The 221,503-nt window shown below is 52.4% G+C and overlaps 1 protein-coding gene across 3 annotated transcripts; it reads right to left on the reverse strand.

Moving 5' to 3' along the window:
• Positions 1 to 12,010: 12,010 nt before the first annotated feature.
• Positions 12,011 to 184,037, reverse strand: EYA2 (EYA transcriptional coactivator and phosphatase 2). Of its 3 annotated transcripts, none has more exons than XM_058679727.1 (16): positions 183,989 to 184,037; positions 101,927 to 102,054; positions 95,084 to 95,129; positions 93,204 to 93,346; positions 89,511 to 89,627; positions 62,094 to 62,161; positions 59,584 to 59,761; positions 51,779 to 51,921; positions 46,245 to 46,328; positions 27,739 to 27,828; positions 20,230 to 20,288; positions 18,284 to 18,444; positions 17,133 to 17,247; positions 16,590 to 16,711; positions 15,188 to 15,288; positions 12,011 to 12,239 (listed from the first exon to the last, which is right to left on the reverse strand). In XM_058679727.1, exons 2-16 carry the CDS (start codon positions 102,042 to 102,044, stop codon positions 12,159 to 12,161), a joined length of 1,626 nt encoding a protein of 541 aa, XP_058535710.1. In that variant the 5' UTR covers positions 102,045 to 102,054; positions 183,989 to 184,037; the 3' UTR covers positions 12,011 to 12,158. The 3 variants fall into 3 exon arrangements, with proteins under 3 accessions (XP_058535710.1, XP_004586143.2, XP_058535711.1); XM_004586086.2 differs by lacking the exon at positions 183,989 to 184,037 and adding an exon at positions 157,220 to 157,394; XM_058679728.1 differs by lacking the exons at positions 95,084 to 95,129; positions 183,989 to 184,037 and having other exon boundaries at positions 101,927 to 102,057.
• Positions 184,038 to 221,503: the final 37,466 nt, after the last annotated feature.

Below are 221,503 nucleotides of genomic sequence, written 5' to 3' on the forward strand. Positions count from 1 at the left end.
GCAGGGCACACAAATAGTGGCATCATCCACTATGAACAACTGTTTCTTTATGGTTCCTCTCCGTACACACACATATGTGTACACACTCGTAACACACATGATCCCAGAGGCAGTGCTGCTGGGACACAGGAACTCCGGGCCCACTGGGGAAGGGGAGGGCAGCATCCGGGAGCGAGCATGTGTTTTATTTCTGCGATGAACCCTCGTCCTTCTGTAAGCATGAAGCCGGGGCAGCGGGGGGCGAGTGGCGTCCCCACGCCCGCCCCATCATGCCATCTGTTACACTACGTAGGTTTTAGTCCCACTTTGTATGTTGTTGTAAAGCAAGAGGCATGGGACCCAAGCCGAAGGTGACGTCTGTATATGAGCGAATTAATTGTACGATATCATTCCAGTACATTCTGTTGTACATTTTAGTCTCGTTTCCTTTCTCTTCATTGTTGATAAGAGGAATGTGAATTGTACAGTTCCCGGCTAGTTAGCCTTATTAGAGAAAAAGTAAGAGAGTATTAGAAGAAACGAGGAGAGACGAGCTTTGTGAACTGCAGTTGTCAAAAAAAAACCCACAAAAAGCCTAGCTGGCCTTACTTGTGAAGCTTAATTGCTTTTAGCATATGGAAGTATTTTTTCACATTTTCTTTGTATAAAATTTGTATTAAACTTATCTTTTTTGATGATGGTGTTTTTTTGTGACTGAGCCAGTGGACTCAACACAAGAAACCCTCTTGGGTTGTCTCACTTTCCCTCCCAAGTTTTTTTTTTTTTTAAATTTCAGAATCTCCTTTTTTTTTTTTTTTTTAAATCTGTTTTGGCAAAAGCGGCTTGCTGCTCCTGCAAGCCGCAGTTTGCTGTCTGGGTCCGCCGCCTGGTGGTCACACCGAGAACTGCATCTCCCGGGGGGCTCCTGGAAGCCGCAGTTTGCTGTCTGGGTCCGCCGCCTGGTGGTCACACCGAGAACTGCATCTCCCGGGGGGCTCCTGGAAGCCGCAGTTTGCTGTCTGGGTCCGCCGCCTGGTGGTCACACCGAGAACTGCATCTCCCGGGGGCTCATTCCCGCCCCGGCCGTTTCCCAATCCTGTTTAATAATGAGCCAAGTCCTAGGGGTACGAGAAGCAGGTGTGTTCTATGAGCTCAGCGACTCGTGTGGGCGAGGAAGGGCCTGAGCCCAGGTTTCGCGGGTGCAGATTCGTTCGTGGCTGTCCGACCGAGCACCTGGGAAGACTTAAGGATGCTAATGAAGCCCCCATCCCAGGGAGGGCGTGGGCGTGGGCAGCAGTGCTTGCTGGGATTCCTTGGGTGTGGGGCAGTCGGAGTGCATTGCCGCGGAGCTGGCTGGAAGAATGTCCAGGTAGGGGAGAGACTGTGGCACCCCTGCTTCTGCTGGGAAGAGAAGGCAGGCAATGGGGCGGAGAGGGAGCCGCGGGGGCCCTTGGCACTGCACCGCGCGGGTAAGAGGCTGGACTTGGTGCCGGCTGTTGGAGTTTTGCTGAGAGTTCTACCGTAGTTATCTGCTTGTGTGATTTGGGTGGGTGTCGTGGCCCGGATGGTTGAGCCTGGGTTTGGGTTCCAAGTTCCCTCCTGAGCTGGCTCCTTGCTAAGGCGCACCCTGAGAGGTAGCGGGGGGTGGGGTGGCTCCAGGGCTTGGGTCCCTGTCACATGGGGAGACCGGCAGGGGTTCCAGGCGTGGGCTCTGCCCTGTTCCCCCAGGCTGCTGCAGCCACCTGGGTGGGGAGTGCTCAGCTGCTGGGCGTTCGCTTGTTCACTCTTTCAAAAGGTCTAGTTTTTGTTTTTAAAGATTTATTTATCTGAAAGGCAAAGTAACAGTACTTCTCATGCATGGGTTCACTCCCCAAATGGCTGCTTCGGAAGCCGGGAGCTTTTTCCGCGTCTTCCACCTGGATGCAGGGACCCAGGCACCTGGGCCATCTTTGGCTGCGTGGTTTCACAGGCTGTTAGCGGGGAGCCGGATAAAACGGAGCAGCTGGGACTTGAACTGGTGGATGCTTTGTCTACCACAGTGCAGCGCCGGCTTCCGGCCGACACCACCTCGTTCCCAAGGAATGGCCGTGAGGTATCGGGATCCGCCATCAGCTTTCTGGCTTACGGTTTCAGAAGCAGCTGGGTCGGGTCTTGGATGAAGCGTCGGTAACAGCACGCACCTGCCCCACGCTTGCCGCTCGCTCCCCCTGGGAGGACTCCAGCATCCATCAGGGCTGCCCAGAGTCCAGCCCTTGCAGGCGGCCAGGCATCCATTGCTTCGGCACGTGGGCCCCACCAGTGTTGCATGCTGTGGCTTCTTGAATACCGTGTACCGGGCCGGCCATGGTCCTCTGGGCATCCTTTGCAGCTGGGCTCTGTAGGTAGCTTGCCCTCTGCACCTTACTCTGCCCCAGGCAAGTGCTTTTGGCTTGCCCCATTTGCCCATTAGAAGTGGCTTCCCGAAGCTCACTTGGTGTGGCTGTGTCTGAACCACAATTCAAACCAGGCTGCCCTACTTCTGAGGCACCCCGGGGAGTCTGTAGGTGACTCTGCCCAGGCTTTAGTGGACCTCCGCTGGAGGTGAGCTGCTGTGGGAGGAGGGGGTGAGTTTGGAGAAGACTGGGTGCTCAACTGCAGAACTGTGAATCCACTGGGCTGCCTGTAGTGGGGAGGGATGGACGCAGGGTACTGGGCTCTCCAGGCCAGGCTGAAACGGGCTGGGACTCTGAATGGCAGCCGCCAAATCCGTGCCAGGATGCCCCCTCCTCCCGGGGCAGTGGTTCCCTAGGCGTGCTGCTCCTACCTGGCTAGCTTGGAGTCTGTGCCAGTGTGCTGTTGCCTTCATTGCAGGTGCACTGGCCTTGGCTGAGCCGAGGCGCTAGTGGGGTGTGCGCCCTTGAGCCGGGCCACCAGCTGCATGGCTGCACTGCCTCTCACCACAGGGGCTTGGGGTGGGGGGCTTGTGGTGTGGACCCACAGGCTGAGAACTGCCCCCACAGAAGGGCTGGAGCATGACAGTGTCACTGCAGGTCTGTGTGAAGTTCCTCACTTCCCCAAGCTGGGTCCACTGAACCAGCCTAGCAGCAGGTGTGGGCAGGGTTTCCTTGCTCACTGTAGGTCAGGGTCAGAGGTGGCCAGAAGAGGAGCTGGGTCAGATTCTGTTGCTGTCACAGGTTACTGCAGTTAATAGCGGCTTAACCTGCTTCCCTACCACATCAGGCCTGCAGGTGAACCTTTCCCAAACCATCTGAGCTGTCGATACAATTACTGACAAAATCAATATGGTCAATAACATAACCTGGGTGCAGGGGAAGGGGTTCTCAGCCCGGTGAGGGGCCAGTGGCTCCTGCCTGCCTGCTGAGGACTGTCGCTGTCAGTGCAGGAAGTCACCTAACTGCCAGAGTGATGCCTGTGTGGGCTTGGCCACGGCGTGGTTGCAGACCCATTGCAAGGCAGCCTGTCTTACTGCTAACTGATCCTGCAGGCTGCTGGTCTCCACCGCAGGGTTACACTGCCCCCTAGTGGTCACAGTGAGCGCAGCCTCATGGGCACTGAGCTGGCATCAAGCAGGACACACAGCCTTGAGCAAAGAAGGTCCAGCCTTTTAAATAAACTCCAAGTCCCTTGTGCCCAGAAAGAGCAACAGGTCCTTGCAGCCACGTGATGCTCCTGCAACACATTGCAAGTGATGGGAGCTGGTCACCCAGCGGTCCATATCTGCGCAATCAGGCCAGTCAAGGCTGGTGAAGGGAATACAGACTGAAGCAGCAGAGCCACGAGGCAGCGAGCCTTTGGGGGTGGGTCTTAAGTGTTCACGTGATCGGTGAAGCCACAGAAAGCTGCTTCAGGATGCTTACTGGAGGGGCTAGCTTGGTGGCACATGTTAAGCTACTGCCTGCCATGTGGGTGTCCTGCTGGCTGCTCCACTTCTGATCCAGCTCCCTGGGAAAACAGCCAAGGGTGGCAGGAGTGCTTGGGCCCCTGCACCCATATGGGAGCCCTGGATGGAGGCCCTGGTGCTTGGCTTTTTCCTGGCCCAGTCCTGAGCGTTGGAGCTGTCAACCAGCAGATGGAAGAGCTCTCTAGCTCTGCCTTTAACATCTTTTTTTTTTTTTTAATTTAATTTAACTTTTTAAATTAAAAAGGCAGGTTTATGGAGATTTATCCACTGGTTCACTCCCCAAATGGCCACAATAGCCAGAGTTGAGCCTTTCCAAAGCCAGGAGCTTCTTCCAGGTCTCCTACACAGGTGCAGGGTCCCAAGGCTTTGGGCTGTCCTCAATTGCTTTCCCAGATTACAAGCAGGGAGCTGGATGGGAAATGGAGAAGCCGGGGACATGAACCGGTGCCCATAAGGGATCCTGGCCCTTAAAGGGGGAGGATTAGCCAGTTGAGCCATTGTGTTGGGCCCCTTTCAAATCTTTCGTATAAAAAAACTGCATAATTTGCACAATAAATGTTATATTGATTATAAAATTTCAGAAACGATGAACAAACCCCAGACTGGGCTTCGGAATGTCTACCAGACCAGCTCCGCCTAACCCTCCTTGCCTTGGCCGTCTCCCTGGATTTAGAATAAAGCCCCAATCCAAGAAGTACAGGGGCCGGACACGGCTGGCTTGGCCCGGGCTTGGGCTCTGTCTTACTTTTCTGAAATCGGGCTCACGTGTTGCCTGTGTCACCCCAGGTCCGCCTTCCCCAGCTGTCCATGTCCTGGTCACCTGCTTGGTGCTGACCAGTGTGTCCACAGGGTCTCCTGGGGCATCCGGCCACTTCTTTCCAGATTCTCCAAACAGTGGAAACTCCCCAGGGGAAGGAAGCGGGATTACACTGTGTGCTCCCTAGGTGGGAAGCTTGGCAAAATGAGGCCGCCTTGACGGGCTCTGGCTGTGTCCCTGGCAGGACTGCAGGAACCTGCTAGAGACAATTTCTCAGGACCCTTCCGGGGGTCTTCCCAAGTTAGCTGATGGTGACAGTTTTTTTTAAAGTATCTTTACCACGATCTTTTTATTTATTTACTTTTATTGAGAAGTCAGATATACAGAGAGGAGGAGAGACAGAGAGGAAGATCTTCCATCCAACGATTCACTCCCCAAATGGACGCAACAGCTGAAGCTGAGCCGATCTGAAGCCAGGAGCCAGGAACCTCTTTTGGATCGCCCACGCTAGTGCAGGGTCCCAAGGCTTTGGAACATCCTCCACTGCTTTTCCATACCACAAATAGGGAGTTGGATGGGAAGTAGAGCAGCCAGGATTCGAACCGGTGCCCATATGGGATCCTGGTGCATACAAGGTTAGGATTTAGCCACTGAGCCATCAAATTGCGTCCAGCCACGTTTGTTTAGTTTTGTGTTTCTTGCCTGTGCTCTTGGGGTCTTATCTAAGAAGCCATCACGTACATGAATGTCTTGGAGTGTTTCTCCTGTGTTTTCCTTCAACAAATTTGTGGTCTCTGGACATAAACTTAGGTCTTTGGTCCATATTGAGTTGATTACATGCTAAAAGGTATGGATTTCTTTAACACGTCTGTTGAGGTGACCGTATTGTACCCACGTGACCCAGTACAGAGGTGTGCCACACACACCTACTCAGACCTGGAAGTCCTTTACTGCCAGTGGTGAAGAGACGGCTTGTGCCCTACACACCTCTGACCCTGAGCTACAGAACAGTGGAGTTTGTGAAGGCAAAACCCACCAGCCAGGCGGGGCTCTACCTTACTGAGCTGGCGGGAACTACCTTAGGGATGAAACAATTACTGACTTTGAAACCTTTGTTGCTGTATCAGGTGAAATTCATTTTTCACCTTGTCATGCCTAAATAGCCCAGTGAGGGGGTTGGGGCTCTTGTCAAGCAGGATGTGGTGTTCTCTGCAGGGTTTCAGTCTTATAGGTGGAAGGGGTACCTCCCCTAAGATGGAGCCCGGCTCAGCATGGAGTTCCTCTTGTTAAGCCTGTCATTTCGATATGCTTTTTATCACTCTGTATAATTTATGACTCGTATTTTGCAATCACCTAGCATTTCTGGGATAAATCCCACTTGATTGTGACGTATCATTTTTTTTATGTGGTTTGGATTTGATTTGCTAGTGTTGTGTTGAAAAATTTCATATCGATGTTCCTTAAAGACATGCATATGTGATTTCCCATTTTGGGGGTCGTATCTTGGGTTTTGGAATGAAGTGATGTTGGCCCCATGAAGAGTTATTGTGTTCAATATTCTGGAATAGTCTGATGGGTATTGGGGTTACTTCGGTTCTGGAATGTTCTGTAGAATTCATCAGTAAAGCCATCAGATGCCAGACTTGCCTTCATAGAAACGATTGATTACTGCTTCAATGTCAAGGCTTTTAATGTCTGTTCAGATTTAATTTTCTTGACTTAATCTTCGTGTGGTGCATGTATCCAGGAATTCATACATTTCTTCAAGATTTTCCAGTTTATTAACATAACATATATAGTAGCTGCTGCTTTTTTAAAAAGGACTTTTTTTAAATTGGAAAGTCCGATATACAGAGAGGAAGATCTTCCATCTACTGATTCACTCCGCAAGTGGCCTCAATGGCCAGAGCTGAGCTGATCCAAAGCCAGGAGCCAGCAACTTCTTTCCGGGTCTCCCACGCGGGTGCAGGATCCCAAGGCTTTGGGCCGTCCTCAACTGCATTCCCAGGCCACAAGCGGGGAGCTGGATGGGAAGTGGAGCAGCTGGGACAGGAACCAGCACCCACATGGGATCCCAGTGCTTGACGGGGTGATACCTTAGACCCTGCACCCGTGTGGGAGACCTGGAGGAAGTTCCTGGCTCCTGGTTTCAGTTTGGCACAGCACTGGCTGTTGGGGTCACATTGGACGGAATATTTTCCTCTTTGTCTCTCTTCCCCTCTGTATATCTGACTTTCCAATAAAGAATAAATAAATCTTTAAAAAATATTTGATCACTTAATGGTATCCCACATTTCATATAGACTTTTACTTTTTAATATTCTTCATTGTGTGATTGGGTTTCAACAGTTTGCTCCTGGAGGTCATTCTTTGCTTCATCTATTCTGCTGTGAAAAAAAAAAATTTTTTTTTTTTTCAGGGAAGGGAGAGGGAAGGAGAAAGCACCTCTGGAAAGCTGAGAGGTGGGGTGCCTCTCGACAGGGGAGAGACAGACACTCGAAAATTCTTAATTGTATCTTTTTTTATTTTGCTGGTTGAAGATTCCATCTCCAAGATTTTGGTTTGATGCTCCTTAAGCAGCTCTCTCTCCTTAGCAATGTTTTTATCCATGTCAATGATCTTCTCAGGTCTGAATCTTTTGAGGGCACGGAGTAACTTTTAAAGAGGAGGATGTCGCCCACGCACGTGGGCCGCATTCAGGGATAGCAGGGGTAAGGAGGGGAGAGGTTTGGAGAGCTGTCTGACTTTCGTCTGTGTCTGTGGGTGAGGGTCCTCCTCCCTGGCCCAGCTTCTTAGGAGCCTGGAAAGGGAAGTAGGTGCATGATACCCAAGTCCCAGGCGAGGGCAAGTGCGTGCTGGGGCAGGGGTTGTTTGATTGACGTGCAGGCAGCCAGTATTCCAGCAGGGCATGAATGACTCCCAACATGTGACTCCTATCTGTGGGGCAAAGAGTTGGAGTGCAGTTAGGTCCATCGGGGAGATTCTAGCAGCACCGAGAAATTAATAACCAATCATTACAGTCCTGGTGCTGCTGTGTGTGGTGGGAGTGGATTTCTTTAATGGGCTGTCTCTCGTGTCTGATCCTCCTGGCTTATGGAGAGTGCACGGGCGTAGTCCCGGAGTTGATGCCCCCAGAACTTGCACAGTTGCAGATGCAGGTCGGTCCTTTGCCCTGCACATTTGTTCTGACTCTGATTCTGGTATCAATGTGACAGAGACATGCTGTGTGGTTTTATGCTGCCAGACAAGGTGCAGGGCAGGGATGGAGAGGGAGGAAGGGATGGAGGGGAGGAAGCAGCATGGCTTCCCTGCTCCATGCCTGGCCATGGCTCAGATCCCAGTCAGCTCCCCAGGGGGAAGCACAAACCAGCAGGTGACTGTGGCTTCCCTCCCAGCCGACCTGCAAGCAGCAGGTGCATGGCAGGAATCGCTTCCTACCTTGGTAACGGTGGCTTGCAGCTGGCGGTGCTGCATGCTGGCTGTAGATGTGTGTGTCTGCTCTGTTCCTTTCCACTTTGTTGAAAACTTGTCAGGCACGTGGGAACGTGATCATTGCTGTGTTGTTTTCCTGTGACAGAGCAACTGAAGGGAGCAACTGAAGGGGGCTTGGCTAGTCCCTCTTGGATTGCCCCCAGTTTCATGTTGACACAGATGAAGGTAGGAGTCACCATCTTCTTTCACTGGGCAATGTCTTAGAGATCTTTCCAAATCAACCCAGAAAGAACACTCCTAAGTGTTGTTTTCCCTCCAATAGTGATCGTTTATTTGAAAGGTAGAGTACCACTGACAAACACTAATTATGATGTATTGTGCAGGTTGGGATGGTTTAGTAAGTCAGGAAAACAGAACTGAAAACCCTTAAACCATGACACTTATGAACGTGTGTAATGCACTCGGTCCTTGTAAGAATTAAGCAACACTTTGTCCATGGAAATCTGTTGGGTTACTCCCTGCACAGCCTCTACTCCACAAATGTCAATTATTGCTTATAAATGAAGCCAAACAAGAGGAAACAGTATGGGGATGAGGGAAAGAGAGACTGAATTTTAAAAACATGTCCTGAATCTCCCACTGGGGGCAGGTGTGAGCCAATGAATTCCGAGTTAGTTTGTTCAAGCCACTCTGATTGCATTTCTGTCTTTGGCAAAGGAAAAAAAAAATCCCTCTGGGAGCTGTTTGACTTAAAAATCGTCTGGAAAGCTAAATTCCTTCATTCCCAGGGGCCCTTCTTGAGGTGTGTGTGGGTCCTTTGGGTTCCTACTGCTGGCTGCTCAGGAAACTCCCAAGTCATGCTGTACCTCTCACGGGTTCAGAGCTCTCACATGTGACTGAGGTGTCCGTTTAGTCACTTCTGAATGTGTTTGCAGAGCGGACACTGCCAGGGAGGCAGCAAGGGTAGGCAGCCTAGGGCTACAATCTGTTGTGCACCTGCACATCCACTTACCCAGCCATCCATCCGTTCATCCTTCCTTCCATCCACCACCCACCCATCTATCCAGCCAGCTACACATCCTCATCTACTCCCACCTGTCCACCAACTACCTACACACCTACCCACCCATCTATCCAGCCAGCTACACATCCATCTACACCCTCATCCATCCACATACTTACCTACACACGCACACACTGATCCATCCATTTGTGCAGTCATCCATATATCTATATACCAATGCATGCACCCATTCATCCACTTACCCAACCATCTACCTACCTACATGCCCACCCACCCACCCATCCACATAGCCACTCATCCACCCATCCACCCACCCACTCATCTGTCTACCCACCTACACACCCACCCATCTATCCATCCATCCACATACCCACTCATCCAACTACCCACCCATCTGTCCGTCCATCCATGAACCCACTGATCCACCCACCCACCTGTCCATCCATCTACATGCCCATGCATCCATCCTCCCACCCTTCCTATTTGTCCACCAATCCACCTACACACCTGTCTACTCATCCATTCATGGAGTGCTGTCTCTGTGCCAGTGTCTGTCCTTGCTTTCCAGTAGTTCTGGGTCACCCAGAGTTCAGGCTGGAATGTTTACCTTAGCAACTGAACTGTCAGCACTGGCCTTCAACATTTGGTCATCACCACAGGGAAATAGCTGGCCACCTGATGCTTTAATTTTAGGGTCAAAGAGTAGGTTTGTTTCTCCTGAAATGTCTTGTTGCTAAAATTCTAATAAGTGTTTTAGTGTTTCTAATGGAAGTTTGTTAAAGGTTTCCTTTTAATAAGGAATGCATTCTTTGTAAGCTTATTTTTTTTCTGATAGCAGTCTTGATGGTAGCAGGGACGTGGATGGATCATCATCACAAGTGGGTGCCCACGTGGCAGAGGACGCAGGGAAGCAGGGAGCACCCCTGAGTTTCCAAATCACTCCCAGGATGGCTCTCTTTTATTTTTTCACCTAGTAAGTCTCTTCCAGTCACTCCTTTTTTTTTTTTCTTAAATTTTTTATTGGAAAGCCAGATTTACAGAGCGAACGAGATATAAACATCTTCCATCTGCTGGTTCACTCCCCAAGTGGCTGCAATGACTGGAGCTGAGCTGATCTGAAGCCAGGAGCTGCTTCTGAGTCTCCCACGTGGGTGTAGGCTCTCAAGGCTTTGAACCATCCTCCAGTACTTTCCCAGGCCACAAGCAGGGAGCTGGATTGTAAGTGGAACAGCTGGGACACAAACCGGTGCCCATATGGGGTCCTGGCGCAAGCAAGGTGAGGATTTTCGCCATTAGGCTACCATGCCAGGCTCTGATTTTGTATTTCCATAAGTCACCCATTCACTTATCCAAAGAAAATCACCCATCTATCCACTTTGCCATATAATTATCCAGACATCCAACCTTCTATTCACCCATATAATCATGAGCTATCCAGCTATCTTGTCGTCCCAACAGTTATCTACCCACTTATCCATTCATCCTCCATTTGACTGTCCACTCACCTTTCAACTGCTAACCCCTCCCTGACCTTCCTAGTGATTCAGTCATCCATTCACTGACCCAACCATGGTTCTAGTTACATGTCTGTCCTTCCGTCTCCGAAGGGGATTTCACGTGTGTCAGGCTCTGTGCTTGATTGTGTGGGTGCAGGAATGATAGCAACAATACCTACTCCAGGGAATTCAGTCTAGCAGAAGACAGTCTCTCTCATGATCTCCTTTTAGTGATGGATTTTTAATGTTCAGAATTCTAGTTCTGATCTCCAGGTGTCAAGTCCTCGCCCTTCTCTACTGGCATGGGTCTCAGCCAACTGGTAACCCTGGGCTTCACTGCACCATAGAGGGAAGAGTCAATGTTTCCACTTAGCTTCCAATCAGATGGAACCAGAACAGGTGCTCAAGGTGTCCCTTGCCTCATTTCCCATGCATGAGAAGGTGAAATCCCACAGCTGGAACGGAAGCCAGTTGTATTTTCCATCCCAATTCCTATTCCCCTAACTATCAGAACTGATTGAGCCCTGTGGGAGACTATTCTCCACCTCTCTGCATGGGAAGATCCACCCTGGATAGCCCATGACTGAGGTTTGGCCAATAGGGTACAACCATGGGGTCTGGGCCAGGGCCACTGTGGTAGAGGGGCTGCTTGCCTGCCCACCTCTGTGGCTTTGCTGGAGAATCCGGCAACCATGATTAGGACCACAGCAAGGAGCCTGCCTGAGGACTTGGGCCCCAGGACGGAGCCCTTGGAGTGCCTGCATCCAGCTGTGCCTGACGACAGTCATTGCCCAAGGTTCCCACAGTTCCTGGCCCCACCACCCCGGTCAGCGTGTTTGAGCTGAAGTTTCTTCTGTCCCTGAAATGTCCTGAAATGGACCAGCCTGGCCAGAAGCCTCAAAAATGGTGACGGAGTGCGTGCTCTCAACCTCACTTGAAAATGTAAACGTGGTTTTATTGGAATGCCTTACATCCCTCCTTCCCAGTAAACCAGATGGCAGCATAAGGCACGAGGACTGTCCATGCGACGTCGGGGGGGGGGGGGGCGGGGGGGGTGTCTTGAAGAACAAGAGGAAGCGACTGTCCTCCCAGCAGTCCCAGAATGCCTCCCTCGTGAACACTCCACACTCCGAGGGTGATCAGGGTCCCCAAAGCACAGCAGGGAGAAGAGTTGGGAACTGCCCCACATGCCAGCCCGGGAAAACAAAAGAACCAAATGAAGGAAACCAGCCATACAGGTACAAGAGCCTAGGTCCAGAGCAGGGGGCTTTAGTCCATAAATTAAAAAGGAAAAACAGCATGAACCTGTCGCCTCCTCCTCACTGGCCTCCCCCCACCCCCTACCCCAGGAGCCAATTCCTTGCTTTTGTTTTCTGAAGTCTGGGGCAAGGGCTGGTTCCAGGTTCAGACTTTCTCCCAAAGTCAGAGACTCCAAGGCCACACACGGGTGGGTACTTGGCATTTCCAGACTCTCCCCGGGACGCCTGGCTTCTGAGATGGATGCTGAGCCTGTTTGTTCTCCATCCGGGTCTCTCATGGTAGGCGAGGCGCCTGGGCTGTCCGGTCCTGCTATAAGTATTCCAGCTCCAGGGCGTGCCGCAGCGCTTCCAGGTCAGCGTGGCAGGATATCCGCCAGAAGGGCATGTTGTGCTGGAAGCAGACACCACCACTGGTTATGGCTGTCCCAGTCCCGCCCTCCCATCCCAGATCTGGCCACATCACTGCTCCTGATGGCCAGCTGTGCATGGCCAGCCGGTCGCCATCTGCCCTCCATGGGCGCTGGCATGGCCTTTGGCAGTCCATCACACAGGGTCCTTCAGAATGCCTTCTTGTGTCTTCCCCTACGAGGGTTGAAGAGGTAGGGCGGGATGACTGGAGCACGAGGACTCGGCCCTCCTGAGTGAGTGGATGCACCTAGGGGTTGCAGGGTCTTCTCTGAAAGCCAGTTTGGCTCCTTCCCTTGGTGGTGACCTTGGCCGCAGGGTGCCTTGCACTGCCTCGGGAGTGCTGCTGGGTGGTCCCCGGAAGCAGGAAGCAGCCACCTGACCGAGGACCACCCAGCCTCGAGCTGGCAACTGCAGCCACCTTTACTCTTTGTCCAAGGCCTGGTGCTGGTACTTGGTGTAGCACAAGGCAAAGTAAGACTCTCAGCCCTGGGCCCCTCCAGGAGGGCTCAGCCAGGGGCCAGCAGCCTCCTCTGTAGGTGCTGCTCTCTGTTACGACGGACAGGTGGCTTGGCTAGAAACCATCTCCCACACGCCCAACGTGGAAGGTGTATGGGACACAGCACTCTCATCCAGATGCCTGCCACAGTTGGGCTGGGGCTGGGGCTGGACCAGGCAGCTCCACTTTGGTCTCCCAAGTGCATGGCAGGGACCCTGCATGGAGTTCCTGACTCCTGGCTTTGGCCCTGCAGCTGTGTGGGTCCTGTGGGGGAGTGTTAGGGGGATAGGAGTTCTCACTCAAATAAGAGAGGATATTTGTAATCAAGAAAAGGGGTCTAGGGCAGGGGTGGGGGGGGCCTAGCCTCCGTGACAGAGATGCTTGCTGCCCTCTCCCACAGGTGCCAGAACGCCATGGGCTGATCCCCGTGGCTCCTGCTGGCCCCGGGGCAGGGGCCGCTCGGGGGGAGAGCCAGGAGGTGGAAGAGTGACCTGTCCATGCAACTGCTTTTCAAATAGGTAAATAGATCTTGTGACAGCTGGAGCCCGAGGCTGCACACTGCCATAGCTGTTGTGGTTTAGGTGCCCGTCAGGAGGGAGGAAGACGTACCAGCTGCTGGGTGACATCTCCCACGGTGCTGCGCACAGCTCCCCATGAAATCCCCAGTCACCTGCTTCCCCTTAGGCAGAGGTAAAGGGTCCCTGGCAGCTTTGGCAGGCTGTATTCTCTCCTACGTGAACAGTAAAGCGTGTCTTTCTTTATGCAGCCTTCTCCCCAGCTCTGGGCAGTGCCCACAGGGCTGCAGGGAGTGTCTCCCTCAGGAGCCACCAGGCCCACCCTTCCCACAGGCCAGGACAGCAACTCAGAGAGGGCCCTTTCCAGGGCACCCATCCCCGAATGGAAGGAAGATTTAGGGCAAAATGGCCCTGGGGCTGGGGTGCGCAAAAGGCCCAGCTGACCTCCTCCTCAGCCTGGCCCTGGAGGAAAGTGACCCCAGAGGAGGGGCTCCCAAGGGCAGGAGAAGCGTGCTCCGTCTATAGGACTGCTCTGGTGGGCTCGTTGAGTTTTAACAATGATGGAGCAGGAGGGGGACACAGCTGTCCATGTCCTGCCTTATCTCACCCATCCTCACTTCCCAGGGTCCTGCCAGACCACACCCCTGCCCCAGGGCAGTGCAAGGACTCTTAGCTTTTATAAGTCTTCCCCCAGGGGGTCATTTATATGGTCTCTGGCCATATAGGAAGACCATATAGCACTGTGGACTCAAAAATTAGCCTGCTACCTGAAGATCTATTGAATTTTGTCACCAGTGGGGGTTCCCCACCCTGGCATACAGCAGGCACTCAGCTACTGACTGATGAGTTGGTGATTCAGCTAGGAGGGGACAGTGCCCAGGACAGAGCACCTGGCCGGGTGGGGGTTGGAGAATCCGCATTTAGCACCCGGGGGGTAGGTCCTCTCCTGGGTTCCCGCCGCTGTGACCTGGCCTGGTTTGGCACATCTTTGTTGCCAGGCAGTGAAGGGGAAAACAGGCCCCCAGATTAAGCTCTGGGACATTGGTCCTGGGCTTCCTGGCTTCCCAGTGGAGGATGGGGGGGGGCAGGGTTGGGGGATCTGGCAGCTGTTTCTTCTCCAGGAACAGAGCTGTAGCCCCCAGAGCCCCCTGGCCTCTCCCCACAGGCCTGAGACCGCAAGTGTGGGATTTTCATTTTCATTAGCTTAATACTGTTCTTATGGCCTGGGAAGGGTTCCTGGAACATGCAATCAGCAGGGACAACATAAAACACACACATGTGTGCCCGTGGCCCTGCCCCCCACTCTGACTAGAGGTCTTGAGGCTCCTGGTAGGGTCTCAAGAAATGGTCCAGGGCTACCGGGGCTGAAGCCCCAAAGCACACAGGGGATTTGCAGGAGGAAATTAATCGGGATGCGTCTGTGATTTGCAAAGGGGCCTGGACAGGCCGCAGAGCGCCCTGGAGGCAGACGGCCCAGCCAGCTGCTGGTAGGTGGGGGCCACGGGCAGGGATCAGGCTTGGGTCCTCTGGGCTGGGGTGTGGTGGGGGAAGAGTGTGGGAGAAAAAAACAAAGGGAGACGGGAGAGAGAGACAGGAAGAGAGCCATGGAGGGGGAGATGCAGGAAGAGGGGTAGAGACAAAGGGACCAGATGGATGGATGGAAGACAAGGAGAGACAGAACCAGGAAGCCAGAGTGATAGAGAAACGGAGAGAGATGGACAGAGGAGACAGGGAGAGGCAGATGGAAAGCAAGCGAACCAGAGAGAGAGAGGACAGAGACTGGCAGGGAACGGGTGAGCACCAGGGAGAGCGAGCGTGTGCGTGAGAGACCAAGACAGAGGACCACGGGGAAGAAAGGGCACCAGCGTGACAAGATGGTGGGGGGAGAGAGACAGCCAGTGAGGGGGGACAGAGAGGCACCTTTTTGGCTCCTTGCTCCTCCTCCACGCCGTCTCCGATGACAATGTAGACTGCTTTTCTCCCGAACCTCTGCATGATTCTCTCGAAGCAGTTCTCCTTCCCTGTACGGGGTGGGTGGGGGGTGGAGGGAGGGAAGCAGAGAAGGCCTGAGCTTTCTAGGGCCCAGGGGCCCTGGCCACGTGTGGCTGCCCTCCCAGAGGCCAGCCCCGAGTCCTTGCTCCCCCACCATCAGCCATGGGAGAGACAGGCTGGGTGGGGGGGCCGAGCTGGGGCTTGTGGCTGGGGCGCCTGTGCGCAGTGACGCCAGGCATAGGTGTGGCATCTGGACTCTTACCATCCCTGAATGGCAAAAACTACCTACAACACGTTCTAATTAAGCTGACAAAGGAACCAGGTAGGAGGGGGCCCGGAAGAAAATGAAAAGACACATGGGGCCTCATGGAGCATTCTCTAAGTGCTGCCCCGATCTATCTCTTGTTTAAATGCACTCTGCCTTTTATGAAAGATTTATTCAAAAGACTGAGAGCTAGATCTTCCATCCCCTAGTGCGTTCCCCCTCCAACAAGCAGGGCCGGGCTGGTCTAAAGCCAGCAGCAGGAGCTCCATCTGGGTCTCTCACGTGGGTGCAGGAGCCCACGCACTAACAGCCGCGCTCTGCTGATTTCCCAGGCCATTAACATGGAGCTGGATGGGAAGTGGAGTGAAGGCTGGTCCAGTGTCTTGGGACCTAGCACTCATGTGGGAGACCCAGGAGACATTCCAGGCTCCTGCCTTCAGACCAGCCCAGCTCCATTGCGGCTATTTGGCAAGTGAACCAGTGACTGGAAGGTCTCTGCTCTCTACATCTGCCTTTCAAATAATAATAAATTTAAAAAGTCCAATGCTTCTCGCCAAAGCAAACCAAGACCCTCACATTAGAAAGCTATCTCAGGAAAGTGGGCACAGGAGTTAGGACGTGCCACCCAGGATAGCCCGTCACAGGCGGCGGTTCGAGACCCGGTTCCTCTCCCAATCCCAGTAGTACCTCTAGTGTGTCTCCTGGGAGGGAGCAGCTGATGGTTGAGCACATGGCTCCCTGCCACCCATGCGGGAGGCCCAGATGGAGTGCCCAGCCCCTGGTGCTCACTTGCCACAGCCCAGGCTGTTGTGGGTATTTGGGGGAAGGAACCAACGTATAGGAACTCTCTTTTTCAAATAAAGACAATTTAAAAAGAAGGCATCTGATTTAAGCGATGCTGTTCACTTGGAGTTCTTTTCTGTTCCCTGGTGAAAGGGGCCGGGAGAACTGCTCTGGGCTCTGAGGGACACTGATGGACAGTTCTGGAAACTTCCCTGGTGCCATCTTCCCAGGACAGATTGGTCATCTCCCTGTCGTGTCCCCAGAGGGACGGCCTCCCCCTACCTGTCTTGGTTGCACTGTAGATATTCTCGATGGGAAAGACAGAACCCAGTCCGTACAGCAGGACTTTGGCCAGCGCGGGGATGAGCTGAGTGGTAGTGACCAGCACGTTGACACAGTTGGGCCTGAGGACGAAGGAGGCAATGGTCAGAACCCGGGCCCCTGCATGAGCCTAAGGCCTGGGGGCTCTGCGTAGTCATGCTCCCAAGACGGGAAGACCCAAGGAGTCTGCACTTGTGTTTCTCGTCGGGGCTTGGAGCTGTCTGACACTGAAAGGTGACACAGGTGTAATACCTCCCTGGTCCACAAAGTCAGCGTCTATGGCAAGGGCCACACGCTTCAACAGGTGCAGCAGCCTCCAGACAATGAATGATGCGGGGCTAGTGAGGGACAGCAGGGACAGGTGGGGACTGGGGTCAGTCAGCACATGGCAACGTTGACTTTTTGGAAGAACTCTGAAGACCGCTGCACCCTGGGAAGTGCGTCTGGGTGTCTGCCAGCCCCGGAGCCACATCAGGTCTCTGGGGAAGTGATGCTGCCACCCACCGGGACTGGATGAGGGTTAGCGCCTCGAGGGAGTGTGTCAGCCAGAGGTCTGTGAGAGCCTCCAGCTCCGCTCGCAGCCGCAGCCACGTCTCTCTCTTGGGAGCGCCGATCAAACCTGCCAGTGAAGGAAATGAAGTTGTCCGTCATCTCCGTGAGCTCTGGGGGCAGGCACGTGGCCTGGGCTGAGGCTGCTGCCTCGGATGGTTGACTGTTTCCCACAACATGTGTCTGTGCCAAGTCCAGGCTCCAGCTTCCTGCTAACGCAGACCCTGGCAGGCAGCTGTGATGGCTCAAGTGATGGGGTCCCTGCCACCCATGTGGAGACCTGGACTGAAGTCCTGGCTCAGCAAGCTCAGCCCAGCTCAGCTCTGCCTGTTGCAGGCACCTGGGAGATCTGTCTGAGCTTTTCAAATAAATTATAAACAAATATATATATAATAACAAAAATCAGGTGACTGCAGGTGGCAATAACAAAGGGAGGTCCCCAAACAGCTGTTGGGGCGGGCAGCATCACCCCCGCCAACACACACTGCAAACTATTGACCTAGACACAGTGAGTTGGGGACAGGGCTGGCCGTTGGCCCTGGCCCTTGCTGGCTGCTTGTTGAATGGGGTGCACAAATGTTCCCTTTCCCTGGGACTAAGCTGTGGATTCTACACTAGAACTCCCCAGGGAGCCTGGGGGCCCACATGCCCAGGTTGCAGCCAGATTGGGACAGTCAGGAATGGAGATTGCCCCAGGAGCCACATGTGAGGACCAGGGATGCCCCGTGCTGTCTCCACCTGCACGGTACCTGGGCATCGGGGCCACCCACTATGGGGAGGCCCAGGTCACCAGACTGCAGCATGTGGCCCTGCTGCTGGCCAGCTAGGAGGTGGGGCCTGGGCATCTGCATTTCTCAAGTCCTTTGCACTAGGTTGCTGTTGCTGGCCTGAGCGACACACGTGGAGGGCCCCTGATGATGCCAGCTCACCACCCTGCAACGCCTACCTCTGCCATCTGGGGGATAGGGAGATGTGACCTCTGTTCTGCACCCCTGCCCCTCAAGGTGAGGGTGGCAGAGTTTGGGGGCGACCCGCACGCAGCCGCTGTGACGTCAGGGGCAGTGGTGTCCACCCGCTGCACGCAGGGTGGCCCGGGGGCCACTCACCGCCCACGTTGTTCTTGTAGGTGTTGTACATTTCCTTTACCCGCCGGTAGCGGAAGGCCAGCTTCCTCATCCAGTCCACGCCGCCATGCACACCCGAGCCTAGACATAGGTTGGCTCCTGGAGCTGAGCTGTGGAAGCCGTCGGTGGAGAAATTGTAGGTGCTGGGGACAGGGCGGGAGGGGAGGGCAGCATTAATTGTGGGACAGTGGGGTCTCCCAACAGGAACCATGGGAGGGCCTTGGGGGCGCAGGAGACCCTCAGTGAGCACTGGGGGCTGACCACGTGCCCATGGGAGAAGCAACGCGGCCATTATTAGCTCTCTAAGGAAGGGTGGAATCTTCTGGTCTTGTCTGGCTCCATTTGTGTCTGCTTCAAATCATAGCTGGCTTCAAACAACTACAGAGAATAGAATTGAAAGATATGTGTAGGGGCTGTTATGGTGGCATGGTAAGCTAAGCCTCCACCTATGCCTCCAGCATCTTCTATGGGCACCTGTTTGTGTCCCAGCTGCTCAATTTCCCATCTAGCTTCCTGCTTATGGCCCGGGAAAGCAGCAGAGGACAGCTCAAGTCCTTGTGCCCCTGTACCCATGTGGGAGACCTGGAAGAAGCTCCTGGTTTCAGATCGGCTCGGCTCAGCTCCAGCCATTGTGGCTATTTTGGGCATGAACCAGCAGCTGAAAGACCTCTGTCTCTCTTGTTTCTCTGTACTCTGCCTTTCAAATAATAATAAAAAATATATGTATATATTTTTAAAAGCTTATTTTGGTGCATTTAAAAAAATCTGGGGCTGGTATGGTGCCGTGGGTTTAGCTGTTGCCTATGACATTGGCACCCTATGTGAACATTGGTTCGCATTCTGGCTGCTGCACTTCTGATCTGGTTTCCTGCTAGCATGGGAAAAGCAGCAGATGATGGCCCAAGTGTTTGGACCCCTGCAGCCACAGGGGAGACCCAGATGGAGTTCCTGGCTCCTGGCTTTGGTCTGGCTCAGCCCTGGCTGTTGCAGCCATTTGGGGAGTGAGTGAGTGAACAGAAAATCTCTTGTTGTGTCTCTCTCTATAACTTTGCTTTTCAAATAAACAAAACTTGGAAGTCCGTGCATAATTCCTTTTCATAAGTGCATTTTTAATGAGCTTTCTGAAGAGCCTTTGCATGACGGCACTTTCACTTCCCATTTCCTGTGAGCTGCAGGAAGTGCCCTGGTGGCCTCTGGTTGCCTTCAGGGAACTGTCACTGCCTTTGCGTGCAGTGGCCGGTGACAGGAAGCCCCCCCCTCTCTTTCTGAAAGTGACCCTCCAGGCAGGACTCGGGGCTGGGCACTTTGTTAGCACATCCATGACCTGCTGAGACGGGAGTGTGACTTCCTCCCCACCACAGCCCACGCCTGCACCTGCCACATGTGCTCCTTGCTGTCCAGGCTAGAAGGCCTTATCTTGCTACACCAATCCATCATTGTTATTTTTAAGAAATGCTTTTACTTTGATTTCTTAGAAGGGCAGAGAAAGATCTTTCATTCATTGGTTCACTCCCTAAGTGATCAATGACCATCATCAGCACTGGGTTAGGCCAAAGCCAGGAGCTCCTTTTGTCTCCCACGTAGGTGGCAGGGTGCCCAAGCCCTTGAGTCATGCACCTCCCAGGATGCAACAACAGAATGCAGGACCAGAAGCAGAGCTGCTGGGACTAGAAACAATGCTCTGACCTGGGATATATCTGAATTTTTACATTGTACACACATTCCTTTTTAAGGAGAGAAAGAGAGAGAGAGAGAGAGAGAGAGAAGAGGGGATGTGGATGGGTTACAGGGCATGGGCAGAGTTGTGTGGTTCAAGTGCAGAGGCATATCTGGTCCTGAGAGCCAGCCTTCCCAACCCCACTTGTAGGTAAAAGATGAGCTTGATCTGGCACCAACTAAGAGCCACTTTTGACTCCCTCAAGTCCTACCTTAAGTCTTGGCCATTGTCGTCTGAGGAGACATCGTCCACATGGATCTGGTCACAGTCCTAGGGAGAGTGCGGGGTTGGGGGTTGGGGTGGAGAAGGAGGGAGGTTAGTCTGATGGGGCCTTTGATAGCTGGCTTTGTAAGCTGGGCGCTGTGAGCGCTGGATGGGGAGTCAGCAGCTGCATCCTCATCTGGGTGTCTGCATTGGGAGGGCAAGTTCAGTCTCTAACCCCTCTTCTCCCTTCTAAACAGGGGCCGTACAACTCAGCATGCTCATGGAGACAGGTTTGTAGAGTGTAGGCCCAGCCATTCCCCCCCAACGGAGACCCCCTTCCTCTGTAGATGCTGCCAACTGCAGACAGCACCAAGCCTGTACACCTATACCAAAGCCTCCTTCGAACACCTGGCATAGTCCAAGAGGAACCACGAAGAAACAGAGCAGTTCTGGCTGTGCACCGTCATACAAGCCACGGAAGTAGAGCAGCATCTGCAGACCTGGCGTAGCCCCAGATGGAAGGGACTGGAAGGCAGACCCAAAGACGGGGCAGTGACATAGGAAGGGGACCGGTTACTGTCAAACTTACATTGGGGACCAGGCCCAGCAGGGAACTCTTGCTTCCTCTGGGGGTGGCTCCAACAACTGGAGCCCTCCCCACTGCCTCCTGGGCCCTGTGTTGGCAGGAAGCTAGGGTCAGGAGCTGGAGCTGGGAATCGAACTCGGGGCCTCTGAGGTAGCAGGTAAGTAACTGCTGGCTCCTGGAAACCGTTGGACATAGTGGACATAGTGGACATAGTGGCTGTATAGAAACCTAGGGTGCTTTCCCACCTCCTGCCATCTCTCTCCCTTGGCCTTTGGATTTTCCCATGCTCTGGGACTTTTCACACTCTGTGGCAGCATGGGGCCCTTGTTCTGAAACCCAGACAGTGCTGGGCTGTGTGCATGGCTGTGGCCTCTGCTCTTGCTCTCGGGCCGCTGGCTTGGCTGCTCCTCACTCTGGTAGGTTTAAGCTGTGGAGCTCTGATCCATAAGCATCTTCCCTACGTGGGAGGAGGCCAGGAGAGCAAGCTCGGTATTAATGGCACCAATTTCACAGGCCCTTAGCGGGAGAGCTAAGCCGGCAGCGGATCTGTACCCTCAGGCGTTGCTCTGTCCACAACTGGAAAACTAAGGACTTCCCCTGCCTTGTCACCCCTCCCCCGCCCAGGCTGCCCCCTGGGGGACACAGAGGCTCAGGCCCCCAGGCAGGGTTCCCTTGGCTTTCCTTGATGTTACGGGGAAGGTATTTGGGAGGTTCTGCTTTTCTCATCTAGGAGGGGGCTTGCTGGGGGCGCTAAAGTGTGACAACAGTAGCGATCACATCTCCAACTTCATAAAGGACCGTGACGCCCCGCTAGACGCTACCTCATGCTCCACCAGCTGACCGGGATCGAGTTACCCCAGAGCTGGCAAGGAGGGGAGCTGGACAATCTGGACAATGCAGAGGACCCCAGCCTGGTGCGGCTCTGGGGGAGGGCAATCCTCTGCCGCCTCTGAGACCCCCACTGGGGGTGCTACAGGGGTGACCATCCTGCGGTTGTGTGTGAGGGGTGGGAGGTTTGAGCAGGACCAGCTGTACAGAGGGAAGGGTCCTGGACCGTGACACAGGCAGCGCAGGGAGAGGTTGAGCACTGACTCAAGAAACACCTGCGAAGGGGAGGCACATCGACCCTAGGGGAGGGTGGCAAGCAGTTGTGGGTGGGGTGCACTTACCCTGGGGCACCTCCCCGCCTAGCAGCTCAGGGGTGGGATCACACATCCACCAATCAGTGGTGTCATAGCAGGTCTCATTAGAGAAGTCCAGTGAACAGGAGCCATCGTTGGGGATCCTCCCCTGGAACAGGCAGCTGGGGAAGGAAGTGCCTGCAAGTGCTGGTATGGTGTAGCTGCTAATACCTCCCCCTGCAGTGCCAACATCCCATACAGATGCAGGTTCAAATACTGGCTGTTCCACTTCCGATACAGCTCCCTGCTAATTGTGCCTGGGATCGCAGTGGAAGAGGGCTCAGCTGCTGGGGTCCCTGTTCCCACACGGGAGACCTGGAGGAAGCTCCTGACTCCTGGGTTTGGATCAGTTCAGCTCTGACTGATGCAGCCATCCGGGAAATGAACAGCAGATGGAAGATATCTCTACCTTCCCCCCTCATAAGTCTGCCTTTCAAATAAATCTTTCAGAAAAATCAATCTCACTGGTGAGGAGATACTGGATAGAAATGGACGTTTATGGAGAGCACCCGGCGAGCCAGGAATGCCACCCAGTGCTCATGACTGTTAAGGGGGAACCATGGTCATCCTGACTTATGGAGGGGGAACCAAGGCAGAGGGCAGTGTGGGGGTGTGCCTGACAGGAGCTGCACCATGCCCCCAAAACATGAGGCGATGCCAGTCCCCAGTGCCTATGAATGGGCCTTTAGGTGAGACAGGATCTTGGCCAATGGTCACGTTGGGCTGGTTGCTGGAAGCCTGGACCCGAGACAGAGGGGGTGACATGCCACATGCCATGGGCTAGGAACAGCTCCTGGCAAGAGCAAAGCTTGACTTTGACCTTGAGCCTTTGGAACTCTGAGATGGCTTAGTGCTGATGCCGGAGCAGTTATGAGATGGAAGCTGCCAGGAGGACCAAGCCCTGCCCCCTCTGCCTCTGTACACGGTGCGCTGACCACCAATGGTGCACCTGACTGTGGGCTGGACACTGCACATGTCCTTGGGCACCCCTGACTTCTCCCGTTCTCTCAACTGCCACCACTAACCCATCCACCAATCCTGCTGCCTCCCCTCCCCGCAACATGCACGCACCGGCTGCCCTTCTCACCGCCTCCACTGCTTCTGCATGGCCTGATCCATCACCCTGTCCCAGCTAGCCCAGAGGTCGGTAGGCTGTGACCTCTGGGCTGAGTCTGGCTTGTAGCTTGTCAATAAAGTTGTATTGGTACAGCCACACTGACTCATTCACGCGCTCCCCGTGGCTACGTCTGGCCCGTGCTGGGAGGCCTGAGTGGCTGGGACTGAGGACAGCCTGAGAAGTGGACAGCTGGATCATCTGTCCTTCCCTGGCTGCACTCACCTCCTCGCTGCCCCTCCTGGCCCAGTCTCCATGCTGCAGCCAGCACTGCCCTCACAGTGACCCTGGCTGTGAAGGTCCCCACAGTGTGCCACAACAGTCTGCTTTGCTGCACTGCCTGCTCCCTCCCCTTGCTGTACTGCCGCCCACCATCCTTGCAACAACCAGCCAACTCCTGCCACCGGCCCTTGGCACTTGCTATTCCTATTTCTAAATGTGGTTCCCATCTCTCTCCACCTGTGCAAAGCCTGCAAAAGGCTCTACTGATGCCACTTCCCTTGTTAAAAACTCCCCACTCCTGGAGTCGGGCTGAAAAATTTGTTTCCTGAGGCCTCACTTTGGTTCTGATGTAAAGGCCGTTTTTACCCCCACCCATGGCTTTGGGAGACTCTGAAGGTAGTGCCCATTCATGCTGGAGTGCAGGGCAGCTACAAGCGCAGACCTGGGGCCTGGTTCAAACTGACTCTGTTTCTTACCAACCAAGCGACCCTGGCTGAGACCCTGAAGCTGGCTGGGCCTCAGCTTCCCCATGTATCACTGAACGCCTGGCTTCAGGGGTTTGTAAAGATGAGGTAAGTCAGTCCAGGTGAAGCCCCCTGCAGGAACCGCCTAGTCCACATTGCAGTTCTTGCTGCTGTTATCACACTTGACCATTCTCAGAGGCCCAAACCCAGGATGGAACAGCAATGGTGCCAGAATATATACCAAGACCCCAAGGGGCTGCTGAGCTGGCCCACTCCAACCCCTACCTACGTGAGCATCATCTGGGTTCCTTCCTCTGTGCCCTGCAGAGCTGCCACACAGGACCCGGGTTCACCTGTCCTGGCGTGTTTCATTCCCTGTCGTGCAGTCATCAGCCAGAAAACAAAGGTCCTCTGAGTGCGATGCTTCCATATTGCCACAGTTGACCCGACTGCCGGGTGGGCAGCACACACAGCCTGCATACACTGGCCCAAGAGAGGACTCAAGCCTCTGGTAACTTGGAGCTGACTGGCAAAGATGTCATCGCATTGTTCAGACGGGCAAGCCACCTGAAACAGATGACTTCTCCAATCCTAGAATTTTCCCATTTAATATTTCTGGGCTGTGGCTGACCACTGGTTCCTTAAACTGCAGCACGCAGAGCTGTGGGTGAAGAACTACCGCATGGACACCTGCTCGGTGCTGAGGCACGACCTGGGAATGCTGCTGCTTACTCAAACTGTCCCAGAGGTGGCCTCTGGGAGGTCTTTCGGTTGGAGCCCATGTCCCTTTGTCATCACCCTTCCTTGTGTTTTTTTTTTGTGTGTGTGTGCATTTCCTGGCTGCTTCCTGTCCCCAGCAACACGCTCCTTGGGATTATCTTGTGGATTTCCTGCCCCAGGCCCAGAAGCAGCCATTTCTCCCTGGAGCTCTGACTCCTGGCGTTGGAGAATGGTGTAAGGCCCCACTACGTGGATACTGGTTGTGCCCAGTGCTGTAGGGGTGCCACCTCCTCTGCATCCTCTTGGGAGACACGGCGATGTCTCAAATTCTGAAACATGATGAATGCACCTGTCCACAGCTGGGTTACCAGGCAAACAGCAGGTCTCAAAAAATGGTGCCGGTGGCCATTTAGACCCGTTTCCCCTGCTCTGTGGGGCGGAACCCAAAGCTCAGAGAGGATCTGCAGGGAGCTCCAGTCCACAGTCTCGGGGCATCTGCTGACTTGGGGGAGCAGCTCCCTTCATCAGATCTAGCTCTTGGGGTACAAATCATGTTCAGCTATGGGGTCAACATGCCAGGCAAGCAGCCACAGCTTGCCCAGATCTCAGCAACCTCCAGTCCCTTGCAAGGTCCTTAAGGGAAGCCCTGGCCGCATCCTAAAATGCCTCCCCATACCGGGATGACCACCAGACTACCTTGTCACTATCTCAGGAACGACTCCGTTGACTATATGGCCCTGCTCCCGCGAGGCCACCTTTCATGCAGCTTTGGCGGGCAGCCTGGCCTGGAATTGAGCTTCTGGGCCACTCCCACAAGCTATGTTGCCCTGGGAAGATCACTGACCTGTGGCCTCAGTTAGTTCACCTGTAAAATGGGATCAAATCCCCCAGGCCCCATGCAAAGTGGCTATGAGGGTTCAGTGAGAAAAGGCCCATGTGCAGTTGGGGTGAGGCCAGAGCTCCATGCATGTCGGCTGCCGGGCAGCAGGAACACAGCTGTGCCTCTCAGGTTACCCACCTCCACAGGGGGATGTCTGTCCTCTGAGGCTGCCAGGAGGGTTCCTGGCTCAGCCTGGGCTGCTGTGGCCACTCACTGGGGAGTGAACTAGCAGATGGAAGACCCCTCTTCATCAATCTGCTTTTCAAATCAATCAACCAATCACCAAAAAGTATGAACAGCTCTTGTGCAAAGGCACCTTCGTTGGGAGCAGGAAGATGGTGGTGGAGGTTGCCACCCTGGCTCCCTCACTCGGGGGTGATTTAGGGATGGACTGCCTGTCGCCGCCTTTGTGGACTTGGCCACGTCTCTGTGCTGCCTGCATTGCTAAGGGAGTTTTGTAGAACCAGGGACCGGGGAAGTCATGGTGAGTGCTGATACTGAAACAGTTTGCCCGAGTACCACATGAACCCATTGCTTGGCCCCTGAGGCACGTGATGGATGTGGTGGGGTGGTGGGCTCATTGCTCATACATCTCCCTTCACTGTTACAGCTGGGAAAGATGAAGCTTTCTTTCCACCCATTCAACAGATGAGGAAACCAAGGCACAAAGAAAAGGCGTGACCTGCCTAGACGCCTGCACAGGAGATGGCTGAGCCAGGATGCAAAGGTGGGACTGTACCCCATGGAGCTGAGTAGCAGGGTCTCCAGTGGACCCTGGGACGTACAGCCTGGGAAATTCTGAGAAAACAAACCAACTCAGCCCTGCCCAGGCCTCCAGACTCCCAGGGGATGGGAGGGGGCAGACACCTGCCACTAGTACCCTTGCCCTTTGCCCGCCCCATGGCCTGTTCTCCCCAGGCAGCCAGGGGGCGCCCCTGGACTGTGAGTTAAGCTATGCGGCTCTGATCCCCCAGCGGCTTCTGGTTGTCCTCAGGTGGGACTCAGACTCTGTGATAGCAGCAGGGGCCCACCAAGACAGCTCACTGCTGTCCCTCCTGCTCCCTGACCTCCTCCTGGTGCTTGGAGCCTGCCAACCTTAGCCATGCCCCAGGGCCTTTACACTGCTACCCCCCACCTACCCACACAACCCCAGCCTCCCCTGCTTGATTCTGCTCAAGAGTCAGTTGTTATGTGAACTGCAGTGACAGCCCATGGAATAGGCCTCCTGCTGGTTCCTCTGGTTCTTTCTGTCTCTCTCTGTCTCTCTCTCTGTCTCTCTGCAGAGCACTTTATGGGATGTCCTTCCACGAATCAAGCATCTAGGGTTGGCCTCCCTGGCTGGAAGAGCCATGCTGGGTTCTATTTGCTGATGCATCCTCAGCAGCTCTGGCAAACGGCGTGTTCTCTGCCTGAGCTCCTGGGCGTGGGAATGGACCCTTCATTTGTGGATGGCACAGCCCCCGCTCTGAGAAGAGCCAGCCCCAACTTGACTGTCTGACCCTGATGGTAGGTGCAGGGGCCAGCCCTCGGGCACATTTGTGGAAAAAAAAAACTATGGAGAATACAAACTGGTTTCCCTGAGTAGCACCAGCTGGGACTGAAGCCCATGCTCACAAGGTGCGACTCTGAGGCTGGTACAGAGCAGAAGAGGGTGCGGGACACCGAAGCTCTTGGCTGGACCCTGCACAGCGCCCGGCTCTGAGCTGCAGGTGCAGCCAACATCCATGTGGAGGTAGAGTGCGGCTGGGGTTCTGACGACCTACCGACCTGGGCTCCTCCAGGGTCCTGAGCATTTCTGTCCCATGTGCTGCAGACTCATGCCGTGGGCCCTGACTCCTCTCCCTCCCATCCAGGGCTTCATCCTCACCTTTATTCATCACACAGTATTTTTATCTCTCTGCTTTTGCTCTTTAAATAGCTCTGCTTGGAATACATTTTCCATCACCAATCCTTCCCAAATCTTCCTAAGACATGTCCAGGATCAACAACTGCATTCCGTTTCCTTCCAGGGTTGCTCTTTGCCTGTCTCCTATGACGCCCTTGCATCTTGTTTGGGAGCAGATACTTTAAGGAAGCCTATTCCCTCGGCTTGTGAACCCTGCTCCTTAAGGATGGAAATTGTTTCAAAAGCTTCCATCCTAGCCGGCTCCTAATTGCTCTGGACCAGAAGCCCCTGCACTCAACGTATTAAGTAGCAAGTTTTGGGAGGAGGCAAGGACAGCTTTGTTGGGTTAGTACCACTGCCAGTGCACGTCACGGCATGGAGTGGACACAAAAGGCCCTGACCAGCCTTGTGCTCCCAGACTAGAAGTAGGTGGCTAAACCCAGCAAATAGAGAAGCCGGCAAACCTCCAGGTCGTTGAAGAACAGGTGCGTGTCTGCCAGGTTGAAGATCATCTCCTCCATCATCAGGCCGATGCGCACGGATGCTGTTGTGTCCTGCGAGACACAAGGGGAGGGTCACTCACATGGAGGGCCCTGTAAGCTCAGCCTCCCACTGCCCCACATGCCCAGCTCTTACAGGGCCCCATGTGGGCCCTGGGCACCAGGAAGCTGATGGCACTGCACGTGATGCCAGCAGTGCAGCCACAGCCAGGAAACCCCAGGTGAAAAGGATGCAAGGGGGCCCCCCAAGAACCTGTGAATTCTGTTTCCCACAGGTTTTGGGGGGGACATAGCTGGGCCAACGTAGGAGAGTCTGGAAGCACCCCAGAGGAGCACTTCCACCCCAGGAGTCAGGTACCACAAAGTGCCTCCCAAGGCTGGGCCACTTTATCCAAGGAGCCCACACTTTTTCAGGATGGCAGAGATGAAGAAACAGAGAAGGAAAAGCCATGCGGGGGCGGGGGAGTCTCAGAACTGACAGAAACGCACCTGGAAGGGGCACAAGTTGGAAGCCAGCAGTTTCATCTCAGAACATCCCCCAGAGACACCCTATCCTGCCTTGTCAGCTTAGTCATGGGACGCGTGGAGAGAGCCCCTCTCTGTGTGGAGCTTCCCCCAGTCAGTGGACTCCGGCTGTGCAGGTTTTCACATGCACACTGCAGCTCATCCAAGGCCACTGACTTCTGCTAATGAACTTGGATCTGCGACCACTCAGTGCTGCATTGAGACAGCCCCCGGCAGACACCGACCCTGTGCCTGGGATGCAAGTGCCCGCAAGGACCAGCTAGGGTCACGGCTTCGCATCCTTCCACACAAACACCTGTTTTCCCATCAACCCACTGGGAAACACATGAAATCGAGTGTACGGAAGCCTTTAAGAGGCCATGCATGTGAAAACCATTTTCTTAATCATTACGTCATCTTTGGATCAGCGCTTAATTTCCTCGACAAGTGAGCAAACTTCCAATGGATCAACAAAATGGAGAAACGATCAAAAAAGGTTTTTCTAAAATAGGCTTCTGTGGCTCATTGGTCTTGGAAGGTAGGCAGTGGTGTGTGGAGCAGCAGCACGGGCTGGAGAAGTGGCAGATGGTTCCTTCCCAGGGAAAGGGGTGCAGATCAGGCAGGGGCTCCATGGATGTTCCTAGAATGCCCTAATACTCGCCCATTTCTCCAAGCCTGGTTTTTGTAAGAAAAAGGCTGGTGGTCCATTATCAACAGAGTGCCCAATTACTGATAGCCGACTTGTACATACTGCAGAACTCACTAGGCAAACAGGATGTTATTGAGGAGGCCACTCACAAGAGGAAATGAAAGTGTAGGGAAAGGTTACATTGTAACTCAAGCCACTGAGCCAATATGGAACTGGGGTAGCCACCAGCATGCTGGGATATGAATTGCTGGCTGCAACTGCTCTGGCCTTGCTCGCTCATCAGACACCTGATTGCTTCTACCGCATTCCCTGAGTCCAAGTTCATCTTTCGAGTGGACAGGTAAGGATATTTCCCATAATTTTGAAAACAAACAGTGGGTTACACATGCACTCATCTAGGAGGCTTCTGACGGTGTGGACAGCAACTCTGCAGCCCAGCTATTCTGCATTGTTGCAGAAGGAGTGTGATAGGGTTTTTGGCCACCTGCATTGCTCAAAGATCTGCCTTGGGGGTCACAAAGTGAACTTGGCATGCCTGGTTGCAATAATTGGATGAAAGAGGTGGTAAGATCACAAATAAAAGGAAGTCATTCCTAAAATGAAATTGATTTGATGTCTCAAAAATACAAATCACGAAAATAGCACACGGAGTCTCCGAGATTACAAAATGTGCAGGCCACCGTGTTGATGAAGACCTCACAGGTATTTAGTGTCAAGTGTCTTCCCGTTCTGAAACTGTCACATCCTCCAGCTGACACCTACAGAAGTCCATCTCTTAATCCCTGTGGATCTGGGTCACCCATGTGGATGGTAGGGACCCATGTCCTTGAGCCATCCTCTGTTGTCTCCCAGGGTGTGCTGGAATCGGGTGGAGCCTGGACTTGAATCCAGGCACTCCAATATGAGAGGTGGGTGTCCAAGCAGCAGTTGACCACCGCACAGATGCCCACTCCACGGTCACATCCACTTCTGACCACATGGATGGCCTTACCCAAACCACTTGCCAATCTTGGTGTGCCTCACTCTGTCGTCTGTAAAAGGGACTGTAACAAAGAATTGAATTTTTAAAGTTTACACTTATTTCAGTGGGTGTTTAATAACCATCACTAGAAAAAAGAGTAACAAAAGTATAAGAGAATCCAGGGGTCCATAAGTCATGGCTTGCTACCCAGGTGTATAATTAAAGTTTTATTGGAACATGGTGGCACCAATTCCTTTAATGTTTGTGGCTGCTGTCGTGTGACCATGTCATGTGTCATGTGACACAAAGCCTTGCCCAAGCAGCACAACACTGGCTCTCTCCTCATGGAAAGTTTGCCAGCCCCTGGAATAAATGAGTCCATCAGGCACAGCAGTGGTGACCTTCTATTTCAGTTGAGGAGCAAGTACATAGGAAATGTATTTGCTATTGTAACTGTGCTAAGCAATTTAAAACCAGTGGCCAGTGCTGTGGCTTAGAAGTTACGTCTCCACCTGCAATACCAGCATTCCATACGGGTGACACCCTGAGTCCTGACTGCTCCATTTCTGATTTAGCTCCCTGCTAATGGCCTGGGGAAGCAGCAGAGGATGGCCCATGTGCTTGGGACCCTGCATCTGTGTAGGACACCTGGAAGAAGTTCATAGCTCATGGGTTTGGATCAGCTCAGCTCTGGACATTATCGTCATTTGGGGAGTGAAGCAGCAGATGGAAGATCTGTCTCTCCTCCTGTGTAATTTCGTCTTTTTAAAAAGTTTAAAGTCAGTGGGCTCATGACTGTTAAGAGTTTAGAACGTGCCTGGGCCAGTGCTGAGCAGAAGGGAACTTCATGACAGTGCTTTCTGTATTGCTAATCCCATTTCCCAAAGCAGATTTTCAGAGAAGGAGAGACAGAGAAAGATTTTCCGTTAGTCTTAGGCCTGTTTGTGCTCTCAGGGGCTGGACCCCAAGTAACCGTGGTCAATCATGCTGGCCCTCACTCCTAGCTGGTATCCCTGGGCTGCCTTGCTTGGCCACACCTTGCACGCATGATCACACAGTGTTGCTGTGGGGAAGTGAGTGGCACCTGAGTTCCACTGGGTGAGAACAGCTGGACAGTGGTGCCTGGTCTCTCCCAGACTGTCCCCAATGTTTCTCTTCCTTGTCCTGATTTTAATCCATGTCCTTTAATCATAGTAAACCACAGCTGAGTGGAAGAGCTTGGCTGAGTCCGGCGAATCCTTCTAGTACAGATGGCCAAGCCTGTGGGTGGTCCTGGGGACCGCAATCCGGTACCTGTATTCAGCACTTTTAGGAAATCCCAGCTGGTTCACAAAGGAGGGGACATGAGCTTGTGGACAGAACGTAACCCCTCTGGGAATGAGCTTTCCTATCTGCAAAACTAACAGCTAATAACTTTTTGTAAGGTAACGCTCATTGTTGTCCTGCCAAAGAGAGCTCATAAGTCAGGTCTGGCTAGAATCACTGTGATTGGTTCAGGGATGAGCAGGTGGCCAATCTGAGCCAATGAGAAGTGGTCCCAGGACTTCAGCTTCACTCTTTCTCCCTTGCCCTGGGTAGCAGGGGTTGAGGTGACAATTGGCACTGTCACCACACAGGCACAGCCTCGACTGTCACACAGATGCATATGAAATGGCACGGGGGTCTGGATCCCACAGTGCATGAAGTCGGCTCCTGGACACTGGTGACTTGCACAAGCACATTTTCCTTTTGGCTTAAATGAATGTGTCCTCAATTTTCCTCACTTGGAATGAAAAGCTCCTTGCCTCTGCAGGTAACCTGTCTAGTTCCAGGCAAAAACAGCTGCACGAGGCAGAGGCAGTGCGCGGTGGGCAAACCCGCACACTCTGCACCCCTCAGCTCTGAGCAGGCTTTGCCAGCAGGCGCTTCAGAAAGACCGAACTTCCTTGTCTGATCGCACCTCACCCCGTGGTCAGTTACACCAAGTCTGTGGGCAAGTCTGAGTGACTGTGTGGTCTTCAGAGCTCCACCCTCTCTCCTTCACACAAATGTCGTCTAAGGGGGCCAAAGTCTACCTCCAAGTGACTGCCACACCGCCTCCATCACAAGGCATGCGTGCAAGCGGCACAGACAAGAGTTCCTGGCGGGGGCAAAGTCATTGAGAGCATCAAGCCTGCAGTCCACAGGATGAGTTCCAATCCTGGGGCCATCACTCTCCAGGGTACCTCACTGTGCCCGGGGCCTCAAGTTCCCTACCTGAACACACTGGGTGAGCCCCTTCCAGGCTTCCCTTGGCAGGTATCTCCCCAAACACTGGAGGCCTGGAGATTATTAGCAAAAGGCTGGTCACTTCAGAACTTGCCTGCTTAGAGATTCCTAGGTGGTCATCTGAGCTGGCATGTTGTAGGCCATGGCCATTCTTGCAACACCTTTGCAAGTTGGCCACAGTAGGGCAGCTGTGTTGTTAATTTGGCATTTCCTTTTAATTCAGCCACTCCCTTCTTTTAAAGCAACTTCAATGCACCTGAATTTAAAAAGAATCTTACTGTCATGGCCCTTAGTAGACAACCAGGGGAAGCAATCACGAAGATCAGCACGTGAGCTTCCGTACTGCTGTAGTGAATGAACACACTCTTGCGGCTTCACACAATGCCACCTGTTCTTGCAGTGGAGGCTGAAAATCAAAGGGCTGGGCAGGTGAAATGGGGCAGTGGGGTAGGCTGTCTCAGGGGGCTGGCGCCGTTCCCCGAGGGAGTGCCAGTTTGAGTCCAGGTTATTCTGTTTTCCATCTGGCTCTCTGTTAAGGCGGCAAGTGTTTGGGCCCCTGCCACTCCCATGGGAGACCTGCATGGAATTTTCTAGCACTTTCCTTGAATCCCACCCAGTCCTGGTCGTTGAGGGCATTTGGAGAATGAATCAGCAGATGGAAGGTCAGTCTTTCTCTGTAGCTCTCTTTCAAGTAGAGTAGGTAGGCAGGTAGTAAATAACTAGTTTCTAACTAGTTTCTTCGCCTTGTTTCAGCTTTGCCCTTGCTAGCTCACGGGCTTTCTCACAGCGCCCTCCCCCCACACTCTCATTCTGTCCTCTGCTCTCACTATCCACTACAACCTCCTGCCTCCCTCTTTGAAGAACCCTGCGATTAGATTGGAGCCACCCAGTCACACCTGCAAAGTTCTGGGGCCACTTCGGGGTGGCTGGTTCACCTAGCACAGCACAGACCCGCACAAGCCCCCCCTGTGGACCAGTTTCGGGGCAGTGTGACTAGGCTGGACTGAAGTTAGGAACTGGGAATTCAGTCCAGATCTCCAGTGTGGGAGGCAGGGCCCCAGGTATTTGAGCTATCACCTGCTAAGGGTGCACGTGAGCCCAATCTATGCTCCAAGTTGGAATATGGTACATAGCTGGGACGCATACCCAAGCACTCTGATAAGTGATCTGGGTGTCCCAAGCCTACTGGGGGCTTCGCTGCCAGTCTAGCTACCAACCATAAGGCATTTAGGAGCAGGTGTTTGGCCTAGCAGTTATGTCCATATCAGATATCAGAGTACCTGTGTCCAAGTCCAGCTTTCTGCTGCTGCGTACCCTGGGAGGCAACAGGTGGTGGTTCCATGTGGGAGACCCACCTGGAGTTCCAGACTCCTGGCTTCGGTCCAGCCTAGCCCCGGGCACTGAGGGCATCCGGGGAACGACCTAGTGTGGATGGAAGATCTCTTTCTGCCCTTCAAATAGAAATTTTTCCCCCCCAGAGCCCTGTATGTATGATAAAACAAGATTTTTTTAGAAAAAACTGGCAACCAATGCAGTGTCTCAGATCCTGATACCAACCCCCTGCCGGTGAACCCCATTTGAGTTCATCTGAGCCAATTTGTTCTCTGGTAGAGATGGGGGCAGGATTGGGTCCCCCAGGGATGATGTGCAGGTTTTTCCAAAGAGCAAGGGCCTAAGAGACACCCCCAATCAGAATACTGCTTCTTGGGGCTCTCCTGGGTCTGTGCACCTGCCAGGCTCCAAGCTCTACACGGACACTTGTTCTGGTCACGTTCCCTACCTCTCTGAGGGGCCTCTTGCTCTGCCTCAAGGAAGGGCGTGGTACATGGGGAGCAGTAAGCAGGTCTTTGTGCTGGGCTGCAGGCAAAGACAGCGCCTCCTCTCCCACAAATCTACTGTCCACACAGCAACCAGAGGGTTCTTTTGTAAACAAGAACCAGGGCTGTCCATTCTTATCTAAAACCACTGACTTCCCCAGTCCTCGGATACTGCCAGCCTCCTTCTGGGGTCGCGTGGGCTCTGGTCTCTAGCTACTTCCTCAGACTGGCCCCTCTGCCCCTTGACCAACCTGCTCTGGCCTCAGGACCTTTGCACCTGCCAGTCCTCTCTGCTGGAAATTCCCTTTCCTGGCGGGCTCCCTTGGAACTCCCACTTCTTGTTTGCAGTGTGGGAAAGGTCTTCTTGGACCACTCCATCTCAGATAATCCAAGACATAAACTTTCCCACTCCCCTTTCATCTGGTCTCCCCGCTGCAGGTTGTAATAGCATCTGACATGACCCAAGACAATGTTATTTCTTGATGATTTTTGGTGCTTCAGTTATAAGTAGGAGGCAGGTTCCATGAGTGACTATTCTATGTCCCTCATGCCCGGAACACAGCTCAGATAGTGGATGCACTTTCTAAAGGAATCTACAAATATGTGAGATTCTGTACACCTCATTTCCTCCTCAAATAGTCCTTCCCTGTTTCTGGGGTGACGTCACTTGTTCAAGGGCCCATTGTTTACAAGTGGCAGAGCTGGGATTCAAATCTGGAATCGTCTAATACAAAAATCCGAAATCCCAACCACAGGATTATGTCTTTGAGGGAACTGATGACATAAAGCCCTTTGTTAAGTAAGGAACAGAAGCTTGAGGCAGAGGACCATGCGACTGTCCTGTAGTGAAAATTGCTGATATCCACATTTCATGGACCGGGCAATTGGTTTAACTCGACAGCACTCCCAGGTCAGGAGCACGGACAAGCAGGTGCCAGCTGGGTCCAGCCTGTCCTCTCTCATGTCTCAGATAGCCTTGCCCTTCCAGTGACCATTGGGTTTCCCAGGGACGTGGAGTGGCCGCAGATTCCCCCTTACTGCCCTGTGCACCTGTGCCTTTCAAAACTAACATGACAGCCACTCCCCCGCCCCACTGTCCCCTAAGGGACCCAGACACCTGGGCCAAGACTGGAGTCAGCTCACCTGAGCCTCTCTCTGCTCCCAGCCAGCCTTTCTGCCCCTGCATCTGCTGTGTGTGTCTGTGTACGCCCTCACTTTGTTGGGATCTCTTTAAAGTGCACGAGGGCCATTTTCCCAAGGAAACGCAACAAGCAGAGCTGGCTGCTTGGGAACTCGAGGTTCCCCTCAAGTCTTGATTTCAGTCACTCTTGCTTAGTGGGGAGCTGTTAGTTTTCTAAATGTATTTATGAAAAATTTTCCATTCATGCATTCATTGAATGACCCTTCCCCCACCCCAAAGATTTGGCCCAGTTTTCTGAGGGCACAGGGGAGTAGGTGTAGATTGCTTTTGGTTGGTTATCAATCGCCTACATGATGCTGCGTTTACATAATCTAAACATCAGAGTATTCCTGGAAATTCTGTCCTGTCCATGCCAGGGGCTAACAGGAGCTGGACACTGACAGCATCACCATTACAGGCATGACAGTCAAGCACTGCACCTGCATCCCCCAGCAAACTCACCCCCAAGGTGAGGACCACTGCTCTCAATGACTGTAGCTCACGGAGAAACTTGGTCTTTGGATTAACTTTGGTATTACAGAGTGGACAACCTTAATGAAATGAACTTGCCAGCTAAGTCAAGAGAGAAGCAGAAAAACCAAGACATGTGCTGCACAGCCAGGGTAGCGGGGTGGAGGGAGAGGTGCCACGCACTGTGGGAGCCCCACAGGGACGTGACAGTGGGCAGGTGCTCTCCCCTGGCAGCGCCCACTTCCTTGTCAGGTTAATGTGGGCACCCCCAGTACCCACTTCCCAGAGGTGGCACCCTGGATAGATTCTCAGCTGCAGCAGCAGCAGCAGCAGAGGCTGGTACAGTCTGACCACACCCAGCACTTGACCTTGGCTGCTCCCATCTCCCCAGTGCCCGGGAGGGGAAGGTCAGATGGCGGGCGGCTGGCGGCGGTCGACCAACTGACAGGCTTTGAGTTTGCTGCTCTCAACACCAGTCTGCCCTCGAGCCAGCCTTGTGTCTTGGCGGGGTAGGGTGGGGGTTGGGGAACGACCCTGCCTGGGCTTGTCTCCCCCACAGAAGGCTCCCAGGTATAGTAGCCGCCGCCTGCCTCAGCCTGGTCCCACCAACCTGGGGTGTGAGGAGGAAGCCCTTTTGTGCCTCTTCTGAGTTAGAGACCTTTTAAAGAATAAAAAAATCACAAACGCACAAAGCAAATCAAAGGCATTGCACCAAATCACCACTGGCTAGCTGTTTACAAGCTGATCAGAATAATTACTCTGCCACAGGGAAGAAAAGTATTAATTAAAGCTATTCATGATGGTGGCTTCCCTGTTCTGTGGGGTTTATCTCCTGGAAGTGTCAGCCAGAGGTTAGGGATGGATTAACACACAATGGAGGGCTTTGCCAGTTAAAGCGCCTCTTGTGGTTTAGCTTTTAATAATAAAGTTGTCATTGAAAGAAAGAATTTAATGGTTTTAATTGGGTTTAATTGCTTGGAAAGTCCTGGAAAACAGATCAGCTTGTTTAAAAATTTTTTTTCTTTTTTTACAGGAAGACAAGAAAATGATGGTCGTAAAGGAAAAAAACAGGTTGATTCACGTGTTTAAACAGTGAAGCTGTTAAAAAAGATGTCATTTTGGCTGCTTTGGCAGTTTCACAGAAAATAGAAAAGATCCTCTTAGCTCAGCAGACGGGCCTGTTTGTACCCACATGAAGTGAACCAAAGGCTATAGGATCAATTCGCCATCACTGAATCACAGCAGCCAAGCTGACGACAAGTGATAAGGTCGTGGTCAAATCTCAGACAACAAAGATGTCTAGGCCAGTTCTCTCCGGGGCTTTTATGCAAAGACTCAGCCTCTTATTATTATTACGATTTTTAAAAATCCTCTGGACAATGTTCTTTCAGCTGGAGATGCCCAACAGCTCTTAAAGCATTTTACTAGGACATCAATCAAAGGCCAGAAAACGATGAAGGAGCTGGACAGGAGTGCAATGGAGGTCAACGATTGTGGGGGGGCTCCTGGGGAAGTTGAGAACCCCAGAGAAGCAGACCGCCCTGACACGAGTCGCTCCCCAGGACTGAGGGGCATTCGTGACTTGGGAGACCACCATGTGTTGGTGGGAGTTCATGCCGAGGGCTTGGGCCAGGGCTTGACTTGGTAGGTGCTTGCCCTTGTGTGCTCCTGAGCCTTGGCCACACTGCAGCCGACCCTCCCTGCTCAGCACCTCAGACACAAGCAGCACCATGAGTCTCAAGTTACATCTGTTCTTGTTTATTCTCCAAAAGCCACTGGCGGGGGGGGGGGGGGGGGGGGCAGGTTCAGCTCCACACTCCTGAGGTTGCTAACCCACTCCGTCTGGCCCCAGCGACCTGAGAGAGCGTTAGCCATAATGATTAGCATCACTGTTTTGTCCACGCTGAGGTGGAAACTGAGGCACAATGACTCAACTGAGATCACAGGACTGGGGGGGTGGGTGCTGGCTTTGGACTTGAGCAGTCTGGTTCTAGACCAGAGGCGGGTGAACATTTTTATAAAGAACTAGAGAGCTCTAGGATCTGCATGGCCGCCACTCAAGTCTGCGACAACAGTGAAATCTGCCACAGACAATATGGAAATGAATGGGTGTGGTCACGGACAATAAAGCTTTATTTAAAATATAAACAGGTGGAGAACCAGATTTGGCCCATGGATGGATGTATTTCCCTGCTCCAGACCACCATGCTCCCTGCTGCCTCCTCGTCCTGTGTCACATGGTACTCCCATTTGAATAGAGGAGGAGAACCATGATAACCAAGGCACACTTCAGTTTAGACAGTGACACCTGCTCAGAAGAAACGACATGCGATGCTGCATAGGAGGCACTGCGTGTGTCTGGGCATAGGCTTTAGGTTGGTGGTGGAAAGCCTCTCAGGGGAGGTGACATCTGAGGACACTGTATGGTGAGTCCAAAAGGGGAGCAGGAAGGGCCGGTGTTTAGCCAAGTGGGCAAGATGCTCACGTACTGCCTTGGAGCGCCCAGGGTCCGATCCCTGGCTCCAGGTCCTGATGTGGGATGCCCACTAATGCAGATCTTCCTGCAAGGTGGGAGACAGGGACTGACAGAGAAGCCCTAGACTGCTGATGACTGCACCAGTGGGAGAGAGCTCTACCGTCTATCGTGCAAATAAATTAAAAGCTAAAATTAAAAAAAAAAAGAATTCACAAGAGAGGGAGGGGAGGGGCCGGCAGGAGAACCAGACAGTCCAGGGGAACCACTGGGGTCCCCATGCCCTGTTGGCTTCCCTGCCCACATTTCCAGAAGAATCTGCGATGACTGTCCGCAGCCTCTTCCAGAAAATAAAGAGGGGGGCAGTGCCCACAGCACTGCAGAGGCCAGCATGGCAGGCACCACGATCAGACACAAGACGCTGCAGAGCAAAGCCCCAAACCCGAGAAACAACAAAACCCATCACTGAACTGCATCATTGCTGTCTGAATGAGGCCCCACTGAAGATGTGCACCTGAGCTTGCCTGTTACCAAGACCCCTGAATTGGCATTGTTATAGCACATGAATGGGAAGGTGGCCTGCTGAGGGTTGGATGCAGCCTATTTTCCCATCAAAGTCAACCGGGACACAATGGCACTGACTTCTCCTTGCCATTCAGTGGTGACACCTCACCTGCAGAGTCTCATGGGAACCCTACGGTTGGGTCCTCAGTAGCCGGAAGTGCAGGTATGGGGGACAAGCTAGACAGCACCTCAACCTGCTGGTTAAGGGAAAAGGGAATCCGCCCCCCCTCCCCTTTAAGCCCCTGGGAGCCTGAGCCACATTCACCTCCCAGCATTGTCAGCGGCAAGCCCTATATTTACAGAGACAAAAGAGCTCACCCAGCAATTTGTTGTGGGTTTTCCAAAGGTGATGAAATCCTGCCCCCTACATGCCCCCCTTCAGATGCTCTCTAGTGTGAAAGTTGGGGCAACAAAGGGTGGGGACAGAAAGATGAGTTGGTGCACAGGTGAGGGGAGGGTGGGGGAAGTGACTGGCATCTGTTAGACCTGTAGGGGGAGAACGGGGCACACCCAGGTGTCCTCAGTGTTTGCCAGCTGTGGCTGGAGTTGAGGAGGTCTCTGTGGAAATGGTCTTAGAGCAGCCCACAGCACAGGGTTGCAATAGCAAACATCCCAGATCATCTTCAAAGTCCATCTTAAACTGCGGATAATTCCTGAGCACTCTAACCCACATGCATGGAGGAAGCAAGTGGTTTGGAAGCTGCCAGGCTTGCGGGGAGGACATCTTTGTAAGGGGCTGGGTGGGCACAGGAGCCCAGCCCCCACCCAATACCCCATGGACAGTGCTATCCATCCGCATGCCACCCTCTCAAGCTTTCCCACAACCTCCCTGCCACCGTCCCCGCCTGCCCAAACACCCAGATGACAACTGCAGGCACTTGCTTTGGCCTGCCCTCCCTCTAGGAGGGAACAGACCCAAGAAATCACTGTCCTTTCCCTCCCCACACCCCTAGCCCTGCAAGGAAAATAATCAAAGGCTGGGAGGGCCCCCAGCAGCCAGCACGTCTTCATTAGCTTCAGGACAAAACACCTTTGACTTGGCTGAAAAGAGGGGTGGGGGTAGGGTGGAGGGGGCAAGCACAGACTTCAATACCAAGTTTAACCCCCCCAGCGGGGGGGGGCAATCTCGACTTCCTCAGAAAATCCCTTCCAAATTGACTTCATCTTGACTTAATCCACATCTACCGAGCGAAGCAGGCTGTATTTATTTTGAGAACTGATTTTATAGACTTCCAAGGACTCTGTTTTGCTTGGGCAGAACCCTCTCCCCATTCCAGACCCGGCTGCTGCTGCCGCCGCCCGCCAGCCGTCAGAAGGGCCACAGCCAGGACTTGAAACGGCCAAGGTGCTGGCTTCACGTGACCACGACAATGTAAATAAACACAGCTGAGCCCGGTAGAAACTGGACGGTTTTCTCATTAAAGAAATAAAATAAACAGATGTCCTTAAGCACTTTGGCTTGTGTTTGTCCAAGGACGGAAGGCTCTGCATATCAGACTGGTAGGAGCAAATGAAGCTACCTCTGAAGGTAACTGGGCTGGGGGTAGGGGGCGGAGAGAGAAAGGCAAAGTGCCTGCTATGTCCTCGCATCAACTAATAGTCCCTCCAGGGACGGCACTCCTGAACTGAACCTTAGCCACTTCTGCAAATAGTTCCTAACTGCTTGCTCATAAAACTTTTTTTTTTTCTTCTTTCCAATTTCTTCTCAGTTTGTAAAGGAGGCATGGGCAGAGCGGGCTGCGCCAGGCCGCCAGGGTCTGATTGAATCCGGATGGTATCGCGCTGGGTATCGGATTCTGGAATCTGAGCCGCAGTCACGAACAGGGCTGGGAGGTGGGGAGCTATGACTGCACGGGGTGGGGGTAGGCAGCACAGGAGCTCCAGGGAGAGCTCCAAGATGAGGCCCAGCTCCCCTCATCCACGCAGCCTCTCTCAGACACACACACAGGCTGCTGGCTGGCTGTGTTCATGACAAAGCCAGTCAGGTACACGCTGGGCTTACATCTCGCTGGAAGAGGTGTGAGGTGCATGGGGTGACAACCTGTCTGGATTCAGTGAGTGTGTTCTTATAGCTCTCATGGGCCAGGCAGTGGGGTCAGAGTGATAGAAGGGCCCCAGGAGAACCAGGACCAGTCGTAGGAAGTATGAACGCTGACACACCTCCATGACCTTGTTTGGGTCTCCCTAGTAGCCCACCCTGAGCCTAGGGGTCAAGGGCCCACCCTAGACTTGGGAGGGAATCCCAGTAAACATCAGTGAGACCATGGGGGAGTGATGGGAAGGGAAAGGAAGGGAAGGGTAAGTTCCAATGAGCCGGTCACTGCTGGGGCCACCGGAGCAGATGGCAGAACATCCACACAGTGTCACGGGCACCTGCCAAGGGACACCACCTACAGGAACGAGGAGGGCTGTGATGGAAAGAGTGGTACAGCGGCAGCATCTGCTACATGCAAAACTAAGTCCTAGCCATTTAGTAATGATGACAATACTCTACAATCAGCCACGCTGAGACCAGTAATAGCAACTGTGCTACTGTGAGCCCACAGGGCCATGAACCATCAACCCTGGGTTTTTACCTATTCAGGGAACTGGGACAACTCTACGAATGTGACCCCAGAGGAGTGGCACAGGCTAGACCGAGAGAGTGGGGTGGCCAAGACAGGGTGGGGTGGGTGCTGCAGGCAGAGGTACCGAATATGCCACACAGACGTGGGTTAGATCTCTCCCCTGTTACAAATTCCTTATTTTGCTGACTCCCAGCTAGGTACCAGGCACTGTTCAAGGCCCTGGCGCTACAGCTGGGGATCAGACCACCTTGCTGCTTGCCAGGGCTGGACCGAACCACAGAGGCTGAGGCAGAAGCAAAACAGAGCCCCTGTGCACACTTGACAGAAGACTTACGTATTTTGAAGCAAGCAGAGAAAGGTAATATAAGATCTACAGCAAAAAGCACAACTACATTCAAAGCCCCTGCTTAACCAGACTCTGTCAAAACTTGTGAACCTGCCCCCACAGAGACGTGATGGTACTTCCGCTCGCACGGAGGACCTGTGCTCAACCATGAAACAACACAACAACAACTTATCTCCAAATGTTGATCTTACTATCAATTTGCAGTATCAGGAAGCCAGACTTGGAAGTGCAGCCAGGATTCAAACCAGGCACTCTGACATGGAATGCTGGCATCCCAACTGGCCCCTTCACTGCTGGGACAAGTGTCCACCCCAACTGTGTTTCTGAGCGTCCATGATACCAGCTGTTAACAATCAGCTTGACACAGCTGCACGTGCTGAAGGGGAGAGAAAGCTGCAAGCCACAAGAAGCTATAGCCTGCAATCTGTCATGACGACCCCAACCACATAACTTTCCTGGTGTCGGTTACTCCATCTGCAAATGGGGTACACACTCCTGCTCCTCCAAACCCTCTCCATGTCCTCTTCCTAGTTCCAAGCCAGAGCCCAGACCTCTCTGTGGAGCTTCAGACTCAAGAATTCAGCTGCTCCCTGGGGTCTTGCAAATAGAGTAAATCTGCTATTTTTACCCCACCACTTTTCTGTTTCACTGATCTTCCTTTCATTGTATGGTCTCTTATGCTAGAAACAGCCAACTGTCAACATGACTCTCTAGATCTTAACTGGGCACATGACTACCCTAAATACAGGTACAATTTCAGACTCCTCTGCAGCTTGATGCAGTCACATGACCAAGTTCCAGCCAGTGGGATGTGACTGCAATGAGACATGCCGCTTTTGGAATTGGCTCTTCACAAAGGGGGATAAAGCCGTAGAAATTAAACCAAGAGGGAGGGACGAAGCCTTCTCATGCTGCTGGACTGAATTCAGACAAGGGGGCGAACTCTGAATTGTCATGCCATGGAAGGCAGCCCTCCAAGTACTGCCAAGAATGCGACTGAGGGGCCCGGGGCCTCAGTGCCATGCGGCAGCCTCAGACGCTTGAGTTGCTCGCATTGGATGGTGGGGAGCAGAACCAGCTTGGATCTTCCGCAAGCCATGGTTGCTTTCTGTCTCTCTTAGGGGTGTTGGATTTTGTGAATAAAAATACTCATTCTGGGGCTGGTGTGGAGGCTCTATAGGTTAATCCTCTACCTACAGTGCTGGCATCCCACATGGAGGTGGCAACCCGGCAGCCCCGCTTCCCATCCAGCTCCCTGCTTGTGGCCTGGGAAAGCGTGGTTGATGGCCCAAAGCCTTGGGACCCTGCTCCCACACGGGAGACCTAGAAAAAGTTTCTGGCTCCTGGCTTTGAGTAGGCTCAGCTCTGGCTGTTGAGGCCAGTTGGGGAGTGAATCAGCAGACGGAAGATTTTCCTCTCTGTCTCTCCTCCTCTCTGCATATCTGTCTTTCCCTTTGTAGCTAGGGGATGCACAAGGAGGGTGAGCCCATCTGACTCTCTCCCCCTCTGTGCCTCAGTTTCTCTGTGTGTACAACACAAGCTAATGGGACATGGTGGCTTCTCAGGTCCTCCCAGCCCCACGTGGTCTGTGTCCCACACTTCAAGGATGGAGGTGGACATTTGGATCCCAGTGGGGCCAGAGACCCCCGTACGTGGGCTAATGGGTCTACAGAGTGGTAGAAGGCTGGAGAATATGCGGCCTTCAAGAGGGCAGTGGCTATTCCACTCCCACTGGCTGCTGCCCCCCGGCCACACAAGGCTGCCAGAGTTTTTAAATTTTTCAAGAAGAGTTGGAAACCTGGATGGCTTTTGGTCTATGTCCTCTCCTGATTTTTAAATGCTGGCGACAACTTCACATTTTTCCCTAACACCCCAGAGGCCAAACAAAAATATCGGCAGGCTGAATCTGGCCGGTGGCCACCTGTTAGGAATTTCTGTTTTGATATTATTTCTCCCTTCCTTCCTTCATTTGACAAATATTTGCTCGGGCTTGCTAAACGGGAGGTGCTGTTTTGTGGATTAAGCAGCAGACGCACCAGGAAAAAGTTCCCGTTCCTGTGCAACTTCACCGGCCTGACTGCTCTCACCTTTTTCTTCAAGGAGTATTTATTAGGCAATCCTGTCCCATGCTTGACCAAGCAGAGTGCCGTCTTCAGGGGAGACAAATGGCCAAAGAATAATCATGATACAGAAAAAAAGGTACAGTTTAGGGAGAGACACAATTCAGGTGGAGGGGTGCAATGATCCAAGCTCTCTTGGTGGATTACATCAGAGCCAGACCAGGCACTTGACGCCATGGTTGACACATCCTTTGGGATCCCTGCATCTCATTCCAGGGTGCTGGGGTTTCATCCCAGCTTGGCCTCTGATTCCAGCTCCCTGATAGCGTGCATGCTGGGACCATGGGTCAAGGAAACGGATTCCCTGTTACCCACATGGAAGATGCAGGGTTGCTGGAACCTTGGTCTGGCCGGGCCCAGCTCGGATGCTGTGTGCATTTTGGGCATGAACCAGTGCATGGAAGCTGTCTGCCTTTCTGTCTTTCAAATGATTAACTACTAATGAAAACCTGAATGATAAGTAGGATTGAATCCAGTAAAATGACATTCTAGATTATAGATGTTAGGAAGGGCTTCTGAGTGCGCACTTTCTCAGCCAATTTAGCTGTCACCGCTCTTGGTCATGCAGAGGCCCTCAGTGGTGCACACCCACGGTTCCCTAACCTGAGGCTTTCTTGGGACCTGAGGTCTAGGGGGTCACAGCCCTGGAGAAGCGCTCTTCCCACGGTGCAAGGGAATTCATGGGTAAATTCCTGTCCCTTCCTGCAGGCTCCCTACTGGCTGACAGGTCCCTCTGAGCATACGCCCCAGCAGCAATGGTCCCTGAAGCCCACCTGGCTTCCTGCGGTCCTTGTCTCACTTTCACCCTCAGCACCTGGTGTGCCCCAGGATCGCCTTCCCAGTGAATTCTCATGCCTAGCGCAGGTCCCTGGTCCTGCATCAGGGAGAGCCCAGCAGAATCAGAGAACACGGTAGATACATGTGAGGTCAGAGAACCACTCGGGGAGGGGAGTCAGAGGGGATAGGAGGGCAGTGGTGGGACCCACTCATGCAGGGCCTCGGAGGAGGGTTAGGGGCTCCCCTGGGGACTTGCTGACTTCCCAGCATGGGGGTACAGGCCAAGCTCGCCTATACATCAGGGCATTCCTGCTGTTTGGGGACCCTTTCAGGAGAACTGAATGGGGTCATCAGACAGGGGCCCAGGCCGGATGCGCAGGTGGGAGAAGCAGCAGGCTGGATAGAGTCGGCTGCAACGCAGGATGACACGGGCCAGGGCATATGGGACAAGGGGTCATGGGGCCTGGCAAGCAGCTCTGGGCCTTGTCCATTTCTCGAGTTTGTTTTCAGGAATGGTGGTGAGACACTGATGCAAATACCGTGTCCCCAAATCCCCAGACCCCACACAACTTTACAGGTGGCCATCCCTGGCGTCTCCAGGGATGAGTAGGTGGGGTGACTTGGTGGGGAACACACTCTGTGACCCTCTGGGATTGCCCAGCTTCTCCAAGTGGCAGCTGAATGCACCCCCATGTTCCCAGCAGCTCCTGGCTCCACCACCCTTTTACCTAAACCAGCAGCCCCAAGCCCAACATGGGCAACTCTCCTCCTGGCGCCCCCCCACCGGGTACTGCTGGACGTGCTGACACATTCCAATGCCACAAGACGCTTCTGCACCCCCGACACCATTTTTATAATCTTTACGGCAGAGCGGCAGCCGATAAATCCATCTTGTTAATTATACACCCAGCTTGTTATAACCCCTTGAAAAAACCGCGCGCAGCTGGGAAAGCCATGAAGTGACGTCAAGCCATATTCCAGGTCTCTAAACAGAAACAGAAATATTTCCAGGCGCTGACGAATCTCAAGGTTCCTGCCCATGTGTGGAAGCAGTTGCTCCACAGGTCAGTCACCTTCCAGGAGACGACAAGTGGCAGTCCTCCTAAGTGCTGCCCACCTGTCCCCACGTGTCCTTCTCTGCTGTGGTCTGCAGAGAAGCCGGTGGGATACACGCAAAGAACCGGCCAAGACTGGGTTTCAGCAGTTGCCTTTGCCACTGCAGGAGTGAGTCAGTGGGTTTCAACATTCTCTTCCGTTTGCTGCCGATCAGCTGAAAGCCTTGGCACAGAATTCTAACTGGATGTTTCCCTGATATAATTTGTCCAGGGTACATTTATTGCTAAGGGGCATGCTGGAGTGGACAATACCGCCCCCTCGTCTCAAAAAAAAAAAAACAAAAAAAACTAGGAACATTGAGTTTGTCTGCCAGAGGTGCTAAGCTGTACAACAGAGAGGAAGCAAGGTGCTCTTCCCAGGTATCCCGCCACGATTGCTGGTGCCGGCTACTGCACACCCTGGCCTTCCCAGCTAGAGCTCTGAGCTGAAGTCTGTGCACAAGGAATGCTGAGTACTTCAAGTGTAGGAATAAAAGGCGTGGGAGACGAACGGAGGGAAAGCTTATTAAATTTTCACATGTCAAAGGATTCTTGAGTTTTTTCAAATCCCAGGCTGACCCAAAGGGGCAGCTTTTGTCAAAGAAGCTGCCTCCCAAAGCAGCCCCCACAATTCCCAGGATTAACCAGCTGGTCAGTTAGGTTTGAAAAAAAAAAAAAAAAACACAAAGTGGATTCTTACCTTCCCGTATCTGGACGCAAAAGTCCCAGTGAGTAGGGAATGAAAAATAATTATTGTCTCATCCAAGTCCCACACGAACACACGCTGTGAGGGAAGAGAGGGAAAGAACAGAAACAAATGGGCTTGTGTACATCTGGCTTCACGTCTGCAGAGGCTGATGCCCCCGGAGGAAGAGAAGTCTCCAGGAAGATGAAATTCTAACACATGCGAGGCAGTGATGCGCTGTGACCCGCCCCCTCAGCCGCATCCGTGCAAAGCGTGTTCTGCCCAAAAGTTTCTGGGCTCCCCTCAACCCCGCCGATGCCAGGACCAGGAAGCCCGTTCTCGCCTTTCACATAAAAGCTCAAAAAATGAAGCTCCATCCAAAAGCAACAATAAAAAATCAAATAACTCCTCCGACACCATGAAGCACCACCGTCTTAATTCTCCAGCTGCTCTCATCCAGGCCTGCTTTAACAAGTCTGCTGATGGACTCCTTAACTCTGGATAATGGACAGTACCTTTATGGTTCAATACTGTCTCTTCAGCTCAGCCGTCTAGAGACGGGGATTTGACCCATGGTAATTACTCCCACCCAGAACCAGGAGAGAAGAACTCCATCAGGATCTGCGGTGTGGGCACAGCAGCCCAAGCACTCGGGGCATCTTCTGTTGCTTCCCAGGTGTCTTAGCAGGGAGCTGGATTACAAATGTAGCAGCTGGGACGCGAACTGGTGCCCACATGGGATGTTGGCTTCACAGGTGGCAACTCGAGCCACTATACCACAATCCTGGCCCCTATCCTTACATTTAATAAGGCCACAGGGAGGTGTAGTCTCCTTCTTTCAGTTCATACTGTTCAGCATTTGAAGACATTTTTAATCCACTGACTTGCATCTTTTTAGAGCTTTGGAAATTTTAATTTTCTTATATTTTCCACAGATTCCTCCCATATTTTCTACGGTTCTCTTTCCAAAATCCCCAATGAAGCCTTCTGGATTGCTACTGAGTCTTTTAAACAGCATTTCCTGTGAGTCTGTCTGACGATCTATGTCCTAGAAAACGCCTTACTCTTTCTCGCCCATTCCTTCACGTGAACTTGATTCTTGCAGTCATTTAAACATGTCCAACAACTCCATTTTTTCCCTCTGAGTCTTTCTTCCCACATTAACTCCCACCTCCTACTATAAGGATACAAAAATGTTTGATATTTTTGAAAAAAACAAACACCAAAACAAAAAAGCAAAACAAAAACTGAATTTCCCTAAGTTCTTTCTCAAATCCCATTGCCTCTCATTTATTTTTCTTATTTGGCTTGACCTTTAATTTTCACACTCCTGGTGACTGCCCTTTTAAAGAAGAGAAGATCTGATTATTCCCATAACTGGTGTTAAGGAAGGGGGTGGCTGCAACTCCACTCACCCAGCCCTCATGGAAGGGCCACCTTCTAACGCTCTCTGGACACACTCCTCCTGACACAGGGCAACGACCTCTACAGACAGAGAGGGAAGGGAGGTCCCCAGCCAGCCGAGCACAGTAGTATTCCCAGCGGAGGAGCTTCCGAAGCAATCAGCAAGGCCAAGTACTGACTGCTATGACTCGGCCTGGCCATATTTTCGCATATTGATGCTCTAGGTATACAAAGGGACTTCAAGGAGTCTGTGGAAAATGGAATTAAAAGCTAGGCTTATTTGGGTGTGAAAATATGTGTGTTCCTTTGTCTTACTCCAGGTCTTGATAGCAACGTGTGGAAATCAACACGGAAGAGGCCTTCTGAAGTCCAAACATCCCAAGTCCTAACTTACTGGGATTAGGTCTGAACTAACTGGATTGGATCAACACATGTTTGAGTAATAATAGAATTTTTAAAAAATTCATCAACAAACTTTTTCCAAACTTGGCACAGGCTTCATGAAGGCATCTATTCCATGCCCTTGGAGGAAGAGGACTGCTTCTTTCCCTGCTTCTCACAGCCCTGCCCCAGCCCCAGGTTCCTAGCTAGCAGGTGGTTGCTGGCCATTCTGCAGGTGGCTCCATTTCCTGGGCTACCATGGTTTGGGCCAGAATGGCCTCTGAATCACAGGTGGGCTCAGGGATCTTTTTATGAGCTAAAATTCAGGGCCAACAAAGTCATTGTCTTGGGGCTTGTTGGCAGCCCATTGTCATGAGATTTGGGGGCAAGAACCAGGCCTTGGGTGCAGGTGGAAGCAAAGAGGCTGGGATAGTGGGAGAGGTGCAGAGGAGAGCTGTACCTACTCACCAGTGCATGGGGGCCTGGCAGGGGCATTGCTGCTTTAGGGGGCTCCAGCACCCTCACTGTTATGACTCCCTTGCTGATCCCAGGGTCCTGAGATGACCAATGTGCCCCTGCTCTTACAGAGAATTCTGCTTTTCCACTTAAGCTAGCTCATGTTGGTTCCTGGCACCTGTGGCTGAAAGATTTCAACTAAAATGTACACAGAGTTCCCTGTCACCCCACTTCTATGTAACTCCTCCCTCTTGGGATTCTGTCATCAGCAAGATGGCTGGAGAGTGAAGAGGTGTGACCCAGGCAGGGCCTCCATGCTGACATTACACAAGGGAGTGAAACACAACTCACACCTTTCCAACTGTTCTTGCCCAGTGGTCCTTACTCTGCAATGGAGCAGATGTTTCCAGAACAGTATCACCTAGAAGCCGTTACTTCCATGCCACAACTCTCTCCACCCACTTAGCTGAATGGAGAATTTTCTTTTCATGTTCACTGATCCCTACCAAAAGTAGAAGTCACATTGGGTGGCTGAATAGTATCCCAGGGAGTGGGAATATATTTTCTAAATTGCCTATTTATTTGAAAGAGTTACAGAGAGTGGGGGGGGAGGGAGACACAGAAATAGATATTCCTTCTGCTGGTTTATCACCTAGATGGACGCAATGGCCAGTGCTGAGCACCATCTGGGTCTCCCATGTGCGTGGCAGGGTCCTCAATGGTTGAGCCATCTTCTGTGGTGTTTCCCAGGCTGTAAGCAGGGAGATGGCTAGGAAGTGGAGCAACCAGGACACTAACTGGCACCCATATGGGATGCCAGCCTTGCAGGTGGCCACTTTACCCACTGAGCCACAACGTCAGCTCTGAATGGGGGATACTAACATTCCTAAACACGAATGAAATATTAGTGCTTCTTTCTGTGTTTTCCATAGTTTTGCAACTCTAGGCTGGTAGGAAATCTATAGGAATTTGGGAGGGCAGTGAGCAAGCGCAACCTGAAGCCAGTTAGTTCTCTCCTAGCCTTCAAAGCCACAGCCTGAATCCACTGACGGGACTGTATAGCATTTGCTCCATGGGGGAGGCCAGTGGCTTTCAGAGTGAGGGGTAGTGCAAGAGCAGACTCACAAAGTGAGAATGGACCCTAGGCAGTGGGAACACCTGCTCTGTGCAGGTGCCTGAGGTAAGCAGTGGGTGTTGCTGTCCCTCGGGAGAATGAGCAAGTAGAGGACAGAGTGATGGTCACCATGACTGAGACCCTGGCCATAAGCAGCTGCTGCAGCCGTGCTGCTGGATCCAGGCTAGACAGCAGGTGCCTGGACATTCATTGTCTGGGTATCCTGGCATCCATCCTCATGTCTCTTGATAAGAGCACCCTGACTTGTCTGCCTCTCTGTGTGCAGTCTTGGTGGAAATGTCCAGCGAGAGGTAAGCAGGAGACTCCAGCCGTGCCTATGGGATGCCATCTCCCTGGAGTCTGACAGTGAGCGAGGCAGTTCTGGGATCACATGATTCTCTTTGTGGCCAGGGTTGGCACTTGAAGGTCTTGTCCCATCTCCCAGTCCTGTCTTTGTCTCTCTAAACTGGGTTTTATCATGTCTGGTCCATGCCCTTCTCTCCCAGTAGGTTCCTTTTTGCTTAAGTAACTAATGCTGGATTCTGTTGTTTTCAACAAAGGATTGCAGCTAAGCCTCGAAGGTTCTTAGGCTCAGCAAGGATCCCTATGCCCAGTATTTGCCAAGGAAACTCCCAAGAGTGGCTACACTTTGATGAGCCATTGAAGGAACAGTGGCCAAGCCACACTGGACATGACAGGCTCTTTTTTCTGAGATCAATTGAATCCCTGGATTCTCACACAACTCCAGAAGAGCCCCAACAATGAGAAAGAGGCCTCAGAGATAAAATTCCACTGGTTTTTAAGGGAATGATGAAGGTGATAGTTCTTAGTGTTTCTGGGTTTGTGGCCGTGCTTCTGGCTACTGAGTGGGACACAGAATCAAACGAATGGGGACACAACATTGCATGGGACTGTCTGTTTCTGTCCCTTGGTAGGTCACTTCCAGCTATTTATTGTTCTGGCATCCATGTTGCCCATGGTACCATTATACCCTCCCCCACAATGCTGTTTTGCTTTGGGGAGAGGAGGATAAATTACAATCCTGACCAATCATCTCATACTTGCTTTAGTTATAATAAAGATGGGCGCATTCCCCAAACCAGGGGTTCTTCGCCTGGGCTGCGGATTTGGAATGGTCTGGGGACTTTCACAAATGCTCGTGCTGGAGTCCTGAACATGGGCAATCTGATGGAATCAGCCTGGGGTGTGGTTTGAGATCATCATCATCGCCAGGCTCTGCACGTGGCTACCATGCGCAGCCCAGGCTGGCAAGCACCACCCGAGTCACCTGGGATCACAGCACACACACCTGAGCCAGCTGACAGGTGGATCACCTGTCACAGGACAGTCACCTGGGGAACCTAGCAAACCATCCCCATCCCAGAGAACTCCAAATACATCAAACAACAAACAAAAACCAAATGAGGGGCCAGTGCTGTGGCATAGTAGGTAAAGCTGCTGTTTGATGCTAGCATCCCGTATCCGAGTGCGGGGGTTGAGTCCTGGCTCCAGATCAGCTTCCTGTTAACACACAGCAGGGGGCTCTACCACCCACAGGGGAGACCTGGATGATGGAGTTCCTGGCTGCTAGCTATAACTTGGCTCAGCTCGCGGTATTGCAGCCATTTGGGTAGCGTGCCACTGGATGGAAGATTGATCTCTGTTTCTTCCTCTCGAGCAATTTATTAATCTTAACAAAACCCCAAACGATCCCTACCTCTCCCCAGTTTCTCCAGGTGGTCTGGCTGGGACCTGTATGTCACAAAACCATCTGACTCTGATGTTGCCAGGAGTAGGAATACCCAGACCCTGCTGAAGGCCACTGCCCTCCCACTGTGCTCCTTACCAGGGTTCTCAGAGTGTGCTCCCCAGCCCGGAGCCTCTGCATCACATGGAAAGTTTAGAAACGCACATTCCCTGGCCCTGTCTACTTCACGGGGAGTCCTAGGGGGCAGCAGTCCATGTGTTCACCAGCAACACCCCTCCCTGCTCTCCACCCAGGTGTCTCCAACTCCACCCCAGACCTCTGCTCGGTACAGCTCCGGCGGCTTCCTTCCCACTTGGTCAGGTATCAGTGCCCCTCCCCACTCCCTCCCTTCACTTGGTCACTGTGACTGGCCAGCCCAAAGGTCCACTTCCCCACATGCCTCGGGGGAACTCTGTACCCTACCAGGGATGACACTGGCTGGCTTACCTCGATCTCACTGTCCCCTGCTGGGGAGGGGTCACTGCTCCTCTTAGACCGGCCCCGGAGCTTCCCTTCGGAGGCCCGGTTTGGCCTGTCTGTGTCTCCATCTTTGGCTGCTGGGGAAGGTCCGTTGTGTGTGCTGTATTCACCTGGGGTAGGAGAAGCAAGGAGGGGACAGATGAGCAGCTTTGCTGGGCATCTCCTCCTGGGTGGCGTTGTCACACCAGTGTGTCACTTGGAAGTAGCTCCAAGGTGATTCGTCACACAGAAAAACCACTCACCACTCTCAACAGTTGCTTAACAGGCCCATTCTTTCATCTACCAAACAAGTATTTGCTAAGCAGGTGCTGCCCCAGACATGGGGAGGTGCGTCCTCATTCTCCCAGAGTTTAAATTCTGGTGAGGGGAGAGACATCAGACAAGTGAACAAGTAGACACGCGGGGTATCTGGCAGGGAGCCGTTACCCACAATTGGTAAGTTGGGGTGAGGAGCTGGGAGCGTGCTGATTGGTTTATGTGGTACTGGCCAGGGACAGCTTTAACGGGAGGGGACACAGAGCAGACAGCCTTAACATGAGGGGCAACAGGGATAGCGAGTGTGGCTTTGCATTTACAACTCCCTATACCCACAGGTCTAAGGATCTCTGGACTAACCAAAGGAAGACAATATTGACCAGGGGGCCTTCAAAGAGTTCATGGAAAACACACATTAGGAAGAAGCTATGCACAACTATCCAACTTTCTTTTTGCACTAAAATACTCATCTTTCATTTCATTTTTCCCTACTATTCTTTCATTCACTGATTTATTTATTTCAAAATGTTTTACAGAAACAGAAAGTGAAGACACAGAGAGCTCTCCCACCCATCCACTGGTTCATTCCTCAAACTGCTACAATGGCTGGAGCTGGGTTGGCCTTCAGCCAGGAACAACTTCTGGGTTTCCCACATGAATAGGGGCCCAAGGATTTGAGCCACTCTTTGCTGCTTTCCTAGGCACATTAGCAGGAAGTTGGATTGGAAGTGGAAGCAGCTAGGACTTGAACCGGCACTCACACGGGACATCAGTGCCTCACGTGGTGGGTTGATCCACAGTATGGGACTTATGTGCAGCTGGGCATTGATTCTTGGACCTTGAAGAGACTTCCTGACCTCCAGAAGTAAATGAGGGGTGTGTGCTGGAGGGCTCCTCAGGTTCTCTTCCCTGTATGGCTTGTACCACGATCTATGAGAAAAGAGTTCTAGAAGTTTCACCAGTTGGGTGGTTTGCCAATTTGAGAATTAAGTGAGATTGTCTGGCAGGAACCAAACAGCAGGGGCCTTGGCAATGAGTCCTGGCTTGACTGGACCCGCAGTCCTGTGTGGCTGAGTGGGAGGAGAAAGTACAGGAGGGGACACATTTGCTGCTCATCAGGTAGAGTTCCTGGGTGTGGCCCCACCAAGAGCTCCAAGTTCACACGCTTGGCAATCGTGCAACAGTTGCAACCCATCGGAGTAGCCGCCCCTGGACTAGGACCTACAAGCATCACTACAGCCGGGCTGTGATGGAGGCCAGAAATTTATCCACACGCTTCTGCTTCTTGGTCTTCATCACCTGCTGGGTGTCTGGGGGACCCAGCAAGCTGATGGAGTCACGCTTAGCAAGTTGACTTCATTTGCTCATGTGCCCTGTAAGTATGGCACAAAATCTGCGCCTGTCCATCAGTGTGGAACCTTGGAGGATGCTCACCCCACTTCCCAGCTGCTCGCTTCCGCTCCACATGCATCCCACAGACTCTGTGCACAAATTGCCAGTTCTTGGATCATCCGGGGGAAATGGCTTCGGGTAAAAATACTTGGCAATGGACTCGGTTTTGTCTGTTCTGGAAGGGCCATTTCCCGCCAAATCTCAGGGGACCCCAATCTTAATATTTCGAAAACTCCTTAGCAGACTGAAGATGGAAACAGAAGAGACATGATTCGGAGTTGCCAGGCTGGCTGGGCGCTCTCCAGCCCCCCCAACATTTGCAGAAGGTGCATTGAGGTTTTCCAGACACTGGGCCAGCAAAGACTGTCTTCTGGAGAAAGAACTTCTCCATCCACCGGTGTGGAAGAGTAATGCCAAGATGGCTTCTCTTGATTCGCTTGTTGACTTCAGGCAACCGAGGCTTAGACTGTTGTCACTGCAAACACGATCCAAAATTCAGCCAAATGACAGCTACCTAACAGAGGCCTAAAATAAGGCCGTGAGAAGCTAACAAAGCAGGGAAGCCAAAACAGCATCACAAATCCAAAAAGGCAGCTCCTTATCCAACTTGATATTTCAAGAATGGACGGCTGGAGTCCAAGGTTGCACATGGAGGCACAGAACATAGTGATTTCTGAAAACCTTTCTTGGAGTTACACAGCTCTTTTTCTTCCTCCCTTTAATTTAATTAAAAAAAAAAAACCACTTTGTTGTTTTATTGCAAAGCCAGATATACAGAGAGGAGGAGAGACAGAGAGGAAGATTTTCCATCCAATGATTCACTCCCCAAGTGAGCTGCAACAGCCGGTGCTGTACCAATCCGAAGCCAGAATGCAGGAACCTCTTCCAGGTCTCCCACACGGGTGCAGGGTCCCAAGGCTTTGAACTGTCTTCTACTGCTTTCCCAGGTCACAAGCGGGGAGCTGGATGGGAAGTGGAGCAGCCGGGATTAGAACCGGTGCCCATAATGGATCCCAGTGTGCAAGGCATGACTTTAACCACTACGTTATCGCACCGGGCCTTACTTTGGGTTTCGTTTCATTTCCAACCCCCCCCCCCCCGTTTTTTTCTAGTTTGTTAAGGTGGAAGGTCTTTGGTTTGTAACCTTTTTTCTTTCCTAATATAGGCATTTAGTGCCATAAATTTCCCCATAAGTACTGTTTTAATGACATTCCATAAATTTTGATATGTTGTTTTATTTTCATTCAGTTCAAAGTACTTTTTAAATTTCCCTTTGATTGTGTCTTTGACCCATGGGTTATTTAGAAGTCTGCTTTTTAGTTTCCTAATAGTTGAGAAATTTCCAAAAGTCTTTCTTTTATACTAACCTAGTTCTACTGTTGTGAGAGCATACACTGTATGCCTTGGCTCCCTTCAAATGTGCGAAGCCCGTTTTATGGCCCTGAACTTGAGTGTCTCCCGGCGAATGTTCTGTCTGCACTTGGAAAGCAAGCGCGTTTGCTGTTGCTGGAGGAGTCTGCTGTGGACTGTTCGTCTTTCCCTTCAGAACCCCACTTTTCCTTAGAGAATGGGACTAAAGATAACTGTTTCTGTATCCTTCCAGAAAACTCCAGCTCAAGGTTAGGTATTATCCACACTTAGACTTTGCAGAACTCCGGCTCACTTTGTGTGCCTAGCTTTATGTCTGCTTCTTGCTCGCCTACAATAGCACAGAGATCCATGTTTGGTCAGATATATCAATTTTTTTTTTTTTAAGTTGGTTTCTTGAGAGACAGAAAAAGAGAACTCCCCCATCCACTGGTTCACTCCCCACATGTCCTGAGTGGCCAGCAGAGAGACAGGACTTAACCTAGGTCTCCCACAAGGGTGGCAGAAACACATCTACTTGACTAATCAGCACTGCCTCCCAGGAGCTGCATTAGCAGGAAGCTGGGGACAGGAGCCAGAGCCGGAAGTCCAGTGCAGACTCTGTTCTGGGATGTGACCCACACTTACAACACCTGTTTCACATCTTTCTCTCTGTAACAGCTGTATAGTATACGCCAGGGGTGGGTGAATCATCAATTATTTAACCCTGTTGATATTAACGTTTTCCCAGGTTACTTCCAGTCTTCTGCTCTGTGGATACCATACTATTCTTTTCCTTTTTTAAAGTTTTATTTATTTATTTATTTTTCTATTTATTTATTTATTTATCATTGGAAAGTCAGATTTACAGAGAGGAGGAGACACAGAGAGGAAGATCTTCCATCCGCTGGTTTGCACCCCAAGTGGCTATAATGGCTCGAGTTGAGCCGATCCGAAGCCAGGAACCAGGAGCTTCTGCTGGCTTTTCCAAATGGGTACATGGTCCCAAGGTTTTGGGCCATCCTCTACTGCTTTCCCAGGCCACAAGCAGGGAGCTGGAAGGGAAGTGGAGCAGCCGGGATACGGACTGGCACTCATATGTGATCCTGGCACATGCATGGCGAGGACTCTAACCATTAGGCTATCATACCAGGCCCACCACAATATTCTTTTAACTATTCTTTGAAGTTCTTATACCTGTATGGGAATCTAGATAAGTTTTTAGAGGTAGGATAGTTGGATTAAAGGGTACATATACTTTTAACTGTGCTAGACTTTGCCACATCACATAGGAGAGATAAGTCTCTTCTTGAAGGAGATAAATTCTCCTGTATTCCCTGGCTTTTCATTAATTTGTAGCATCTTCAACATTTAAAAAGAAAACATCCTTGGGGACCACCGTGATGTGCTTTTCCTCTTGAGTCATGTCAAATGTCCACATTCTGCCCTGGACATCAAGGAACTATCCTGTTGTCCTACTGGCACGCAATGAAGCGTCCAGGGAGCACGACCTCAGGGGAGGGCAGTTTGGGGGTGGTGGGGAGGGAGGAGGAGCATCAAGATACTGCCCTGGGTGGAGCAGATGAGCAGCAGTGCTGGGTGAGGAACACGTGAACCACAAGCCTCTTAACGTTAGAACCAGCTACTCAAGGACAGCCCAGGGAACTTCTGACGTGGAGGGAGCTTTTACAGGAAACGTCACAAGAGCATGTGTGTGTGTGTGTGTGTATACATGCATAGACATCATATACACACGTGCACACACACACACGCTCATGTGCCTTTTATCACGGACACCGGGGGAAAGAGTCCTCGGCCATGGCTGACAATTCTGTGTCATTAGTTTTTATGTGAGCTTGTTAGACACACAGTAAAAACCATCTCAGCCACTTACTGCTGAACCTTAGAGGCAGGGATGAATGAAGAACAGCGGGAAACAATAAAGCAAAATTCCAGAGAGACTCGAGAGTTCTTTGGGTTTGCTCCCCACGGCAGTGAGGATGACCTTCCCGCATACCCCAAATTCCTGAGAAGTTCACCTGGAGCTCCAGTGACATGGAGGCACCTGCTTGTCTGAATTTCCCATTAGTTTTTGTTTTACTCCTTTGCTGGAGCTAGTTGGGGCAGGCCGTGTTCTGAATAGCAAAATAGGTCAAGACAAGTTTGTTAAACTTTTGCTTTCAAAGGGAGCCATTTGGAAGTCATTAAATAGGCACTGCACATTCACTTCACGGTCTGTGGAGGATCACTTGACCCAACTCAAAGCTTAATCCCTCAACTTCCTTAAGAGTTGACTTCACTTGTCCTCAGACCAAGAGTCACCAACTCAGCTCTACTGATGGGAGTGCATAAGAGCTCAAATCAAGAGCTACACTAAGGGCCTGGCGTGGTGGCCAGTGGTTGAATCTTTGCCTTGCATGTGCCAGGATCACATATGGGTGCTGCTTTATGTCCCAGCTGCTCCACTTCCCATCCAGCTCCTTGCTTATGGCCTGGGAAAGCAGTAGATGATGGCCCAAAGCCTTGGGACCCTGCATCCACATGGCAGGCTTAGAGGAGGTTCCTGGCTTTAGATCTGCTTGGCTCTGGCCATTACGGCCAGTTGGGGAGTAAATCAGCAGATGGAAGATCTTCCTCTCTGTGTCTCCTCCTCTCTGTAAATCTGACTTTCCAATGAAAAATAAATAAAATTTTTTTTAAGCGCTACACTGAGAATGAAAGAGGCTCTCTTCCCCATTGGTCCTGCTCTAACTATCAGCCAGCTAATATTCATTACCAAATTTCCACACACCATCATGCCAGCTTAGCTTCCACAAATCAGCAGGTGTTAGGAAAGAAGACATTTTGTTGCTGTGTACCACTGCCTCTGAGGCAGGCTGTGTGCATGGCAGACTTGGGGATGAACACGTGCATCTGTAGGTTGGTGAGTGGGTTGAACAGGGAGGTGGGAACTGATTCCTGTGATCGCAAAGGGTCTAGAACATGCACTCTGTCACTGGCTGCCCATAACTTAGGTGGGATTCACACTGGATTGTGCATGTCGGCTGTTCTTGCTCATCCAGCATTTCTTCTATCTCCTGGGTTTCACTGTGGAATCACTTCTCCCTCACTCTTAGGCCATGTGGTTTGGGTGAGGTAGACTCCAATTGCAGCTCTAGCCACTGGCATGATCCCCAGCTCGACTGGCCCATCTGGACACAGAGATTGGTTCAGGGGTTAAACATGTGACCCAAGCTGGCTCAACGGGAGTTTGGACTGGGGCTTTTGCAGAAATTGTTAGAAAACAGAACTCTCTCTACTGTAGTAATTGAACAGGCAGGGTTAAATCCTGGGCAGCTGGTAAACCCAGGAAGAGGCTGAGCCAGAAAGAAAGGAGACAGAGTCCAAACATCACCATCCTAGCACCTGTTACCCCAGCCTGGAACCCCTGTACATCTTGGGTACATAAGCCCAAAATCGCGCATCCTCCATCCTGTTTTTGCTTAGTTTGTGTACATTTCTTACCTGTTGAAGCAGAAGCCAGAATTTCAACTGATATAAGGGTTTTCTAAAACTGCTAAGGATTCTATAATTCTCAAGACCCCAGAGTCACTCTACCTAAACCCCCCTCAGACTCAACTTGGACAGCCTCTGCCCTGCTGTACTCTAGTGGGCTTCAGCTGTGTAAGGTCAGGGAGTAGCAAGGCCCCTGTTGATGGATTTCAGCTCTACCAATCATTAGCGAGTTACTTACCCTGGCTGTCTGAGACAGTCGGTTGTTGGAAGGATTATAGTTTTCCTTATCACAGTTCGTAAATATGCATTTATGTGGGCCCGGCGGCGTGGCCTAGCGGCTAAAGTCCTCGCCTTGAAAGCCCCGGGATCCCATATGGGCGCCGGTTCTAATCCTGGCAGCTCCACTTCCCATCCAGCTCTCTGCTTGTGGCCTGGGAAAGCAGTCGAGGACGGCCCAGAGCACTGGGACCCTGCACCCGCGTGGGAGACCCGGAAGAGGTTCCAGGTTCCCGGCTTTGGACCGGCGCGCACCGGCCCGTTGCAGCTCACTTGGGGAGTGAATCATTGGACGGAAGATCTTCCTCTCTGTCTCTCCTCCTCTCTGTATATCTGACTGTAATAAAATAAATAAATCTTTTAAAAAAATATGCATTTATGTGATGATGATTCTCTGCAAAGATCAAGTTTATGCTGCACTTCAATTTTCCAAACTAAGGAGACTGAGAAACAGCAGGTGCTTAATAGTCACTGCTTGCATCAGGGCACAGATAAGCAGCTAGTGAAGACCCCGTGTACATGTTTGGTGCATCACGGATGGGCAGCAAACACCAGTCTCCTTTTTTTGGCGTGGGGGGCAAGGTTCCTGAATCCAAGGCCATGGCAGGGCAGGTAATGAACTGGGGCTGGCTGTCTGGCTGTGGCATCAAGAGAGTCCTTTCTATGTGGGTCAGACACACTTGGCTTCCACCAAGTGTTGTCCATTGGGAATATGGCTATAGAGGCCAAATCTTTCAGGAGAAGACAGAAATGAGAACTTTTAGGTTAAGTTGCCTATACTTACCTTAGCCAAAAGGCCTAGAAGAGATAGGTAAAGTTGTCGGACTTTCAAACACATATGCAACCACACTTACACACACACACACACACACCAAAACATGTCTGAGGAATGTGTTCAGCCCATGGGTAGTCAGTTAATTACAATGGGATCCCACATTCCAGCCCAACCTTCCCATCCAAGTTGTGCCTGTGGCTATGAACAACCACATGACAGTGACTGTACTTACCCGCGAGTGACTCAGAGCTCTGGCTGGGGACACTGTGCGATGCCTCCTGGAGGACGTAGGTGGACGTGGAGAGGGGTGAAGGACAGATGCCACTGGCTGGGACATAGGGAGGGTTGTAGGACGAGCTGTAATACTGGGAGTACTGGCTCTGAGGGAAGCCGGGGTAGGCGGGGTAGTCCTGGGAAGGGAGAACACACCCAGGTGGTGAGCAGGGGTGGGGACGTCGGCTGGGCTGTACCCCAGCGTGCCCCTTCACTCTCTCCTGCACTAGAACGCACCCCCACCCCCAGGGCCGGCACTGTCTCCATTCGAGCTCTCCAGGAGCAGATTCTGAGACAAGGATTCAAGGGTAAGTAGCAGGTGTGGGTCAGGAGGGGGGGTGGGAAGAGTGAAGAGATGAAGAGAAGAGACAACCCAGGGGCTTCCATACAACACGGTGGGAGACGGCCTGAATGACTGCAGGGAACAGCCAGGATGGTGGAGAGCCACGTCTCAGAGCTACCACCCTCAAGGCACTAGGGAGCTCGGGCATCTACAGCCTCACTCCAGGCTTTGAGAACTGCTCCCAGTGGATTTTAATTCCTTGGTACTGTCTGTTTTCTGGTTCCAAGGAAAACCTCAGGCCCAGGGATGTAGATCTTGGCAGATAACCCTGAGGGACATGGATGTGGCCCTGACACCATTAGTCCTGGTTACTGTCATAGTCCCAGCACCTAGAACAGTGTCTGGCGTACAAGCAATTCCACAAATATTGGACGAGCGAATGAACCAAGGAATGAATAAAGACCATACCCACAAGATCCCACAAGATCCCATGAGATGACATGAGATGACATGATAGTCTATGTTCGTGGCACAGGTTGGTGCAAAGACAGCCCCACCCGCACTGCATTAGAGGTCTAGAATGTTCTATGAAGGAGTCATAGAGATCAAATCAATAGATGCCAACTGCCTTTGATAAAGCTAGCTCCTGTAGCTCTCCCACAGGGGATGCCGATTCACACACCCCACCCCAGAGCTTCTCATCCCCCAGAGAACTCGGGGGAAGTGTAGCTTCCTAAGCCCAACCTCAATCACTGAATCCATTTCTAGGGAGTCTGTGTTTTTAATATGTTCTAAGGGTGAAACAGGCGCAGAGTCTCAGAGTTAAGTACTGGACCTTACAAAGTACTATTGGATTTACAAATAGTTTGTGTACACAGTACACTGGAAGTGAACAGGTAAAAATACTTTCTGTATTTTCCAAGTTTAAATTATATTTATATTCTTGGGTGCATTGAAGAAAAAATTATATGCTCCTAATATTTAAATATGATAAACATCCCTAAAGCCCACCTGGGTAGTTTTTTAAAAAAATCATTTATCAATTGAGAGGCAGAGTTAACACAGGAGAGGAAGAGACAGATCTTTTGTCCAGTAATTCATTCCCCAAATGGTCACAATGATCAGAGCTGGACCAGGTCAAGGTCAAGGTCAAGGTCAAGGTCAGGAGCCAGGAACTCCGTCAGGGTCCTGACCTTGAAGCCAAGCAGCTTTCACTGCTTTCCCAGATGCTTCAGCAGGAATCTGGATGGGAAGTGGAGGAGCCAGGACTTGAACTGGTGCCCATATGAAATGCCAGCACGGCAGGAGGCAACTTAACATGTTATACCACAATGCTGATTCTGGGTCGTCACTAGCTTGAAGCACGTTCCCTTTCTGTTTCAGAAAAGAATTTTAGGTTTGCAGGAAGGATAAGAGTTCCCACACAGCTGGAGGAGGTTGATTCTGAATTCAATCTCAAAACAAAGCCAAGAGAATCCAAACCGTCACCAGCACTCATCTTTGTAGCATCTAATGAGTACTTATACTGCCCTGCTGTACACCAGGCAGTAGAGGTGAGCAAGCTGTCCTCCTTGGCCCTCCTGGGGAGGCCCTCGATTTGGTAAAGGAATACATTTATTGGCCTTTCTATGGTGCAGATTCAACAGTCAATGGGTTGGGGCCGGCACCATGGTATAGTGGGTGTGGCCTTCACCTGTAGTGCTCGCATCCCATATGGATGGTGGTTCAAGAGCCGGCTGCTCCATTTCCAATCCAGTTCCCTGCTAATGTGCTTGGGAAGCCAGCGGACAAGCCTGTGTCCTTGGGCCTCCTGCACCCAGAGACGGGAGACTACAGGGAGGCTCCAAGCTGCTGACTGACTTAACTCCAGCTCTGCAGCAGTTTGGGGAGTGAACCAGTGCACATCAGACTGCACTCTTTGTACACTGGGTCTTTCAAAAACAAGAAAAGCCAATGGATGTCTGGATGTCATGGGCTCTGGTCAGGGTCCAACACTGATTTCCTGACATCTTGGACACCGAATCATTTCAGTGTCTTTGCCTGCAGGCTCCCACCCCCAGGGATCAAAGGGCTGAGTTTCTGGGTGAAGGTGGGGATCATGCATGCCTGGGGGCTCTCGGGGTGCTCTTCTCCAAGGGAACCAGTAAGGACAGAGGTGAGAAAGCGACAGCAGGGACCCCGTCTACCTGGTGCACGCTCCCAAATCCGGCCGCATTGGTCAGTCCATTGGCTCCCTGGTAGATGCCTGCTGTGCCTGTGGAAAGGGAACAGGGTGCAGGTGAGGTTATGACTAGAGTGGATCCTGACAGACAAGGATGCGGTGACAAGGTGGGGCATCTTGGAGGTCTCACAGGCTGCGACTGAACCTGTGCCTGAATAGCTCTCATCTCGATTTCCTCTATAAAGGAGGCAAATGAATAACATCTTTTTGGAAGGAGTGTGATATCAAATAACCTAGAGAGGGCACACAATACACAGTCTAGTCCCCGATGACCAGGTTGTAAAAAAACTTTTTGAAAAATGTTGGTAAAATACACTTGATATTTATCATCTTTACTCTGTGTAGTTCTGAGGCATCAAGCAGATTCACACTGAGGTATAACCACTGCCACCATCTGTCTCCAGAGCGATCTTCACCCCCCAAACCCCAACTCTACATCCACTAGACATCCACTGCTCCTCCCCGTGTCCCGTCTCCGACTCTATACACCTGACTTCTCTGGTCACTTCATGCAGTGACACAGATTAGGTTCTTCATGGCCAATTGTCTCCCCAAATGTTTTCCATTTCCAATTTCTACAAGTATAGGATAAGAGGCCCAGGCTGTCTAGCACTTGGCACCTTGAACTTTCTGGAAGGCAGCTGTTCTCGTCGCTATTAGAGGAACCTCACTGTAGCTGTAAGTAGAATTTCTCTCATGACTAAGGATGCTGAGTATTTTTCATGGGTGCTTTTTTTTTTTTTTAAGATGTATTCATTTTTATTGGAAAGGCAAATTTACAAAGAGAAGGAGAGACAGGAAGATCTTCTATCTGCTGCTTTACTGCTCAAATGGTCTCAATGGCGGTAGTGTAGCTGATCCGAAGCCAGAGCAAGGAGCTTCTTCTGGGTCTCCCATGTGGGTGCAGGGTCCTAAGGCTTTGGGCCGTCTTCGAGTGCTTTTCCAGGGTACAAGCAGGGAGCTGGATGGGAAATGGAGCATTGAGGATGTGAACCAGTGCCCATATGGGATGCTGGCACTTGCAAGATGAGGATTTAGCTACTGAGCTAGAGCGAGTGCTACAAGGCCCTTTCTTAAGCCTTTTACATTAGCTGTTCATGCATTTTGTTTGATTCAAATCTTGTTATCAATTTAAATCTTTTATCTTCTTTAAAAGTTACATTTTTCTTATTATTGAATCACAAGTATCATTTTTGTATTCTCCGTAAACATTCTTTGTATATAATTTGTGAAGACTCCCTCCTCCCCCATAGCTCGTCCTTGCGTTTTCTTGATGGTGCCTTTGGAAAGAGGCACCGATTCTTCCTTTTATGTACCTTCTTGCTGTCCAACCTAAATATTCTTTCCCATATTTTCATCTGGAAAAGTTACAGTATCAGTGCTGCTATTCAGTCCTCTGGTCGAATGTCAGTTCATCTTTGTGTACAGTGAAGATAAGGGGTTAACTAAATATTTGGCATATACAGTTGTTACAGCTCCCCTATAAAACCATGACTTTCTCCCACTGAATCGTCTCTCATCCCTGCCAAAAACCCATTTGCCATAATGTGGGGGCTCATTTCTGGGCTCTCTCTGCTCCTTCGCTCATCTACTCCATACAATGCTACCCTGCCTTAATGAGTGAAACGCTATGGTAAGTTTGCAAATCAGGTAATGTCCGTGCTCCAACTTTTGAGTTACTCTTGGCTTCCAGTCGCTTTGCATTTCCATACCAATTGTAGCACAGGCTTGCCAATTTCTGCGAAAAGCCAGCCGGGATTCTGATGGAGATTTGACTAAATCAATACAGCTCTTCTTTCCTAAAATGAGAGCAGATAGAAAACTTGGGGCTCCAGTCTGCAAGACCAGGGACCTGGAAAGGCCTCTGTATTCAAGGCAGGGGTGTGGACAGCTGCCAGGCTTCTGGAGCAGGCTCTGATGTAACTAGATACCCGCTGGGCAGAAAGGAGATGCAGGCTCAGCTGAACTGACATGACAAGCAAGATGCCTCCAAAAACTCCGGGCGGTCTCGAGCACTAAGGACACCCTAGGGACTCACCTCCTGGGGCTGGGGTGGGAGGAGGTCAGGGAGCACAGAGTCCTTCAGGAACGGCCAAGATGATGTGGGTGTTGCTGCAGCACAGGGGCTCCTATCCCAAGGAACTGCCAAGTCAGAGGGTGAAGACACCGCCATCTGGAGTGGGGCCCAGGAGTCAGCAGCAACACAACACACACAACACACACGACACAACCCTGGGAGCAGCCAGTGCACCGAGAACGGAGAACAGATCCTTGGCCACACCCCTGGGGAGCCCGGGCCCAAAGGGGAGGAGCACCGATGCTGTGCTACCAGACTTGGCGGCAGATGGGCTCCTCCTGCTACCTGCTTCGTCCCCCTCCTACAGGACATGGCACTTCCACCCCAAAGCATGGGTCATCCATCAGTTCCTGCACGTGCTCATCAGTTCAGCTGACGAAGGTGACACTGCTTCACACGATCCTTCCTCACACCAGGCTTGAAAGGAAGGTATAGTCATCCTTCCCACTTCCTCCATAGAGAACCCGGGACTTAGGAAGGAAATGTGGCTATGGTAAGGAGGTGGCAGGCTGGGTTAATGATCTAAAAAGAATCATCAAACATCAGGAACAAAGAAATAAAAATATGGGTAAAGCCATTTAAGATAGCGTCTCTCTGGGCGTGACGCTGGCAACTCAATACATAGATTTCGTTTGGTTCTGTTTGCTATCAGATCTGAACAGTTACTTTTTCAATTACATAAAATATTTGCATAGTTTAAAAGTCAGGTCTATCTGATAAACTATACCTATATCCAGGATGGGGGTGCCTGGGAACTAGGGGGCACATGGCTTCAGAAGCCTCAGGCCCCAGTCTGAGCTGTTTTGCAAACAGATCCAACTTGGTGCTGCCAAGTTGAACAATGGCCTCTTGCCTCCCTTGTTAAGGTGATGGCTGGAGAGAGTCAAAAATTGATGGGGATGGTAGCAGGTCCTGCTAGGAGTGCCTTCCCCTCTTGGCAATACAATCTCTGGGACTAAGCTGGGCACACAGTTGGTAAGGATAAACACCACTGTCCCCAGCCCGCCCTGGGATTGGCAGGGACTGGAGTCTTGTAAATGGATGGGTGCTGTGCCCAGAGGCTGGGGGGAGGGCTCCCTCTTTGCCCAGGATCAGGGCCATCTTGGATCAGTAGGGCTCACCAGCAGAAACCAGGAGCCAGGACTTCAGTCTCATTGGCAGACTCGAACAGTTACGGCAGTTTGCAATTTTAGTTGAGAAGGAAAACTGCTTCTTTCCTGCTGAGGACGTTGCATTTTGAATCTCTGGGGGAGACTCAAGAGAACTGCAGCCTTTTATGGGTCAGCTGGTTTTCTTGGGTTTTACGCAAAAGTAGACTCAGCATGCATAATGTACTATCCATCATCTACCATTTATCCATCCAACATCCATCCATCTACCACCTATCCCTCCACCCCTCCATCCGACAACTCACTCCCTAATGATACATCAAGCATTACCATGTGTCAGAAATTGTTCCAGACATAGGTAAGCAAGGGCTTGAGGCTGGCATTCAGAGAGGAGGGACCACAATCAAGTGAACAGCTACATAAGTAATAAGGGTGGCTGCAGACCGCCTGACATGCAGCCATGGCTGGCACAGTGCTGCTGAAGTGTGGACTGCAGATGGGGCTGCCCACACTCTGTCCACTGCCAGCCTGTGATGAGACAAACGCAGGAACAAGAGCCAGTGTGTGGCGAAGGGCCTTCACTGCGGTGAGCATGGGAAGTCCTGGTGACAAAGGCTTGGAGAAGGAGTGTCCCCTTGCACCAGACTCCAAGCTTAGGTGTCGTGGATAGCAGTGAGCTGGCTGTGGCTGTATTTCCAACATACAGCTTGGTTTGCAGGAACCTGGAGCAGTTGAGGCCTGGCTGCACCTTTACACTCACCAGGTTGGCCATGAAAAAAAAAAAAAAAAGAAAAGAAAAAGAAAGAAAAAGAAAAGGAAACCAAGAAGTGTTGGTGTATGGTAAGGATGTGGAAGAACCGAAACTCCCACTCAATGATGTGGAAGGCGGCATGTTGGTTCCTCCCACTATTAACTCCAAGAATAACCATAAGAATAACTTGGCTGCTGTATTTCTGTGTGTGTGTCCCCAGCACTGACAGCTGGCCTTCAACCAGGACTTGAATGCAGACATTCATGGCAGTACAAATCCCAACAGCCAACAAGTGGGCTTGGCCTGAGCGGCCATCAAAGGATGAATGGATGAATAGGACGGGCTCTGTGCATGCAGGGGAACACCACTGAGCTGCAGAAAGGGAAAAGCAGTGCCACCTGCCACAGCATGGACTAGTGTTGGGAGCACTGAGCTACACGAAACACAGCAGACATATTTCTAGAAAAGTCCCAGAACAGGCAGTTCCACAGTAACAAAGCAGACTGGGGGTAGAGAGCGGAGGATGGGGGAGTAGGTGGAAGATTTCCTGCAGGAAGTGACAATATCTTTTAGAACTGTAAGTGCTGGCCTGGCGTGGTAGCCTAGTGGCTAAAGTCCTTGTTTGGCACGTGCTGGGATTGCATATGGGCGCCAGGTCTAATCCTGGCAGCCCCACTTCCCATTCAGCTCCTTGCTGTGGCCTGGGAAAGCTGTTGAGGACAGCCCAAAGCCTCGGGACCCTGCACCTGTGTGGGAGACCCGGAAGAAGCCCCTGGCTCCTGGTTTTAATTCAGTTCAGCTCCAGCCGTTGTGGCCACTTGGGGAGTGAATCAGTGAAGGGAAGATCCTCCCTGCTGTATATCTGATTTTCCAATAAAAAATCAATCTTTAAAAAATGTTTTAGAAAAAGAACCGTCAGTAGTGATGGCATATTATGGTGACTGCCCCCTGAGCTGTATCCTCTGACAGCTCTGGCCCACATGGGAGTATTCCTTCCATTACAGAGCCTTATCCTGAGAATCTGAGGGTCCCCTCAGCCCCAGTCTGAGCCTGGAGGGTCGGTGTGGCCTCCACTTCCTCGGCACGGCATTGTATCTTCCCTTCCCTCTTTGTTGGAGCCACCAAAGCTTCCTGTTAGCCAGGGTGGCGAGAGGTGAGTCCCTGCCGGCTGGGCCCCAACTCCCAAGCCACACAAACTGCAACCTGTGGCTGTGTGACAGCTCTCGTGTGTGGCCACTGCTTGGAACACGCATGAAGGTTGTAATTTTTCCAAATGCTGTCAGTTTAATAAGCTCCCTTGGTGACAGCTGCCGGGAGAGGGTTGGGTCTCTGCTACGTGTAAACTGGGGAGCGAACACACTGATGCCAGGGGCACCAGTACTGGCATGTGACACAGCTCCTTCCTGTCTCCCCAGCGCCCGGACAAGTGTGACAGGAAGGAGTTGGGCCACCCAGGATACTGGGGTGGACTTGTGAACTCATGCCCCTCTGGCTCATCAGAGAACACACGTTCCAGACTAGATTTCCCATGGTGGATGAGACAATCAGAAAGCATTTTGGGGACAGCATGACATTATGACATGGGTAAAGCCTCTGCTGGTGATGCTGGCATCCATAAGGGTGCTGGCTCATGTCCTGCCTGGCCCAGCTCCCTGCTCCTGGCCTGGGCAAAGCAACCAAAGATGTCTCAAGTGCTTGGATCGCTGAGAATCCCACAAAAGTCCAGTGAAGCTCTTAGCTGCTGACTTCAGCCTGACCCAGCTCTGGCTGTTGCAGCCATCTAGGAAGTGGAAACCAGTGGGTACCAGATCTTTCTGTCTCTCTATCCTCAAATAAAACAGGCCACGTCTATATGAATATATTGGGTGCAGAGATATTAAAGAACGTGCCAAGTTCATGTGTAAGCTCTAGAAATTTCTCTGCATTTTGGTACTTTCTCCATTTTTCCGTTGAGGAAGACTCCCCTGGTGGCCTAATGGGACCAGTTTTCTGTCACCCTTCCCAGCTCCAGCAGCTTTTCCCCACATGTGACAGGTGGTTAAGGCTAGGGGAGAAGGTCAATTCTGAGATACTGGCTCAGGACTTCTCAGGCAGGTGTCTCAGGTAAGCAGCATTCCAAACCTCACGGGCCTGGCAGACAGTGTGACTGAGCAAAGAGCTGATGCAGGCACAGTGACAAATGACTGGTGTTGGGGACACTGTGGGGAATGGCTGTGGCAAGGTGGAAGGTGGAATCCACAGGCTCCGTCTAGCGAGGTGGCAGCTTGAGGCAGACACCATGTGTCTTCCCAGCAGGCATCCCCAAGACTCTCCCTCACTAGTGTCTCTCCACGCAGTCTGGCAAAGACAGCATCCTACCTTCCTAATTCTGCACCCCCCACACTCCCTCACACCTTCAGGAAAGCCAGACTTCCTTAGTTCTGGCCAAAGGACATTCGGGCAAGACCTTGACTCTTCCCCTGAACCACATGACAATGTGGTCCCTGGCCCTTAGATCAAGTATCCTGAGACTTGAGTGCAGAACATCAAAGCCAGATTCTACCTGCTGAGCCTGAAATGCAGAATCTTGCCTTTGAAGCCCAAATTGAGCCACCAGACCAACCTTGGGGTCATGACTTTGTTGAGGCCACAATCAGTGTGATGATGGTTGAAGCTCAGGCTTCCTGGGAGTTTTATAATCAGCTGCCCAGGGCAATCCTGACTGACACAACGCTATAGCCAACTCAGCCACGTAGGAACATGAGCCCAATGGAATCAGAACATCTGCTTTTGCAAGAGAAGTCAGGGCCCTGGATTTGTACGTGAAAACTCTTCGCTTTTAATGTGGGCAACAAACACAAACCTGGATCAAACACAAATATGCATGCAGGGCGGGTGTGTGGGGTCTCTGGCTTGTGACTCCCTTGTAGGGAGACAGATGGTGAGAGCAGCTGGTGCCTCCACCACCCCCACCAACATGGTGAAGACACAGTGGCAAGGAGCCCAAAGGGGCCCAATGGAACAGATGTTGGACGTCCCAGTTACAGCCCAAGACCCAACTGCAGAAGGCAGGACTCCCAACACCACCAGAACCATGGCCAACATGCTAGAGGGTTTGGGGACAGCACCCCAGCCCAGGGGATGCTGGCACGCACAAGAGATTACAGGAAACAAAAGGAATAAAGCCCGTTTCATTCTTTACCCCCTCGAACTCCCAGGCTGCAAGGTGCATGCCTCCATACAAGGGACAGAGGTGTTTCCTGTGTTCCTGGGTCTGTGCCTCTGCCAGGACCGGGGAACCTGCATGCATGGCTGGCAAAGCCAGCCCGAGCCCTGTCCCCAGCCCCTGTGCTCTGGATGCCACCCTGGAGGTCACACAGGTCATGACATGCTTCCTTTGCTGTGCCTTCATTCTAACACTTCCTTTTCATTGCAGCCCATGCAACAGTTCTGGGGTGTAAGGTGTATGCCTTCTTCCTCTTCTGTTTTTAGAAAAGTTTGGTGTGAAAGGCACAGTGTCAGAGACATGGAGAATCTTTCATTCTCAAGTTCGCTCACCAAATGGCTGCAAAAAGCAGGGTTGGGAGCCAGGAACTCCATCTGTGGGTGCAAGGGCCCAGGCACTTGGGCCATCTTTTGCTGCTTTCCCAGGCGTGTTAGCAGGCAGCTGGAGTGGAGCAGAGAAGCCAGGACTTGAACTTGGGCTCTGATATGGGACACAGCTGGCACCACAGCTGTGACGTCACTGGCTGCACCCCAACGCTGGCCCCTGTCTGCCTGTGTTCTTGGAGAAAACGAGCGGCAGGAGTCAGTTTCTGTCATTCTCTGGGTTATGCATCCTAGGGCTTCTCAGTCTTCCACCCACCATGAAGTCCTTCAGCTCTCTCCATGTGACTGCGGGGACATCTTGTCTGCTCCCCCAGCTGGTGCCTGTTCTACCACTATGGGCATTCTTCCCAGCAGGGTGGCAGAGTGGTCACCACCTCTGCCCAACACAAGGCTGCCGTGAGCACCTTGGTGCCCGGTCCAGATCAGTACTCATCCCCTTGGACCTGAAATTGTCCAGACCCGATTTCCTTGACACCTGGGCCATGGATGGGGTCCTTGTCCCCAAATCCTGCCCCTCCCACCATGCGAAACAATTCCACCTGTCAATTTCCCCTGGCTTTATGGGACTAACATGACATCCCATGATTGTGGTGATGCTGAACACTCCGTCTTGGTCCTGCTGCCCTGTGTGTCCTCTCTTTATAAGGTGTCCATCAGTTCCCACAAGTTCCCCTCCTCCCTCTTTTAACTCAAATACATGTGAGCGTTCTGTTCTCTCTCCTGCGTTTGCAGTTGGACACACAATAGTGACCCTTCAATAACAGCGCCCGGGCACTGAGCACTTGACATCTTCCCTAGGGTTAACCACGCTCCTTAGGACTCCCCACTGCTCTCCTAGGAAGAGCGGCCCTACTGCAAAGTGCAGAACTGGGTTCAAGGCCAGCCTGGCTTGGGTCTGAGGCTCTGAGTGCTCGGCCAACATGGGGACAGCTGCCTTTAAGTGCCTGACACAGCATGGGCTGCTACCCGCGTGGCCTTGGAGCTGACCCGGGGACCTCATTGTCATCCTCTGCCTCCAGTGCTGTCCCTGGCACCTCAGGGGTGACCTCAGTGATGCCTTGCACAGGACTTTCCCTGGACCCCCTCTCACTATGGCTTTCCCCGCAGAAGAGGGACTGGCTGCACCGGCCTATGGTAACCTCCCAAGCAGGTGTCCACTACCCTGGTCAAATCTCCCTGAGGTTAATTCTACAGATGGACTGGGATTGTGAGGGACAAAAGTTTGGGGGTGTGGGAGGCCACAGCATGAAATGGGCTGATCTGGCAGTCAGACAGCAGATCATGCCTGCACGGGGCAGGCGGCAACAGGTGAGCCTTCCACAAAGCCACTCACTGCGAGCTCCAGCATGGGACTCCACTTCTCTCTCTCTTTCACCAGAACACAAAGAGCTGGCTGCTCCTGACAAGCTTGCGCTGCCTCTGCCTGGCTGCACATGCCGCCCGTTCACTCTGTCACCCACTCAGTGCCCGTCATTCAGAAAGCACCTGTTGAGTGCTTGGGATGTGCCAAGATCTCGACCTTGAATGAGAGGTATCTTAGTGCCTGGGAGGGGGTGCAAAATGAAGGGAAATCCAATCTTCCTGATGACTGGGAAGACGTGAACATTTGTTCATCCAATTTGAGAGAGATAAGAGAAAAGGAGGAGGAGGAAGAGGAGGGAGGAGGAAGAGGAGGGAAAAGGATGAAGAAGAGACAGAAAAAACCAGACAGCTGAATATAGAGTTGGGTGAGGAGGAAATGGAGAGTAAAATAGCCTCCCCCTCCATCCCCCTGTCCCTTTACTGGTCACTTCAAATGCCTGCGGTGGATGCAGGAGCTGGGCTAGACACCTATCCTTGGCTGAGCTTCCTGAACCTCAGTCTATGCATCTGTAAAATGGAGCCAAACACAGCTTCTCCACTTGGTTTCTGAGGAGGCATCCGTGGAGCTGGGAGCACCCAAAGGACAGGACCCAGCCTGTTGCAGGTGCTCTGGGCCTCAGGATTGCTTCTCCTCATCATGCATCCATTGTCACCATCACAGATTGTACAATGACCAAGGACAGCATTGCACCCATTGCACTGTTTCAACCAAGGTTCTGGGATTTTAAGTCTAATCCAGGGAGGATTGAAAACAACAACAAAACACCCCAACAGTGGAAACTGGATGAAAACCAGGGCATATGGGGCAACCAGCTGGAGCTGCCAGCCCCGAGACTGAGAGGCCCACACTGTCCTGGGGAGGAAAGGGAGAACCCATGCATGTCCAGCTGCTGCTGAGATGTGGGGGGCTATTGTGGGGTCTTCAAGCAACCTCATGTGTGGCCCAGCCCACACTAGCATCTCTGCAGACCTGTCGTCGACTGTCACTGTTGCTGACTGCTAACACAGTCACATACAGGGAGCCTAAGAACATGCTGGGCCAGTCATAAAATGGTCATATTCCTGAAAAAGCCATTTTACATTGGCTTGCTGTCCTGTTGCTGGGTCCCAGCTGCACGAGTCAGCTCGGTGCCAGGGCGGCAGGGGAGGTGGGGCCCAGAGAGGGGCACTGCTGCCAAGCAGAAAGCAAGTTGCTTTATGCAGTGCAGAGGTACACACTGTGGGCTGGCAGGCTCTGCTAGGCCCACGCTAGCCTGGATGCTGGCACCTGCTGACCTCGGTTCTCAGAGGAGTCCTATGTCTGGGCAGGAGCTAAGATGATGGGAAGGAACTAGCGGCAGGAAGGTGGCAGGTGGGAGGCAGGAACCTGACCCCAAGACCAAATGGTCTGTTTCTCCTCTGGAGGGATTCCCATGAGCAGCAGAGGCTCTGGGAGACATTGCAATATGGGAGGGAGGTGTGCTCCATGCAGTGCCAGGAAGGGCAGTGAAAGCAGAGGTGCCTCATGCCTCCTGGGAGCAGGTGGGAGGGCGGGGGAGAACACATGGCAAGGAGCATGTGACCCAGCTTGGACCAGTTTGTGCAGTGCACTTTTGTTAAATCAGCAATGTTCCAATAAGCGAGAGTCTCAAAATGTTGTATGAGGAAAAGGCTGGAGCAGCTGCAGCCACTGGGCAACCATGAGGAGAGAGAGTAGGTGCACAGATGTGAGAAGACAGACAGACACAAGAGGGAGGGAGGGAAAGAGAGACAGTGTGTGGCTGTTTTTGAGTTCTGGATCCATCTTTACCCAGAGCTCATAACAGCTAGATTTTTCAGGTAAGCCAGTAACCTCCTCTTAGATATGCTAAGCCAGGCAAGGCTGGGTCTTACTTTAATTATGTTTGGAAGAATATGAACTCCATACAAAGCTCATAGGTGGGGTTGACGCCAAGGCTCATCTGGCTAATCCTCTGCCTGCAGGTGTTGGCATCCCATATAGGCACTGGTTCTTGTCCTGGCTGTTCCACTTCCCATCCAGCTCCCTGCTGATGGCCTGGGAAGGCAGTGGAAGGTGGCTCAAAGCCTTGGTGCCCTGTACCCGTGTGGGAGAAGAGGCTCCTGCCTTCAGATTGACTCGGCTCAGGCTGTTGTGAGGGTTTGGGGAGTGAACCAGCGGATGGAAGATCTTTCTCTCCGTTTCTTCTTCTCTCTGTAAAACTGCCTTTCCAACCATAGGGCAAAGAGCAAAGGACTCAGGGTCTGGCATGGCCATGAAATGGTGCGGGTGCTCCATGAGAGGTCCTGGAGTCTTGCATTTGAGGGACATGGGGTTGAGTCTTAGAAACAACCCCACACAAAATGTCTCAGCACCCAGTCCTGCTCTGCCCCATGACAGGTGCTGGGTAGGGAGGGTGCTTGTCTCTGTCCACCCCTGCTCAAAGGACGGTCTAGGAGCCCTGCTGTGCAGTGCACACACACCCGGCACCCAGTCAAGCTGCAGGGCTTCCAGCTGAGAGGAAGCAATGCCAAAAAGGTGGTGTCTCGCCCAGGTGAGAACTCACAGGTTCACGGATTCAACCAGTACCCACCCATCACCAACATTCTGCTGGCCCTGCACCTGCATGCACTGCATTTCATTTCAGGAGAGAACAGGGGAAGGGGATGCAACCCACTTCCTCAAGTCACTCATTCCTTCCTTCCTTCCAAAATGGTGTGCGGTGAGCCTGCCAGGTGCCTTCTCCTCTCCCAGACCCTGACTCAGCCGAGCACAGTCGAGGCCCCCACTGTTGTACCTTTGGGCTGGCAGGGATGAGACAAGCAGGGGATGGTGCCCACATGCAGGAGCCGACCTCAGGGGTGCAAAAACCCAAGACCAGGCTGCTGCGTACCATGTGCCTGGAGCGGGGAAGGCTGCAGGGGTGGGCGGCGGGGGGGGGGCAAGTTTGAAGTTTGAGATCTGGAGGAAGAGGGGAGGGGAGCAGGTCCCACCCCTGTGCTCCAATAGCACGGATGCCCCCAGAAGCGAATCCCAAATCCCAGCGCATCCTGTGCGGATTCCTCGGCTACTTCTGGGTATTCGCCCCACACTGGCAGCTCTTACCAAGGATGCTCAGAGCCCTGCGGACAGTCCCTTGAGGTTGCAGCGCCCTTTCATCAGCCCTCACGCACACAGCCACGGACAGCCACAAGGCACACAACGGCCTCAGAGGAGGGAAGGACTGGAGCTTCCGGATGGGTCAACAGGCTTCACGCCTGAGCAGACTAACAGGTGGAGAGATAATAAAAGCAGTTTGTAACCAACACACAGGTTCCAAGAGGCAGAGCTGGGATTTGAACCTGGGACGTCTGCCTCTTTGCTCTCTCACTTTGTATCTGCAGCCTGCTACTGCTGCTCACCTGCCCCTGGAAGCTCACTTAAAGCTGCAGTGGGCATTTGACTTAACCCACTAGGAAGCCCTGTCCTCCTGCTGTGCCCGGTGTACCCTGGGTGTTGGATACACTGCCCACCTGTTCTGATCCCTCCACAACATGTGGTGGCCTGCCTTGTGATGTCAGCCATGTGTGCCTCAGCCACAGAATGAAAGAGAAGTGTGGCCAAGGCTGGGACCTGCCCTAAGACACACAAAGGCCAATGGCAGCCATAGGGTGTTTGGCCCAAAACCAACCAGCCAGCCAGCCAGCAAACCAACCAACCAACCACGTGATGGTCTCTGTTCACCAGCTTTCAGGCAGTAGGTGCCCCTCACCTAATGGACACTTTTTCAAACAGAGCAATCAGGGGCTCACCACAGTGACCTCCCATGGCATTCCCCAGACAGTCCAGGATCTGTCCCCTACCCAAGAGGGCAGGGAGCCTTGGCACATGCTCCCTGGCTTCCAGGGACCCCGACTGCCGCGCAAGGGCTTGTTCTGAATGCCAACCCTTTCCTCGCTGAGCTACCTGTCTGCTGCATGCTTCCTGTTAGGAGTGAGGTACCTTCTGCAGATGTGTGAATTGCAGTGAGCTCAGCTAATGCTAGACAGGAACCTCCCTCATGGCGGCTCCCCCTGGAGATCAAAGCCTTGTCCTTGGACCTGACGGCCATAATTCACTCCTTGCTTGGAAGCCTCACATTGCTTTTGCTTTTGTGGGCCTGATGGTCTGAGCAGCTGCCAGCAAGGCTTTCATCTCAGTGGGGTCCATTTCCTCTTCTCTGGTCATCTCCGCCTTTATCCATAGCTGACGTGATTTCCCGAGTTCCAGAATCGGGGTGGCATCTTTGCCACCCCCCCCCCAATCTTGTTAAAATCCTGAGGTTACATTCACATTTCATACACACTGGGTCAGCCCGAGAGAGTGAAGTGGTTGGTGATGTGGCAGGCTGAATATTTTGTGCTTGTTTTAAATTATGAGGTTCGGGCCTGGACTGCTAGCCAGTGGTGGCCTCGGCCGGAATAGGATGCTACCACACCACATGGCCCTGTGCACATCTTGCGTTCCTGGGGAGACACGTGACCCACCAAGCTGACGGACAGTCACTCAAACACCTGCTCAGTGTCCACCAAAAGTGCAGTGTTCACATTGGCAGCACATACGCTAAACCTGGAACAAAAGTGTCACAGAGCAGAGAGAGGCATGGGCCATCCTTGGTCAGCTCCTGGGACAGAGAAGGAAACCTGTGGGAGAACCATCGAGACCCGCACTGAGCCTGTCCTTCAAAGCCCTGCGCTGACCATGTCTGTGACCACTGCCCTATGGCTAGGAGACCGGGTCATAGCACGGGGAGGGCATAAGGAGACTTGCTTTTGTCTGCCACCTTTCTGTAAGTCTAAACTCATTTTAGAATAAAATGTTGATTCTGATGGACAAAGTTTGAACCTGCTACTTGCTGGCACATGACTCTGGGCAAGTTCCTTAGCTCCCTCTGTGCCCTGATTGTTCTACCTGTAAAATGGGTATCTAGGAGGGCACCTCATTCCAGGCAAGAGACCCAGAGGAGTGCGTAGCAGATGGGAGCTGTGTGGAGGGGCTTGGAAACACGGGAAGAGACGTGCACCCCACCTCTTCCGGGGAGGCCCCCACCAGACGCCATCAGTGGAGCCTTGATCAAGGACATGAGCCCCTCTTTCCTGTTCAAGTTGCCTACTCCAGTGTTCCACTGCTGTCACATCCCGGCCTGGGAGAGTCAGTGGCCGCTGCCAGAGCAGTGCTGCCCAGCCTTTTGAAGCTAGCAAAATCTAATCATTTCAAAAGGAATGCCAGCTTTGGGGCTTCTTGTGGGACACCAAGTGGGGGGAGGCCTGGCCCTCCATGTGCACGTGCCAGCAGCAGCCACTACTTGGTGAGGTGCATGCCCAGTATGTGCCCACATGCCCTGCCAGGATCACCCCAAAGCTGTCCTCTCTAGCAGGTGCTTATTGATGGCGACAGGAGTGGCCCGGAGCTGGCCTGGGGCAGGGCTGCTAGTGGCTGCAGGCACCTGACAACAGGTTTAGATCTGGGCAGAAGAGTGCCCAGCTGGGCCCAGCACCAGGCTGCTCTTCAAGCTCACAGCCTAGCCACCCTACTTGGGGGGGTTTGGCTTCAGCTGGGCCCAGCTGTGGATTTTGCAGGCACTGGGTGGCAGGAGGCAGTGGAAAAAGTTTCTATCTTGCTACCTTTCAAGTAGATAGAAATAACCAGTTTTAAAGATTTGGGAGAAGAAGGGAAGGTGTTCTTTAGGCATCTGTAGCCCTGGGAAGGGTAGACATGAGCCAGCAGGAGGCAGCGAGTATGAGGAGTAATAGGGCCCTGAGTTCCTTAGGCCTCCTTGTAGATGGGGAAACTGAGGCATATAGCCTGCGGGGTCATTCAGGGATTGGTACCAGAGATAGCATCAGAACCCAGTTCTAAGTCCTACGGCAGGTTTTGTGAATTGTACTGTTCCAGAGATGCTGAAGTGCAGCAGAACCTTTGGGGTGACAGACAGACAGACACACACACACACACACACACACACACACACACACCCTTCCAACAATGTCCTTTTTTGTTCTCTTTTAGTCTTTCTCCTGGGCAGCCCAGCTCAGAGGGAGACACCTTGAACTCTGGAACCACACTGTGCGGGTCCAGACCCTGGCTTTTCCAGGCAGCAGCTTGGTAGCATTGCAAGTGTTACAGCCTCGCCCTGTGCCTCAGTGTCTGTCTACTAAATAGAAATAAGAATCATTTCTTCCTATTCAGCAGTTGTGGACATTTCTTCAGGAAATAGGGAGAACACAGTGAGTGTATGGGTATTCAACCCATGCCAGGGTAAGGAGGCTGCCTTCAGCGCTCACTCACCCGCTCGCTCACTCACTTGCTCTTTACATTGAAGACGGAGCCGGCTTCAAGTGTGGAGCCTTGGCTGCAGTTTAATAACATGCATTTTATTTTTAGCACCTTTAAAAATACCTGGCTTTCCATTTAAGGTAGTGCTACAAACTTGCCTTTTTAAAACAAACTTACTTTCAAGTCTGTACGTTTTTTAAAAAGCCAAGAAATAGCACAATTACGCTAAGATCTGACAAAATCAGGAAAACTTAACTCCATCTGCAATTCCCCTCTCTAGGTGAGGGTAGACATCACTAATGGATCCCTGCATGCCTCCTCACCGAGTCCAACAAGGTCCCCTGCTGTTTACCGAATGAAATTCACCAGCGACTTCCAGGATTGGCTGGGTTCCTCCCAGTACAATCTAGACCCTGACACTGTAACATGTTGACGGGAAGCACAGTTCGTCTCACACGTGTCCGAAGTACACACGTGTTTAGCTGTGCCTGGAAGGTCTTCAGGAGCACACCCAGGACACTGGTGATGAGGTGGCTTGTGTGGGAGGCTCCAGGAACAAGGGCAAGACTGCACAGGTGTCACACAGGGATGGGTGAGGCAGAGCTGCCCCAGTTTGCTGGGTCACAGGGTCCTCGGAACATGGCAGAGACCACCTCGAGCTGGTCTCTAGTGTCCCAGCTCCCAGGCTGAGGCTGGGGCTGGGCTGAGCTGGCTGCACTGACCTCTGACCTCCATGTGGTACCCACAGGTAGATACTCAGGGGTCTCACACAGTGGGGGCACACAGGGCTGACCAAGCACCGGGGCTGCTGGTGGAACCCCTGCGTCCCCAGGGGTCCCAGGTCCCCCCTGCTGCTCTCCTTCAACCCCCCCACCCCAGCACAGACATCACAGCCCTGACACATCCAGGCACATCCCTTCCTGGCTGTGTGGTCTTGAGCAGCTTAAGGTCCCTGTGTCTCAGTTTGCTCCTCTGTCACGCGGTTTAGTTCAGCACCTCCCTGCCTAGAGGGAAGGAAGGAGACGCTGCTGGAATGCACCAGGAACAGCTCACTGAGTGGCTGTGACTATGACCATGCAGCACGGGTGTGCGACACACCGGAAAAGGGACGGAGCCAAGGGGGTTGCCAGCACTGGGTGTCGCTGGGGGTCCTAACTCTGCCTTGTCCCGGAACTCCCCAGGTTGACTCCATGTGGCAGGTATGGCTATCTGCATTCTACAGATCAGAACACCGAGGTCCATCTTGTGCAAGAAACTTGCTGAGGGGGTCCCTGTTAAGGAAGAGTCAGCTCACCACATTCCTCTACAGTGGGGTTTGCATGCGGGCCAGGGCTGGCTCATGGCCACAGGAAGCACACCGAGAGGAGGGCGCTCCGGGCCCAGGCACAGCAAGGGCTGTGTGTCAATGGTGCAGAAATGAGTGGAGTGTCTGGGCCTGCAGACCTGACTGTGGACACCACCAAGCTCTGATTTTCCCACCACCTCCAGGCGGATCCTCCCCCTTTAGGTTTCCCCGGGCAGGCCACCTGGACCTGCCCCTGACAGAGTGCCTCCACCCTCCTCTGCTGCTCCCAGATCCGTGGCAGGGCCTTGGGGACCCTGAGCTGGTTGGAAGTGACTTCCTCTTGCCTGACAATGTTGGGGGACGGCGGTCACAGAATAAACAGCAGGAACAGTCTGTCTTTGCTTAAGATTCTGACATTTTATGCATTCACTTTCAACTCTAAATTTTTAGTATTTGAAAGGCAGACACACACAGACACTGAGAGACAGAGAGGTCTCATTCTGCCAAACACCCGCAAATGCCAGCAGTGGGCTGGGACTGTGCCAGCAGCCAGGAACTCAGGGTGTCTCCCACTTGGGTGACAGGCACCCCCCAAGTCCTTAAGCCACCCCCCACTGCCTCTGAGAGTGCACATGAAGAGGAATCTGGAACTATGAGCAGGGTGGGGACTGACACGCCCCACAGGCACCCCAAGAAGCCGCTTAACCCTTGCGCCATTGCCCGACTTTCACCACGCACTGACACACTGTGATTTTAAATCCCTCACCAGAATCTCCGTCTTCACTGCCGGCTTTCTGAGCACCCCTCTTCCATTCTGCATCTGAGCCTCCAGCCCACGTGCCTAACCTTTGCCCTGGTCCGCTGCCTCCTCATTATCATGCTGCCTCTCAGCTTAAAGTCTCAGTATTCCCATCTATCAAATGGCAACAAACGCAGGTCCCCCACTCAGTCAGATCCCAGCATCTGGAAGCTCCTGGTCAGCGTCCGCCATTGTTGGGATCACCCTGCACCTGTTACTGAGTCGGCCGTCAGCTCATGGCAGCTACCAGTCAGGTTGTGGGTCACTAAGCATTGGTGAGACACTGTCAGTAGCCCCAGGGTTTCGAACTGTCATCAGAGGACAGAGGTCACCGCAGCCAGGATGTCTACTACCTACCCTCCAGCCCCCAATGCCGGGGGGGAAGGGGTAGCAGGCAAAAGGGGCTGGCTTTGCAACAATAAAGCCAATTTGGTACGGTCAGCTGTGACCGGCGTTCAGAGATATTTGAAAGGGACATTGTGTGTTTGCGGCAGGGTGGCCGGGAAGGGGCTCCATTTACCCTGCGGAGCGGGAGCCTGACCTCTGCTGCCTGCAGTCCCTGGCTGCCCAACTTGCTGGGGTCTGGCCCTGCCGGCGCCACCGGCGTCTTAGACTGAGACTAATGCGAGCCAGCTGGGCGGCAGGGGCCTTGACCCAGCTCTTTCACGTGGGTGGTTTCAATTTTGGCTCAGATCAGCCTCTCGGGGGCAGGACACAGCTCTTGGCTCCGGCCTTGCACTGTCTGGCCAGGGACCCCAGAGGGGTGCTGGTGTGGCTGGAAGTGTGTTCTCTCAGAAACTCCTGATCCCTCAGGACCTGCGATGTGGCCTTTCTTTGGCATCTGGGTCTCTGAGGCCATAGATGAGGTGGCCCGTGTAACCAGAGCCAAGCATGGACATAGTCACCAGGGCCAAGGCTGAGCGATGACAGAGCCAGAGTTGGGAGAGAGGCTTTGACAGGCAAGGAGTGCCCAGTACAGCTAGCCACTGCTGGAAGCTAGAACAGCAGCGTGGAAGATTCTTCCCCAGATATTCCAGAAGGTTCCAGCCTGGCTGATACTGGGATTTCAGATTCTGAGCCTCAAGCTCCATGAGATAGAAACTCACTTTCTTCTAGGAAATAAATACGGATAATGCTTCTAACTTCCTGTTGGCTCTCATCGATTTTCTTCCATTTTGGGTGGGGACGGGATGATGGGGAGGGACCAGGACAGCCTTGCCACCAGGGACACCAGGGCCCCTGTAGCTGGGTGTGACCTGAACCTTCACTTCCAGGTCCACAGAAGGAAGTCACTGAACTAGAGTGACTCATCTTCCTGCTGTCACACTGTGCACCTCCCCTCCCCTCAGCTGCAGACCACTTTCACTTTCATGAACATTTCCCTAAAATGTACTTCAAATGGACTCAGAGTTCCATAAGGCTACGCTTTGTCCTAAAGCCATAAAAGCTGCAAAATCTCTCATGGTTTTTACCTGAGTATCTTGGAAAAGAACGCTCCGTATCGGTATCGTGAATAGAAAATCAATATCACTCGCCATTGACCAGAAAAATCAGTTGCATATAAATTAGCTGCAAATGAAAGTTTTTAGTTCACTTGACTAGGTGTTGCCTTCTGAGACCCTAGACTTGGGGCTTGCTCTCATTTTGTTAAAAACGCGTGTGTGTGGGGATAAGGGAGATAATGAAGACACACCAGTGTGGGACCTGCTTCCTCCTACACGGACAGGGAACCGGAAGGGGCGTGGCGTCCTCTAGGCATGGCCGATGAGTCTCAGTGTCATTTTCACTCGTCTCTTGCCACCAAGCCACACAGGCAGGTCATAGTGTGCTGTGGTGGCAAACTATTTCAGTAACTTAGTGGCTTAATACCAAAGCAGGCTACTGCCTCCTGGTGATGCCCACTGGTGGAGGGGCACCAGACAGAGAAGCACCCCCAGTGTGAGCACGGCCAGGAGAAAGGCAAGCCCTGGGAGGGTTTCTGTTGGCTCTTGGGGTGTTCTGGCCTGAAGCAGTATGGCCATCGCCACTCTGAACTCAAGCCATCGCTGACTGTGTGCCCATGAGAAGGGGCAGAATTCCAAGCTGGGCACTAGGGCATCTGCACGGCTCAGTGCTGGCAGCAGTACCAATGGCAGCTACGATCCACTCACCTGACCCGGGTGTGGGATCAGCTAGATCCGCCAGGAGCAGGAGCTGCCAAGTGTGGCTGGGGGGTTGGCCACTTGTTCTGTGAGTGAAGCTCTATTGAAACATAGCCACTGCACTTGTTTTTGCGTGTACCACCCACGGCAATGCTCATGGCACAGTAGCAGAGACTGGATATTCTGAAAAGCCTAAAACAGTTCATGTTTGCATCTTTACAGAAAAAAATGCCTGGTCTAGATGATCCCTTTCTAGATAGAACAATCTTCGGAGTCTGGGTTACCTTAGGGAGGTGGTAGTACCTGCTGCTTCAAGGCCATCTACTCCTTTGGCCTCCAGTAACCAAAAATATGATGAGTCCTCAGCTACCCTCACAGCTAACTCTTCCCCAGAAAAAGTCACAGAATTTCTCAAAGCCAAGAGCTTGCAGTCAGTGTAGATGTACCCAGCAGTGTTCTAGGTGATTCACAAACCCTCATTCTCTCGCAAACAATCCCTGGAGGTTCTACTGTCCTAGCTGAAGCAGCAGAGCTGCCAAAGGTGGAATAGTCGGATAAAGTCCCAGAGGTTTCCAAGAGTTCATGGAAAACGAGATTAGAATCTATATATATATATATATATTATATAATATATATATAAAAGGCAGACAGGCTGGCATACCCCCGGACCACCTGATCTTTGCAGAATGGTAAGTTCTGATCTGCTCTAAAGTTACAAACTGTGTAGCCCAAGGCTGATTGCCTCTGGGTGGATGTGTGGAGGCGGTAATCAGGGTTAGAGGAAATCATCCCTTGCTTTTGCACACACTCACTGAGATAATTTACAGAAGAGGCAGAAATGCATGTCCTAAGTTTCATCCAGTTCCCCAACAGCTCCTGCTGTGATCTCCATGTCTCAGATGAGGCGATCAGGCCCCCCAGGTGTGTTATCTGCCAGTGGGTGGCGGGGATGGGTATCAAAGGCAGGTGTCTGGGATGCCCTGTGCAGTTAGTACCAGGCAGCCAGGTAACTGACAAAGCTGAGTGTTTTACCCTGACTTTGAAAGAATGCCAAGATGTGTTAGTGAAAAATACCAAAGGCAACTTACGATGCCTAGCAAGAGCTTGTCTATAAGAATCCAGAAATTTCCCTGGGTGGGAGGAAACATACACACACACAACACGCAAGTGCATAGAGGAAGCACTAGGAAAACACAGTTGCAACTGGGGTGGGCATTTGGCACAGCATCAAGATGCCTCTGGGTGCCCCATGCCAAGCCGTTTGGCTCTGTTTCTGATCTCAGCTTCCTGCTGATGCAGATCCCGGAAGCAGCAGTGAGGGCTCCAGCACGTCCCTGCCACCCATGGGGGAGACCTGGTTACAGTGCCTGGCTCCTGACTTCACCCCCCAGCCTGATGCTGTTGGGGAGGCTGGGGAGTCAACCAGCCAATGGAAGCACTCTGTCTCTCTCAACACATACAATTACACATCAACCAACACAACAGCATTTGAGAAACAGGATGTACACACCAACAGGCAGGTGCTAGGTGTGGAGGATGAGGCTGTCCTGCACAGGCAGAAGCTTGTGAGCATGCACCAACACTGGGGACAGGAGTTCTCCGCAGGTCCCCGTGGTGCGGGCCTAAAAGGCAGTCAGGCTGGCATACCCCTGGACCACCTGATCTTTGAAGTTCCATCTGCTCTAAGTTACAAACTGTGTAGCCCAAGGCTGATTGCCTCTGGGTGGATGTGTGGAGGCGGTAATTAGGGTTTGAGAAGATCATCCCTTGCTTTTGTACACACACACACTGAGAACAGCCCCAAAAGCACACAGAGAGGAGATGGCCGGCTGTAAGCCAGTGAGATGGATACAGGACACTCCACCACCAGCAGCACCATCTCTAGGAACTGCCAGGAGCTAACCTCTCTCCTGTCCCCAGCTGTCCTCTGGGCTCTCGGGCTCTCCCCAACTCCTTCCTCCAGATGCTTCTGGAGGTGAGCGGCAGCACCGCTGACATGCCATGAACGTGGCTGCTGTACCTCCGTCAGCCTTGGGTCTCCCAGACTGCAGCTCCAGGACAACATGGTCAGCCCACCACCCCATTTGGACAAGGTGACGGTGCAACCTGACGCTGGCGTGCACCAGGGAAGCTTGCCCATGTTCCTGTGGGCAAAGTGTTTGCTGACTCACACCCAGACCCCGATCAGGGCCAGCACAACCCAGCTTCTGCCTTGACCGACATGGTGAAACTAGGCAGAGGCAGCTGGCTCAGAACTGGCTATGCTGCGACAGTCTGCAAGGACAAACAGGGACATGATCTCCCCAGGAGGCGGCCACCAAACTGCACCTGGGCAGAAAGCTCAGGCCGCCACTCAGATCCCTGCTACACAGCTCCCTGACAAAACAGACTTGAGGGGTGGACCCAGTGGGGCTCTCCAAGTCACCACTGGCCTGGAACTCATTCTCTTAGTCGCCCATAAATATCTGATCTCCTTTCCAATAAAAATAAATAAATCTTTTTTTAAAGGATGCCTTTTTTTGAAAGATTTATTCATTTTTATTGGAACGTCAGATTTACAGAGAGAAAGAGAGACAGAGAAAGATCTTCCATTTGCTGATTCACTGCCAAGTGGCTTTAAGCTTCTTCTGGGTGTCTCATACAGGTGCAGGGTCCCAAGGCTTTGGGCCATTCTCTACTGCTTTCCCAGGTCACAAGCAGGGAGCTGGAAGGGAAATGGAACAGCTGGAGTATGAATAGATGCCCATATGGGATGCTGGTGCATGCAAGGTGAGGACTTTAGCCACTAGACTACCACACCATGCCCAAAAATAAATCTTAAAAACAGACATAAAACACATTCCAGGACAAGACTAAACACGTTTGCAGGAATGTGCAATAGCCAGCACTTAACAAGGTGCCATCCATGGCTGGCACCCAATCACCAGCTACCAGTCATGCAGAAAAGCTGGCCAGCAGTGTCCAGAGACGAGGAGGAGAATCTAAGGGTAGGTCACACAGAGATGAGAGAGCCATCAGGGCCGGCGGTGAGGCTGTTACCACAGGTGCATCCTGGCTCTTCTGGCATCCAGAGAGCCAGGATTGTCAGGTTAAAACACAGAAAACAGTAAAAAACCACCCAGATCAGCCTTCTGGAAATGAACACCATGGAGAAGACAGAAATTGCCTGGTGTAATGAACAGATTAGCTTAGCTACTGGTCAAGTAAGACTCCTGCTGATGACAGGATCGGGGTGAGGCAGGCCAAAAGTACTCGAAGAAATATTCACCGAGAAGTTTGTAAATGTGGCGAAAACAACCAGCTAGGGATCTAAGCAGTTCCATGAACCCAGAGCTCTGCGGTCGTGAAGAGCCCGACATGGAGTCACGTCCGCAAAACGGAAACCAGTGACAAGGAGCAGCTGGGAAGCGGACCAGCCATCGCTGAGGGTGGGAGGCAGGCTTCGGAGGATGTCTGGACTCAGGCACTGCCGAAGAGGAGTCACTTTTAACGCTATCTTCTCCTTGCAAAAGCCATGTATTTGGAGGGAGTGGGGGAAGGCAGTGAGGGACTGATAATTGGCATAAGGTTTTCTTTTGGGGTGATGGAAACATGAGACAAGACAGGGGTGAGATTACACAACTGTGACAATAATGAGAACCACTGAATCGGACCCTGGAAACGGGTAAAGTTTTAGGCAGTAAAGAATGCATTAACAGGGCCCGGCGGCGTGGCCTAGCGGCTAAAGTCCTCACCTTGAACACCCTGGGATCCCATATGGGCGCCGGTTCTAATCCCGGCAGCTCCACTTCCCATCCAGCTCTCTGCTTGTGGCCTGGGAAAGCAGTTGAGGACGGCCCAGTGCATTGGGACCCTGCACCCGCGTGGGAGACCTGGAGGAAGCTCCAGGCTCCTGATCAGTTAAGCTCTGTCTGTTGCGGCCACTTGGGAAGTGAGTCAACAGAATGAAGATTTTCCTCTCTGTCTCTCCTATCTGTATATCTGACTTTGCAATAAAGATAAATAAATCTTTTTTAAAAAATTCCTGGAATGAACTTAAAGAAACAACAACTATACCAAGGATGAACGAGTGTTACAAACTTGTCTCTTTTATGTTTATTGTACGTTCTGGGGAAGGGCACTGTTATCCAAACACCAGATTCCCCAGTTGGGCGGTGTTGAGCAGTTTGCAAGCAATTGCTGTGTAGAAGTTTCTGGAATTAGCTAGGTTACACTAGTCACTCTGTGGCTGTGCCTCAGTTTATCCATCTGTAAAATGATAATGTATGCCCTACATAAGTTTTTTTTTTTAATTTATTCATTTCCACTGGAAAGTCAGACACACAGAGAGAAGAGACGGAGAAGACCTTCCATCTGCTGATTCACTCCCTAAGAAGTCACAATGGCTGGAGTTGAGCTGATCGGAAGCCAGGTGCTTCTTCCAGGTCTCTCACATGGGTGAAGGGTCCCAAGGTTCCAATTAAGCTGTCCTCAACTGCTTTTCCAGGCCACAGGCAGGGAGCTGCAGGGACACAATCAAGATCCCAGCACATGCAAGGCGAGGATTTTAGCTATTAGGCTACCAGGCCAGGCCCATATAGGTCCTTTTGGTGTCTACAGAATCCTGTCCTAAGAGAGGAAAAGAACTTAGGTTCTGACCACAGTGTTCTGTGTTCGTGCTTGAGAAAAATACTTGAGGCTTGCAGGATGCCTGGGCCGTCTCAAGAGCAGTTCACGGGCAACGGCATCAGTACAGGCTGTTCACCAGGACGCAGGCCGGCTGCTGCCACTGGCGTCTGGGCCCCGAGGATGCTAACGAAAGGACCTGGTGGAGCGGGAGCAGAACAAGAGATGTCTGGTGGTAATGCTGCGGCGGGTGTGGGCCAGGCCAAGGCTCATCCCTGAGAAACCCCTCCTCCTGGGGGAGCTCTCATGATCTGTAACACAGGGCTGACAGTGTCTGCCTCATGTAGCTTGGAAGAAATAGGATCACTCTTTGGTCAGGGGTGCGGGGAGGGCCCAGACTCCCCTCCAGCTGCTCCTTCTGCCTGAGAGTCCCAAGTGGCTGGGCATCTGCTGGCCCTGGGGCCTCTCCTGCCTGAGGCCCTCTGGTCCTGTCCCTGATGCCTGGGCCTGTCTCCAGCTCAGCAGGTGGCTGCATCCTTTTTCTCACTCAGGTCTGTAACCCGGGGGGTTAATGATCTCCACTTTTCCCCACTCACAGTCCTGCTTGCTTGCCTTCAGCCTTATTAAAACACATAAACATCTTTCTTAATTGATTACTAAGAATTTATTATTTTAATTGATTATCTTTTTTCACTGTTAGTGGGTTGAAAAGTGCCAAGTGGGGGCCAGTTCTGTGGCTAAACAGGCTAATCCTCCACTTTCAAGTGCGGCATCCCACACAGGCACGGTTCATGTCATGGAAACTCCACTTCCCATCTAGCTCCATGTTTATGGTTTGGAAAAGCAGTGGAGGATTGGTCCAAGTCCTTGTGAACCTGCACCTACATGGGAGATCCAGCAGAAGCTCCTGGTTTCAGATTAGCTCAATCCTGGCTGCTGTGGCCATTTGGAGAGTGATCCAGTGGATGGAAGATCTTTTTCTCTCTTCCTCTCTTTCTCTCTGTAAATCTGCCCTTCCAATAAAAATAAATAAATCTTAAAAAAACTAAGAGTCACGTGTTGGGGCCGGCACTATGGATAGTGAGTTAAACCGCTGCTGTGACAATAGTATCCTATACAGGTGTCGGTGAGAGTCCTGGCTGCTCCACTTCTGATCCCGCTCCCTGCTGATGCAGCACTTGGAACCCTGCACCATGTGGGAGATGAGGAAGCTCCTGGTTTAGGCCTGGTCCAGCCCTGACCTTTGCAGTCACTTGGGGAGGGAACCAGTGGACAATCTCCCTGTCTCTCCTTCTAACTTTGCCTTCCAAAACCAAAAAGTGTCAGGTGTAAAACTCATGCCTAATCATATGGAATGAAGGAATGAAGGGGAGCTACTGCTCCTGAAGTCACTTTTTATGCAACTGGGGCAGGGGTCTGTGTGCTGCTTGACCCCTCTGGCCTTAGAAACTCAGAGGCGGCTTGTCCACGTTTTTTAAAAATCCAGACAGAAACTGACTTGTGAGGAATCCAAATGCAAATTCAAATTCATTGTCCTCACCAGTCTTTATTGTTGGGACTGGTGCCAGTGGGAGCCTGTATACTCAGAGGGGTGCTGTCAGGGAGAGGGAGGCAATGATAGGAGCAGAGGCGGTGGGAGACGGCGCATCCGAGGGCATTGACTGTGGGGAGCTGGAAGGTTCGGTCCCCCCAGGCCTTCCTGAAACAGCACAGCCCAAGTGCTAGTGTGCCCATGGTACCATCTGAACTCCTTATCTTGACCCTGGGCCCATCCGTCTTTGCTTTCACATCTGTATTTCTCTCTTTAATAGGGGAATCCGGCCAGTAACAGTACTTCATCACAGGGATGGTATGAGACGGTCCGTGTGACGTCACCTGGCCCCCAGTGCTTGGTCATGATTAGCTGACAGCTCCCCCACCAGCTCCGACCCAGACTGTTACACAAAAGGCACTCTCAGGCCAGACATGATCGCCCATCACTCTTTCCCCTACATGTACTCTGGAGATTCTCTGCTGTCCTTAAGAAAGAAGATAAAGATGCTCCCAAGTAGTTGATTTTACAAAGAAACGTGCGATCACTCATCAGGCCACTCCTTGTCAACATCTTTCCACCTTGGCATTTGACTTCGCAAGACTCTCAGTGGCCTTCTGTTATCAGATGGCATACCTAACACAGGGATGGGGCTCGCCACAGGTTCCCCAGCAGCCCTCAGCATCCAGCACCCCCATCAACATGCCACCTAGTGGGCACCAGAATGCAGCAAAGGGGTGGAGGCCGACAGAGGAACGCAGCAAGCCAGCTCCTTGGGGTAAGGGGCTTGGGGAGGCACTGAAGCCTCTCCTCCCCTGCCAAGCTCTGTGCGAGGCCTGGGACAACGAGCAGCGACGTCCCCTACCTGTACACCATCCCTTCCATGCTGCCTTCCTCCAGTTCTTCTCAGTGGACTTGCCGTGCCATCACATGTGAGCACCAGCCACCTTCTCGTGTCCCTCAGGACTCTGTGCAGCTCAGCTCTGCTCCCTCCAACAGACCTCCTGCCGCAAGCCCTTCCTGCTCGACTCCCTGGACACCATTCTCCGCCTCACATGCATCCAGACACTTCCCTCCATCGGCTTTTGCACTGGCTGTTTCTGCCTATAGTGCTCTCCCCTGGGGGCGGAGGGCACGAGGCTGGCACCACCTCACCCATAGGCCTGTACCAGGTCTTTTTGTACAACCCTCCCTGGTGACTGAAAGTTACACACTCGAGCCTGGCACGGTAGCCTAGCAGCTAAGTCCTCACATTGCACATGCCAGAATCCCATATGGGCACTGGTTCGTGTCCTGGCAGCTCCACTTCCCATTCAGCACGCACCCTGCTTGAGGCCTGGGAAAGCAGTCAAGGACAGCCCAAAGCCTTGGGGCCCTGCACCCACATGGGAGATCAGATGAAGTTCCCAGGCTCCTGGCTTCAGATCAGCTAAGATCCAGCCATTGCGGCCACTTGGGGAGTGAACCATCGGATGGAAGATCTTCCTCTTTGTTTCTCTTCCTCTCTGTATATCTGACTTTCCATCAAAAATAAATTAATCTTTCAAAAAAAAGTTACACATCCACCTCTTTCAACTTCCCACCTACTCCTCACTCATTGTCCAAATACCAGATTTATTTGCTTCATTGAAAGCAACCTTTTCCCAAACCATCTGGTCTAGCAGGTGACTTGTCTAGTATCAGACACATCCCCTGCCATAAAGGCAGCTCTTACATCTGTTTTCTCCACCACCACCACTTCATTACTTGAGATGAACCCTGGCACACGGTAGGAGCTCAGTCAATCTGCTAAATAGACCAAGGGGATGGAGGGACACCTGACTCAGGCCTTGGGCGCAGAGAGGGGGCTGCCACACCACTGACCGTGCATCTGGTAGGTGTATGGGCTCTGTCCAGTGGGCGCGGTGCTGAAGCTGGAGCCATAGCTGAGAAATCCACTCTGGCTGGGGGAATGGTTCAGACTGTCTTCTGTTTTGATGCCTTGGATGGAGAAGAAAGAAGCACCAAGGATGCATGATTAGGAGGCTGGCTTGTCACTTACAGGAGAGTTACTGAGTCAAAAACAGGACACACTTTCAGCAGCTTCCAAATTAGGAATTGTCCAAAACCTGAAGTTAACCTATGGACATTCTGCTTGGTTTGCATACTTTTAAAGAAATGGAAATCTGGGGCCCAGCATAATGGCATAGGGGATAAATCCTTGCCTTGCAAGTGCCAGGATCCCATATGGGCACTGGTTCGTGTCCCGGCAGCCCCAGCTCCCATCCAGCTCCCTGCTTGTGGCTTGGGAAAGCAGTCAAGGATGGCCCAAAGCCTTGGGACCCTGCACCCATGTGGGAAGATCCAGAAGAAACTCCTGGCTTCAGATTAGTTCACATCTGGCTCCATTCATCGTTCTGACCTCACTGTCCCCCTGGGAGCCTTACTCTGCTCAAGCTGTGGACTCAGCCGCTCACATCTAAATCAGTGGCTGAACAGAAATCCAAAATCTGGAATATTCAGTTGGTACCCTGATGATGGATGGAGGTGGATTGCTTTTCAGTATCATAACCCAAGAGGGAATGTCCCCCTTCTCCCCAGCATTGTCCCAGTTGGACAGAGAAACAGAATGGCTGCACCAAAGGTATCTGTATTGTTTGCCTTAAAATAGACACAATCTACAAGTATATTGGCCCCAGGCCCTTTGCACATGCTACTCTCTGCCTGGAGCGCACCCTCTCCCTTCCTTCCTAGGCTGAGGTCTTCTCTCCAATTTCTCAGCATAAATCCTCTTCCCAAGATCTTTGTCCCCTCTGTATCACTCCATTCTTTTCCTTCCTCGTGTTGTTCGCAGCTTACTTGCTGCTTTAGTTTTCTTTAAAAATTTTTATTTTTGATGATGTTTACATAGTTGAAAAGGATGTATGCCCATGAGGCCCACTGATGAGGGTGGAGAGGGTCGAGGCATGGGGGAAAGTGGGTGAAACAAAAGCTTCCAATTTTTTCCCCTCCAGTATCCGGCTGCTTCCAGCTAATACATTACAGGGAGGTTTGTTACATAGTCACAGACGGCAGAAACATTAACCACTACTCCAGGAAGAACACATGTGCTCTGCCACCAAGAAATCCTACTCTGGGGTTTCTGTCCCTGAGAAATGCACCAAGATGTTGATGGCAGCATCCTAAATAACTGGAAATCAACAAATTTCAGATCTAAACTGACCGTCTGGAGGACAATGGGTCGGTGAGTTGTGGTACAAATAATGGAATACTACACAGCAGTGGCAATGAATGAGTTTGAGCTATGTGCACAGCTAGGGACAAATTCTAATGGTCTAATGATGGGACGGGTGCAAACACAGGCTGCAAAAGAATGCACAGCGTGTGTGCCTCCTGCTGTGAAGCTGGTGATGCGGCAGGTGGGTTAAACTGCCACCCGCATCACCCACATCCTATGTGCATACAGATTTGATCCTGGCTGCTCTACTTCTGGTCCAGTGCCCTGCTCATGAGTCTGGGAGAACAGCTATAGGTGGTTCCAAGTGCTTGGGAGACCTGGAAGAAGCTCCTGGGTTTTGGCGTTGACCTGGCATAACCCCAGCCATTGTGTTCATCTGGGAGAGTGAGCCAATGGATGGAAGATCTCTGTCTCCTCTCTATAATTTTACCTTTCATATAAATGACGTTAAAACAAGGACAAAAACTGTATGTTTTTGTCCCTTGCCAGTGTGAGAGAGCTGAAGACAAATTCCATCCTCCTGGGTTCTTTCTCAGGGTTGAGAGCACAGGTATGACAGGGGCTGTATGGCCTGCCAAGACAACAGTGCTTGCTGTCTGGCTCTGCTGGCTCTGTGGAAAAAAAAAATCCTGGGCTTGGTATGATGGCTCAGCGTTAAATCTGAGCCTTGCACGCTCCGAGATCCCATATGGGTGTTGGTTTGTGTCCTGGATGCTCTACTTCTCTTCCAGCTCCCTGCTTGTGGCCGAGGAAAGCAATAGAGGATGGCTCAAAGCATTGGGACCCTGCACCCATGTGGGAGACCGAGAGGATGCTCCTGGCTCCTGGATTCTGTTCGGCTTAGCTCCAGTCATTGTGGCCACTTGAGGAGTGGATCAGCGGAAGGAAGATCTTTCTCTCTGCAGATTTGCATTTTTAATAAAAATAAATAAATCTTAAAAAACATCCTGCTGACCTTGTCTCTCACCTGCTGACCCCTACAGAAAGAAGGGCAGGGCTGTAACGAACATGGAGTTGGGAAGAAAGGCAAGCCGCCTCGCGCAAGGTTGGAGCCCAGCTGCTGCAGCGCCCTTCCTGAACCAGAGCAGATACAAGGAGTATATGGTGCTCTGGACGCCCTTGTCCCAGGCTTGCTCCATTGTGGTATTTCTCCCCCCTACATCAAACAGCAATGACAGAAGTGTCCCGACAAGACTCGGCAAGATCTGGCCAGACGATGAGCAAACACTGCTTGTTTGGGCACAGCCTAGCGTGCCAGATGGCTTTTCATCCCCCTGTCATTACCCAGTGACACAGGCATGGTGACACAGCGCCACTCCTTGGGCATGTCTTGGGGCTAAGAATCCTGTGAGCTGGGCCCCACATGGTGTCTGGTCCACTGCCTGCATGTATAGATTACGCTTTCCTGGAACACAGACACACCTATCTGTGGACATACTGTTTTCACACTTCAACGGTAAAATTGGGTCCCTGTGCCAGGGACTGGATGGCCCAGCAAGTAGAACACCTTTGCAGGAAAGCGAATCAGCTCTTGGCACTGATGATGCTGTCCAGTCTTTGCATTAACCACCTGGGAGGGTTGGGCTTACCATCGGCCCCACTGTGCGCCTTGGGAGCTGAGGCTCAGAAAGGGGCGGGCATTGTCTTCAGTGTTTGGAATCACACACAGGCTTGCCAACATTTATCTATTTCTTTCTCCTGGAGGCCAGGGTTTGCAGGGAGTGAAACAGGGAGATAATTCAGGGTGGTGATACAGGTGGGGCGGGTGGTATCTGCTGGCTCCCTGTACTCCTCAGCGCTCAGCAGGACGGTCCACAGTCAAGGCTGGGAGGTCTGGTGTGGTCTCCCCAGCAGCCATTCTTCTGACCTCCACTCTGTCCCTTTCTGCCCTCCCCGTAGGTGTCATCTGGGCACACCAGCCACCTACCTGCCATGCTCTAACGCTGTCACGTGACCCAGTCTGGGCCAATATGTGGGTTCTGTTGGATGGACTGGGGAGGAAGGGTTCGTACATTCAAGGTGCCAAGCTGCCAGCTACAAATGCAGAGCTGGTGGGCATCCTTGTGGCCTGCAGGAGCAATGCCAGCTCAGCAGAACGCTCTCGAGGATGGAATGAACCAGATCCCTTCCCATGCCATTTGATCCCCTAGGTTCACCCACACCTGATGTCCCAGCTTCTCATTTTCCCTCAGCCAGCATGGGCTACATTTCTCATTCTGACAACCATAACAGACCTTTTTGAAAGTGCATTGAAAGTGCACTAATTCAGTGGCTGTGTCTGTCGCTCTGCGGTCTTGGGGCACTAGGGCAGGAGAAGGAGCAGGGCAGATGGTACTCACTGTAAGGGGGAATCCCGTAGGCCTGTGCGGGAGGCGGGTAAGCTGCATAGGGGGCAGCCTGCTGGATGCCCGCACTGTACTGTGTCTGGCCGTAGGCCGCCATGGCTGAGGACGCTGGGCTGGGCAGGACACGTGGGCCAGGCCTGTGTGGAAGGAGAGAGGATTTAAGTCTCTGAGCTTAGCTCAGCATCCCCTCCCCCTTGCACTACTGTCAGCACTGCTGTCTCTCTTTGCAGTTACTCTCCCAGGACAGACAGACAGACGATCCTTGGGGTCCCTCGAATCCTGTGTCATTTTCCTCTGCTTGGTTATGTGGTTCTGTTTCTTCTGCAACTTGACCACATGCCTGGGTGCTGACCAACAGCCTGTGGGCAGTTGGGCCTTATGCCACACCCAAGCTGAGCTGATGCAAACATCTGGCCTTCTGCCTTTTCTTTGGGCAGCAAGTGCGGAGCGCAGGGGCTGAGGCAGCAGAGTCAAGCGGGAGCACCCTGGACCCCCAGTCGGCTCACGGAGCAGGGCTGTCCGAGGGGTCTGCCCACCCACGTGAACTTTATGCAAATGAGGAACCAAGTTTGTGGTCTGTTGATTACTGCTGCCTAGCCTAGCTCACCCTGGATGTCTGTCCTAACAGACGCTGCCTTTATTATTAGACCCCCGCAGCTTTGTAATTTTTAAAATATTTTATTTATCTGAAAGACAGAGTTACAGATAAAGAGATGGATTCTGTCCACTTGTTCACTCCCCAAATGGCCACAACACCCCGGGCTGGGTCAAGCTGAAGCCAGGAGTTCCATTAAGCACTTGGGCCATCTTCCACTGTTCTCCCAGACACAATCGCAAAGGGCTACATTGCAAGCTGGAGCATCCGGGACTCAAAGTGGTGCCCATGTGGTGTTGCATCTAAAGCGCTGGCACCAGGCCCTCTATTTCAGCTTTCAGAAGACTGTTCAGGATACCTTGCTCCCATGAAGGGGAGAGCATGGGATGCTGCTAGTTTAGTTCTTTGAACAGTGGGGTGGGGGGGAAAGGGAGGGCTCATTCTTAACACGGGTTTTGCCTCTTTAGAGCAGCCCCCCTGCCGCCCCTGCGAGCCCTGCCTGCGGCTCAGCTCCACCGTCCCAGTTGTCCTCGTGCTCATGGCAGGGACCGAAAATGAGAGGCCCTGGAGGTAGAGTTCTGGCTCCCTGCGGTGCTAGTGGTGAAATGTGTGAACTGCAGAGTGGAGAGAAAAGGTGAGAGGAGAGAGAGAATGAGCGGGAGGCGGGGCAGGGAGGAAGGGAAGGAGGAACTGAGGTATAGCAACAGATTAGCAAGGACGAAGAAAGGCAAAACTGGAAACAGCACCCACACGTCTGTGATGCGCATCTCCTGCCCTGGCTGTTCTGCTTCTGCTCCAGCTCCATTAGTGGCCTGGGAAGCAGTGCAGGTTGGCCCAAGTGCATGGGCCCCTGCACCCACATGGGAGACCCGGATGAAGTTCAAGGCTTCTCGCTGCAGCCTGGCCCAGCCCTGGCTGTTAGGAGCATTTGGGGGACACTGGCAAATGGAAGATCTGTCTCTCCTTTTCTGTCACTCTGCCTCTTAAGCTCATAAAATAAACCTTCTCAATAAAGAGCAGACTCAAGAGGAGAAGGAAGCCAACCACAGCAAGCGTGCCCAGAACATGGCTCCGGGCCGAGTTCTAAGGCGTTCTGGCCTGGGTTGTTGCTCCGTTCGTGAACTGGGCAGCAGCACACCACCCTCTTTCTCACGTGGGGAAACTGAGTCCCAAGGAGGCAGAGTCACTTGCTCAGGGCTGCGCCCCAGTAAGTGCATGCACCTGTGAGCCCTCATTCCACCCTCCCGGAGTGCAGCAAGGGAGTGTGCAGCAGACCCACCTTGCCAAGAACTGGGACACGCTGGGAGGAGCCGATCTGGGGAGGCCTGGGGGGAGAGAAAAATGTGCGGTTTGTAGCTGTCAGGGTGGTGCCCTGCACACGCTGGAATGTTCTTTGCCACAGCTTACCCAAGGAGCAACATTTTAGCCCTCTCCTCCCACAGGGGGCCAGATCCCTGCCTGGGCGAACTGTGTTTTTGGGTACTCTGCGCCAGACAACACACACGGCATCTCGATACATCAGCATGGCACCCATTCCTGCACCCACTGTACAGATTGGGAAACTGGGGCCAAGCAAAGAATGTGCATGAGCTGTGCCACATGACCAGGAAGCAACACCATGGGGGGGTCTGAGCCAGGCTGTGCCACCTCCACTCCTGGAAGGGGAGCCCTGGCATTCCCAAGAGCCCTAGCTGCCCAGCTTCTATCAGCGTTGACAGTCCAAAATCTATGTCCTTTCTTCCCATGAGGCCGTCTCACATCCAGTGCAGGAGGTTCAGGTGGGGTTGGCCCCAGGACTTCGAGGGAGAATGCTCTTGGTCTGAGCTCCTGAGGCAGGTGCCTCTCATGGGACACATGGTATCCAACCAGTTGCAGGAGACAAGTGACAGGAGAGCCAGGAGAGGTGCTGGCCAGGGCAGAGCTTCACAAGCACGCTGTCTCGGGGGTGGGGGGCACTGGTGGGGGTGTCATCCTTCAGAATGTGGCTTCCCTGCAGGATCCCAGACAGATGCGGGAAGATGTATTTATGACTGAATATGCTGTGATGCACCTGCCAGTCCCTTCTCCCCTCTCCCCTAACGAAGGGAACCTGTCAGCCCAACTTGCATTTCAGCTAGTTCCTCAGAGACCAGCAGGCTACCCAGACTTTGAGTCTGTCTCCTCACCCCAGCCACCTGGGCAACAGGCATAAAACATCACCATACAGCTCCACTTCACAAGTTGCTCAAATGCAGAGCAAGTACCCATTCTCTGAAATGCCTGTCCCTAGAAGTGTTGCTGGTTTTTGAATAGTTTCAGATTTGGAGTACTTGGCTATGTGTGATGAGACAGCTTGGGGATAGCTCTAAGTCTGAACACAAGATTAATCTATGCTGATTTAAAAAAAGACTTATTTATATATTTAAAGGCAGAATGAAAGAGAGAGAGAGAGAGAGAGAAACACTTATTTCACACCCCTCCCCCCCAAAATGGATCAGCAGCTAAAACTGGGCCAAAGCCAGGAACTTGAACTCTATCAAGGTCTCCCATGTGGGTGGAAGGTGTCCACATCCTTGGGCCATCCTCTGTTGCTCTCCCAGGCACATTAGTAGGAAGCTGAATCAGAAGCAGAGAAGCTAAACTTGAACTTGTTCTGATACAGGGTGTCATTAGGCAAGGGAAAGCATAGTGTGCTGCACCGCAACATCGGTCCCATTTATGTTTCTTACTCACATAGTCTGCAGGTAATCTTATTTTTAAATAATTGTGTGCACAAAGCAAAAGTATCCCTGGTGTGGACTCTACCACTTGTGGTATTGCATTAACACTCAAACATTCAGATTTTGCAGCATTTTAGTGTCGAGGAGTAGGATGTTCAACTGTGTCAATGGGCACAGCCGAGACCCAGGTTAGCAAAGCTGGAAGGAGTGTGTGCACGCACCTCTGTGAGTGAGAGGGTGCTGTGAAGGCGTTCACACGGGGGCACACACACAGCTGGCTCCCTCATACTTGCACACCAACACGAGTCTGCCACGCACCTCCTGGGGGTCACATCCACAACCCAAGTCTCATCATTTGTTAACCTGAATGCTCTTTCCAAAGCAAGCAGGTAGGCTGGAGGGCTCAGATCCAACTTCTAATCCCAGCTGGAATGCCATACAGCCACGTGGCCTGTGCCTGTCTCCTCGCTGAACCTCAGCGTCCCTCATCTGAGAAAATGGGGCAGTTGCCACCTGCAGATGAGGCAGCCACAGCCAAGCAGGAACTGCTCCCCCAACAGGAGCCAGCAGCCTTCCCTTTTCCTGGGAGCCTAGGCTTAAGCTACTTAACTCCCTGAGCCCCATCCGAACTTTCATCCTCTTTCCCCTTCTCCCCAGGAGGATTAAGAAGCTAATGAGTCTGGCAGCAGCTTCTGCCGCTATGTGGCCTAATCGGACCCTGGGGGCAGCTTCTAACTGATCCCTGGTGAGATGACACGATTTCTAGACCCAGCAAGAAGGCGCATGGCAGTCTTTGCTGGGAAAGGTGCGTGTCCACAAGTGGGGTCAGTCCCGAGCCCGCCTGCATGCCCGTGATTTCCACTTCACCCTAGGAGCCCAGCAGGATGTGCCCCTTCTGGCCCCCTGCTCAGCAGCTGGTGCTGAGGACAGAAAGGAACAAGAAGGCACATCCAACGGTGTACCGGCCCGACGACTCATAAACTTAGGCTCTTCTGCGGAAATCATCACAATGCAGTAGAACGTGTACTTGACTCATGAGACAACAACTGAAGTCACTTTCCAGTTTTGGATGTGGATGTCATTTTAAAATGAATGGTGTCATGGTGCAGCGGGTTAAGTCACCGCTCAAGATGCTCACACTGCATGTTAGAGTGCTGGGTTGAGTCCCGGCCTCTCTGCTTCTGATCCAGCTTTCAGATACTGTGCCTGGGAGGCAGCAATGAAACCCAAGCACTTGGGTGTGTGCCACCCATGTGGGACACCCCGAATGGAGTTCCTGGCTCTTAGCTTTGGCATGTTCTGGTCCTGGCTGTTGCAGCTGTTTGGGGAGTAAATCCGCAGATGGAAGGGCTCTTTCTGAATCTCTATCACTATGTCTTTCAAATACATAAACTCTTTTTTAAAATTGAATTTAAGGAATGGATGTTCAGAACAACCACTAGGATGCTGTTCAGGACCTCTGGATCCATACCCGAATACCTGGTTCGAGTCCTGGCTAGCCCAACTTCTTTAAGGCGCTCCTTGGGAGACAACAGGTGATGGCCTCCAGTACATGGGTCCCAGGACACCCACATGGGAGACCTGGATGGAGCTCTGGGCTCCTGCCTTCCATGTGGCCCAGTCTGGCTGTTGTAGACAGTTGAGGAGTGACACATGCTATCTGTCATGACCTAACTCTTTTAATATGAAACACTAAATTTGTTTCAAGGGAGCTGTGTTATACACCAATGAGTAAGCAGGCAGTCCAGCTATATGAGCAGGATAGGGTTGGAGGAGAGCTTGTGGCTCAAACATACTTAGCTCAGGGAGTGTGTGAGCAGAGGGCCTTTGAACAGTGGGGATTAGCAGTTTCCTTAACACTACAGCACTGCACACAGAGGTATGCTCCCTGGTAGGAGCTGAGCAGGGGGTGGAGCCAGGCTTGGGCAGGGAAGGGGGCACAGAGGCATGGCTCAGAACCAGCCCTGGGCTCAGCTCTGGGCAACTCAACCTAGCCAGGATGGACTGAACCAAAATCCACCAGCTTCCATCCGCAGCTCAGGCCACGCTCAGGGCAGAGGGAGGCGCCGGGATGGGGGCTGTGGGAAGCTGCCAAGCAGCCTGTTCACAGGCCAGATCAAGGTGGTTCCACCTCTCCCGGAAACACTTAATGAGATTTCGGCTTTGCATCTGCAAAGCAAACTCTTCCTCCGTTCAGTGTGTGACCCCTCCTTCCAGAAGCCAGGTCAGACTTCAAATCCGATTTTTCCCTTGAAAGGGAAGGAACCACAGGTGACATTCTCCACCTGGTTTCCCTCAGCCAGGGACTGCACACAATTATCCTGAAAATCGCTCTCAGGTCATAATGCATCACTTGTCCTTTACAGATGCAGAAAATGTGGCAGAGCGATGGCCTGGGAAACTTCCTCAAGGATTCACAGCCAGGTAACTGCAGCTACCTGGAATCGCTCAGCATCATCCTCACCTACCCACCCATCAATAATCTCAAAGGATCAGCTATGACTCAGCCAGCAGGTTGTAGGCTAAACAGGAATAAGGGCTTAAACATCTACATGAGGGGGCTTCAGAAATATTTGTGGGAAGTATAGAATGGAAAGATAATGGCCACTTCCCATGAACTTCCAGGAGCCCCTGTATAAAGCCAGGAACAAACACCCACCTTTGTCCTGAAGGCACTGAGCATTGACAATGGTGGTTCTGCTCGCTGGGTGTATAATGACCTTGACTGCCTGCCTGGGCCATACCCCAAAATCAATGCAAAACCAACAACCAAGACACCTTCCAGGTGATTCCAATAGATAGCCAAGGGCTGGAGCCTGGCCAGACTAGGTAGAAATGCACATTGCCAGGTCCTGGCCCCATAGTAAGGTCCAAGATAGCCTGAGGTGTGGCCAGCAAAGAGGTTGGCTTATTTGCAGCCTGGGCATCAGCTGGGAGCTCATGAGAAATGCAGGGTCTCAGGCCAGATCAGAAACTGCCTCCTCACAGGTACCTGGTGGAGGGCAGGGGGAGATACAGTTGACATCAGTGTCGCTCAACGTCTACCACATTCCTGCTTTGTGTGTTCAGTGGAATCACCTTTCTCTGAGAGTCCTTATTGGATGGCCTCTAGTACCTGCCACCTGCACTAGACAGAAGCTCTGGGAGGAGCCCTGTGGGTTCCCAGCACCTCCACCGGGACCTGACCTACAGCAGGTGTTTGAGAGCGTCATGTCTGCTAGACAGACAAGGCAACAAACCCAGCCATCACTTCCCAGAAGACAAGGCCAAGGCTCAGAGGGCCAGGGTGAGGCAGCAACGGCTACAGCATCCATGTGGGCTGTGGGGTGAGAGCTGTGTAGGGAGAGGCACAGGAGGCCCCTGGGAGCAGAGCAAGGCCCTCCCCACCCTGAGTGGGCTTTGCTTTCCATCAGGGCCCCAACAGCCAACAGTAGGCCCAGCCAGCAGCTTGCTGGGCTAAGTGAGGGACGGGGAAGAAATGACAGGATCATTCTGTGCAGGGAGCTCAGGCAGCCCCAACAGGAGACGGGGGTGAAGTAGAAGGAGTGGAAGAGGAAGGGGCCCAAGGACACAGCCTGGTGAGTTCTCGGCACCTGCCCAGGAGACACTGCACATGTTCAGATGGTAGTATGTCACAGGTTATTCTCACAGCATTGCCTGTGAGAGCAGAAACAAACCAAGGGGGATGGTTTAATAAAGGAGGCATGGTCAGGCTTGGGGGAAGTGTGCACTTCAAAGGCAGAAGTGGATCCTTTCTGCATATCGTGACCACACAAAGCAAGGTAGAGAAAATGTAGGATAACAGCTTTTGTGTTTCAAATTGTTTCCCAGCAAGACTGTAATGTACACCTATTTAGTTTGAAAGCCAAAGCTACAGAGTGAGAGACACAGAAAGACAGATCCTCCATCTGCTGATTTATTTCCCAAATGGCCCAAATGGCCGGGGTTGGGCCAGAAGCTCTGTCTGAGTCTTCCACTTGGATAGCAGAGGCCCAAGCACTTGGGCCGTAACTCCACTGCTCTCCCAGGTTCACTAAGAGGGAGGTGGACTGGAACTGGAGCAGCCAGGACTGGAACAGGTGTTCATATGGGATGCCGGCATCACTGCTTAACCCACTGCACCACAACACTGGCCCCAAGTATACTATAATTTCTATAGTAAATGTACACACACACATATTTTCATAACATTGCATAGATAATATAAATCCATATGCATACACTGGTAGCTCTGTGGAAAAGGGTCTTCAACAGCACACGCACAAAACATCCAACAGTGGCCTCCTGTAGGCCAGGAAGTGACACGGTCAAGGGCACTCAGGTGTGCATGCATTACCTGAGGACTGGACACTGATTTGTCTTAAAAACAGACCGGAGGCAGGCATCTGACCCAGGGGTTAACATGCCACATGTGATGTGCACATTCTTCATCAGATGCCTGAGTTCAAGTCCAACAAGCTCCACTTCTGATTTAAGACTCCTGCTAGCGCACACCAGGAGAGGTGACAGCTCAACTAGCAGGGTGCATGCCGGCACGGAGTGACCTAGACGGGGCTCCCAGCTCCTAGCCCCAGTCCTTATTACGCCCCATTTGACAGATGGGAGAACCGACGCTCATTGCCTAAGCTCATTTGGCTGGGTACAGAGGGGCTGGGGCTCAGACCTGGATCTCCCACTGGATTCCCTTTCCCATCATTCCTGGTTCTGAAATACAGATAGCTTTGAGTCGACTTGGGCTCAACCCCAGACAGAAGATGATGACTCTTTCCAAACAGGGCACAGGTGGCTGGCATAGGTGGGCCAGCATGCTAGAATAGGGGACTCTCTGCACCAAGTCCGGGACCTTAAAGGGGTTACTCCAGTCTCCTGCCCTGCACGTGGGTGAAAAGTCATCATGATGCTGAGAGTGACTCACAGAAAGGTGGCTGTTCCTAAAAGCATCCTGGGATCTCAGCCCCAAGGCTGGCCGAATCAAGGGTTAAAGTTGTTGCTTGGGCATTGCAGCACAGCGCCCCAAACAATAGCTGCAATTGTCCCAGCCAGAACTAGTCAGGCTGCCTCCACCTGCCAGCAACATCTCAAACAACTTTCAGTCTCACTTCCTGGATGCCTGCTTCAACCCAGTCAAGTTCCTGCCCTGCCACTGACAGCCTGCCCTGCCCCCACGAGGTGAAGACTACATGACTCTGGCCTGTGGTGGGGGGTCAGCACCCTTTGAACCTGGAGCCTGGGCGAGAGAGCAGAGCCCACCAGTCCCTCAGACGGAGAGAGAGGGTGTGGTGCCATGTGCCCACGTCTTGGTCCAGAGGCCTCCACGGCCATGACAAGGAAACTCATCCTGAGAAATGCTGTGCACCTGTCTGTCCCTCCCGAAACCTGCAGCAGTGCACGGACTGCCCATCACAATGCCCTCCAGGGCCTACCTTTGTGGTCCCCTGGTGTTTGCCCAGCGGCAGTGGCAGCAGCAGCTCCGTCCCCCGTGGGTTTATCCGGGCAGTGGCTGTTTGCGGCGAGGCTGGGTGAGATCACTAGTTCTAGCATTTCCTTGTACCTGGATGAAAACAAAGGGCAACATAATTTATTCTTTAATTATGCAGGCTTCCTCACGATTCTGAGTTCTCTTCCCCTGAGGGCTAAGTAGTGAAGCTGACTGCTGCAACCCAGCCTTCTTACGCGTTCTGTGGCAGCATGAATATGTGCTCAACTTCGCATCCCAGGGAAATGAAGAATGGAAATCAAGGCTTCACTCCCCCGTCATGGGTACACCCACCTGCTCGGGGTGTTTGCCTCTTGTCCACCCTACCAGTGAAAACACTGGACTCTGGGTCATTCTAAAGGTCACCTGAACAAGCTGGAGTGGCTGAGGGCAATGTCCCAGTGAGGAAGGGACAAACAGATGAAGAGGAAGTATAGATTCTAAAAGACCAGAGACTGGGAGGGGGGCACGGTGGTGGGGAGGGGCAGAGAGAACTTGACATTGAAGAGAGGAAGATAGACGTGGTATTATCTGCACTGGTGGCTCAAAAGGCACCTGTGATCTGTGATTTTTAACAAGTCCCTGGGGACGCACGATGTAATGTTCTTCCTATGGAACCCCAAAGCCCACACATCACTATCACCCACTCACACCCACAAAACACACAGCTGAGATGTGGCTTCACGCAGTAAGATGATGGATGGATGGATACAGGAAGGATAAATACGTTTTAGGAGGATGGCTAGCTTGGTGGGAGGAGAGGATGGGATCTGGAGGAAGTGGTACTCTGGGGTCTCCTTTGTGCCTATAGTACATCAGTCTGGCCAGGTGCAGCTTGCTGCCTGGCTTGCATGACCCATGAGCCAAGGATGGTTTTGCATGTCTCAGTGGTTAAAGAAAGATCATAAGGAGGGAACGATTTTAAGACATGTGAAAGTGATGGGAAATTCACGCTTCTATCTGGAAGGATGTTGTATCAGAACACAGCTCTGCTTGCTGTCCATGGCTACTTTCTTTTCTGTTTTTAAAGATTTATTTATTTGAAAGTGAGAATTGCAAGGGGAGAGTGGGAAGGGAGAAGGAGAGGGGAGAGGGAGATGTCGGTCTTCCATCTGCTGGTTCACTCCCCAGATGGCCACAATGGCCAGCACAGTGCTAGGCTGAAGCCAGAAGTCTCTTGCAGCTCTCCACATCGAGGACAGAAACTCTTAATTCCACACAAACCACCTTCTAGAGTTTGTGTCTTCACACGCTGGGTCCTACCATGCCCATGTCCACGGGCCAGTTTTCTTCTTCCCCAAGTGCAGGGAGGCAGGCCCATGTCCTTTTCCTTTAGAGCACCCCTGTATGCTGCCTGGGGCGTGGCCAAGAGCAGAAAGCCTGCAACTGCTGCCCAGCGGTGCACAGGATTCCGCCTCGTTCCCGTCCCCCTGGGGAGTATGTGCGGGCAATCCAAGACTAAAACAGACAGCGAGGTGCACCACGGCAATGACCTCCACACCAGCCCAGGCAGCGCACTGTCCGCTCGACAGCCACACCCATGCACACACAAGGACCTGCGCTCTCTTCCCTTCAAAACAACAAGCTCTTGTCAATATTGGAAAACTAGGCAATTTCCCACAGAAATGAAGATTTGTCAACTTCTCTGAGAAATGGGAGAACATTGCCATGCGTGTTCACGGTGGCCACTGGAGCAAGAGGGGAACGGAGGAGGGTATGGTGAGTAGCAGCTGCTCAAAGCGGTCATGTTTGTGGTTCTCTGGTTAGCCACAGTCTCCACCACTCCTGACTGTCTTACATCCCTCCTCGACCTGGACCCATGGCCTTTTGTAATTCACCCAAGAGCCTGCTGAGAAGGAGGCAGAAGTGGGACAAGATAGCCTCCACTGGTCACATGCACATTGATTTTATCAAGTGTTGATGTCATTGTTAAGAACTCATCCAAACAGCGCACGCTGAATTCACAGGACAGCAGGATTGAGCTTGTGGGTTTTAACTTCGGGACAGAGGATTGCTATGAAAGCCTTTGGTGTGTTCTCCTTTAAGCCTTGCCAAAGATCCCCAAAGGCCAAGTCTGGATGACGATTGGTCATTTTCTTCTTTCTGTCACCCAGTGAACGTCTACTGGATGTGAGCAGACGAGAGAGGGAAGGGAGGGAAGGGTTACGAGCTGGAATGATTCCCTTCCTCCGTGGATCTCCATTCTCCACCTTACCCCAGGCAGCACCTCCGATGTACCAATGACACAGATCCGCCTCTTGGAAATCAATGCCGCGTTGCTTCATACATAGCTGGGATGGACAGGAACAGTGCTGAGTATGGCATCTCCTCCTGGTTTTTAGGCTTTGTGTTTTCAGTTTCACTGATTTCAAAAAGCATGCACATGCATATTTCAAAAGGTAGAGGGAATACAGAATTTTATAAAATCCACAGAGGCTGGTATAGTGGTTCAACAGGCTGATCTTCTGCCTGTAGTGCTGGCATCCCATATGGGCACCGGTGCTAGTCCTGCCTGCTCCACTTGTGATCCAGCTCCCTGCAAATGTGTCTGCGAAAGCAAAGGAGCATGGTCCAAATGCTTGGGCCCCTGTACCAACGTGGGATGTCCAGACGAAGCTCCTGGCTCCTGGCTTTGGACCAGCTCCAGCCACTATGGCCATTCAGGGAATGAATTAGTGGATGAAAGACCTCTCTTTTTTTTTGTAACCCTGCCTTTCAAATATAAACAAATAAATCCCTTTAAAAAATCCATACATGGTTTTATCATATGTTTTTCATGAACTCTTTGAATGAATGGATTTCAAAAATTTTCAGCACTAAAATCAACTTCTCTTTCATATTTCCATAAACTTCTTGAAGTCCTTTTGTGGGACACTGAGTGGATGTCTAGCTCATGGAATTGCGTCCTCTGTACCCACTCCATGGCATTTGCACATTGTTTAAGCACTGGGTATCTGGGGGTCCTTCACCTCTCGGCTTTGTAAACAAAACTGCACTGAACAGCTTCATGAATCTTCACTTAAAAATACATTTATGTCTATCTAGCCACATTTATATGCTTTGAAATCTTTATATAAAGAGGAGTTCTGTGTTGACATGTGAATTGAACTTGACCAAGTCCCAGCTGACTGTTCTTCCTGATTCCTGTGCTATTCCAGATCCCGTTCCCTCCCCCACGCTGACACGCACAAGGCTCCAGTTTCCTAGTTTCCTGGTAACACTTGGCACTGCCTATCTCTTTCTAATGGATGAAAAACAGGAGCTGTAATGTTTGGTTGTGTTTTTTGTGAGTACTAGTACAAGTGAGCAGATACTGACATGGGACTTCATGAGTTTTGAGCAACTATCAATATCCTTTATCTCATCCATTTCCCTTCTGTTTTCTCCTGCTCCCTTCTTGACCCCTCTCCCCATCCTGCAGTTTCTTCTTGATTTGTGGAATGCCTTGTAGAGTCTAGATATCTCACTCATTGTTGATTTTTAGATGTCAAAGTTCTTCTCTTATTCCTATATTCTCTCAAAAACACAAACTAGCAAAATTGCTTTCGATGAATGACTTACGTATTTGCAAGTCAGAGTGATACAGAGAAAAGAGATGGGTAGAGCTCTCTTTCTGACCTGCTTGTCCACTCCCAAATACCCACCACGGCCAGGGTTGGGCCAAGCTGAGTCCAAAAGCCAGGAACCCTAACCTGGTTTCTCACAGGGCTGCAGACACCCAAGTTCTTGGGTCAAATTCTAGTGCTTCCCCAGGGACACTAGCAGGAGGCTGGATTGGAAGCAGAACCACCAGGATTCAACTGTCACTCTGAGATGGGATCCTGGCGTCACCAACAATGGCCCTACCCATGGTGCCACAATCCTGGCATCACCAACAGCGGCCCTACCACAGTGCCACAATCCCAGTCCCATATTAAGGCCTCTCAGGGAAGTGGATTAAGTCTGACTCTGCCACTTTTCCCCTCAAGACATTTCCTACTTTATAAAAAAAGCAGAGCAAAGGTGGTGGCTTAGTTTTCCAGTCTCTGTGGGTTCTGGAGGGGAGAACTGGAGTCCAGGGCTAAAACAATGGGTTAGAAACGTGATCATGACAGGAATGCTATGATGTCACAGCAGGTGCCGACATCTAGGCTGGCCGGGGTGAGAGCGCGTTAAAGTTAGGAGAACGCAAGCTGAGAAGGCAAGAACCTAGCAGGGCTTTGGGCAACCTCAGCAATCATAAGCAAAAGCTGGAGTTCCTGACCCTCTAAAGAGGAGAGGCCTTGGGAGACACCCCACACTTCTAACAGTGATGCATTTATGTATAGGCAAGGCAGAGGCTGTGAGACAGAAAGTTCACATCAGCTGGTTCACGCCCAGATGCCTGAACTGGTTGGGGTTGGTCCCAGCCAATGCTGAGAGTCAGAACTTCCACTCTTAGCTACCTGAACCACCATCTCCCACCTTCCAGGGTGGGCATGGTAGGGCAGCAGGGACTTGAACGCAGGTGCTCCAATAAGCACCTGCTGCTCTAACTGCTAGGTTGCAAGCCATCCCCTTCCCTAGGCTTTGAAGGGAGACTGCCAAAGGGTTACAGTGGGATACAGGGTTACTAAGTAGATCCTGCCTAAAGACATTTTAATCCTGTGTTGACCTAAGTGATTTACCTCAACCATCAGCACTTGTAAGAAAAATTAACCTTCCTGTCTTTAAGGGAAGGCCTCACCTCTCCACAACTCAAAACTACTGGGCACACAAGAAGGCAAGAACAAATGATCAAAAACCAATGATAAAACGACAACGAAACTCCAAATAAACCCACAGGAGAATCAAATATGGGAGCAGTCCTGCACATACTTTCAAATAAGTGCAAGAATATGACCAAGAAAACATACTTAAGACAGAGATTCAGAATCTTGAAACAAAAATCTAATGGCACTTACAGAAAACTAAATCATTAACATTCAGAACTCAACAGGTTGGACATGGCAGAAGAAAGGAAGCTGGGGCTGATACAGTGGTGTAGTAGGTTAAGCCTCCTCATATGGTGCTGGCATCCCACACGGACACCTGTTCGAGTTCCAGCTGCCCTGCTTCTGAAATAGTGCCCTGCTAAGGAACCTGGGAAATCAACAGAGGATAGTCCAAGTCCTAGGTCTCCACAAGGGAGACCTAAAAGAAGCTCCTGGCTCCTGGCTTCAAATCAGTTCAGCTCTGGCCATCCAGGTCATTTGGGGAGTGAACCAACAAATGAAAGATTCCTCTCTCTCCTTCTCTCTCTTTTTTAGGAAAAAAAAAAAAAAAAAAAGGAAATCTGGAGCAAGTCCAAATAGACTAAAAACAGCAAACATTGTTAGAATGAGAAATTTAGAGGAATACAGAATAACGTTAAAGGAACCAAGCTACCAGGATACAGTAATCAAAATTGGTCCTTGCCAATCATAAGGCAGCAAGGTCAAGTCAGCAAGATATTGTCACGCAGCACACAGGGCCCTGCCTCAACTGTCCTCGGCCACCGTGGGCCATGGCCACAGCTACAAGGGCTGCTGACTTGCAGAAGTGCATGGTGACCCACAGAGCAACTGGGGCACTGGAGTTGCCAACGCCCTCCCACAGCTTCTAGTGGTGGCTCTTGTTCCCCAAGCGCCTGCCTATCACGTGCCAGGTGATAGCCCTGATTCCCTTCCGTGATCTCCTTCAATTCTCTCACGCACCCTGGGAGATACAACGATCTACTCTGCATTTCCTATGAAACGCAGTTCTGGGTGCTGAGCAAAGCAAGGACCGCCCTCCCGCCCCCAGAATGAGGACCGGTTCTGGGGTGGGGGGATGGGACTGAAGTGCTGGGGGCTCACTCACACAGGCTGTGGAGAGCCAAACGGCTCACACTCACAGAGCGTCAACTCTGGGACCTAGAACTTTCCACCAGGATTGGTGTATTTCCCCCTGAGAAGCAGGTAGCCATGCAGAAAACAGGGTTTAGAGTGACCTGCCGGGCTGGGACTGCGACTGTGACATAGCCGGCTCTAGGATCTGTGCTCTCAACCATGTCGACAAACGTCCCATGGGGTTCTAGAAGCCTCCAAACCATACACTCATCTGCTCTGAGGGTTCAAATCCCACCAAGGCTGCAGAGCCATGGGGCAAGTCTGTGTAGTTTTCTGCAGACTCAGCCCTGAGGCAAGGGAGGCCGACGGTTACTCTTACTGCCAGGGTGTCTGGGAAAGCATGGGAGGAGGCACAAGCCGGTGGTGTTCAGCGAGGTGCAGCTCCTGGCACAGGCTTTGTAGGCACACAGACAGAAGCTGGCAACGCAGTCAGTTCACTGCGGGGAGACACCGGGGGCTGCCACGGGATCACCTGGAAACCATGGCTCCTCCTATGGTGTGTGGGGTGGGAGGAGTTCTCCTGCAGCTTTGCCCAGGGGCAGGAGGGATGACAGGCCTCGCTGAGCAGGGGGGGTGGGGGTGGGGGTGGGTGGAAGCAGTGGCAGGCTTTACTCACATTCCAGCCTCTTCCCTCCCTTCTTCACAATGACCTGAAATAGGAGCCCAGTTTATTCTCCTGGCAGCTGGGAGGGAAGAGAGAGGTCTGGGCCTGGGGGGAGGAGAAGTACAGAGCTTCCCCTGCACAGAGGCAGAGCAAGGCAGCAAAGCCGCGGCATCAACTTACAAGATAAAGAAATAAACAGATTTCTTGCCCACCTTGTGCTGTCGTGCAACCCCACCGCAGCTGCCTTGGCACAGCCCGGGGCAGGGCAGGAAAAGAGAGGTCGTTGTGGGTGAGGGAGGGGGAGTGCCTTCCCCCAGCCCCCACCTCTTTGCCTCCTTCTGGGCCGGCTTCTGCTGGCAGTTCACACCATTTGTTACCGTTGTCACCACCCCTGTCCCCAGGGGCGGGGGAGCCTTGGGGAAGCCTGAGAGATGACAGCTGGAGGGTGGGGGCAGGGCGGCCTCAAAGGCTGGCCAGGATCTACAGCAGAGGGAGGGGTCCCAGGCAGCAGCCGCTCACCATTTCACACTGCCTGCCACCCCGGTCCAGGCAGCGCCTGCCTGCCAGGTGGGCAAGGACAGACTGCTTCGGCCTCCGGTGGGGACTGTGGACAGCCTTTGAGGGCTCACGTGACATGGACAGCAGCTGTGGCCCGAGCCACTTCAGCCACCCCCAAGTGATTCTGACATAGCCTCGGTCTCTCCCAGGTCCGTGGGGGCAGGTGCTTGTACCCAAAGCCTAGGATTGGGCCCAGTCCTCTCTTCCTTGGCCTCCTGTGTCTCAAGCATCATCAGGTCCCACCAAGTTCACTTCCACGGTGGTTGTTAGGGTTGGCCACCACACTCTTCCCTGGAATACTCCATGGCCTGGCATCCACCTCCGTAGCAGCAGCTGACAGCAGGGACTAGAGCCCCCACCACACACACATGCATACACCCCCCTGTCTTGTGACCTGTGCCACTCTGCCTCACCCTTAGAATAAAGCGGAGGTTTTGGAGCACAGCCTCCATCCGCCTTCTTTCCTAGTGTCATCTGCCAGCACTTTGGCTTCCCCTCACTCTGTGTACCTAGCAGACACTAGGCCTTTGCATGTTCTTCCCTCAGCCCTCGGAGGTCTCTGTTCTGGCATGAGGGACCCAGCCCCTCTCACAGGCGTCCACGTCCACCTCCCTTCCCCGGGGTGGCAACTTCATCTGGCTAGCCCGCCATTATTACTGTATTCCCAGACTCTCCTCTGAGGCCTGGCCCTGGGAAGTTGTTTGATAATTCTATGTGGTGTGACACAAAAAAATGCTGGCTGAATGAACACACCCACTCGTCTGACATCTGCCTGTTGGCCACGGCCACCATCTGAGACATGGTACCTATTCATGTAACCTGCCTAGCCTCCCCAGACCTCAGTAAGAGACCCCACGTTTTCCCTTTCTTTAGCTTTAATACTGTATATAGGACACATGGACACATTCAAGGTGTGTGGGAGTGGGATGTTCCCCAGGCCATCCCTGAAGGAACAGTGGTCTGACCACACAGGTGAGCCTTTACTGATGGTCACTAGGCTGTTAGGTCCAGCCTGTCTGTCCTGCCTGTGCTGGGCCTGCCAGAGCTAAGAAAGCAGGTGTCGAGGGTAGACTTGTCCAGAGAGAAAGTCACAGTGTAAGAAGGCAAGGGATGTGAATAGCAGGTTCTGTCCAGGCAGCCCCCTTTGGCTCCTGTGGCCCTGGGCAGGGCTGACCCTAATACCAGGCTCCTTCCCTGCCCCTGCAATCAGCATCTCTCATGACTCCAGGAATTGGCTCAGGAGCTAGGATCACCTGAGTCAGCAGGGACCAATGAGATGCCCTCTTTCCCACTGGGCATGTGCATTGAAGGTGTCCACCAGGAGGGGCTGTTGGTGGCCATCTGGTTGCAGGTCTGCAGGTTGCACACTGAAGCCCGGAGCCTGGCGCTCCATGTGGGTCTGCCATGCAACTACTGGCACTTTCATGTGCTGCCCCCCAAGGTGGAAACATGAATTGGGGGCCAGTGCTGGGACGCAAACCCAGCCACTCCGATATGGGATGCAGACCTCAGAAGGGGCATCTTACTATTGCACTAAATGCCCACCCCTGGTTCCCTTGTCCCCGGAAGCCTCCTGAACAAGGGTCTGCTAGTTAGACCTTTGCTGCCTGTGGGACTTATTTCCAACTCTCAATTTGGATATAATTGCACATTCTACAAGGGAGTGCCACAGACAGCCCAGCGGGGTCCTAGGCACCCTTCATCCTGCCCTCCCGGGGGGATTACCTCAAGGGTAACCACTGCTGAGCATCAAAACCAGGAAGGTGACCTTGGAGCTGCAGGTGCATAGCTCTGTGTGTCATGGTCCCATGTGTGAATCTGTGGAACCAATGCTGTCATCACAACAGACAGCGAGTCTCTTACCGCAAGAACGGCCTCATGCAACCCGACCCAGGCACTCCCTCCCCTCCGGCTCTTCCCCCAAACACTGACCCGCTCCCATATCTAAGCTGCCACTGTAAGAATGGAATCTAGATGGAATCCCACAAGATGTGACTTCTGGAGAGCGGATCTAAAAAATGTTAAACCTAAGAGGCAAGTTCAGATGCCTGCTTTGTGCGCCACGTATTGCAATATCCCCTAGTTTCCCAAGAGGTGGCCTTCCAAAAAGCACCCAGTGTGTGGCGACATATGGGACAGGACCACACACGTTCTGCTGGATTTCTGCTTGAGTGCAGCTGGGCCCTGGAGCAAAACACAGAGTTTTATAGAATATTTCTCATGCAGAGCCATTAAAAAAAGAAAAAGAAAAAAGCCAAACCCCAAACCAAATAAAGCACCAAATGAAACACCAGCGACGCTTGCTGCAGGAGGAGCCTGCCTTTGCCAGGGGCAGGTGGCGAGTGCCAAAGGTGTGGCAGTGGCTGCTAGAGTGGGTGGGAGTGGCAGGCAGAGCCGGCTCGAGAATCTGGCTTTGGCATCAGTCCCCACTTGCCAATGTCCCCTCGTTTGCCATGGCCGTAGCCATAGCCATGACCTAGCCCCCCACTTGGACTGTGGCTAGGCTTGTTCTGAAGTGTGAGAAGCAGGGCACTGTAACTGGGGCAAAGGGCACAAGTGGAAGACAGTGCAGAAAGGTGAAGAGTAAATGAACATCAGAAGTAAAGCATTGGAACAACTGAGTTTTGTCTAAACTTTATTTGTGCTGTCAGCAGGCATGGACAGCCGGGAGAACAAAAGGACTGCGGGCTGCCTCGGAGGCAAGCCTGTGCTGGCCACGCCTCAGCCTTTTCGTCATCCCAGGAGTCTCTTTGACGTGCCCCCAGAGAGATTCATGAGGCTGACAATACTTGCACACTTGCTTAGCACTTGCTCCCAGCCAGCTTGTGAGATGGGCGGGGCCAGCAAGAACCTGTGGCAGCATGGGGACCAAGTAGGGTCTCAGGCTCCAGCCCTCCAATGCTGACTACTCGTGGGGTCGTGTGTGACTTCTCTGCCTCGGTTTTCTCATCTGTCAAATGGGACTGAAGACAGCAGCCGACTCCTTAGGCTGCTGGGAAGATGAAGTGATTGATTGCTTGGAAAGCACTTGGAACGGAGCAGGATGCAGAACCAACTCCGTCTTCCACCCCAGGAAGGAAGCACGTTTTCTGCAGGGAACGACACAGACAGGGAGCAGGGCACACCTCCCACTCTGCTATGGGACGACGCATGCTTTGAGCACAGCTGATCCAGGCCAGGAAGACTCGTGCAGCTGTAGGCTCTGTGGCAACTGCGAGATCTCCTGTCCCCTCCAATGCCAGCAGCTGCTCTCGTCCCATGTCACAATGATTGATAACCCTCTGCAGATACAGCCAGATGGCCCCAGGACCAAACAAATCAATGCTGATTGACAGCTGAAGACTCCAGCTCCCTCCGCAGAGGCCAGGAGAGGGAGGAAAACCGGGGCATTTCCGAAATAGCAGCTACTACAGAAAAAAGCCACTTGGCCACATAGCCATGTGGTACCCTGCGGGGACTAAGCCAAGTACCCAGAGCAGTAACAGGGCTGGAACAGAGGAAGAGAACTCACCAGAAAGGATTTGACATACTTGGCAATGTTGGTCTACCTAATCCTTAAAATAACCCAGGAGGTAAATAACCGGGTTGCCCCATTCTACAGATGAGCAAACTGAGGATCAGAAAGGCTTCACAACCCTCCTGAAGACACACAGCTCCATCGCAGGCTGCTGCAGGCCATCATTTAGAGCCTGGGTCCTCTGGAGGAGATGAGTTTGTCTTCCAGGGACATCTGCAGCACCTGGAGATGTTTCTGACGGTACCACTGGGGCCATGGCACACTGCAGGCATTCTTTTACCACCCTGGTGGCCAGAAATGCCACTCAGTTCCCTGTCAGGCATGGCACAGCCCCACAACAAAGAATCATTTGCCCCCCACCCCGTCACTGTCCCACAGCGATGGACTTGGTGCACAGAGCCGATGATACTACACGTGGACTACTGACTGATGGTCAATAGCCAAAGTTGATTAACAGCACCAGACTTTTAAAGGAAGATTGTCAGGTACGCATCCAGGGAGGAGAGGTTTAAGCCATTTACATCAACAGCAAGGTAAAGTTCCCCCAAACACAGCTAGTGCCCTGGCACCCACCTCCCAAGGGACAAAGAGGGGCAAAGGGCTTGGCAGAATGTCTGCATGTGGCAAGTGCCAGGTCTGCGTTGGCTCTTCCTGACCTCATGCCACACAAGGCGCATCACGGCACAAGGCACAGATGTGAGCTGTCCCAGCCCACAACACACCTGCTGCTGCTGGTCTAGATGGCTCAGCAATGTCATCGCCCCAGTCAGCACCTTGCACCAGTGCACCTGCCACAGCTCCAAGAGATACAACCTAACACAGCCCTGTCCGAGCATGAAGGAAGGAGGTGTCACCACCACTGGGCAGATCCCACCAGCTGGCACAGGCAGGACCACTCCCTGACCAAAGGGCATGATCTAGCAGTCTTCCTCCATCCCTTTTGGTTCTGGTGGCCCAGAAGGGAGCAAGGGCTGCTGGGCTGTCCCAGAGGCAGCCTACCAGATGTGTGTGCAACAGCAGCAGATGGGCTGATGCTCTGTGTGCCAGCTGTCCTTATTCTAGCAGGCCACACTGCAGGAGGAGTACTGCTTCATGGCGCCTGGCTCCTCCTGACCACTCCCCTCCCAAGCCTATTCGGCCATCTTCCTGCGACACCCATGTTTTCCCTGGGGTCCCTGGGAACCAGCAAGCTCCTCGCTGCCTTGAGGCCTTGGCACACCAGTGCACCCTCTCCTTGGCATGCATTCCTCTCCACCTGCATAAACGTCACAACATCACTGCCTCCAGGAAGTCCTGCTGGCTGTCACACTAGCAGCATCTCCCTCCTCGACCCGACTAGTTCTCACTGCATTCTGATCTTGGCCTTTCTTGCCATTGTGGTTAGCAGCTGATATTTCACTATAAGACATTCAGCTCTCCCTTTAGACTCTATCACAGCAACCAGGAGCAAGATGGGGTCCCAAGTGGCTCCTTGCAACCTGACCCATGTCCTAACAAACATCAGAGTTTAGAGACTTAGTAAAAAAAAAAAAGTAAAAGAAGGCATTATTAATTTTAAGGGGCTGGTGTGGTGGCAGCTGAACAGGCTAATCCACCACCTGCAGGCGCCAGCATCCCATATGAGCATCAGTTTGTGTTCTGGCTGCTCTGCTTCCCATCCAACTCCCTGCTTGTGGCCTGGGAAAGCAGTTAAGGACGGCCCAAAGCCTTGGGACCCTGGGCCCATGTGGGAGACCCGGAAGAAGCTCCTGGTTCCCGGCTTCAGATCAGCTCAGCTTTGGCCATTGTGGCCATTTGGGGAATGAAACAGTATACGGAAGATTTCTCTATCTCCTTCCTTTTCTTTTTTCTCCTTATCTGATTTTCCAGCAAAAATAAACATTTTCTTTAAAAATAGCAATTATATATTGAGGTGTTTTTGATGATTAAATAAATTTTTTTCAAGATTTATTCATTTCCACTGGAAAGCCAGATACACAGAAAGATCTCCCGTCCACTGATTCATTCCCCAAGTGGCCACAACAGCCAGAGCTGAGCTGATCCAAAGCCAGGAGCCAGGAGCCTCTTCTGGGTCTCCCACATGGGTACAGGGTCCCAAGGCTTTGGGCTGTCCTCGACTGCTTTTCCAGGCCACAAGCAGGGAGTTGGATAGGAAGTAGAGCAGCCAGGACATGAACCAGCACCCATATGGGCATGTGAGTTGAGGATTTTAACTGCTAGGCTACTGCACCGGGCCCATAAAGCATCTTTAAAAAAAAAAGTTTTTAATGTGGCTACTAGAACATCTTAAATCACATATGTCACTAACACTTGTAGTGTGCTAATTTATTATTTTCATTTTCAATCTGAAAGACAAAGAGCGCTCTCCCATCTGCTGCCTCTTGCCCCCACATGCCTGTAACAGCCGGGGCTGGGCCAGGCGAAGGAGCCAAGCAACTCCAGTGAGGCCTCTCCTGTGGCCAGCAAGGACTCAAGTGCTTGCAGCACCATCGGCTGCCTCCCAGCTCCCAGGGAGTTCATGAGCAGGCAGGTGGCTCAGAAGTGGAGCTGCAGCTTGACTCCGAAACTCTGGTATGGGACGTGGGCATCTCGAGCACTACGCAAACACCCAGCCCACCTGCATCTCATTGCCTGAGCCCTTCCTGTGCCCCGTGGCAGAGAAAGTGATCCCAGACTGTTCCTGCTCCATCCCTTGTGCTTAGAACAGTGCTTGGCACAGAACAGGTGCAGATGGACCATTGCGGAACGAACATGAACATATAAAGGAATGAATGAAATTTGAAAGACTCGAAGATGGGCTCGCCCTGCTCCTGCCCCTGTTAGAACAGTTCATTCATTCACTCTTTTTTTTAAAAAGATTTATTCATTTTATTACAGCCAGATATACAGAGAGGAGGAGAGACAGAGAGGAAGATCTTCCGTCCCCAAGTGAGCCGCAACGGGCTGATGCTACGCCGATCCGAAGCTGGGAACCTGGAACCTCTTCCGGGTCTCCCACGCGGGTGCAGTGTCCCAATGCATTGGGCCGTCCTCAACTGCTTTCCCAGGCCACAAGCAGGGAGCTGGCTGGGAAGTGGAGCTGCCGGGATTAGAACCGGCGCCCATATGGGATCCCGGAGCTTTCAAGGCGAGGACTTTAGCCGCTAGGCCACGCCGCCGGGCCCCATTCATTCACTCTTCATTCATTAATTCCAACATGGCATTTTCTGGTGGTCTGGGGCTCATAAGAGCCACAACCACGGAATGACCACTCTGCCTCTGGCCTTGCCCCAGCCCACACTGGCACTGGCTGGATCCTGCAGGAGCAGTCTGCTTCTCTGCCCTCTTCGCCAACTCCACTCGGCCAGGAAGAGACCAAGCCCCGTGAGAAGCATCCACAGCAGTGCTAGGTGCCAGGACTTCCCGCAAAAGTCAACAGACGGTGGCTGAGGAAGTTTGTCAACCTTGACTGGACAAACACAGCCTAGCAAGGGCTTGTAGGGCCAGGCCTGGCGGGTGGCAGCCAAGCTGGGGCGAGGCTGTGCCAACCACAGGAGAGTTAAACAAGTCCGGGCCCGAACTGACCGGGTGGGGTCACCTAGCTCCACTGTGTGCCAATACAAACAGCTCTGCACGAGCCAGCAAGGTCCATGAGGTCAGACTCAGGACCTACGAAGCCCTGGGGGCCATGACCTTCCCCCACTCGAGGCTGTGGGTGGCCCTACGTCCTGGAGTGCCAAGCAACTCTGCTTTCTCTCTCCCTCCCTAATCCCTGGGCCTCAAAGTCTCAATCAGAACTAGGGTGAAGTGACTAAGGATTTGAAGGGCCACAGAAAGACCCAATTTGATGTCTCAAGTTCTTCTAAATGGGGCTATTGCTGCACAGGAGCGAGCTGGCCTTGGCCATGAACCTAGCTTGGAGTATGCATTCCTGTTCAACCTTCAACAGTAGTGTCCGTGGCTCACCTGTGGAAAGAGGTGACCTCTTAGCCAGGTTTGGGTCTGAGCACTTGACCCTGAGCACTCACATGCAGGCACCCCAGGGGGATTCAAACCCTAAAGTTGCCTTGGCGTTCACAGGTTATGTGGCTTTAGATCCAGCTCAGCTGCTGGCCGTGCACATTGGGGACTGCAGCCACGCACAGGTCTCCGTCCTTTTGCTAAGCCCCCATCCCTCATGGCTCCTGGAGTGTCCTGAGTTGGATGCATTACAGTTGCTCCCACCAGGATCACCCCTGAGCCTGCACTGGGGCTGCCTGGCTGCCACCCACCTGCTGCAGAGGCTAGAGCTGCATGGCCTGACTCAAGGGTTGGCCATGCAGCTTGAAGATGGCTGTGACCTTGGGCAAGGCAGTTTCCTTCTTCTGATACCAACCAAGGGGATTGGTTCAAAGCCACAGAACCATGACTGCTATGGAAGACAGGACAGCCCAGGGTCAGGGTTCCCCAAAGAGGGTGGAATCTGCCTCCATCAGCCTAGCAGCCGTGCCCTCCAGTGGGGGACTGTGACTCCAACAAGTCCTGCCCAGCCCCGTGCTATCTGCTTCCCCTCCAACTGTTTCCTCCCCCTCCCTGGAGTGAGCATTTCAGCCATAAGCCTGACCCTGTCAAGCCCCCACTAAAACCCCTTTAAAGGCTGCTCGTGCCCTTGGGTGAAATTCCAGCCTTATACCAGGACAGAAAACAGGGGCTTTCTGTCACCAAGAGCCTCCCAGTCAGAAACCCCAATTACAGCATCGTGCAGTGGACACCTTCATAAAACGTCAAGCAAAAGTCGTGACACACCCTACTGCCCGCCTGTTCGATGCACACTGCTGTTTTTTTCTCCCCAGATTGATTTTGGGGCCCCCTAGTACACTAGCACCTATGTTCTGAGTGGTTAGGCTCCCATGGAAGAAAATTCTGCAGTCACCTCCATGCTGCCCCGGCACTACCCTGCTGCAGCCCCTGCATCCTAGTTCCTCTGGCCACAGCACCTTGGCATGTGCAACTTCTTCAATGTACTCCTGCTTTGCCAAAACGACACTTGATCCACCTGGCTTGGCCTCCCAGGGCCCACTTGCTCCTCTGTGCAATCCTCCTCCTCATCACCCCACTGCAGCAAGAGGCACCTTGGGAGTTTTTGTTTTTGCACTGCTTCTTGGGCCCCACTTGAGGCCACGGAGCCAGATCCTGGTGGGCACAAGACCTGAGAAAGCAAGTCCTCCGGGGGAACAGGGAACCCTGGGGTCTGGCATTTCATTCTTCACATTTTCCTTCTTGAGAAGGCCAGTCTCAAGTTAGCTTGTGAAGCTGTTTCTCTGTTGGCGTCTCCTTCTCCCAGCTTGGGAGTTCAGGGACCTGGTGGTTTTGTCTGATATGACATCTCCAGGCTTGGCACAGGGCAGGCCGCTCTACACATCCTTTTCAACAACCGACAATGGGCACACCTGCTATGCACCAGCCTATGGTGGGTGATACAGAAAGAGATACAGACAGACGTAGCCCTTGTCCTTAGGAAGGATGAGAGAGGATGCCGACTTGGGGTCAGGGGAATGCCAAGGCCAGGTACTGAGACAAGGATGTGGGACGAGGAGCTTAACCTGGGAGCTGATCTTGGGAAACACTGCTAAGGGCCTAGGGATATAAGGAATGGAAGGAAATGAGCAGTGTCAGCAAGCAAGTGACCACCGTGGGCAACTGGAGCTTGGCCCTGCTGGGCACTCTGGGAGCTGTGGAGGCAACGTCCAGCCATGGGGCACGTCACCTGCGGACACCCGTCTACCACGGCAAAAGGGAAATCAGCTGTGACTGTGCTAAGCCCCACGAGCACAGGTCTTGTTCGATGCAGCAACTGGCATTGCTGCAGGGACACAGTCTCCCCACTGAATGGAATTCCATGCAGCTGTTGAAAACAAAAGTCAGGGTTCAACCAATGGTCTTGCAGGAGGGGAAAAATGCTAAACACATCTTTAAAAAAAAAATAACCAAGGGATCCTTTCTGCCTCCCACCTCTCCTCCAAACATCACTCACCACCTCGAACCCAAGCCAAACCAAGCAGCACACCTAAACACCACTACTTAGACACAGGTACAGCACACAGGGGGAAGGACAAAAAGGGCGAGGGCTGCCCAGCCATGGCCCCAAGACCCTGTTTGGCTCATGGCCTGCTCCTGTGAATAAAGTTTTTTTTAGAACACAGTGCGTGACTTTGTGTCTGTATCGTCCGTGGCCGCTTTCACACAAGGACAGAGCCTCTCTGCTCTAGTGTGGACAATACAGGAAAAATAGAAACAACGCAACACTTGACCCTGCAACATGAACTGCTACTGATAATGGGACAAGTTAGGTCTAGACATACAAAGAGAGAACACCCGGAAGGCAGTGAGACGCAGCATATACAGTCTGATTCCATTTTGGCAACAAGAAAACTGCGTACACTTGTAGGATGCTTTGTGGATTAAAACATACCCCCAAGTGTAGACACATAGCATTTAATGGTCAGAAGGGATCTATTTTTTCATACTTCAAGGTCATCTTCATGTTTTATGATAAGCATTTTTTTTTTTTTCTTTTTTTTTTTTTTTATTTTAAATTCATTAATTACATTGTATTATGTGACACAGTTTCATAGGTACTGGGATTCTCCCCACCCCTCCCCAAACCCTCCCTATGATAAGCATTTTAATTACTTGTGGAGTTAATAAAGAAAGCAAAGGGGAGAAGTCATAACCACCCCAGATGCAGAAGAGGGCAAAACTCACACAGAGAGGATCTCACACCTTCTCAGAACCCTCGGCTGCCTGGTACGAGGCCTGGTGGGCACACAGCAGGTGCTTAGCTGGTGAGCGACAAGGGGCAGGCATTGGGCGTGGTGGTGAAGGCAGCACGTGGGCTACCTTTGTCCCCTATCAGAGCCTTGGTGTAGAGCCCACTCCTTTACCTCCCATCGAGTTTCCTGCTAACGCGCACTCTCAGAAGCAGCTGGCAACAGCTCAACTACGTCAGTTCCACCCATATAGAAAGCTAGGATTGAGTTCCAGCCTCCTGGGTTTGACCTGGCCCAGTCCGGGTTGTTGGGGGGCATCTGGGGAGCAACTCAGTGGCCAGAGGGGCTCTGTTTCTGTTTCAAATAAAGAATGAAAAAGATTGATGTCTGCAGGAACAAGCGCTGAAGACAAGGAATGTGATGGCAGAGTGAGGAAGAGAAAGGGCACAGCCCACCTCCCTGCGGGAGCACCAGGCCCCAGGGCCGGGCTCAGACAGGGCCTGCAGGGCGCGGCAACCCCCACTCTGACCTTCCCAGGGACCAGAGGCAACCAGGGCTAGTGATGCTGCCCTGCCCTCCAGTCTCCCAAGCCCAGGCGAAACAACCAGAAGCCCCTTGTCAGTCCTCCAGGAGAGCCTGACCTCTCCCACTTCAGGGTGGACGTGAACTCCAGGGCAAAGCTGAGGAGGCCTTGCCAGGGAGGGGTTCTGGGCGCTTCCTGGTACTGGAGGAGGAATGGGAGGAATTTCTCTGACACTCAGCCACGCTGAGGAAGCAGCCCTGTCTGCGCATAGTGGGATTCACATGTGTCAGGAGCAGCCTGATAATCCTGTGGGCGTGCCCCCAGAGGGTGCTGGCTGCGGGTGCCCGCTGGCCATGGAGCCTTCCACCTGTCCGAGAGTCACAGGTTAAGAGGAGTTGGGCTTCAGAGCAAGGCTCAGCATGCAGAGTGAAGGCTTGCTACTATTTTTATTTTTTAATTTTTAATTTTATTTTTATTTTTCTAAATGGCTCTTTCTCCCTCCCATGAGCACTTACTGAATGCCTACTATGTACCCAAGCACTGTCCTGAGCTTGAGGATGGGGCAGAAAACGGAGTTTCAGCCCCACTCGAGGACATGAACAATGAACAGGAAAGGCAGGCCCTTAAAAAAGCCTGCAAGGCTCGCGCTCACTTCAGCAGCACATGTGCTAAAGGCTGGGTGAGCAGGGCAGGCTCCCGGGAGGTGGGGATACTGCAGCCAATGCCCAAAGCAGATGAGCAGAGCTCATCAGAGCAGAGCCCACAGAGCTGGGAGAGAGCGAACAAGCAGCAGGTGCCTGGCCTGGCCTGGAAGTGAGAACAATGTGCTTGAAGAACAGAGTGGGCACAACGTCTGGGTGAAGGCCAGGGAGCCAGGGGAGCACTTCTAGGCAGCAGCCAGAGGCCAACTTGCCCAGACCCGGTAGGCCCCAGGAAGGAATTATCCAGAAGGGTTTCAACAAGGGAGCAGCATGATCATTTCCCAACAAAGGCTGCTTTGTTCTGCTACCATCCTAGAACCACAGCTTCTGAAGGAAATTTGGAAACCACAGCAAAGAACGAGGTAGGTGAGGATACCACCCAGGAGCTCGGCAGCCGCAGTGGGGGTCACCCGCCGGGGGCACTCTGTCCTCCAGGGCCCAGCTGGGGGTGCCACACTTGGTGTCAAATGGCTGTGGCGGGGGGTGTTTTTAAATATTCTGCAGCCCAGCCCCCACAATCAGGGAGTCACCAGTCCCCACTTTTGTCCCTTGGCCCTGCCATAACATAGCATCAGAGATGGACATCTTCTGGCTCTTTCTGGAGTCAGAAGAGCATGGGCCGACACCCGGCAAGGGGCCTTCTTCCTGCACGATCCCAGGATGGCAGGAGGGCAGGAGAAGGTGCAAGCGAAAGGGGATGGAATATACCATGGCCACAAACCCATTCTGGTGGTAATGCACACACTTATATCACGTGGACCTAAGGTGTGCCAAACTGGCATAGAGTGAAACACAGATTAAAAAAAAAAAAATTTACAATTTTCTAAAATGTATTTGCAAGGCAGACATGAGGCTTGCACCTTGGTGTAGCCCGCTAATCCTCCATGTGCGTAACTGGCTCCTTAAGCCACAGGTGTTAAGACTCAGAACCTTACAATGCCAGGCAGGGGGAGTCCTGGGAGACTCTCGGTCTTCCTGAGGGCAAAGCGAGTCTCTCAGAGGGGACTCGCTGCTAGATGATCGGGGCAGAATACAGATTGGGAGCAGACGGGAAATGAGACTTTAGCCTTCCCAGATTCCAGCAACATGACTGCTTTTTGGATCACCCAACTGCATTCTCCAGGAGGCCTGGAAAGTTCTGGGGAAATCCTTGGCCACGTCACTACCACTCTGCCACAAGCCTGCACGACAGCTCTGTTGGTCACCGAATGCTTATCCCCTGCCAGGCCCTTGCACATCACTTTGTCCACACAGTAGAGGGAAGACCCAGGCTCCAGAACCAGATTGTCCGTGCCCCGTGCCCACCCTGACTGCCCCACGCACCTCACACTAGTCACTCAGCCTCTGAGTCACACTTCCCTCATGTCACGTGTGTCTCAGAACAGTATTCACTCCACAGGACAGCTGCAGACACATGGCTGAGAAAGGCAGAGGTGCAGACCCCTGCCAACGTCCCTAGCAGGGAGGTGGCACAGCCTGGGGATGTACCCAAAGCAATCCACTTCCACTCTGTGTCTGCTACATACAGCAGACTTAACACAGGTGTCAATCTCACACCTAAGCAAAGCTGTCTGGTGCTTCAGCCCTCATGGGCCGTTCATTTCCTTCATAAGCATTTTACGGAACACCTGCTGTGTGCCTGAGAGGATGCAGGGGACCAGCCCCGCCCTCCTGCTCCCTGCACAGACTGAGGATAAAGCCAGACAAAAGGACACGATTCAGAGTGAGTGTGAGAAACCAGCAGAACCCTCCGTGTACCATTCCTGAACTCGGCCCATCCCCTTCCTCTCCGTTCCTTGAGTCTCTGAGTCCCCGTGGCTTGCCAACCCAGTCTGAATCGGGTTTGCTATTACTTGTAACAAACATCTGGGCTGCTTTAAAAAATGTTGATTCAGCACCAGCCCACGCAAGTCACTGAGGATGGAGCCGAGAACAAGAAGCACTGGGCCCTCACCCCGTGCAGCTGGAGTCACACCGGGGCGGTCACACTCGAGCGGGATGATGAAATCGGCTTTAGCAGTTGTGATAAATATTTTAGCAATGAACTAGAGAAGCACACATGTGTCTTGCCAACTAAGACACTGCTTACATGCCTGCGTCGCATAGCAGACGGCCTGGGTTCGAGTCCTGCTAATGAGCCCTCTGGGAGGCAACAGGTGATAAGCCAACCTGGGAGACCAACCTGGGAGACCCAGGGTGGGTTCTAGTCTCCCAGTTTTGGCCCAGCCTAGCCCTGACTGGTGTGGGCATTTGGGGAGTGAACCAACAAATGCAGGATCTATCTATTTTTAATAAAATAGGGGGGAAAGGTTTTTTTTTTTTTTAATATATTGAAAAGGTAAGCTTAGGGCATGGTGCGATGGCTCAGTGGTTAAATCCTTATCTTGCATGCACCAGGATCCCATATGGGCGCTGGTTCGTGTCCCAGCTGCTCTACTTCCCATCCAGCTCCCTGCTTGTGGCCTGGGAAAGCAGTCAAGGATGGCCCAAAGCCTTGGGACCCTGCACCCGCATGGGAGACTGGAAGAAGCTCCCAGATCCTGGCTCTGGATTGGTGCAGCTCCGGCCTTTGCATCCACTTGCGAATTGAACCGGCATGACAAAAGATCTTTTTCTCTGTCTCTCCTCTATAAATCTACCTTTCCAATAAGAATAAATCTTTTTTTTTTTTTAAGATAAGCTTAAAAAAAAATGAACTAGGTGAGGGTTGACAATTCACAGCCCAGGGAGTAAACCTGGTCTGCTCTCCATTTTATACACGAAGTTTTGCTGGAATGCAGAAACGTCCATGTGTTTACACGCTGTTCATGTCTATTTTTGCGCTACAGCAGCAGAGTGGAGTAAGCCTCAGAGCCTGTGTGGCCGACAAAACCAAAGCTATGAGCCATTCAGCCCTTCACAAAGTCTGCCAACTCCTGGGGTAGACAAACACAGTCACTCCTGACACGGTCCCTCGAATATTCGAGACTCACTTTTGGGGTCTACAGTAAGACTGTCCTTCACTCTGCTTAATGTCATGGTCACGGGTATGTTGTGTTGCCCAAAGAGACCAAAGCCAGGAGGCTGGGACTTGGTCCCACAAGGATGGCAGAGGTCTAACTATTCAGGCCCTTATCTGCAGCCTTCCCAGGAAGCTGGGTCAGAAGTGGAACAGCTAGGACTCGAAATGCCACCACTTCCACATAGGGTATGGGCGCCCCATGGGCTGGCTTAACCTGCAACACCATACCACTCCTCCTTGCTGTTCTGATACACAAAGCTTCAGTCACTTCCATATCATTCGTGGCTATTCTTGCCCAGCGACAGCACAGTTGGCCAGCCCGGCCCACAATGCCCCAAACTGTCATTCTCTAGCCCTCCATAGAAGATGCCAACCTCTGCCTGGCTTGGTGTGACTCATGTTCAGCATTGGCGTTCAGGGTGGGACCAGGGCTGTGTCCCAAAGTATCCTGGAAACAAAGGGAGCTCCCCACGGGATGGAACTTGCAATAAAGGCAGCAGGGCTGAAGCCAAAGAAAGAATGAGGGTAACCGCCCTCGCCCCCCACCCGGCACCCTGGGAAGATTTTGACCACAGTACCACTCAGGAGATGAATTCCCAGCTAAGACGTGCTCTGTGAATGTTAACAAGAATGATAGTCATCCCAGCTCCACAGGCCAGACCGTCCAGGGTTCGGGGCTTATAAGCAGCCCCTCTTCTGCGGCCAGCCTTGGCAGCTGCCACAAGGCTCCCACAGGGACTGAGTGGACAATGCTCAATGGAGAAAGCAGCCCGAGAAGGCCCTGGAAGAGGACAGCCTCGGCCACCGAGGGTGAACCCCACCAGGAAAGGAGACCAGATCCCGAGACCCCCGAGGATGCCCCTGACCCAGGAGCCTGGGATCTCCAATGCCAAACCGCAGGCAGGTGGTGCCGCTTGAACGTCTTCAGTACCGGGAGACACCTGGTCAGGCCCACTATGAACAGCTGATGGTGGGGTCACCTGTCTCTAAACCACTCTACCCCACATGGAGTTCTATGGGGTGGGGGCAACCCAAGCACAGGGCTGTTCTGGCCAGGGTTTGCGGGGGCAATAACACATTCCCTTCCTGCAGCATGCCCAGAGGGGCCCAGCAGGCTGCAGATGTAAAGGCAGAGTCTGTTCAAAATCATCAGCTGCCTTGATGAAGGCCCGGAGTCCAGTCGTGAGGACGACACACACACACTGAGGGTTGGGAGCTCTGGGACTGCAGTGGGACTCTGTGTTAGCAAGCACTGCGCAGCACAGCCGTGGGAACCTGGTGAGACACAGGCCAGGGAATTCCCTTTCCCAGGGGCAGATACTGAAGGGTGGAGGGGAGGGCAGGGCAGGGGAGGAGAGGCTGCCCAGCCACCCCATTCCTCTCAGATGTCCTGGAGTTGCTGAAAAGCAACTGAGCCTGAACTTCTGAAAACCCATGATGCTGCACAAGTGCCCAGGTGCCAGGATGAAAAGTCTTGTGACATTCACAGCATGCCAGGCACTGCTCATTTAATCCACAATATTCCTGGGCTGCAGGAGCTGTAAGGGCCCCTACTTTATATATGGGGATTCTGAGCCCTGCAGGAGCTGAAGGGATGGTGACCGAGATGCCAGGAGCCGGTAAGCTCAGCATCTATACCTTCTCTGTGCTTCATCTCCATCCAGAACCTCTGCCCAGCATGCAGGTGGTGTGGGGAAGGGGAGGGTTGAGATGCAAACATCACAAACCCTCTCCAACACTACCTGAGGGCCAGTGCTTCCAGCAGACACACCAGACACTGGGCTGAGAGCTTGCTGGGGCTCCCCTGTGGGGGCTAGGGTGCGAGGATGGTCTCCCCATGAGGCTCACAACACGCCCAGAAGCTAGTGCACCTGGACAAACCAGCCCCGGAGTCACACACCTATAAGGGACTTTTGGACACCTTATCCCCAACCTTTGTCCTCAGGCTCGGGGTACAGATGTGTAGGGTGGCACCCTCCTTGCCTGGCCCAGGACACCCCTTTCCCCATCCCAGAATAGACCAGACACACACTTGCTGCCCCTGTCTCAGCCTGGGGCTCTCTGGCATCTGAACTGGGATCCTACTCCAGAGCCAGCCCCAGGAGCTTTCCCCACCCAGCTTCTTCTTGGCCCAAGGCCACTTCCTACACTTGAGGGAAGAGCCATGTTCCTGATGAGAAAGAAAGGGGTGCCAGGGAGGAAGGGAGAAAAACGGAAGCACCAGAAAGGACAAGGACAAGAGCCCAGAGGCTTCCAGCCACGGGGAGGTGCCACACGAAAATTGCCACTAGACGCCAACAGCCCCCGTTCAACCTCAGGGAGAGAATGCTTGCCAGTGAGAAGCTGCCCTGCCATTGGCAACCCTGTCTGAGATGTTAAGAACCAGCATCCATCATGAGCTCGCCCCCTGTGAAGTCCCAAGGGCCCTGACAATGCCACATTGCACCCCTAGGACAGGACTTGGGCTGCATCTCCATGATACCAAAGAGAGAACCGAGGTACAGGGGTGCCCAGGTTATGCAGCTGAACCGCTAGACTTAATACACGCTTCTCTTAATCGGGTCCCCCCAGATCTGTGTGCTTCACCCAGGAACACAATTCACTCTTCACAACAGCTGTGGGGTAGACATGGGTATCTCTCTTCACTTAGAAACAGAGCCCCCCAAAATTAAGGATACCACCCAGGCCACAGTGCAAGGAGGGGCAGAACCAGGGCCTGACACACACACATGGCTGCCCCCTGAGTGGGCTGTATTCTTTATAAGACCTTGTGAATAACTGAAGTCACTACACTAGCTCCTGCTGGCTACTCTGTGGGTATGCCCATGAATAGAAGCAGTACACAACAGCCAGGGAGGGAGCTGACTTGAGCATTGAACTTGGGTCTGTGGGATCCCAAGGAACAGCTTGCTCTGCCACACGGCCCAGCCTGAGGTCTCCAGGGTGGGGCCCCAAGCAGCTTTCCCGACATACCACGAGGCTCCGGAAGATGTCACGTCTCCCTGTGGCTCACTGCTGAGCTCACGGTTGTTTCCCCATTGACACCAGCAGGGAGACTTGGAACTAGCCAGACAGATGGCGAGGCAGGAGGCCAAGGGGCCGCAGGCAAACCTCTCACCCCAGGGTCACTGATTGCACTCTGCAGGTCGCCCGCAGCCAGCAGCCACCCTTTCTCTACAACAGCTGTTGGGGTCCTGCCTGTAAGAGGCCGGTGGGGGCTCACACGTGGTCACTGGGACATAGCTGGCCACGGTCCCTAGGGTACCAGCTGCCTGGCATACTCCCCAGCCCTTCCATAGTGGACTTGGCTGGTCCTGGCCACTCTCATAAAGCCAGGCATTTACTTGCTCTGTGCTCAGCCCTGGCCAGACACGTGACCTTTTGTTTCACATCCTTATCACCCTTCTGGATGTGTGTTTGTGCCCATGCTATGGGGTCCCCATGACTGCTCTTAACTGCTGTCATTTTTTTTAAAGATTTATTCATTTTATTACAAAGTCAGATATACAGAGAGGAGGAGAGACAGAGAGGAAGATCTTCTGTCCGATGATTCACTCCCCAAGTGAGCCTCAACGGCTGGTGCACGCCGATCCGAAGCCGGGAACCAGGAACCAGGAACCTCTTCCGGGTCTCCCACACGGGTGCAGGGTCCAAGGCTTTGGGCCGTCCTCAACTGCTTTCCCAGGCCACAAGCAGGGAGCTGGATGGGAAGTGGAGCTGCCGGGATTAGAACCGGCACCCATATGGGATCCCGGGGCGTTCAAGGCGAGGACTTAAGCTGCTAGGCCACGCCGCCGGGCCCTTAACTGCTGTTATTACTTGTTTCTTAAGAGCAGCAGTAGTCTTAGCAGTGTGGCTAAGAAGGAAGGCTGTGGACCCAGACATTTGAGATATGAATCCTGGCTCCCTGCTGGGGCACAAAATGCTCCCGGGAAAATGACTGAACCTGTCTGGACCTTGGTTTCTCTATCTGTAAAATGGTTCATGGTGGGGAGCACTGCGCTGTAGTACAGCATCTTAAGCTGTCACTTGGAACTCCAACATCCCTGTCTCAAAGTGCTTGTTCCAGTTCCTGATGCTTCCAATGCTTATGGGAAAGCAGTCGACGTTAGCCCAAGTGTTTAGGCCCTTGTACCCATGTGGGAGACCAGGATGGAATTCCAGGCAACTGACCTTGACCTGGCTCAATCCTGGCTGTTGTGGGAATTTGAGGAATGAATCAGCAGGTGGAAAAATCTCATCCCCTCTGTATCTCTCTCTTAGGATCACACTGGGCACACAGTGAGAGCTCAAGAAATGCTGCTAGTACTGGGGACCCATGTTCCTGCACACTCCATGGAAGAAGTTCTCCTGCAGACATTTACTTAGGATTTCCGATTTGTGCAGCTCTTTGAAAGGCCAAGTCAAGCCTTTCCATGTCCGTGCAGGTCTCTGAGCTATCCCGGCGGTGTATCACCCCTCTGTATCACATGGCCCATGGCTGGCCCTTCCTCTAACAAGAATTATAAATGGCTAAATTTTCATGAGTATCCAGACTGCTCCCCTCAACTTTCTGCTTTAATAATGCACCACTTTACAGACATGCAGACTGAGGCTGAGGGAGATGAAGTGATTGCCCCAAGTCACAGCAGTAATAGGAACAGCAAGGAAGTGACGTGCCAGGAGGTGGGCAGGCCCATGACGGAAGGGAGAGGGCTACAGCCCAGGCTGCACCGGGTCTCAAATGGAGGCAAGAAAACCAAGAACTCCAATTTCCAAGGACCACCATCGTGCCTGCTCCTAGCAAGCTCATGCCATACACAAGTTCATCTCTGGGGGAAGGGTTTGCCGTACATCATTCTGTTGCTCTGAAAGATGTGTGTGAGCCAGCACCTTCTCAGGTATAGCAGGAAACGTAGCTGAAGCTGGTTCAAACACAAAGGGAAACTCACTGACTTACAGGACTAGAAACCTCTGGAGTTACCCACACAGAGCTTAACTAATGGATGGAGGGCCCTTCTGGCCCTTCCTCCCTGTCTCAGCTTCCTTCTAGGTGGGCTTCATCCTGCAGCAGCTCCCCTAAGAGAACTCCATGAGGACCAGGTATGGTTCTGATTGGCCCAGCTTAGACCACCTGCTCATCCCCGAGCCAACCACTGTCAGCAGCGATTGCTGTCTAGTCCCCACTGGCCTGGGCCAAGTCATAGGCTCTGGCATGGCTGGGAGGATGGTCAGTCCCTCCTGAGCAGGCAGACTGGGAGTGGGGCAGGAAGGTGTCCTAGAGGACAGTCCAAGGGTTTCTTTGGCCAGGTGGTGGGGTGACTCCAAACTGGGAGCACACAGTGAGACTTGGAGGGGCGACACTGAATAACTGGGCCAGCGACAAAGCCAGTAGCCTGCAGGTGGCCAGTGACCGGTCAATGGCCCCATACCCAGAGCTCTGTCTGGGCCTGAGGAGTGCCTTAGACAAATTCCTAGATGCACTGCCTTCTTTCTCTTCAAATGAGCAAGGGCCACCTGAACAACTTGCCTAGGCTTCTGACCCCAGAATCATATATGGGCACTGGTTCCTGTCCCAGCTACTCCACTTCCACTCGAGCTCCCTACTAACAACCTGGGAAAGGCAGTGAGAGATGGCCCAACTGCCTGGGCCCCTGCCACCCATGTGGGACACCTGGAAGAACCTCCTGTCTTTGGCCATCTGGGGAGTGAACCAACAGATGAAGATCTCTCTCTTTTCTAATTCTTTCAAATAAACCAATCTTGTTTAGAAAGATGTTTGTAGCTGAGTTTTATTTGCCAGCTGTGTGCCCTTGGGGTTAACTGAACTGTACCTGAGTTTGCCCATCTATAGCAAGCCATCCATGTCACAGGACTGGGCTTACGGTGCAATAGGTTGACACGGCACAGCTCACAATGTGGGTCAGCTCCCATCACTATGTCACATTCACTGCATGCCCCCCTGAGCCAGGCCCAGGGGACCAAGCCAACAGGAAGCCCAGGAGGCATATTTGTAGAATGAATCAATGAATGAGTCGACTTTCTAGCCAGGGGCTTGCTGACTTCTCTTGATTTTGAAGAATTCCTCTGCTAGCTAAATCAGCCAGAAGAACTCTCTCTGGGATCCAAGCATTCCAAATTGCATTGTTGGAACCACATCCCGAAAGGAAAAGAACGGAGGCATGATGAAATGTGTGCACTGGGCTCCCAAGCCAGGACGTTGAGGCCAAATAGACAGTGACAGGTTTGGTTTGCAAACAACAAGGCCATTTCATACAAAACGTGTTACCTGTCTCCACATGAACATCTGTGAAGGGGGCGACACCCGAGCCTCCCCAGGCACCATCCTACCTTCATCACAGCCGGTAATTCATACACGCCTTACAACAACCCCAGAAACCAGCACCACCTTGCTGCCCACTGCACAGATCAGGCATTGAGAAGTGAAGCGACTGGCTCGAGGCCACACAGCTCAGGGGGATCTCCGGTGGGTGGTGTCCAAGGCCCAGAGGGTTCCTCCCCGCTCCCCGGCACCTCAAGTCACTGCAGACTCTGCCCTGGGCTGACCTTTCTCAGCACTGTTGCTTCCAGGACTGAGCTGGGCTGATCACGGGAACTCTGCTCTGGGAAGTGCAGCCACAGATTATCCCAGGCATGGAATTTGGGGAGAGTGTTCACAAAACTCAAAGTCTGCCGGAGCTGTGTCCTGGGAGCCACAGGGCTGTTGGGGAGAGGGATGGAGCACCCTGGGAGGGGGCTGGGGCCAGGCACTCGCCTCCTGCTCCGGCCTTGCTCAGCAAAGCATCTGGACAGCTTCCCCTGGTTCATGGGTTATTTTACTCCACCCAAGGTTTAACAGCCTTGTGTTCTGGGAGAAAAGCACCTGCCTCCGCAGCAGGATAACGTGGTCCCCAAAGCCAAATGCCAGCATTTTCCTTTAAAGTATCTGATGGGATAATGGCGATGTTGCTGATAGTAGCCAACATATAATAAGCCCTTTATTACATTATAATCTCAGGGATAACTATCACCTCTTCTTGTGAATACGTTATAAATGCTGATATAATCCATAGCATATTAATATAAAATATTACAATATAGCATAGTGGTATTAGAGACGCTGAACATTTACTGAGAACTTGCTCTGTGCCATGAATTCTAAGTATTTGATGTGATATCCTTACTTCACATAACTGCCTTGCAAGTAGGTGCTACTATGAGACAGACCCATTTTACAGATAAGAAATCCAGAGCACAGAGTCTTTTACTCAAGATCACATGTCATAAGGGGTCTGCCAGTCCACTAACGTTAGATCCGGACAGGGTCCCCATCTCCTGAGAGAGGAAGAGAGGTGTTAGGAGGTGGCATCCTTGGAGCTCTGACAGTGATTAGTGACGCTGCCATCTACTATGTATCTCTGGGATGCCAGGTGCAGGGCCAAGTGCTTCGTAAGCGCAGTCCCATTTAACCCCCATGACAGCCCCAGGACGCCACAACTGTCACAAAGCCGAGAGGAGAGGCTGGCCTCACAGCCGGCACGCGGGGTGGCAAGGATTGCAACCTAGTGCTGGGGTGGCAGCAGGTGCACCAGCTCTGTCCCTGATGGGGCATCCAACAGGAACTCGGGAAAGGGAATGGACACAGATGGGAAATGGGCTGGGCACCTCAGTGGTCTGCTCCTCTGAGGCCAGGACCCCGCCTCCTGTGTGGCAGCCCTTCTCCAGGCTCCCATCCCCGGTCTGGCCTTGTCACTGCTGTAGGGTACTATCCGACCATAACCTGGAACTTATTCATTCACAGGGTAAGTGCTCAGTGAATATAAACAATTCAATGAAAAAAAAAAAAAAACAGAACAAAACGATACATTTGTGCTGTGCAAAAAGACACTAATTTACTCAGTTTTTTTCCATCCTACATATTTCTGTGCATTTTTCCTGACCCTTCATATGTGTGGATTTCAACAATGTTCTGTGCCAAAATAAATGTGGTTCCCAAGAACTTTTCTCAGCCCCCTTGCACGTGCTTCTCTCTCAGTCAAGCGTGTTGGCTGGCCTCTGCTCCCTTCTGCCCACCCAAGCCTGCTTTCTGCTCACGTGAGCTCCTTTGCACTTGCTTTGTCATTGTATGCCTCGGGGCCCTCGTCCACGCCATCCCTCCACCGACAATCCTTTTCCCCGTTCTACAGCCCCTTGTCCACCTACGGACTCCCACGCAGCTGAGCAAGCAGGCTCCAATGAGACCCCTTCCTTGGGACTCCAGTGAACACCTGCCATCTGCTTCCCCCCAGCACCCATCTCCTCTCCTCTGAGAGGGTATCCCGATAGTCCCTTGGAGAAACACCCCTGCTGCGTCCCCCACTCCCACCCTTTGAGTAGAACAGTGCTGTTTCTGAAGGAATGGCCACATGTTCACAGCCTGACCTGAGTTCTATGTCATCACTGGCTGTTGTGAATGATTCGTGACGGGATAATGGCGATCCCCAGGCCCTGGTCAGTCAGAGCCCTGCCCCCATCCTCAGCTAACACGACTGGTTTAGGGATGGGTACAAGACCCAACTGGATCAACCAGAATCAATCAACGACTCTGGGGGTAGCTACTGAGAAAGAGGAAGTCTTTGGTTGTTGCCAGACTTCAGGATGATGGATGGCTGGAGAAGCTGGGATCATCCTGAAGAGAAAACCTGCCTGAGAGAGAAGCAACATAGGGGAAAACACAGACAAGAGACGAGGTGGGGTGGAGGACAAGGTGACAGAGACAGAACTGCTGATGCTGAATACAACCATGCCGAGGTGGCCTTTTCGAGTGTCACTGCCAATACTCTAGGCCTTTTTCTGCTTTGCTTTGTTTTGGTCAGAGATGTCGGTCAGGTGCACGAAGAAGCTCTCAGGAACAGATGCTGCTGACGCCCTTGTCACCTCCCCTGGGCTTGCTTAGCTTTGCTGATTCATCAACAGCCTTGGCTAACACCCCTCTGCATGCCACAGGAGGCTTTCAAGAGCTCAGCTCCACCTTCCCAGGAACTGGCATAGAACCTGCCCCAAGACTGTGGCTCATTGCTCACGGTCAGGGTAAATCCTATCATTCAGTCAACACATCAAGCGTCCACTTTGAGCTAGCGCTGGTCCATGTCTTCTTGCCTCCCCATCCAATGCCTATGCCCTGGAGACCTCGCTGGCCTCCACAAAGGTCACCAGGGGACCAGATCAATCACAGGCCAACCCATCTCCACAGCACAGCTGGGGTCCTCCCAGGGACACGTGAGGTGGCAGTCGTACATGTGCCTCCAATGGGGCTGGGACATTCCATCTGTGGTACAGCCCCCAGTCAGTCCCTCAATAACAAGATGATCTCACCCACACGACCACTCACCTGACCCCTCCAGCCTGTTATCCCATGGGAAGCTGATATTACCTCTGTTGCTGTAAAACAGCACACTGGCTCCTTCCAGACCACCCCTGTCTGTCCCACCTGCCCTGAATGAGCACTGACCAAGGCCCTCCAACATGGCTGCACTAGCCAGAGTGTCAAAGGCTCCTGGGAATGAAGTGCAGAAGAGGGCAGGTGGAGAGAAGCCCAGGGGTGGGAATCAGTGGACCAGGCACTCATTCCATTTGGCTGATGTGTGGGAGGCCGTGGAGCAGGCGTTAAAGCGGTGAGGGAATGAAGAGAGGGGCAAGCAGACACTTTGCAACCCCACATCCCCAGGCTTCTGAGGGGTCCCCTGGACGAGGTGCGCGAGGCAGCTCAGCTCAGTCCTGTGGCTTTCTAGCTGCCGAGCTGGCAACAGGAGAGAGTTGCAGGGGAGAGCAGATCACAGCGCCGAGGACACAGTGTTCGAGCTATTTGTGGCCATGTGAATTAATCTCTTCCATGTGCACAGGCATTTCCAGGATTCTCCCAAGACGCCCGTTGGTGGGGAGGCAAATGCCTGATCAGCTTGCATGGTTTTGCCGCGGGACGCCCAAGCCAAAGTTGGCTACTCCCGAGGCCCAGAGGCGATCGCTCAGCGGTCAGCAAAAAAATCGGCCCAAATTGTAGCCGTGGCTGAGCCAGACGCCCATAGCCGGTGCCCTGACGCACGTCCCTGAGGTCCATGTGCCAGGCCCTAGCCTGTGGGATGGATTTTAAAGCTTGTGTTTGTAGATGCTACAGATCTGGCCTCCCATCACAACAGTCTTAGGAGGAGATACCATCAACAACTTCATTGCCCAGAGAAGACAATGGGGCACCCCTGTGGAGCTCCAGAGATGGGGTGCATGGGAGGAAGGATTTGGCTCAGTGGGCCTGCTCTTAGATGCTACGCCACCAGCTGGCGACTACAATCTTCAAGAAACGCCAGTCCCTCCTTGAAGAGGCCCACTGTGCTTAGGAGAGAAAAGACGCACATGGGGCTTGTGTGGCTGTGTGAAGTTAAAACCACAAGTCCAGCTTCCTTAGCTGATCTCCAAGTTCTGAGTTGAAAAGTTGAGTTTGGTGCTCACAACCACAGGACCCCATCTCTCAGCCCCAGTTTCTTCATCTTTAAATTGGGCATCATAGTAGCTAGTCAGTAGGATGATTCAAGGTAATATGGGGTGAGTGCTTGGTGCAGCAGCTGGAACACTGCACCCTACTCAAAGTGCCTGAGTGTGAGTCCTGCCTACACCTGCTAACATGTACCCTGGGATGCAGCACGGACGACCTGAGTCCTTGGGTCACTGCCATTCCACTCAGATGGAGCTCTGGACTCTGGCTTCAGCCTGGTCCTGTCCTGGCTATCTCAGTCATTTGGGGAATGAACCAGTGGGTGGAAACCCTCTGCCTCCCTCTTTGCCTATCAAATAAGTAATTTAAAATAATAGAGAGACCATGCCTCCTCACATAGCGGCAGTGGTTCTCAGCTAAGCAGCCATGTCCTCCCTGGACACGTGCAGCAATGCTGGACACAGATGGGGTGGGGCATGCCACGGGCATCTGATGGGGAAAGGTCAGTGTGCACTGTCCAGAATCACCTGCCCCCACTGTGAGCAGTGCTGATCTGGGGTTCCGAAATCACCAAGTGGTTTCATCTTCCCAGAAGGCTCTAGCCTGGTGCTGCCTTCCCTCCGTCAAGCTCAAAATGAGGCAAGAGAGAACAGAGCGTTCTGTGCCAACAGTGCTTTGCCTCCCTTCGAACGTGTGGTAACATCTTCATTTGTGCTAAGCTGCACAATTCCTCAAAATGTACAGCCCAGAGATAAGACCATGCCTCCTCTTTGGTCACTGTCTCCATTATCTTCTGGGTCTTTCTGCAGCACCACCTGCCCTCCCATTCCAGCTCTGGCTTCTCCTCAGTCCTCACAGAGGTCTCATCTTGTCCAGGGGACGGCCGAGTCGGATTCAGACACGTGAGTCTGAAGGACTCTGGCTCTCCCCAGAGCCCAGCAAGTGGCTTCCCTCATCTCTAAGATGGGATTCATGAAACAAAACCACACTCCTAGCTCCACGCACAGAACCCACAGAAGGGAAGCCCTTATTATCTGCCTTCTTTCTATTTAAAATATTCTTTTTTCAATTTTATTTGAAAGGGAGAGGGAGATCTTCCATCTGTCAGTTCACTCCCCAAATGTCTACAACAGCCAGGGCTGAGTCAGGTTGAAGCCAGGAGCCTGGAACTCCATCTGGGTCTCCCATTGGGTGACAGGAACCTAAGTATTTAGGTCACCACTCACTGGCTCTCAGGGTACTCATTAGCAGGAAGGGACAGGCATCACTTACACTGTTTGTTCTCACGTCCCCATGCCAGGGTGTGAGAGCAGGCCCATCAGTAGGTTGGCTTCTGCCAAACACCTGCTCAAGGCCTGGGCACCACTCACAGCTGGGACCCCTGCATGAACACCCATGCACTGTTCAAATGCGCTGAGCCAAACGTTTCTTTTTCTGCTAGGTGCCCCCATGGTGGTCTGTGCCATTTTCCTGACCTGGGGAAAGGTTTTCTGTGGACTCCAGCCCAACTACATGAGGTCTGTTCTGTTCCCAAACTTTTAAAAACAAACATACCTAAAGAGGAAGTCTATAAAAATCACAAACAAAGTACTGTTGCCAAACTAGAAAGCCACTAAAATAATAAATACGATGATGGGGGCCCATCACAATGGCTCAGCTGGCTAGTCTCCCTTTTAAGTGCCGAGATCCTGTTGCTCCACTTCCCATCCAGCTCCCTGCTAGGACAGTCCAAAGCCTTGGGACTCTGCACCAGTGGAGCACCTGGAGGAGGCTCCTGACTCCTGGCTTCAGATTGGCTCAGCTCCAGCCGTTGTGGCCATTTGGGGAGTGAAGCAGTGGATGGGAGATCTTTCTCTGCCTTTGCTTTTCTCTGTAAATCTGCCTTTCCAATCAAAATAAATGAATCTTTAACATAAATAAATAACAAGACGACCTATAGGCTAGTCCATCCCTCCAGGGGTGAGATGGGTGGCTTCATTATACGAAGAGAATTCATGAGTGTCTGGGGTTAAAAACTATCTGGCAACAGTTGCTCCAGAGCACAGGCCCCCTGAGATCACGATATGCTGTCATGTTCTCCAACGATCTGCTTGCTTCCCACCTGAAGTCCCATGCTTTGGGAAGCGCTCTGGAGCTAAGACTGTCGTCATGAATCCCTCATCAACAGTGTAGTCAGTGCCGTGCAGAGATGAGTCCTGTCCCCGGGACACACTTACAAGATGGTTCATAAACAAAAAGGAGTTTTACTGTGATCAGAGGAAGCAGGCAGCTCTTGCCATGGACAAGCAAGGGCTCCCCTCTGGGCGAAATGGAAGATGACTCCATTCACACTTGTTGAAGGAGATACAAAATAACGCATCAGCTAATCCAGCTCAGTAACCTGTGGAGGCTGGCTTCAAGACTGGCTGGATCCAGGTGTCCAAGCAAGGTCATCAGGAAGGCTCACCCTTCACAGCTTGTGTCTGGCTCCCTCCCAGTCACCTCTGTTTCCAGGCTGGCCTGGCCTCAGGCAGGTGACAGCATTTTGCAGGTGCAGCAGGCAGGGAACCTTTCCCCAACAATTCGAGGCTCGCTAACCAGGACAGATCCAGCTCCTCCCGAGTCCCGGCACCTGAGCCCCTCCTGAGGGCAGGGAAAGGAAACACGGAGAAGATCCACAAAAGGAGGGCTGGCATTTGATTTATTGAGTAAAAGATGTAAAGATGAGACACAAGAAATGTCATTGGAACAAGCAAACATTCAAGGCCTCACTGGAAACACAACCAAAAGGTCATTCTTTTAGCAGAGCCACTGTGGCTTGGGGCAGTTCTGTGGCTGCTCAACATCCTCCCTGTCCAACGGCTGGCTTGATGGCCAACCCCTAAGCCCCCATGCAACCACATCTGGCAAACAGTTAGCTGGAAAGCCCTGAGTTCAAGTCTCTGCTCTGTCACATCCTAGTGGCCCAGCCTCAGCAGGATCCCTCTGTTCCCCAAGCCTCATAAGTGTCCTCATCTGTAGAAGGGGAAGGAGCCCCTGCCTCCGACGGGTCAATGCCCGCACCTGCTGCTGCTGCACGTCGAGCTCCTACTGCATGCTTGGCATCTGGCCAGATGCCAGGAAGACAACTGTGAAATGACAGGTAAGCCCTGGCTGAAGAGAGACACGACTTTGCACAAGATTACACAGCTTAGTAGTGAGTGACAAGTTTAAGTGCTTTGCACAAGTTCAAGGTGTTACAAACCTAAGGGCAGATCCAATGCCTGCCCATCCTGATGACTAAATCAAACGACTGTCACAACTTGATCACATCCACCAATCACCCGTACTATGCACATACTTTCCTCAAAGTGGATCCTTAGTCTTAAATAAGTTGAACCTCTTTGAAGAAATATTACTTAGGCCCCGCACAATGGCTCAATGGCTAAATCCTCACTTTGCAAGTACTGGGATCCCATGTGGGTATTGGTTCGTGTCCTGGCTGCTCCACTTTCTATCCAGTTCCCTGCTTATGGCCGGTGAAAGCAGTAGAGGACAGCCCAAAGCCTTGGGATCCTGCACCCATGTGGCCTAACTCCTGGCTTCAGATCAGCTCAGCTCTGGCTTGGGCAGATGGAAGATCTTTTTCTCTGCCTCTCCTCCTCTGCATAAATCTGATCTGCCTTTCCAATAAAAATAAACACCCAAAATATTCCTCATTCATGAAATTTTGAGGCTGTCTGTCCATCCATGGTCCTAGCACACACTCATAATTAATACATCAGTTTTTAAAAAGCCCCTGAGCTGTGAGCTTTGGCGTCCAGACGGGGTCCGCTCTCGTCCTCTGGCCAGTGTCCTGGAAACAAGGTCAGCTCCATTTCTGAAACCTGCTGTCCCCCAACTCTTGCTCTCCCTAAGTCACCCAGGGCCATCCCAGGAGAAGTGAAACTCAACTTGAACCCAGCTAGGCTTTGCCTGCCAGCTTTAGCTGATGGGGAGACACAGAATGCTGTTCCAAGAGACAGGAAATACTCTGTTGAGTTCTATTTGGGGGGGGGCAAACCCATTCAGCAAGGGCCCATCACCTCTACACACACACATCACACTTACTCACACGTATGCATGCACAGTATGCACACATGCACACATACTCTTTCTTGAGCAGGTAGCGATTATCTCAGTGTTTTAAACACTACTTAACTTGGTTTTAATAGCATTTTGGGTTCCAGAGAAGTGGGGCAGATTTAGGTCAAATCGGTTTAATTCCACCTAAAAAAAGCAAGTGTGAACACCAGCGCTGGCACAGGGCTGGGGTGGGGGAGGGCTGGTGGGGAAGTGAGGGGAGCATGAGAGAGAACACATAAATGAGCGAGCCAGCCTGCCGGCAGTTTCCAACACACGCATCTTCTCTCACAGAGACATCACTCCAAAGTCTTCACTTTGACCCACATGGTCATTTCATGGGGCCTTTGGCTTCTCCATGCAGGACGAACCCAAGCTTAAGGAGCACTTGACCTTACTGCCCCTGGCATGCTAAGAGAAGCAGGCACAAACTTTGCCGACTGCCTTGATGCTGAGGCCCAGCATCCGGGGAGGTTTGCCGGCGTAGGGCACATCCTGGCTAGAAGGAGTGTCCACAACCGGGACCCTGGACTGTCGTCCTCTCCTCCCCGCAGGAATGCAGGCCTCCCTTGGCAGACAGCCCACCGGTCCAGGAGAAGCCAGAACTCTGGGTTTTTATATGGAATCTCCTGATTTTTAAACGCTGGCAACTCACCGAAACCCAAACAATCTTAGGCCAAAGCAAACACATCTGTGGGGGCAGAGATGGCCGCAAGCTGCCCGTGCGATTTGGTGACGCAAGAACAGGAAAGCAAGCCTGGGCCCAAGGGCTGCTCTCCCAGCAGTTCCCCTCCTGGGCCTCTCCCAGCCTCAGTTTCCCCATTGGTACAACAGGGCTGGCCTCCACCCCATCCATGCTCTCTGCCCTCCTGGCACTGAGTGGAAAGAATGACGCCTGGGAGCCACAAGAGCTGTGCCTAACTTGACACTGATTCAAAAGCAGCAATCCACCCAGAATTTCTCTTCCCCGGCTGAGGTTTGGGGAGGTGATGGGTGTGTTTTTAAAAAACACACGACACACCAAGTCAGGAATTTCTTCAGGAAAAATGTGGCAACCCCGCATGGCTTGCACACAGTGTTCCGCCTCGGATCACTCAATGACTGGAGACATACTGGGGCTAGTGTCGGCTCCGCCAGGAGCGCAGAGCATGGTTCCTGGCCAAGACAGGTCAGGGGTCTCTGGGTCAGGAGAAAGGGGACAAAAAAGCCAACCATGAGGCTCTCAAGTTCCACAGGGAAGCCATCCTAGATCCACAGTTCAAGCTGAATTTCTAGTCTCCTTCCGTGACAGTCTACACCCATGGCACATGGACTACAAGGTCCATGTGTCTCTGTGTGTGATCTCATTGGATCCAAGAGGCACTCTTGGAATGCCCACTCCATGGAAGGGAGAACTGAGACTTGATGATGAATCTAAGGTGTTCCCACCTGCCATCTCACCTACTCCTCCAGCAAATCCTGCCACAGTCACCTTCAAAGTTTGCCTGCAACCCCCAGCCGTTCACCAACTGCTCAGGTTAGTCCTACCTCCTTGCCTCCACATGGGCTTAATGGTCCTCCGCCCTTTGCCCACTGCAGCCATGGGCACTCTGCGACACTTGAGTCAGGCCCCGCACCTCCTCCACTCAGAGCCCTAACTCACAGTGGCTCCCACCTAACTCACAGAAGACACCAACAATCCAATTATGTCTGTAAGACTTTGTCACCTGCTCCTGGCCATCTCCCTTGCTGTCCCCTCCCTCCTGGCCATCTCCCTTGCTGCCCCCTCCCTCAGCTCCAGCTACAGTGAACTCGGCACATTCCACACACAACCCACTGCTCAGAGCCTCCGCTGGACAGGCCCTCCCTGTGCCTGTCCGGGATGTGCTGGGGCCAGCCTGGCACAGCCTGCAAGGGACAGTTGGGTCCAGGCACATGAATTTTGTGAGAAGGTTATTCAACAGGAGCTGGCCATCAGCCATGATGGGAGTACCGACTCCAGGGTGAATGACAGAGGCGGTCAGTGGGGACCCTTTGTCCTCAGAGAGCCAGGTTACCAGCATTCTGCTGCAGGGATATTCATTAAGGATATAGATAAGGACTCTTCCAGCTGGATTCCAGCATTGCCAGTCCCTCCCGCCCCACCTCTAACTGCCGTTACTGACTCACATTCCTGTGTACCGTATATCTTCCTCCCCACGCCCTGCTTCACCAGGGCAGGGCTCCCAGCCACTTGCTCAGCACCAGCGACAGCAGGTGCCTCAGAAGAAGTGTCCACCTAGCAGGTGCTAGATGGACAAATGGCAGTTGGGACAGTTTCCATGGGAAACCCAAGTGGGCTGCATTTTAGACCCTTAACAGGATGGGAAATGTGGACAAGACCATTAGAAAGCCAAGATCCTCGCCATGCACATTACCAGCTCAGGCAGGAAGCAGGATTCACATCCTGGACAAGCACCTGCTGGGGTTTACGTAATACACCTAGGTCACAAGCTGGGGAGTTGAAGGAGGCAACACCTGGCGATCCAGGCCACGTGGGGCCACTCGCTCCATGAGCCTGCAGCTGTCAGGTCCAGAGCTGGGGTGGAAGGATCGCCAGGTGTCTCTGGGTCGCTCTGGCCACTCCCCACTGCTCAGGCTTCAGCCCACCCTCTCCATCTGCAATCACTGTGCGAGGTACATCCACCATGGCCTCTCTCAGCTGAAAGATTACAGTCTTTTTTTGTAAGATGTATTTATTTTATTTTTATCGTAAAGTCAGATATACAGAGAGGAGGAGAGACAGAGAGGAAGATCTTCTGTTTGATGGTTCACTCCCCAAGTGGCTGCAATGGCCAGAACTGAGCTGATCAGAAGCCAAGAGCCTGGAGCCTCTTCTGGGTCTCCCACACAGGTACAGGAACCCAAGGCTTTGGGCCTTCCTTGACTCCTTTCCCAGGTCACAAATAGGGAGCCGGATGGGAGGCAGGCTGCTGGAATTAGAACAACCCACCCGTATGGGATCCGGCATGTGCAAGGTAAGGACTTGGGTCTGGTGCAGCAGCCTAGCAACCAAAGATTGCAGTCTTGAATGCACGTCTTAGCCATTGTAGGAGTTCTTTCTGACATCTTAGTTCCAAACAGCCTCGAGGGCTGGCAAGTGCCCCTGTCTTTAATCCAACACATTTGACTGGTCAGTTACCCCCACTGCTAGGGCAGCGACTGCTGGGGCACCATGTGGGAGAAGGGCTTCCCTCAGTGACAGTACCTGCTTCTGCCCAAGAGGCGGCGGGCACTGCAGGCACCAGAGCAGTGTGCAGCCCCTGTGTGGATGTGTCAACTACCAGGCCATGGCACCCAGGACAGGCTTCTGCGGTGTCAAAGCCTCTGACTCCAAACAGTGTTGAGGCTGAGGGGATTCAGGTCACCTGAAGCACACGCTTACAATCGACATGGCTAACAACTCATTTGCATAGTTGTGATATAGGCAGGAAGAACTTCCTCTCCCTCTCAAACATCCTACAGGAGAGCCAGCCGCACCCTCCCAATAGGAAATGGTAGCCCACAGACTCGAGGTCAGCAGGACAACAGGGAGGGGCGGGGACTGCGGCACACTACCCTCTGCACAGGAAAGGGATGGCTACACCAGGCGAATGAAGTCATGTGGAAATGGGGCAGAGATGACAGACCTCAGGGCTTTCCAGATGAAGCCAGAAACATGTGTGAGATGCCCTGCCTTCAAATGCTGCCTTCACCCTTCCTCGATACATGGCCTGCAGACCAAATAAGATGTTCCCCCCCCTGTGTCACATCAGGTGTGACTGCAGTGTCCATGGTGGGGACAAAAATCCAGGGGAGGCAGAGGCCCAGGAACACCAGCACAGCCAGGGTCGCCCTCCTCCTCCCTTGGGGCAGCCGCAGTTATCCCTCACTTCTCCATGCTGGGCTGGAATACCCAGCTCATTCTGCATGGAACACCACAGAGAAAGACAATTCACCCAGCAACACCCGTGGTTGAAACCAAAGGCAAGTCGCAGGCCTGGAATAAAGGGCTTGCAGGAGTTACAGCAACAGCACATCATCCCGTACCACCCGAATGGCACTGCTGGCAGAGTCCTGTTAGCACGCAGAGAGCATACAAGTTACCACACAAACCAGCAGCGCCTATACAAAGAACACACCAAGGGCCAATCCCAGGCCTGAGAAGTCTAAACTTGGGCCTGCAGGACGGCTAAGTGATGAAATCCTCACCTTGCAAGCGCTAGGATCCCACATGGGTGTCAGTTCATGTCCCAGCTGCTCCACTTTCCATCATGCTCCCTACTGTGGCCTGGGAAAGCAGAACTGGCTCCTGGCTTCGGACTGGATCGGCTCAGCTCCGGCTGTTGCAGCCATTTGGCGGAGTGAACCAGCAGATGGAAGATCTTTCTTTCCTTCTCTCTGTAAATCTGATCTGCCTTTCCAATCAAAATAATACATCTTTAAAAAACAAAGTCCAAACTTCATTAACATCCTGGCGGTCCAGGAGCAGTGTGGGCCAGGCCTAACAGCAGGTGCACGGCGATGCAGCTGGGTGGGCGGGCACCCAGGGCCATCCCACCTCCTGTTTCTGCCAGGGAACGACGCCAGGTTGACTTGCGCTTGGGAATCTAGCTTTCACCCTCTCCACGCCCAGCACCAAAGGCAGCACAGTACAGAACCCGCCTGCCCAGGGCTAAGCACCAGGTCCCTGACCTGCAGGTGAGCTCTTGAATCAGCCACACCTGTAATTGGAACTCTCCAAAACTTTCCATCTCCTGAGTCAGGCCTGCTCCCTGTTTCTAAAGTAGCTCAGAAGTCAATTTCCTGGGGCTGACACTGGGAAAGCCCGACAACTCTAGGCTCCTGGGCTGAGGTTTTGCTTAATCCCAGCTCTTCGGGTCAAGAAAACAAGCAACAAGCGCAGTCGGGTCAGGCTGAGTGAGCACCCACGGTTCTCATCAGCTCCCAGAGTTTTCCCCGCTGACCCCAAGCCTAACGCCCACCTTTCCTGCCTCCTTTTTGTGGGACCCCCTCACCACTGCCCCCCCCCACATGTCTGTAGTCATGGGGAACCATCACCACAAGCTCTTTGCCATTCTAAACAGTGGCTGACAACCATTTAGGAAACCTGCAAACATTTCACCACTCTGGAATCAACCCCAGATGACATAATGAGCCTCATCACGAAGCTAACGAGAACGCGGAGGAGGGCGGGCTTGGACGCTGCGCCCGTGATGAGCGCCGCAGGAAGACAGGCCTGAGAAAGACATAAAAATGAAGCAGGCTGATTGCTCCTTGGAAGAAGGCTCAGCCCCATCCCCACGAGACTCAAGTCCTACTTTTTCCTGGAAACAATTTTTAGCATCTCTTGGCATCCGTCACAGTCAGGAATGGGCGGGGAGTAGGGGGCGGGCGACACACAGAGGGAGATGGAGAGAGCGACAGAGGGAGACAGAGAGGAGGACTGAAAGCACGTGAGCCGGAGAGAGAGGAGAGAAAGCAGAGTGAGAGATGGAGAGATGAGAGGGAGAAGGAGGGACAGAAAAAGCAAGCAAGCAGAAACAGAGTGAGACAGAAGGAGAACAGAAAGCAGAGACCGATTCAGAGGAAAGAGATCGATGAAGGCTTGAGGGCAGATGGGATCCCCAGGGTCCGTGCAGAACGTGGGACAAGGACATAAACAGTGAACCCACAGGTGCATCTAGACGCGTCTCATAAAACCCCAGACTTTGTTTCACACCCACAGCCGGCAGTGCCCACCGCTCTCCTGAAAGGTGCCACGCCCTCACATTAACCATCACCTGCCCACCCGCACGGCCCTGAATATCTGACTTTGCCATCGCTGGTTTTAGATTCAGGCTCTTGACCTTGGGCGTGGCTGAACTGCACAGCGTGGGGGCTGGATTGCAAGCAAGATCCTACCAGATGTGGCCCCTGCAGGCCTCACCTCCCTCATGGTTTCTGTACTTGCTGCCTCTCTCTAGAACCTTCTCACTCCCTTACTCAGCTCGGTGCTGCATGAGGCCAGACCCTCCACCACTCTCCCCCCAACACTGTACTCACCTTCTCCCTATTGCTTCTCATACACATTAGAGGTGCTAGAGACACTTCCTACTGTGGCTCCAGGAAGCTGAGGCTTTGGTCTAGTTTTTGTCCTTAGTTGTATTCCCCTTGTCCAGAACAGAGCCTGGTACACGGCTGGTGCTCTGTATCTAAGTAATTGATTTATTTGAAAGGTAGAGTGACAAAGAGATTTTTCATTCCCTGGTTTACCCCCTGAAATGCCTGCCATCTGGGAACTCAATCTGGCTTCCCCTGTGGCTACTGGCGAGGTGAGGGTTGGAACCCAAATACTGGAACCATCATTTCCTGGCCTCCCCACCCCAAGCCGTGCAGTAGCAGGAAGCTGGGTCCAAAGCAGAGCTGGAACCCACGCTGCCCAAATCTTCACCACTATACAAACGTGTACTTCCAATACCTATTTCAGCAGGATTGCACAGACGCGTGCGGTTTCTGTACTCAAGGAACAGTCTACTCACCTTGTGGCTGCAGACCAGGGCAAATGTTCCTGGAGAAAGGCCATTTCCACAGCAGCAGAACATGAACAGGAACCAAAAGCAACTTTGAACTTGGGGGCGCAGCCAGTAACTATTGCCGTGCTGGCTTTTCTAAGCACTCCTCTCTGACCCACACCGAGACAAGCTGGAGTCTTCCCCCAGCTGCAGTCCGGCCAGTGCCCTCCGGGGGTATCTGGGGGGCACCTGGCTCCTTGCTGCCGCTGTGGACTCAGCTTGCCAAGGCCCCCTGGGGAAAGATGGCTGCTCTCCGTGACTCCACCCCAAGGCCTTAAAAACGCCCAAGCTTTCTCAGCACGAGCCTCCGATCCCCGTGGCTTTTGCTCCTCTTCTACTCCGACCTGCACCTGCCTGCACTTGGTTAAGAAGCCGCTCCCTTCTCCATGAGCCAGAAGCAGCTCTCAGCAACCAAAGATGTGGGTCAGGTGTGCTCAAGGCACTACACCTGTTGGCTGCTGTGATGAAGCTTCTGCTATCCTTTCTCCGGAAATGAGGAAGCTGAGGCTGAGGTCAACTCAAGGTCACAGGGCTAGACCTGGGCAGACCGGCTACACCTGTAGCTAACAGAACACCCAGATACCTCCTGGGAAGGCACTGGCGGACCCTCCGATGACAACTTGCCTTCTCTGGGTTCCTTCTCATGCCTGTCCTTAATTGATCCATTGTGAGGTTACATGTGGGTGAAACAGGCTCACCTGGGTTCTTTCCAAGGTGGTGACAGAACCAGGGCAGTGCAAGGCTCTTGTCCACAGGGCTAGCTCTAGTACTCAGCTTGCTGTGTAACCTCAGCCAAACTACTGAACCTCTCTGGGCCCGACTGGCTCATTCCCCACCTCCAAACTGGGGGAACAGGGACTGACCACAGGTCTGCCAAGGAGATGCTGGGAGGGGTCGGGGTTGAAGGTGTTGACACCCACCACCGTGGAGAGCCCCTCCTGGAGCAGAGGGCGGGCTCAGAGTGGCTAGAGCAGTGTCATTTTCGATCCAAGCTCAGCTGCCCCTGCTTGGCATATCTGAAACACAGACAACACATGACCAGACAGTGACCAGACTGCTCTTAAGAGGGGAACAGATGCTTCTAGAAGGGCTAAAATCCCTAGCCTGATGCTACCTGGGGAAGGGCAGGGGATCTCCCAGGTGCAAGTCACTTTCACTTTCCTCCCCATAACCCAGCCACAGGTCCAGGAAGCGCTCCAGCACCCACCGCTGTGGTCCACGGTCAGCGTGCTTTGGGTCACACAGACCTGGGATGGAGTGGCTGGGACCTGCCCAAGGCTCACCTTTCCCCTTGATGGGTGGACACACCCCTCTCAGAGGAGCTTAAACGGGCCTCCTGGAGGCGTCAGGCCCACGGTGCTAACTCCTGTGAGAGAATTTTAAAATCCACTTCTTCCTTCTTCCCATCTCTGCAAATACTTTGAGGATCTGCACTGCAGGCTTTCACTGTCACCCTCCCAGGTTCCAGGATGCCACACTCCATGACTAGCAGCTAACGGACACACACACAGTGCTGCTCACATGTCTTCCCACTGTGGGCCCCGGGTGGGAGGCCTAGGACGGCTCCCGTGGGAGCTGGGAAACTGAGGCAGGGCTTGGACCACCCTCTGCCATCCGCAGGATCCAGTAGAGAATTCCAACTGGATCAGCTCGTGGAGCAGAGCGGGTCTGGATCATTCGCAGCAGTCCGGTTCAGAGCGGGGTTAGGCAGGGGCCGCGTGTCTTTGGCAGCTTGAGGCAGCGGGGAGAAAAATGAGGAGCCCCTTGTTTTCTTTCTCCATTCATTAAGTCTTGTTGAGGGGAGCAAGGACCTCATTTTTTTTTCTTCCCTCCGACTTCCCTTTCATTTGAACGGGGAAATGTGCATTTCAAAGAGCGCTCCATCACCCTGCTAAAGCCTCAAGTTCAATCACAAAGTCCTCATTGTGGCTGGGGAACTCCCTGGCCTTTCAGCTTGGGTTATAAAAATTTGGTCTGAGCCCAAAGTCTGGCTTTAATAGAATATTTTAATTTTGTTTAATGAATATTATTCTAAATCTATTTGGCAGTTTAAAAAATGTGTTCTTTTATTTTCTAATTAAAACTCACCAATGTTTAGTGCTTTCCCAGGGGAGGGGGTGCAGCAAGGAATGGGGGTGACAATAAGACAAGCTACCATTGACTGCACGTTGACCACGTGCCAAACACCCCACTGAGTTTGGCTCTGTGGGGGCCACCTTGGTGCACTGTCACAGCCACAGCGAGTGCAGAAGCTGATGGTGGGCGGTCAGGCTCAGCCTAGCAGGCTATGATTCTGCCCATGGCCCTGAATTCACTCTGCTTGTACAAAGGCCTCCACTGATCAGCAGCTTAAGAGACCATCACGGCCCTGAACGAGGGTCCCCAGCATCTCAGGAGCTGCTGACTCAAGGGTAAAGCCAAGCATAACCCAGGGTTCCATGAAGCAGGGGTCATGTTATAGCTCTCATCATCCCTACTTTCTGGCAGGGAGAATGGGGGCCCACGTGATGTATCTGGGGGCCCTGTTACTCGTACTTGGAAATGGTGACCATCACAGCAGCTGACGGCTGACCTGGTACAATCATCCTGTGTCCTATTCTCCGAAGGGTACACTTAGGCTCAGGAGAGCTTGGTGGTAATCAGGTAGGGTGAATGATGAAAGGAAATTCTAACCCATGCAGCCTGGCTCCTGCTTTTTATCTACCTATGAATATGATTTATTTATTTTTTATTGGAAAAGTAGATTTATAGAGAGGAGAGAAGAAAGATTCCATCTGCTGTTTCATTCCTCAAATGACTGCAATGGCTGGAGCTGAGCCGATCTGAAGCCAGGAGCTTCTTCCAGGTTTCCCAGTGCGGGATCCCAAGGCTTTGGACCATCTTCTATGGCTTTCCCAGGCCACAGGCAGGGAGCTGGGTGGGAAGTGGAGCAGCCAGGGTGTGTCCTGCTCTTAACCTGTGGGCTGAAAACCAAAGCCAGTTGGATACTGCTTTTCCCACTCATTCTACACTTCTTCTTCCTTAATTTTCTACTTATACACTCTTCAGTAATTTGGCACACAATGTGATGTTATATAAGGATCCAACTGGTGTTGTTAGCGTATCTGTCACCTCAATCATTCATCACTGTGATGAGAACATTAAAAATCCTCTCCTGGCCCTGGCACAGTAGCCTAGTGGCTAAAGTCCTCACCTTGCACACACTGGGATCCCATATGGGCACTGGTTTTAATCCCAGCAGCCCTGTTTCCTGTCCAGCTCCCTGCTTGTGGCCTGTGAAAGCAGTCAAGGATGGCCCAAAGCTTTGGGACCCTGCATCTGCATGGGAGACCTGGAAGAGGCTCCAGGATCCTGGCTTCGGATCGGCACAGCCCTGGCCATTGTGGCCGCTTGGGGAGTGAATCAACAGACAGATTTTCCTCTCAGTCTCTCCTCACTATATCTGACTTTCCAATAAAAAAAAAAAAAAAAAAAAAGATTGGGTAACTTCAACTTTGAGTTAACTACTTCAAATTAAAAAAAAAAATCCTCTCCTAGGGACAGGTCCTTGGGACAGTGGTTAAGACACATCAGGGTGGTAGATTTGAGTCTCCGCTGGAACTCCTGATAGCAGCTTCCTGCTCATGTGCACCCCAGGAGGCAACAGTGATGACTCAGGAGCTTGAGTCCCTACCTCCATGCAGGAAATACAAGTGAGTTCCTGGTTCCTGGCCCTGGCCTGGCCCAGGCCCAGCTATAGCCAGCATTTGGGGACTGACAGAAGACACTTGTCTCTTTGCCTTTCAAATCAATAAAAAAATTAATAAACATTAAAAAAAAAATCCTCTCCTTGTCGTTGTGCAATATACGGGGGATTTTTGTTATTGAGAAGGCCAGAACTTTGGCTCCTACCTCAACTGTGGCATTGTGCTCCTTGGCTGACCTCTCTCCCTGGGCCGCCTTCGCCCCCCACCATGGAGATGGCATACCACTAGCCCTGGCACACACCAGGGTGCCCCACAGGCTTTAAAGCCAGTGGACTGCCTTTGTTGAATCAGGCTTGGTTTCCTTGGGTGAGGGTCTACAGAGCAGAGTCTCTCCTTGCCCCACCCCAACCCCTGCTGCTTGACATTGGAAAGCCATAGACGTCATAGCAACACCCTCTGGATCCACTGTGATCATTGCGAAAGAAGTAGCAAAGGACTCTGGTGCCCACCAGGGGCACCACGTGCCGGGGTCCTTCTAGCCTCTGCCTCCCACCTCATCAGCTCAGAACATGGGTAGATAAGAAGTCTTCAGTCCATGAACGAAAGCATGTTTTACTTGCAACCCCATCCTGTCCCTGCACCACCTGGGGCACCCAGCAGGCACCTGGTCAGCTCTAAATCACTGACATGGAACACAGAGCATCCCAGCACTCGTTGTCACTTTGCAGTGGTGTAGGCCCAGCCACACCGGCTCTGTAAAGGACCAGAGAGATTCTCTCAGGCTCTGTAGGCCCCAAGTCTCCGTGGCAACACTCGGCCCAGCTGGGACAGCAGCAGAGTGGCCACAACAGCAGCTGAGTCGGCCAAGTGCATGGGTGAGGTCACCATTTCAGCAGCGTCCAGCTCTGAACCTCCATCAGTTTCTGCAGGGGCAGGTTCAAGATCAGCCTCTTATTTCCTGACCCTCACTTTTGGCTATAACCGTCGACTAGTGTCTGGAAGGCAATGCAAGCAGGGAATGACTTTAAAACCTGACTCTCCCGAAAGATATGCGGAAGGAGGGCTCTCAGTGGGCTGGTCATCCTAAGAGGTTAGGAATCAAGCTAGGTTCAAGGGCAGCAATGAAGGACACCAGCACCCCACACTGGAGTGCCTGGAGCCAAGTCCCAGCTCTGCTTCTAATCCAGCTTCTTGCTCACGCACATCCTGAGGGGCAGCAGGCGACAGCTCCAGGGCTTGGGTTCCGGTCACCCAGATCAGACCCCAAGCCTGAACTCTGGGTTCCTGGCTTTGGTTAGACTCCCACGCTGCTCTGGGCACTTAGGGTATGAATCAGCAAATGGAACATCTTCATGTCTCTGGCTTTCAAACAGAATGAAACTAAAATCTTAAACAATTTCAAACCACTCAGAGCAAACCAAGTGACGTTGGACTCATTGCTGCACCTGCCGGAGGGATGCAGGAGGTGTGGGGAGGTAGCAGGTTAAGCTGGAGCTTTGGACATCCCAAACCCTATCAGTGCACCTGACACTGGATTCCTTCTTCGCTTCCGATCCAGCTTCCTGCTAACACACGCCTTGGAGGCAGCAGGTGATGGGTTCAAGTGCTGGTTTCTCTACTACCCAGATGGAAGACCTGGACAGAGTGTCTGGCTCTAGGCTTAAGGCCCTGACCCAGCATTTGGGGAGTATACCAGCAGATGAAACACATCTCTCTGCCTCGACTTTGTGGCTCTGCCTTTGAAATAAAAAATAATAATAAAATAAACTTTAAAATAAGTAAAACATGGGTAATAGGAATAACACATTCCAAGGGTCGATTCAGCAGGTTAACTAGCTACCACATGGGTGCTGGTTCGAATCCCAGTTGCTCCATTTCGATCCAGCTCCTTGCTAATGTGCCTTGGAAAGCAGCAGTAGGTAACCTAAGTGCTTGGGTCCCGGCACCCATGTGGGAGACCTGGGTTGAGTTCCAGGCCCTGCCTTTGGCCTGGCATAGTTCCTCCACTCCAAACATCACCCCAATCCTCATGGCCATTTGGGAGTAAACCAGCAAATGGAAGACCTCTCTTTCTGTTTCTTCCTACAACTGTATCTTTCACATAAATAAATAAATCTAAAAAAAAAAAAATCAAACCAAGCACATTTTATTGACCACGATTTGGATATGAGGCCTATGCAGTATTTCCTTAGCTCAGTGCCTGGCTCCCAAACCGTGTTCAGCCAACCCGGGCAGGCAGCACAGTATTCCCAGACAAGTCTTACAACTCATGTTTTCTTAGAAGCCAAAGGCAAAAAAAAAAAAAAAAATTTAATTCACTATAACTAAGCACCAAAAAATGATAGCAAGTCGGTCGGAAAAGATAAAATTTCCCACTTGGGGCTCCTCCAGGCACTCTGGAGGGGGTGGGGGGTCCCGAGGCATCAGGGGGTCCCCTTTTCCTGAGCAAAGGGCTTGCCTTCCTGCGGTCCCTCTGTGCTTGCCCCTGGTCCCTCGGCGCCCCAGCCTTGGCTCAGCTGGCTGCGTCTCCCCGCTTTTATCACCCGGTCTTTCTTGTGGGCGCCTGAGCAATGCTGAGACATTCCGTGCGTTTCAGACATTCGCTGAGTTGAAGAGATTTTTTTTCTCCCCTCCTCCCCCCCCTCTCCTCCACACCCTAACCATTAACTCCTCTGGGGAGCACGGGCCCATGGCAGACCGGAGGTGAATAATCTTTTGGGCTTCGTTCTTCTTCACGGCTGGATGGGGCCAGAACCGTTGACAACAAGGCAGCAAGTCACAACTTGCTAAGCCACAGAACACCGTCCCCTCCGAGTCTAGCTTTCCTCTCCTGTGCCAGTCACACAAAAGGCCATGGGTGTTCCCACCTCCCCCTGGGGCTCCTGCCTCTCCGCCCCCTTCTCAGCCAGGGAGAAGGACACTCAGACCTTGGCTGGAGAGACCAGTGTTTCTAGAACACCCTGAGACAAAGGGCTCGGGCTGTACAAACACCACACACCCACAAAGACAACACTGTTCCTGTTTCTCCAAAGGGGAGCTTCACCCTCAGCTCCTGGGTTGGCTCCAAACTCAGGGACACGCTCTCTCTTGTCGCCCCTTCTTCCAGGAAGCCCTAGGTCAACCAGAACCACTAGGCTGGGGCGTGTGCTTTGTACCCCAAGTTCTAGAAAACACAGTAGGAGCAAAACCTTGCTTCCGGAGTCATGGATTTGTTCACCACACAGCAGCTACAAGAAGGAGCTGGGACACAAAGAAATGGACTGGGAAGAACACAACAGCTTTTCAACCTCTGACTTCCACACACATCCCAACACCACCACGCAAGGGAACGTCGGCTCTGGCGCAAGCCCTAGAACCTGCTTTCTCTCCAGACACGTGAAATGGAATGGGGCACTTTGGCCCCCGACTTCCTCTAGCACAAGATGTCCTCACAAAGCTTCAGAACCCCCACCCGTCCCGGCCCCAAGATCTTCCCACCCACCAGGCCTCCAACAGCCCCTTTCTATGTGCACTTGAGCCAAGCACGCCTTGCAGGCAGAGGCACGGGCTCAGCCGAGGTGCCAGCAAGAGCGGTTTCTCCCGTTTGGGTGACTTTCAGGGGGTTTATTTGTGCACTGCAAGCTCATGACCTAATGCATATTGGTTTGGCTTCTCTTCTCCTAACAGCAGCCTGTAAAAAGCTTCTGAGAGTTTCCCCACGTTTTCTCATTTCTGGGTCAAGAAAATACAATCAATATCTAAGGAAACTTACAAAGAAAAACGCCTTGCACAGTCTGAAATGTGAATGCTGCCACCAGAGTTAGGGCTCACTCGCTCTCTCTCTCGCACACAAGCTCATCCTAGTGAGCACCAATGCCGGCCACCTCTAAGTTGACCTATTTGCTATCAGCGTGTGTGAGAATTAGGCAAAGAACTTAAACAACACTTCAAGCTCATGTTAAAACAATCACCCTGTGGAATTTGCCCCTTTCCAAAGCAGAAGTGTATATGTTTTCAGCATAGTTGCTTTTGCTATAATTTTCTTTCTTGGCAACCCCACGTCTCACCATGAAACCCCAAGTATGCACACGGCAGAACAATGAAGTGATGGTGGCAACAGACGTTGGCTGGCCCTGGCACAGTGCTGCTGTATGAAACTAATGTCTTCTGGCTAAGACAGGGGACGTGTCTTGCAGTTAGGGAGTGACGCAGAGAAAGGGAAGGGAACCGCAGATGCAGCCGACGGGAGCCACAAGAAAGTGGCTCTGTGCACTCAGCCCTCGCCCCTCATGACATGGGGGTAGGCGGAAGCCACAGTTCCAGCCTTTTCCCTTTGGTGGCTTTCAGAGAACACAATTCTGTGCTCTGTACCTCTACAAGGGGATCCGCTCGAACCTGCAGCAGCCAGGAACGCACAGACTTCCAAAAGCCTAAAACTTTACCTGAAACCCAGAAGGGGAACAGAAATGGGGAAGCCACGGCCACAGAAACTGCTCACATTGCCACGTTCTGAGCCAGTGCTGGGGGCTAGCAGAGGACAAAACTCTCCCTATAACCTCCGTGCAACGCAGCACCACTCACTGGGTTTGAAAGCTGTTTGCACTCTCAGACATCTGCATTCCTCTACGCGGTCGAAGCCCCTTTCGCTGGGCTCTCAGGACTCTGGGCTGAGCCCCTCTCCTCCAGCCTGCCACGTTCTGTCCCCTCTGGCCCAAGCCTCCTCTCAGGGCTGCCCTGTGGACACACAGCCTACCCGCCCCAGATCCAGGAGGGCAGTGGCCAAGTTCAAAGTGGCCAAGATGCATCGCCCGGTTACCTGACCCCTGGAGACCACCTGCTCCGTTCTCCCAATGTTGACAATCCAATGCTAAACAGTGACCCAGCAGAGCAACACAGCACCTTCCCGTAAGCCTGACCTGGTCTGTGTCTACCGTAATATTTCAGGGCCTGTCCACTGCCGGTAAATTTATTGACTCATTTTAGGAACTGAAAAGTGTGGCATTAGGTATCGAAGAAACAAATTAAATTAGCCCTGGAAAATAAACAGCCATTTTCCTTCACCCAACCTGCTGAATGTCACGGCTCCCAAAAGCTTGGACTTGAGGTTTCTAAATACTTAAGTTTTTTTTTTTTTTTTTTACTTGCCAGGGCAGCTTCAGAAAACAGCTATGCACTGTGAATTTAAAATCACCCAAGTGCAGAGGCTTCCTCTCACGGAAACGAGAGCCGAGCCGCAGGCTCCACTGTACGTGGCTGGGCTGTGCACCGCCGCGAACGCAGGGCCCGGGTTCTGTAACTCCAAGGCTTTGCACGCGTCGTCTGACCCATGACTCAGTTTCCTCACTTACACTATTGGCAGGATCAACAGGACTCTCACAACATTGTGGGAAATATTCACCCTTTAAAATGCACAAGAGCTGGCTTGCAGCCTGGGATAACAAGGACCCCTCAAACGGCAGGAATTGTCATCATCATGAATGCAAAGATATTACTGCGGCAAGAGAGAGAAACAGCCGCAGAATCCAACTCGATGCAAGTAGGGGAATTCAGTGTTTAAAAAAAACAACAAACAAACAAAAACAAAAACAAACATTCAAAACTTACAACTTCCTACTCTGGCTCCCTAAATACACCTGGCAGATACCTTCCTACCTGGAAGCTGATTTGAAATCCCCTGCAATAAAGAACAAGCCATGGCCCCCTCTAATTCATCGACAGACACCGGTCCATAGTTCCTGTCACTGAGGGCCTGCCATCTGATGCGGGAGGTGCAACCCTCTCAGATTAGAAGTGGTGTTAGGCAAACACCATTAGGCCGGGGAAGAACTCCACACAATGAAAATGGAGCATTGTCCCCTGCAAATTCTCTAATTGTTTCCCTACAGGGCCTCCTGCCTGTGGGTTTAGGGCTATTTGAAGTGCCACAAAGGAGAAAGGGGAAAACTGATAGGGGTGGACCAGGGACCAGGCTCAGAGCAGATGGGTGGACTAGAGGTGGAAGCTGGGCACTGTGTGTGTTTGTGTGTGTGTGTGTGTGTGTGTGTGTGTGTGTGTGTGTTCTGTCAACAGGCAGTGTTTTCTCGGCGCTGGGCTAATTGTAAGGGGATTCCTTCTAAGCAGGGTCCACCAGCCGCATTCATGGAGCTTCTGACTCCACCACACAATCCCGGGCTGGAACAGGCAGAGGGTTCTGCCTCCAGAATGCTCCCCTACCCAGCCCCTGATCCTTCCACAGCCCTACACTTGAGGCCAGAACCCCCTTTCCCTTGAAGCTGTTAGTTCGCAGGCTTCTGCCTGGGGCCGCACTTGCTTGATGCCAAGTGCCCAGGTGAGGAGAGGGAAAGGACTGACCCTTCTCTCCTCCTGCTCACTTGGAGAATACCTGATGGGGACTGAGTTCTCCTTCCCTTTGGGGCACCCTGGGGGTAGAAAGGGAGCCTGCCCAGCAGAGAGAAGCCCCCCAGCCCAGCTGCTGCTTCCACCCGCAACACGTAGGGCTACAAGCAACAGGCGTCTCCACCAGCCTCCTCCGTTCCCTCCTGCCAGCCACCACTTCACTCTTCCTCCTGCCCAGAAAGGCGTCTGCCTGAGTGCGGGTCACCCTGTTCCTTCCCTGTGATGGCCTATGATGTTATTCTACAAGGAGTTTATGGCGGGCCTAATGAGCTTCAAACTGGGTATACCAGCTGAGGACACCTAAAAAACATCTAGCAGTAATGCTGGGCTTTCTGTATAACTCAGGTCTCTTGCGCCTGACACAAGTTATCTTTGGAAAAGCAACTGAAAAACTATGGAGACAGTTTCTTCTTTGTGGGGAAGGAGTCCTCTTGTCATGGAGCAACCAAAATGCGTCTTAAAGTGGACGTGCAGGGATCGCACGTATTATCATTTTTCAACAGACTACTGGGATCTCAGCAACGGGCTCAACCCAATCCAAAACGCCCTCCTCTGCTCGGCCACGGAGCCCCGGGCCGCGGGCTGCTCAGTTCTCCCTGCAGCAGCTAGCATTTTATCAATTTATCCGTCTGGAAGGCTGCTTGCCATCGCTATGTGCAATTCAAAGCAGAAGTTGGACCGCATATTTCAAACAGCGTGTCTTGGGTGTTTTTGCCAAGTGGTAATTCTATAGCAAGTCAACAAATCATCTCTCTTTACGATGTGTTTAACGCAACACAAAAGGCATGAAAAGAAGATTTTTAAACTGATGTGATTAAAGGCACGCAGGTTTTCCTTTTCCTTTTGTTTTTCTTTTTTATTTTTTGCAAATCCCAAAGTACTGGGGTAAGACGTCTGCTTCTTCCTTTTCCTTCCTTTAGTTATTTGATATTGAGAAAATGATTTACGTGTTTGTGCGCACACAGCCGCTACGCCGGGCGAGCTTTTTCCAGCTGGAGGAAAAGTGGCCCTTCCTTTAAGATCAACAGTCAGTGCTAACGCACCAAGCTCAAGGGAAGGAGAGGGGACCAGGAACGTGAGAAACTGCTGGAAAAAAAAAAAAATGCAGGTCCATTCGGATCTGACCCCATCGGTCTTTTCATAATTTAGCCTCCGCCAAAGAAAAGGAGATTTTGCTTCGTCAAAAGCAAGATTCACACCATCACCATTTGTTAGAAAAATTGCCCCTTAGCTTGGCCCAGCCTGGGGCAGGGCAAGGAAATTAAAGTTGGAGGGATGAACGTGATGGGATAGGGCAGGGGGGATTTTTTGGATGGAATTGTTTCACAAAGCTTATTTTGAGAAGGAGGCCTCTCTCTTTTTCTGTTTCCTCCTTTCTTACTGGGCACCGTGGACAGCCACTCCTGTTAGGTGGTCACCAACGGGCTGTTGCTGCGGCTGCCGGCCCAGAGGCAAACTCCAGCGCCCAGAACTTCAGCAAGCAAAGGCCCCAGGACGGGAACATATGGAGTGTGCGGGGCAGCGTTGCCCGCTGGACCTCGTTCCTTCCGGGAGCCCGCGACAATCTCACACAGGAAACTCGGTGCTCAGACTGGCTCACCAAGTTGCTGAACCCCGTGCTCTGTTCTGCTTTGCTTCATGCACCCAAAGAGATTCAAGACCACTTGCAACATTCCCAGACCCAGGGGGAGAGACATGGTTTTACCAAGGCGCAGCCTGGCGCAAACTTTGAGAAAGAGCTCAGAACGCTGTGGCGGCGCCTGGAGCGCACCCCAGACTTGGCGATGCCGGTACCGGACCTCGCCTTCCCCGAACTTGCAAACGACCTGATTCGTAGGGGGCAGGAAGTACCTTTCAGGACCCAGGGCCGGATCCCTCAGCTGCGGGACTCCAAGACGATTCCATCCCCCACTTTGTCCCGTTACAACAAAACCTTCGCCTCCTCCCGGGACCGCCCGGGGACGCCAAGTTCTGCAAGTTTGAGCGCCACCGCGGCAGACTCCAGGGCTGCCCGCTTGGGTCCCACGCGCCGACAGCCTGACCCGCAAACCAGAGGAGTTCCTGGAAAGGGAAGGCTGGGCCGCCGCGACGGCCCCATCCCGGGCTCCCGGTGGCTTGCCCTGGGCCAACCCCGGTTCCTTACCAACGTTACCAAGCGCTGGCACCTGGAGCTTCTTAGGTCCGCTGCAGTGCCCCTCTACCCCAAGTTTGTTTTTGTTTTTCCAAACCTCAGGAGCCATAAATGTAACCAAACGCAAAGACCCAACCGCATCTACACCGCCTGCGCGCCGTGCACTTGTCCCGCGCGCGGCAGTGTGAACTTCAGGCTCGTTGTCCCCTCGCCCCCTCACCAAAGCACATGCGGAAAACGAGGCTCCGAGCCTGAAAGGCCCCTTCCCGAGAGGGATTCTGCCCTATTCCCCCTCTTTCCCTAGCACCGAGTGGTCCTGGGAGCACCAGACGCCCACCCAAGCGCTCCGACAGCTAGGAGGCCCCGCTCGCTCAGCGACAGGCCCCAGGCACCAAGCGAGAGGATTCCCCAGTCACTCCCTGCCCAGCGAATCCCGGTGGCCGACCTGAGGTGGGCACCGCGGGCTGTACTCACCGCGCGCAGTGGAGAGGACGCCCCGGCGCGGCGCGGGTCCGACTGCCGCCCGCCGGCACGCTGCTGCTTCTGTTGCCTCCGCCTTCTGGGCTGCTGCGGCCGCTGCCTGCGCGGGGAGGACCGGCCCCTTCCCCTCCCTCGGCCGGGCCCTCCCTCTGCTCCCGCCCGGGTCCCCGCGCCGCCGCGTGGGCGCGTGGGCGCGTGGGGGCGCCGAGGCGCGGCGCTGGGATCCACGGACGCACGCGGCCGGCGGCGGCACGCGGGGAAAAGCGCTCGGGCCCTGGAGCTGCAGCCTGGAACTGCTCCGGGCGCCTGCAGCCAAGGCGTGCGCGCTCGGCCTTGCGGGTCCTGCAGGAGGCCGAACGCCAGCCTCCTCCCCACCCACCGCCTCTCCTGCTATGCCACCTCCTTCCTGGGGCAGTAAGAGCCCCCACCACCACCACCCTGCAGCTCAGGCAGGGCCTCTGGGGAAGAAAACACGCTGGGAGTGGGGCCTTGTTAAGGACGCATTTATTCATTCATCCATCCACTCATTCATTCGTTCAACGTGGACATGGCGTCACACTCCAGTTACATCTCCTGGCAGATTTTGCTAGAATCAGATCCATTCTCTGCTCTTCCGAGGAAAGCCGGATGGCAGACAGAAGCAAGGCCACACTAGCAAGTACCCTTATTGTGATGAGGTCTGTGATTTTCATTATAGAGCAGTCAGGGAGGGCCTCTAGGAGGGAGTGACATCCAGAAAACACCTTAGGAGGTGGTATCTGGGGGAGAAGGGCTTTACCCACTTTACAGATGGGAAAACCGAGTTCTTGAAAGTTGGTGGTGTAACCTCCACACACACGCCCAGATCTAGCACGCCCTCCCCTCCCCCCCCCACACCTGCTATTTAATTCCCCTTCCCATGTCAGGCACCCCCACCTTCAACTGCCTTCCATGGCACCCAGGCCCTTTCCCTCCTGCTCTGGCCATGGAGGGAGCTGGCACCCTGCAGGCTCAGTCACTGTGGGGTGGTGGCTGTGCACCCAGCACCCCGGGGTGGGGCCACAAGGAGTGAAGGTGGGCTAAACTTGTCCTGTGTGAGAGAGGCCATTCTCACCAGGTGCTCTGAAATTCTAGCGAAACTAAGCACCCAAACCATTATTTGCTTTCCCTGGCAGCCCCTGGGCCCATCCAAGGTGAACCGGCTTCGCCTGATTCCCACTCACAGACTCACAGGCACATGTGGTGGATGTGCCTTTGACAAGGAAATCCCAGCAGAGGGAGAGCAGCTGAGCTGGCATGGAAACCAAGGTGTGTGGGCTCCCATTCCCTGGCTTTCACCGTGAGGCCTGGAGATCTCAGGTGCTGAAGTCCCGGCCTCTGCGCTTGCCTGGGCCCCTTCCTGAGGGCCTGTCGGGACCTAGTGACACACCCACGTGGTCACTTGTTCAGGGAAAATGTGTCTGAAACATTGGCCTTGGGCTGGCAGTCGCTCTCCATCTGCCCCGATTCCCACATGTTGCTGAATAGAAAAGTCTGGAAGAAACTGGTGGTGATCTTGGGATCCAGCAGAGGGAAAGTTGGGCTGGGAATTTTGTAATGTTAGATTATTTTTAAATTTTATTCATTTTTTTAAAAAGACTTATTTATTTTTATTGGAAAGGCAGATTCATAGAGAGAAAGAGAGACAGAGAGAAAAATCTTCCATCCACTGATTCACTCCCCAAATGGTTGCAATAGCCGGAGCTGAGCCTATCTGAAGCCAGGAGCCTCTTCCAGACCTCCTATGCAAGGTCCCCAAGGCTTTGGGCCATCCTGTACTGCTTTCCCAGGCCACAAGCAGGGAGCTGAATGGGAAGTGGAGCTGCCGGGACACGAACTGGAGCTGATATGGGATGCTGGCATTTGCACGGTGAGGATTTATAGGTTATTTTTCAGCCTCTTCAAATCAGCCTCCCCCAGCTCAGGGAGAAGCAGGTGTACTCAGCAACAGACACCATGCTCTAGAGCAGCTTGGCTTCCAGCAGTGACCATCCTCTGCCCAGCTACGGCCGCAGGGAGCTTCACTTGGGACGAGATGGAGAGGGGTGGTGTCTGTCTCTGAAGCAGGTTGCCAGGATGCTCGTTGCCTGGTTATCGGGAAGATTCACAGAGGTCATGCGTGGTGAACATTTGCTGTGACTACAGCTGGCACTCCTATTGCTTACGAGATTTAATCCCTGCCCACCCAGCCATGCTTCCCACAGCACCTCTGCAGAGAGCATCTTAATGCCCTCCAGAACGGTTTCATTTCTCTTGGCCCATGAACCTTAGTGATATTTATTTCCCTAAGGGAATCAGCAGGAATAGGAAGTATCAGATGAATCGCATGCAACTAGAATGTACACAGTGTCACTCAGGATCTTCTGGGAGGTCATTCCAGGACCCCGTCCTGCCCCGTCCCACCCAAACCCACAGGCACTCAAGTCCCATTTGTAGAATGGCCTGGTGTTTAACCTGAACCCGCATAGCTTCCTGTAAACTTCAGACCTGCCATATCTGATACCATGGGAATCATTGTGATGTGACGTTGTTAAATGACAAGAAAAAAAAATATACAGATGCGATTTTCCTTTGAGAGATTTCTGATCCAAGGTTGGTTGAATATATGAGTCCTGAACCCATAAGCGTGGATGGCTGATTCTACATCTGTGCCCTGCCTATGAAGGCACTGGGCCAACACATGACCCGTGCTTCCTCCCGTGGGTCACAGGAACAAATGTCAAACACTCAGGAATGAGGAGTTCCTCCCCCTAAAACCCCAGGGGTTAATCTAGTTCCTTCAAACCCTTTTCACTTCACTAGAATCAAGCCCATCATTTCATAATATGGGGCCCCACCCCAGAGGGAGGGAGGGAGGGTGGAGGCAGGTGCTTGTTAATTGCATGGGTCCTTGTCCCAGGCAGTGGCTCTCACCACAGCTGTACACTGGAATCTCCAGGGGGGCTTTCGCACTCCAATCTAAGGCCCTAGCCCAGGACGGTTTAAGTCAGGCTCTGCAGGTGGGACTGTGACATGGGGGGGGGGGGGTGAGCCTGGTTGGGGAACTTGGGAAACTTCCCTGGTGGGCCATAGCTCCTGCTGGTGATCACGTGATTCAGACCTGGGTGTTGGTCAGGCTGGGCAAGGTAGCTCCACCCATTGGCAAGTGTGTGGACTGGTTCTGGAGAGGGTGACCCAGGTAGGGCCAGGTCAAACCTTAGCATGTGCAGGAGCCAGGCTGGAGTGTGGGTCATGCTGGGCTAGGTTTGCATGAGCAAGGGATGTAGACAGACTGGCAGGGTTAGGCTGCATTACCTACCAGTGAGAACTGAGACTGGGGGAGGGTCAGGCCAGGCCAGGATGCGGCATCTGATGGCAAAGGCTGAGACAGGGGATGGGCTATGCTGAGCTGGGTCAGAGCAATCACTGGCATGCGCAAGATCTGTGGGGAACGAAGGGGATGCCCAGCTGGGTGGTGAGCACAAGAACCAGAATGAGGGTGCAATCTGGGCTGGACATGGCTGTGGTGTCCCTCTACATGAGTGTGGGGTGCACCAGACTGGGCTAGAGTCCAACACTCACTGGTACTCTTGAGAGCCAGGATGCTCCCTCATTCTACAGGTTCCTCAGTGAAGACCCTGGGCACACAAAGGAAAATCAAGAGTAAATTAGGTGTAGGTGGGAGTTATGGCACAGCATGTTAAGCTGCAGCTTGGATGCTTGTCTCCTGCAGGAGTGTCTAGGATCGAGTCCCACCTCAGCTTCCCATGCAGCTTCCTGCGAATGTGCTCCCTGAGAGGTGGCAGGTGATGGCTCGAGTACCCGAGATCCTGTCACTCGTGTGGCAGATCCAGTTGGGGTTCCTGGCTGCTAAGGTTAGCCTCCCATTCTAGAAGAGCATGTGACTGAAGAGACAGGGAAACCCTCACTCAAGGTCAGAGACAGAAGGACCTTTGAAAAGTGCTGCAGAAAATGGTGCAGAAACTGCGCCTGTCCTCTGGAAACTAGGACAGCTGGCCTCCGGCTGTGCAGGCTACTCAGGCGAATTGCCGAGGCTTAACCAGCCGTCCAAAGGAGCAGCTGCGAGCTTCCACGGGTGGACCGGGGCTGGAGCTTGCCCGGAGTTATGAAATCGCTGACTTCATGGTTCCAAGAGGGTCCGGGTCATTCTCCCTCCACCCCCAGCAAGGGCCTGGGCTGTGCTCTGGCCCCGTCTCTGCTGTTACACAACCCCCACGGTGCTGAGTGAGGACTCCCCACACCGGGTGGGAGAATGAGCTGGATACCTGGGGGGATTCAGAAAGCTTTCCTCGTATGAAGGCGGCAGCAGGTCTCCGCTAGGAAACACTGCTAGGAAAGAAAATTAACACACACTCAAACACATACACACCTCCACCCCTACTTTCTCTCATACGCAGAAGTTAATTCAGAATGGAATGAAGACTTGCAACATCAACCCTAAAACCGTGCAACACGCAGAAGCAAACAGAGAAGTAACGTCATTGCAAGCTTGGAGCAGGCAAAGTTTTCTTACAACACAAAAACCCAGAAACCACGAATGAAAACATTGATGATTTGGACTTTGTCAAAATTTAAAACGTCTGTTCTTCAAAAGATAGCATCGAGAAAATATAAGCCAAGTTCTGGGTGGTAGAAATACAAAAAGTACAAGTTTATCAGACAGGTATAAAAAACATATAGTTTATTACAAATACATGATGAACTTTTAAAAACTTAGTAAAAAAAGATTTTTTAAGGGCAACATTTTTCTTAACCATCACCAAAAAAAACCCAAAAATGAATCCAAGCGACCAAAGGCACAAAAAGAATGCTTGACATCCTGAACCATTGCAGGAATGAAAATTAAACTTCCGTATTGATTTGATTTGTCAATTAGAATTTTAATATAGAGTGGAATTGTTGTCTGAATGTGTAATTCAAAAATAGAAGTCTTACTAAGTTGCCATGTAATGCTGGAGCATGTGAGACTTCACAATTTGTCATGAAGCGTGATTTATTAGATTTATAAAAGCACTTACTTGAGTATGTGGAAATGTCAGAGAGCTGAAGCATTTGGAAAGAAAATCCAGAATATCGAATTTAGCAATACAGCCTGCAATGTTTGAAAGCCTTGCAATAGTGAATGTTGGAAGGCTAACTTCATTTCTCTATGGGACCCAACACTCACCAATGAGTTCCTTTAAAACAATGACTGTCTTTATCATGCTAGACCTATAAATAGAACAATTGATGAGAAAGGAAACTTCAGAACTCAAGGGGAAAATGAGACCTGGTCCATTGCAGCGTGAGGAACTCAAAATTACTTCCTAGAATTTGCGTACAGTTCGTTCTGTGCACAAAACCACCCAAGCTCACGGAACACAGCACAGATGATCGACTCTGAAACAAGCCACGGGGAGCACAGGGTCCCCTCTCCTCCAAGCAATAAGTGTCCCCCTGGTCCTCCTTCCTGGCCCCCTGCCATGGTGGAATTAGCCACAAACACAAGAAAATTCTTTTCAGTGACCTAAGGCGAAGAAAGGGCATTCATTATGCCGGGCTTTGGAACAAATTTGAAATACTCAACCACTTAATTCTTCAAAACCGAAGAATCTAAACAAACACTTGACTGCTGAACAAATGGATCCTTCTTGCCAAGAGCCCTGTTGCTTGGGAGAGCCTCCTCCCAGCTTCCAGCAGCGGAGTTGAGTCCTGTGGCCTGCCCTCTTTGCTAGTGGAGAAAACACGAAGAGGGGAAGAGCTGTGAGCATCTGACCCGGGCTCCTGGCCAGGCTGTGGGGAGGCTCCAACGCAGCCACCTGTTGGTGAGCATCGCTTGGGTGGGACTACCTCTTCAATCCATCACTGTCATTCCCTCCAGCAGTTAGGGATGTAGGGTTGAGGGTATGGGCTTTGGCTACGCCTGGCAGAAAAGCATATCTCCAAAGAGATTTTTTGAGGATGCTCTATTTTCTAAGTTTGGAGGGGTACCTTTGTGGTCATCTGGATCATGGTGCATAAGGAGCTTCCATTACGTAACCCAAGATGGCTGCCTTAACGCCAGTCATCGCAATCTGTATTCCAGCCATGAGCAGATGATGGGGAGGTGTGGGAGGAAGAGCTACAGGGCATGTCCTTTCCCTCTAGGTTATTGCTCAGAAGTTGAACTAGTCACACTATCCATTTCTGGATGTGGCCATGGCCCATGTACAGGGGATTCTGGGCAACACAGGCTTAATCTGGGGAGAAGGTGCCAAGATAAGTCATCTATGAGCCCGGCGCGGTGGCCTACTGGCTAAAGTCCTCGCCTTGAAGATGTCAGGATCCCAATGGGCACAGGTTCTAATTCCAGCAGCCCTGCTTCCCATCTAGCTCTCTGCTTGTGGCCTGGGAAAGCAGTCGAAACGGCCCAAAGCCTTGGGACCCTGAAACCTGCATGGGAGACCTGGAGGAAGGTCCTGGCTCCTGGCTTCAAATCTGCCCAGCACCGGTCATTGTGGTCACTTGGGGAGTGAATCAGTGCACAGAAGATCTCCCTCTCTGTCTCTCCTCCTCTCTGTACACCTGACTTTGCAATATAAATAAATAAAACTTAAAAAAAGAAAAAGATAAATAGTCCATGGTGGAAAATGGACTTCGGCACCAGCCAACTGTCACTGCCACTTTCAACTGAATTCAACAGGATGGTAAGTTTTGTGTGCATTGCAACTTCTCTCGTGAAATATTCCTCATGCCTTCAGATCAGAGTCACCACAAAAGAGGGCAATTTAGGCATTTTTCCTACAAAATAAATATATATTTCAAAAATAAGACCATGATATATTGTATATGCATGTAGTACATGTGGTACTAGGTTTTATAATGCTATTGTTGTATACTGTTTATGATGTGATAATATTGTTGAAATTCTAGTTGTTTAGTGGAATGCCCCTCACTGAGATGACTTAGGTGTCTCACAGGGAGGTTCGGGTTGAACCTCTTGGACAGAAAAGCCGCAGGACGGATGCTGTGTTCCTTGTTCTGCTCACGGTGACCTTGACTCTGACAATTAAAATGATGTCTGCCAGCTCCCTGCTCCGCTTCCCCCATTGCCAAATGACTTCCTTTCTTTTGCGGGGAAATATTTTAAAGCTGTACATGTACGACCCTCTTCGCACGAAATAATGGATGTTCTGGGAGCCAGGAGTTCCGGTCCGTTGCTCTCTTATGTGTGTGGATGTCCAGGTTGTTCCAGGCGTGGCTGGGGGAGCCCCGTCCCTCTTGCCCCCCCAGTCGCTTGGGCCTTGCTTCCCTTCGGACTGAAACAAATACCCAGGTTCGTTTTCACTTGTCTTGTCCCACACTGGGATTAGCTACTTGTCTGAAAGGCTCTGCTTTCTTTTAGTGGAAAAATGTTTAAATAACAACACTTTAGCTTCAAGTCTGTTCATTGCTCTTCTGGTGTCACTCTATCTATCTATCTATCTATCTATCTATCTATCTATCTATCTATCTATCTGTCTGTCTATCTGTCTATCTATCTATCTATCTATCTATCTATCTGTCTATCTATCTATCTATCTATCTATCTATCTATCTATCTGTCTATCTATCTGGGTGAAAATGGAGGGACCAGAAAGAAGCAGGCATGAAGAGCTGTGACAGGGAGTGAAATGCAAGCACTTCCCGGGTTGCCACGGTCTCTCTCTGGGGTTGCCCTGTGTTCCTGCTATTCCACATGAGCATGCAGATACTGACGGGACAAGTGCAGGCCCTCTCAGGTGCCCACAGCCCCTGTGCTGAGACTCCCAGCAAGTGCAGCCCACCTGGGGGTGAGGCCAGAAGGCCAGAGGTGTCTGAGTATTCATGGAAGTTGGGCAGGGCAGAGACAGAGAGCTGGTGGGACATGGGGCTAATCTTGAGTCAAGGCTCCAAGCCCCTGTTCCATTGTCCCATCAGACTTGACCTACAAAGTACAAATCCAGGGGCAAGCATTGTGGCACGGTTGGTTAAGCAACTGTTTGCAATGCCACACCAACATCAGAGCACAGATTCGGGTCCTGGCTTCTCTACTTCTGATCCCACTTACTGCTATTAAAGAGGATGAGGTCCTATGTTCATAGAAAAGCTCCTGGTTATATTGCTAAAGGAAGAGGAACCACAAATAGCAGAAAAATATGGACTTGTTTACATAAACACAAAACAAAACAACACATCTCTCTCTCTCCTCTTCCCCACTCCCTCATCCCACTCGCCCAGCTCTCTGTACACCCTCTGGCAAGGTGCATGGAAACATGGCATCAGTGGTTATGGACGAGGAAGACAAGTGGAAAGGCATTCTGTCACTTTCTCCCTATCATACCTCACGAGTTCAAGGGCGTGACAACCTCGCAGCTTGGTTAAGTTGCATGGGCTGCAGCAGAGCATAAACACAGCCCCATCCGAGGAGGAGTTTCACGTCATCTGGCTACAGGAACCGTCTTAGAAATCTGCTTGCCATGGTACCTCAAACTTGCAATGGCGAAAACCCAGGCCTTTGTTTTCCCATTGGTAAAGGGGAAATTTTGGTAGTGGGAAGAAGGTGGCAAAGGGAGACTTACCAGGAAAGTAGTTCGTTTTCCAAACGGGTATTTTACTAAGCAGGTGACGAAACTTATAAGCCAGAGATTTAATTTGAGGATTCATTAAGCCCTACTGTCTGTGCTCATTCTAAATCATCCCTTCAAGCCACAGTGCTCTGAAAAATCCATATTTAAAGGGTTTGTGAAATTGAATCACCTCCAGACAATTATTTTGAAAAGCTAATTCATGCTTGATTATTAAGTAAAATTAAGTCCATTGCTTAGATTCGAAGTCTCCCCTACTTCTTTGGGTACAATTATATTTTATGAAAAACTAAGGCTCCAGGTAACTGGCATGCTGGGAGGGCAAAGACTGAAGTAGGGAAAGTGAGCCCAGTAAAGGGGGCTTCGTGTGTATCTGCTCATTTGGAAAGAGGGTTGTCTTCATACAGGCAGGTGCATGTCTGCATCAAGTGAGTCTCCCAGGTGAGTACCAAGTGCTGCCCTCAGGTGCAGGATCTGAGCAGACTTGTCTACACCGCCTATGGCTTCTCAAACAGGCGCCTCGGCCCTGTTTGCCAAGAAATACACAGACTGGCACACGCTTTCCAAAGGTGCGTGTGCCAGAGGAAGTCATGGCTGATGTTACTCTCCCTGGCCAGCCCTTGGGTGCTCTGTGCCCAATAGTGACCTGTTCCCTCCCTCTCTGTGAGGGAGGCCCTTCCCAGGCCAGCAAACACCACCCACAGAAGCCAGCAGGGAGCATGCTAGACAGCCTGCAAAAAAGGGCTTCCCAGACAGTGCCTCTAGCAAACCGTATTGAAAGTGCTCTCAGGCAGCAGGTTGCAAACTGGCCTCAATGTGGTTTGTGAGTCCAGCAGTGTCCCCAAAAACAAATGCAGTAACAAAATGAGATGCCTTCAGTAGTAAAAAGACTATGTAACACACTACCTGGGTTCCCAATCCTCCTGGCAGACCCACTGTCTACCTGCTGTGGCTGGTTGTCCTGCCTCCGTAACAGCAGCTGCTGGGAGCTGAGCCGTGATTATTACCCCCATTCACTTTGGTCTCCATTACCCCCTATTGTCTCTTACCTGCACTTCATTCACTTATCTTTACTCTCTGGCTATACAGGAGTTTGAGCTTGTAGCTGTTACGTTGATACATACCTAACTTTAAAAAAAGAAGAAGAAAACTTATTTATTTGAAAGACAGAGAGCTACAGAGAGGAAGAGAGATCTTCTGTCTGCTGGTTCACTTTCCAAACAGCTGCAAAGGTTGGGACTGGGCCAGGCTGAAGCCAGGGGTCTGGAGCTCCACCTGTCTCTCCTACATGGGTGGCAAGCCACCCAAGTGCTCCGGCCACCATCTGCTTCCTCTCAGGGTGCAGATGAACAGGAGGCTGGATCAGAAGTGAAGGAGCTGGATGGCAAGCAGAATCCAGACCGGAGACAGGCTGCAGGTGGCCTGGGTGGTCACTGAACCTTCATGCCAGCCACTGCTCCTGGTGCATCGTCTTAATGCAGGTTGGCAGCAGCCCAGGGACCTCACAGTGACAGTTCAACCCAGGTTGCTGGACACCTAAGTGACCACATCTGGGGAAGGGGGGGTGTGATCTGAATGCCATCAGCAGGTGACAAACACGGCCTGTCCATGTGCAGGGCTCAAGGCAAGGGTCCTCGTGGTGGCCCCTTCATCCTGAGACTTTGTCTCCAGAGGGCCAAGAAAACATGCTCCTGGCTCCCGCTCCACTGGCCTCACGGGCCAGCTGCAGCTGTAGAACACTGGCTTCTCCCAGGGCTCCCAGCGTGGCTCTTCTTTCTGCCTCCAGCTCCATCCTGCAACAAGAAGGACCTCACCTGCACGCTCTATGTGTGTCATTCTGCATGTGGACAGAGGGGTGATGTCATCTGCTTTTGGGAAGGAAGCCCCTGGGAAGAAGCTCACACATCCCGACAGGGAAACTCCAGGATGCTAGGGAGTGAGCAGGGTCTGGGATAGTGACTTCAGCTGTGGGCACACTCATTCCCCTACCTCGTTCACTCCTTCCCCATGGACAGGGTGCAGCCAGGGGAGGACCAGAGGAGGAGATCCAGGACACTTTGGTGTTAATTGAAATAACTTTCCCCAAATACAAATAGATAAAGAGCTGAAGAGGTTCCTTGGTACATGATAGGAAAACTTCACAATTGTTCAGTCCAAGTACTTGGCCATCACCATCATCTTCAAGATCATACTTAAGAAATGAGAGAGGGGTCCCACTGTAATGGCTCAATTGGCTAATCTTCCTATTGCACATGCCAGGATCCCATATGGACAAAAGTTCTGCTCTACTTCCCATCCAGCATCCTGCTTGTGACCTGGGAAAGCAGTCAAGGACAGCCCGAAGCCCTGAGACCCTGCACCCGTGTGGAAGACCCGGAAAAGCTCCTGGTTCCTGACTTCAGATCAACTCGGCTTTTTCCATTTTGACCATTTGGGGGGTGAGCAGCAGACCAAAGATCTTTCTCTGTAAATCTGCCTTTCCAACAAAAACAAATAGATATTTTTAAAAAAAATAAGAGAGGGAACAGTGATTTCTAGAAGAGACCTGGGCTATGGAGAGACTTTTTAAAAAACATACATTTGGGGTCTGGTGCTGTAGGATAGCGGCTAAAGTCCTTGCCTTGCATGTGCCGAATCCCACATGGGCGCTGGTTCTAATCTCGGTGGTCCCGCTTCCCATCCAGCTCCCTGCTTGTGACCTGGGGAAGCAATGGAGGATGCCCAAAGCTTTGGGACTCTGCACTTGCATGACCTGGAAGAGGATCCTGGCTCCTGGCTTCTGATCAGTGCAGCTCCAAGTGGCCATTGCAGCCATTTGGGGAGTGAATCATTGGATGGAAGATCTTCCTCTCTGTCTCTCCTCCTCCTCTCTGTATATCTGACTTTTCAATAAAAAAAAAAAAAAAATCTTAAAAAAAGCCAGATGTTTGAAATTGCTCTTATTAAGGGATTATTGTTGACACATTTATATTGCTACACATTATAGACATTTCCTATGTGAATGTTCACATCTCCATAGAATTGAAAGTCCTGGCATGTGAATTTCTAATATATGTACTTTCAAATCAACCCCACCAAGTATTTCAGACATTTTAAAGTCATGAATTCAGAAAGTATAAACATTTGACAGTTTTCATTTATTTTCAAGGGAAGGAACTTAACCTCAGGGAAGACAGACATACTCAGACAAATCTCAACACCAACAACAAAAACTTCTGGGGAATTGGTGCGTGCAAGTGAAAGCCAGGAAGTACGTTTTTTAAAATAATGAGTGGTGCCAGTGGTGCCCCCTTTCGGCTGGAGGGCACATCTCAATGAGGCAGCGCCTCCATTTCTCCTGGCCACTAAAAGTCAAACAGGGCCCCAGGCCATAGCACTGATTTTAAACCACTTAAGTAAGACATGAAAAATGATGGGTGCTCAAGGTGGACAGGCAGATGGACTAACTCAGTGATGGTAAATACACGCTCACTCTGCCTAAGTTTTCTTGAGACAGCATTTATTTCTTCTCCATCAATTCTCTTTATGCTTATTGCTTGCACGTGCTTTCCTAGTCACAGACCAGGTTAAGAGGAGGGCGCTTTCAGGGGAGACTGCTTCCATGTGATTGTGGGGCTGGGCATTAGGTCGCGCAGTGCGGAAACAGTCATGTCCCTGTCAGAGTGCCTGGGTTCAAGTTCTGACTCCTCTCCTGATCCAGCTAATGCAGGTGCCGGGAGATGATAAGAAATGCTCAAGTACCTGGCTCCCTGCCACCCTGTGGGAGACCTAGATTAACCATCTGGCTCGTGGCTTTGCCCCAGCATAGCCCTGGCTGCTGCAGGCATCTGGGGAGTTGAACAAGCACATGGGAGCTTGCTCTTTCAAAAAGGTTATATATCGCGGCAGTCTATGCGCATACTTTAGAAACTGGCACCAATTTTTCAATTCCATTGCCCATGAACTTCTTGAAGTACTTTCCTATGGTAAGATAGATGTGTAATCCATAAGTGCATAAATAGTAGAATTGTTGTTTCTAAATGTTTCCTTCATCTGGGTACCTGACCGAAAGTTTGGGGAGCTTTGATGCGGGGAGGTGTTAGCCCAGGGTTTTCTGTGTCTTCAGGCTGACAGTGGACACCTCCTCCTTTTTATTCCTAGATCTCTTCAGATAACTAATGCCATCTGTTCCCGGGTGTGCAGCGTGCCCATCTGCTGACTCAGCACTCAGGAGCTGCTGGTTTCTATTTGCAACTGGAGCCACGGGGCAGCCACAAGGTGCAGTTTGCTCCTGTTTAAAGACTTGCTTTTTGGGCTGGACAGACAGCTTCTTCATCTTTCTTGTGATCTAAAGTCTTTCATTTAGGGTTAGTTCTCCTGTGAATAGGTTGGCATTGCGGGCTTCCGGTGGGGCAGCATCCTCAGAGCATCGTCCGTGACCTGTCCTGGTCCCCTGTTCCCCGTACCTTACTTTTCATGATGCTATCTGTGCCACCTGATCCAAGTGGCTTCTTCCTGGCCTCTCCACTAGAGAGGCACCTGCTTTCTCTGTGAAATTAACAAAGCTTGGAGAGGAAGCCTGCAAACTTATCCACCAACTTCAGCATTCTGGCCCTGGGTCTGATTTGCAACAATTGTTGCTGTGCTGTTTGCCTGAGGGGGCTGGATCTCCCTTTCACAGACCAGCCAGGTGAGGCTCACAGCAAAGAGGCAGCATGCCTGAGGCCACCAATGTTTGAGACTGGCTACTGTAGACCTCCAAGTGGGAAGAAGCCAGGCTAGAAAGCAGAGCAGCTGAAAGCACTGCGAGGCTGAATTCAGGCTGACAGTAAGTCCCAGGCCAAATGGAAGAGCTGAAGTGATAGAAGGGAACCTGCCCATCTGGAATTAGGCGAAGGTACCTGGCATAGGTCACAAAAGTACAAATCAAAGAAGAAAACATGAACAAAATGCCCCTTGTCGAGATGGGAAACTTTTTGAATCACAAAATGAGATGGAAAGCCGCAGCCCCAAAGATAGTATTTTCAAAAGAGGTATATGACACAGGGCTTGGGGTTGGAATATAGAAAGAATTCTCACAAATCAATAATGAGAGCATAAGTCAAATGGATTTGCGCACAAAGGGAGAGGGACATATAAAGACCCTCTGGAGATGCAAAATGGTGCCCAATTGCTCTGTTTATCAGGGACAAGTAAAAATAACAATTTAAAAAGATGTGCTTATTTATTGAAGAGACAGAATGACAGAGAGAAGGAAGGAAGGGTCTTCCATCCGTTGGTTCACTCCCCAGGTGACCACAAGAGCCTAGCTGGACTAGGCTGAGCCAGCAGCCAGATGTTCTATTTGGGTTCCCCATGTGGATAGCAGGGATCCAAGAACTTGAACCATCATCCTCCGCCTCCTAAAGCATACACTGGCAGGGAGCTTGGATTGCAAGTCCAGAGTATCTAGCACTCAAGCCAGGTACTCCAAAACAGGATGTAGGCATCCCACGGCGTGGTTAACTGCTGCATAAACCAGCTACACCTCTGTGGTGATATTCACACAACTGTAGATTGTTGCTGAAATGCATCAGGTTGAACACATAAAATGTAAAGTATACCTCAACAACCAAAAGCAAAAACCCTAAATTGCATTTATTTATGTAACTAATTAGATATCATTTTGTGTCGTAAAATTATATTTTCCTCTTGTTTCAGATTTACTTATTTATTTGAAAGAGTTAGAGAAAGGAGAGTGGGGAGAGAATCTTCCATCCACTGGTCCTTTGGTCCTCTGTTCCACTGGTCCTCTGATCCTCTGGTCCATTGGTCCACTGGTCCACTGGTCCATTCCATAGATGACCGCAATGGCTAGATAGGCCAGGCTGAAACCAAAAGCCAGGAGCTTCTTTCGGGTCTCCCCTGTGGGTAGCAGGGCCCCAAGCACTTTGGCCATCTTCCACTGCTTTCCCAGGCCATTGGCAGACAGCTGGACTCTGGAGCAGTGAAACATAATTCAGCACCCATATAGGATGCTGGCATTATAGGCAGAGACTGCATTTGCTATGCCACAATGGCTCCCCTAAACGAAGTATTTCCACCAGTGAAAACTTCATGTTCAGATAAGGAAGCTTTCACAGTCATCCTGAGCTCACTGAGTGCAGGCTCCAGCTCGCCCAGTTCTGAGGGCATGGTGGCCCAGCAGGTGAGAGCCCTGAGACTTAGAAGAACAGAAAGTGCTAGAAAAGTGAAGAGAACCCCTAAGTGATCTCAGTGCGGACTAGCTAGGCCTGTGGGTGAGTTGGCTGAAGTCGCAGACACCACCTCTGGAACCTCAAGAGTGCTCAAAGCCCCAGGTTCTAGGCCAGCCTCAGAAACCAGCAGTGACCCAGAGTAACTGAAGCCCAGACAAAGCAAACGGGTATCAGAGACACACGCCCTCCCTGCTCACCCTCACTGGCAGTTATGGACCATGCCTTTTTCTAGAATCAACTATCAGACACAAAGTGTCTGATTTATAGCAGAAAATCATAAGACCTTTAAAGAAGCAAGAAAGAAGATGTTGGAACACCACACATCCATTAGGGAAAAGAGACCCAGAAATGTCTCCTGAAGGTAGCATTGTCAGGCCAGGATTTTAAAAGGGTTGGGGTCAGAGTGCTCTAGGATACAGGAGGAAGCCAAGATAGGCATGAGGACATAGAACCGTGTGGAGATGCTCGACACAACATGTCCAGTCCTGGCAGTGAAGGGCACACGAGGCTCACCTCGCAGGAAGATGAACTGGGTCGGGGAGGAGAGCGACTCAACCAGAAACTCAGAGTTCTTGCGACCCAAGCCATCAGAGGGAAAAACGCCAGACAATTGACACAGAGGTCAGGCCGGTACAGTGCTGGCATGATGACAGTCAAATTTGTCTGTGAAATGGAACAGGACTTCTAGATGGTGATTCACACCTTCATGGCCAACTTAGTTTTGAATAAACTGCCAAGTCAAGTCAAGGGGAAAAGACCGTCTTTTTGACAAATGGCGCTGGCACGTTGCGCATCCGTAGAAAGGAAGCCAGCAGCCCCTGAGCTGGTTCTGCCTTCACGTATGCATTCGCTGTAACACAAAACCCCCAGGCATGAAGCTTCTAGAAGGAAACCTTGATGCCAGGGGAAATGGTTTCCCCTATAGGACGTGGAAGACATTTGTTGTATTTAGAAGAGACATACAGTGAAGTATGGCACAATGAAAATTTCTGCTTGTCAGTAACACCCCTGCTTTGAAACAACCCAAACACCCAGCCACGGTAAATGGATGAATAAATCATGCATGCCTGTGGTGGGATACTAATCAGCAACAAGAAGGAATGAAAGAAGGAAGCACACATGGGGGAATTCTTGGAAGTGTAGGTCGAAGGGAAGATGCCAGAAAGTACAAAAGAATAGCACTGGGTGATATCATGTATGTGATGTTCTAGAACATTCTACATCATCTTGGCAGATAGGGGTAGTGCTTGACTGGAGTGGGGCAATGAGTGACGAGACATGGGGTACAGAGTTTCCAGGCAGGGCACTACGGATCATCTACTTGGGTTTTAGGTGTGGTTAATAATGGATGTGCCCATGGACAGAGTATGTAAGGACCCTGCGTTTTATTGCATAAATACATGCTATGAATCCTGCCTGGACTTCACAAAGGAATCCATACAGGCAGCATGGTGTCCCCATCTTCAAGGTGGAGACACTGAGGCTGAAGAAAGTTAAAGTTAAGCGACACAGTGAGGAGCTGGCAGAAGCCACTCCCTTGCTGTCATGTATATGAACCCAGAAGCAGAGACACCTGCACTTAATGCAACTCCCCTCTTCCGCTACACATAAAAGCATCAGTAATGGATGAAACCCCCAAGTCCTAGGAGCTCTCATGTATCCTCATCTGGGTGTAAAACACACGAGGCCAACCTCGGGGACGCTGCACTGGGCCTCACTGACCCTGTACCCGGCTCCATATGCCCAAAAACATAGGGCACATCAGCCTTTGCAGCCCCACTGGGAAATCAGCTCTAATTAAAAAAGAAACCCGGTGGGCCAGCTAGCGTCATCTGAAAGGGTCCAACCAGAGGGCCGGACATAGGCCTTGGCTGAGCTTGGAGCCTGCTTCCTTCATGCTCTGCTCCATGTCTTGCTCCTGTGTGGCCGGGAAAAGGTGCTCAAAAAAAAAAAAATCGAACAAAACACAGCATACAATGTCTGCTCTCTGACACACAATCTTGATGCCCCGCAGTGGCCCTGGTCCACCTGCTCAGATGTGACTAAAGAGACATCTTCTGGACCACCTGTGTCCCTAAGCATCTGCCGAAGAGAACCTTGTCTCCTCGCCACCTTTTCCATTTCCTCAACAAAGCTTACGAAACAGGCAAAGCATGTGTATGTGGCTTCAATTCCCAGGCCAGTTTCCTGGCTCCAACTTCCTGGTATTGCAGACCCTGGGAGGCAGTGGTGATGGCTCCAGTAGTTGGGGCCCTGCCACCCATGTGGGAGACCCGGACTGAGTTCCTGGCCCCTGGTTTTGGCCAGTCATGTCAGATGTTTGGGGAGTAAATCAAAGATGAGCACTTACTCTCTGTTTCTCAGACAATAAACTATAAAAATATATAAGATGGGGAGCTTTGATCTTCAGGAATGATGCCAGGAGAGCCCTTGAAGGTGGAGAGAACTTCCGGTCCATGCATGAGCTTCACATCCCCAAAGGGATGGTCAAGAAGGCCAGACCCTGGGCAGAGGGGAGTGAGGGTGGGGGGCAGTGACCATGACCGTGAAGACCCTGACGTGCGGATCACCAGAGCTTCACAGTGAACACACCAGCACACAGAACTGCGGTTCCATCTTCAATTCTTAGATAGTGAGAGGAAAGTGCAGGAAGATGGAGCACTGTGCCCAACACCCATGTGCTTGGGAAATGGGGAACACTGAACCAGCAGCTTCCCTGGGCCAGGCGTGCTTGGAGCACCTGACATTGATAAACATGGTGAAGCCTTACTGGGTGATGCCATGGACAAGTTCACTTTACACAGGCAAGGTTGAGCCCCAGGGTTAAAGGAGCCTTGCTGAGTCTCCCAACAGACACAGGATCTGGCAGGCTGACTCCCTCACCTCTACTATGGGTCCTGTTGGAAGGCCGGGTGTTTTATTGCCTCTTCTTGAATGCCCCATTGAAAAGCAGCCTCGCAGAGAATAACAACGCCTTTAATCTGTACTGGGTCTGAAAGCCCCTGGAGGATCCCCAACCCGTCTTCTGAAGATGCCTCTGCTGGTGAATGAAAACTTCCCTCCCCCAGGAAGGGGGTGGGTCATCGCCCCCCTCCCCATTGCCCAGAATGCGGGTCACGCATGACCTGCTTGCCAGGGTTCCACGGAACACAGCAGACTCAGCTCCGTTCACTCCCGCCCCCACTTTCTATGATTGCTGATGGGAGAACCGGGGACAAATGCAGTCCAACTTCCATGGAAATTACCTCCTGGGGAAAACAGCCTTGCAGGCTCTGACTGCTGAGTGGAATCACTCCCGTCTTTCCAGAGTGGGCTCTGTCTCCCACGGCGGCCAGCCCTGCAGGGCCAGGGTGGAGGCCGCTGAAGGGCTGGCTCTGTCATTCTCTCTCTAAGATTTGTTTATTTTTATTGGAAAGGTAGATCAGATTTATAGAAAGAAGGAGATACAGAAAGATCTTCCATTCGCAAATTCACTCCTCAAGTGGGTACAATGGCTGGAGCTGAGCAGATCAGAAGTCAGGAACCAGGAGTTTCTTCCAGGTCTCCCACACATGTGCAGGGTCCCAAGGCTTTAGGCCATTCTTTCCTGCCTTCCCAGGTCACAAGCAGGGAGCTGGAGGAAAAATGGAGCAGCCAGAACATAAACCAGTGTCCATGTGGGATCCCAGTGTGTACAAGGTGAGGATTTAGCCAGTGAGCCATTGTGCCAGACCCTGCTTGTTTTCTAGAAGAGCTCTGTCCCAGCTTGCAGCTCCTGATTGGTGTGTACTACAAGGAGCTAATTTTTTGAGATGTCAGGACATGCTGTGCAAGGGGTCCTGTGTCAGGCAAGCTGTCCCTTCAGGCAGGAACGCCAGCACACGGACTCGCAGCTGCAGAGAGCACGCGGACTCGTGGCTGGCCCAACCTGGAAAAGTACTCTGGGTTAGTATACTCACCATAATAGCATGCAATACCTGCTGGGCTGTGCTGGGCATCGTGACTGCCCAACCGTGTGGCTTGCTTTATCCCAAGTGTGTTCAGGATCTGGTCTTGAAAAGGAATGCTTCTGGGGCCGGCATTGTGGCACAGCAAGTTAAACCACCTCCTGCTATGTCAACATCCACATGTGTGCCAGTTCCAGTCCTAGCTGCTCCACCTGTGATCCAGCTGCCTGCTATTGTGCTTGGAAAAGAAGCAAGGACTCTCCCACCTACGTCAGAGACTCCTCCAAGATGGAGTTTCTATGGCTGGCTGTGGCCTGGCCCAACCCCAGGCGTTATGATCATATGGAGACTGAGCCAGCAGAAAATCTCTATCTTTAAGAGAGAGAGAGAGAGAGAGAGAGAGAGAGAGAGAGTGTGTGTGTGTGTGTGTGTGAGACTCTTTGAAATAAATGGAAAAGACTTTAATGGAGATGTCTGAATCACTGTGTTGAGAATTCTGACATTGGATCCAGTCCCATCAGGGAAAAGGAGCTCCGAGACATTGGTAATGCCTGCTGTGGGTCCAGGAGTGGGAGATGGAGTATGTGTGTCACTAGCTTGCTATCTTGGGCTTCTACTGTCCCAGAATTCTTTATTCCCTACTTGTTCCATGAGCAAATTTTTCATCTCTTCAATTAGATTGAAACCACCCTGAGTGTATAGGCTGACTCCTTGATTTTCAAGCTTGTTAAACTTCTCTGAGCTAGTTATGAAATTGTTCAGTATGCATATGTTGGCTCCATCCTTTCTTTTTTTAAAGATTTATTTGTTTTTATTGGAAATTCAGATATACAGAAAGGAGGAGAGACAGAGAGGAAGATCTTTCATCCAATGGTTCACTCCCCAAGCTGCAATGACTGGAGCTGAGCCAATCTGAAGCCAGGAGCTTCCTCTGGGTCTCCCACATGCGTGCAGGGTCCCAAAGCTTTGGGCCGTCCTCAATTGCATTCCCAGGCCACAGGTAGGGAGCTGGCTGGGAAGTGGGGCCGCCAGGATTAGAACTGGTGACACGCCAGATGGGATCTCGGCGTGTTCAACGTGAAGACTTTAACCACTATGCTATCACGCTGGGTCTGACTCCATCTTTTCTAAGGGACAAGCTGGAGACCTCCCTCTGTGACATTCTGATTAGCCTCAGTGGTTCCCCTCGGCCAGGAATGGCCTCCCCCTTCAAGGTACCAGGAAAGACAGAGACAGCAACCTGCAGCACCGCTGCCCTGGGTATCAGCATGATGCTGGAGCCACATTACAGCCTTGAGGAGAGCAGTGCCCCTCCCTGTCAAAGGGCAGCAATAGTTCCCAAGAAGAAATGAGCCACTTCCTTCCAGAATTCCTGGGAATAGTGGCTGATCTTATGGCAGAGGGTTAGGCCAGTGCTTGTAACACCGGTACCCCAAACTGAAATGGTAGCATCCCAGACTGAAGTACTTGCTTAAGTCCTGGGTGCTCTACTTTCAGTTAAGCTCCCTACTCATATGCCTGTGAAGGCAGCAAAAGATGGTCTAAGTGCTTGCTTGGGCTCCTGCTGTCCACATGGGAGACCCCGATGGAGCTCCTGGCTCTTGACTAGGGTGGTTTGGCTCAGGCCATTGTGGCCGTTTGAAGGAGTGAACCAGTGGTTGGAAGATATCTCTCTCTCTCTCACACACACACAAACACACACACCACATACACACTGTCTAATTCCTTCTTGTTCTCGAACATTACCTTTCAACTTCTAAATGTAACCCTTTTGTATACACACACACACATGTACACACACACATATATGGAGGTTCCTGGGAGACTCAAGGATTTAACTGAGTGATTAAAATGCCATGTCCTGCATCACAAAACCCGAAACCCGGGTTTGATCCCCGTCTCCTTTGAAAACTCTTGTGCCAGTGGGGATCGTGGCAGGCAGCAGCGTCAGCTAAATGACCATGTTCCCGCCACCCATGTGGGAGTTGTGCAAGGAGCACCTGGCTTCTGCTCTGACTATTGGAGGCATTTTCAAAGTAAACCAACAGATGGGCGCTCTCATTTTCCCAAATAGACACATAAGGAAAAAGTGAACAGTTCATGGAAAATGTATTACCCAACTTCCCCCTCCCAAAAAACTATGTGTGGATTTCAAAAAATGTTGCCACTGAAAGTTTTCAATGCTATTTTCCCAGAAATATTTTGAGGTGCCCAAGAGCATGTAGAAACAGAAACACCCCAGTACAGCATGGTGCACCTGTTCACTCAGGGAACCATAGGGAGGCAGACAGCATGGTCCCAGCAGCAGCTCTGCTGCCGTCTCCGCCCTTGCTGAAGCTGAGGCCAGGCTGCACCTGCTGGATCCAAGAAGCACCCCCAACTCCCTTACTCTCAATGAAGCACTTACCTAACCCCTCAACCCAAGAATTCTGCAAGCTCTCACCCCGTTTAGTCCCCTGATTGACAGAGTGGAGATAGTTATCCCAATCAACTATTTCACTGTTGGCTGTGTTTCCAAATACCCATGCCTCCCCAAACACACACACATGAGTGCGCGTACACACACACACACGCTCAGACACTGAGTCAGAAAATCAGCTTCTTCATCTCGTTCTCCGAGGGTGTTGACGGACAGATGCAGCAGACCGTCTGCGGCAATAATGAAGCCGAGATGAAAGTGTATTTGCTCACAGGCTCCCAGCAGACAGACAGAAGACAAACAAGGCGCCTGGCTCCCTGGCAGCCTCTGCCCCTGTCAGTTCCACCGTTCACGGGGGCATCCTCGCTCATCCATCCCGCCAGCACTGTGAGTCGGGCGAGGAAGCCGGAACAGAGATCTTCTGTGATTTGCACACTGAGTTCTGACAGTTGTTGGGACAACAGCCCAAGGGGGAACACAGGCTCCCCCCAGTAGCAAGCCCTCAGTGCCTAACCACAGGGCTATGCCGCATATGTAAAGGGGATGCCACGGCTTGGCATTGTGTGACACAGTAGTTTTAGCCCTGCGGCCCGGGACAGCATCCTGGAGCACCAGCTCAAGCTCCAGCTAATCTAATTCTGATCCAGCTTCCTGCTATGTGCCTGGGAAGACAACTGAAGATGCCCAAATACACACGAGTTCCTGCCATTCCTGTGTGAGACCAGAATGGAGTGCTTGGCTCCTGGATCCTGGCTTCAACCTAACCCAGCGCTAGTTGTTGTAACATTTAAGGAATGAGCTACTAATGAATGAAAGTGCTGTGTGTGTGTGCGTGTGTGTGTCCCTCTGCCTTTCAAACAGAGAAAGTAAACCTTTTAAAAGTTGGCGTAAAGTAGAATTTTAAAAGTTTTCACGTAAAATATCTTGAAATTTAGTTTTTCATAAGCATCTTCCACAAACATGTAGAACACCCTTCATATTTAAAAATGTTTTGCACCAAAATCAGTTTACTGTTGGAGTCCATTTTCCACGGATTTGGTGGCTGGCCCTAGTGGGTGTGTGTGGCAAAGCTGCTCTGATCACATGTGGCAAGCTGGCTAACTGTGGGAAGTAGAGTCTCCACCGCTGCTCAGAAAACCAGCACGGTTCAGAATCCTCTCCGCCCACTGTTGCCACACTACAGCAGCATCGACTAGCCGCTCAGGTAATGCACACTCAAATCCCAGAACAGACTCCTCCTAAATGCAGATTGGTTCCCATGTCTGGTCTCTCCCTCATCTCCCTCTCTTCATCATCCTTGGTCTCTGTTAGCCACAATGACAAATGTCATTACTTGAAAGGCAGAGTGACAGAGAGAAGTGGAGAAAGAGACAGAGCTCACATGTCTGCTGTTCACTCCCCCAGTGGCCACACCAGCCAGGTCTGGGTCATGTTGAGGCCAAGACTCAGAAACTCCAGCCTCATCTCCCATGTGAGTGGCAGGAGCCTGAATACTCTGGGCCATCTTCTACCGCCTTCCCTGCACGTGAACAAGAAGCTGTATGGGAAGTGGAGCAGCCAGGCTTGAACACACTCACGTATGGGGTGTTATGTTGCCACACTGTCTGCCCAATAACATGGACTTGAAACAAATACTAAATGTTAGAGCAATTGGTTTGTTCCCACAAAGTTCAGACTGCATGAGGTAACAGGTAGTTATGGTAAAAACCTTGAAGTTAAGGCTACCACAGTTTGCAAATAAAATGCAGGACATGAAGTTAAATTGGAATCTTACATGAACCACAGACACTTTGTTAGTGTGAGTGTGTCTGAGGTATTTGGGCATGTAGCGGTCGGGGAAAAAAATGCGCTCAAAGTGCAGAAAATATGCTCTGTTATTTTCTTGTTGTGAATTTCTTACCACCTATTGTGACATTGATATTCTAAAAATAATCTTATTTATCTAAAATTCAAGTTGAACTGGGTGTCCTGTTTTCAACCAGCAGTTCTATGTACAGGTGATTTGCAAACTTCTGAAACAGTGGAAATCCTGCTCCCAATCGCCATCTGCCCTAGGCTGTCTTCAACTTGTCACAGCTGCGGTTCATCCCCTTGGTGACGGGCAAGTGTCAGGAGGAACGAAATGGGTTTCCCACACAGACAGACCTGGGTTCAAAGTCCTCCTCCTGCACCTGCCAAATGTGTAATGCACACAAGTCATTGCTCTTTCTTCTGTCTCTCTCCCCATCTGAAGAAACGGTGGTGAATGCCTCCTGAGTGGGTGTCTGGCAGAGAGTACGCCACCCAGGCCTCAGGTCCTCTCTCTCCTGAGGTCATCCCGTATCACCTCATCCTTAGGTACCTGCAGAATCCAAGGAGGCAGTGAGTCCCAGAGATCACAGTGAGTGGCAGGAATGGGGTCTCTGCCCACATGTGGGCAGTACCGCTCCTTGTACATAAATATTTCTGGTCTAATCTTCACATTGCACTTCCTGCCGGAAATGTAGAGCACATTATATATATATATATATATATTATTATGTATATATATATTATTATGTATATATATTATATTATATATATATTATATTGAATATGCTTCTTCTCCTCCCCTCTCTCCCGGGGTGCACAGGCACTTCCAGAGGCCTGACATGCCGTGATGTCACCCCCATCATGACAGGCAGTGGGTCTGTTCTCATCCTTGTCTCACGACAGCATAATCGCCTGGAGCACTTCTCCGTGTCGGCACCTCCCCTGCTACTGAAAAGCCACGGGCAGCAGTCCTGTCAACAGCACCTCTCAGGGGGCCTCTAGAATCTGAAAGCAGTGTCCAGGGAGTGAGGAGGCCAGCAGCTCTCAGAACTGCGTCCCTCAGTGTGATCTGTTGACTCTGTGAATGGGGAATCAAACCGTGCAGTGAGTTCAAGGAGAGAAAGACCCTCTGCGGAGCTCTGCTTTTCTAGGGAGTTTTCCCACCTGGCCATTCACCCACAGGGCAGATGGATTTGCTTAGTCATGGGAGGAAGAGGACTTTATAGCAGCAAAGCCAGGTGGCGGGAAAGGATGGGGCTTAGGTGGAAGGTATGGCTTAGGGATCAGCATGGATCCTACCCCACCCTCAGGGGTCTCAGAGTCCCTCCCTTCCCCCACCCCTTGGCCAGAGAAAACCAAACAGTCAAGTTCGCACAGCCTGGATGGCCCCACACCCTGCTCTCGGGAGCCTAGACCTCACCCAGGGCTCCCCCGTGGGGTGAGAGTCTCTGGTCAACCACGGGCCTGAACAGAACCTAAACCATTTCTTTTCTTTGGAAGGCTTCTAGAAACAGGAAGAGAGGCTGTTTTCCAGGATCTGCCAAGAGTTAAGTCATTCCTCGCTGATACAAACAATTTCTCGGGTTACTCTTTGGGGCCCAGGAACGCTCGAGAATGGTGTTGGGTTTGAACTCTTCAACTCTGAACTGCAGTCCCTCGGGTCATCTGCGGTTCCCTCGCCCTGCCTTGGTTTTTCAGAGACATGGCCAGGCCACGGGGTGGGTGAATCAGAACCCAGCCATCCCTGGGGTAGGACTGCAGGCTGGACCTGCTGTAGGGTGCAGCCTGACTTGGGTGCCTCCCTCAAAGATCCAGAGACACCAGGGTGCCAGACGGACTGTACCTGGTACTTTCTAGGGAGCCATGTGCCACGCTGAGGCAGGCAGACAGAGGGCACAAGAGCCAGCATGCAGTGCTTAATGAACCTTTGCTTGGTACCACTGCCTGTTCTGAGCAGCATGGCATGGGCTGGCTCTGCACGGGGCAGATGGTGTTTCTCAAGATGGGTACACTCTCCCCCCACCCAGCATCGCATGCCATGTACCCTTCTCCCACCCAAGGCCCTGGGTCTATAGAACTGTCTGCTGCTGCTGTGACAGCGTAGTGGAACCTTCATAAAGACAAGAACCATGGGCCTGTGTGCTGGCTCATCCATGGCAGAAGCACAAGAGAGCACCGAGAGCTGGGAGTTGCCCCTGACCAACCTCTGGCCTTTGTAAGCTGTAGTGATGCTAATAGATGGTTCTTATATTAAATAATACAGTGCTCTTGAAAGAGTGCAACTAGCTCAGGGTCCATATCCTTAATATATATTGTTGTGGTAGGGTCGCTAATGTATGGTCTGAAATGTCACCATTTATATTCCTGAAGGTCATGTTGCACTTAGGATTTTACTGGCATTCTATTTAGGGGCTTGTGTCATGTTAAACTTGACTTATCCCACTATTATGCTACCTTTCTTACAGGTTTCTGTCGCCGCTCTGCAGCGACACTAAAATGACGAGGAATATTCTTGGAGGGCCGGGAAAAACTGGCAAAAGCGGCTGTGCTTTAAAACCTTTTCTCCGCTGCTCCTGTCCCCGTCTGTCTAAGCTTTCCTACCCGCTTCTTCGCCACGCTTTCTCCCGTTTTCCGCCACCCTTCTTCCCAATTCTTCCCGTTTCTGTATCCCCCCATTCCCCACGTAAGAGCCACCAGAATGTCACGAACCAAAAAGACCTTTATTGCCGAAAGCGAGCTGCTTAAATATAGTTCTTCCACCAATCACTTCTGTCCGTGGTCCACGGGGTGCTATCTGATAGGCCAGCAATCGCAGCCAGGGAGAATTAGCCTATCCTTGTGACTTCCTGCCTGCCCACTGGCGGGACAAGTCCCGCCTCCTGGCACTCGGCCAGCCGCCATCTTGAAGCCCCTCATCCGTGTGGGAACGGCCGCTCCCCACAGGTTTCTAAACTTTCATACCAAATTGCACTGAGTTCTTCATGAAGCATTTGGATTTTCCAATAATAAAGAAATGAGCCAGGGGCTGACAGCACAGATGAGGAGCCTCTAGGTGACGTAACCCAGGCCAGATCCCATTCCACCAGCACCTCTTCAAGGCCCTGCCTCCGGGGACCAGTGCCTTGGGGATTCAGTTCTCCACTCCTCAACTCCAGGTGCAAGTGCAAGCCACACAAACCACAGCTGCTCCTTCCTCTGAAGTCTTGCTCATAATCAGGGCCACACTTGCGTACGTGACCACCATTTCCTGTATACAGGGAAAAGAACCCCTGTCTGCTGGTCATGGGCTAGCCTTAGGTCATGTGCACAGCCTTGACTCAGGCCCTTTGGCAGGTGAGGGATGCTCTGATTGGCTTAGTCTGATCACCTGCCCACTCTGGAAGCTAGGGCAGGATCAGCCTAGCTAAACCACGTGGCCTGGCAGGGAGAGTGGGAAAGCTTTTCCCCCCAAGGAAAGACGTTCCTCCTACCCCTGCCCCCCACCCCTCTTAGCAGCAGAAAGGGGATCCCTGTGGAGAAGGCCGAGGCACCAGATGCTGCCAGAGGGGCTTACAGGAGCTCCTGCAAGGGATTCAGGCAAAACACAGAGGGAATCTCCAAGCATGGGAAACGTTTCCTGTATGTCACGCATGTGCACACACACACACACTCTCACTGGGTCCAAGTCCAAACCGTGTACCTGTTTTATGCCACCCTCCTGCCCCATCCCTGCAGGCAGTCCTGTGCGGGTCACCGCTGTAAGAAGCAAGCAAATACGGAACAGCTCACTTAACCAACATTCTTCACCTGGTTCTGAGACCCCTGAGTTAGCAGCCCGACCTGGGACTCACCTTTACAGGGACTCCCTGCGAAGATGCTGGGGCAGAACCCACTGCCAGACCTCTCCCAGCTTCTAGAAGCCATGGGTGCCCCTGGAGGCTGGTACCCTGCAGCCAGCTTCCAAACCAGCAAGGAGCAGTTGAGTCCCTCTCTTGCTGTCTCCCCCTGGGGTGCTCCCGCCATCCCTTTCTTCTAGATAGAAAGACCCTAGGCAGATCCTGGGCCCACCCATGTAATCCAGCATCATCCACCTAGGTCAACTCATTGCCCACCTCATACATTCCTTCTAGAATGCTAGCTCTCCCTGGCCACATTCGAAGGGTGGTATTATTCTTCCGACCACGGCATCCTTCCAGCAAGCATCTCTGCAGCCCCAAATCAATTTGTTTCAACTTAAAGTCTCATAACAGCAGCATTGCACATCCCAGTGTTTCCCTGATTCGACACCCCCAGCCACCCTCCGCCACCCCCCACCTATGCACGGTCTTACATCGCGACCACCACTTCTCTTGAAGGAGCCGCTGTGCACGGCACATAATAAAAACAATCACTGCTCTGCGAAATGTTTGTCTTCTGTGGGTGAGTGAGCATGTATGTGAACGGTGTCATGCTTGAATTTTTGATAATGAGTCATGGTGGAAAATGTTGGGAAGCTATGATTATAGAGTCTAGTGGCTGTAGGAGGGCTTGTAGGGGAGGGGTCAGATGTCTGGCTCCATTAATTACCAGTCGTGTGACCCTGAATAACTGGCTGAATCTTGCTGAGCTTCGGTGTCTTTGTCCACACAATGGGGGTGACCATCAGACCCCACTTCACAGGGCGTGTGGGGGAACAACACAGGCTAAGGGTTCAACTCCACGCTCACTGTGGGCAGTGTGGGTATGGCTAGCGGCCTCTGTTTTTCTCATCCTGATTATCTTTACGATGTCAAAGAGCAGAGGCTGCATGGGGAATTTTTTTTAAAGATCTATTCATTCACTTATTTGAAAGGCAGTTACATAGTGAGAAGAGACAGAGAGTGAGGTCTTCCATACACTGGTTCACTCCCCAAGTGGCCACGATGGCCAGAGCTGGGTCAGTTCAAAATCAGCAGGCAGGAGTTCCTCTGGGAACTCCCAGGTGGGTGCAGGGGCCCAAACACTTGTGCCATCATCTGCTGCCTTCCCAGGCACATTAGCAGGGAGCTGGATCTAGAGCAGAGCAGCAGGGATTCAAACCAGCACTCATCCTGGGTGCCAGTGTCACAGGAAGCTACCTTACCCACTCCACCACAGTGCCGGCTTCTGCATGGCAATGTTACCGACAGAAAGCAGAGCCTCCACTGCCAGATCTCACACCTCTATGTGAGCAGCAGCCCGGCAGTGCACAGGCACCAGGCAGGTGGAGGGTGACAGGTGTGTTGGGCGATGTGAAAGAACAGAACAGATAGCCAGCCAGTGGTGTGGGCAGCTAGGCAGGGAGGAAGAGTTGAGCTGGAATGTTTTCTTTCACTTTCTACGCAGCCTGCCTCCTCATTCCATCCCTTCCCTGTCACTCCTGCACACCTGCTTTCCCATGGTGCATCTGTGTTGCCAGGGACCGGAAGGAGGAGATACCTGATGATGGCGTGGAGGAAGCTCCATTTGGAGGGACCATGAACCCCAGACAACCTCACACACACTAAACTCTACCCCGTTTGTATAGGGGGTCGCCTTCTCTCTCTCCCTCTCACACAAGGATATGGGACGTGGGAGTAGTCCTTTGTCCTTTTAGCTTCTGGACTTTGCTCCACAGGCATCTCTCCGGCAGATGGGTGGCCGCCACTCCAGGCATGACTGTGAGTTCATTCACTCTCTCTTACATAAGTCCTCTTCACATTGTGCTGCCTGAGCCTTGGCATTGAACTCTTACCTCCAGGAGGGCAAGAACCTGAAGAAGGGTGAAGATGCATGGGCCCATCACCAAAGGACAGGCAAGATGGGTACTTAGGTCAGGAACATAGGAGACTACGGAGGCATTCGGTCAGCTGCCTGCCTGTCTGGGGAGTCGGGGCTTCAGGGTCAAGGGCTTAGGGATGAGGTGGGAACTCCAGTGACGTCACGGTCTGGTATGGGGCCAGAAGCAGGTCCCTGTCTCAGAAGGAGGGGTTGGCTCAACTGGAGCCAGGAACCACACAATTCAGGTTAGGGATGTGGCAAGAGCCAAGGTAGGGGAGGGGGCTGGGGGATTCCAGGCTCCAGACTGTGGGGGGAGGAGCAGCATCAAGTTGCTGTGGAGCTGGGAAAGGAGACCCTGGAAAACAAAACAGGGCTGGAGAAAGCTGGGGGAGCCCCCGAGGGAGGGAGGCATGGTGGGGCTTAGGGCTAGCCGTGGAAAACAGCTAGGGAGCTGCAGAGAGCGGGACCATCAAGCCTTCTAACCTGCCGGGCCCTTCAAGCACCCTAACTCCCTGAGCCCTCTGTCTGTCCTATCAGGCCCATTCCTCTGTGCTCCCTGCAGAATACAACTGTAAGCATGGGAGAAAAGCTTGCACCCCACACTAACTCACACCCCCAATTTGCCCACGGTACGAACCTGGCACGAGGCTCACCAAGGCAAATAATCTGCTGGGATCCCCTGCACTGCTCGGGGCAGAACCCGGCTTGCTCCAACCCTGACTTCTACTTTGCTACGTTGTACCGCTCGGAAGGCCATGACCAACTTCTCAATCTTGGCAGGGAGTAGAACTGGAGAAACTCCTTGTGAGCTTTCTTCTTTGAGAGAAAGAGACAGAAAGCAAGGTGGCTGCTAGCTTCTCTCTGATGGCTCACATACCAGTTGCCCACAAGCTGGACTGGGCCTGGTCAAAGCTAGGACTAAAGGGACTCAATCCAACTCTCTAGGGTTGGTAACTTGAGGCATCAGCTGCTGCCTACCAGGTCTGCAGTAACAAAAAGTTGGAACTGGCAGCCCGCCACTCAGCTACGCTCAGCCAAACACCTGTCCGCAGGACATACATTTTTATGTAGTATTCTTTTCCTCTCTTTGTCTCCCCCGGACTTTATATTGGGGACAGTTTCTTGTGGTCTAAATGAATGTTTTATGATGGCTTCCTTCAGGCTAAATTACCCATAGTGAAAAGGCTAGACCAAAGGACATGACCATTGAAGATTTTTGATAGTCACTTGATTGAAATATTCTATCCTTTTATATTTCCAGGAGCAATTGACAAAGTTCGTGGAAAATGAGATAAAAAGAGCACATTCATTTTGGTGCCAAAACAAAAAGGAAACCCAGGCATTTTTTTTTTTCCTAAGCTGCATTTTCTGTGATCTCATTGAAGAGCCGCCAGAGGAGTCCCCCACATCTGCAGACTCCTGCCAGCACCATGTGGGGTCCTTTGAAGTCTTCCCCACTCATGCCTTGGGAATATATTTCCAGGTTTTTATTCCAAGTTCTGGCACTGCGTGAGCTAAGAATTCAAAGCCAACAGAGGCATGAATAACATACATAAATGAGAGCAGGACGTATTTGTGACAGTGTGAGTAGCCCCCCATGAGATGGGCAGAGGGGTGCCCAGGAGAACGCCCACTGGAGGACATTAGCAGGAGCCAAAAAGAGGCAAAAGCCCCCTCCCACTGTTAGCAATCCCCTCGATGGGGCAAGGGGGTGGCACCTTCAGGGAATATACGAATGAGGAGGCCTTTGAGTGGGCTTCAGCGTGCCAGAGGCTTTCTGCGGACTCCACAGGTCTCTACTTGTCCACATGGAGTTCCCTCACACCTGTTCATCACGGCGTCTCCAGCCTCTCAGGCTTGCAGTGCAACATGGGAAGGTGAGTGTACCGGGCGTTGGAGCACGGGGGTGGAGTCACGGTGCCAGAGACAGACTCCACGCTGAGTCCTCCTAGCTCATTCATTCCTGTCTCACCTCCTGTTCACCTCCCCTGATCCCCATCTCCGGTAACTAGTAGATTTCCAAAAGGAAACAAACAAATCACATGGCTGATTCTATTCTTTGTGTGATTATCCCTGGAAGATATCCACCCTCTCATTTAAAAAGAGAGACAGGGAGAGAGACAAGTTTAGAGACTCAATTTCCTCCAGCAACAAATAGCTGCGTCTCGCTGTGCCCTGGCAGACGAGCTCCCCACATGCAGTTGGTGAGAGAGGATGGGGTGAGAGAATCTGATTTCTTGATGTTTGCTGGAGTCACACAATGAAATCATTGAAGTCCTGGGGCTAGAACTCTTGTCACACCGCCTTCTACGCCACAGCACTGCCTGGCAGAAGGAAACAGAGATGGCAGTTGTGGGGGTCGCAGGGGCACTGAAGCCAAACGGCAAGGAAGCAACGTGGTCGCATCAGACCTTAGTGCTGCTTGCCTGGGCAGAGATAAGGCTGCAAATTTGACGTTCTGCAGCCAGGTCCCCAGAGGTTGGGGAGAAAAGTCAGGAAATGAGCTCCATTGGCTGTCTTTATCATTCTGAACCCTATCCCCCCATTCCCTCCCCCTCCTCAAAATCCAGTCCCGTTTTTCTTTCTTCTGACCTGGAGGTTGAAATTTCTCTCAGCATCATAAAAACTGAGGGTTGTAAAATCCATATTGTAACTTTAAGAGCCACATCTGTTTTAATCATTTTGCCCCCTGTTTTAAGAACACGACGGGATTTTAATGGCGGCCATAAAATGGAAAAGTTGAAGGAAATTATCGCAGATTTGTAAAGCTATAACGCAGGTTCCTGGGCTCATGTGAACAGTCAGATTACAAAGAAGTACCCCAATTGCTTTTATTGCAGGCAGATCTCTGGTTTAAGCATTTCTCAGTTTAATCTATTGAGAAGGATTAGCATTTTATTCACTTCGGTGCTCATAATAGCCATGGTACCCATTCCCACCATAAGCCAGACTGGCGGAATCACAAATGTCAGAAAGGTGGAGAAATGGCATGAGGTGAAAAATATCGGGTCTGGCAAAGTAGACAGAGCTGGTTTTGATCCTGGATCTAGCCTGTTCCATCCAATATGTGCCTGCAGGTAAAGTCCTGATTTCTTTAAATGCCGCCTTCCTTGTTTTAATAAGAGGATATGGAGGACTCCTTTATGCAGTGAGATTATACAAGGAAATCACCTGGCATGGTGCCAGGCAAACAGTAGGCGCTTACTGAATCTGGCTCTGTGGCCTTGAAGGACGCTCCCTGCAAACACCTGCAACTCTGCCTGAGCCTCTTCTTCCAGGAAGTAGAGGAGGGACAGGAAGTAGAGGAGGGACAGGAAATGATCCCTGGATCTTCTAGCAGTTTCTCAGTTGCCAATCCAAGTGGAGCATCTCAGATCCGAAGATATCAAATCTCACAAAATTGAAACACCTCTGCACATAATGTCACAAGTGGAAAATTCTGTACTTTGCTTCTTGAACAAAACGAGTAAAAATAGTGTACAAACTTACTTATAGACCATACATATAAGGTGTATTTGAAGCATGAGTGAATCTCATGTTCAGACCTGGTTTCCTCCCCAAGATATCTCAATTTGTGTTTGCAGATGTTACTTCCCCAAATATTAGGAATCTGGAACATCCTGTTTCTACCATTTTGGAGGAGGGACGCTCAGCCTGCACCTCCCTGTTGACCTGGCACTCTTGTCCCTGAGATCATGAAGACTTGCTGCTGGTTGCAAGTGCCTGTGGCTCGCACTGCCCACCCCTGCGCACTGCCCAGCAGCCAGCAGCCAGTGAGCATCAGGAATAAGTTCCCTCGCCCCTCGGGCACAGCAGCGCTGAAGTGTGTGCCCTGCGCACAGGCTCTGGCCCAGAGTCTGAGAGGTGAGGCAGCCTGTGGTCCCGCACCGTGGCTGCTGGCTTGGTAACACCGTCCGTCCGCATTAGCTGTCTCTCTGCCTTTGCTTCTCCTTGGACCAGCGCTTCCCCCGGTGTAGATAGGAAGGTAGCGAGCCAAGAGAAACCTAGACTTGTCACCACCTGCGCTGCAGCCCTAAGGCCAACTGCCCAATCCCAACTCCCTCCTGCGCAGACACAACTGCTGGAGTTGTACCTGCTAGAAGTACCCGACATGCCCGCACTCCCAAGATCAGCACACCCACTCCCAACATGCACCATAACACTTCCGAGATTTCTGAAAAAGGGTGGGACCACAATATTTTTTTTTTTTTTGTCTAAACCAGTTATCCCATTGCCAAAAGGTTAAACGATGGCCCAGGTGTGATAACTCATTTGGCTAATTCAGCCCCTTACAAGTGCCAAGATCCCAAAGAGGTGCTGGTTCATGTCTGGGCTGCCCCACTTCCCAGCCAGCTTCCTGCTTGTGGCCTGGAAAAGCAGTCAAGGACGGCCCAGAGCCTCAGGATCCTGCAATTGCATGGGAGACTCGGAAGAAGCTCCTGGCTTCAGATTGGCTTTGTATTGATATAGCTCTGGCTATTGTGGCTATTTGGGGAATGAACCAGCAGATGTAAGATCCATCTCTCCCTTCTGTAAATCTGCCTTTCCATTAAATTAAACACATTTTTAAAAAAAAGATTAAATGGCTTAAACCTGGGCTCCGGTTCTGAGCCAATACTAGTGGTAGGCAGAGCTAGTGCTGGGCGGAGCTGCTGGTGGGTGGGGCTATGGTGGGCGGAGCTAGTGGTGGGCGGAGCTAGTGGTGAGTGGTTGCTTTTGCACCTGGCGGTGCTTTTTCATCTTGTGTTGAAACAGTGACTTGTTGGCTTCAAGGCTCCTTGTCACTTTCTGTGCCAGTTCCTCTTTGGGATTCCTGGGAAGGCATCCGCAAAACAAAATCAAAGCTGTACGATCTGCAGTTAAGGACTTAAATCTCACCCTTGATAGTCATGGGGGTGGACTCAAAGGGCAAGCCATAAGACAAACACCAGACAGCCATATGGCCACCTCCCAGGCCCTGGGCCCTCTCCACTCCTGGCCTAATCAATAACTAAACCTAGCTGGAGAGAATGAGGGCAGGATCCATTAAGAAGTACAAACTGCTTGTATTTACGTCGTTTTTATGGGACTAGGAAATAAAATGGCGATTTTATAAAACAAAGGGAAAAAATGGACAAGAGAAGAACAGAAAATTGTCCGCCTCTTCATTGTTGCTATTGTTTGTAGAGACCTGGAAGATGGGTGGGGAGGAACCACAGGCCACGTGTGGTTCCGGCAAGACAGACTCCGGGGCCTGAGGCTTGGATTCCAGCTCAGCCTTGTCACCTGCAGGCCTGGACATGCGTTCATCTCCTCATGGCGGAACAGTCACGCTGTCTTGATGGGCCCCAGCACAGTGCCTGGTGCAGGAAGCTGTGCTGCTGTTGGTCCCAAGGCTTCTCTGGGCAGCCGCAAATAAGTAATGGAAGGACCAGAGCTGCTGGTCCTTGGCAAGGGGGCAGTGGGGACCTCACTTCTAGTCCTTCCTTGTCCCTGAGGGGGCTCTGGGTTCTCAGAGCTTGTTTTCCCAGAGTTGAAAGGTTTTCTCGAAGGAGAAGTGCTGGGGCTTGGCGGAGGCGGGGATGTGCTGGTTGACCAGAGCCCGGCCTCAGAGGAGCTGCCCCAAGTCATTCCACAGGTGAGTAAACCTAACAAGCCAGCCTGGACAGGCTGCCCCAGGCTCCTGACACACGGGCGGGGGGTGGGCAGCGGTACAGAGGGGTGGGGACAGCGGTAGAAACTACGACCTTTAGCTGGAGGCCGCTGAATCGTCCCCTCTTCACTGTCTGGGTGGTACCTTCTGGGAAGGCAAGGTGACCGTCTCCAAGGCCTCTTCCAGGCATTTTGAAGCCTGGGGCCAAAGGACAAGGTGTTTCCGTGCTGTATCAGGGCACCTGCCAACTCTCATGGAAACGGAATGAAAAGGTGAGTTTATGTTGGCGCAACAGATGGTGAGATCCTCGCAAGGGTTTGTTCATAGTCCTTATTTTCTGCAAACTTGAGGCGGGCCCTCTATATATTTCTACTTATGTTCACAGTTAATTTCTTTCCAGAAGTAAATTGTAAAACATTTTCAGAGATGTATTTACTTCTATGAAAGAAAAACACAACTGATGCAAACTGTTTGGGCATAAATTAAAAAAAAAATCTCGGGCAGGCATTGTGGCACCGTGGCTTCAGCTGTCAGTGAGCGCCTCCACATGCCTTACCAGGATGCACGGGCTCAAGTCCACCTCCACTTCCACTCCAGCTTCCTGGAAGGTAGCAGGTGATGGTCTGGAAACTCAGGTTCCTGCCACTCCCATGTTACGTAAGGATGGAGCTCCAGGCTCCTGGCTTCTGTCTGGCCCAGCTCTGGCTGTTGCAGTTATTTGGGGAGTGAAACAGCTGATACATCCCCTCTCTGTGTCACTATTTCAAATAAGTAAATAAATAAATAATAAATTAACCATAAAATACTGTGAGTTTAAAATGTACCTGCTTTGCAGCACGTTTTTTTCTAACTATAATGTTCTGGGGCAAATGATTATTTAAAGTTTATGAAAATATATACATGCGGGCACATATTTCCTTCACTCCAGCTCCAGTAGAGCACTGTTGGATCCTGTCTTTAAAAGTTTAGATTGTTGGGCAAGTATCGTGGCAGAGTAGGCAGGCTAAGCCTCCATCTTTTGTGCCAGCATCCCACATGGGCACTGGTTCTAGTCCCAGCTGCTCTGTTTCTGGTCCAGCTCCCTGCTTATAGCTTGGGAAAGCAGTGGAGGACGGCTCAAGTCCTTGGCACCTTGCACCCACATGGGAGACCCTGAGGAGGCTCTGGGCCTTGGATCAGCTCAACTTCAGCCATTGCAACCATTTGGGGGAGTGAACCAGCAGATGGAAGAGTCTCTTCTCTCTCTAATTCTGCCTTTCAAATAAAACTAGATCTTTGAAAAAAAAATGTGGATTGTTCTGTGATGTTGATTTTGGCTATAAAGTATGGTTCTAAAATGTGAGTTATCTTGATCACTGAGGAGTTTTTTGGGGGAGTGGTGAGGGGGACCTCCTCTTAAGCTTTGTGACAAAGTGCCTCACTCACACCCTGCTTCCAGCCCTGAGTGAGCCACTTGATAAGGCATTTTACCCAGCATATGCCCTGAGGACCCTGTGCCCTGAGGACCCTGTGCTGCAGGAACTCCCACCAGGCATAAAGATGTGTGGTTGGGGTGCCCACTGCAGCAGCTGTACTGATGCTGGAGTCCTTTGGTCTGGGGTGCCCACTACAGCTGGCAGCAGACCAGTGCTGGGACAGGTGCTCGCATGCCTGGTGGCCCTTCCAGCTCCAGAACATGCTACGGCTGTGCTAAAAGATGACGGTTTTGAGTATTCCAGCACTGAAAACCATCGAAGAAACTTTGAGAGAGAAAAAAAAAAAACCTAATAATATCCACCACCAAGCCAGTATTTCTATTTGCACTGTTCAAACTGTGTGCATGTTGGCTCAATTTCACAATATTTTTTTGCATCATTATAGATAAGAAAAGGGGTAGCATAAAACAAAAAAAGAAAAAATACAAAAAAAACAACAAAAAATAAAAAACCAATAACAAAAATAGAACAAAAAGAAGAAAAAAGAAAAGAAAAGGGGTAGCGACCCAGGGAATTCAGTAGTTTTCCTAGGAACACACAGCAGAGGCGTGAGAAAGTTCTTTTCACATGCAGGCCATCTAACCACACAATTCAAGTTGAGCCCTAAGTTAAACTGCTCATGATTGGGCGTGGGAATCTGTACTTGGGCATGTGAATGTAAAGTAGAAAAAAAAATATGAAGGAAAAACATAAAACTTATGCCTGGTTATCCTCGAGGGAGTCAATGAATGGTAGGGCACTCTAGCTTTTAATCTGACTTAATTTGATGAACTGTGAATTCCCCTGTAGTCGGTATGTTTTACTCCGACCACAATAAAACAAACAAAACTTACTGGGTCCGTGTGGTGCATCAGGGCCTTGGATACCCAAGGTCAGGGAGCTATGGCAACAGCTCGTGAGAGGGAACCATGCTATAGACAAGAAAACATGCTGTGCAGTTGGCCTGACCCAGCGGTGGAGTCCCAATCCAGAGTCACCCCAGAACACGTGGCTCCCCGCCCTGGGAAGGGAATGCCTGCAACGTTGCTGGCCATGCCCAGGCATGGGGCCTCCAGGTTACCTAACCGCTACCCTAAAGGAACCATCACCCTCTGCAAGTAGGGGGCACTGCGAAGTGACTTCCCCGGGGACCTGGCCAAGGCTGGACTCTGTTGTGCTGCCCAAAAACCATCTTCTCGGCGACCCCTCCCATCAGGCGCCAAGCTTGCCCAGGGAGCAGCCACGCACAATGCAGGGAGGATGGGGGGAGCCCTAGTCCTGCTTCCCGGTCCCTGGAGAAGCTTCGATGCCTGCTGCCGCGGGCGCCACCATCTGTGCCGCGCAGGTGTGCCCGGACCCCCGCCCAGCATGGGGGCTGCGAATACTGGGCTGCTGGTGGCCCCCCACGGGCCCAGCGGGCAGCTGCCATCTGTGAGCGGCCCCATTCAAGCGCTGCCAAGGTCTAATTGATGAGAAATGGCCCTGAGCAGGTGCGAACCTGTCTCCGGAGGCGGCAGGGCAGAGAAGGGTGGGGCCCCTGGGAAGGGCGGCGGCTTTGGCGGGGAGCGCAGCTGTCGAGGGGTCATTACCCTGACGGCGGCCTCCTCCCTCCCAGCTGGGGTGGGTGCGGAGAGCGCTGGCCATGGCGTAGGGGCGGAAGGCCCCAAGCCCTGGATTGCACTGTAGGGCCTCCTGCGTCCCGGAGCCTGCGTGTAGCCCCGGCGACTTTGGTCATTGCAGGACCCCGTAGCTAGCTAGAGGCTAGACACGGAGGACTGTCTCCTCTCTGCAGATGGAAGGTTCTCCCGCTTTATGTCTGTAACTCTGTTTTTCAAAGTAAATAAATAAAATTGTACAAATCAATCCATAAAATGGGGGAGTGTGCCTGTTACTATGGGACAGGTGGAAGAACCTGCAATAATGCTTGCGTGTGGTGCTTGATTTTGTGTGTGTGTTTGGAAACGCGGTTTCTAGCAGACTCAGAGCTCTGCCATGCTGCTGCAGTAACTGCCTGTTTGGCTCATGATGGCAGCGTTGGCAGGTGGAAGGCACCATGAGGTCCCTGAAACTTGGCCCTTCCAGGGTGGGGCAGGCTGCACTGCAGATGCAAGATAAACTTTATCTTCTCTCTTTCTTGAAACAACTGGCAGTTCAGGGTTGCGTGTGTTCAAAGCTGGCCGACCCAAGGAATGTCACCTCCCGTGGGGCAGGCCTGGCATTCTGTCCCTTTTGCTTCTCCAGGGTCTGACCCTGAGTTCACCTAGGTTGTTGTGAAAGGAATGATGCCATTCTGCTCCGGTCCTGGGCCCAACTGGAGCACCAAGCCAGTCTGAGCAACCGCCCGGATGGGGAGGGCAGCAGGGCAGGACGACGCTGGAGATCTGGGGAGGCGATGACGCTGGTGATCAGGCCAAGAGCAGCCTCACGATGAGGGAGACTGAGAGAACAGCTCCCACAGCAGCTGCTGCCAGGGCTGGTGCCAGGGAGCAGACCAGCCGAGCCTCATCAGGCCCCTTCCCCTTCCTCCAGAGCCTGAGTGTCCATGTTGAGTATTACAGCGAGGCAGCACCTGTGCCACATCAAGACAACCAAAGGAAAGCTCCACTGATCCAGGTCCAGGTTCCTGGCCCCCACGTCTCCTCTCCTCTGCTGGCCTCAGGGTCACATCATTCCCACCACTCCACCTCTGCCCTCTGCTCTTCCTGCCCCGCCTCCTCTCCTCCACCTCCTCCCCACCCACCCCTTCTGCCCCCAGTGACCACCCCTGTCACCTGGCGCAGGTTCCTGGAGCAGGTTCCTGGCCCTTTCTGTCCCTGCATTTTCTCAAGTGTGAGATGGGGGGGATGACCGCCTCTCCTTCCTTGCAGAGTTGAGATGGGGACTTGACGCCCAGGGCTTTGCTACAGCCTGCCACAAGGTAGAGAACAACCCGGTGAGGCCCGGTGTCTGCGGTGGGCTGTCGGGCGTAGAATGGAAGTGGCATCGAACCGCAGGTGCCGTCAGCAGCCTTGTTTAGGATGAGGCTGCCTTGCTGGAAAACCAGGTCTTCTGCAGACGGGCGGGCCGTGAGTGGGATGGGACTCAATGCTTTGTGGATATGGACGTCATCCCGTTGCTGGGAGCACGAAGGACATTTGGGTGACAGCAGAACCTGGCTGTCAGGCGTCCATCAGCTTTGACCCTGAGGGGATGGGGGAGGGGAAGGGAAGGCACTCAAACCCCTGCACAGCCTCCAGTGCCACAGGGGGCTCACTCCTGGGTTCCTTAAACCACAAAACCCCCAGACTGCCCTCCAGAGAAGGCCCAGAGAATAGAAAGCGTCTCCCCAGGAGATAATACCGCCAAGTTCAACCCCAGAAGCTATGAACTAGAGCTTCCCAGGAGCATGGCTCTCGGCCAACACCACTGGGGTAAACCTCCCCTGCTCCTCCCAGATGTGAGGGGAGTGGGACTGGGCCTGAATGCAGTGACCAGAGTCTCCTAAGAGAGGCTGGAAGAGATGGGAGAGGACCTTGTGCAGAAAGGCAGGGGAAGGAAACTCCCCCATTCGCTGGTTCACACCGCTAGCTGGGGCTGGGCCGCATATGAGCCAGGGAAACCCATCTGGGTCTCCCAGGTGGCTGACGGACCCACCAGCTGATCTGTCATCTGCTGCCTTGTAGGCTGGGCATGAGCAGCAAGCAGTGCTGGGACTTGAACCCAGACATTCTGATGGAGGATGTGGGAGTTCCAAGGGTATCTTAGCAACTATGCCAAACACCCACCCCAACACCTATTCATTTTGTGCCTAAGTTTGTATTAATAACATTGTCTTCTTAAAAAGGACACCCCAGATAGTGTCAGCTTCAGGGCCCAGGCCGGGTTCCCTGTGTCACAGTCTCCGGGGACCGTGAGCGCTCCCTCCCCACGACCCTGCCCCGGGAGGAGCCTCCCCCCTATCCTGGGGCAGGAACGCTAAGTGCACTCACAGGAAGATGCATAATTGATGAGATCCCATGCCTGGCAGGGCGGAGGAGGCCAATCAATAATTAAATGCACACCCAATCAATTTCCTTGTGGGGTCATTTAATTAAGTGGCAGGCCAGAGGGACCCTAGAGTTGGGGTCTGGGCTGATTTGAGGTATCAACAAAAGAGGAAACAGCTCTGACATCGGTGTTTTCTAAAATCTACCCACTTTCCTCCTCTCTTCTGCCCATCTCTTCTGTTGGTTCACTCTCTAAATGCCCACAGCCACCAGAGCTGGGCCAGGCTAGAGGCAGGAGCTGGGAACTCCACCTGGGTCTCCCCTGTGGATGGCAGGAACCCAGCACCTTGAGCTGTCACACACACACACCGCTAACCTCCCATTGCCAAGCCTCTGGGTTACACTGAGGATGGTTTACCAAGCAGCTTCTCAGAGGTGAAACTGACAAGGTCAGGTGCACAAATACTGTAAATATTAGAAGAGATGCATTGGAAATGACAGGCATAACCAAACCAGAAAATCCTCTTTTCTAACAAGATACATGAAGTATCTGTTTTTTTGTCTCCGGCCCAAAGATATACCCAGCTGTCTGGCATGTGCAAGCCAGCTCAGCCTGCATAGCTTCCATCTGTTTCCTGGGGTCAGGCCTCTTTGGTGAACTCAGACGTTTGCAGCTTAGGCTGTGGGCTGGTGAGAGGCTTCTGGAAGGAAGGAGAGGTGGGGGCTGGGGTTCACTGTGTCTACATCATCCCCCAGAGCCACATTTTATGGGTGTGCGTGGACATCCAGCTTGTGGAGCTAATGCTGGCTGCATTCGTTCAGTCACGTGATGACTGGCCCAGAAGACACCGTCAGCCCAGCCAGCTCCTTGTTGGTTTTGCCCCAGCACATGCCAACCTGACTTCCAGCCGCCGCACCTGCTGCCCCGACCCCTGCCTCTGTGCCTCTGAGTTGAGCCCTGCCATGCCTGGAACAGGAAGAGAGCAACAATAACTTAGTGTACTCTTCTTCAACTAATGAGAGGACACTGGGGAGGAAATACTCCAGCACCTTCACTCCCCAGGAAGGGTAACTCCAGCCCTGTGGGCTGTGCTGGCTCCAGACTGCCCCATGGGGTTAAGGTCCAGCTGCCCTCAGGGCAACCTGCTCCATGCCACCCTCCTCTGCGGAGGTGGGGTGGGGGATGGTCTGAACCTCTCTAATACACTTCCTGCTCATCATCTGGAGGTGTGCCTCTGGGGACACCCAAGGAAAGACATCAACCATCATTTGCCACGGCCAACCTTGGGTCTGCCCATGGCTCTACTATCCAGAAGTGGGTGTCTTCTGGCTGGGGTGGGCAGACCACAAGCAAGAATCCCATTAGCTCAACAAGAAAATGATCCATTCGTGCTAATGCCATGAGGGCAGTGGAAGACTGCAGACCCAGCAAGTGCCCAAAAAGAAGCCTCCCCGTGTGAAGCCCACACAAAGGAAGGCAGCCGAGAGGCAGGTGCAGGGATCAGCCATGATGACATGTTTTGTCGTGGGCCCCAGCCATGCCTGCAGCTGGCTCTATTTGCCCGGTTATAGTGCCTCATTTGGGAGCCCCCAAAATGCCTTCATACGGTAAGTCAGTTTGAGGTCTTAGGCTTTTGTCACTTGCTACCCAAAGAGGAGTCATGCTGATGACACTAGATGATTTCCAAACTTCCCCCAGCCCCCCATGACATTCTGCAATACACTCCCCCCCCCAAAAAAAACCCCAAAAACTCAACAGTCAAGAATTTCCTGTGCTCTGGGGCTTCTGGCCAGGCCACTGTCCACCTGTGATCATTCCAGTCACTCCTTCCCCTTGTCTGCCCTCCTGCCACACCCCAGGGAAGGGCTGGGGATTGGGGGTGCTGTGGGATGGCAGCCTTGGTCACCAGAAACCTGTTAGGGGAAGATGGTGGTGGGGGGTGGGCATGTATGGTCCGGGAGGAGGAGGAGCTTCCTCGGCATTGAGGACAGTGAGTGCCTAGATGCTGAGGCAGGCATGGTGTCCAAGGAACTCAGAGTGGCTGGAGGAGACAGGATACTGAATGGGCGGGGCAGCATTACGTCAGACAGGAAACAGGTGGGGTGGGGGTAGGGAAGGGGCTGGGCAGACTGGGTTCTGTGGACCTTCCCAGTGGGGCAGGCATGTGGTTACAAGGTTATTAGCGTGCTGTTCCCTTGTTTTGGATCACATGCTCATGCACCCTAACTTCTCTCAGCCCCCGATCTGTCACCCACAGCCGCACATGATTTCATCACCCTTGCCTGAGCCCATGAACACTAAGGGGTTCACCTACACTCCCTGGGACACACACTCAGGCACACAAACCCAAGCACAGCTGCAAACACACACATGTGTGCACACATGGGTCGGGTTCCTTTGTTACACACATGCGCATGCTCCCAGGAGTTGGTTCAGGCATACACATGTGTGTTCACTCAGTTTGTCTCACACTGCACACACACATATGTGCACACACATGCAATCACACACATGTATTCTCACACACAGGCACAGTCTCTCATACACATGTTCATACACACACACAGAGTCACAAATAACCATATTCTCTTCCCCTCACAACATCCCCCAGCCCTGTTTGTGTCATTAGGACTCATCTCTAGCAGGGCCAGGATGGACACTGGAGAGGCGCGCTGCCGGACACTGCTGCAGGGAGGCCGGACTGAGCCGCGGATTAAGCTCGGGGAGGAGCCCTTGGGGCAATGATGGAAAGCCGGGCTCCAATGTGTGGGATTACTGGGATCAGAGGGATCAGCTCGCTGCTCTCACTGAGCCACTCCACCCCAACAGGTTCTCGGGAGACTGACAGCCACAGCCGGCCGGGCTCCTGCTGCAGCCTGGGGCCCAGGCGTGGGAGGAGGCGTGGCTTCTGGCCAGCTCTGGCTCCTCAGTAGGGTGACCAGTGCTCTCCCCTCCCCGCCCTGATTCAGGTTCACCCGGAACCAGTGATTGGGGCCTTACTTGCAGACAGGATCTTTGCACATGGCACTTTTGAAGGATCTTGGATGACCCTGAACTAGTGATTGATAGAAGGGGAGGGACACAGACGAAGCAGGCTGGAATGGGTGGGGAGGGGGTAGTAAGAGCTGCAGGGAAGAGGAGGGAAGGGGTCTCCACTGCCCCTGGAGCTAGGGTGGCCCCGCTGGAGCCTTGGCTTCACACGCTGTGCTGCAAGACCCTAACTCCTGTTGTTTGAAGCCACCAGGTTTCCCATCATTCCCTGGAGCTGCCCTAGTAAACAAATACAGATTCCAATTACCTGTGAATGTGGGCAAATCACTGGTTCTGCTGGCCCTTGATTTACTCATCTGTAAAATGGGATGCTCTTAGACCTTGATTTGCCCAGCCAGCATGTGTTGGGGTGGCAAAGTGTTTAGCTCTGGGCTTCCTGCAGGAAGCCAGCCAGACATGTACCTGGGAAGCCGACACCTGGGGAGATGGAGACCGACAAGAAACACGGAAGTAGGTGAGGTACCCAGAGCGTCAGCCACAGGTGGCATTGCAGCAAGAGAGGGAGGCCAAAGGCATTCTAGGCAATGCAAGTGCCTGATGTGTGCCAGGATCAGCAGTGAGGATGGAACAGAAGGAGCGAAGAGGAAAGCGGGTAGTGGCTGTTTCTACATCCTCTCCTAGGGCTCCGCTTCATCTGGCTGACGAGGCCAGACGTGAGACACTCACAGCCATCACAGGGCGGTCTGAAGTGTGGCTTCCCTTGGTGGTGGGGGAGGGGTACAGGTGGAGCCACCTGCGTGTTTTCCACACCGGCCTCAGTCCCTCTCACAGCCCAGCCATGCCTGAGCTCGCTGAGTACTTTCCTCGGGGCTCAGGCATCAAGGCTGCTCGTGAGCCCCCTTGTTCTCTCGGGTTCAGAGTGTACTGCTGGGGCTCGTGTAAAGACCCCAACTCAGCACCTCCACCCACTCCCCAGGGATCCAGGGCCCGCCCCCTGTGAGCTCCAGCTGTCTCCTCTGTTCCTGGGGAAATCACCAAACTAGATTGAAGCCCATGTCTGGGGTTCTCCCTGCAGTACCATCTCCAGCTGCTGCTCCTCCACACTCCTAGCCCCAGGGTGTGAGGGCAGACAGCACAGCAGCTCTTGCAGCCTCTGCAGCCAAGTAGACCAGACCTGACATAATGCATTACCATGGTAACCCCAGCCCCTCACCTACTGCTGACTCTAGAGGCAACGTGGTGAGATGGGGCCTGGGGTATCGGGACTGGAGGGAGAAGCCTCATCTCTGCCAAGGACACCAGCCTCAGGTACCTTGGGGGCCGGAGGTGTGGTGCTGTGTCTCCAGCTCTACTTGCAAGGCCTGCTTGAGTTTTGGCTGCTCTGCTTCCCATTCAGCTTCCTGATGATGCGCCTGGGAAAACAAGGGAAGATGGTCCAAGTGCTGGGACCGCTGCCACACACACATGGAAGACCCAGGTGGAGTTTCTGGTTCCCAGCTTCAGTCCGATTCAGCCCTGGCTGTTGAAGGCATTTGGAGAGTGGACCAGCAGGTGGAAGATCTGTGTGTGTCTGTGTGTGTGTGTGTGTGAGACTCTGCCTTCCAAATTAATAAGTCAAATAAATAAACAAATAAATAAATTCCCCACTTGTTCAGGGTCAGGCTCTGCTGCGAGAGCTGGAGACACAACAGCAAGTTAGCCACAGTGTCCCTGGGGTGCACACAGACGAACACAGAGGGCAGGGCGGGGGCTGGGTCACCTTGGGGAGAGGGGAGGGGAGTGGGGAGGAGGTGGCAGTCAGAGACCAGAGGGTCGGGACAGCAGCTGGGAGGCCAGCGTCTGAGCCAAGTGAGCAAGGTCCACAAGCAAAGGGCTCTCTGGGTGCTGAGACCGCCAGTGCCAAGGCCTGGGGCAGGGCTGCGCTTGCCGGGCTGAGCGCAACCTGTGGGGGGTGGCTCAGGTGTTCCCAAGGAAAGCTGTATTTATGGAGGGAATTCTTCCTGCCGTAACTGCGCACTTGCTCTCCACCTGTGACTTTTACTGCATTCCTGACACACTCCTGTCTCCTCACCCCACCCCGCTCCCACCAGCTCCCTCTCGGGGGGCACTCTGGGGTTGCCTCCACGCCTCCAGCTCAGCTTGTCCCTGTGGGAGTCACCCCCAGGGCTCACATTAACGCTGGGCTGGCATCTCTTTTGGTTGGGCAAATGAACTCACAGGCAGGACCCCAGATCAAATCCGGGATGGAGCCGAGTCTGGAGGGCGCCAGGGTGCCCTCACCTACTCCCCCTCATAGAGAACCTAGGGGGCAAAGGCCACTCTCAGGGTTCCCCACCCGCCACGTGCCTCCCCCCCGCCCTTGGGTCTGCCTCCCTGCTTTAGGTCACCAGGACACTGAGACAGGGGCCATCTGGAACCCATTAAGATGGCATGTGTCCCACACGGGGATGTTTTGACTGGGCCCTGGGATGGGATTCCGTGTACATTAACCGTGTTTATTTTCCAATAAAGCCTCTTAAGTCAGGAATGGCTGCCCAGCCCCTTTAGAAGGGGAGGTAAGGTGGGGAGACTGTGCCTCTGACCCAGGGATCTCAAGTCTCCCAGTGTGGACGCTGGAAGTTTCCAGATGTGGTGTAGGCATGGTCAGCTCCCAGGGTTCTCACATCAAAAACCCTGTCCATGTAAAAAGAAATGCAATTTTCCTGGTTTTCTTATAATAGTGCCTGTATTCTAGCAGCAGGTGACATGCAATGTGTTGTCGGGAGTGACCCGCCCACTCATTCATCCCACCAGCACTGGGGTAGGGATGGGTGGTTGGCTCGGGCACAGCTCTGGAGGGTCATGATTCTGATTATGGACAGGAAGCCATGGAGGGGCTCGGGAGAAGAGAAGAACACGGCTGACTTCCATCTTGAAAAGATTGCTGCAGCGGCTGGCATTGAATGTGCCAGGGGAGCCACTGCCTGGACACATGGGCATCCCCTGTCAGGGAGCCTGGTTCAGTTCCCACCTCCACTTCTGAATCCAGCTTCCTGTCAGTGTGCACTCGAAGAGGCCACAGATGGGGCCTGGTGCGATGGCTCAACAGGCTATTCCTCCACCTCCAAGCACCAGGATCCCAACTGAGCACCAGTTCTTGTTGTGGCTCTTCACTTCCTATCCAGCTCCCTGCTTGTGACCTGGGAAAGCAGTGGAGGATGGCTCAAAGCTTTGGGACCCTGTGCCTGCATGGGAGATCCGTAAGAAGCTCCTGGCTCCTGGCTTCAGATCAACTCAGCTCTGGCCGTTGTAGCCATTTGGGGAGTGAACCGGCAGATGGAAGATTTTTGTCTCTCCTTCTTTCTGTAAATCTGACCTGCCTTTATAAATAAATCTTGAGAAAAAAAGAGGCAGCAGATGATGGCTCAAGACCTTGGGTCTCTACCACCCACATGAGAGACCTGGCTGAAGTTTGCAGCTCTAGGCCTTTGCTGGCCCAGCCCTGACCACTGCTAGGGTATGAACCTGCAGGTGAGTGCGATGTCTGTCTGTCTCGTCCATTCTCTGCCTTTCTGACTTTCAAATGACAAATAAAACAAATAGAAAATTTTAAAAATTATCCCAGCAACCCAGTGCTTATGGGCTTTGGGAGCCATGGAGTGAAAGCCGGGATTAGAAAGAACAGTTAGGAGGCCTTCATCATGGCCCAAAGAGGGGACAACGATAGTGCAGAGTTGGGTGGCCGGAGTGGGAGTGATGACAAGTGGGCAGGGGTCTGAATGGTACCTGGCACTGAGGGAGCTGTGCCCAGGGCATAGCAGAGGCCTTGAAGAGATAGCAAGACACCAGAAGACAAGTGGCACTAGGATGGGTGAGTGGTCCAAGCAGCTTGCACCTGTCAGCCTGAGGGGGAGCAGCTGCCAGTTACTTGTGAGGCCAGGAGCAGGGCTCCAACAGAGCTGTGTTTGCAGGTGCCCTGACCACTGGGGAGCCCCGTGACAATGGGGCCAATGACAAAGCTACAAGAAGGTGGAATTTGAACTCCATTAAGTTCAAGATCTATAAATCTCAACATGGCCTTACAGGTGTATTTGTCAAAGCAGGAAGAGAAAAAAAGAAAACATGTACAGGCTGGTGTTGTGGTGCAGTGAGTTAAGCCGCCTGCAACATGGGCATTCCAAATAAGCATGGGTTCAGGTCCCAGCTGAGCCCTGGGAGAGCGACCTGCAGCAAGCGAGAATGTGAGGGCCGAGAGAGCTGGCACAAGGACTCTACACAGACCTCAGCAGCAAGGGCAGCCCTGAGTGGTGTGGCAAGCACCACAGGAAGTTGTCAACACTGACTAAACTCCCAGTGTACACTATCCTCCACGGTGGGCACTTTTGCTGACCATGTATTTTTCTTGAATTATTCTGGGTGCAGGGTTTGCTGCTTTATTTTCGTTAAGCATTTTCCTGTGATCTCCAACCCACAGGCCAGGTTAGTAAATAACTGGGAAAGCCACATCCAGTCTTTTTTGAAAATCTCATGCAAGCTCAGTGGTCTCACACAAGATCCTGAGGTCTGGGGTAGCTTGAGTCACGCAAGGTCATTCTTAGCAATGCATAGTCCCTATTCAGTGGGATGTGTTGTTCTCACTTGGTCCCTTCATGCCTTGATGGGATTACAGGTGCTCTGGCTGGGGCCTGAATTCTGCAGGTACACCACATAGCCATCAGTTAACTCTCAGAGTGGACCAGGCTACACAGGTCTACAAGTTATTAGCTGTGCAAACCTAACAACTTCTGTCTATGAGATGAAGACAAATAGCTCCTCCGGGGAGTTAAAGGAGCAGAATCAGAGCCTGGTATGGACTCTGTTGATTGGACTTGAATGTCCACCAAGGCGCTGGTGTTACAGGCTGGGTCCCCAGGTGGCGCTGTCGGGAACAGGTGCAATCTGAGGCTGGGGAATTTCTATTCCTGCCAAGGGCCATTTGGATATTTATAGCATCAGTTGCAGGTCACACAAAATGATCAACTTAGACATTTGCCTACTACTCCTTTACTGAACTTACTGCAATTGCTGTAGCAGGGCCACACCAAATGACCCCGCCTCCCTGCTCCCGGGCCTTATTTGGCTGTTATCTGTGGAAGGTGGCTCCCAAGAGTGGGCTGTCCTAAAGTCTGTGCTTGCTGCACTCCATCTCCCTCTGCTTCTGGGCTCGCCTTATGGTGAGCTCCACATCCACCCTCAGCCATTCACTGCAGTTTTCTCTCACCAGAGCCTGTGCCGAACCACTTGGACCTTGAACCTGCAGTTCTGTGAACAAGATGAACCACTCTACTTCAAAGTGGTGCCTCAGATCCTGAAAGCCAACTGCTGTGCTACGGGCCCAGTAAGTGGCAGGTATCACTAGCCAATTTCCCCGCTCCCCCTTTCCCTTTCTCGCTTCTCTGTGCCACTGGCAGTGGGCTGCCCACGCAGGAATTCAGAGCTGTGGGGAAGGGGTGGGATGAGGGGGTGTGTAGGGAAGAGGGCGGGGCACGATGCTGTGCCCAGTTCAACAGAAGGTTCCGTGCAGGTTTGCAGCATTGCCCTGTTTGTAAGAAACATGGGCATTGAGTCCTGTCCGTCCCAGAATTGAGCCCAAAAGCATCTGGCCTCGTGAACCAAGGATGCATGGTGAAAGGGCAGGAGCAACGGAGGGTCGTCCTGAGTGCCCAGCACCCAGAGAGCAGGAAGGGAGGTGTGGCTCCTGCTTTGCTGGCCTCTCAGGTCTTCTGTTGCCTGTCCACCCCTGCAGCTGGTTTGCCCACCCCGTGGCCTCTCTCTGACCTTGCCCACCGATCCCTTACTTCTTCTGGTGGACCAAGGTCTTCAGCCAAGCCAGCTTCCAGGTCCTGATGCCGTCACACCCATGAGACGAGCCAGGGGACACAGGCTCTCCAAGGAGTTGTCCTGTGTCCTAAGTTGAACAGAAGGCAGGCGCAGAACAAGACCCGAGTTTCCTTTCCCCTGGGCTCATGCCGTCTACCCTTCCCTGGCCTGAGTTTCTGCCTGGGCTGATGAACCAGTGTGGGGTCTAGGCATGCAGCTGTCCATTCAGGACAAGCGCACAATGCCTGAGGAACACCTGACAGTGTCCTGGCTGGAGGCCAGGGGTGCCCTCATCACCTGCTGGGGGGCAACCAGGATGCCGCTAACCATCGCAGCTTTCTTAGCCACAAAGAATCAGGCGGCCCCCAAACCATGGGTTGAGAAGTAGTGGGTCAGAGCCACCACAGCACTGACCTTGGCATCTGTCTCAGAACCAGTTCTCTTACTATGAACTGGCAGTGAGACCCCAGAAGAGGACATGGGTGGAGCTGGAGGATTTAACTGTCCAGGCCGAGGAAGAGCCAAAGCTGGTGGCCGGTGGGAAGTGAGTGGCTCTGCAGAGTGGGAAGGGGGTCACCTGCAGGTTGCTGTTCTCTCCGGGTCTGCACCTGCAGGCATCCTTCCCCTGCCCCAAACTCCAGCAAGGGTCCTGCCTTTCAAAGCCTAGAGAAGCAGCACCCTCTGTCTAATAGGATTCTGAACTCCCACCCTGCTCCCTGTCATCAGTGTGGGAGAAGTCTAGTGTTAATTTAAAAAGAGAAACTGCATTACCTGTACTGCACGCAGCACTGAGCTTCCATTTTAATTTGGCTTCATTATCTCTTTCTCTTATTAAGAATGGTAAATCTGTTTTGTGTTTTCATTATTCCATTAGCTCGAGGAAGCTCATCAGGAGTGTGGAGAGGTGCCAACATAAATAGCACAATTTCCATACAAGTGATGCAATAATTGACTTAAATTGCTCTTCAGCGGGGGCCGCGGCTCACAATTAGAGAGAGCAGTGTGATTTGAAAACGAGTTACAATTGATTGGATTTCAGAGGAAACCAGGTTTGGAATGTGTTAATTGCATTCTGCCTAAACACCAGGCCTAAATGAGGCAGCCAGAGATTTAAGGAAATAACAAAATCTGCTCTGGAAACAGCCCCAAATTGCTTAACAGGATAGGAGAGATCTGATTAAGACGTGGGGCTAATGGCCTGCCTGGGTTTCCGGGGTGACGGACTGAACCAATTGGCCTGGCAATTCCTCGAGAGCAAGCGATGACCACTGGTCATCCTGCTCCTCAGCCGGGCTGCGCTCTCACGCCACCAAGGGTCCGTTGACAAACCTGTGGGCGTTGACTTCAGAGGCATCCAGGGGCATTAGTCCCCTCCGCTGGCACTGCATGGTAGCAGGCCACCATCACACAGCCTGGACGGCAGGTGCCAACTGCTTGCGGTCTCCTGGATTTTTTTGCTTGCCCCGATGCTGTCTTCTTATAGAACACTCAGAGACTCCTAGAAGCGCCAGTGTTCAACAGGGTCCCACCTTTTCTCAGGTCCTGACAGGGACTCCCATCCGTTCCAAGGAGGGACAAGTCCTCACCATGACTTGTAAAGATCCTCTGTGACCTGATCTACAAACCGGTTCCTCCCTCACCAGGGATGCCCACTGTCCTTCGTGGTCAGCTCGGCTTTCTGTTCTCATCTATTGGCTGTTTTCATCTTTCACTGCTGCCACCCGAAGCCACTTAGGGTCCCTGCTGGTTCCAAGCTGTGCCAGTCACCATACATTTCCTTTCTTCCTCTCAGCTGCACAGATAAAGTGGGAACAGGAAGACTTACATCCAACAAGCCAAGTACAAACTTCCTGGGCACAGGTGATTGGTCCAAAGTGAACAAAAGTTTTCCCTAGGAGCTTGGAATGTGACAATGATGTTGGTTCCCATCTCACTGCATTTTTTTTTTTCCTATCTCCCCTTTGTTTAATCTCCTTTTCCTTTGCTGAGATTTATTTATTTTTATTGGAAAGGCAGATCAGATTTACAAAGAGAAAAGGATCTTCCACCCATTGGTTCACTCCCCAAATGACCACAATGGCCTGAGCTGAACTGATCCAAAGCCAGGAGCCAGGAGCTTCTTTCAGGGCATGGACACCCTGGCAGCCTCTGGGTCATCTCAGCCTGCTGTGTGACTGGGGCCAGACGGGGCTCTTGCTCTGTGGCCATGGAGTCATCAGGCCCTGGAGAACGTCTTGACCAAGAGGGCTCAGGAGCTCGGGGCATTTGCTGCCATGTCCTCCCCCCCCCCGCCCCCCGCGTGCAGGCAGAGCCTTTGTATGCCCTCATTCCTACATTAACCCAGCACTCACTAGAGTCGCTGAACCATGACCATGAACAGAACCAGTCCCTCTCCTGGTCCTTACCCAAGAACTCACCTAGGTAGCTTCAGGCACTCTGGGGGCTGCTGCCAAGGTGCCTGAGCAGGCAGGAACTGGGGAGAAGCCACAACCCTCAAGGTAAATCCGACTTGTTCCCACAACAGTCACAACAAAGCAGGTGGCTCTTGGCTGGATAATGCCGGTGTGCTGGCTGCGTCTCTCAGCCCCTCGGCCAGAGAGGGTCCCTGGTCCCTGGATAAGAAGCCAGAGTCCTCAGCAGGGTGGGACTGGGTGCCACCCGGTCCCTGCCCCCAAGAATGTGTCACTCGGGTTCAACAAGCCTTGCTTGTAGAAGTGGCCACAGAAGAGCCAGGCGGAACTGGCAGGTGGCACAGGCTCCTTGCCGAAGCCTTTGGAGACAGAACAACACTCACAAATGCAGGTCCACACACTTCCCCCAGAGAGTTTGTGCAAATGGGGTGTGTGCCAGTAATACGGGGTGTGGGTGGCCAGGCCTCAGCCACCACTGCCCAGTGGCTACTGTGACCAGCACCTGGCTCACAGACAAAGAAAACCAGTTCAGAAGGGTCGCTTAGCCCATTGAAGGCACCTATGCTCAGAATCGGGCAGGGCTTGAGTTCGTCAGATGTCAATGATAAGAATCACTTTATACAGCGAAGACTCCCCAGGGGGCTTACAAAATAGAACTTTCTCTGGATTAACCCAGTGACAATATCCTGGATGGCAACTCAGGGCTTCTGGGACCAGCACTCCACCTGGACTGAGGTGCTTGGCTGAATAGTCTCCACCACCATGCCCTGCCCACTATGCATGTGTGTGTGTGTATCCACCACCACGGCCTGCCCACTGTGTGTGTGCATGTGTGCATACACATGCCTGTGTGTGTATGCCCAGTGGGACCTTCTCAGAAAGCTTTCTTAGCTTTTTTGATAAGTTGAGCTCTGCAGTTGGTCAGTGTACGTTGGTAAACTTGATCAACAAATTGGGAGGAAACGTGTAGCACCAATTCCCTAAAAGGTTAAGGGCTTGGCTGCCTCTCTCCTGCCCACTCCCCAGAGCTGCTTTAGATGGGAGCTGGCAGAGGTGGCCATGGTTCCTGGAGCCTCTGGTCCCTGGACGGGGCCTCAGGTCATCAACCAGCTTTCCTGCTCCCTGTCAGCTCCCACCAGGGATAATTAGCAAGGCTGCTATGGGACTAGCTCCACTCATTTTTGCAGTTTTCTCTGTAAGGAATTTTTAAAAAGATTTATTTTATTGATTTGAAAGGCAGAGTGACAGAAAGAGCGAGACCCTCCCTCTGCTGGTCCACTCTCCAAATGGCCACAACACCAGGGCTGGCCAGGCTGAAGCCAGAACCAGGAACTCCATCCGCGTCGCTCACTTGGACTATCTGCTGCTGCTTTCCCAGGAGAACAAACAAGCTGGATCAGAACTCAACCACTGCTCTGATATGGGACCACAAGCAAAGGCTTAATCCACAATGCTACCCCTCTATTTACAATCTAACCCATCCAGAAGTAAAAAAGAACAGCTTAAATTTAGAAATAAAGGTAACAGGTAAATGTACTAAATGCCACCATGGTTGAAGATAAAGGATAAGTAAGTCTTCTGCTGCCCCTCCTATATGCTTATTGACAAATCTCTGTCAAGCTAGGCCTACTGTGTGCCCGGTGCTATTCTATGCCCCGAAGACAGAGCAGTGAGCTGAAAATGCCCAACACACCAGTGGGTGATGGCAGATTGGGGACATTGCTGGGTTCAGGGCATCAGCGGTGGTGGGCAACTGCAGGTGCAGTGGGTTGGGTGGGGAAGGCCTCCTTGGGAAGTTGACGGGTGAGCACAGATTGGCTGGAGGAGAAAGGGTGCGATCATCTGGGGGAGTAGCCAGGGGTGTGGCTGGAGCATGGAACGTGGGCAGCTCAGCTGTGCTTCCTTGGGACCCCGCATGATGCTGGAAGGATGTGGGTTGGGTAGGGGGGAGAGGATGGAACCTTCTCTCATATGATGGCATTTTCTCTCCTCACTCAGCTCCACTACGGCAGGCAGCTCCCCTACCCTGGCAGGGTGCTTGCGTGTGTGTGTCGGGGGGCTGTCCGCAGACACCCCAAGCTTCCCCTGTCTATCGGTGCGTGTCTCCCGGGGTCCCGTGAGAGACACTATTGTCCATGGGTTCAGAGCAGTGTGGTCTGTGATCTGGGGGCACTACGTGACAATGCATCGTTCTTCCCCTCAAGCCCCTCCCATCACCTGCCACCCCAAGATCTTGTGGGGGAAATACGGCAAGCCAAAACTGTACTGACCCTCAGAGCCCTCTGGGTGCTGGCTGAGGCCAGCCTAGGAAGGATTCACCCAGAGATGCAAGACTCCACCAAGGAAGTGCCAAGCTGTTACCTTCCCTCAGAGAGAAGGAAAAACCCGATTACTCAATTAGTAAGGTGAAACGGAAGAATGGAGGAGCCGCAAAGGACAATCTTTTTAAGACAGCTGAGGGGCCGCTTCCAGCTGACCCGTGCATTAGTCCGGCAGGGAAGTCTTTTCCTCAGCTTTTCCCTCCTGTGTCCTTAATAGCATCAAATAAAAAGATTTTAGATAAGATTTCATTCTGTGAATCAATTGGCAAACCACTCGAGGCCTCGCAGGGCAGTCTGGCCTCAATCTAATGGAAATTATTATTTTTTTAAAATGAGAATATCAATACCAAATTGGACCCTGTGGCAGAAAGCATATACAAAGATTTTATTTTCACTGACTTCCCTGGCTTCCTCCAAGCTCTGCTTCACTCAGCCCTCACCAGCGTCTCCGGCAAAGCATGGGAGAGTGGCTGGGACAAGAACTGGACCCGGAGTCCTTCTGCATAGTCTGGGGACTATGATGTATTTGATTTATTTGAAAGCAGAATGAGAGACAGAAAGGGGTAGAATCTCCGATCTGCTGAAGTCAGGAGCCCATGTTGGGTCTCCCATATAGGCGACAGGGACCCAATCAGCGAAGCCATCACTGGCTGCCTGGCAGGGTGTCCATCAGTAGGAAGCTGGAACCAGCAGTGGGACCCAGGTTTATCTCTGACACAGAATGGAATAAACACCCCAGTCCGGGCCAGCATGATGGCTCAACTGGCTAATCCTCCTTCTGCAAGCATCAGGATTCCATATGGGTACTGGCTCATGTTCCAGCTGTTCCACTTCCCATCCAGTCCCCTGCTTGTGGCCTGGGAAAGCAGTGGAGGATGGCCCAAAGCCTCAGGACCCTGTTCCTTCTTGGGAGACCTGGAAGAAGCTCCTGGCACTTGGCTTCAGATCGGCTCAGCTCCAGTTATTGCAACTACCTACTTGGGGAGTGAACCAGCAGATGGAATATCTTTCTCTTTGTCTCCCCTTCTCTCTGTGAATCTGCCTTACCAATAAAAATAAATACTTAAAAAAAGAAAAAGACTCCATCCCACAGGACAGCTCCGCTAGATCTGTGCCTCCATGCCAGAGGGCCCCCTACCGGGCATGATGAATGCTGGGACCTAGGGGTCGCTGGTGGCAGTTGTGGCTGAAGATTGGCAAAACAGATGTCAGAACTGGTTTCTCCTCAGTGCCATCTATGCCATCTGAGGGAGAAGAGTGGGGAAGCGCTCCCTGCCCTGGCATGAGCGGTGGATGGGAATCCAGGCTGGGCTAGTGCCGCGGCCACCATCACATGGCAGCCATCTCAATGTCAGGGAATTAGAGCCAGCTCGGTCCCTCGGGCTGCATTTCCAGGGCCAGCAGTTCCTGTTCTGAACACGGCCAAGTTCTGGGGGACACAACTGCTCCAGGGAGCCCCACCCTGAGGGTTGACATCCTCATCCTTGTCCCCAAAAGGCCAGGCCCTGCTCCCCACAGATGTTAGATGCATCTGGCCGCTGGGTCCCTGCCTTTGTCCCTTGCCTTGAGCTGCGGGCTGAGCGTTTTCTGAGCCTCAACCTGGGCAGAAGTGTGGCGGTCACTGGGTCCCCCAACGGGGCTTACACTGCTTTCTGCTGCCCGTTCAAAGTGTGGCTGGGTACCGCCCGAGACTTGCCTGCACCAAACCATGGCTGCCTCTGCCCCGATTCCTTTCGTAGTCATTCATCAAACACTCAAGGAACACCCCACTGTGTGTTGTTCACCCCTGGGGATGTGAGGACACAAGGCACAGTGCGGGTGGACCCCCAGCTCCCCACACTCCAGATATTTGGTACAATGTTTAGGGCAGGGAGAATGACAGCAGCCTAAAGACAATCAGACAACAGGGTGACTAAGGACTGGGTGGAGGGAGCCTTTGGGGGACAGACAGAACAAGGCAAAGTCACTGTCTTTCTCGCCGAGATCCCTGCCCTCTCCAAAGTTTTCAGACTGGCAGATGCCAATCTTGGAAGAAAAGGGCAAGTTCGTGGTTCTGGCCCTGTGACCTTAGCAAGGGTGGCTGGGTATGTGTGTTCTCATTCAACTCGCATTTTTTATTGGGAGCTACTTCCAAAAGATCTGGAAGGTTCGGTGTGAAGTCACCTGGTCCCTGGGCCTCCAGCGTGAACATGCTCCCAGTCTCTAGCTCTCAGGCCCACGGGACTGGACAATTTAACAACATGTGTATGAGCAAGACGGAAATTGAATCAGGCCTCGTGCTCCGAGCAGATGTCATCACATCTTTATGGTTCCCACTCTGCAAAAACCACATTAAGGCGGCATTTATGAACCTATGATACCATGTGCAGAGGCTCCAGCCAGCATGGCCTGGAACTCTGCAGTTCCCTCACCAGGGGCGGCCTCGGCCTCCCTCCCTGGCTCGCCTTCTCTGTTGCCCTCTGCCCCATCCCCCCGGGGGAATGGAATACCTAGTCCCAAGTGGGGGGGCCAAACACCACCACTCTGGGGCCCAGGTAAGCAGAGCACATAGATTCCGTGCCAGTGGGGCTCAGGCTTGGTCAGGGTGAAGTTGTGTCCAATGGCAAGAAACCCATGAGAATTTAAAAGTGGTGATGGCTTCTTCCGAAGCGGGAGAAAGGTGGAGTGACATGAGAGGAGGCGGGGCTAGATAGGCGGCCCAGAGAGGACCCGAGGGAGTGACATTTGATGCTCTGGACTTGAATGACCAGAAGGAGCCAGAGGGAAGGGGATGATTGAAGCAGGCACCGCATGTGCCAAGGCCCTGAGGCAGCCCCTGCTATTCCCCTGGACTCCCCATCACCCCAGGCGCTTGGTCCTGCCCCCACCTGCCCTCTGGCCTCCACTGCACCGCGGTCACTGCAGTGAGGGATTGCGCTGCCTCCATTTCTTTTTGTACAGTGATCTTTTTTTTTTTTTAAGATTTTATTTTTATTGGAAAGCTGGATATACAGAGGAGGAGAGACAGAGAGGAAGATCCTCCATCCGATGTTTCACTCCCCAAGTGAGCCGCAACGGCCGGTGCACGCCGATCCAATGCCAGGAACCTGGAACCTCCTCCAGGTCTCCCATGCGGGTGCAGGGTCCCAATGTATTGGGCCGTCCTCAGCTGCTTTCCCAGGCCACAAGCAGGGAGCTGGATGGGAAGTGGAGCCGCTGGGGCTAGAACCGGGGCCCATATGGGATCCCGGGGCTTTCAAGGCGAGGACTTTAGCCGCTAGGCCATGCCGCCGGGCCCTGTACAGTGATCTTCTTGAACCTGCCGTCTTGTTAGTTCTCTCAACCACCCGAGGAAGCACCTGCTGCATGTTCTTAGCTTCCAGACATAAGGAACTATTGCTCAGAGAAGAGAACTGATGTGTTCAACACCAGAGCACTGAAATGGTGCTGAGACAGGGCTTCGAGCAGAATTCCGTTGGATTTTGAAGTCCACAGCCTGGGGTTCAGCGAGCCCCTTGCTCTGCTTCACGTCTCCATGGGCTCCAGATTCGGCCTGCGTGGCCTTTGGGTTTCTCTGACTGGTCACAGGGAGCTGGTAGAAACTTGGAACGGGCACCTCAGTGCCATGATCATTCACTCAGCAAAGAATCACCAGGCCCCTGCTGGGTTTGCCGACTTCTGGAAGGTGTGGTACCCCGAGCTGCAGGGCCTAGGGGAGCCGGAGAGCCTGCCTTTCCCACCAGGTCTGGCCTCGTGCTGAAATGGCAAGTTTGACCACACCAGGACCAGAGAGGTGGTGACCAGGGCAGGGGACGAGGCCTGGGCAGGAAGTGCCAGAAACACTGTGGCTGGGGCACCTCAGTCCCTTTCCCAGCACTGGCTTTGAGTGACATGAGAGGCTTTATGCAGATGGTACCATCTGGGGGAACCTTGCACCCATATGGGAAAGCTGGGTTCCTGCCCTAGCTGTTGCGGCCACTTGGGGAGGGAGCCCCCAGTGGATGGAACATCCTCCTCCCTTCCTCCCCTCTGTTTTCTCTTTCTCTCATCAAGTGCCAGCTCCACTTCGGCTCCAGCTTCCTGCTACTGTGTATGAACTCAAACCCCTGCCTGCCCTGCCAAAAGGAGCGCTGGATGGTGGCTCAGATTCGTCAGCCTGGGCCTGACCCAGCCTTGGCTGCTGTGACCCCAGGGATGGGAGATCTGTGTCTGTCCTTTTGTCTCTTGGCCTTTCTTTCTCTAAATCATTAAAAATAAAATTCCTGGCTCCGCTGAACACACGTGTCTGTGCCCCAGGCTGTTTCCCCGCGCTCGCCTCCCCTCCTGGTGTGCTTTGTAGAATTCCAGGGGCCAGGAGGGGTTGGTCACAGTCCATGTGCAAGACATCCTCCTGGAAAATAGAAGGGCACAGAATAGAGGCTCACGGGAAGCAAACCCTCGCATGGGGACACTCGGGGGTCGGGGCAGGTCGCTGGGAGTCCCCTGCCCTCACTCCAGCACCAACGCAGGTGCCAGCGACACAGCCGATGTGACTGATACTCCTGGCTACCTAATAGTGTGGCAATGAGCATTATACCTGGCTGGGAAACAAAGCAAAACACACAAAGCGAGGGCCGGGCTGTGCACTGCTGTCCCTGGAGGTGGGGCCGCGGGCAATGCACATTTCTTTTCTTGTGCTGTCCAGTGAGCCTGTCTCCTGCACTTGCTCCAAGGCTTGACCTTCGCTGCCTACAAGAAAAGCGACGGCGGGGGAGGATCCCTTACGCCCTCTGCAGCTCATCGAGTGCAACTGCAGCGCAGCGCCCAGGCTCAGCGGCAGTGGACATCGGGGTGATGGGACAGGTGTCTGGTGAGGACTAGACACAGGGGATCCTAGTGCCATCAGTGGATGGTAAGAGGGGTCCCAGCAGGCTCCTGCAAATGCCCTTCATCCTCTGTGGAAAGCCCACCTCTCCTCTTTTCCCAATCCCCTCCCCTGCTCTAGGAATGAGAGGTGCGTAAGGACTGCAGGGTCAAGTTTCCGTCCTGGTTCTAGGCGCTGTGTAGCCCTGGACCTGTTAACCGACAGCTGCAGCCCTGGCTTTCCTCATCCGTACAGTGGGTGAGAACCTGGTTTTCGTAACCTCAGTGCTGCTCCCATCATGACTTGAGTCACTCTTTTGGGGGAAGGGGGCAGGTGGGCAGCACCCCAACCCAGCCACAACGACCCCAAGTGGCTCCTGGGGAACCGATGGCTCCTGGCGCCCCTCGTGTAGAAGGCTCTGGAAGAATGGCAAGGTGCACGCCCCAGGAGGAAGTCGGGGACTGCAAGGCCACTGCTGTCCCTGCTGGAGTAAGCTGGGGCCAAGGGGCAGGGTGGGCCTCCCAGGGCCTCCCTGCTGCCTGGTCTGTTGTACTTGGCGCGGTCCATGGGCCTCCATGGCGGCAGGGAGGGGGAAATGCATTCAATTAACTGAGAAAAACAACAGCGCATGGGTGAGGGCCGAGGGGCAGGGGGAAGCTGTTGGCAAGACATTGGCAAGACACTGGTACTGGCCGGCTGGTGGGAACTTGGGATGTTAGGGGCAGGGGTTAGCCATGGAAACTGCAGGTCAAGAACCTCTCAGGGCCCCAAGGACATCCAGTGGGACCAGTCGCCCATGTCCGTGGGTTCCCAGCTGGGAGACACTCCTTGCCTTCCCTGGAGTCCAGGGCTCAGGCCACCCTGGCCGCGGGCTCTCTCTGCCGCTCCCTGCGTGAGCCTGTCGACATGGGTCTTCAGAGCCCCAGAAGCACTCCGATGCCTGTTGGTCCTGGAGCGCAAGTTTCTGAATCCCTGTTGTGATCCAGGCTCCTTGCTGGGGGGCACAGACTCCCTGGGGAAAATTAGAAGCTTGTGGGCAGACGCCAGGAAAGGGCATGTCCCACGTGTGCCCCGTGTGCCTCGTCACCACCGCTGTCCCACGCCTGGAGGCCAAGGGCTAGCCGGGGCTCCAGGCTCAAGAGAAGTAAACAGCAGGCTGATGCCGGCCCAGCCCAAAGGGCCACCAAGGCGGAGCCCAGAGCAGTGCCCAGAGGGCACAGGTGGCCAAGTGGGTGCTGGGAGACCCTGTTGTGGCAGTACCAGGAACCTCTGCTAGGCAAGGAAGCCACCAGTAGTCATCAGAGAAGTTTCTAGAGACTGGGCCTGGTCATCACAGGGAGGACATACTGTACTTAGCGGGGCCTTGGACTTCACTCTGGGAAATGCAAATCAAAGAGCGACTTCTGGGCCCGGCACATTGGCTCACTGGCTAAATCCTCACCTTGCATATGGGCTGGTTCATGTCCCAGAGGCTCCACTTCCCATCCAGCTCCCTGCTTGTGGCCTGGGAAAGCAGTTGAGGATGGCCCAAAGCCTTGGGACCCTGCACCTGCATAGGCAACCGGAAGAAGTTCCCGGCTCCTGGCTTCAGATCGACTCAGCTCCAGCCATTGTGACAACTTGGGGAGTGAACCAGCAAATGGAAGATCCTTATCTCTCCTTCTCTCTTTACAATCTGTCTTTCCAATAAAAATAAATCGACAAAAGAAAAGAGTGACTCCAGGGATGAAGGACAAAGACTTTGAAATCCACACACAGGTTTCCCGTGAACTTCATAATCCACATAGAGTGGATACGCAAACAACTGTGTGCTGAGCCAGGGCTGCAGGAGGTAGCCGAGTGGGGCAGATGTGGACAGGTGGGGGATGGAGGAGGGGATGACCAGGGAGGCAATCAGGGTGGGCTTCATCAAGGAGGCACCCTGGCCAGAAAGTGGGACAGCCTTGTGGATCTCTGATGGGGCCGTCACGGGAGCGAGTGTGAGGTGGGTGGATTGCAAGCAAGCCGTGGGAGAGCCAGGCAGGGCTGGTAACCATGTTTGAGTTGCTCTCCGTCTGGGTCGCTGTGTGGGAGGCCTGAGGAAGAGCTGATACAGGTTCTTGCTGCTGGAAGGGTGGCGCCGCCACACCCACAGGCGGGGAGGCCAGGTGTGTTCTCTGCAGCTCCACCTGAAGAAGCTGAGGCCAGTAGGAATGGCTCCCTTGGCCAAGGCCGTGGCTGTCTGCCTCCGGCCAGGCCCACCTGCAGGTGCCTGCCCTGAGGAAGCAGCCAAGTGCAGTGGCGCTCAAAATGGAGCCCCTGAGCTTGCTGGGAAGGACTTTCTTGGATTCTGCCCAAGGAGGCCTGTGGTTGAGCCGCATGGTGTTGCTCACAGGCCTGGGATCATTCATATAACCGCCAGAGGCAGGACATAGAAGCCAGCTGCTGGGAAAGGGAATGACCTAGACCCTCACAGTCAACCCCTTGGGGCTAGGAGCGAAGTTTCCTTCGGCTGAGCCCATCACTGTGAGCTGCTCTGAAAACTCTCCTGTAAGATGCCTGGTGCGCCCTCGTGTGTCTCCATGCTGTAATAACACGGTGGCGTTTTCAAACCGACTGGACAAGCTACAGTGGTAACAGGATGCTGACGGAAGTGACAAGTCAGGTGATCCCCCGCAATGCACAGAGAAACCTAAAAGTCAGATTTGGGGGGCTTTTTCAGCTTTATTATTTTTTTAAAGATTGACCTTCATTAGAAAAGATTTACAGAAAGACAGAGTCAAAGATCTGCTGGTTTATATCCCCAAGAGGCCGCAACCGCTGGAGCTGAGTCTTTCTGAAGCCAGCAGCCAGGAGCCCCCTCTGCGTCTCCCACATGGGTGCAGGGTCCCAAGGCTTTGGGCTATCCTCTACTGCTTTCCTGGGCCACAGGCAGGGAGCTGGATGGGAGGTGGGGCTGCCGGGACACGAACCAGTGCTTGTGTGGGATGCTGGCACTTGCAGGCAGAGGATCAGCCACTTGAGCCATGGGGCTGGTCCCCCCAATTTTTTGTACAATTTTATGAAAAATGATGAAGTCACAGAAACACCATGCAGGGGTGGAGTGGGCAGAGAGGGAAAGGTGGGAGGAATGTATTTCTGATTACCTTGTGTCCACAGAGACACAGGGCACACCTCCCCACTGCCTGGCTTTTCACACAATCCCATCCCAAGTCCAAGGTGAGGAGAGTACATCCTGGGGAAAGGGTCGTTTGATTGGCAAGTGGGCAGACTGTCACGTAGGACAGGAGAGGTGTGGCTTCCTATGTATTAATTTAAGCTTGTTAGCTGCCTGTCCCACTTCCTCCCCAGCTAGGATTTCTGACTCCTCTTTGTAAGGGTTTCTGGAGGATATAGATTTATCTGTAGCTGGTTCCTGCTAATTAGGGGCCTACGCCTTGCATGTCCTGAAATCTCACCAAGGTAGGCGCTGTGCCACAGGCTCCCCAGGGGAGGGCTGCCTGGGGATAGCCACCCCCAGCATCACTTAGACTGCTGCACTCGGAGGTGGCCAAACAGGTATGTAGGGGAAGGTGGGGGTTCCTGGAAAGCTGAATCCCCCGTGCTCAATGAGGGACAAGTGCATGGGATAAGTCAGACGTCACCCCGGGGGTCTTGGGGAAGGCAGTGTGGCCACTGCAACCTGCGCAAGCTCCTGGTGTCGTGTCCTGCGGGGGAGCCACAGGGTCAGGAATGGAGCAAGCAGGCAGAGCTCGCTCTGTGCCCAGCCCCGTGCAGGGAGAAGGCAGTGACGCCGGCAGCAGACTGCGCAGGGTTGCCAAGGACGCCTCCTCAAGAGCTGACAGGTGACGGACAGATGGGCCCAGGGAACATGTTTCAGATGGTTTCCCAGCAGGCGCCAACCCTGACTTAGGAGGGCATTGCACCCCAAATCTGCAGCTTCATGGAGCCGGATCCAGAGGGAAATATGCACACGGAGAAATCAGAAAAGCATAGGGAGACGGAGGGAAGAAAGAAAACGAAAACGCTCTGTTTCCACAGGCAGGGCCAGCCTCTACCAGGAAAGCTGGGATGCCCACGTGGGATGCACGTATTGAAAAGGCCAGGCACGGGGAGGAGGGCTGAGAGCGCGCTCAAGGCTGGCACGTTGGGCTTGGGTGAAGAGCTTGGTAAGTCCCTGCCCTGGCTGCTCCGCCCACCCGGGGCATCTCCATGCCTTGGAAACACCTGCATGTCCTGTTGTGTCGTGACACCAGGGTCCTGATCAGCCCGGCTGGATGGGTCGTCACACGCCAAGCTGTTGGCAGAGCACGGACAGCTCTTATTCTGCGCCTTTCTTACTGTCAGTCCTTTCGACAGGGAAAAAGTCTTTTGAAATGGTTTGTTAGAGTCTGGCTATTCCCTTCGTTACTGAAGAATTCACATAGGCAGTGTAGAATGCTATAAAAGGGGAGCTAAATCTCCTATCCGCCCTCCGGGCACCCGAGACCCAGTGTCCTGGGAGTACAATGACTTTGTTTCGCACAGCGCGGGTTGGTGGCGTTCACCGGCAGTAAAAGCTGGAGTCAACCCGCCAGCTCCGCGGGGGCTGAAGGCAGCCATCTGGCGGCTGCATGAAGGAATGCAGGCCCGTCGCGGCAAATGTTCAAATGTTTGCAAGTTAGAAATACCATTGCAAAGGCTTACCACCCAATACAAACGTCGAGAGCACAACGTGAGACAGATAGCGGAGATGCCTGGCAGACCAGCATCCAGAGCCCTGAGACCTCTGCTGTAACAGGGCCTCCTCTCTAGTGACCCACGCACGAGTGGGAGAGAGAAGAGGATTCTGTCGCCTATGCACCTGTTGTTGGATTGCCTGACTTTGTGTCATATATTTAGACTCTTAGAAATCTTGGGGCTCAACGAGGTAGCCTAGTGGCTAAAGTCCTCGCCTTGCACGTGCCAGGATCCCATATGGGTGCCTGTTTGTATCCCAGCGGCCCCACTTCCCATCCAGCTCCCCGCTTGTGGCCTGGGAAAGCGGTGGAGGACGGCCCAAAGCCTTGGGACCCTGCACCTGCATGGGAAACCTGGAGGAGGTTCCTGGCTCTTGGCTTTGGATCAACTCAGCTCTGGCTGTTGCGGCCACTTGGGAAGTGAGCCAGCGGATGGAAGTTCTTTCTGTTTCCTTCTCTCTGTATATCTGCCTTTCCAACAAAAATAAATACATCTTTTTTTAAAAAAATTCTGTTCACAGTTTTACTGTATCAATGGTGGAAGAAACCTTCTTCCCTGAAGAATTTGGAGCTAATTAGCTGATCATCGCCAGCATTTTATACTCGTTCGTGTATTCACCATTTACTGGGCTTGTGCAGCCAGCCCCATCATAACACAGGAAATGCATACAACACAGGGAATATCCTCGCCCTGTGGCCCTTGTATTCCTCCAAGGACTAGCAAAGCAGTGAGAGCAAGGTGAAGGCCATGGGAACTATACACCGTGTGTGTGTGTGTGTGCACCTGAGTGCATGTGCCTGTGTGTGTGTACATGTATAAGATGTGAGGTGTGAGTGTGGCATTTTAGCTGGAGCTTGCAGGGAAGGCCTTCCTCGGGTGACTTTTGAATTGGGTGAGCGATGTCACAGCGATGTCAGGCCTGTGTGTGTCCCTCGCAGGAGACAAGGGAAGAGCCGCAGGAAGTGAGAGAGGAGAGTCAGCTTGGAGGACTCAGGGAACAGAGTCAGGGGTGGGCTCGGGAACCCAGCCCGAGAGAGTGGCGTGCACAGACCCACCTTTGAAAGAACGCTGGAAGGAAGCAGAGCTGAGGGGTCTTTGCAGCCATCAGGGCGAGGGTCGGTGGTGGTGGCAGCGGGCACGGGGGAGGAAGTGATGAGGAAGGAGGAATTCTGCAGCCCGTGTTGGGAGAGGCGAGACGAGCCGCTGGCGTGTTGCTCTAAACAACAGAGAAGGAGGACGTCAACATTTAGCAAACTCTGAAGTAACTTCCTGCATGCTCAAATGTAGAGGGCAGGCGGGCATGCCCAGTGTGGTCAAGCATTAGCTCTCCGGGTCTCCCCACTGCTTTTTTTCCCAACACTTTTCATTTTTGAAGCAAACACAGGATTGTTACGACGGGGACTTTCAGGCATGGCAAAGGTTGACTCAATGGTAAGGTGAATTGGTCAGCACTGGCAGCATGGCCACCAACCCCAC

Source organism: Ochotona princeps, chromosome 22 (assembly GCF_030435755.1).
Source record: "Ochotona princeps isolate mOchPri1 chromosome 22, mOchPri1.hap1, whole genome shotgun sequence".
Classification (NCBI taxonomy): domain Eukaryota; kingdom Metazoa; phylum Chordata; class Mammalia; order Lagomorpha; family Ochotonidae; genus Ochotona; species Ochotona princeps.

What these genes read in the sequence shown, in the direction of transcription:
- EYA2 (XM_058679727.1), bottom strand. Translation starts at nt 102,044, where the DNA reads ATGCTAGAACTAGTGATCTCACCCAGCCTCGCCGCAAACAGCCACTGC. An exon ending in GTGTCCCAGTTCTTGGCAAG is followed by an intron (nt 93,347 to 95,083) that starts GTGGGTCTGCTG and finishes CCTTCCACACAG; the next exon opens with GCCTGGCCCACGTGTCCTGC. An exon ending in GAGCTCTGAGTCACTCGCGG is followed by an intron (nt 51,922 to 59,583) that starts GTAAGTACAGTC and finishes CTCCTACCCCAG; the next exon opens with GTGAATACAGCACACACAAC.